We start from the raw sequence: 284,062 nt of genomic DNA, 5'->3' as shown, positions 1-284,062 counted from the left end.
GAGTTTCTTTGTTCTGTCTCTACAGCCATCATATTATCTAGAAAATTCTTAAAGGATACATGGAACATAGGGTTTTAAGTCTAGAAATACATTTTAAGTCCTGGCCTAAATACCATTCTACCTGTAACTTTAAAAGCCTGGGTCTTTCCAAGAGTAAAATCTAATACATTCCTAAATATATCACATAAATTAGATGTTTAGAGTCATCTTTAAAACCCAGTTAAAATAATTTTTTTTAAATTCCCATGAGTCCAACTATGACACAAGATTAGTGATTGATATATCTATATCTATCTGTCTATTTATCTATCCAACTAGAGAGAGAGGATCATTTTGTTCATACACACACAAAACTCACCTTGAGTGTCTACTGTTCAATCAGTCAATAAATATTTATTATGTGCTGTGTGCCAGGTACTGATCTTGATGCTTCGAATACCAATGGTAAATAAGACAAACATGGTCCTTCCCTGGCCTTGTGGGAGCTGGTTCCACGTGCCAGCACTGGCTTCATTTACTCACCCCGCCTGGGACAATGGCGAGGGCGAGAGAGAGCACCAGGAAGCTGCCCTGCTCTGCTAAGACAAGCACTTCCTCTGGTTACCATTTTCTCAGGTCGTTCCAACCCTCTCAAGACAAGCTCTAGAGTGGTCGAGGTTGAATTCTATTAAAGACATCCCTCACCTGTCTCCCCTCCTCACAACACATTTTTTCCCATTGTCTTGCAGTAACCTCTACCCTTGTGGTCAGGGCAGTAAGAATCTGAGGAGAGTGGCTGTCGTTTAGACATTGTATCGTTCTCAGTGAGCACACTCTGCTAGGAAATAATGTATTCACCTGCAAATAGCATTCATGAGAGTCCCGTGGAGAATCCAGTGACAGGCACCCAGGGAGAGCTCATGGAACCACTTAGATGCAGTGCATCAAAAGCACAATTAGAATCAGACTTTTAGGTTTGCTTTTACATAAATCCTAATAAATTCCGTTTTGAGGATGCTGCCACGTAAGTCAGAAAGACATTAATGTAGATATCATATAAACACTTAGGTGTTTTAGGACTGGTTCTAAGACCTTCCTTTTTTCTTCTCTCATGTATCAGTATTGTTAACCTTGGTTCTGCCGTCAACATACAATTAAATAAATACGTAAATCCAAAAATATTTAAACTAACAAGTAAAACTGTTCTATCTAATTACATTATTTTATCCCTCACACTGACATAACTACTTTCTTGCATTGATTTGTTCACATTTGAAATATTGGGCCAGTGGAGAGAACAACCTTCTTTATTTCCTTACTAGAGGCCTGGTGCATGAAAATTCATGCACTGGAGGGGGTGGTCCCTCAGCCCGGCTTGCCCCCTCTCACAATCCGGGAGCCCTCAGGGGCGGGAGGTGACCTGGCGATCAGGGGAAGGCGATGCCCCATCACACGTCTGCTGCTGCTACTGCCGGCCGCGCAAGCCTCTGCCAGCCCTGGTTCCCTGAGCTTTGGGTGGCCCTGGGTGGCTGGGCAGCTGCCATCCGAGGCTTGCCCACACCTCAGGCTGGCCCTAGGGGACTGGGGGGCTGAAGGGACTGGAGGACTCTGGAAGCAGGCACGCAGCATGGCTGGACCTGCCTGGGGGTGGGCCCGGCCGTGCTGCGCGCCTGCCACCTCGGCAGGGCTGATGGGACTAAATGCCACCATCTGGTGACTGTTGGCTCCACCATTGTTGAGGGTGTGGCAGTCAATTAGCATATTCCCTCCTTATTGGCTATGGGCGCCACCATCTTTGTGAGGGTGTGATGGTCAATTAGCATGTCCCATCTTTATTTGATAGGATTGTCAGAAAGTGGATGCTGACATTTCTAAAAGGAAATGCACTGTTAAACTTTTGATCCACATCAATTCCTTCTATTTTTTCCCAGTGTTTGGCACTTATTTTTATGAGTTGCCCTGTAAAATTGTAGTCCAAAATCAGTCCACCAATTTAAAGGGGTTTAGGGAATATATACAGACTAATTTTTTTTTAAAACCTGAAAAGAGGTACAATTAAGGACTTCACTTTAAAACTTACAATGTACATGCCACTAGACAATCAATGAGTACATAATGCATAGATTTTTAAAGTCCATACTGCAGGTCATGAATGCTGAAGTTAATAATTTAAAAATTAAAAAAAACAACAACCTTCTATTACAAACATCCAAAGTTAACCCAGTGAGACAATTCTATCATAATGGAGCATTGTATAAAATTGTATCTGGGGTTCTCTACTTAGGTTAAGGTCATTACCTATACGCAACTGAAATTACATCCACAAGCAAGCTGGCATGCCGAGCAGAATTTGTAAATGTGTTCCAGAGAGAGAGAGCGGCCACAGTTATTGCCAGCTCTGGTCTCCACGTGACCGTCCAGGGGAAACGTACGTGTGCTATAGTACAGCTGTCGGCTCCAGGAGCGTCAAAACCAGACAAGGGCACTTGAGTGGAAAGGGCTGTATTCTTGGCCAGCTGTGATTTTTTAAAATGCCAATACAAATAATCATTCTGAAGTCACGATTATTTAATGTTTGTTAAATCCAAGACTAGTGCTAGGCACCAGCTGTACATAAACAAAAGTGCCTGTGCGTTGAGCTTACACATCTAAATTAGGCAAAGGAAGTGAAGGGCCAGCAAGGCCATGGGAAACCTGCACTTAGAAAATGAGGCTGTTTTGTTGTATTGCCATTTTAGTTTTAACTATCAGAGAGTCCGTGGTGTTGTAACACAAAGATTTAAAGGAGGCGACTCACAGGAGAACAGCACTTGGCTTTTATGGAAGTTGAAGAAGGAAACCTGAAATATAAAAATGGCAAAATGTATCCATGTAGAGGCCTAAAGGAGAAAAGCATAGATTTTTAAAGCCCATACTGCATAGATCTGGCCAGTGGTTCCCGGGAAAGACAATGCAGGAGATACGGCCCAGAAGAAAATAGAACTCTCCGAGCCCTTGAGACGCGTATCACAACTGGTCCTGCCCATCCGCGGTGTTTTTCTTACACTAACATTTTACTTATCACATAAAAGTTATGACCAGTGCTAAGTGCTGGTAAGACATCTGAAACAGTTCCATTCCACCGTACGCTTATCTCACCTACAAGGAATGAGCCTGTGTTGCCATAGTGCCTGGAAGAATCCAGAGATAATTAAGTTAAAGACCCACATAAACCCACAGTACTCCACCCTGACCTGGCCAGGTGCCTCGCAGACACAAAAGAGACAGAGCATACAGGTGATTGGATTAACAACTTTATATCACCTTGCTGTGGGGTGGGGTGGGGGTGGGGGGGGCATGTATTTTCAGTGGAGTCCATAAATGCAGCTTTATAAGAGTGTAGTGGAATGTATGATATAAGCCATGGGGTGGAAAAACCTTGGGATCCACCGTTAGACAGCCCCGAATTTGAAAGCCTATTCTGCTGTACACGAGCTCTGTGCCCTTTGGGAAAGAACTTAACATCTCTGAGCTAAGACAGATTTGTTTCTAGCTTTCTAAAATGTCGTTAGCTATCTCTTCCTTGCTGGATGAATAATATGACCGTGACTCAAAACAGGATTTATAAAAGGAAATACTCTTTCTCATCTCTTCCTTCTCCCTGAAAGGAATACCTTTCGACAGTATGTATAGGGCCCTTCAAGCCTCTAGGAAAGAAAGATTTTAGATTAAAAATAGATTTGCCTAATTAACTTTATATACAGAACTAGAGATCTGGTGCACGAAATTCATGCACAGGAGGGGGGGTGTCCCTCAGCCTGGCCTGCACCCTCTCTAACCCAGGACCCCTCAGGGGATGTCTGACTGCCAGTTTAGGCCCGATCCCACGGCAGTCGGACATCCCTCTCTCAATCCGGGACCACTGGCTCCTAACTGCTCGCCTGTCTGCCAGCCTGATCCCCCTAACTGCTCTCCCCTGACGGCCTGATCACCCCTAACTGCCTCTGCCTTGGCCCCGCCACCATGGCTTTGTCCGGAAGGATGTCCGGTCTAATTAGCATATTGCCCTTTTATTGGTATAGATTTTGAACTTGGAGAACTAAAATAAGCTTCTATTGCTTTAAGGTAAATAGCCCAGAGCCTCAAAGGCAAATAATTTTCCACTTGGGCCAGTGGTTCCCACATGCGAGTGAGCAGCATCTTCCCGATGCTGAGAGCCGCACTGGGTCCAGCTGGCGATCCCGGGAGAACCTCTACTGTTTCCCAGGGCGGGACAGGCGCTGCTTGTCTCTGTCACGCTGGGCCTGGTGGTGGCTCCACCTTTATCAAATAAGTGAAAAACTAGAATTTACTCTTCCAAATATGGAGTCTATTGGCAGGTTTATGTCCATTTCCAAAAGCAAGGGATCGTTGCCATATGTTAATTTTTGTTCTATTGTCCCATTTTTTTTAAGTGTCAGAATTGTTGATTCCAAATATAAATATGTGTAAGTGTACACAAGATACTCAAAAGACTAAGTCTAATAAATGTAGCATAAAACTAAATGAACCAGAGGGATCCCATGTAATTACGACATACAAAGATAATATCCACAGTGGCATGTAACACTGGCAACTTCCAGATTTTTATCAGATTTTAAAACCCCATCAATCTGCTTCCCCCTGGCTGGCCACGGGCCACAGGATGAAGCTCCAGGCACCTGTCCACATTCCCCGCCCCAGGCTGGCTGCAGTGTGACAATACAAGTAACTAACCAAGTGGAATCGGTGCAAAACCACCTAAAGCCTTTCTTCCCCTCATTTATCTTTATGGTGAGTCTTTAAAAAAAGAAAAGAAAAAACACTTTCAAGACCTGCTTTCTTCAGTGCAGCACAACTTCCATCTAAAACGACGGGAAGCTGTGAACACAGCAGCGCAGCAGACTGTCCAGAAGGAAGAGTAGCAGCAGAAAAGTTCTGACCACTTTTCTTGCTACCCTTCAGGGGAAAAAATGTGTATCCAAGGTGATATCTAGTCACTACTCTCACACTCTCATTTGGGAGATGTTTAAAACACATATCAAAAACTGCAAGGCAGGCCCTAACCGGTTTGGCTCAGTGGATAGAGTGCCGACCTGCAGACTGAAGGGTCCCAGGTTCGATTCTGGTCAGGGCATGTACCCAGGTTGCATACTGGAGGCAACCAACGGATGTTTCTCTCTCACATTGATGTTTCCCTCTCTGTCTCTCAAAAAAAAAAAAAAAAAAAATCAAGTCACTATAAGCATATCCTTGGGTGAGGATTAAAAAAGAAATTGTAAGCAGGAATGGTTTATAAAAGAAAATTTTCAGCAGGGACTTTCAGATGTTACATATTCTTTCTTGCATGTAGTTTATCTTTGGAAGGGGGCACCAAGACCCAGGCATATCCTATGTAAGAAAAATGATCACAATCAGTGAATACTATCTTTTCTTGTGAAAATCAAGTCATTACCAAACAGTGCCAGGGCTCTTACAGACTAAGGTGTTTCCTAAAGCGTTCCTACAACAGGCTCCTGGCAATCTATTCATGTAACTAGTAACAGTGGCTAAAAGGTATTGAGTGCTCCCTATATGCCAAGCACTGTTCTGTGTCTCCAGTTTCCCTGTCTTAGTCTTCCAACAGCCCTCTGAAATGCATATTATACTATACTATACTATACTATACTATACTATACTATACTATACTACCCATATTTTACAATTAGGGGAACAGAGACAGGGAGGTCCCAGAGCCAGGATTTACACACATACTCTGATGCCCAAGTGCATGTGTTCAGCCCTCATTGTGGAGGTTCTCAGCTCTTCCTTGACTTATTTCTTAAACTTAGAACATCAAGTGCCCGGATTAACCATTTGTTGGTAATGAAGGTGACTTTTAATCCTCAGCCCTATTTTCTATCCCTAAGAAATGTGACATTTCCTGAATAATGTAATTATACTTACCCTGAATTCCAGCCCAGACAACATTCCGACCTCCACGCTTGCCTGCAGGTCGTCTGCACGCAGATGTACCCAGACACCTCAAAACCAACATCTCCAACAAACACAAATGAAGTCCTTAGGGACACATCTAAGTTCAATCATCATGAAGTTATGTCAAATCGTACAATCCAATCCTTCCCACGCCCTCTATTGCCATTGGCCTAGTTTAGGCACTCTTTCCCCTGACCCCTCTCTCCTGTGCATGGACATTTCAGAGTGTCCCCGTGGAAGTAGCAAAGGGAAACGCTGCTTCCCTGGGTGCCATTTACAAAAGATTTTTTTAAAAGAACATGTTGACAGGATGATTTTTACGATTAGGATGGAAGGACGTCGTGTTGAAAGAAGATAAGTAGTGTAGAGCATGCAGGCAAAGGGTCAGGCCTCTTTCTCCTGCCAGAGGCCTCTGGTCAAAGCGCAGGCGCCACCCTGGTGGGTGCCTGGCCCTCACCCCAGGCTGGCTCCTCTCCTGTTAGAAACTGCCAGGGCCTTTGCACAGAGTGATCTTTTGAAAAAGCAAAGCTATTATTTAATTCCAAAGCCTGAAGTCCTCCACTGTCTTCCCAACCCTCGGTAAAGTGCAGGCCCCTTTGCAATATATTGAAGAGTCCTAAGTGTTCTGGCCCAGATATGCCTACCTAGCTTTCTCTCCTTCCACTTCCCACCCACATAGCTGCTACGCCAATCATTGTAACCACTGGGCCTACGAGGATTTGCAAAACTCTCTAATTCTGTCATGCCTTGCATAGAATTCTCTTCTCTGTGTGGTTTATCTGTGAAATTCCTACTCCTCCCTCAAGACCTTCCCAAGCAAAGGTCTGTGGGCAGACGATGCTGCATAACTAGATGGAACAAGAGATACCTGAGTGGTGACCTTGATTCTATCTGGTCACATTCCAGCTGCTTGTCCAGAGGCAACTCACATACCTCCGGTGAGCCTTAGGGCCCATTAACATGGAGACAATATTATCTGGATAACATATGGGAGGCATGTGGGAAGGGAGCTAGTGGCAATGTCGAAATGTTCTTCCCAGGTGGACTTGCTAATATTTTTTACCCAAGATTTGTATTGATATGTCCTGTACGTTCCCTACCGGTAATTTGGATTGGCCTCCACCAACTGACCACCCTCCCTTCCCCTCCATAAGGACAGCTGTTATATTTAGGACTCACCTGGCATATGACCTCTATTATTACTCTTACCATTATTACTTCTTATTGTTTCATTATTCCCTGATGCCTCACCTCCTCCCTCCCCTACCAGGTAAATTGTGCGTTTTGCTCAATGCCCTCATAGCAGCTTACACGGACCATTTTACAGTACTTCTATATTCTACTCTAATCATAGCTCAAATGTCTGCCTCTCCAATGACTCTGAACTCCTTGAGGACAGGGCCCATGTATTTTAATTTGTCTGCCTTCCAAGCTTAACACGAGCCCTGGCACTGAGTAGATAGTAAATCTTAGTAATTGGATACGTAAAGGAAGAAAGTGTATTTTATTGATTAGGGGAGTAAAATAAATATTGCTTTATTGATTCCTAACAGGTTCTAGTCTGATAGAAAGCCGATGCTGGAGAAGAAGTTCATCAGAGGAAACCAGTTGGCTTTTACAGGACTGGACTTCCTCAGAAAGCGGTGGGCATTCGGCCAATGACCTCTTGGGTTGGTTGAACTCAGGGCTTTGTGTGTTTGTATGTAGGTGCCTAAGTCCATTTATCTAAATTAAAAGACTAAAAGTGTGATCTTTAAAAACTCAGCTTTGATGAATCTAATAAATCAAAACTGTAGTCTCCCAAAAATCTAATTACAGACCATGAACAAACCCAAACATATTAAGCTCTGTATAATATCAATTATGGTTGTTTTGATACTTGGTATTCTAGTTTTGGTAATTTGCGGCGGGGGGTGCCTTACAAAAAGTTGAAAAACTAGAATATACTTCAACACATTTTTGCCACATCTGTAATCTCTCCCTATGTCTGTCTCCATCTCTTTCTCTTTGTCTCTCTATATATGCTCACACATAACACACATTTTTCTTTTTTGCTGAGCAATTTGTAAGCTACAAACATCATGACACTGAACCTCTAAATGTTTCAGCACCCATTTCCTTCCCACTGATGAGAACATTTCCTGCATAATCACAATACCAGTGTAATTCCTAAGAAAATTAATTCAATAATATCTAAAATTCAGTCACTCAGTTGTCCTAAAATAGCTTTTCAATGATGGTGGTGATTCCAGTCAGGGTTATGCATCTCACTTGGTTTCTTTTCACTTTTTTTTTTAATTGTACTTGAAGCATAGGAATTTCTTTTAAATATATTTTTATTGATTTCAGAAAGGAAGGATGAGATAGAAATAGCAATGATGACAGAGAATCATTGATTGACTGCCTCCTGCACGCCCCACTCTGGGGGTCCAGCCTACAACCTGGGCACGTGCCCTGACAGGGAATCAAAAGGTGACCTCCTGGTTCAGAGGTCGATGCTCAGCCACTGAGCATGCAGGCCGGGCTCTTTTCACTTTTGGAGAAAGGAGCCACGGTGGACTCACCATCATGAATTGACTGGGCAGAGAAATTTAGACGTATCTTTTTGGGCTGCATACTAGAGATGGGTTGTAGCAAACTTAGGACATTTAGAGATGTGCCCATTAATAGGAGGTGTTGATTACATATCAACCAAATAGACAAACTAAACCAATATTTAGGGCGCCAGCACAGCAGGGGCATTTAAAAATAAAAAGATTTGAAAGGATTCAATGGAAAGGAAGGGAGGGGGAAAAGAGCAAAGAAAGAGAATAAAAAGGAGACAATGTTAAAAGAAAAATCAGAATTGGTTAGACACTATCTTACAAATTAGTGTTTATTTAGAATCTCACGTGGGGGTGGGGCACCATGATTTTTTCAATGTTTAGGACTTCTAAGGGTCTGTATCCAGGCCTGGTTGGCTGTGACAAGAATCTATGGAAAGGTAGTCCAGGATGATTTGGGGCACCTGACTTAACCAGGAACAACTATGTGATGTAACTGTGATGTGAGTTATTTTTTCTTATCTTCAAGGACCACAATAGGAGGGTGATATCAGCCACACACACAAAAGTGCCTAAGCTAAAATGTATGCATTTATTTTTTAAATATTCCAGAAGATCAATGGCCTTTTAAAATATATATAAATATATATATATATATATATATATATATATATATATATATTATACATATATATGTATATATATATATGTATATATATATATATATATATATATATATATATATATATATCTTTATTGATTTCAGAGAGGAAGGGAGAGGGAGAGAGATAGAAACATCAATGATGAGCGGGGGATCATTGATTGGCTGCCTCCTGCACACGCCCTACTGGGGATAGAGCCCACAACCCCAGCATGTGCCCTTGACCTGAATCGGTCCCGGGACCCTTCAGTCTGCAGGCCCACATTCTATCCATTGAGCCAAACCAGCTAGGGCCAAATGTATGCTTTTTTAAAAAACTAAATATAATTTTTATATAACAGGATAAGTGGTGGATTGTTGCCTAGTATATACAGGGTCATCTCAGCCCTATTTAACACTCAGCTGTCAAATATTGTTCTGGTTTCTGTGAGGAAGTTTTGTAACACAAAATACATTTGATAGCTTTGTCCTACATATAATTTCAAATGAACTGATTGCTCTACACTCTATAGAGATAGTTCACTAACTTGTGTAATTGTACCTCTGCTCTCGGCACACCTCCTCATTTCACACAAAAGACAATTCATCGCCGTGTGTGTTCTTACATTTGTAGACAGCTAACTGATTCATAAAAGACATGTACACAGGACCCAATCCTTAGTTTTTCAACCAAGAAGCTTTGAGTCATTTCAGCTTTTCCTGAAATCAAAACACCACACTAACATTTACTGCACTTCCTTGTAACTATGCAGTTAAACTGGGGGACGCTATCCCCTGTGGTTCCAGAAACTTTTTAAAATTAATGGAAATTGCAATGCACTCTGGAGAGATTTATGAGAATATTAATTAAAATAAACTTGTCCTAGTTTTCATACTTTTTCCAGAATTGAGAAGGATGATGATGTGTATGGCAAACTGACATGTTTCCCAAATATGACTGCTCCTCAAAGCTATGGTTTTATTTTTTTAAATACATTTTTATTGATTTCAGAGAGGAAGGGAGAGGGAAAGAGAAAATCATCAATGATAAGAGAGAATCGTTGATAGGCTGCCTTCTGCATGACCCTTGGGGATCATGCCTGAAAGCTGGGCATGTGCCCTGACCGGGCATCAAACCGGCGGTGCATGGGATGACGCTCAACCAACTGAGCCACACTGACCAGGGCATCAAAACTATAGTCTTAAACAAAGCCTACTGAATCTTCAGAAAAGATGATTTCTAGTACAACATAGCATTTTAACCTCAAAAATTATACAAAAATTTGTACTTAGGATACAAGAGGGACTCAGGTGAATTAATGAAATATGAAAGAAATAAGGCAATTTCTGAAGGTATCTGAAAAGTCTGTACCATTTTATCTCCGAAGGCATGGCCTAGTCATACATTCATAGCTTTACTTTGATGTGCACACATATGATTAGCATTGACAAGAGTTAAGCACACAATTTAAAGAAGAAAATGGCACCATTTTGAATCTATCCTCCAGATGATTAATAAACACCCAAAAGGCTACATTTAAATAGAAATATAAATTTAACTTAAAATACCAGGAGCCAAGAAATCCATCGCTGATTATGCTGTCAGGTACTAAGACAAACGGAAGGGGTTGGGGCAGGCAGAGCCACAAGTTTAATTTCATATGTAGAAAACACTTACCGTAAGCTATGGAATTGAAGGGATTGCTTACCTGCCAATTTAAGTCAGAATTGTTCCTGCAACCTAGTTTTCTGATTATAGTGAGATTAGTTACATTTATAAAAATGTACTTTTAAAAATTTTGACTACAACTGTACATTATTTGCAGCTAATGTTTTAGCACTTACAGCTTGTCACCAAATATCGTTCCTGACTTCCCACTTCCAGTCTTGAGACCCTTCGTGTTTGCCGAGCTCATATTTGGTCAACTCTCTGACTATTCACTCAGGTACAAACACAAAACAAAACACATATCCCTCTCTCTCTCTCTCTCTCTCTCTCTCTCTCTCTCTCTCTCACTCACACACACACACACACACACACACGAACATACAAAGAAAAGGTAAATTGTCAGATTTAGGTTATCCTTTCGTCGGCTTGATTTTTTTCTTTATGTTTTTCTTCTCCTCAGCTACAATAGAAGCACAGCTTTTAAAGAACGCTCAGTAAACCAGGTGCATTAAATAACCAAGGGTTGAGTCACAATGGGGATTTGACAAGAAAGGATGGGAAAATCAAGATTCCAACACTATATGGACCTTAAATTCTACACCCTTCTTTTTTTATAAAATATATTTTATTGATTTTTTACAGCGAGGAAAGGAGAGGGATAGAGCATTAGAAACATCCATGAGAGAGAAACATCGATCCGCTGCCTCCCGCACACCCCCTACTGGGGATGTGCCCGCAACCAAGGTACATGCCCTTGACCGGAATCGAACCTGGGACCCTTGAGTGTGCAGGCTGATGCTCTGTCCACTGAGCCAAACCAGCCAGGGCTCCACACCCTTCCTGAGTCATCATTTCATTTCCAGAAATTGATTATAAGTAAATAATCAAGATTTATTTGCATCACTGTTTACAATAAGTTTTAGTGTGGTGACAATCTAAACATTCAATAACGAAGAGTTTATAAATAAATTGTGCTAAAGCAATAGAATACTATGCAGCAATTAAAAGCACATTTTTAAGATTACTTAGTAACATCAGTAAATGCTCACATTATATTTAGTGAGAAAAAACTAGGCTCCAAACCTGAATTTACAATGATATGCCAATTTTGTTCTTTAAAAAAGGAGGTATAGATAGGTAGATAGACATAGAAAGAGGGACAATTTTCATGCAGTTACTTGTATAGAACACCAACCTAAAAGAGAACCTAAGATGAAAGTCAGTATTCCAAAAATTGTGCTTTAAATACATGGTGGAGCTCTGGCTGGTAAAACCAACCAATTTGCCAACCAAACAGCAACCACAAAAATCCCGTCTTCTTGAGTCGACATCAATGGTTTAGTGTCTCCAGCTGGATTTTAGATAACACACTGGTTTTTCAATTAGTAATACTGAACTAGTCACTAAGTCTTGTTTGTGTTGTGTTATGAGCAGCTCCATCCCCACAGGGAAAGTGAGAAAGTTTGTTTTTTTTTACTTCCAGTCTTTCCTTTGGTGTCCTACGCATACAACCCACAAGCTTTCGTCGCCTCCTCACCCTCATCTATCCATTCTCTGCTAACTAATACCAGGCTTAGGAAAAGTCCTCAAAAATTCAATCAGCCTAAGATGAAAAGTGCTGGCCGGCGGAAATACTTCCACCACAAATAAGTCCCGAAACCCCCATGATTCTCAGCTGGTGCACTACCTGCATCTGGGACAGGGCCATTCCCACACCCGTGGGAACTGCCCACTCCCCTCGCCCTGAAAATCAAATAGTTGATGTAAAGCCAGTGTCATCCTGTTCTACTCTGGACTCCTGCTGATTGCTCGGGATAGTAAGTTCATGTATTTAGAGATAGTTTGGGGGGACCTGCTACAAGCCAGGCACTGTCCTGGGATTTCAGAGCCGCTTGGTGCTCCTGGCTGCACAGGGATCAAGAAACAACACTGAAAACTTCATTAACAACGATGATTCCTACGCTGTTTATTCTACTTCCCCCCTCTTCTTACTGGTTAAATTTTGAAATAATAACGAACAAAAAATAAAAATAAAAAAGGCTAGATTTAACTTGGAAATACCTGTCTCACCAGGCCTCTGCCTTTTTCCCTCTGTTTCAAATACTATTTTTAGAGACACCTTGACTGTATTTCTTTGTCACTTATTATGGACTGGCGAGTCCTGATTACACCCCCTCTTAACTAAATGAACAGACATATGAAAGTGCCACCTGCTAGCCCCCACCATAGCACCGTTTTGCATGTCCACGTTTCAGTAGTTTGCTTGAGAGGGTGATACTTTGCTCCATTAAATCAGAGCCTCCGGGTTTTTTTCCTCCCAGATGTTAATCACCGTCACTCTGTTACTGAAGAGGTTTTGTCTCTGTAATTAAAGACCTCTTCATATCATGTTTGAATGCAAAGTCTTCAATGAGTCATGCAGTGAACTTTGGTCTTCTGAGTATAATGAGGTGTGTTTTAATGTAGGGAATTATTTTTAGATAAATTTTTAAACTGTGAAAAATATTTTGATCATACATTCTTAATATAGCTCAATTGAAATAGTGTTTAAGCTTATGAAATAATGAGGATAAGTTAGAAAAACTGTTACAAAACTCAAACTTTGGGTCAAAAACCAAAGAAACAACTCCCTTCCCCTACCAAACACTCTCCTAAGAGAAAAACTCATTAAAAGAAAAACTGTTTGAAGTATTTATGATTGTTTCTATGACAGCTTTTTCTTATGGACATCTGGATTTCACCCCAGCTTTTCTTATGTTTTAAATAATGAGATATTCAATTTGTGAGTAAAAATGTTTATTTTAAAAGAAACTTTTTTTTAAGAAACTTTTTTTTGATATAGTAGTTGTTCTATTAAATTTTAGTAATCAGATATTATATATTTTTTAACTAATAGAAATAGAACAATTATAAAAATAACCAGAAATGACTGTGAAATCAGTCATCCAGAATTAAAACAATAGGTCAGAAGAGCAATCTGTTGGGAGTCAATACTCTGTAGCCATCAGGACAAGAATTGGAACCAGACAGACCAGAATCTGAAAATGGGTCTTAATTCTTATTAGAAGTGTGATCTTGTTTTATTAACCTCCTCTGAACTGCAGGTTATTTACCTGTAAATGGGGATAATAGTACCTGAGTCATAGTTGTTGGATGAATTAATATGTGTGAAGACATAGTACAGAGTCCCATAAATGTCATCATCATTATCATCATCATCATGATCATCATCATCATCATCATGGCCTCCTTTAAAGAAACTGGAAATCAACTAATAATTTAAAGGCCTAGTTATTGACAAAACTTTCTAGCCTACATGAAAAAAATTAGTCTCACTAACCAGGGTTATTTTCTGTTACCAATAGTTAAGAGAATTTTTAGGATTATCCAGTCCAGTACTCATTGGAATTTCATAACCGCAAACCCAAACTCATTACAACACACCCAAAAAGATTTTAGAACTTTAAAAATAAATGAGTCAAATGAGATTCTGCTTGATCAACATGATATCACTATTTTAATTGGATCTAATCATTTGAATGTAGAGTGGAGGTTGCAGAACATTGGGCTTTGACTCGTCTAGTCTGCAGATAGAACTGCTTTGGCCTACCCAGTGTTGGCCTATACAAAGTTGAAGTGACCAAAATTAGAGCAGAGGACTCAAATGCAAGTTGGCCTGCCTCTCAAAGCTTTCATTACACCATACTGTCTCTTTGAATTTCTTCCAAGCAATATATGCGGTAATATATTATAATTATTATATAGTATAGGATACATATCTATATATATTACTTATTGGATATTCAACTGCATGGTGTTCCTATCAGTGAGAGAGAGAGAGAGAGAGAGAGAGAGAGAGAGAGAGAGAGAGAGAGAGAGAATATGTAAGGCTGTGCTGGAAATTTTCTGTTTGTCCCTCTAGATTTCTACCCTTTTCCACTCTGGGCTCTGAAAGGATAGGCTGACCTGTAAAGATTACATCGATGGATTCCCTTGTTCACTGGTTTCTAGATAGGCTCAGCCAGTAGGTACATCAGCAGGAGATGGGAGATAGGGGACAACAAGACATTGGAGTATTCATTCCCCATATCCTTCCCTAAAAAGGTCACTGAGAGGAAGTGGGCCCAAGATGGGAAAGGCCCCTGCTCTTAAGAGTCCCAGAGAATTGCATCACTGTGGTTTCCCAGTATCCTCCTCCCACCTTTGTAAATAGTCCAATTACCCAATATGAGTGTCTATGTTACTTGTCCCGACCCTCTAATTGATATCTATGTTCTTAGTAGTAATGATGTAATAGATTGTGTAAATAGTACTTGCATCTGCCTCCCAGCTTTAATAGGCTCCTTTTTCTAGTGAACTTCCTTCTGCTGTTGGGACTGTAAAATATACATCCACTCCACACTGCCTTACTGCAGTAACCACCACAGGACCATGCTGGTCCAAATGCATCAATACTGCCCCCCACCTCGGAATAATGATTAATCCACGTGGTGAAGCTGCAATCTAAGCCAGATGATATGGATTCTTCACCCAGATCTTTCCAAATGAGAGGGAAAGTTTGGCCTCTTGAATAGTTCTTGAACTAAGAACCATTGAAAGTAACCATGGGGCTCTCTATGGCCATGTTCCCTGTTCTCAAGTAGCAGGTTCTGTAGAATGAAAGTGAGCAGAGACAAGAGGGAATAAATGAAAGAAAGACGATACTAAGAAGAGTTCCTGGGGTCATCACATTCAGTTCCAAACTCCAAGCCCCTGGTCCGTGCAGGTCTCTTGTCTCTTTGACAATTGACTTCACAGCTACGGGAACAAATACACTGTGTCTCCTATTTCTTTGCTCTAATTGGAGTTTCTGTTGCATGCAATTTTTAAAAAAGTATTGATTAAAACAATGGCAAAAACTTTGCAAACTGATGTGTTGCTCATATTTGAATCCAATTTTTCTTACAGAATTCGGTGATGCTGGTGAGAAATGCACTAGAAACACCCTGATCCACATAGACATCAACATCAATGGGGCTTTTTATTACCAAGAGGCTTCAGAAAGCCTCTTCTGAAATTCAATTTGCTTAAGGACATATTTTGAGAGCTTGTTTGGAGGTTCTAGCAGGGGAGCACAGCTACTCGTATACCCTTGACCGAAGACCGGTCCTCTCCTCTGGGGGGAAGGGCGTCCTCTTCGACCGAGCGTGCAGCTTCAGGAGGGACGCACATGGATCGGAGAGGGAGGAGGGGGACACCCACCTAGCCAGCCAGATCAGCCGAATCAACCCTGGCGATCAATGGGGTGACAGATGTCGCAGCCAGATCGCCCTCACATCCTGCTTAAGGACATATTTTGGACATATTCTTAGTCCAGATTATTTCCCAGAGGGAAAATGACTGAACTGGGGGCGGGGGATGGCAATGGGGTGAGCAAAGAGGGGAGAGCTTTCATTTCCTTTCATTTTAAAATTTTCAAGTTTGATTATATATGAATGATTAATAGTAGTGTCTTGGTTTTACTACCCATTGTGGAATTCTACTTACTTACTTATTTACTTTTGATTAAAGAGATCTTGAAGGAATATTAGGTAGTATAGGAGAAGAAAATTTTTTTTTTCCGAAACAATGTACCTTCTCTCCTTAAGTGTGACATTGTGTGGATTCCAGCAAAGCACAAAGGCAGCACAAAAGACAAATGGGGCGTGTACTTCATGACAATAATTTGCTGTATATTAACTTTCCTAGCAGCACCATTGTGAGACTAACAAAGCCCTTATAAAGATAGGAAATGGTCCATAAGTATTAATAAGAGTGGACCTTCATATATTTAGAAGTAGTAAGCCAAGATAACTCACAACTCACCACATTTTGTTGTACTTACCAAAGCACATCTTTCCACTAAAATTCTAACTTTAGTTTTAGAACTTTTATACCATTACTAGTACAATGGTTCTCTGAAGAATTTGGGACCCTGAAATAGGAATTTATAAAATTAACAATGAACATTAATTAAAATTCCATAAGAGAGAGAAAAAAAAAAACAACAACAACACAAGAAATGCCCACTAAGGAGGGTTGGGAAATATTAGGTAAATATTAGAAAAGTATTCCCCAAGGAGAGGATGAGCAAAGGAGACATCCAAATTTAAGTTGTCTGTAATCTACCAATTGCTGTTTCTTACTTTCAAAACAAACATTTGTGAATTCATTTGGAACTTAGAGGGAACTATTCTTAAGGAAATAATGTTAAAAATGGTGAGCAAAGAAGTTAAGGGGATTCAAAAGTACAAACTGCGAGTTATAAAAAACAGTCACGGGATGCAAAATACAGCATAGGGAATCTATAATAATAAAAGGGTAATATGCTAATTAGACTAGACATCTTCCAGATGTCATTCTGGACATCCTTCCTGACGAAGCCAGGGCCTGAGGGAAGCCAGCCTGGGTCCCGGGTGCCTGCCGGTGACCAGAGGAAGGAAGCCTGGGTCCTGGGTGCTGGGGGGAAGCCAGTGCAGGCAGCAGGGGGGGGGGGGGGAGGGCAAGGCCTACTATTGTACGAATTTTCGTGCATCGGGCCTCTAGTATAGTCAATAATTGGGGAATACTAGACAAATATTAGAAAAACATTCCCCAAGGAGAGGATGAACAAGGGAGACATTCAAATGCAAGTTGTCCTCAATCTACCAACTGCTGTTTTTTACTCTCAAAATAAATATTTGTGAACCCATTTGGAACTTAGAAGGAACTATTCTTAGGGAAACAATGTTAAAAATGGTGAGTGAAAAAGTTAAGAGGATTAAGAAGTGCAAACTGCAAGTTATAGAAATTGTCACAGGATGTAAAATACAGCACAGGGAAGATAGTCAATAATATTGTAATAACTACGTGTCAGATGGGTACTGGATTTATTGTGGTGATCACATTGTAAGTTCTACAAATGTCTAATCACAGTGTTGTACACCCGACTAATACCATATTGCATGTCAACTATAATTAAAAAATAAATTTAAAAAATGTTTACATGGTGGTTGGGTTTCTAGCAGGCCTTGTAAGCCTACTAACCACGGAGCCGTAGTCGCACCAAAGAACTCTAGTTCCCTGATGTTCCTGAGGGAAAACATGGCAACCTGCAGCCCAGGATGCTGGGGTGTCCCCCTCGTTCCCAAGCCACCATTCACCTCAACCCACAGTATGGAAAGTAGGAGTGGAATCTTCTAGTCTTCTCTCCTACTGGGCCAACAAAGGAAAGGAATCTCTTCCCTCATGGTGACAAAAGAAGAAGGCATTGCCGGGAAACTGCTGTGAACAGGAAGCAGTGCCTCACGTTTTAGGGATCTTCCTGAGTCCGTTTTCAGGGCTTGGGAAAGGGCCTGTGCCCAGGCACCTGCTTCATTTTCTTTCAGGTAAGTGGGTCCCTGCTGCTATGTTTGGTTTAGTTTAACAGAAATAGCTGTGTTGCTTTGTGAGCATGAGAGGTAACAGGTGTTTTGAATCTTCTTTCTTTCTTTCAGGCAAATAAAGGAATCTCCAAGTCCAAGGCTACGCCCCTCCCTCTGCCCTTGGTCTGCCGTAGGGCCTCAGGGGAAGGTCACTCCGGGCGACTGAAGTGAGGTGCCAGAACCGCACACTGGTGCTACCAGCCACCTCACAGGATCTCTGAGCACTAGGAACCTGCGCACGATCCCTTTATGTTATCTCAACAACTCAAGCCAGAAATAACTCTAACATTAAAAAAAAAAAAAGTCTCTGCCCTATCCAGTTTGGCTCAATGGATAGAGCGTCGGCCTGTGGACTGAAGGGTCCCAGGTTTGATTCTGGTCAAGGGCACATGCCTGGGTTGTGGGCTCGATCCCCATGTGCAGGAGGCAGCCGATTCATAATGCTCTCTCATCATTGATGTTTCTATCATCTCTCTCTCCTTCTCGCTTCCTCTCTGAAATCAATAAAAATGTATTTTTTTTTAAATGTCTCAAAAGCCTTTCTTTTCCTCCCCCCAAAGAACATAGCATGCAAACGAGTTAGTAAGTGGTCACTAATAACTTTTTTTTTGCTGAAACATTATTAGTTAATTATATCAATGATTGCATTCTTAGCCTATCAGACCATGCTTTGATCATCCAGAGACCAAAATGTTTCTTGGAATCCGTCCACGGGCCGACAAACGGAGCCTGTTGTGATTGTTCTTTCTGAAAACCCTGTTGCCAGCAGCGCTCGTCATCACTGCTGACCACCGCGGCTTGGCACGGGGCCGGGATGAATGGTTGTAGCACATCATGCAGAGTTCTGAGGAGATGAGCCCTCACTTGGCAACTCTCCCTTCTACAGCCTCATAAAAAGCAATCGTCGCCACATAAATGTGTATTCTTTGACGCACAGAGCCATCCATCACTCTTACCTTTCCAATACTGGAAATTCTGAATATGCAAGAATGCACACATTTAAGTGATAAAAAGCTTGTCCTGGGGTGAGGGCACCCTTTCTCACACACTGTATTACATTACGCATTGCCCTACTGACGGCCATCTAATGAGACTTACGTATAAAGCTAAGAAATAGCGACAAAGTTAACAAAATATTCACCTATCTATGTCTTGGTTGATATTAATAATTTAAGATTCTCCCAAACCCTATGTGCATCTTTACATTTGAAAATGCCCAGGGACCATTGGCATTAAAGCTTAATCACCGTTCAGAAAAGTTTTCCCCATGTAGGCCAAGGCTTAGTGAACTACCGTATTTAATATATATATATATATATATATATATATATATATGTATATATATTGATTTCAGAGAGGAAGAAAGAGGGAGTGAGAGATAGAACCATCAATGATGAGAGAGAGAATCGTTGATCAACTGGGGGATCGAGCCTGAAACCCAGGCATGTGCCCTGACTGGGAATCAAACTGTGATCTCCTGGTTCATAGATCGACGCTCAACCACTCAGCCACACCAGCTGGGCAAGTCTTAGTGAACTATTAAAGCCACACAAGGTTAGAGTGGAAGAGGCATGACATGTGGCAATATGATGGTCATACTAGAGTGAACCTTAAAAATAACTTAAACATGCTTACATTTGAGCCTTTGCCAATGTCTATATTACCTTTGAATCAATTAAATACTTGATGACTGTTGCTGTTTATTATGCCAAAATTTTTTCTAACTTCACAGTATTCACTGTGTTATAAATGTATTCATCGTTACGTTCATCTAAAAATTTGATGGCAAAAACCATTGTAGATTTTTCTCTCTGATATATTTTTTCTCTCTCTGTGTGTGTTCATACAAACGTTCTACCAATGGTAGGGCACTGGCAATTCAGGTTAGGGGTAGTTTGTGAAGAGAACCATCTGTCCTTTCCCCCATCTGAGTCCTTCTGTCATGATGAATGGTGGTTGTTGTTTTAAAGCACCATCTCTTCACTGGTACTTGAAGGAGGCTAGCAGTCATTGCCTTTTTTGGAGAGTAATGGTGCTTAAAACCTCGCAGGCTTTGTTCTCTGTGGCACCAACTAGGCAATCGCTGTTGCTGTGGTTCCAAAGCTTCCAGCAGACCGTGAGAGACAGATGGAAGCCACCCTTGCTAACATCAGCGTCTAACAAAAGGAAGACCATATCTAAATGGCTAGTCAAAAAGTTACATTTTGTATTAAGCATCTCAGGTATTTGCTTCACAGAAAAAAATTTAAAAACTGAAGAAAAAAATACATATGCTTTACACTGATAAAAATGAGCTGCTGAAGAATATGAGAAAAAGGCTAATATCACATCAAGGTATATCACGTTTGATAGAAAATAAGTTACAAATATAAATCCACACTTCCTAAAGACCTCTGCCATTGCCTAATTTTGAAAGCATCTCAGAGCTAGGATGTCATTTTTTTATTAAAAGGAAATGTATTCTGGGAGAGACCAACATAAGAGGTAACCCAGGATACCAAAGGTCTGCTCAGAGGTGTTTCATGATTAACCCTGACGCGGTGACTCCCAAAGGCTCTACCTCAGTTCAGGTGGAAGATTCACCAAGTTGTGCTATGATACTCACAAATGATACTTAGTCATTTATTCAACCAGCATTTATGAAGCACCTTCTATGTCTGCAGACTTAGCTATAGAGAAGAGGAAGGAGATGCAAAAGTGGTGAAGGACAGTGTTGCTATTGTTTTTAATTATTAAGGAACTTTAATCGAGTCGGGGAAACTGAGCCAGGAAGCCCAGGGCAGCTAAGAAATAGAGACAGCAGCCTCAGCGATCTGATCTGAGCGGCCACAAAGGCTCCCTCTTTCTCAGGACATCCCTTCCCTTGGTCTGACAGTTTTTCTGAGGTCCTCCCTGGTAGAGCCATCCTTCAAGTTCAGACTTTCTATTTAGGTAAAGATGTGGAACACACACACACACACACACACACACACACACACACACACACACACGGTCCCTCTAAAGCCCCATGCTACTATACAGTATATGTATATTATTATTTAGGAGGGCTCATACAGACAGTTATAAAATATCGTTTCAGTCTTGACAAAATGAAAACAAGGTTCTGAGGTCACGAGATATAAGACATGAAACAAAAACACAGTTAAGGAAGGAAACACAAAATGGTCCCAAATAAGATGCAGAAGTATCTAAGGGGAATTATGAAACTGATAAAGCGAGTTCAAACTACAGGTCCAGGACATCAGGACATTTCAATGTCGATGTGATAAAGCTGGATACTTACTTATGAAGCATGGAGACCAAGGGAGGTGATTACCAAGAAGAAAGTAGCGGTCACCTGGCACTAGTCTTTGGTTTAGATCGGAAGAGGTAAAGACCAGGATCGGGAGATCCTTGGGGAAGCTATTGACCACTTCATGAATACAGAAACAAAACACCTAAATTAAGTGGTGTTATAATAAGAACAAATTAATGTTTTGAATAAATATAAGAAGTTGTAGTAACAGATCAGCTATGAGAATGGAGGGGAAGAGGGGCAATAGCTCCCACGTTTTAACGGTAGGTAACTGGGAATTGATGATGGCATTGAAAGACATAGAGACATGGGAAAGGAGACCTAACTTAGCCACTGGTGGCAACATGGAGAGATGGTAATTGCTACTTGAAACACTTTCAGTCACACAATGAACTGGACATTTCCTGTTGCCTTATGACCCAGGACTGGAATTTTGGTGACATATGGGCAAAAGAAACATGAATCTACAAGTCACACAGACTTGAAGACTTGAGGGCAAATGACGAAGAAGGGCAGAGAGCCAAGAAGTTTTCTTGAAATTTTCACAGTTTGGTGGAAAAGAACAGAGACATCATCACTAAGAAGAAATGGATAATCAGGAAGGTAGAGGAAAGAGGAAGAGAGAGCTTTAAGAAGGCTAAAATAATAAGTATTATGAAGTGGTGGTCTGAAACATTAATTTTTTTTCACCCTCAAATGATTATCTAACTGCATACAGAATTCTGACATGGATTTTTCTCTCAGTACTTTAAAATTATTTCCACTGCCTTTGCTTCTGTTTTTACTGTTAAGGAGTCTGGAGTCATTCCAAAGAAATGATCACTCATTTGTCAGTAATTGGTCTTTTTTCACTAATCGCTTTTAAACTATTCTGCTTAGGTCTCACTGGGAATCATGAATCTGAGAACTACATCTTTTGGCAATTCTAAACATTTTTCCAATATTATATCTTTCGTTATTACATTTCTCCCATTGTCTTGATTCTCTTTCTCAAGAGACCCATAAGTTGTATAAGGGTAGTAGTAAATTAGGTATTTTCTTCTCCATCCCAATGTACCTCTCTTTTATATATTCCATCTCTTCAAGTAATTTTCTCAGACATAACTTAGAGTTTATTAAGGCTCTCTTCTGTTTTTTAACTTTTCTATTTATATTTCATTTCAATAACTGTTGCTTTTCATTTATAGAAGTTACATTTAATTATTTTTCTAATCAATATGTTGGTTTTTTTCTAGCCTCTTATTATTTTATCATATTTTAGAATCCTTTATGCCCTTACTCACATTATATTTATTTTATAGTCCTTATCTAATAGTTCTGTTATCTGAAGGTCTCAGGAAACCTAATCCTCCTAATTATTGTGCCTGCAGACTCTCAGACATGGTGAACTGTTTCCTTGCAGGCTTTGTATCCAGGAGTGTGTGTTCATCTTCAGTGAGGGCATCCCTCAGCCTGAGCGAATAGGTGATCCTTTCAGAGCAGTTTTTATGTTTGCTTTGTCCAGGAGCCTTAGAGTTATCACTGGACAGGACCAATTTTTATATCAGAGTTTTGACTTGTAGGCTCTTGGACCAGACAGACATTTAAATTAGCATTCAGCAAACCACCTCCTCTTTTGTAAATAAAGTTTACATTTTTTTATTAGGCATAGATGGGTGGGTGGTTGGGAAGAGATCAACCAAAGACCTTGTATGCGTATATGCATAAACCATGACACAGACAATAGGGTGGTGAAGGCCTGGGGTGGGTAGGGGAAGGCTAGAAGGGGTCAATGGGGGGAAAAAGGGGACATATGTAATACTTTCAACAATAAAGATTTTTAAAAATTAATTAATTAAAATACAAAAGATTAAAAATTTTTAAAAATTAATGATGGCCTTTCTGACAGGTGTGAGGTGGTATCTCACTGTGGTTTTAATTTGCATTTTTCTGATGATTAATGACTTTGAGCATTTTTTCCATATGTTGATTGGCCATCTGTGTGTCCTCTTTGGAGAAGTATCTGTTTAGGTCCTTTGCTCTCTTTTTAATTGGATTGTTAAATTTGTTGGGGTAACACTGGTTAATAACATTATATAAATTTTACTTGTACACTTTATAATACATTTGTATAGTCTATTGTATGCTCACCACCCAAAACTAGTCTCCTTCTGTCACCATGTATTTGACCCCGTTTACCCTCTTCGTCCTCCCCCATGGCCTGTAAATAAAGTTTTATTAAAACACAAACACACCCATTTGTTTACATATTGTCTACAGCAGCTTTCATTCTACAATGGCAGAGTTGAATAGCTACAATGGAGACTGTGTGGCCCTTAAAGCTGGTAATATTTACATTTCCTTTAAGGAAAATGGTTCCAAACCCTGGTATAAATTCAAATTCCAAACCAGAGTAAAAACTGGATAAGGTTACAGATTCTCAGGGGAGACTATTTCCTTCCACTTAGAATCCAAACTGACAAGCTTCTTTGTTGACTCCATGTGCTACAGGGAAGGTGGCTTTTTAAAAATAGTTCATACTTTTACTACAGACAAAGCTTTTTGAGGGCCCTGAATTCGTGCAGATTTACTGATTCTAACTCTGCATTTTGCATGAACTCACAGCCTAAGGTCTCATACCCTGAGCGCATTTAAATCCCAACTCCTAGATGTAGGAAAGCACACATTCCTGCCACACCACATTTCCCCGGATTGTAGCACCTACAGCTGCTACACTATTTATTTTTATCTCCTGCAGATATCACTTACAAATCAGCTGTGTATTAATTATTTCTTTTCAGCAATAATAGGTGTTTTATGGCAACAATTTCTCAACTTATGTAATATGTCACATTTCTGGGAATTGGAAGTTGTGTAAAATGTAACTAGAATTCCGAGAACTGAAAAATGACAAATTTTGCTAAAACAATTTTAGGATTAAATAAGACCATTTCTGTGAAATCAAAAAGGTGGAAACCACTGAGGATTATTGAGAAAGAAGTGGGCAATGAGGGTCGTAAAGATACACACAGAGCCACTAATGATTGAGGGACACATAGCAGAGGAGTCTGATATCAGACTTGCCCCAATTTGGATCTTATCTAAGTGACCCTTATAAAAGTTCTTTAACTTCTCATAACCTCCATTTCCTTGTGTTGAAAATGAAGGCAGCCCAACTGGTGCGGCTCAGTGGTTGAGCGTCGACCTATGAACCAGGAGGTCACAGTTGGATTCCTGGTCAGGGCATATGCCTGGTTGTGGGCCCAATCACTGAGGGGCGGGGGCATGCAGGAGGCAGCTGATGGATGATTCTGTCTCATCATTGATGTTTCTCTCTCTCTCTCCCTCTCTCTTCCTCCCTGAAATCAATAAACATATATATGTTTTATAAATGAAGGCAATAAGGTCCAACAAATAGCAAAATCTCAAGACATGGCCCTTGTAATGAACACGACCCTTGCAATGAACATGAATGAATTACAGTGTCATTAGAATGTTACTCACTCTTCAGATTTCCTCCCTCCTGCTTTGAAGGAAGGAAAGAACCATATCTGACACGTGGCATAAATAACAGCAAGTATTTCTAGCTGGGTTTAGCCATTGTCATTGTTTCCATGGCACCTACCTTACGCTGAGAAGAGCAGCAAAACACGTCAAGATGCTATAAAAGATTTACAGTCACTTGTTCCTTATGATCTTCATGACTCTCAGGGTTATGAGGGAAGGAATTATCCCAAATAAAACTTAAAGCAGTTGTCAACAGTTTCCCTTGAGAAACTAGTAATTTTCAATTGTTGAATCACCGGTCTCATTTTTAACCACGCCTCCACAAGTGTCCTAGAAGGTTATCAGATTGCTATAAATAATTTGTCAGAGCATACTCATTTGGTAGACATTAAGAAGGCAAAAGCTAGCTGGAAAACGTTGTGTGAGGAGAAGGAGATATTCAGATTTGGGAAAAGGTAGGATGTTGTTTCTAATTGTGAGAGCTGGGAGATGTGGTGGAGCCTAGAAATAGCAACGTAATTGGAGGAAGAGGGAGAGGAGAGAAGAGAACAACTGTCATAGGAATAATCCAGTTCACGGTTATTCAGATCATACAAGTGGTGTTCAACTGCTGTGAAGGCCTTGTCTGCATCTTGTTTACTCAGATGTGGCATTTCCCCCCTCGAAGGAAAGCAATGACTTATTTCTCCAATAAATTATTTACATTACCTTTGTTTTCAAGCAATCTTTTCTCATATGATATTTTTACCATCCAATGGAACGCACAGAAGATAACACAAACCAACTTCCCAGTGAGTTTTCTATATTTTACAGTGTTTTAATCCGTCAAAAGTTTCCTTCCTTAAAACCTCAGACTTATTTTCAATTAGAACCTACCTGATTGTAATGAATATAGGCGTACAAGTCCCCTTTGGTTATACATTTTAAATGACTTCTAAACACATAATTAACATGGTATGATTTCACTTCCAACCGTGCCAAAAGAAAGAGGAAAGCAATATAGTGCTCGAATACTTCCAGTCTCCAAAACACAAACATCCTCAATTGTTATGAAGCTCATGTACTACAGAGAAAAACAGCTTTAAAAAAATTGACTGAAGAAATAAACACATCAAAAATCTCAGTTTTATTTACTATGAAAAGACATTCTCTTTCATGGTATGAAACAGGTTATGATGAACTCGTCTAGAGGTATCCAGGTCATTTACTTTGAAGCTAGAAAGTAGATTCCACTCCGCCCCTCCCTCTCCAAAATAGGTGCTCCAACTGGGCCTCTAGTCATTGTGAAATACACAAAATCAGCTATGAGTTTGCTATGGACTGAATGTTTGTGTCCCCTCTCCCCTCAGATTTATACATTGAAACCTAATTCCCAATTTGGGGGTATTTGGAGGTGGGGCATTTGGGAGGTGATTATATAATGAGGTTGGAGCCTTCATGAATGAAATTAGTGCCGTTACAAAAGAGACCCCAGAGAGATCCCTGGCCCCTTCTACCACGTGAGGACACTGTGAGAAGATGGCCCTCTAAGAACCAGGAAGTGGGCTCCTCACCAGACCCTGAATCTGCCAATGCCTTGATCTTGGACTCCCCAGGCTCCAGACAAATAAATGTCTGCCATTTATAAGCCACACGACCTAGGCTATTTTGTTATGGTATTTTGAAAAGACTAAGGCAAAGGCTTAAAAGGAAATCCTTTTAGAGAGTAACGAGCAAGGCACCTTTGCTAAGGGCCCTTCCATAATAAAAATGCAAATGCTCAGAGCTATGGATTAATGAGCATTTTAGCACAGAGGTAGCCTTAAAGTGTATGTGGCTAGGTATAAGTTGAAACACTCTAAAGTCCCATAACCAAATACATCTCCCTAGGAATGTAAAATTTTCTTTGCAAATAACTGCATGCATTATTAATGCAAAGGTATAGAACCAAATAGAAAACTCAATGTTGTGTTACATTAATGTAATTTGAGAGCTAAGCAATATATATATATGAAGAAATTAACATGAAAGCCAACAATGATTTTTTTAACAGTCCTGGCAGCCTCGTTTTTGAGTAAGATAAAAGAAAAACAATATTTATTATTCATCTGTATTTCTTTCAAGCAACAAACAACGAAGAATTCCAAGACGCTCACTGGCATCAGCAGTATGATTTTCCTTAGTAATTTCTAGCCTACTTGACTTGTCATTTTGCAAATTAAAATAGAAGATGTAAGGGAGGAATTTCTTTTCAATACTAAACTGATCATTGAGAGAGAATAGCAGTGAGGCCACTAATAGGTTCCTTTAACTTCCCTACAAGTTGTTTTTGCTTTTTCAGAAAGACTTTGCAGACAATTCATTAGTAATGTTTCAAAGTTACCGGATACGTTTTTCTGGTTCCACATGATCCTTGGCTTTGCTAAAATTTGGAGAATGCAGCCCATGGCACACCAGGCATCAGACACTCTGCTCTGACCACTGCTCAACCGATTTTGCTGATTCAAAAATATTCATTGTTCATTGCGCTATTCATTATTTATACATCAACTCTTATTAATAATACATTTCAAATATTAAAGTTGACACTCTTACAGCTATCTTTTGACATTATCCCTGCAAGTATGTGCATAAATAAGCAAATGAAAATGAAAGCTTAAGGAATAAACTTCACTGAAAAAAAGACAAGGAAAATACCACTATCTTCAAGGTAAGTTTCTTTATTTTGGGGACACAAAGAAGCTAAATAACACACTAAGTCAGTCCGGCTTTCAGTACAAGCTGCACGCCTCCTGTTTTTGCTCAGTATCTTCCCTTTTGTTGATCTTGAAAACAAAAGCACTGAAACTATGCTTTGCAAAGCCACCCTACCATCTTATTCTGCAATTATCTTTGTGGGGTTGAGTCATAAGTAGATACACTTAAATCAAATTTTTATTGACTTGTTTTGGGTACAGAGGATTTAAAAGCGCAATCAGTGTGAATGAACTAGAGATAAATGGACCCGTAGCAAGAGCAATTTTCAAGACCAGCTGAGAGAGTCCGTTGAGACATCACGCTTTACACAGTAAAAGTAAAAGGGTGGGGGAACGGTGGGAAAACTTGGGTTTGAGACCCAGGCACCAACCTGGGTTTGAGCCTCACTTAATCTTCCTGAGTGTCGACTTCCTTGCCTGAAAAAGGGGGAGAGTGAAGTCTTTTTTATAAATGGGTAAACCCCCTATCCTATGAGCATGTAGTAGGTATTTTAAAATAGTGGCTTATTAATAAGGGAAAATGTTAAACAAATTAAATTACTTTAATGTAGCAACAAAAGTCAGTTATGTTAGTTTCAAATCCGTGGAACCCATGCTTTCTAGGCACCTGATACGACTCTATGGAAGGGCCTTGGGAGCAGAGTTTGCCTGTGGTTCGGAATGTCGCAGGGAGAGGTGATGCTGTTGGTTTGCTGTGCACAGGACTGAGTCCCAGGGTGACTGCAGGTCCACCCCTCCGCTCTCCCAGAGACCCTCAGACATTCCCGTGTTAGCAGCTCCTTCTAGACACAACTATTCAGAAAATGCACCCCCTTTTTTTTAATTGTTAAATGATCTTCAATTGCAACATTTTCCTTTGTAGTTCTTTTTTTTAAAAAAAAATATTTTATTGATTATTTTACAGAGAGGAAGGGAGAGGGATAGAGTTAGAAACATCGATGGGAGAGAAACATCGATCAGCTGCCTCCTGCACACCTCCTACTGGGGATGTGCCCGCAACCAAGGTACATGCCCTTGACCGGAATTGAACCTGGGACCTTTCAGTCCACACTCTATCCACTGAGCCAAACCGGTTAGGGCTCCTTTGTAGTTCTTTTTTTAAAATATATTTTATTGATTTTTTACAGAGAGGAAGAGAGAGGGATAGAGAGTTAGAAACATCCATCAGCTGCCTCTTGCACACCCCCTACTGGGGATGTGCCCGCCACCAAGGTACATGCCCTTGACCGGAATCGAACCTGGGACCCTTGACTTCGCAGGCCGACGCTCTATCCACAGAGCCAAACCGGTTAGGGCTCCTTTGTAGTTCTTATTAACTAGCTGGGCATTCCACCGCACCACTATTGATGTCATCCATGATGTCATGAGGGTGGTGGCCATCAACATTGCAGCCCACAGACTGGGCAGCCCCCAGCATCGCTTTAATGCTTCCGGAGAGTTCTCTAGCTGAAGGTCATTGCTGCATCTATCGGGCAATGCTGACAATCTCATCAAAAGTGATATTTCCACTGTGCTTAATGTTTTGTTTTGTCTTGTTTTGCTTTTTTTTTCTGTCTCTTGGCGGTCCTTTGAGAGCTTTGGTGATCAGGGCAGAGGCAGAGGGCACTGCCTCCCCCTGGGCCTGTCTGTTCCGAATGGTCAGTTTCACTGTAATCCTCAGACCCCTCCAATCACTGGTTGCTTTGGCAACGTCATCTCCAGCCTTTTTTGGAGACAGGCCCAGAGGGCCGATCTTGGGGGCCAGGGCAGACGTGGCACCCACTTCCCCACCAGTGCACCTCAGGTATAGGGCTTTGAGGAAAGTGGTTTCGGATGAACCCGGATTCTGGACGACCGAAGAAAGTTGCATCTAAGCCTCTTCTGAGCTGAAAGCCGAAAAAGCCAGAACATGCTTTATCTTCCTATTCTACGCCATCTCCACCCACTATTCCCTCTTTAAACCACCATTACTCTTAGGTCTCTCCCAATGTCTGGGAGAATGCGATCCCTTCCTACTTAGCCCCCAGGTCCAATCTTGGGGCTTCAGGTTGCAGCTCCTCTGAGAGTGGATTTCACCTGCCGGGTGCGGGTCCCCTGACACCGCCGGAGGCTCAGCTGCGCTCCGGTTCTGACGTGGGCACCAAGGACGGAGATCCCCAGTGGGAATCAGTGGGAATCCCGTGTGGCACTGACTGGGAAGCAGTGCCCTATTCGCCCCATACGGCCTCTGAATTGGTGTCCTTTTTGGTCCCATCCTGGTCATTGGACTCCTCACTAGAGTCCCCCTTCCCGAGTTTATTCCCTTCTCTGGCCTGGCTGGAAAAATTAGAAATCTGTCTTGGTCCCTCTCAAGGCAACTTCAGAACATACGTGGTTCCTTCCGGATATTAACTTGGCCCGCCCAAAGCTGGTGGGCGCCCTGAGCTCAACGGTCAGGTCTGGCAGGAGTCTGCACAGCCCACCCATGGCAGGATTCACTGTGCTGTGCCCGGGCACCCGGGGGCCCCTGCTGCCTCCCCTCGGATCTGCACTGGGCCTCGGCATGTCTGGAGAACACTCTCATGCGTGCTCTCGGTGCTTGCTCTCACCCCAAAGAATCTCTGAGGTCAGCTTCTAGCGCCAGGCACACAGCATCTGTATACCCTCAGCGGGAAGAACCCACCACGTCTGCCCCCTGCCCATCTCTTGGAAGCCAGTCCTCTATGTCTCATTATTTAACCCAGTGATGGTCTCCCCTCTCTGCTCAGACATTATCCACGCCCCAATGTTTGTTCACAAAACTCATCTGCATTTAAAAATCAGCTCTTATCAACGTCTACCGTATGTTAAAAATATTTGACCCCATATTTTATTATTCTTAGATTCACACTCATGTTTTAGGATGTGGAATCAGGAAAACTTGTTTTCTGGGGTCTGTGCCAAAGAATAATCTCAACCAACCCCAGCCGGTTTGGCTCAGTGGATACAGCATTCAGCCCACGGACTGAAGGGTCCCAGGCTCCATTCCTGTCAACGGCACATACCTTAGCTGCAGGCTCCTCCCCGGGCCCTGGATGGGGCACGTGCAGGAGGCAATCAATCAATGTGTTTCTCTCACATCGATATTTTGCTCTGTCTTTCCCTCTCTCTTCCACTCTCTCTAAAATCAATGGAAAAAATATCTTTGGGTAAGGATTGAAAAAAAAAAAAGAAAAGAAATAGACTCAACAGCCAGCCTTTCACAGAACTCTAAAGCATAGGGAAGTGAGAACCTGTATTGTATTTGCCACTCTTATGTGTCTACGGGCAGTTCTCTCCAAGTCATGCCTTTGTCTTTCCTCTCTTTGTCCTTCATCTTACTGAGCTGTCTGTCCTCTGATATACGTCTCCATCCACGCTATCCATTTTAGAACATAAACTCTCACAGGTTAGATCTATGTTCAAGATATATTATTCTGGAAAGTACCTATCACAATGACATCTACACTTAGATTTTTTTAAACTATTGTATTTTCATAATAATGGTTATCCTAAAATTAAAGTGGGAAGGCAAATTAACGGCATTATAGTCATTTGTGGACCAATATGGTACTTTATATAAAACTGTAAAGGTAATGGGTATGAAAGTACCTTGTAAAATATTGTTCGTTATTATTTCAGTTATTCTTACATTATTACATTTTTATAATGTACCAGTAAAAATGAAAAAAGGTGTATTTCTCTCCATATTATAATCATGTTTTTAACCAGAGATAAAGCACTCTTAGCCATGCTTCCATTACTTCCTTTACAGCTATTTATTTTCTTTATTCTGTAATAGCTGTGAATGTCTAGGGTGATAGTCATACAATTGTACCCCTAAAAGAGACTTTAACGTTCTTATCCATTTCTTTGCCTTTAGGCAGAGCTGCCCTTAATAAACCTATTCAGACAGATGAAGACATCTGCAACTGAAAAAAATAAAGGGAATGTTTTCCTGATGATAGCTACAAAGCATACATTTAAAAAAAGAGGTTCTATATGTTCCCTGCATTCAATACCAAGCATTTCTGGTTGATAAAACAAACAACTGCATTTCCTTTGCTAGTACTCAGAGTAAAAGGCATTGATTGTGGTTTGATATTACTGCTCTTAGTAATGGGTTTCCTGTCCCCTTTCACCCTCATTGCCTCTGTCTACAACCATGACATTTAGAAAATAATACCCTTTGAAAATGTTCAAAACAAGAGAACCAGAATTTTAGAGAAAAAAAAAGTGCAAGTCAATACAATAACCATTTTTTCTATTTTTCTCCTGTAGTTACTAATACATATACAGATTTAAAAAAAAAACTATAATCATATACTCATTTTTTTTTCATGTAACATTACATTATAAATATTTCATAATCTGATCCGGTGCTGATATCTTCTATTTTAACAAATATAAAACATTTTATTAAGGGAATGCAACAATTTTTGTCTACTTTCTATTATTACATAATGAGAAAATAAACACGTTGGGTTACACAGGTTTCCAAATTTCCAAAAATTAACATTTGTAGGACGTGATCTCTAATTTCAGATTACTTTTCCCCAGTGATTCTCCCAGCTCCTCCATCACCAGGCTCACATGAGTGCTCTGGCTCTGGATGTTTCAGTGACTTTAATTTGCACTAAGTTTGGAATAGGTGCCTTTAATACGACTCAGTCTCTGAAAACTTCAGGTTACTAGAGAATGGTCTAGAATCTTCTATCAGATTGTTAAATGGATCCGATATATTAAAAGGGCAGTCGGAAAATGAGCACTGCCCCTTGCCTGCCGACTGCCCCGTCTGCACCCCTTGCTCTGAGGCCCTTTCATACACGTAGGAATTGAACGTTTTAAAGAAGATTCTCTTTTCTGACCTGGCTCTATTTCTCCCTTCCTGAAAGAGTCTTCAATGGCTCCTACTGTCCATAAGTAAGTCCCAAACCCTGAGTCCTGGCTCTGAGGCAATGGGAAGGGCATGTGGACAGCAGTAACCGAGCATCGGCTGCAGACTCACAAGGCCCGGGTTCAAGTCCCATCCTGTGCTAATACTTCACCCTCCGGTTTGCTTCCGTGCACAGTGAGAATGACAGTATCCATCTCACGAGGCTGTGCAGACGATTAGGCGAGGATTCGTTAGGAAGCGTCCGGAATGAAGGACCTCCTGAAGTGACTCCCTTCCTTTCATTGCTCTTCAACCTGGGCTCAGCCTCTTTATCCCACCGCCATGGGTTCCCCACACCCACTGTTGCTTTTCTGTTTCTATACCTCCGCTTACTCTATTTTCTCCATCAAATGCTTGTCCTCACGTCTCCAAAATCCGATCCAAGACCCAAGTAGGCAGCCTTTCCAGAGTGAAATGGACTCCTCCCCCCGGGCCACCGCCTCCTCCGAGCATCTATCATACTTGGCTGCCTGTGATAACTGTGCGTGGCGCCTCGCTTGTCTTTTGGGAACGGAGCTGGTTTCTCAGTGTTCTTTGTATCCCAAGCACAATGCCTGGTACAAAGTCAGCACCTGCTTGTTGTTGGTTTTGTCTGATCCCACCCTATCAGACGCCGCCCTTTCCCCCCTGCTCTCCCTTCCCTGACTTTATTCATTGTATCCCATCGGCAGGGAAACTCCACGCTGAGCACATCCACCGTGAACAATGGAGATGGGAGGCTGTGAACTTCCCCTAACCTCCAAGCAGGCACACCAGGATCCCCGCAAGTATATGAAACGACGGTCCTCAGAAAGGGAGAGAAAAATAAACCCCAGCCTGTCCAAGAAGCAGCTTTTGCATGTCTAAAATCTGTCTGTTTTGGGAGGTAAGCCAAAATCAGGGGTCCAAGACTTTTTCCAATTCGATTGCATTCCATTTATTATTTATATAGCGCATATTGCTGTAGTCTCTAAGCACTTTAAAATGAAATACAACATACCTCTGGGAGCGAGCAAGGAAATGAGGAATGGGGAGGGGGCGGGTGTTGGAAAAATTGGTTATCACTGTGAGCCTGGTGAAGTCTAAGCTGAGACAAGCCGCTCCTCCCCTGTCTGACACAGGTGCGGATAACGTATTGTTGGATGTCAGGGGCACAAATTTACAATGGGAGCTGGAAGCCAACCTTTGCAAAAAAAAGAAAGAAAAAAGCTTCCTTTATTCTTTGCTTGAAAAATGCAGTCCTGGGGGGCGGGGGCTGGGGGAGGTTAGGACCCCCCACCCACCCCCACACTCCTCTACTATCCACCTGGAAATTCAGAACCTGAGCAGAACATAATTGCTATCCACACTCACCATATAAATATCACCCTTCAAGATTTTTTTTTTCTCATTCCTTGTGGCAACAGACACCACAAACACTAAAGCTTCCGGATGCTGTGTTTCGCTCACATGGTTCGCTTTCCGACGTCATTTGGAAATTCTCAAAAGGGAGAAGAAAAGGAGAGAGTCAGGGGGTGTGGTCGGAGCACCAGAGAGCACCCCACGTTCTGTCCTTTGTCCCGAAGGCCACACCACCGATACACACACAGTAGGGGGTCAAAGCCTGCTTACCTTCGAACTGAATTCTGCCCATCTTTCCTGAGAATGTGCCCTCCGTTAAGGAGGTCTGAGGCACCCTCAGGATCTCTCCTGAAATAGAAAAGCACCCAAATGCTTTGACCCTAGACCTCAGTGTCTTTGGTGGCTTTCAATGTGGTCTTCAGGCAAACTCACACCGTCGGGGGCGGGGCTCTGAGATGCAGGGTTTCTGGTGGAAGCCTTGGGCCAGGGGAATAGGCCACACGGAGATGCCTTAGCCTGGTGCTCAATGCTGTCTGTCCTCAAGGATTTAAAAGCCGATTCCAGTGGGAGCCGAGTGCAGGCTGTAGAGATTATTGCGTTTGAAGCATGTTCCGTGTGCGTGGGGAGGGCAGGGTGGGAGGGGATGGAGAATGAGACCCTGACAGACATCAGTTCCTACACAAGGAGGCAAGACGGGCTCCAAGATTCAGCAACTCAGCTGGACGGCAGAGGCAGGCAGGCAGGCAGGCGGCCTCGCTCCTCTGCAAACAAGGCTTTTAAACCTTGAGTCTCCCGTGGTTTTCCATCACGTGTGCAATGTTCTTCTGTAGCTGCCCGCCCTCCAGGAAAGAATGTGGGACCCAGCAGCTTTCAGGAGGGAGGACAGGAGGGAGCCTGCGTCTGTGTTCTGGGGGGGGACGTGGCCTGGAGAGAGGTGTTAGCACAGGAGGTGACAGGGAAGCTGTGAGCGTGCTGCGGAGGGAGAGGGGCCAGGGGCCGCCAGACGGGCTTGTGAGAACACGGGCCCAGGATCCCGGCTTCTCGGAATTGTTAGGAGTCAGGGCTGCATGTCCTGCACCCATGTGACTCGGGGGAGGGATGAGCATGGGAGGGAAGATTATTATTATAGGAATTTTAAAGACAGAGTTGAGCTGGAATGATGATAAACTGGAATAGGGACTGCTAAAGTATAGATTCATTTCTAATTGAAGAGAAGAAAAGAAGGAAGGAAGGGAGGGGAGGGGGAGGGAGGGAGGAAGGAAAAGAAAATCTCTGTGGCTTGTCCTGTGTCACCTAAGGCTTCAGTCTGCTGGGAGTGAGTCCCAGGAGTGGGAGCACTGTGCTCCATATCTTCCCGGAATGGCTTAAATGGTGGGGAGTGAAGAGGAACTCGAAAACAGACGACACCTTGAACTTCCAGGAGCCACACTAGGTCCTTGGAGGCAACCTGAAGCAGGAAGATGTGGGGTAAAGGAACCCCAGAATGTGAGGTGCCGGGTCCTGAAGGACCCCGAACTGGCCATAGCCATCTTCTGTTCTCCTAGGTGCCATTATGCATACCTAAATTGCCATATTACACCCACGCCTATTTGTATTCTAAAATATTTCACAGAGTGGATAACACAACCCAAAGGAATGATCAACAAAAACGTGCAACAGAGTGGGTACTCAGTACTTTCAGTTAAATCATTTTTTAAAGAAAAATATTTTTAAATTTTTATTACATTTATTGGGGTGACATTGGTTAATGAAATTATATAGGTTTTGGGTGCACTATTTTCTAATACATCATCTGTATTCGGTATTGTGTGTTCACCACCCCAAGTCAAGTCTCCCTCCATCCCCATTTATACCTCCTTTTACCCTCTTCTACCTCCTCCCACACCCCTCTCCCTCTGGTAATCACCACACTGTTGTCTGTGTCTATAAGATGGTTTTGTTGATGTTTGTTTTTTGCTTAATCCCTTCACCTTTTACACCCTATCCCTCAACCTCCTCCCCTCTAATAGCTGTCAGTCTGTTTTCTGTATCTATGAATCTGCTTCCATTTTGTTTGCTTGTTTATTTTGTTCATTAGATTCCACATATAAGTGAAATCATATGGTATTTGTGTTTCTCTGACATATTTCACTCAGCATAACGCTCTCCAGGTCCATCCATGCTAGATCCCCATGACAACCCGGTGAGGGCACAGAGCAGCATCCCCTCCCCATCTACAGAAGGGAAGAGCGAGGCTCACCTCTAGACCAGTGGTTGGCAAACTGCAGCTCGAGAGCCACATGCGGCTCCCAAGCCACAGTTTGCCGCTCTGTTGACTAATGAGTTTGCCTACCACTGCTCTAGACGGTAATGAAGTGAGTGGAGGAGCCGAGTTCTAAATCCAAAACTTTTCACCACTTTAAGTCTGTTTTATCTGCACAACTGGGTAGCCTCAGTCTGTGACATCTGGGTAGATAAATCTGTTATTGTGTGCAAGAGTTGTGTGTGTGTGTGTGTGTGTGTGTGTGTGTGTGTGTGTTTCAGGGTCTCCTTAAACCATGGGGTGCAGGAAGCTCTGCTCAGCTCCAGCCAACCGCTGCCATGCAGGAAGGTGAGGCCAGGTCTCCCAGCTTTTCAAGAGTAGCTGGACATTGACATCTGTACACGCAGTCTGCTGTTTTCATAGTGGTGCGTTTGAAAAGGAAAAGCAATCACAACGGTGTGCACACTAACCCACTGGCCACCGCTGTGAGACCTCAGCCTGCCGTCTGTGTACCTGGCTCCTCCCAGGGTTATTCGCAGAGAAAGTACAAAGGAGATGCGATCATGCCTGTACCCCCTTCCTCATCCTCTCTCCCCGTGAGACTCACCTGATCGGAATATCTGTCCCTGGATTCCTCCTCTCTTTTGTCTATCTCCCTTCATCTGAGTCATTCTCACTTTCTTTTGGGACTTTGGACATTACCAGTAAGTGCCGGCAAGGGAAACTTGGTTTGTTTGTTTGTTTAGCATCCTAGACTGGGGTGAGCTAGATAGGAGATAGCTGGGGGGCATAGGGGTCAGAAAGGGGGAGCAAGGAAGGATTTGGAAGCACCAGGCACAGGCACTGCCCACGAAGGAGAGGAAAGGATGGAGCTGGTGGCACGCATAGTAAATATTACACAGTAATGCAATAGAGAGTAATAGGCCACAGAGCAACTGCGACAAGCATGCCAGTCGTGTACTGTATTTCGGCGCACAGCTGGATACACATCTCTCCTGACAAACCCAGACAGCTTTACTGTACTGAGTAATGGAAACAAGGCAAATGTGTCTGCTATCATGGAAACAAATCCACGGTGAAAGGAGAATACGGAATACAAGAAAGATATTCTGTTTTCATTGTTCTAAGTAGATGTTGCATCTCATGGCAGATAGGATTTCATAAATGAGCAGCAAGAGATTTGGGGGATAACCGTAGTGTAAATGCTCTCATTTGGTAATGAAAGTGCTTCTGACTGTTATGCATTAGTAATTCAGGCAACAGTATTTCTTACTTCCTATTGTGTACAAAGCAGTAGGCACGGTTTGGGGCGGGGGAGCAGGGAGAGGAGGGATGTCACATTTTCTTTTGAGCAGCTTACAGTCTAGCGGTATTAGATTTGCAAGAAGAATGAAGCTCCCCCCACAAAGCCTATATCAAATCTTAAACCGTTTTAAGCAATTAAAAAAAAATCTTAGACACTTCTTCCAGAAAACATGTCCCTTTGTATTCATCTGAACATAATTCAAACCACATTTACTAAAACTCTCTGTTACCCTGTTGTATGGCCACTTTTTTTTATGTTTCTGTAAAGAAAATAAAACGAAGAGCATTTTCTTAGAAATATCTTTAAGATTTTAAGCAATAAAACAGTGTTTATATTTATCTAATCTTACGGCTCTCTGAGGCTGGAGGATTCAATTACTGTAGACAGTAATCCTTTCTCCTAACACACTCCTTTCCCCCATCCCCCTTTTAATATTATTATTATACTGCCATGTATTTCATACATATTTATTAAAAAGTACTAGCACTTCTCTCTGCCACTCAATTCAGCAGGCCAACACCAAAGTCAGGTAGTCACACCTGTCTTCCCACTTGTCAAGCCTGCTGGGGTTATCCTTCCACACAAACAGTCAAAAAAATAAAGCAGAACAATGCTAATACTACCAGTAAGAAGAATGAGATCCAGATGCTCTCAAAATGAGAGGTTTGATCAATGCCACATTAACTTTATTTTCACTGCTTCCCCAACTGGGTCAAAAAAAAAAAAAAAAAAAAAAAAAAGCAGTACAGGGCCAGAGAATTGTGCTGACACTGAGGAGTGTCTTTTAGCAAGATGCAATTTTGAAAATAATGTCCAAGTTACTTGATATGTTATCAAAAGATCGCCTTAGATCACCCTGGCTGGGTGGCTCAGTTGGTTGAAGCGTTGGCCTGTACACCAAAAGTTTCCGGGGTTCAATTCCTGGCCTGGTGTACCTATGCAACCAATTGGTGTCTCTCTCTCACATCAGTGTTTCTCTCTCTCTCTCTCTCTCTCTCTCTCTCTCTCTAAATATATCCTCAGGTGGAAAGAAAATCACCTTATAGTTATTAAAAATTTTTAATTCTACGAATCAAAAGTTGTCTTTACCTCAATGCCCATTTCCTACCAAGACTTCTCCACGATCAGATTTACTTTTGTCTCTTCCATGACAGCTAACCGTCAGCGATATAATGCAGTCTATATTTGGGATATCCGTGGAAGTAGAACCCTATTTTCCAGACACAAAATTTGTATGGCTTTTAAATAAGTTTTAAGTAGATCCTGACCTCATAGAAAAAGAAAAATGAGAACGAGTGACTAACACTCCCAAAAGAATCATAATAATTCAGAACACTCTAAAGAATACCTTCAAAAAAAGTTGACTAAAAGTCTTACCTTGGGATCAAACAAGTGACTGTGTTTAAAATCTCTTGGTTGGCACCCCATCCTTTAATGAGCCTCTGAGTATTTTGATATCATCTATGCATTTCAAGCTTCTTTCTGACATTCTCTCAATAATGTTCAAAGCTACTAAATGCGCTGCTTTCAGAAAATCAATAAAGATGACTTAGATTTCTGTGCAGTGAAAGAAAAACAAAATGCTTAAATGGCCTAGCTGTGCCTTCTTATTTATTTAAATTAAAAGAAATAAGCTAATCTGCGTTGAAGGCAGAATCCACTGAAATGTGACCAATTGGTGTGACTTTATTTTTCTTGACAGTGATTTTGCAGAAATCCCTATCTTTTTTTTGTTTTGTTGCAAATTTACAATAATCAGAAAGCTCTTTTATTTTCTTTCTGTGAAAATTAGTGGTGGGTAGTTTCTAAGTATAATGCACTTATCTGACATTAAACAGTTTGACGTCTGTATTTTAAATAATTCAAATCGCAGATTTCAACCTAAAAGCTGATGCTTTATATTCTGACACTAACTAATTTCAAACTCTGTATCATGTGGTCAATTACTTCACTTTTCAAAAACAACGATTAGTGATCACTGTAAACACGCTTCTTTGGCAATATCTTCAGAAACTAACAGATCCGCATTTTCATCCCAGGGTCCTTCTGCATGGTGACCGTGGGGGCAAACACCGGGGCGCGTTACCCCCGCCCCCAGCCTTCCCCCTCCGTGGCCCCGTGACGGTGGCTCTCGTCTCCGTGGCTCGGGGCCAACAGGAATGCCCATGGAAAGGCAACCCCCGTCTGAACAGAGGGCCGACGGCCTTTGTGAAAGATGAGAAGACAAAGCCTAATACAGGGAAACTTCTTTGGAACGTTTTCCAGGGAACTGAGCATTTTGAGAGTCCGACGTGGGAACATGCTCAGCACAATGACGCGCTTCACGGCGCGGGCGCTTGCCAAGCATTCCAGCGCCCCCCGCACGCTGGGCTCAGAATCTGGCCGCGCCAGGGGATGGGCACAGGCTCAGGAGGGCTCGCCTCCCGCCCCGGGTGGTTGCACAAAAGGGTCGATGACTTCCGTCTGAAACAGAGGCCAGGTCTGTTCTCAGCTCCCCGGCTCTGGAGGAGGGACGAGAATGAATACCCGGTGGTTACTTGAGCCAGTTCAGGTGGCTTAGATAAGGGCAAACAGTGCCTTTTGTGTGCTACCCAAACCGCTTGCAGAATGAACAGTCTCTGGTGACGGTGAGCAGGCCCACACTGCGTGTCACCTCTAAATGCTGGGAGGAGGAGCTGGTTTCCTTTTTTCCTCCTCCTTGTGCTTCGCTCTAGTAAATGCGATTCTGTGATGTGCTATCATAGCATGGTTCTCGTGTTTGAAACCCCCTCTTCTTATGCATATTAATTTATTTTAGAACTTTGGAAACCTGAGGACAGCATCACCGAACACCAGGGAGCAGGATAGGCCATACTGTGCTTTGATAATGTCAACATCGAGTTCCAGCCTCGTGGCTTTTTTGTTGTTGTTCTTTGTTTGTTTGTTTTGTTTTGTTTTTTTTACCTGTGTTTCCCCTGGAGAGCTTGTTTGGTGGATGCAAGAAATTCTACTCACTGGTGTTTTTGTTTTTTTAAAAAATATATATATTTATTGATTTCAGAGAGGAAGGGAGAAGGAGAGAGAGAGAGAAACATCAATGATGAGAGAGAATCATTGGTCGGCTGCCTCCTGCACACCCCCCACTGTGGATGGAGCACACAACCTGGGCATGTGCCCTGAGGGGGAGTTGAAGTCAACATTCAACCACTGAACACTCTGGCCCGGCTGGTGTGTCTTTTTTTCCCAATTATCTAGGAGCATTTTGGTATTCAGATTACCAAGAATCTGTTGTAATGTGGCTTTGGGACACAACTGATCAAGATAGAGGCTAATGGAGACCGAGTTTCTTAGGAATGGATGATAAGTTTTAGCTGATTAAAAAATGCAATTAATCAAGTCACGGGACAAGGCAGGGATGAGATGACATCTTTTGAATTTAAAATTGTTTAAATTTTGCCCTGAAAATCAGAGGTAATTTTAAAAATACACAATTAGCCCTAGCTGGTTTGGCTCAGTGGAGAGAGCGTCATCCTGTGGACTGAAGGGTCTTGGGTTCGATTCTAGTCAAGGGCACGTGCTGAGTTGCAGGCTCCATCCCCAGTAGGGGGCCTGCAGGAAACAGCCACCAAGTTTTGGGATACTTTGTGATACAGCAACAGGTGAACTAACACACCATTTTTGTCCACTTCCATCCTTCTAAGTTCTTCAGTCCACATCACTTCCTCCTTCCTGCCCTGCCTCTCTCATTGCCATTCCCACCCCCCACATTCCTTTTATTTTTTTGTTGAATGATTTAAAACTATCCATTTCATAGGCTCCTTTAGACCATGCCTCAGGGCTTCTTCTTCTTCACCTTAAATGACCAAAAAATAATTAAGTTTCCAACCAAAGAGAAACTCCAGTGCTGGCTGCTGTAAGAACAATGTTCAGCTTATATAAAGAAACTGTGAGTCATCCAAAATAAGGAATGTAGCTATGATTTCATCAACTTAAAAATACTCCAGCTTTCATACATTTTATAAAGTTGAGATTACACACCCCAATGATTAAACAATCACGGCCCTCATTACTTAAACTTTTTATAGTACTAAAACATTATTTTCAAATATTTTCGTTGTTTTTGGCCTACCCTTTGATTTGGACTATGGCTACATGTAGGTGTGAGATATCAGTACCTGAAATCCTCAGGCTTTTCAGCCTCTGGGCTCCGCTGGTTGTTGTTTGTTTTGTTAATCCTCACGAAAGGGTATTTTTCCATTGATCTCTTTTAAAAAAATACATTTTTATTGATTTCAGAGAGGAAGGGAGAGGAAGAGAGAGATAGAAACATCAATGATGAGAGAATCATTGATGGGCTGCCTCCTGCAAGCCCCGTACTGGGGATTGAACCTGCAACCCCAGCATGTGCCCTTGACCGGAATCAAACCTGGGGCCCTTCAGTCCGCAGGCTGACGGTCTATCCACTGAGCCAAACCCGCTAGGGCTCCATTGATCTTTTAGAGAGAGTGGAATGGAGGGGGAGAGACTGAGAGAGAAACATTGATGTGAGAGGGGCACATCAATTGGTTGCTTCCCACACTCAACCCAACGAGGGCCAGGATGGAGCCTGCAACTGAGGTATGTGCCCTTGACCAGAATCGAACCCGGGACCTTTCAGTCCGCAGGCTGATACTCTATCCACTGAGCAAAACCAGCTAAGGTTCAGCTGTTACTGCAGTACCCCTAACGAAATGCCTTGTGCTACTCCCCGCCCTCTGATTGTGGAAATCCTCTCTTCTAGGATTTGGAGGGTCCCCGGCAGGTTTATTCTCCCCTTTGTCACTGTTCTCTCTGGAATCATCCCCCACCCCTCCCCACCCCACCTGCCACTGAGGTGCTCTTCTTGCCCTCAGTTTTCTTCTACAACAGGCCCTGCCCGCTTTCTTCAACTCCCCCAAATGCCACCAACAAGAAGCTGCCAAATGGAATACAGCAAAGCACAGGTAACAAACAACTTAATACTAAAAATTGGACATTTCCTGCAATTAGACTTCTCCAGTTTCTTGGGTAAGTTGCTGTGATCCACCTCCTCGGGGTCCTGTGTGCCCCTCCCTCACTGCCTCCCAGCCTACCAAACCCTTCTCTTACATCTTGCTGTTTTTCCTCTAGTCCACGATTTGTTCTCCACCACAACCTTCATTTTCCTTGATTCGGGGAATTTAACTTGGTTTGGGTTAAACTTCTCTCATTCAGGTTGTGTCGTAGTGGGGATTGGGGAGGGTCTTAACTTCTCCCACCACTGAGGTCCCAGACACATTCCTGTGTTCTTTCTTTTTTGTTGTTGTTGTTGTTAATCCTCACTTGAGGATATTTTCCCCATTGATTTTTAGAGAGAGTGGAAGCGGGGGGGGCGGGGGGGGGGAGAGGTGGAGAGAGTGAGGTGAGAGAGACAAATCAATTGGTTGCCTCCTGCATGTGTAACAACCAGGGCCAGGGATCGAACCTGCAACCCAAGTATGTCCCCTTGACCAGATATCAAACCTGAGTGTGCCAGGCAATGCTCTAACCACGGAACCACGCCAGCCAGGCCATGTGTTCTTTCCTGGATGTCACCCTCCTCAGTTCAAACTGTTCCCAGACATTTGAAATCACATTTTAAATGTTGCATTAGAGTTGAATAAAAAGATAAAGTTTTTTTAAAAAACCACATAAAATATATAATAAAAGTTATTTTTCCCATTGAAATCCTGCTGAATTTGCTAAAAAATATAAATTTACAAAGAAGTGAAGTGTTTTCTTAGGACTAGACCAAATACCCAGACTATAAAGTAGTGTCTGATTCATTTCAAGTAAAAGGTGACAGCTACTTTTATGAATGTTTGTAATGACCCTCTTTGAGGATCAATTTCCATAGATTGGAATGCTCCTTCTATGGCTCAGCAAGTGATTGGCCAATAGTAAGAAGCTCTGTCTTCTCTCTCAGTGTCAAAGGTCTAACATTTACATGAAACGTTTCAACGAGGAACTACTGTAAATTATGCTTCATCTTGGGAAGCTAGACGAATATAAGTCACTCTGCTTTGTAAGTGAAATAGAGAAAGACAAGCACCATGTGACTTCACTTACATGTGGAATCAAAAGAACAAAATAAATGAACAAACAATGAAAGTAAATATTTATATTCCATTATGAAAGTACATCTCCTCGGAGAAGTAAGAGGGGCTGGTTCCTGGCTGTGCACGGGGAAACATTCCCTCTCTGCTTCCTCCCGGGAGCTCACCACACCCCGTGTTTTCAGAGAGACCTGGGAGTTTCTAGAGAAAATAACTTGAAGTGTGTCTGGTGAACTGGGTGAGGGACAGGAAAAGGGCGCTGGGCGGAAGGGAGGGTGTGATGAAAGAAATTTCCCACAGGTAGGTTTCTCCAGGCAGTAGAGATCATTCATTAGGAGCAAAAGGTAAGTATGGCAAAGGGCACTGTATTCAACTAAAGACCTGAGGGTTAGCGTAGAGGGGTGTGCAAATCAGTGGTGTCTAGTTGACCCTGTGTGTTAGTAGTATGCTCATTAAGTCATCCAAAGAGCTGTTACACAAACTGTGTTGTCCTGTTGGTGGCCCTCCAAGGGGTCATCTCTTATCTCTCTTCCTGGTGTGAGTCTGAGTCAGAATGGTGGCACAGAGAATGGAATGGCAGCGGGAGCCCAGAAGCAGTCGGGAGCAGAGATTACCTGAATTCTTTGGCCAGGGGCCAACGTGGAGAGGGACTTCATTGGCTTGAGCAACAGCCAAGTGAGAACTTAAAGAGCAAAAGCGTGTGTGTAAAGATATTCAAAGTCACTAATCATCAGAGAACTGCAAATTAAAATCACAATGAGATATCACCTCACACCTATCAGAATGGCCATCATCAATAAATCAGCAAACCACAACTATTGGTGAGGATGTGGAGAAAAGGAAACCCTCGTGCACTGCTGGTGGGAATGTAGATTGGTGCAGCCACTCTGGGGAACAGTATGGAGGTTCCTCAAAAAATTTGAAATAGAACTATCATATGACCCAGCCATTCCACTCCTGAGTATTTATCTGAAGAAATCTAAAACACTAATTAGAAAAGATATATGCCTCCCTTTGTTCATTGTGGTATTATTTACAACTAGAGGCCCGGTGCATGAAATTCATGCAGTGTGTGGGGGGGTGTCCCTCAGCCAAGCCTGCACCCCTTTCATAATCCAGGACTGCTGGCTCCTAACCGCTCACCTGCCTGCCTGATTGCTCCCTAACCACTCCCCTGCCGGCCTCATTGACACCTAACTGCTCCCCTGCCGGCTTGACCACTCCCAACTGCCCTCACCTATAGGCCCAGTTGCCCCCAACTGCCCTCCCCTGCAGGCCTGGTCCCCCCCAACTGCCCTCCCCTGCAGGCCTGGTTGCCCCCAACTTGCCCTCCCCTGCCGACCATCTTGTGACAATGTGGAGGTGGCCATCTTGTGACAATGTGGGAAGGCCATCTTGTGAGGGTGTGAGGGTCAATTTGCATATTACCTCTTTATTATATAGGATAGTCAAGATATGGAATCAACCTAAATGTCCATCAATAGACAACTGGATAAAATAGAAGTGGTACACATATACAATGGAACATTACTCAGCCATAAAAAGGAATGAAATTTTACCATTTGCAACAGCACGGTTGGACCTAACAGATATTATACTAAGTGAAATAAATCATACAGAGAAAGACAAATACCATATGATTTCATTTATACGTGGAATCTAAAAAAAAACAAAATAAGCAAACAAACACAATAGAAACAGACTCATAGTTACAAAGAATGGTCTGAGGGTTGACAGATGAGAGGAAACTTGGGGGACTGGATGTAAAAGGCAAAGGGATTAAGAAGTATAAATTGGCAGTTACAGAACAGTCATGAGGATTCTAGTACAGCATAGGGAACATAGTCAATACTATTATAATAACTATGTATGGGGCCAGGTGGGTACTAGACTTATCAGGGAGATCACTTCGTAAGATATAAAAGTCTAACCACAATGCTGTATACCTGAAATGAATATAATATTGAATGTAAAATGTAATAGAAAAAATTGAAGTTAAAATGGGGAGGGAGGTAAAGAGCAACAGAATATGGCTGTGGTCGGCAAACTGCGGCTCGCGATCCACATGCGGCTCTTTGGCCCTTGAGTGTGGCTCTTCCACAAAATACCACGGCCTGGGCGAGTCTATTTTGAAGAAGTGGCGTTAGAAGAAGTTTAAGTTTAAAAAATTTGGCTCTCAAAAGAAATTTCAATCGTTGTATTGTTGATATTTGGCTCTGTTGGCTAATGAGTTTGCTGACCACTGGTATATGGGATAGCAGTAAAGGAAGCATGTGGGACTTCCAGAGATTTGTGTTGGTGGAGAGAAAAGAGGAGAAATTTGGAAGTAGATTGATTTTCTGTGTTTTCAAAGGTAGGAGGGGTATTAGGGTAAGAAAACCGAGGATTGAATGTTACTGTTGTACCAGTTGCATTCACAGGCTGGGAAGTTGCAATAGCACAACAGAGAATAGCTTCTACCTGTGACCACATGGGAGGATGTCACTCCTATTAAAAGTACCATTAGCCCTAGCTGGTTTGGCTCAGTGGATAGAGCGTCAGCCTGTGGACCAAGGTCCCGGGTTCGATTCCGATCAAGGGCACATACCTTGGTTGCAGGCTCCTCCCGGCCCAGGCCCTGGTCAGGGCTTGTGTAGGAGGCAACCAATAGATGTGTTTCTCTCACATTGATGTTTCTCTCTGTCTTTCCCTCTATCTTCCACTCTCCCTAAAAATCAATGAAAAAATATCCTCGGGTGAGGATTAACAACAACAACAAAAGTACCATTTTGACAAATGTGTTTGTTGACAATCAAACTTAGGTTTCAGCTATAACAACTCAGAAATAATTAACCAGACTTGGGATTCTACATTCTTGGTCACGCGGGGACAATAAGCACAGCGGTGACACTAGCCCCTGGAACTCACTGAGCTTAGCAACAAGTAGGGGAGAGCAATTCTGTGCCATAGCATCACTGTGGAGATCATGAGAAAACCTCCGGGGAAGTGTTCAGCACGGTGTCTGGCACATAGGAAGCCTGCAATTATATTTGTCCATTGCTCAGTGAAGACGATTTCACAGAACATTAAGCCGGTGTGCAGAGGAAGACCACATAAACATTAGAGCAAATTCCAAAGGCTTTTGGTATCCTCAGCGCTGCATGAGAAAAAGAGAGGACAGATTCTTTTGTAAGCCAGAGTGGGGAGGAAAGCTCCCTGGGTTGGAGGGGAGGGGGTGGATTTTTGTCCTGACTGCTTCCTGCTCTCCTGTACCTTTTGGTTAGCTCCTTAGGCAACCTCTCCCTGTATCAGATTGCTGGGGAAAAACCCCGAGGGGCTCACTGGGAAAAAACCCCGAGGGGCTCACTGGGAAAAAAACCCGAGGGGCTCACTGGGAAAAAAACCCCGAGGGGCTCACTGGGAAAAAACCCCGAGGGGCTCACTGGGAAAAAAACCCCGAGGGGCTCACTGGGAAAAAACCCCGAGGGGCTCAGTCTCCGGTAACAATAACTATTTGCACATTTGGAAGATGTGGCCATTATTGTTGCTAAAACACTTGCTTTAATTATTTATTGTTTCTTAATGTATGGTTTAGCAATTAGGAGATAGCAATGATAATGTTCTGTGGTTTTCATTGTTTAAAAACTGTGTTTTTATAGAAAAAGCAACTGTGGGACGTTGGGTTGACTGGACGGGCAGGAAATAACACCACTGTAATTGTGGTGCCAACTTACCTGAATTCCAGCTAAATGAGTAGGAGGAAGACTATAGACCCTTTTGTGAGCTGGGCCTTGCAAACCCAAATTTAGTAAGTAAGGTCATGGTGGTCACACTTTAAATTTGGATTAATTGTGTGTGTTTTCTAAGGTAATATTGGGGAGTGGCAAAGGTGAAGGAGAGGGGTGACAAGACTAATGTTATAGCAAATATTTATTGAGCAGATACTATGTGTCATGTACGGTGAAAAGCATTTTATATACATTATCTCCTTTGCCCTATAGGTAGGCATAACACTTCTCATTTTACAGAAAAATCAACTTGTCGATGTTACACAATAAGAGTGGTTGAGATTTAAAGCCAAGTCTGTGACTCCATTCCATGTGTTTTCCATGATTGTTGCCTGAAAACAGAAATATAGGAGGTGCCCGGCTAGTGTGGCTCATTGGTTGAGTGTTGACCTATGAACCAGGAGGTCACGGTTTTATTCCTGGTCAGGGCACATGCTGGGGTTTCGGGTTCAAACCCCAGTAGGGGGTGTGCAGGAGGCAGCCGATCAATGATTCTCTCTCATCACTGATGTTTCTATCTCTTTCTTCCTCTCCCTTCCTCTCTGAAATCAATAAACATATTTAAAAAAATATTTTGTGCTTAAATTTATAAAGAAAGATTTACTAGTACCGGGGTGCCAAAGCTCCCCAGTTTGCAAAGTGTGCTTAGTAATAGGATATTTGAACGCTAGTGTGTAATTTTAGCAAATTCTGACCTATATTTGCCTAGAGATATATACCACTGCTGAACACAAGTTTCCAGTTTCCATTGCTTTTACGTCATTACAGTGTATAACTTAATGCTTTCCTAAGTGTTGGACCAGGATGTGCTTTGCAGGGATGCTGCGTTGGCCTCCACCTTGTACTGTGGAAGTGGTGATCAACTCTGGAGTCATTGTTAAATTAGCGAAGCAAGACAATAGCCAAATGTCATTTGTGCCAAGCAGCAAACCCTATTTCAGTAGAGGAGGCTGCTATTGTTTCATGAACAAAAGGCATTTTGTCCCTGCAAATTTTAAATGCATCTGGTGGCCACAGGAAATCATCTTTAATCCCCTGTAACAAGTTCAGTAGCTGTCACAACATTTTAGGATAATTTGGGTTTAATTTTAACTGCCCTGGTAGCCTGCCATGCAGCATACACAAATCCGCACTTCGCTTTATTGATTGGCCTTGGTTTTCTTTCTTACTTTTGTTTTCTCTAATTTTGTGGTACTACTACTACTACTTGCCAGTCACCCAAGCAGGAAAACGGAGGTCATTTGACCCCTTGTGACCTCTATTCAGCACATTTCCCAAATGTCTCTGCTCCATTCCTGTCATCTCTGCCTTAGTTCAGGTCCTCATTGTCACTTCCCTGAACCACTTCAACAGCTGCCTCCTGGGGCCCTGTCCCCAGGCTTTTTGCCTCAAGCTCCTTCTCCCCACAGTCAAGCATCTTCTATGTAAACCCAAGTCTGACCAGTCTCTGCCTGTTTAACACCCACCAAGGGTCCTCATTGCCTACAGAATCAAGTCCAAGCCCCTGGAATGGCTTTGAGAGCTCTGCAGCCCCATCTCCCCCTCTTGGCCATGACCATGACTATGACCTCCTGCAGTGATGAACTTGTATTTTTGCTATGCACAGTTCTGTTAGCTGTTTCTCCCCTCTGAGCCTTTTTCTCAAGCCGTCCCCTTTGTCCAAAATACCCTCCATGCCCACGCCATCCTCCAGCCCCCTCCCATTCCTCGCCTACAGTTCAAATGGCACTTCCTCTGGGAAACCCTGCCTCACCACACTGTGAGCCCTCACCCTCTGCTCCTGCTGACTCAGGGCGTCCTCCTTTCATTCCCATGTCTCCAGGAACAAATTTGGTATTTAATATATATATATATATATATATATATATATATATATATATATATATTTGTATTAATTTCAGAGAAGAAGGAAGAGGGAGAGGGAGATTGATACATCAATGATGAGAAAGAATCATTGATTGGCTGCCTCCTACACAGCTTTCCCTGGGGATTGAGCCTGTAACCTAGGCATGTGCCCTGACTGAGAATCAAACCGTGACCTCCTGGATCATAGGTAGATGCTCAACCACTGAGCCACACCAGCCGGGCCTGTTTTATTTTTTTAAACTGTATTACTCTAACCATCAACGCCCTCACTACATTTTATTGTAATTCTCTGTTGATGCATCTGTTGTCCTTCTTTAGAATGTTAGCTAATCCTTTTAAAAGTAGAACAGAAAAAGGCCAATGGCCTGTAGTAAAATACACAAGAGTTATGATCAGATATGATAGAAAATAATGCAAGTGGCCCTTAAACATATGAAAAGGTGTTCAATCTTGCTGATAACAAGAAAAATGTGAATTACTATGTCACTGTTTCTTACCCGCCAAAGTGACATAAATGCAAAAGTTTGACAACATACGCTGGGTGAGGCTATGGGGAAGTAGTCATTTTCAGACACTGCTAGTTGGAATACACGATGGCACAACCAGCATAGAGAATTTGGCAACATCAAGCAACTTTATTTATGTTTTTCGTTTTTGGTCTGGCAGTTGCACATCTAGCAATGTATCTCAAAGTTGTACTGTAGCCCAGCCGGCTGTAGCTCAGCAGTTGAGTGTCGACCCAGGAACCAAGAGGTCACCGGTTTGATTCCTGGTCAGGGCACATGCCCAGGTTTCAGGCTCAATCCCCAGTGGGGGGCATGCAGGAGGCAGCCAATCAATGATTCTCATCATTGATGTTTCTATCGCTCTCTCCCTCTCCCTTCCTCTCTGAAATCAATAAAAATACGTTTTAAAAAAAGTTGTACTGTAAAATATATGAGAAGATGTGTGCAGAAAGCTATACTTTATAGCACTTTTTGTAATAGCAAAAGATTGGAAACAGCCCATATGGCCATAAGAGGACTAGTTGAGCAATTCTGATAAATCCATACAAGAGAGTATTTTGAAGCTGTACAAAAGATGAGAAGTACTGATCCCACTTCTTGGAATTTATCCTAAGACTACCAATACACCAATCAGAAACAATATATACAGCATTATTTACAATAACCAAGATCTGGAAAAAGCCCAAGTGCCCATCAGTAAATGGGTGGATAAAAAAGTGGTGGTACATTAACACCATGGAATACTAGGCAGCCATAAAAAAAGGAACTCTTACCTTTTTCAATAACATGGATAAACCTGGAGATTATTATACTAAGTGAAATAAGCCAGTCAGAGAAAGACAAATACCATATGATCTCACTCATATGTGGAATCTAATGAACAAAATAAACTGACAAAATCGAACCAGAGACATAGATACATGGAACAGATGGACAGATCTCAGTGGGGTTAGGGGTGGAGGGGATGGGATGAAAGAAGGCGAAAAGATTAGCCAAAGGACATATATGTGTTACCCATAGACACAGTCTGGTGATGGCCTGAGGGAGGAGGGGCCAGAGGCTGGGTGGGACTGGGCAAAGGTGGGGGGGAGGATGGAGACATCTGCAATAGTGTCAACAATTTTAAAAAATGAAAAATACCTTTATGTAATATCCTAGCGTGATTGCCAAAAGTGTTAAGTGGAAAAGCAAGTTGGAAAAAAACGTGTGTTTAGTTGGCTACTGTTTTTCTGAGAAAGGGGAGGGTATGGTTATAAATATATATTTATAGTTTTTACAAATTTTCCTACAAGAAAAACGAATTAACAAGATGGAGATGACAAGGATGAAAACTAGACTTCTCTGAATAAATATCCCTGATTTTAAGGATTTTACTTTGGAACCATGTAAATATTTTACTTAATTATAAAATAATTCTTTAGCCAGGCCGGTGTGGTTCTGTGGTTGAGCATCAACCTATAAACTAGGAGATCACAGTTTGATCCCCGGTCAGGACACATGCCCAGGTTGTGGGGTGCAGGCTTGATCCCCAGTGTGGAGCATGCAGGAGGCAGCCGATCAATGATTCTCTCTCATCATTGATGTTTCTATCTCTCCCCCTCTCCCTTCCTCTCTGAAATCAATAAAAATGTATTTTAAAAATAAAATAATTGTTTAAATCTCTAAAAAATGAAACAATTGAACCTAAATATGTAGTGAGTTGGCAGAATAATTTCATAGGGAAGAACTAACTCTGATTTTTCTCCTCTATTTTACTTTCCTCCAGTCTTTTGCCACCAGAATTGCTGACCCTAAGCCTGCAGTGGATTGTAAGATTTGTAACAGTCTTTAAGGCAAAGCGGAAGCCTGCATTTCCCATGATAGATTCATGGGAGGTCCCTAGCCAGAAACCACAATCTCCTCTATTTTCTGCTTTTGTAACTAAAAAATTAATTTTCCTCATTCCGGTTCTTCCTTCCTTTCTCTTTTCAGCATCATGAAAACCTCAAATGACGTACCCACTGGGCAGGTTCCCATCTTCCACTAGGAGATTTCAAACTTGGATGCTGTGGGACATGCCAGTTCCAAGGACACAAATGGGTCATTTTCAGAAAGAAGCTTTCACCTGACCATAGAGACCCCTTGACTATAATCACCAGAACTAGGTCACCTCAGGAAGAATAGGCAAGCTTCCGAAGCTGCAGAAGGCCCACGTGGAGGTAAAGAAGAGGCATGCAGGTCATGACCGAAGGACGTGACAGGAAGGCGTTTTCTACTGAGGAAGATCAGTAGCCAAAGACGGACTCTGGTGAGAAGATGAGTGGCTGGAACAAGAAGCACTCCTGTCTGTGTTGCAAGTCAGTTCTCTGGAAGTTGCGGGGCAGGATGCTTATTTGGGATCTACATCTGTGAACAGAAAGAGGCTGGAGCAGGATTGGGCAGCGGAAGAAGCTGACCTGTGATGAGGGCTCACCCAAGCCTCCGCCCACCAGGGAAATAACTGTCCAAGTAGCAGCGGACGTGACTGGCTGTTGGAGCCCCACCTCCCTTAGGCCCCTGACACAGGCTGCCGGCTAATAGAGCTTGACCTCAGACAAAAGAGGCAGCTCCCTGCCGCTTAAACAGACCTTGAACTTGCTGACAGCTGGAGGCCGTCTGCTGACAGCATTTCCCACAGCTGAGATACAGCCCTTCCTTGCAGGGGGACCGGTGGTGCATCTCTCTGCCCACTGCACTAGCAAACGTCTCCATAGTTAACACAGGGTTTTATGTTAATTTCTCTCAACAAACAAAAGAGAGCCCCATATACTTAATGCTGAATTTGAAATTACTATTAGAATTTATATTCCATGGATTATCAGGTCATCAGCATTATACACTGAGTGGCCAGATTATTATGATCTCTGAACGCATAATAATATGGCCACTCAGTGTATTTGTATCTCAAACGGGTACCAAAAGTATTCTAGCCTTTTGCTGGAGATCAACCACCTATTTGCCCTGAGCTTTCTATCAGCCAGTGCAAAGGGGAAAGCTGATCAGATGCATGATTTATAGCATCTTTGATATCAAATAAATGAGGTACTCAAGAGAAGTACACTGAGTGGCCAGATTATTATGCGTTCATAGATCGTAATAATCTGGCCACTCAGTGTATTTCTGGGCAGGCTGGAATTAGCTGTTCATTCATTAATTTCACAAACATTTATTAAATATCTATTGCATAGCAGTCTCTGAAAATTGAAGTATGGATAAAAATGCTTTTTCCATAAACTCCTGGGAATTAGATTCTAGTGGGAAGGCAGACAAAATAGACAAAATAAAGTGGCAAGAGTTAGAAAGATAGGTATACACAATATACCATAGAAATTAAAGGGGCGTGAAGGAGAAAATGCTTAGCTATGCCTGCAGGCATCTTCCTAGAAGAGGAGGTGTGGGCTCTGGCTCGGAGGACAAGAAGTATTTGCACACAAAGTTATAGGAAGAACCAATGGCATGTGTAAAGGCTCAGAAGAATGAAAGAGTTTCCCATATTATGGGGGCCATAAATAGATTGCTTATGAGCAGGGCACAGATTGTGTTTAAGGAAGTATTAGAATTTGGGATTGGAAAGAAATATATATACAACTAGAGGCCCAGTGCACGAATTCATGCACCAGTGAGGTCCCTCTGCCTGGCCTGCGGGATTGGGCCAAAACCTGTTCTCTGACATCCCCTGAGGGGTCTCAGATTATGAGAGGGTGCAGGCCAGGCCGAGGGAACCAATCAATGCACTATTGAGGCTGGGGAGGGACGTGGGAGGTTGGCCAGCCAGGGAGGGACCATTGAGAGGGCTCCAGGGCATGTCCAGCCCGTCTCGTTCAGTCCCGATCAGCTGGACCCCAGCAGTAAGCTCACCTGCCAGTCGGAGTGTCTTCCCCCTGGTGGTCAGTGCACATCATAGTGACTGGTTGACCAGTCAACTGTCTGCTCCCTGGTGGTCAGTGCACATCATAGCAAGCGGTTGAGTGGCCTTAGCATATCATTAGCATATTACACTTTGATTGATTGAATGGCCAACCGGACACGGGACACTTAGCATATTAGGCTTTTATTATATAGGATAGTTTGGTGAAGACCAAAGGAAGGGGAGGCAGGGGCGGGTGAAGATGGGCAAAGGGAGAAGTTGGGGGACATCTGCAATAATGTCAACATAAAAAAAATTTTGTCTACTCCAAGTTTTCCAAATGCAGTTAACCATGGTTTGAGGTTTTTGCTTGCTTTTTTTTTTTTTTTGCAAGAACACCCCTCTGCAGAACATTCTTTGGGCAATGTTGATTGACCCTGCCAGGCCATCTGTGACAAGCCTGTTCTGGATCTAGTACCTGAGCAGGTCTGTTCTGACTTGATATTGATAGATAAGGAAAATACTACATTATTGGATGCAATTCCTGGGAATGCTACCACTGCATCTGTCCATTCTTGGAGGTTGGAATACTGACCTCTGTTGGAAGGAACACCCTCTCTCTGTCATAAAGAGTCCTTAGCAACCAGTCTGTCGAGGCCATAGACAGGGAGAGTAAAGACCACAGAGTCTTTGAGTCTTGCTGGTGCAGATAAACTGGTCTGAGGAAGCCGAGGAACCAAATCCAGTGGCACAGTTCAGGCCTTGGCCATAATGTCTATTGCGTATCGAGAGCCCATCTCTGCCACAGTGGGAAAACGCATGATTTTTACAGGTAAAGAGATTTTCTGTATGCTTTCACAAGGAGATATAAACTTTCTTTATCCCTCACCTATGTGATGCTCATATATGATACTCACATAATGGATACAAGAATTGGCCCTGATCAGGTAGCTCAATGGGTTAGAGTGTCATTGATATGCCAAGGTTGTGGGTTTGATTCCCCGTCAGGGCACATATAAGAATCAACCAATAAATGCATAAATAAGTGGAACAACAAACTGATGTTTCTCTCTCTCCTCCCCTCTCCCTCTCATCAACCAATAAATAAAAAAGAATGACATAATCATTCTATATATATTTATTTTGTATGATATTGCTACTCTTATTGTGCACACTCAGCCTGGGCATCAACACTGTGCTTCCATAAATGGATCTGTGACATCCCAGTTCTCACTATAGCTAAGCTTTCACAAATTTTATATCATAAAGTTTGTTTTGTGTAAGAGGAACTACTTTGATGCTAATAAAAAGTATACCTTGATCAAATTTTAATTATTATTGATTTAAGCTTCACGTACTTTCATAAATTTGACATATCTGCTTGACAAAACTTTGAGCAGGGTGTGCATTTGACCTATTAAAATTGTTGGCTTTCATTTTGTTCCTTTAACTTGTTCAAAATGATTTGGGTGGTGTGTGTGTGTAGAATTAGAATAAAATGTAATTAAATAGAATCTAGTAGTTGTGCTAAGTCTGTAAGAAAGAAACTAAAATTCACCTTATTTCCTTTATAGCTTTAAATAATGAGCATATTTTATAAGCATATCCCCTTGCTTATATGTCTACTCCCACTCCAGTCATCAGAAATCTGGCCCCAGCTATTTGCCATTGACTGACTTGTTTACATGTACATGTATACAAGTATCAGAATTGTGAACCTGTACTCCATGACCAGCAAGCAAGCAAGCAAACAAAACAAAAAGAACTTTATCAACTGGAGTGATGTGCTTCCTTGCAGTTCCCTTTGCTTAAAATATACAGGTTCTATTCATTTCCAAAGTTACTTAGGTCACCTCCTCTCCCCGCCTCCCCCTCTCCCCACTTTCAGTGAGGCTGTTTAATACAGTTAGATTCTCTTGTCACAGACTGAATTTTTTCCTGGAATCTCCTAAATGAGATTGTGTAGATGTACCACCGTTGTGTGTTTTTTAAAATATATTTTATTGATTTTTTACAGAGAGGAAGGGAGAGGGATAGAGAGTTAGAAACATTGATGAGAGAGAAACATCGATCAGCTGCCTCCTGCACACTCCCTACTGGGGATGTGCCCGCAACCAAGGTACATGCCCTTGACCGAAATCGAACCTGGGACCCTTGAGTCCGCAGGCTGACACTCTATCCACTGAGCCAAACCGGTTAGAGCACCACTGTTTTCTAATCCACTCATCTGCTGATGGGCACTTAGGCTATTTCCAAATCTTAGCTATTGTAAATTGTGCTGCTATGAACATAGGGGTGCATATGTCCTTTCTGATTGGTGTTTCTAGTTTCTTGGGATATATTCCTAGAAGTGGGATTACTGAGTCAAATGGAAGTTCCATTTTTAACTTTTTGAGGAAACTCCATACTGTTCTCCACAGTGGCTGTACCAGTCTGCATTCCCACCAGCAGTGCACGAGGGTTCCTTTTTCTCCGCATCCTTGCCAGCACTTGTCATTTGTTGATGATAGCCATTCTGACAGGTGTGAGATGGTATCTCTTTGTTGTTTTGATTTGCATCTCTCAGATGATTAGTGACTTTGAGCAAGTTTTCATATGTCTCTTGGCCTTCTGTATGTCCTCTTTCGAAAAGTGTCTATTTAAGTCCTCACCACTGATCTTTTCACTGTCTCTATAGTTTTGCCTGAATGTCATGGAGCTGGAATCATACACTATGTAGCCTTTTCAGATTGGCTTCTTTCACTTGCCAATATGTATTTAATGTTCCTGCATGTCTTTTTGTGGCTTAATAGTTCATTTCTTTTTATCACTGAATAATGTTTCATTGTCTAGATGTACCACAATTTATTTATCTATTCACCTATGAAAGGAAGTTTGGATTGCTTGCAGTTTTTAGCAATTCTGAAGAAGAGCTCTATAAACATTTGTGTGCTGACTTTGTGTGGCTGTGTTTTCAAAATCAATCTGGTAAATACCTAGGAATGTGACTCTGGTCCAAATCCATGAGATTTATGGAATAATTAATAGGGGATATTCAACTTAAAAGGCACCATAAGAGATCATCTAATTTAACCCATCATTTTTCAGTTGGGAATGCTGAGGTTCGGAGAGCTAAGTGACTTGCTCAGGATCACACAGCCTTGATCAGAAGGATGTAAGCCTCTGCCTGCCCCCTTTTTATATGATGTATTTATGTGTATTACATCCAGGTATCCGAATAAATAAAAATAGGAATGTATTTACTCAGCCATCCTATATCTACTAGAAAATCTGCTCATGTAAACCAGGAATATTGCAGAATTCTACCTTATAAAGGAATGATCACAATTTCTGTTAGAAATGTATTAGAATTGGAAATACTCTCTAGGACATGGCTGAAAGCAATATGATGAATGAAACTATAAGTGGTAGGAGAAATACTACATAAATGTGTATGTAATTTTGAAAAGCATTGCTCCATTAGCCTGGGTTTCAGACCCATTTATTCATCTCATTTTTTTGCCCCGTGAAACTGCCACACTAATAGTAATGTCTCGAATTCAATTATTTTAAAAATAGAAAATGACTTCACACTGAACTGCCAGTGGTTTCCTTTTTGAAGAAAGAATAAAATATTCCTGACTGTAAATTCAGTGTAAGTCTTACTACTATAATTCACGAAGCAAATAGTTTAGATTTTTAAAAATGAAATTATGACAAAAGCTTACACATTTTAATGGCACTGAAACATTTGGTTGGCTAATCTGCATTTTATTCTATAATCATAGAATGTGATTTGCCTGAGGGACAGCAGTTCCAAGCCAATCCTTCCCTAAACTGCTGGTCATCTAAGTCATCGCCAATGGGATTTGCAAGAAAAAATCATTAGTTGCTGCTACCGCTTTGAAAACATCTAAACCAAGAGAACTTCTAAGGACAAGCTTTGTCTCATACTCTAGTTTTTCTGTGTTGTTTTTTGTGTGTGTGTGTGTGTGTGTGTGTGTGTGTGTGTGTGTGTGTTTAGAATAATAAATGCCTTTATTACATAAACTAAGATGGGAAGAAAGACTTATTTGCCTTTCTGGATTTTGATTTAACTTTCCAAAGTTGATGCCTTATAGATTACATTAATATAGCCTCTTTAAATCAGATCAGGAAGAAATATTCAGAATTAAGCAAAAAAAAAAAATGTTGCTATTGAAACCATGCTTGAAAAAATTAATTCTTTTGTCAAAGATTAGTTGATTGTTTAGTGTGCAACCTTATAGGAAACGGATGCAAGCATGCAGATCCTATTTCAGGAAACCAAGGTGGTAAACTTAAGACATAATTTTGGCTTTTCCTCTTACCCTTTCTGACCTCAGTTTTCGCATCTGTAACTTGGGGCTAGTAGTACCTATTCCATAAGGTTTGCTATGATGATTTAATGAAATGAAGGTGCCTGCATAGACTACGAATTTAACAACATTTTTTGAACTTTTACTTTTCTTAAATAGTTGTACTAATTTTTTCCTTGAGAAGCTCATTATCTAGAGGAGGGAGGTGCTGGGAGAGAACACAAAAATCACCCTTAAAATTCTATTTTTTCATAATAAACCAACCAAGTACAGTTTATTCCCAAAGTCTGAAGCTTTAAGCAAGCTTTTAAAGGGTACAAAGAGCAATAATATAAGATGATCTAAACGAGTAGTTTTGAAACTGCAATGTGCATATTAGTCACCTGGGAATCTTGTTAAAATGCACATGCTGGTTCCGCTGGTGTGGACTTGGGAGCCTGGGAATCTTCAATTCTACCACGCTGTGGTTCAGGGACCACACGTTGAGTAACTAGGATCTAAACTCATCTGGCTCCACTACTTACTACTGTGACCTTGGACAAGATAGTTTCCTCTCTGTGTCTCAGCTATAACATTTGTACAACAGCAATAATACCCCCTTCTTAGGGTTTCTGGGAATTTCAAGTGAGTCAATGTACACAGAATACTTAGAACAGTACCTGGCATGTGGTGAGTGCCGCCGTGTATGTGTTAACTATTATCATCTAACACTAGCAATATAAGTAAACTGCGGGCCATGAAGTCATTGGCCCAGAAGCACTGGTGTTTCTAATCATTAGAGCCCACACAGAGATATATATTTGTTTTACCTGTTAACTATTGGCCTTTTGGGTTTTCCTATAAATCTGACCTAAATAATACTAAAGAAAACAAGTTCCATGAAAAAGGTATTATGGTAGAAATGGCAGATTTTGGAATATTACTTATAAACCTCATGAATGCATGTAACCTCAGTTGATGAAATGATATGCCATTCTATGGTCAGGAAGAATAGAAAGAGCTGCATCAGGTGCCCCTGTGGGGAGTCTTTCACTACAGACATCACGTTTGTCTCTTTATTTTGTGTTTGTTTCCTCCTTCTGTCCCCCCTCTCCTGTAAGAGGAGAGGAAGCACGTGGTGAACTCCAGCAAGGAAGCACTTTACCTTTGACACCTGCTGGGCCTGATCGTCGTCTGTTTCACTCATGGCAAGTGATAAAAAATAAAACGCGGCACTGTCTTGCTAACCCCAATTGCCAGCACTTATCTCAGAAAAGGGCGAACCTTTCACAGAGCTTAAGAAAAGGTCCCTTTGACCACAAGTATCATCTTTAAGAGAAATACGCTCCAGGAAAAGTCTGAGGCAGATAGAAGGTTATCCATACCTCTAAGCATAACGTCACAGGAATAGACCGCAACTCGCGTATCTGGTCAAATCATTTATGTGGGGCAGCAGTTTCTAAAAGAAAGGAAATAATTTCTGCAAACTACAGAATTGCAGGAGAGGCGGTCATTTAGAGAGAAGAAACAGGGACACTGCTTGTCCCTGCTCTGTAACCATGCTCTGATGTCGCACGGAGGCCTACCGCCTCCTCTCCAAGCAGAGTCTGAGGCGGACGGAGTTTCTCCGACAAGGACCTAGAACCACCTGAAGAAATCTGGTAGAGGCGAGGGGAGATCTGCTTTATTCCTAAACCTCATTCTCATTAGCCAAGGGACCTGCCTTGGGGAGGGAGGTGGGAGCACCAGAGGGCAGAGCCATGAATCCTAAGCAGCTGGAATACATATGCAGCAGCTCCCAAGTTCAGTAAACAATGATGGAAACTCACCAGGCCATAATTGGGGGAGGGAGGTGGCTACCGAGGAAAAAAGATCCACGGTGAGCCATGAAATGTGAGCCAAATCCAGTTTGGGGTTCTTGGTCACATTCTACTGCCAATAAAACTAAGATCTCCCTGAAGGGGTCTCTTAGCTAACCACAATCCCAAATCTAGGGCACTGATTCTCAAAATTTAATATGTTTAAGAACCACTTATGGAGAGGTGAAGGGAGAGAGAAAGAGACACATCAATGATGAGAGAGAATCATTGATTGGCTGCCTCCTGCACAACCCCTACTGGGGATTGAGCCCGAAACCTGGACATACACCCTTGACAGGAATCGAACTCAGGACCCTAACGCTCTATTCACTGAGCCAAACCGGCTAGGGCTGGAGACTTTTTTGAATGCAGAATGCCCAAAATTCGGAGTTTCTGGGGCCCTAGAACCTGCATGTTAAACAAGCACACCAAGAGAAAGTGACACAGGATTCCACGTGACCCAGTAGGGGAACATAGGAGGCCCCAGGGCAATAGGAGCTGCCCATTCTGCTCCTGGGAGCTCACACACCCTCCAATTCTATTACTCTGTGAGGTCTAACTTGCCTCCAGTTAGAAGATCAGAAGTCTCAGCTCACAGCCACTGAATTTTAAAAGTAATTTAGAAGCCCACAATTTTAAAAAGAAGAATATAAACATTTGTATACTTCAAATTAATGTGCATTATATCATTCTGTAAGTGGTTATATAAAAATGAAATAAAAATTTCAGCCCAATGAATTATGTCAGTGATGACAGGATAATTAGGAATCTAAGTAGTCAAAACGTAAGCAAACAAAGCTATCTGAAGTTTAGGAAGATTAGTGAATAAATGCTGACAGCACTCATGTCCAACAAATTCTTTGTTCATAGCAAGGAAATAATACCTCCTACATTTCTTTCTATTAGAGGTTTTTCAGACTCGTTCAAACTCCAATTTGCAAGCTAAGTAGCTATCACCACCCTCTTTTCACAAAACAGAAGCAGAACAAAGTAGACATGCTAGTCATGTGGGCTAAATAAAGAAATTTTTTTTTTAAAAAAGCAAACCTATTATTGTACAATACTAGGAACTGACGTGGTAAATCTCATTCATTTCCTTTCCTGAGGCTTGTGTGGCCACTTAGAACACCTTAGAGCCACACTCATTTCCCCACCACCGCCCTTCACACGGTATGCATGTGCCTATGCACGCACATACCCACCCTTTGACGTGTGGCAATGCCCTAAGGAATGTCGACGCCTCTTGTCTTCAGAGATACAAAAAAAAAAAAAAAAAAAAAAAAGATTGCTTATCATTGACCTGAGACATATAATTACTCAGAAGATAAATATTGAGATGAGAGTTTGCAGCAAATCCCCAACACGGTGATAACTCCACCTTTGCTTCCCAGGGAGGGGCGTGCTGCGGAAACACTGTCTAGGTACGGATTATTGTGTGTGAGGACTATACCCTAGGAAGTTATTTACATTAGTCTACACACAGGTCAAGAACCCCATTCATCATTGTTAAATAAGCAACTCCCTGCTGCTCCTCCTCCAGGGCGCTCTGAGCCCCGACAGCGGCCGGGAGAAGCTCACTCACAACCAGCGTGGAAGGCTGCAAGCCTCTGCACTCCTGATTTGGGGTTTGAGGACCCGGGGCGTCCTGGTCCACAGCATTTTCATGTGGCTGCAGTCACAGTGTTCATGGCTCTGAGGGCTGTCTCAAACATTATCTCCAAATTTGGATGAGAGTTTGTGCAGCCGTTTTTGTGTGACGATGTAACAAACTCAGACAGAAACTACATGTGAGTGTTCACCTCACCACTGTGAATCACCTGACATGATGACAGTGTCTTAGCTTAAAAGGTTTTGACTTTGAAACATACATTTGAGGGCTGAGAGTGTGCCCAAAGGCAAATTACGTATTGAACAGAAGGGGCCATCGCTTAAAGCAGAGAGTTCACGGAAGGTGGGAGAGGGTAGTGCCACAGATAAATGGAAAGGGAAAGACACCACACCCCTGCCAGGCCCAGGGCAGAGGGCCCAAGGTCAGGGCTACTTCAGTTGGCCGGCACTCACTCTCTCACATCTCAGCTAGACACAATGGAGTAGATAAGATTTTGAGCAAGGGACTCCTACCTATGGCAGCTTCAACAGTGTCCACCGTGATGGCCGTCCTGTAGTCTATTCATCAAAAGGGATCACAAGTATTTGGATCTCCTATCTCCTCCCTTCACCAAAGGACTGATATAGACCTTGAACCCCTGAACCCACTACCCAATCTCTCCCTGTTCTCTTCTCTTCCACTGTCACAAAAATAGCTGTGCATAGATCATCACAAACCTAGTGGATCTTCGTTTACATTTTTAAAAAACTGATACCAAAGGAGACATTTAGGGAATCTTGATCAGAGCTTTGAAATTCAGCCCCAGTACAGAGCTGGTTTACTGTACCCACTCTAACCCCGACCCGGCAAATCCAGCAGGCCAGATGGCTAGTGTCGCCTCCTTGTGCATTTACTTTGTTCTCTTCTCTGGCGTTCGCTTCTCCTGTTGTCCCACTTGAAAATTTGTGTTGTAGTCACATCCACATGTTTAGGAAGACCACCTGTCTCAGTTTACCGAGGACAAGGAGTTTCCCGGGACACTGAGCTTTCAGTGCGAAGACTGGGAGGAGTTGGTCACCCTAACTCTGACCCTTAGTTGCTGCCCTTGCCAGGTCAGCCTCCCCGGTCAAGGTGCAGATAGAATTCGTCATCTGACTTCTGCACAAAGCAGGCTGGGAAGTGTTCATGATGTCAGGACACCAGGCAAGAGTTGCCTCATATACGTATATGTCATTATCAACGTCCTCCTTTGCACTCCATCAGAGAAAGAAGAAAAGGTCCAGGCTATTCCACAGGAATCATCAGGTAGATGTCCACCTCTACTCTGAGGCAATCTTGCCCAGTTATAGACAGGTGGCAATCACTGGCCTGTTTACCTCTGTCTGACTTGGAACTGCTGTTCCCCTTGACTAAAGGCCAGTTGCATCAGCACATCTACTCTAAACCCAAGAAGAAGACCCTGAATCTATCTCAACATCTTTCCAGCAATTCAATATGGCCTCCAATTTTTCAAAGAGAGTAAGACCAGCATTCTGGGCCACTATCCTTGCTTGGGGTAAAAAATAAAATCTCAACCTTTTTATGTTTTTAACTTTATTTTTTTTGCCATGCTTAATGATAGTTGTTCATGTATTTGTCTAGCTCCCATCATTAGTTGATATGTATTACCTAATATTAGAGTCAAATAAATCATGTCAAGTGCAAATAAGAGGACCACCATAACATGTTAGCTAGACTGAACTCGTGGCCACAACCTAAATGTGGTGGGTTTGTGTTATCACCTTACCTAAGCTAGAACTGTATTTCCCAGAATGCTTTGCTCTGCATAGCTTTGGGGTAGGCTGGGCCACAAAAGACATTTGTGTGCAATGTGGAAGGCAGATGTAAAGGACAAATTTTTGCCATGCTCAGAAGGTGGGTGCGGGCCACCAGGTGATGTTGCAGCCCATGCCCACTGTTGCTGATACGTTGGCTCATCTCATTGATATGGGGCAGCTCCTTCAGAGCATTTCATACTTCCTTCTTCAGCTTCATTGATTTCTTTTTCTTTTTTTTTAAATATATTTTGATTGGTTTCAGAGAGGAAGGGAGAGGGAGAGAGAGATAGAAACATCAATAATGAAAATCATTGATCGTCTGCCTCCTACACTGGAGATAGGAGACTATAACGTGGGTATGTGCCTGACTGGGAATCAAACCATGACCTCTTGGTTTATAGATTGACACTCAACCACTGAGCCATGCTGGTTGGGAAGCTTCATTGATTTCTGGGCCAGGTATTTAGCACTGTGACAAAAAGGCCCAGTTTTCACTTGTATCAATGAATTTGGAGGCTTAGAGGCATGAGAGACGTATTTGGGTCCAGTTAATCCCTGTAGGTTGCAATTTATCTTACAACCTCACTTTGCCTTGACCCATTGCTTTGATGTGTTGCTTGGTAACCAGCATCAGAATCACTTTGCTGACCTGGTGGGGGTCTCCGCTCAGTGCTGGGTATACCGTGGCCAGAGCTGTTCTTGTGAAGCTGGGTATTTTGGTGCTCCAGCTGGGGGTGAGGAGCAGGACTTCCAGGACTCACCTTCTTTCGGGTTCCAGCTTCAGAGGCTAGGCAGACGGCACCAAGGGCCACCTAATGTGGAGTACACCAAAAAACGTTTGTGGAGGGAAGGGGTGAATGAGCTGAATGGTTGACAATTCCTTGAGAAGTTTGCAGTCTAAGGCCTTTTCCTTCATCGTACTATCTATAGGCACCGATTTATATGTTTCACCAATAATTCTGCTATCGAGAGAGTCATTCTGGATACCTGTTTATCTCTAAACCAGGCCAATAATGATCTCAGCACAAAGGACCATGCAGAAGGAACGCATCATTGTTCACTATTTTTGTTCATTTCTTTCCCTGGAGTAGATTAGTGTGTTGTTGGAAAGAAGAGGGAGTCCTCCACAAGATCTTCCTCTCTCAACCAACACTACTTTCTCAATGTTTCATATGGTTTGTCCACTAATAGAGCGCTGCCGAGAGCAACATCCAGAAACAGATTTTAGACAAGGAGCTTCTTTCCACTTGCTTCCTCCAACCTGTACTCTATGCACCCAGGTGCTCCTCTCTCCACCCTCCTACAGGGCTTTCCAGGGCGCTGCTTGCTTATGTTCCTGCTCTTTTAAGACAGAGATTTGCTTTTTAGTAGAAACAGAAAACTAAAGATATTGCGGATGCATTGTGGGAAGCAATGGGAGGGAATCAGACGGTTCAAAGGGAATGCATTTAACCCCCTCCATCTTCCAGGGGCCCAGCTGCTGCTCACGGTCGTCTCTCTGTGGGAGGCAGTCTGCTGTAAGAAAAACGAGAAATGGAGAGCACAGTAGGACTCCCCACTTGAGCCTTTTTAAGTGACAAACAAGTGTGAAGTAAGTAGGCTGCAACCACAAGGGGTTACCGAAGAAAACGTAGGAAAATAACTCAGAAAAGATGACAATCTAGAAAGCCCTCCTCCCCAAGAGAGAAGGGAAAAGAGAGAGAGAAAAAAAAAAAAAAAACAGAATTCATCCCCTCCCTTTTCTTATTAACTAGAAATTAGAAACTAGAAAAAGATCTGTAATTGTTAAGTCGTTGCATTTCTCCCCACTAATAATTAGCACCAGATGGAGCAAAATAATGTCATTTTGTAATTTGTGGACACTGCAATGGTAAGTGGGTTAAAGAGAGTTCAGCTAATGGGTCCATGTTTATCGCTTTCATTTCTTCGTCTGCTGCAAGCAATAGCCAGTGTTTGAAGAGGGTGGACAACTGTGAGATGTTTCATATGAAACTACACATGTCGAAGTGGTCTGACGAATGGACACTGGCAGTGATATTGGAAATCTGCTTAACATTCCATTTCTCTTACACAGACAGCAGGGAAATTGAACCAAGTCCCATCCCCACATTTCACATGCATTTGATTGTAAACTTATACTTTTTAAATTACAAATTCTAATTTTTCAAACCTGTGTGTTGACTTCATTGATCTCTCCAAGTCCTGCACAAGGCCCACATTTTCCACGACTAATTCTCATCGATCACACCTTTCTTTGAATTTCTCTTTTAATGAAAGGCAGCCTTGCCCAGCTCTGGGCTAGCTGATCAGTGTGTAGGACAGTTTTCTTAGCTAGATTGTAAGTTCTCTGAGGGCTGGATCATTTTGCCTTATCAGCCTAACACTGAGCATGTAGTAAGCACTTAGGTAGTTTTTAAACAGCTATCATCATTAGTCAGTTTAATTTCTCAAGATTTTAGGTTTTAATCTTTTGTCAGCATTTTAATATATGTTATTCATATTTATGCATAAATTGCAAAGCAATATAAAAAAATTGAGTTTTTTTATTCCAACTCTCTGCTTTCTAACAGACTATTTCCCTTCTGTTGAGCTAGCAAATCTTGACACCTTTGTATTACAATATTTGCAAAGGCATAAAGACAAATGCCCGAAAGTTGTACTATTGTTCCTGGCTTGTGATTAAAAAAAAAAAAAAAAGACTAAGCAATAATTAAATTTCAATTCTAAATGCTTTGCTACACTTGTAAAAAAAAGTATTTCTAAGTGAAAAATTATTAGCTGTATTTAAAAAACTGAATCAGCCTGACACATGCCTGGGTTGCGGCTCAATCACCAGTGTGGGGCGTGCAGGAGACAGCCGATTAATGATTCTCTCTCAGCATTGATGTTTCTATCTCTCCTCTTCTCCCTTCTTCTCTGAAGTCAATAAAAATATATTTTAAAAAAACACAAACTGAATTATTCCTGCAGAAGTATAATACTACTTGCTGAGAGGTCTGCACCTGATTGGTTCACATGAGACAGTGGATTTCTCCCTTCCTCCAATCAGGGAGTTCTTTCTATCACATGCATATCACACACGTATTCACTTATTCCACAAATATTTATTGTGTGTCAGGCCCCAGGCTTTCCCTGCATTTGCATATTGGTTGAGGAAGGGAAAGAGACCAAAGGCAGAACAACTCTGGGACTTGCCATTTCTGCTCGTTTAGAGTCAATTAACATCCTACCTAATAATAGAGTAATATGCAAATTGACCATACCTTCGCTACACCCACAAGCCACACCCACTAACCACGCCCACCAGGAAATGGTTGCAGGGCTGGGTGCGGCGGAGCCCAAGGCCGGGAAAGCCCTGGGCGGAGGCTTTCCCGGCCTTGGGCACCAGCGGGGAGCCTGTACGGATCGCAGGCAACCACGGGGGTCGGCTCCTACGATCCGTAGCAGGGAGGCTGGGGTGCAGCAGAGCCAAGGCCGCCGCCCTGCCCGGGGCCAAGCCCCGACCCTGAAAGAAGGCAGAAGGCGGTGGCCACAGCCAAGGCCTGGGTCCCCGGTGCCAGCAGAAAACTGGTGCAGGCAGCCAGGTGAATGAAGGTCTATTGCACGAATCTTCGTGCAAACGGGCTGCTAGTCTAATAATAATGTTCAATTATTTACATTCTTGTAGGGCTTGGGAGTCCCCAAACTGATTTTCCTGTAATTCAGTAAACATATGACTTTATTACCATCACTGTGATGACAGCACTTGAGAAAAATTAAGTTGCAATTCAAAGTGAAAACTTAGGAGATTCTACAAAAAGGTAGATGTAGAAGATGAAATACCCATCTCATACATTTGGAAAGACCATGTAGAAAGAAAGCATAAAACAAAGTACTGACTGCTGGTTGATAGACCGATGGCACATCAAGCGTTTAAATGTATTTCAAGAGGAATAGATCCACCAAGAGGGAGTGCCATTTGGGGTTACCTACTAAAGCAGGAATGATTTAATCTAAGAGAGATTTCCTAACATGGTAAATACTTAAAACATACAGTCCTGTAGTAGTAAGCACATTTATATTTCGATGCAACCCTCACCACCATCCATCTTCAGAACTTTTCCATCTTGCAAAATTGAAACTCTGTGTCCATTAAACACTTAACTCTCCATTTCCCCTTTCCCAGCCCCTGGCAACCACCATTCTACTTTCTGTCCCAATGAAATTGACCACTTTAGTCCTCTCATATAAATGGAATCCTTTTGTGACTGGCTTATTTTACTCAACATAATGTCCTCAAGTTTCATCTTGTTGTAGTTTGTGTCACCATTTCCTTTCTTTTTATGATTCATTTTATAAATAATGATTCATTGCATGTTTTAATGGATTGACTTGTCCTCCCTTCCCCCTGACAATTTCATATGTTGAAGCCCCAATCCCCAATGTAATTGTATTTGGAGACAGGTCCTTCATGAAGGTAATGAAGGTTAAATAAGGTCATGGGATGGGACTCTAATCCCATGAAACTGGTGCCCTTATAAGAAGAAAGAGGGCCCTAGCCAGTTTGGCTCAGTGGATAGAGCATCGGCCTGCAGAACAAAGGGTCCCAGGTTCGATTCTGGTCAAGGGCACATACCCAGGTTGCAGGCTTGATCCCCTGTGTGGGGCGTGCAGGAGGTAGCCAATCAATGATTCTCTCTCATCATTGATGTTTCTATCTTTCCCTTTCTCTATGAAATCAATAAAAATATATTTAAAAAAAAAAAAAGAAGGAAGAGGAATACCAGAGCTCTTTTTCTCCCCATGCATGCACAGAGGAAAGGCCATGTGAGGACACAGAGGGAAGCAGAGGGGTCTCACCAGATGTTGGCCTTGGAAGACACTTTGGTCTTGGACTTCCAGGCTCCAGAATGATAAGAAAAGAGGTTTCTGCTGCTTCAGAAACTCTAGGATTTTGTTATACTAGTAAAAGCCCTAACACACACACCCCCCCATATATATCACATTTTGTTTATCTGCCCATCCATCAATGGACGCTTGGGTTGTTTGACCTTTTGGCTATTGCGAATAATGCTGCTGTGGAATTGCTAGATCCTACGGTAATTCTATGTCTCATTTCTTGAGGAACCATCACACCATTTTCTACAGCAGCTGCACCATTTTACATTCCCACCAACAATGCACAAGGGTTCCAATTTTTCTGTATCTCTCATTTGAAAAATGTTTAATCTGATATTTGGTTACTGTGAGAAACCTGTGGTCACTCAGTCACAACTGTAGATTTAGAACCATTGACCACCTATTCACATGTGGAAAGTTAATTTGCTTTTCTGTAAGCAAGAATGCAACAGTACACAATACCACTTTTGAGGGCGGGGGAGAGGGGACTCAAAATAAGCAGAATCATTTGGTGCCATTTTGCATGAGCATCACTTCATAAAAAATTGTTCCAGCATCCTGTGGTGCGAGGTTAGCCAGGGTTCTTCATATTGAAAATAACAAGGTCACCTCCCCTTCCCCCGAAGTGCCCTCACCGGAGTCAACTAAAACATAGTCTCTAATCTAAAGATATCTGGTCCAAAAGTATCAGATCAGATAGCATCTTGGGACCCCTCCCTCCTGAATTAAATTATGGCATTTGTGAACATGATGTTATTTGATTTCAGCTCCACATTTTACATAATCTTATAGCTCGTAGGTGGAGTTTAAAAATGTTTCTTCACATAGCCTGTAAGCTCTAAATGCAAGTAAATCTGTGCTAAGTAGGATATCTTTTTAAAACCTTCTAATTGTTTTCAATTTTTATAGCTTCAAGGAGTCAATTGAGGAATAATTTTCATAAGCATAAAAATAATTAACTCAGAGGAAAAATTTCAAAAAATTTGTAGCAATATTTTTCAGTAAGTATCAACACTCTCCAAATACTTCAACTAATTCAGAAAAACTAGTAAATCTTTTAATTATTCTATACTATTCTTAAACTGCCTCCTCCCGCACAATCTAAGAAAGGGGATATGTACTTCAAATATTTAATGTCTGTCGGGTATTCTAAATGTTCCCTAGGAATCGTTTACAGTGATTGTAGCACTTTCGTTTTTCAGGCCACTTCAGCTGAAAGACAGACTGAAGTAAAATTGGCAAGTGAAAGTCAATATTTAACTGGTACTTCACTCGGACATTTTATTCTAGTTTCCAGCTTTGATGTTTAATAATTGATTGAGGGAGAGAAGCAGGAGTTTGCTGTGTTTGTTCTCCGATATTTGAATAGAGGAAGAGAAAGCTTGCTGTTAGGTTTGCAGAAGGCCTAATAAACGTTAGGTTAGGTTAGGGTCATCCTAGGAGAAAGAGAGAGAGGGAGAGTAAAAAGTAAATGACAATGTGGATTGTAAAAGATAATATTTTAGAATTAGGGGCTAAACCTAACAAAATTAGAATGTAACAGGAATAAATATGAACCTTGCACTTGGGGTTAAAAATCAACAGAACGAGTAAAGGGTAGGGAAGACACTCGTGTGACTGGTTAGTGTGGAGGTTGTAGCTGACTGTAAACTCAAGATGAGCCCAGATGGTTCCGACAAAGCTGACATAATCACAGAGCTCTGCCCTGCCTGGACCACAAACAAGCAGACTCTGCCTTCTTTTTGGTTCTGAGTGAGGCCCTTTAAGGGTAGATGTTAATCATGGAAGCTATATAACTCCATGATGTTAATCATTGGGTGCTCTTCATGTAACTGATTCTGGATGGAGAAGGCAGGATGGAGAAGAGTCTGAGAATCAGTTACATGAAGAGCACCCAAAAGAAGAGGACGCCTCCTTTACCCAAGAACTTAGTGTGAGCCTTTCCCAGCATCGGCCAGGCTGACCAATGAGAGGACTGTCCGCTAGGATTCAGATGAATGTGTGACTGCTACAGCAAAGCAGATTTCAGTTCAGCATATGGAAGAATAATTAGACCTGTCCAAAAATAGAATGTGCTTCTGTGGCTGGAAATATTTTGGCAGTTGGATGAGCACCAGCCGAGGGAGAGAACCCAGGGTACAGGTTGTACCTGCCCCCCACCAGAGGCTGCAGCAACCCAAAGCTCCCAGAACATGCTGCAAACGCGTCCTTTCTGCCAATGCTGTGGTTAGTGTAACTGGATTTAGGGCTGTCTTCATGTGATTTCCAAACAACCAACTGGCAACCCAAGTGGATTAATATGTCTAGTAGTACAACAGGGCAGCTATTTATTTTAGCACAGGAATTTTGGCCGTGGCCTCTACTGCAGAAGCCACCAGAAATCACCACCAGTAGCACTACACCACTGCCCTCAGAGCCTCTGACTGGCAGCTGAAACATGGAAATATTTGAAGATGAAATTACCTTCCTATCTTCCCATAAGAGTACTAGTTTGATACCCTTTCTTGATTCTGAGGATATATGAGTTACCCTTTCTTGATTCTGAGGATATATGAGTTACAACCAAGACTAGATGCTTTTAAAAATCAAAACACCAACATGGTTAGTCTTGGTATATTAATTAACATACGTCAGAAAAGTGACTTGGCACTTCTACTTCTTTAGAGACAATAGCGATTGTATAAAGCTATGTGTCAAACTTTATCATGAGTCAAAGTCACGTGGAGGGATTGTTTAAGGCACAGATTGCTAGGCTCACCTTCAGAGTTTGTGTTTCAGGAGATAAGAGGTGGGGCGAGAGATTTTGCATTTTGAATAAGTTCTCAAATGCTATGTTGCTGGTCCTGAACCACACTTTGAGAACCACTGATATAATGAATGAATGAACACAGCATAAGAAGCCATGTTATAATCAGTGAATTGCTAGTGTCTACAGGATTGGTGTGCAGGAGCTGGCTTGTACCTTCTGATTGTTAGCAACTCTTTTCAACTCTGCATTCAGTGACATCAGCTTGGTAGTTTGAAACTGGTCATGGTGGAAATATTTACACCACAGATATTGGTATATGTGAACACCATAATATTTTTCCTCTGAATTCCAGTGTTAAATATTTACCAAACCATTGTTATAGACTCACAGCAGAAGGAAAATATTGGATGATCTAATGTCTAATGCAACATTACTCAAATTCACTTCACTCATGGATTTATAAATATTTCTTGAATCCTGGCTACATAAGCACAGCAGTATTTTTTCAATTATAATGTGCTGAAAGGATTTAATAAGCATGGATTAAAGCAGACAATGAAATATGGTTTCATGTATTAGTCATTTGCTGTAAGAAATATTCAACATTTGATCCATTTCATAAATGTGTATTAAAATTATGAAAATGAACATAAACCAGTGATCATTAAAAGTGCATTATCAAGCCCTAGCCGGTTTGGCTCAGTGGATAGAGTGTTGGCCTGTGGGCTGAAGGCCCTGGGTTCGATTCCGGTCAAGGGCACATGCCTGAGTTGTGGGCTCGATCCCCGACAGGGGGCATGCAAGAGGCAGCCAATCAATGTTTCTCTCTTCATCATCGATGTTTCTATCTCTCTCACCCTCTCCCTTCCTCTCTGAAATCAATAAAAATATTTTTTAAAAGTGCGTATCAGCCCTAACCGGTTTGGCTTGGTGGATAGAGCGTCGGCCTGCGGACTCAAGGGTCCCAGGTTCGATTCCGGTCAACGGCATGTACCTTGGTTGTGGGCACATCTCCAGTAGGGGATGTGCAGGAGGCAGCTGATCGATGTTTCTAACTCCCTCTCTTTCTCCCTTCCTCTCTATAAAAAATTAATAAAATATATATTTTTTAAAAAGTGCGCATCAAAGATTAAAAAATAAACAAAAGTGCGTATCAGTTCATTATCTTCACCATCTAGCATTTACTGCTTAAAATATGTCAGATACTGTTCTAAGTTTACATGAATTATCTCATTTCATTCTTATAAAAATATGTCACTTAGATACTGTTATCCTCATTTTATAGATGAGAAAAACTGAGTCACAGTAACAGGTATATGATACCTACATATCAATATTTATGAAATATCAGGCAGCCATGTTTCGTGTGATCTCACATGTAAATGTCTTAGAAATCTCACATACAGCATTTCTCAAAGACAGTTTACTAATAATAACCACATTATTATTACATAATAACTATAGTCTTGTTTTGTTTTTGTTAATCCTCACCTAAGGATATTTTTTCCATTGATTTTTAGAGACAGTAGAAGGGAGGGGGAGAGAGAGAGAGAGAGAGAGAAACATCAATGTGAGAGAGACACATCGATTGGGACTAGGGCTGTAGATAGAGACTGCAACTAAGGCCCTTGACCGAAACTGAACCTGGTACCCTTTAGTCTGGGGGCCAACACTCTATCTACAGAGACAAACCAGCTTGGGCTAATCACTATAGTCTTAAATATATTTTTAATGATAATTAGAAGAAAATGCCAATTGGCATCAATACATTGACAAAACAATACCAGAAGAATACTGGCATTCCAGGGAAAACAATGCTAACCATTGGCTTGATGGCATTCAAGCACAATAGCCTGACCCTCCTAACTCTCTTCTGTTGAGCTACACTTCTCGAGACCCCGCAGCCCTCTTTTCTGGTGGATGAATAAGATCATAGTTTGCCATTCTGACTCCCCAATTTCTATATTTCCGTGAGGTTGACCTACCTACTACATATTTTTTATTTACACATCATTATTAGGTTATCAGTCTATGATTGCTCTGACTTAAAAACTTCTGTCTTTAAGGTTTTTTAGTAACTATTTGATCACAACTAGTATTGATCCTGGGAATTTCTACTTGTCACCACTTAGTATTGCCTGCAATTCATCTTTCATGCTCTGTGTTTTGTTCAAAGCCATGATATGACCTAAAATGAGCATTATGTGGAGTGAAAACTTAGAAACTCTCAGGATGTCAGCATGTGCAACATATCCTGTAGGGAGTGAAATCTCACTTTAAAAGGAATCCAACTGTGAGCAATTAGCTACAGAAACCTGGGGGGCAGGTTTCAGGGATGAGTAACAAGTTCAACATTACAGCGCAGTGACAGGGCGTGGTATGTTTATCCACATGTTAAAGCCACGAGCATTTCCCTACATAAACAGAGTTGCTCAAATTGGTTTCATTTGGGTCTACTGAATGGACCTTTCTAGACTGCTTCTGTCTGGCTCTTTCGTGAGTTGTATGTACTAAATAGAATTTCACTAGTTTACAAACTCTCGGCCGGTACTGTTCAGTAGAAATACAATGCAAACCACATACAGAATTAATAATTTCCTAGTAGCCACATTTTAAAAACTAAAACAGTTGAAAATAAACTTCAGAAATAAATGAAAATACCTCCAAATTATTGTCACTTCAATATGAAATTAATACCAAAAGTTATTAAAGAATGTTACACATTATTTCTTTTGTACTAAGACTTTGAAATCTGGTATGTGTTTTCACTTTATAGCACATTTCAATGTGGACTAATCACTTAACAACTACTCAATAGCTATGTGTGGCTGGTGACTATTGCATAGAGAGTACAGCTTTAGACTTGTTTAAAGCTCATATTAATATTATATTGGAACATCCAGTATCTAAAAACCCCAGTTGATGGGATTCCTAAGTTTCTAGGAATGGAATATCAAACAAACACTCTTGACCTATAGCTTCTATATCAGGTCATTGCTTATAATCTTACCTAATAAAAGAGAAACATGCAAATTAACCATCACTCTGCTATACCCACAGCCAATCAGAGTGAGCATGCAAATTAACCCAACAAAGATGGAGGTGAATTTACATATGCAGGCACGGAGCGGAGTGAAGCCTGCTATGAGGGGAAGGGGAGGCGGCGGAGGGAGCTACTGGAGTGGTGCTCCAGACAGAAGTGAGGACTTGCCAGCTCCCAGGCAGCTGGGAGTGAAGCCAGGGGAAAGAAGGCCTATTCTTGCACGAATATCGTGCAACAGGCCTCTAGTTAGGATAAATAATAATGAACGAATGGTGGTGAAGAACAACTATAAAAATGAGTAAATTTATTAAAGTTGCAATATAGTGCAAAACTGAAACAACCATATTAGCTTCCAGAATTTCAATTTATATATATATAAAAGGCTAATATACAAAGTGTCCCCTCCGGAGTTCGACCGGGAGAACAGGAGTTCGATGACTTGTTATGACATGCGCTGACCACTAGGGGGAGGCGCAGAACTTGGCGGGTGACCAGCAGCAGTGGCGGGGTGCTGAGGGAATGTGGGAAGGATGAGGCAGGGAGGCAGGGAGGCGGGAAGGCAAGAAACCTGATCGGCCCTGATCGCCAGCCAGGCCTAGGGATCCTACCCATGCACGAATTTTGTGCACTGGGCCTCTAGTTATTTATAATGAGGTAGGATCTACTTAAACTACCTTAAACCTCTTTGCTGAATGGTTAGTATTTCTAGTAGCTGTGTTCTCTTTAGAGAGGAGTATTTTTCTGCCTACTTTCACAATGGTTCTCTTTTGTGGAAGAAGAATCTTTGTATTTAAAGTAAAATTAAATCCGATTTCCATCTGTTTGGCACCATGATACTCCCTGCATAACATCCTTAAACATTTCCACTACAGTTGTTCAGGGCATTGCATCTAATCGCCTCAGGCCCAATATTGTATAGGCTACAATAGCACTAGCATAGAAGAAGGTATGGGCATGGTAGAAGGTGACAGAAATAACAGAAATGGTTAGAAGTTACATAATTTGATAATAACTATCATTAGGCATCTGTTTTATGCCAGGTACATGTCTAGATATGACATACATATGCTATATACAATATATCTCTTAATTCTTTCAACAATTGTATGAGGTGGTAAGATGTTTCATTTTCCAGATAAAGAACTGAGCCTGAGAAACAGGAAGTATTGTGAAGAAGGTTACGAACCTATTATGAAATAGAATTTAGATGAAGTGTGGTCCATCTTTTCTCCACACCACGATGCCTCCCAATAGGGCAAAACAGATGAAAAAGGAAATGGTTTGCTGCAAACCACAAGAAATAGTGAAGGAAGGGCAGAGTGTGAATCACACAGAGAGTGATATGATGTTGGTGGGGAGAAATAAAACCTCCTCTTCCTTTGTTCCCTTGTAGCAAAGGAAGAGGAGAAGATGGAAGAAGCAGTGGGAACTGCTTTCCTCGGGTGGTCATAAATGTGCTTCCACAGGAAATGAAGTTTCAGAGGACAGTGGGCATTGAAACAGTGGGGAGGACTGAATGTATAGAAGTGACAAATATGATTAAGAGACCAAAGGAGAGAGGAAAAGTAATCCTGGTGACCATTATGTCAGTGGCTTTCAAACTTTTCTGAGTACAGCCCATAGAAAGAAATACCTTTTACACGGGACTCAGTTAACTAACACTGTGTGTGTGTGTGTGTGTGTGTGTGTGTGTGTGTGTGTGTATGAGAGAGAGAGAGAATGAGAGAGAGACAGAGAGAGAGAGACAGAGGGGGGGAGAGAGAGAGAGAGAGGGAGAGAGATATTTACAGACATATATATTTAATGATACATATATATTTAGGGATATATATTCATATATATACATATATATTCACTAAAACAGGTGCAAAGGCAATTCAGTGAAGAAAGAATAGTCTAACAAGTGGTGCTAGAACAACTGGCTGTCCATACATACAAAAATTGAACTTCAATCCATATCTCTCATCTAATACAAAAATTAACTTAAAATGGTTCATAGACCTAAATGAAAAACCTAAAACTATATAAAACTTCTAAAGGAAAACATAGAAGAAGATCTTCGTGACCTTAGGTGAGGCAAGTATCTTTTTCAGATCCAACACCTAAAGTATGATCTATAAAGGAACAATTTTATAAATTGGTCTTGACCAAAATGAAAAATATCTACTCTCCGTAAGACACTGCTAAGAGAATAAAAACAAAAGGGCAAACTAGAAGAAACTATTTGCAAAGTGTGTATTGACAAAAGACTTGTATCCAGAGCATATAATTAACTCTCAAAATTCTCAATGAGAAAACAACACAATTTAAGAAATAAGCAAAAGATTTGGATGCTTCATCAAAGATACACAGATGGCAGATAAGCACAAGATGCTCAACATCATTAGTCATTAGAGAAGTGAGTGCCAATTAAAACCACAATGAGATACTACTGCACACCTATTAAGATGGCAAAAATCAGCAAGTATTAGCATGTGGAGCAACCAGAGCGCGAAGATACTGGTGGGAGTGTAAAAGCGTAGCATCACTTTGGAAAACAATTAGACAGTTTCTTAATACACGCACCACAGGATCCAGCCATTCCACTCCTAGGTATTCAACTAAGAGAAATGAAAGCATTTGTCCATACGAAGACCTATACAGAAATGTTCGTAGTGGCTTTATCTGTAACACCCCCAAACTGAAAATAATCCAAAAGTCCATTAACAGGTAAATGGATAAAACAAACTTGTTGCACATCCATACTATTTGGTAATAAACAAGAAAAAACTGTTGGTACATGTTATAATAAGGATCATCTCAAAATAATTATGTTTCATGTAAGAAGCTAGGCAAGAGAGAGAGACCACAGTATGATGTCATTTATACAAAATTCTAGAAAGTGCAAATTAATCACATTGTAACAGAAAGCGGATAAGTGGTTGCCTAGGTATGGGAAAGGTCAGAGAGTGGGAAAGGAAGGATTTACAAAGGGAATCGATGGATATGTTCTTTATCTTGATTGTGGTGGTATTTCCATGGATAGGATTGCTAGATTTAGCAAGTAAAAAACACCCAATTAAATTTGAATTTTAATATAAAGAATATTTGTAGTGTAAATATGTTCTATGCAATGTCTGAAACATACTTATACTAAAAAATTATTGTTTACATAAAATTCAGATTTAAATGGATATTTTTTATTTATCTGGTCACCTTGTTCATGTGTGTACACATACATAAAACTTAAGAAATTGTACACTTTAAATACATGCAGTTTATTGTATGACAGTTACACCTCAATAAAGTTATTGGGGGGAAATAAGAAGGAATTGGGGTGAACCAAGGAAGATGAAATGACTTTCCAAGTCTTCTCAGCCAATGGCAGCAAGGTCAAGACTAAAATCCCAATTGCCATTCATTCTCCCCACCTATGTGCTCCTTTTATTACACCACCTTAATTCTAGAAGAAAATGTTTGCTCACAGGAATGGGAAAATAGATCCCTAAAGTAAGGAGATTCACATATGTCCTCAAAAAGAAATTTTAAATAATTTATAATTTCTTAATCTCTGCTCCCATGTGGCTTTGTGAATCTAATCTTTCACCTGTACACAAATCCATTGTAATAGCAAAGTGTTGCCACATAATGCAATCCATTCCTGGAATAAACAAGGACTCACTTTATTTCTATTCTCTTAACTGTCTGGGAGCCGTGTCATAGAGAAGGGTAAAGGTATAATGAAAGATACCTCTCTGTTGTAAATAGTACCTATCTGTTGATTACCACTTCCTTGCTTTTTACAATAAAACGTTTCTCAATAATCCAAATAGCATGTTCACACGTTTTTCTTACAGCATACCTTTAGCCATTTCTACTTGTTTATTACATAATTTACTAGGTTGAGAAATACCACTTCCTCGTCTAAACGGCCCTGGTCTAGACTGAAGTCACTTCCTGCCGTCTAGAAATAAACAATCCTGCCCTAATGTACTGTTTATCCGGGGAACAGAGGAGGAAATGGCCATATTTCAAGTAGGCTAAGAAGTGTTTTCTTAATAAACTACACATTTTCTTTGGTCTATAATTGTGATGTGCCTTACTGTCAATGCCTATGTTTAAAGTGGTACATTTCTTTTCTCGTCTCTTTTTTGAAGCAAAGCTGGTATGAAGTCAACAGTGTGTTTGACATCCCATAGCACTATTTCCCCCCTCTTCCCTTAGTCACCCTCTTCTCTTTGGATTCAGCAGTAAACACTGTCATCTCTCAGAGCACTCATGGAGCAAGGCTTTGCCTCTCAGTTCCTTCCAGCACGGGCAAAATCAGTGTCATTCTCACCTGTTGTTTCTTCCAGGCAAGCCTGTATAATTTCGTGTCCCACCCCACTTTTCTATTTTTTATTTGTACTGGCAGGTTGATATAGTTGCCTCTCCTCACTGGCCACTTATGCAACTCCAATAATAAGAAAATCAATGATCACCGAGTCAGAGATGAGATGGGGCCACACGAACATCAGCAAGGTCAGGTAAAGCAACGCTCTCACCTGGGACCTGCTGTGCACACAGAAAGTGACTTCTCTCATGCAGTTATACCAGTGCATGAACGAAAACCTTATCTTCGCAGTGGTGTAGTCAACCATCTGACTCTAACAAATAGGGAAGAGGAAGCTTCCTATCTAAAATATTCATGAAGGCCCAGCCAGCGTGGCTCAGTGGTTGAGTGTCGACCTATGAACCAGGAGGTCATGGTTCGATTCCCAGTCAGGGCACATGCCCAGGTTGCAGGCTTGATCTCCAGAGATGGGTGTGCAGGAGGCAGCCTATCAGTGATTCTCTCTTATCCCCCTTCTTTTCTCTCTGAAATCAATAAAATTGTATTTTTTAAAAAATAGTAAAAATAAATAAAATATTCATTGAGGACAAAAGGCAAATATGAGACACACTCTAGATTGGGTAGGGGCCGGGGGGGGGGGGGGGGGGGCGGGGTTAGTAAACTACAGCCCGTGGGCCAAATCTGGCTCGATGATGCCTGGTTTCCTGCAGGTAAAATGATCACTCACTGTGGTTGAACAATTAAAAGACTATCTGTGGCCACGTGAAATAGTATACAATTCTAATGTTAGTGTTCATAAGTAAAGTTTTATTGGAACATAGGCACACAATAGTTCACATATCGTCAATGGCTTTTTTTGCGCTATGATGGCAGCATTGGAGTTGAGACAGAGACAGCGTGGCCCGCAAGCCTAGAACATTTACTGTTCGGCCCTTTACAGGAAAGTGTGCTCGGATCAAAGGGTTTGAAGAGAAACACCAACAACTGCTCTCTCTCCCTTGCATTTCCTGAAGGCGCCCTGGCTTGCCTCAGTTGCTCTGTCTTGTTTCCATATAAAGCCATATCCTCAAGTCTGAGAGCATAAACACCAAATTACAGCTTAGCACGTGATCAAGAACCGCAGGAGAGTGAGGCAGTGACTTAAAATAATCTCGTGCTGTCTTAAAAGGAGATTGCACAGCAATAAAAAGTTGCACTGTGTGTGTATGTGTGAGAGAGAGAGAGATTGAGATTTTTTTTCTCTATGAGAAGTGTTGCCCTTGATGCTTTGCAGCAGATAACCCAGAGGCCAGTATCCACTTCTTCCTTTCTAGAAAGCTTGAATTTTGTTTGGGTGTCTAGCCTGGCCTCACATGACTCAGGATTACACCCTGATTCATCCAGGCCAGTCACTGAAATCCCCATCCTCCTGCCAGGGCGCCGCCTTAGGGAGCATGAATGACTCAGTGCTGGCCAACGAGAGGAAACGAGAGGAATCCACTGGGGTTTTCTAGGAAAAGCTGCTCCACTGATGAAACCGGCACCCCCTTGGGCATGATGACGCCTGCATGTGGTCCCTGACACTGCCACAGCCTCCTGACACCTGAGGAGGAGCGGCCTGACGGCAAGGGCGACCTGGTGCCCTGAGGATGCCGCCCAGAGGTGGGAAGAACCCATGATTCTAATGACATCCCTGACCTGTGGAGTGAAACAGCCCCGGACGCGCCTGCCTCAGATCTTACTATGTGACATAATTTTTCTCATCTCATCCATTTTGTGAAGGATTTCCTGTTAACCTGCAGTACTCGACTGGGTTTTTATTAGTTCTACATTCATAGATCTTATTAATATCCCTTTTCATGGGAACGTCTGGAGCCTGTCTCCATGAATGGTAAAGAGTTTCTTATACTAAAACGGACCATTTCATGCACATTTATAGTACGGAAATTCCAAACCAAAAAAACCCCGAACACTGAAACCCATTTTTCATTATATATTTAGTTTTCCCCTTCAGGTGAGAGGGACACGTGGACAGTCATAGGGATGCAAAGTTTTGTCGCGGCGAGTCTGTCAGTGTTGTTCTTAAAAGTCTGGGGGTGTTGGTAAAACTTTGGATCCTGCCTTCTTTCTCACTGGGAAAAATACAGAGGTTTTTTTTTTTTTTTGGATTACATCAGCAACGTCAGTGAGAAAGTAGTTGTTCTTTCAACAAACCTCACCAAGCATTTGCTAACAGTATCACGCTGCTCTAGTTACTGGGGAAGTGACAGAGCAAATAGGAGAGCTGAAGTCTCTGAGGGGCACGAGTAAGAGGTTGCTTGACAAGCACAGCGATGAGACACACACTCATGAAACAGCCCGGAAACCCACGCACACACGCATGTCAGGTCAAACTGTACTTCAAAGTTTCAGTGAACAGCGATGTCTGCCTTGAGAGCACACACTGTTTCCTAGAGGAGGTGAGGGTGGTCTCCTTCAGACTGTATGATGTGCTAGTCCAGTGGTCGGCAAACTCACTAGTCAACAGAGCCAAATATCAACAGTACAACGATTGAAATTTCTTTTGAGAGCCAAATTTTTTAAACTTTCACTTCTTCTAACGCCACTTCTTCAAAATAGACTCGCCCAGGCCGTGGTATTTTGTGGAAGAGCCACACCCAAGGGGCCAAAGAGCTGCATGTGGCTCGCGAGCCGCAGTTTGCCGACCACAGTGCTAGTCCATTCGGGGCTGCTATAATAAAATACCATAGTCGGGGGACTTGTAAACAGCAGAAATTTATTTCTCATACTTCTGGAGGCTGGGAAGTCCCAAGTCAAGACATCTGGTGAGGGGCAGATTCTGTGTCTGGTGGGAGGCTGCTCCCTGGTTCAGAGATGGCCAGTTTTTTCGCTATAACCTCACGTGGCAGAAGTGGTGAGGGTGCTCTCCCGGCCTCTTTTATAAAAGGGCACTAACCCTATGCGTGTGAGCTCCACCCTCATGGCCTAATCATCTCCCAAAGTCCTTACTTCCAAATACACCACATGGGGCCTTAGGAGTTAGCATATGGATTTGGGGGAGGACACAAACATTCAGCCACTAGCATATGAGAAATCAGAAACACAGAGGCCACGCCTTATGAATCGCTGTTCATTTCACACTGACCCAGGCACACAGTAGGGTGTCACCAGTATTAGTAGAATCATTATTTGAACTATACATATCAAGCGAATTCTCTAATTCTTTATAACTCAATTCCAATTTATAATTCTATGCATAATTATTTTCCAAAACACCCTTTTAACACAATAATCCCATGAGCTTATTGGAGGCAGTTTGAGTTTCTTGGAAGCTGTCCCTAATGTTTTCCGATTGTCCACAGGAGGTTTATTGTTTGGAAGAAGAACAAATGTATATAGCAGTGTTTTTGCCTGGTGTTTATTTGACCCTTCTAAAAAATTTGACATAAAATTGATTCTCTCCCCTCCTTCCAGCGACACTGCAAGACAGATTCCTTCTTCTCATTTTATAGAGGAGGGACCTGTAATTCAGACGCTGGGTCATTTTTTCCCCGGGTCACAAAGCCAACACAGGACAACGCCAGCCTGTGAGCCCACAGCAGTTTAGCTTCAAAACCACATCCTTAACTGTAACGTTAGAATTTCAGACACAAGTGAGCAAGTAATGCTGGGCAGACACAGAGGAGAGAGGCGAGCTGGGATCTTCCTACCGTCTTTGGAGCTGCGGTTTTCCAGGGCGGGAAGACGGAGAAATGTGGAACCATGACGCCTGGTGCGGGTTTTAATGGAAGCACATCCCCTTCCCCGCCATCGCGGTGGAAGAGGCGTTAGGGCTGCGTGAGCAGCGTCGGCAGTTCTAGTTAAGCATTACAGCCGCAAATAATCCACCAGAGGTTAGCCCTTGAACATGAAAGAGAACCCCAAAGACAGACAGGTGAGGGTTTTGTTAACCCAGGAGAGCTGCCAACTTCATTGTTGGCAAAACGAGGGCTGGAGTTTTGGGGAAGAGGATGAAAGATCCAAGAACACTTACCATAGGAAAACAACACCAACAAAAAAACCAACTAACCAGAAACACACTAAGGGATGTAACAACAGTAGTTGAACAGGGATAACTGTTAAAGGGAAAATAAAGAGAACATAGATTGAACACGAATTGGAAGCTTTGCTTTTAAGCAGGTGAGGGCGCTTAAAAGAATCAGATCCAGCATAGAGTCTAGTAGGCTCTGGAGGATGAGGCCTGGGGGAGGGGAAATGGGCCATTTAAAGCCAAACACCTGTGGAACGGTCTCATTAGGGAAACCACATTTCTGCGTGTGGCTGGTTGGGTGGTTAGGGAACACTGGGCTGGCTATAGATCCGCTGGGAATGTGGGGCCCATCGCAGATCATGGCATCCAGCTGCCGCTGCTTCACCAGCAGGTGCCTGAATCAGCTGTGTGGCCAGGGCAGGTTTCCCCAGGAATCTTCTATGTCATGCCATCGCATCACTCTAGTTCTAAAGCAGAGATGAGGAAATGATCGTTTAGAAAAGTCCAGGGACCATACTGTGCAGCTGTATAAAAGAAGGATCTCTTACCCTTTGAGACAGCATGGAGGGACCTGGAGAAAGAAGCCAGTCAGAGAAAGACAAGTATCACATGCTCTCACTTACATGTGGAATCTAATGAACAAAATAAACTGAGGCACAAAATAGAACCAGAGGCGTGGAAACATGGAACAGACTGATGAATCTCAGAGGGAAGGGTGGAGCTGGGGGCAGGAAGAGATTAACCAAAGAATGTACATGCATATATGCATTTCCCATGGACACAGACAATAGTATGGTAGGCCTGGGAGGATGCAGCGAAGGGGGTCAATGGGAAAAAAAGAGGACACCTGTAATACTTTCAGCAATAAAGATAAATTTTAAAAAGTCCAGTGGCTTGACTAAAGCCATGGAGAAACTTTATTTAAAATATATTTTTATTGATTTCAGAGAGGAAGGGAGAGGGAGGGAGAGAGAGAAACATCAACAATGAGAGAGAATCGTTGATCAACTGCCTCTTTCATGCCCCCTACTGGAGATTGAACCCACAACCCAAGCATGTGCCCTTGACCGGAATCAAATCCAGGACCCTTCAGTTTGCAGACCTCTGCTCTATCCACTGAGTCAAACCAGCTGGGCCAAGCCATAGAGAACTTGATTGGAGCGCCCCTAACGTCCCACCCCTGAAATACACACTTTCTGTTTGCAGAGCACCCGCACTTTCCATTCCGCTGTCCACAACTCAGTGCTTTTGACTCAGCTGTCGAGCGGTGGCTCTCCTAAAACATGCATTACAGTCCACAGAATGGACTAACTAAGGAACTAACTGCAGATGTACTAGTACAGTGGTCGGCAAACTGCAGCTCGCGAGCCACATGCGGCTCTTTGGCCCCTTGAGTGTGGCTCTTCCACAAAATACCACGGCCTGGGCGAGTCTATTTTAAAGAAGTGGCGTTAGAAGAAGTTCAAGTTTAAAAAATTTGGCTCTCAAAAGAAATATCAGTCGTCGTACTGTTGATATTTGGCTCTGTTGACTAATGCGTTTGCCGACCACTGGACTAGTATATCTGCTCTAACATTTGTGGTAGAGTGTGGTGATGACAAAATTCTAAGGACAATGGAAACATCACACACAGGATCAGTATTTCCCCAAGTCTGTGGGATTCGTACACATGACCCCATGATCCAGTGGGGGGAACTGTGCCATGTTTAAATAAGATTGAGAAACTCTGCACTGCATAATTGTAAACAGGTTTATTTATCATGGGATTTCTCAGAACTTCTAATATACTTTCATGTGCTGCGAATCTCTAAAAGACAAATGTAGCAAGCAGTGTTCCCAAATGTAATTGATTATGCAGCACCCCCAGCTACCCCACCCCAACCCTCCCCACCCATACCTATTTTTCAGGTGCACACATGGGAACATTGTTTGATGAAACATTTGGAAAAACACTGGCCTAAAACATACACTGAAATCCCAGCAAAACTGACACAGTTTTTCTGTATTTCATACTATTTAGAAGAGATGGCAAAAATTCCCTTATGACAGGAGTCTTGTAGGTGAGACCTCAAGACCTATCGTATTGAGAGAGAAAACAGACTTCCATGCTCTGGCCATTCCATACGTTACCAAAGTGCAAGCCTGCAGCCAATAAAATGGAAGCCAGAATGTATTCATCCAGGGAAATTAGCCACAGTAAATACTCAATGCGTCATGGGGAGCAAAGGAGATTAGGAAGCTGTGAAAACATCTGCCAAAATCGTGTCTGAAGAATGTTTTCAACTTCCTTGGAAAGCTTAGATTACTCTTCCAAGCACAGGTTTGTTGTGGCATGGACCATTCCATCGGAGTACCTGGTCGACTCCAGCCCGTCTGTGCTCTGCAAATACCGAGCTCGCTAGTCCAAGAGCAAAGTGAAGGAAGCCACAGGGCCAGCAGGGGTCCAGGTGACACACAGTGTGACCACAGAAGCTCCTGCCTCTGAGATCTTGGCAATGAAGTTCCTCCTTTGAGTCCCAGCTCTGCCCGTACAATCCTGCACACGTTTTGGTCCTGGGGCTTCTGAAACACTCCCTGGGCCAGCATCTTGTTGCCTATTTGTAGTCAGTACCGTTCTTCCCCAAAGTCTTAGCTCCTCTTTGTATTTTCACATCATCAACTTTCACAACCAAGTTTATTTCCATTATATTTCCCCAGACCTTCTCTCCTTTTTTTTTTTTTTTGCTTGTTTCATCCACTTTCACAATTCATCGATTGCTTCTTATTCATTCTTACATTTAAAATACCAATATTTAGCCCAGCTGGCATGGTTCAGTGGTTGAGCATTGACCTATGAACCAGGAGGTCACGGTTTGATTCCTGGTCAGGGCACGTGCCCAGGTTGCAGGCTTGATCCCCTGTAGGGAGCTTGCAGGAGGCAGCTGATCAATGATTCTCTCTCTACATTGATGTTTGCATCTTTCTCTCCTTCTCCTATTCCTCTCTGAAATCAATAAAGATGTATTTTAAAAAATAAAATACCAATATTTATTAACTACCCCTGCCTTGGATCATCACCTGTCATAAGTGGTCCTTCTCACCTGACAATCTTCTCCATTTTTCCAATTGCTTCTGATATATTTGGGGGATTTTCTAATTCCTATTTCAGGTTTTATCTATCTAGATACAACACCCCCTTGTGAGGTTTTTTAATGTATAAAGTGCGTCTGTATTAAGTTGATTATAAGCAAAGTCATTTAGTGGGGCAATGAAAGGCTCGGTTTGTGGGACCGCCTGTCAGGGAATGAAGAGCTGGTTAGCTGTGACACTGGACAAATAACCCATCTTTCTGGGCCTCGTTCCCCCACCTACCACCTGGGGAAAATATACCACCTGCCTCATTCGGTTATTATAAGGATTAATTGAATTAACACGCATAAATGGCCTATAATAACACCTAGAACATGGTAAAATTATTAGCTATTGTTATTTCTACCATTTAAGATAACAAAAGCATCTTCGAATAAAGTGTGGAGATTTTTTTTTTAATATATTTTATTGATTTTTTACAGAGAGGAAGAGAGAGGGATAGAGAGTTAGAAACATCAATGAGAGAGAAACATCGATCAGCTGCCTCTTGCACACCCCCTACTGGGGATGTGCCCTCAACCAAGGTACATGCCCTTGACCGGAATCGAACCCGGGACCTTTGCGTCCGCAGGCCGACGCTCTATCCACTGAGCCAAACCGGTTTCGGCTGGAGATTTTTTTTAAGTATTTCTTTTCTGTCTTTTTAAGGCCCAGATTATAAAAAGGATTATCTACCTAGACTTCAGCAGCACACCTCATACGTAGGAGAATTGCGTCCGGCGTTAGAGAAATCTGGAGACCTCGGCTACTTGTGGAGGCCGGCCTCATGCGGCAGCTTGCCAGCCAAATACAAGCACATGTATGTTGGTGAAGTCGGCTGGGGAATACCAGAGCATGATTTTATCAACAAAACGAGGCGCGAGAGTGGCTTTCACATCAAGGTACTGCTCTTAAATGTCTGTTCTTCAGAGCATACTGTTGCCTGATCTGAATGCTTCCCGAGTTCGCTTCCATAGGAAACGGCATGATCTTGGTCTGTGATGGAGAAAGAATGGCATTTGAGTTTCGCAGAAAAGTAAATGTGTGAAGAAATGTACTCGCTACCGCCCTTCCCGCTTAGGCCCCTTAAACCGTGAGAGGAGAGGTGTGGAGAAGATGAAGCCGTGGGTAACACAAACGCACTGGTGCTTGGCTTGGGGATGCTTCAGATTCACATGCCTGCTGCGGCATTCACACACTGCCCCTCCCAGCACTCTCTTATGAGTGGGTGGTGTGAAAGCAGGCTGGGCTGGATGGACAGCGAACAGATGAGTCCCAGATCTCTGAAAGCCACTGTGTGGCTAGTGCCTTTGGATCAAAATTCCAGAGGGACCTTAGAAACTTGTCTATTCCTCTTGGTGATTGAAATGCAGGGATGAGCCCATACAGTCTCCTCTGTGGAGGAAGACAGCACAGGTGATTTTAGAAGTAAAACTTAAGCATTCAGACTTTTTTCCAGGCAGGCCTTTGCATTATCTGAAAAGGGAACATGTACTGCATCCATTAGGCAATGACTGGATTTCCTTGAATCTTAAGGCAATAGAGTACAGCCTCATACGGTCAAGTTTAACAAAAGGAAAAGCCCCTTTCTGGCCCAACCTGTACAGCAGCAGTACAGGAGAGTGATTGGGAGCTCAGTCTCTATCAGACAGAGCTGGGTTCAAATGCTGACCCTGAGGTAGGTCTGGCATGTGACCTTGGGCTGGGGAGTTGACTGCTCTATGTCTCTGCCCCCTCCTCTCCTCATGGCAGTGTTTAGAGAGCCTGATTCATAAAATCTCTGAATCCCTATTCTAGTTCTGCCACCTACTAGCTGAGAGTGGCCTTAGGCAAGTTCCTTAACCTCTCTCTGGCTTCAGTTTCATTATGAATCTTATTTACCTTATTGGGCTGTTGTACACAGTAAACAAGTTAATATTTGCAAAGTGCTGGGAACAGTGTGCTCTATGTGTTTACTGTTATTATTATTGTTATGTTGTGAGTATTAAAGTGAGAACACGAGGAAAGCACTAGGCGTGATGCATCGCACGTGGTTGACATCCAAATCTCAGCTCTTAGCACTGGGTTGTCGGCTATCAGTACTGCGGTGGTTGTGGTTAATGTTACTTAGTGCCAGTGAGATGAAATGAATGCCCAGGTTTTCAGCTGTGTCCTGTTCCACTTAGGCACTAAAGACGAAGATCCCAAATTTAATTAAATATCAAAACTGGCCACCAGCAAGGAGAGTATAGCCCCAAGGCAAGGCAGCTGGTTGGAAGCGTCCAGAACAGTCATTGCCGTGTGGCTACCCTTTGGCCGGCGCCTTGCTCTGGAGCACAGTCCTCAGTCTGTCTGCCTGTCTTGAGTGCGTATAGCTTCTCTTCCTTTTTCATCTTTAACTTAAGAACACATTGGTCTGCTCAAATGGCGTGCATTCAAGCATGCCTGGTCTTCGAAGCAAGCTGGGAGCTCACCAGAGAGTCAGCCACGATTTCGCCTTCCAGGAGGCGTTTGTCCCGTTCGGATTTCACAGGTGGCTCCGAGTCACCCTCTGCTTGGCAGCCCTGGCCTCTTAGCCCCCATGGGATTGAGTGCGAGCCATACGATCATTTTCTCTGCCAACTCGTGGCACACTCAGGAGTTGGTCTGGTTTGACACAAGCTGTAAGGGCTGTTGCTTCTTATCACTGCACTTTCTTGGCCCTGGCAATTTGAATTTTGTTAGTAATTGTTTCTTTTCTTATTATTGATTTTTAGAGAGAGAGAAGGGAAGAGAGAGAGAGAGAGAGAGAGAGAGAGAGAGAGAGAGAGAGAGAGAGAGAGAGAAACACCTACACATCAATTTGTTGTTCCACTTATTTATGCATTCTTGTATGTGCCCTGCCTGGGGATCAAACCCACAACATTGGTGTATGGGGATGATTCTCTAATGCAGTGGTCAGCAAACTGCGGCTCTCGAGCCACATGCGGCTCTTTGGCCCCTTGAGTGTGGCTCTTCCACAAAATACCACGTGTGGGTGCGCACATACAGTGCGAGTGAAACTTCGTGACCCATGCGCTGAAGTCGGTTTTCGGCTCTCAAAAGAAATTTCAGTCGTTGTACTGTTGATATTTGGCTCTGTTGACTAATGAGTTTGCCGACTACTGGTCTAACCAACTGAACTACCCAGCCAGGCCCTTTGGGTAACAATGTTAAACCCTGAGGGTTCCTTGGACTTAGAGCTTAATAATGAGAGCAAAAAAAATTCATTGAGAATGATAATACATATTAGCAAAGAACCGATATAATTTTCTGATGTAAGGCCGCTACTCTTCTCTGTACCCTACACACTTCTCCTGGGCATCCAGTCCAGCCTCAGACTAGGGTTCCTCATCCACCCAGTGCTTCATCCAGCTCCTTCCCATCAGTCAGACTTGGCGTGAGTTGACGTTTGAGCTGATAAATACACACACACATACACTCTCCATGCATGCAAACAAGCTCCTAATTACAAGTACTGTATGAGAGGAGCAGGTAAATTCCCTGGTGTGATGTAAGTTAAGGACATGTCTCGGTCCATGTCCCGTTGGTCCTCAGGTTCTGTTATTAATGGAGCTCTATCACACCCTCCGCCGTCCTTACCGCAGTCCCAGTCAAGAGGGCACTGCTTCAGTCTAACCTCAGAGACTCCTCCGTGTCTCTTGCTGCCACGCTGGAACTCGGATTTTAGGCATAAACCTTTATCTGGTGGGTTTCTATAGCATGCGCAGCTGCCCTTCCTAATTTACTGCTCCAGGCTTGCAGGAGGCTCACAGTTAAGAAAGCTCATGCCCCTCCAGTAGACACATGGAACACGGCCTGGGGCAGCTGCTTCCTACCTGGGATGGTCTCTCCTATTTGGGGCACTCAGAGGGTTCAGATCATCTGGATTTGGGTGGAAAAATAATCACTTCCAGGCTGAGTGACACGTGAAAAATTTCCCCACATTGCGGAGGTCAGTAAAAATCACAATATCGGGTTTCTCTGCTGGATCCCTTTGTGTTTAGCTATTTCCTACTCACTCGTGTGTGGGTTACAACGCCATAATGATACATGTGGGTGTAAGCCAGCAAAGATCCCTGCTTTTGTTATTATCTCAGATTTAAGAGCAGTACGTTTTTGTTTTTTTTTAATGGATTGGTCTCTGCCAAACTATATATGTTGTTTCTGGAAGAATATGCGGAGACCTTTGAAACATTTCCTTTGGTTTCAGCCCCATGCTAAATTGAGGACAATTCTGAGTGCTGCTTAGCCGGGCACGCCTTCTCTTTCCCGGCCTTTCTTTAACCCAAACCTGGACAGAATCAGTGGGCTTCCTCATGTCCACTTTCTGCTCCTGCGCGTTGACCTTGTGACCAAATGATTTAAGTCATTTGATGTTCCCACAGAAACAACATTATACTGGATTTGATGGTTAACTCTTCCTAGGTATGAATCCAAAGGCAATATTAAGTCAATTAATCATGACATATATTACAACCACTATGTCATCATACAGTCTAACAACTTGAAAAATCTGCAGAAAGTAATGAGAACTATGGAAACTTATAACCATATTTACATGTAATCTATATATATAAAAGGCTAAGTGGCTGACCACCCGTCCATCCAACCGTCTGACCAACCAACCAGCAGGTACATATGATGTGCACTGGCAATTTAAAAATAAACAATGGTTCACACATGCACAATACATATAAAGCTCTTGCTGGTGCCAATCGCATGCATGTTTTAATTTTATAATAATATATTCTATATACTATTTTGACACGTAATTTTTTGCAGTAATGTAATTACCGCACAAATCTTTCTTCTAATTAATTTCCTTTCAATGTGCATGAATCCATGCACCGGGCCACCAGTACAGTATAATATAATAAAAGTAAAATCTTTGAGGCTTTGACACTTCTGCCTCACTTTTAATTGGGCACATGCTCCACAGTTATTAAATATAGAGGCTTCTTTGGGACAGTTTTATGGACATTTGAACAGACGTCTGACGTTGAGTTTCTTGATGCCTGTCGAATAAATGGACCCTCTGCTGGTTGTTTCGTCAGACATTTTTCTCACTGTGATTTATTTAGAGAAAGTAAACATAAAACAAGCTGCCATTGACTAAATATTTACTACCTGAGGAAGGTACTGTAATTATTTCCATTTTACAGATGAGGAAACTGAGGTGTTGAAAGGTGAGGGCCTTGCCTGAGGCCTCACAGCCAGTAAATGGTGGAGCCAGGAATTGAACCCAGGCTGTGAACTCAGGACTTAGAGGAGATACAGCTCATATGAGATGAATGACAGGAAAGGAAGTCAGATCATCAGACTGAATGTGCATAGAGTATACGTTTTGTTATTATTTTTCTTTAATTGGCTGGGCTCAATTCCAATTGCCTTCTCTTACAAGTTATGCATCCTTTCTTCATGTTCCCTCCACTTTCTCCCAGCTTCCCATTCTGCATTCTTTATACACAATGTACTTCATTTATAATATTAACATCAATTACTAGTAGATATCACCCACATAGTTGATGTAATAAGGTATAGCTTAGTAATAGTTATTTTTGAATTTTTATTTAATAAACACCTGATAATGTTTCAAAAACAGGTGATCAAATACAATCTTTGGCATTATGGGAAGAAATAGAGAAGACAGTGAGGTCCTACCAAAGATTACCTTCTTTCCTTGTCCCAGCCTGACCCCGTGCGGTCTTCCAAACTGTCCACCTTCACACGACAGTGTCCGGGACAATTTTCAAATTCACCTGGAAAAAGAAATACTACCAGTGTGGAGTTGACTGGTATGTAGACCACCAATCACATATTTCAGAATTTCTGGGTGTCTTTTGCCCTAAATTTTTTACTTACCTGTAGGTTCATTTGGTTGAATCACATTCACCAATTTTGAGTCTCACAGTCCTAGTCTCCAGATGGTATGCTCAATCCAGAAAACTTTAAAAAAGATAAATAAAGCTTTCTTTTTCAACCAAGTTATGCAAGCAAAATAGAAAATAGCTTTTCTAAAATTAGGCACATCTTTGGGTTGTTGCTATTCCTCCCCCAATGGGTGTGTGTTCAGTTCTCACTTTATACTTCTTAGAGTTATTTGCACCGGTTTGTGGCTTAATGTAAAAATACTTCCATCAGCACCTTTCCTCCTGAGGTGCCTATAGCGCAATGCACTTTCCGAGGCCACGGAAGCCTTCAGTAAGGAAGTGTCACGTGCGGACCATCTGTGGGGAGAAACATCGCCTACAGAGGCCAAAGAACCTTCCCTTCAAAATAATATATTAGCACCATGCACCTCCTTATACACAGACGTTATACTTTCCCCCTTTCACAAACCTTGGCTCTATAAGATTCCTCGAATAAATGGAAGGAAGTCGTTTCCTTATAAACTTTTACTTGTGTCTGGACACCTGTAAATAAACTTTCTGTCCGACGCTTCCTTTCTCTAGCAGACCGGGAAAGCACCAGGAGGCGTGCCCCTGGTGTGCGCTCCCAGCGCTCTGTGCAGAGCCGCTCCGGGAGGAATGTGTTTGCAAAGGGAAGCCCCTCTGTGGGTAGCCAGGGCCACCGCCACCTCCACATCCCGCTGGGCGCCGCAGCCCCTGCGACCCCGCTCCTCAGCTAAACAAAGGGCTTCCTCTCACTTGTTGAGGTTGCTTTATAGATAATTATTTGCAAATTGGGGAAAAATACCTATTAGTTTTCATACCTGTTGTTAGGATGTAGAAACATGGAAAAGAAAGAAGGAAAAGGGCCCGGCCGGCATGGCTCAGAGGTTGAGCATGGACCTATGAACCAGGAGGTCAGGGTTGAATTCCCAGTCAGGGCACATGCCCCAGTTGCTAGCTCGATCCCCAGTGCGGGGCGTGCAGGAGGCAGTGATCAGTGATTCTTTCTCATCATTGATGTTTCTATCTCTCTCTCTTCCCTTCCTCTCTAAAATCAATTTAAAAAAAAAAGAAGAAGAAGAAGGAAGGAAAAGGAGCTCAATGCAATTTAGAACCTAGTGGGTGATTTTATTCCTTAGTTAAGGAAAGAAGGTTAAAAATATGTCATGGTAGTTAGTAACATTTGTGGGGCTTGATGTAACATCTTGAGTCTGTGTCTTAATGTAAACTTCACCTTTTTTAAAAATTATACTTCTTGAAGTTAGTAATTAAGCATATGCCATAGGTTTTCAACAAATATTATTTGCTGATGATAGGGGAGATTCAGGGCTAAGAAAAAAATTGTATAAATTAGAATGGATTCTAATCCACCTATGGTTTGACTCCGTATCCCAGCCCCTTTAAATATACTATCAAAGAATTTTAAAACTCGGGCGTGATTGAAGCACAGGTGCCTAAAATACCAGAACATCTGTTTTCTAAATCTGGCATTTATCTTGGCTTTTTAAGACCTTTGGGAGAAACAGTTTATTAAATATAGGGGCCCTTGCAGTATCGTCCCAGCTATGTTTCTGGGCACACAAAAAATGGCACTGAAAGTAAGTACTGTAGGAATTCATGTGAGTTCCTTCAGCTGGGGAAGAATTCATAGGAGAGTTTCTTTGTGCTGTTGAAGTATTTAGTGTGACTATTATTAGCAATTAGACTGCACAATCCCAGCCACATCCCCAATGGCTTTAGGCAAACTGAGGTTCAGATCTGTTTTATTTGACTTTGTACTGACAGCATTAACCCCACACCTCCTAGTGCTTAGAATGGCATAGATGATTACTGATAAATACTAGGAGCCCAGTGCACGAATTCGTGCTCCTTGAAAGGAACTGTGGGCCGTGAGGCTGCGGTGGGCACAGGGGCAGGTCTGGGTCCAACCTCCGTGTCCCTGCCTGGCCGCCCCCACTGCAGCCCCCGGTCCCCTCTCTGCTGGCATCCCTGGTCCCACGCACTGATGGTGCCGGTCCCGCTCTCACTCGCTGACAGCGGCTAGCGATCAGGGCTGGAGCCGGGAGTCAGCAGCAGGTGCGAGCGGCAGCTCCAGTGCCAGCAGCAGGTGTGAACGCTGGGCGGAACCAGGGCACATGGGAGCAAAGAATTTCCAGTAACCACTGGAGGCTCGCCCCAATGACAGCGACCAGCGCCCCGCCTTGGTCTGGCACCCCTGCTCACTTGCTCCAACATCCCCCCGCGGCCGACGCCCACCATGCTCCACGCTCTGCCACCTGCTGCCAACACCTGCTATGTTTGGCACATGCCCCCTGCTGGTCAGTGCATGTCATAGTGACTGGTTGTTTGTTTGTTTGGTTGTTCAGTTGTTCCGCCATTTGGTCTATTTGCATATTAGCCTTTTATTATATAGGATGGGAGATAGAGATTGCTTCTTTTCTCATACAGTGTCTTTGTTAAGAGACCAAGTTGCAGAAGAGGAGAAATGAATTTTTAAGTAAACTAATTTTTAAGTAATGAATTTTTAAGTAATCTAAATTAATTTTAGATTCATTATTATTCTACTCCTAGCTTATTCAGTAGTCATTTGAAAGCAATTTGCCACGTAATTTTTCATTGAAGCTTGGTTCTACAATTACTGTTCACAATGCCTGAACTGCCACCCCTAGTGTAATTCTGTATTCTGAGGCTAATTGGACAATTAACTTGGGAGAAGCACACTTTTTCACCTTTGAATGAACAATAGTGCCAACATCTTAGGAAACTCCAAGGGTGAGAGCAGTTGCAAAACAGGCACTTGATTACATTTCAGAAACTGAGCACTGAGTACAAATAGAGACTTAGGAAGCTGTTGAGTAGCTTGAATAGTTGAATCCTCTCAGATTTCAGACTCTGGTTGGGATCATCAACAAGTTCTGAATAAAGGCTCCTGGCAGAACGATTGGTTACGTATCCTAACAATTCCCCACAGGATGAGTTCTAGTCTTGCTTTCAAAGAAAATCCTAGTGTATCTTGAATTATGGGAATACTATTATGAATAATAATTATTCATAGTAATATATGAATAAGGAAAACATCTATGTCCCTGGAGAAGTACAGAGAAAAAATAAGTATTAGCCTTCTCTCTGAGCATAAGTGAGGCAACTTAGTATGCATAATGCTTTTCAGGGTAAATCTATGTGTGCGGCCTTAGTGAAAAATTGAATGTGACAGAAGTGAAAGTAGCCAGTTGAAAGCCTTTTCATTTTCTCTTCTCTCTCTTTGCATGCTATCTGTCTACCTACTGTTTTTTATGTCTCAGTTTTCCCATCTATAAAATGGGGATTGTATTAGTTTTCTTACCATAAATGTAGCTGCTTTAAAGCAACACCTTTTCTATAGGTCAGAAGTCCTGGGAAGGCAGGGTCAGGTTCTCTGCTCAGGTCCCACAAGGCTAAAATCAAGGTTTTAGTTATTGTGTCCCTGATCTCATCTGAGGCTAGCGGTTTCTTCCAAGTTCATGTGGTTGTGGCAGATTTTAGTTCTTTGTGGCTGTAGGTTGAGGATCCATTTCTTTGCTGGCTGTTAGTCAGCGGGTGGCCATTCTCCTCATCTAGAAGTTACCACGTGGCCTCCTCCAGCTTTAAAATCAGCAACAACAAAATCTCCCTCATGTGAAATCCCTCTCTCACTAAATCTCCTTTGCCAGTAAGAGTTAGGCCCACCCTGAGGGTTAATCTCCCTTTCTTAGTCTGCTGATTTGGGATTTTAATTACATCTGCAAAATCCCTTCACAGCAGTAAAGTTCCTGGATTAGTATTTGGTCGAATGCCTGAGAGAAGGTAGGTATACCAAGGAGTGAGAATCTTGGGGGATCTGTCTTAGAATTCTGTCTACCCCAGGGATAATAATAATATCTTGGAGGATTGTTTAATGGATTAAGTGAGATATGTGAGTAAAGCACTTAGCATAGTATCTAGTGTAATGTCTCAATAAATGGGATTTAGTGTCATTAATACCTATATACACTCCATTTTCCTGCCTACATGGATTTTTTTAATTATTTGGATATTTTCACACAAAAAAACAAACTCACAAAACCCATTGTTTAGTCTATGTGCTGAAAGTTGATGTATGTTTTCAAATTATTTAAAAACAGTGCAGTTAAAAAAAAAAGAGAGACCAGAATGTAATTTATATTGGTGCACAAATATAATATGTCATAAAATGAAGTATGAGTCTCTCTGCATTGTTCATTTTTTGCTTTTTAATAAGAAAAATGCATCTCAGAATCCATGCCTTAACCACTGACATTTTTCAGAAAGAATTGTTTTGTTTTTACTCATGCTCTGAATATAAAATGAATACTTTAAATGCCCCATTCACACAAAGGCCTTTCTGCCCCCTTGCTTCCTTCAACAGTTCAAGTCTAGAATAGGCAGCATTATGCAAGCTGGTGATCCAGCTTCAACAAAGAGAATGCTTCTCACTGACTGTGGGAAGAAAGACACCTAAGGGGTTAACAGTAATATTTTGCAAATTGAGGCAAGAGAAGGAAAAAAACCTATTAGCATAAGAAAAGGTAGCCTTAGGGGATTTTCCACTCAAATGTTTGGTACTAAGAGCTCTATGTTACAGAGGAGGATGGAGAAGAGAAACCCTAGTGTCTATGCATTCTTAAAATGCATTGCCATTGTATTCATTCTACTGGAGAGAAAGACCTCATAGTTATAGAGATGGGAAGTGGTTCTTTCTAGTAAGGAAAGTCAAAATTGGATATATTAACAAAATTTTTATGATGTTATACACTAATACATAGGAGAAATGGGGAGGTGGGGAGGGAATCTGCTATTCTGTTTTAAGAAAAGTCTTTCCAGATTAAGAAGATGCAATTCTTTTGTTATTAAAAATGTGAATGAAGATCACAGATCATCCAAGTCCTGGAAAATTTGTCCAGAAGCGATAATAAAATTATTTTTAAGTCTATTGATAAGGTCAATTTTCAGGGAATCAATGTGCCAGAAATCAATTGAAGAAATAAAATTATGCCATGACCTTTCCATTATACAGATGATGACTTTTCAAATTTTCTGTGGAATAGTGGGTAAACCCTGCATTAATATCTCAATTGTCACTTTATTTATTCTACACATATACATTAAAGAGCCAGAAGTGATCAAGATTTCAGGTCTTCATCCACAAGTAGATGACTTAGGTACACAGACCTGCTTTTCTAAAACAAGTAACTGTGAAGCTCTTGATCAGGAAAGTTATTCTAAACCAAAGCTTGAAGGGGGGGGTGAGGCGGGGGGGGGGGGGGGGGGGCGGGGGCAGGGAAGGGAAAGAATTTAGAGAGGGAGGGGAGGGAGGGAAGGAGGGAGACACACACACACACACACACACACACATACACACACACACGCACACACACAACAGGGATCCAACCCCCCAGGTATGTGCCCTGACAGGAAATCAAACCCCTAACCTTTGGTGCTTGGGACCATGCTCCAACCAACTGGGCCACCTGGCCAGGGCAAAAGGAAAGATTTTTTAAAAAGTACTAGGTCATTCCTTTGATGTTGAAATTATCATAATACTAGAGGCCCAGTGCATGAAATTCGTGTACGGAGGGGGGTTGTCCCTCAGCCCAGCCTGTACCCTCTCCAATCTGGGACCCCTCAAGGGATGTCCGACTGCCCCTTTAGGCCCGATCCCTGGATCGGGCCTAAACGGGCAGTCAGGCATTCCTCTCACAATCCAGGACTGCTGGCTCCCAGCTGCTCACCTGCCTACCTTCCTGATTGCCCCTAACTGCTTCTGTCTGCCAGCCTGATCACCCCCTAACCACTCTGCTGCCAGCCTGTTTGCCCCCAACTTCCCTCCTCTGCCGACCTGGTCACCCCTAACTGCCCTCTTCTGCAGGGTTGATCACCTCCAACTGCCCTCCCTTGCAGGCCTGGTCCTTCTCAACTGCCCTCCCTTGAAGGCCGGGTGCCTCCCAACTGCCCTCTCCTGCTGGCCATCTTGTGGTGGCCATCTTGTGTCCACATGGGGGCAGGATCTTTGACCACATGGGGGCAGCTATATTGTGTGTTGCAGTGATGATCAATCTGCATATTACTCTTTTATTAGATAGGATAGAGGCCTGGTACAGGGGTGGGGGCCAGCTGGTTTGCCCTGAAGGGTGTCCCTGATCAGGGTGGGGTTCCCTTGGGGCGTGGGGTGGCCTGAGCGAGGGGCCTGTGGTGGTTTGCAGGTGGGCCACGCCCCCTGGCAACGCAAGCGGAGGCCCTGGTATCTGGAATTTATTTTCCTTCTACAATTGAAACTTTGTAGCCTGGAGCAGAGCCAAGCCTGGGGCTCCCTCTGAGGCCCTCAGCCATTTGTGTTGGGGTTATAATTGAAACTTTGTTGCCTTAAGCGGGTGGGCCCGGCCAGGGTGTGTGGAAAGCTTTGCTTCCCCTGTTGCCGGCGGCAACCCTGGCCTGCTCTCTCAAGCTCCATTCTGGCGCCATTTGTTTGAATTTGTTTACCTTCTATAATTGAAACTTTGTAGCTTGAGTGGAGGTTTAGGCCTGCAACGGCTGGCAGAAAGCTTAGCTTCCTCTGTTACCTAGGAAACCTTGCTCTCTGTGGCTGTAGCCATCTTGGTTTGGGTTAATTTGCATGCTCGCTCTGATTGGATGGTGGGTGTGGCTTGTGGGGTGTCGGAGGTATGGTCAATTTGCATATTTGTCTATTATTAGATAGGATGATTTGCTACTTTGTATGAATATAGCACTCCAAATCAATACAAAAAAAAAAAATGCATTCCAATCTGAAGTGAAATATGTTTGATAATCCATATCATTGTTTCCCACCCCAGGTATGGAAAACTTAGAAATGATTATAGACCAAAACCTTTTCATTATAAATGTGACACCCTTAGCCCCCAAGTTCAGGCCTAAGATGTGCCATCCACTGACTGATGCCTGGGGAAAAGGAGGCAGTATATACAGGTCACTTATTCAGTGATAATAGATAATTTCCATGTACTCAAGAGGGTGAGGGGATTTTTTTTTTAATGTGAGAACTGGTTCTAAGCTGCCAAATATTTTATCAAATTATGCTTTTCTGAAAGGAGTTTCCAGATCTACACTGAACCACAGCTATCTATGTGTAATTCAGCTCTTTCCTACAATATTACCACCATGTTTTCTAATTCTGTGAAGGTAAAGTGAAGAGACCTCAACTCTTTGAGTCTAACTGATCAATAGTAGTTTCAAAAGCCTGTTTATTTAGACACGGAATCATAAAGAGAGAAAGGAGTCCAGAGATCACTGAAGACACTCTTCTTGCTACCCAATACTTTTACAGAGATAGAAAGTAAATCACATAGGATCATATTTATTTCACTTGTACCTTTTTCTCCTCAGTTCAAGAGTCAAAATTGAAACAGACTCATAGATACAGAGAACAGATGGATGGTTGCCAGATGGGAGGGGGTTGAAGGGATAGATGAAAAAGGCAAAGGGATTAAGGCGTACAATTTGGCACTTAAAAATAGTCACAGAGATGTCAAGTACAGCATAGGAAATATAGTAGATAATCCTATCTAATGAGGGGATATGCTAATTGACCTCACACCATCGCAAAAGATGGCTCCCACAGCCAATAAGGAGGGAATATTCTAATTGACTGCCCTGCCCTCAAAGATGGCAGCACCCACAGCCAATAAGGAGGGAATATGCTAATTGATTGTCATGCCTTCAAAGATGGTGGTGCCCACAGTCACAAGATGGCGGTGCTCAGTCCCCTCAGCCCCGCCGGGGCAGCAGATGCACAGCGGGGCCTGGCCCGCCTCCAGGCAGGCCAGGCCTTGCTGCACCTGTCTCCGGAGTCCTCCAGCCGCCCAGGGCCGGCCTGAGGCACAGGCAAGCCTCAGATGGCGGCTGCCCAGCCACTCAGGGCTGGCCTGAGGCACAGGTAACCAGGGCCAGCTGAGGCTTGTGCTGCCAGCAGTGGCAGCAGCAGAGGTGTGATGGGGGCATCGCCTTCCCCTGATTGCCAGGTCACCTCCCGCCCATGAGGGCTCCTGGACTGTGAGAGGGGGCAGGCCAGGCTGAGGGACCCCCTTCCAGTGCATGAATTTTCATGCACCGGGCCTCTAGTATTGTAATAACTATGTATGGTGCCAGGTAGGTACAGGGAATATCAGAGAGAACACTTTGTAAAGTATATTATTATCTAACCACTATGTTGTACACCTCAAACTAATACAAAATAATATTGAAGGTAAACTAATTAAAAAATGAAATAAAATATACTTTTGATAATTTATAATGCAAATTTAACTTTGTTTTGGGGAAAATTATGCCCAACTATGAATGAGACAACTGATGATCTCTGTTTTCTTCTCAAAAAGAAAAAGTGGTATTGTTATAATTTTAGTTTACTTGTTTTCAATGTGCACTTATTCAAAGAATTTGAATGGTGCAGTACTTTTATATAAATAGATTAAAAATGAAAAAAATCAAAACACCATATTCTTGTACCTGAATTTAGCATTTCCTATTTAATTTCCTACCCTCACTTGTCTTTTGATTAGGAACATGTTGGTGCCTTTTGAACTTGGAATTCAGATACATTAACTTTCTTCCTTTTACAGCATAAAGAACAAAGACGAGCTGCTAGTGAAGCAATAAGCCACAGATACCAAAACCCATGGTAAGCACATATGAATGATTTTTCAATTAATTCGTTTCCTTCCTAAATTCGTAAAAGTGTTACTTTTTAAAAAACTTTTAAGTATATTACCACTTCATTTCTTTTTTATTCCAAGTAAACACAAAATTTTCACTATCTTTAGATTTTAATTAAAAGGAGAAAATGGGCAAAGCCAGCATTGACTATAGGGGAGGAAAAGAGAACCAGCGGGACTGGATGAGCAGGGTAGCTTTTACTATATAAATACTACTTTCAGCGGAAAACAACAATATAATTGTTTTTGGGGGAAAAAAAAGAAGAAAAGAAAAGCTCATTTCATGCAGTTGGCCTAGAAACCATCATAGTGGGTAATCTTGGTTAATAAATGGAATCCTACTGAAGTCACACAATGGCTTGAATTCACGCTATCTCGAGGCTGCCTGTAACCTAAATTAAACATGTCTGGCTCAAGGTATGTTAAATTACAGGAAAAGAGTACATCTAGGCTTGTCATCTGGCTGTAACATATAATCCGATTCCTAAGAGGGGGAGGATCGATCAGCACGGCTCTGCAAGACTTGGGATTTAGTAATGTCTTTGTTGGCCTTAGCTTTTGGGTGGCAAGGGTTTCTGGAGGCTAATTCACTTCATTTTTCACTGTTGGAGGATACAGCATTAGTATGTGCAAAATGAATGGATTGTAGGCTCTTTCTGCTATAACACAACAACACAAACTGAACCAAAAAGAGACAGAGCCTCCACCCCTATGTCAAAAGTCTACTAGTTACTACAACACGATCTCAGGACCACAAAAGATCTCATTAGGCAAGTCCTATAACTTATACATGAAGCATAGCCTATGTTTAAAACCATAAGGAAATAGTTACAATTTATTGCACGTTAAACACACGTTCTCATTAAAATATCCCACTTTGCTCAGATAATATTATAAGCATCTACCTACAAATGTGCTACAAAAGATTTCAAGCAACCTCCCCCCCCCCTTGAAAAAACACATTAAAGGCCACTGAAAATCAAAGAAACGTCAACAGGCATTGGTGATATAAGTGTGAAAATGTGCTGCATTTATTTAAACATAAAAAAACTTGTTAGAAAGTATCTGAGAAATATTGAAGCTTGGAACATTTCCCATGGATGAAAGAATGTTGGCAGCATTCATTCCAGGGAATATGATACAGATTGTGCCAGGTCATGAGGATTCAAACATTTATGAAAATGACCTTGTACTTAGGGGACTATAGATTCAATTGGAAATTTGGATATATATAGGTAGATAGATTTGAAAAAAAAATAACAAAACTAATTTTCATATGTTGAGTGACAAATTAATAATGATAGTTATAACTAGAAAAGTTAAAACCAAAATTTTTTTAGTGTATCGATGACCCCCTGGGCTAGTGAGTAGCCTCTGGCTCAGGTCCTATTTGTAACTAGTTCAGATGTCAATCATCTAAAGTGCTGCCTCCCTCTGGAGACTTTACACACATCCAAGTGCTTAAAAGACTGGGAAGATGCTCCTGAATAGGCTACTGACTAGGACAGGCCCAGGTGTGCCCACTCCTTTGCATTCTCTGAGTGTGACTGAGGGCTGTCTCTTTCCCGGGCAAGGTTAGTGCTTAACCTCCCAGTTAATTTTCATGTTCTGACTTTCTTAGTCAACAACCGTCACTCACTAAATTCAGCACTTCCTGTGTTTGAAGCAACGCTAGGTCCCGTGGACACAGTGGTGAACAAAACAGGCCCCGTACATGCCCTTCTTGGAACTTGTATTCTAGGGGAGGAGAGAGACATTAAACAACTAAATGACTCAGGAACATTATTCTATGTTTGATGCTTTTTAATGAAAAATTTTAAGTACAATATAATCCATGCTTGTGGCAACACATCAAATAACATACTAGTAAGCAGTAGATCAAGAAAAAGTTTATATTCTGCTCTATTCCACCCAGTTTATGATAAGACATTTCATTACAAAGGCTATTTATGGGGTGTAAAGAGGCTTTACTAGGGACATCTACCTGGACTGAGGATCTGAGAAGTGCTCACCAAGAAGTAATTGTTAAACTGACTTTGAAAAGGTGAGTATAAGCTCTTTCCTGGCAGAGGGAACTACATGCACAAGGCCCCGAGGTAGGAAAGAACATATCAAACTAGGACCAGTGCAGCTGGACGACAGAAACCAATGGGAGGATAGCAAGGCGAGGGTCAGATTTTGTAGGATCTTGTGTCCAGATTAGAGAATTCGGATTTTAATCTAGGAACAAAGATAATTTATTAGAAGATGCAAAAAAAAGAAGCAACATGATTCAGATTTTTTCCTAAGATCACCAGAATATTGGAGTCCTATGTGGAGAATGGATTGAAAGGTGACAAGTACAGTAATAAGAAGATGCACTAGGAGACTATTTCATTTTTAACAGGCCCATCTTCTGTTTTCAGTGTGCTTTGCAAACGGGCCAAAATAAATAGTGATTACGGAGGGCTGTGGGAAGGACGAAGGATTTGATGGAGCTTTCAAAGAAACTTGGGCTGTACATACATAGAAAAAGTTTGCTGTAATGATGGGGAGTTAGAATGTATTCACTACTCGGATGAAGCAGATTTTAACATCATCTTAATTGGATTTCAGAGGCTCAGTTACATGACCAAGGGCCCCAGGGCTCCAGAACTAACATTTCACTCCAAGTAGACTGAGTCCATTAACACGGGTTGGAATCTGGGCTTGGATGTTTTTAAAGGGCTCCCCAGGTCATCTGATGCACATCCAGGGTTGAGTACCACTAGTGAAGACTGAGAAAAGATGGGGACTGAGCCTTGGGTGGGGGCAGGGGTACCCACACGGAGGACAAGATGAATGAGGGCCACTGAAGCAGAAAAGGAGCCTAACAGTGGGGCCCTTCCGACAACAGAAGGCTATAAAAAGTCATTGAAGAATTTTGAAGGAAACGGAAATTCAAGAAAACAATAACAGACAAATATGTGAAAATTGTCAGTGGTCTCAGGAAAAAAAAACATTGTAGAAAGACTAGGATGATTTTAGTCAATACAACCAATGCTAAAGAATTTCTGTCTGCTGACATAACGGAGGCAAAATCCTCAGTATTTTTGAGACTAGAAGTCCAGTAAAGGACAATTACAGGATTTCCTCCATTCTGAGACGTACTTTAAAAATTTTAACTTTCTTGAAATCAGGATGTGTTTTATAATCGTTTATAAGTGTAGTGTACAAACCTGGCTCCTCTTTCTTTCCTCCCATGTAAACCTGTTACTAAATCAATGGTGTGCCATACAATGTATTGCATCCTAATAAAAGTATACTCCAACAAACGTGAAACGAAGAGCTGCTACTAGCCAGGTGCTCAGAACATTAAAAATTAATAAGCGGAGCTCAGCGGGAGTGGCTCAGGGGTTGAGCATTGACCTATGAACCAGGAGGTTACGATTGGATTCCCCATCAGGGCACATGTCCTGGTTGCAGGCTTGATCCTCTCTCATCATTGATGTTTCTCTCTCTCTCTCTCCCTCTCCCTTCCTCTCTGAAATCAATAAAAATATTTTAAAAATTAATAAGCACAGTCCTCACTCTCAAGTAGCTCCCAGACTTTCATGACAGACTGACACAAACAGCACATTTCCATACAATGTACATTGATGGAGAATGATTGCAGTAATTGGGTGTGTGTGTAAACTCTTTTTATTTCCTTCTGAATTGAAACATCCTCTTGTGCTAAATAACTGAAGTTTCTCTAGATATGTGATTTGATGGTTAACTCATTTTCATACAGTTGTTTGCGATTGGTGTTTTCCAATTTATACACACAGTATTTCTAATTTGAACAAAAAGAATAAAAAGCACAGATAGGAAATGGACAACCAGTTTACCGTCCAATTAAGAGGCCACAAGAGAACGTACAGCAGTGAATGGACAAGGCTTTTTGTTTGTTTGAAGATGTAAGGACTGCGGTGGAAGTTACACACCATTACTGAAAATTGCAGGGCATGGAAGTATCTTGTTTTTCTTTTTCCCTTGACACAGTGTTTGACAAAATGGGGCGTTCAATACATATTTGCAAACCCCAGTCCTTCTTGTTGTCATAACAGCATAAATTGGTATCGTTCTGGCTGGAGAAGCTGGAGGAGTTCAAGTCGTGATGACTTTCTGGAAGAGACCAAAGTTAAGCTGGTTTTAGAAAGAAAATTTTAGGAAAATCTCTGGCTGTCTCCTTGAGTGAATTTTTTATCCATGCAAATGAAAGAGTTGCTGAGATTATGAAACCGACAGAATTACTCACGGGTAAGCAGCATTCCATAGAGGAGCTGCCGACAGGCCTCTGACCTAATGTCACGACCAAGTTGCCTCTTTGCCAACTGGGGGCTTGAAATATTTGCCACTTATTTGCCAGCTTATAGATTTGTCTTGAGAATAATGTCTTAAGGAACGTCAAGTTCCCATAATCTGCCATTGTCATTAGATGGGGGTGTGAAGGAGGCTGTCACCTCCCAGGTAAGGACAACCAAACTGGATGTCAGCCATGGAGGGGAAGAGCCACGTGAGCATTAAAGGATCAAATTAACCACAGCCTCCCTCAACTTCTCACTTACTCGAGAGTCACAGAGACACAGCTCTTTTAAAATATGTTTTTATTGATTTTAGAGAGACAGAGAGGAAGGGAAAGGGAGAGAAACCTCAATCGGCTGCCTCCTTCCTACACGCCCCCTACTGAGGATGGAGCCTGCAATGTGGGCATGTGCTCTGACCAGGAATCCAGCTGGTGACGTCTCGGTGCATGGGACAATGTTCATCCAATTGAGCCACCCCAGCCAGGGCCTGAGACACAGCTCATGTTAGAGTGTTGGCTCTCCCAGTTGCCTTGACATAATCGTAAGATTAGTTAGTGACCACCCACGTCACGAGGTGCACAACATGGCATAGCTGGAAGAGTGCTAAATCAAGAAAGCTGGTTTCACTGGGGATTTATCTTTCCCAAAGAAGTAATAGAGGAGATGCACAAAGGTTTAGCTCCAAGGAAGCCCCAAAGTGTTTGCAGTAATACAAAGTCAGAAATAACCTACTACCCCTCCCCTCAAATAGGGGATAGTAAGCAGTTATGAATCAGTATCTATACAGAAATTAAGAACAAGGTTTTAAGTCCCAGCATCACTACCTATTAGCTGTGATATCTTGGAGTTATTTAAGCATTTTATGCCTCAGTTTCTCAACCTTCAAAATGGTGGTAACAGGATCTACTCCGCTGGGTTGTTGTATAGGCGTGTTGTTATATATACAGCACTTAGAAAAGCACTTGGTGCATACTAAGTACTCAGGAAATAGTGTGACCATGTCATTTACCACCCAAAACAAGACACTTGGGAGAGTGAAACAGGACGATAATTGAAATGGTCACAAGGAAACTATGCTGAGAAAATCAGGCCACTCTACTGATAAATGTTATCTATGAATTAAATAAGTGAAGTACACTAAAATAATGTAGCAAAATGCATCTGTTGAAATTCATATTGTATTTTTAGCTAAAACCAATCAGTACACAGATTCAAGTCAGATTAGACATTTCATACTATATCTGAGTTAATCTCCCCAAAGTAGAACAAAAAGTCCAAGTGATGGAAAAAAATAAAAGAAAAAATATGAACATTAAAAAATCAATTACAATTAAATTAGTCTAATCTCTAACTAGTAAGAGATGAGAGGAAATATAAGGAAATCAATAATACAAGAATTTCTCAGAAGGGAGCAACATGAATTTCCAGATTGAAAGCCTCCACCAAAGTAAATTTTAAAATCTTAAATTGTCAAGGCTATCTTCCAATGAAACTTCATTATACTGGGATGAAGAGACAATTCTAAAGCCTTGCAGGGAAAAACTAGGATCCTACCTAATAATCCCACCTAATAATAGAGAAATATGCAAATTGACCGCACCTTCACTACGCCCAAGCCACGCCCACCAGCCAATCAGGACGAGTATGAAAATTACCCCAACAAAGATGGCGGCTAGTTTGCATATCAAGACAGCTTAGAAAGAAGCCAAGAGATGCTGAAGGGAGCAAAGCTGCAGAGGAGCTAGCAAGCCAGGGGGGGTGGTTGGGGGGGAGGAGAAGGGAGGAGCGGAGGCGGGGCCGGGGGAGAAGGAAGGAGAGTGGGCTGGCTGGTGGAGAAGGCGGGGGGGGGGAGGAGCGGAGGTGGGGCCAGGGGAGAAGGAAGGAGAGCGGGGCGGGCTGGCAGAGAAGGTGGGCTGGGGGACAAGGGAGGAGCAGAGGCGGGGCAGGGTAGAGTGCAGCAGGAAACCCTATTGTAGGACTTTTCCTGCAACAGGAACGCTAGTATATTTATAAAGGATCAGGAATCATTGTATATACAGCAATACCAGACTCTAGAGACTGTGAGGCAGTGACTCCCACGTCGGACAGAAAGTGACTTTCAATCTATAATTCTATATCCAGCCAAACAAGCAGGAAGGTAGAAAAAAAGACATTTTCAGACATGTACTTGCTAAAAAACAAAACAAATAAACAAACAAAACCACCTCAAAGCATTTTTTTCCTAGGAAGCAACTAGAGAATATTATCTAGCAAGACAAGGGGGGATAAATCAAAGAAAGAGAAAGAAATATTGATCCAAGAAACAGGAGTCACGTGACAGGCAAAGGGAATCCCCAAGATGGCCTTAAAGGAAAGTACCAGGTACGTGACCACGCAGGGAAATAGAGGACTACCGATTCCGACAGGAGCGGGACCAGTGAGGACTCCAAAGGGAACACGTGTTGTGCACCGATTTGGGTTAAGTTCCAGAAGAACCAAATAAGCTAAAAAGTGGCTGCATTTGGGGAAGAGAACATTGGCCAGGGAGCAGGGAGAAAGGGAAATTTAAAAAAGTATTATAAGCATTTTATTACTGCTTACCTGGACCTAAATGATTACATTAAACTTGAAAAAAAAAATTAGCACTACCTTAAGCACAATGTTCAAGTGTTTTATTTTGGTAAACACAATGCTTATAAAATGGGAGAAATAGCAATAGTCAACTATGATTTTAGTAGCGAAGGGCTCCTAAGTTGAAAACATTTCTGTTTAAAACCAGGACCTTTTAGCATTAAAAAATTAGTCATTGCCCTGAATGAACAGGGCGTTCTGTTTCTGCAGAGGTGGAACGTGTGCTTGTGTTTGGCCCGCATTAGGCGGCGCCCAGAGAATGGCCTGTTTTATTCCATAATGAAATACTGCTGCCAAACCAGGTTGTTAGACCAGCACAGACTTAATGACAGCCACGATTTAAAATATATTGGTACAGAAATGCATGTTTTTCTTGGAGCTGTTTTCCTCAAAACAGCCATCAACCTTGACAGCTTTCTATTTTGAAGGCCGTAGCGCCTGGCACAGTGGAGGGATCTCCGTAAACATTAAGTAGCAAAGTTCTGGGAATTTTGGATCATCAGCACCCGTTCCTACTTTGGCCCTTCAGGTCTGTAACTTAACAGCAATCTCCACATTTCCTTCCCCCAGCCTCCTCTGCCCTCGTCTTCTCTTCAGCTGGGCAGGGAGGGAGGAGGGCTCTCAGAAGCTGCGGGTGCCATAGGGTCAGGCAGAGCTCCCGTGTCGCTGCTGTGCCACACAGGTAGTTGGTGCCCAGTTATCCAGTTGATAAATACCCAACTTCCAACTATGTGCCAGGCACCATGCCAGGCCTGGGGTTTCAGGAGTGAACCAGACGGACCCAGTTCCTGCTTCCTTATAGCCTATCAGAAGCAGCCTAGCATATGCTTGATAATTTACTTGCAGGAGGCACAGCCGTGTTTGTTGTTGAATGAATGAACATTGCTCATCTCAGGACGGAGAACTTAGGGCAAAAGGATAAGATGCAACCATTTGAGAAAAACTACTGTTTTTGAGAGAAAAAGTAGCTGAAGAAGGGACAGTGCTGGTATTCTTAAGAAGAAAACTTACCAGGCTGTCACTTGCCCAGATGGGGAAAAATTCAGTTCATTTCAGAATGTGGCCCTTCACGGCAAATTACTCTCATGTAATTGATGAGCTAAACGGACATCAAAGTGTGTTAGAAAGAAGCACTGTCAACCCACTGGCCTAGCATCTCAGCATTTCACACATCAGAACTGTGGCTCTCAGAGGCTGTTTCAGGAGACTAGGGCTACTGACAAAGCAGATGCTGCAATGACCACCAGCTACAAATAAACAGAGGGGCTAAGCTTTTAGGCTCAGGCAAATGGACTTCATGTACTGAAAAGAATGCAAAACAAACAAACAAACAAAACAACCTGTTACAAATATTTGGATTGTTGTTATTTCTCTATTATCTATTCAATTTTGTAAAGCCACAAACATGTCCTGATCATGGTAATTTCAAACTTTCTTTCATTACCAAACAAAAGGTCAATCATATCACCTAGCTTATATCTATATTGTCAGATGAAACAACAACATCGTAATCATCCATTCCATTTTTACATGTTACTATCATTTCTGCTTTTCCTTTGTGTTTTTTTTTAACGTTTCTTTTAAGACTGCTGATAATTTCAGATTTTCATAACTGGAAGGTCCTATAAGCAAGACTTTAGAGTTGGACCTAGTTGGGTTAATCCCCTTATTTTATGAAATGTAGATGCTCTCTGCACCTCAGTTCCAAGGGTAAAAAGGAGAATGATAATAGCTACCACCTGGAGTTGTCTTGAGGATGAAGTCAACGTTATGTAAAGTCCCCAGCACGGATCCGACACAGAGAGGGTCTGAGGATACAGAGGTCAGGCTGTGGCATTAAACCACAGTTGAGAGATTATAAGTATGTCATCACTTTATCTTTTAAAGTTGCCTCATACTTATAATATGAGCCTCAAGAGCATCTTGTACTTATCCTCCATAATTCTAATTCAGTTTTCAATGGTATCACTTTCGTTCTTTATTCCATCCAGATTACGGAGAAGTGGAGTACCCAGGAAATAATACACAGTTCCTGCCCTCACAGAGCTTACCAGATAGTGGGAGGAAGAGACAGATAAACAGATACTTATAGTAGGGTATATCAGGATGCACGCAGTGATGGAAATATGTGGTCAACCAATATGTACTGATTACCTATTTGTGTCTAGCACTGTGCTTGATGCTGGGTTTAGATATTTAACAAAGTGTAACCACTAAGTGTAATGCCTGTTACAACAGGGAGTATTTTAGTGGGCGCGATGGAAATATATATTTGGAAATCTAAACTTTGAGAAGGGGTCAGAAAAGCTCTCTATGGTCCCCTGAGCTTGGAGGACAGGTAGGAGTCAGCTTCTAGAGTTGCTGTATTTAGGTTCCAAGATGCTCTCATTTTAGAGATGGAACTTCACACGTTCAGATGAATTACTTTGAAGCACAATTACCACATATTTGATAAAAAACATTTCATTTCTAGCCTCTATCGTGATGTATAAAGATGGCAGGGTTTCTACAGAGCCTTGCAGCTTGTTTTCTGGCTAGCAGCTTAAAGGCTAACTCATTAAAATTCAAAGTTGAGGTACATGGTGGGTGGCAGAACAAATGTTTTCTTCACTGAGCAGAGATAAGGCCTTCAAGACAGTTTCTCCCAGAATTAGAGTCCCTCCTTGCAGCTATTCAGTAAGACAGGATTCAGGCAGCACCTGCTCCAAACCTACCATGACACCACCCAACGCTTCCACGGGCTAGATGCATATGATAATGACAACAAGAAAAAAAAAATAGCAAAGCATTACTGGTTCCACACTTGGCTTGACATATCTTACCTATGAGATGTACCTTATATCTGACTTCTCATTTATAAAATAGCTTAATGTAAATATAAAGTTTAAAAGCAAACAAAATGAGTATCCAGTTGATGACTTAACCCACAGAAAGGAATTATTTGAAGAGATTTTTAAAGCACAGAAATTTGAGTATAAATCTCTAGTGGGGTGTATTCTAAGAATAACAAGAACTGCTAAGAGCTTGGTGGAAGAGTTGGTAATGTTACTCTGGCTTTGCTTGGGTGTGATGTGAGCAATGACGTGATTACTAGTATTCAATTATTCCTGGTTTGGTTGAGTAACAGGATTCTTAGAGTGGGAGAAAGAAAATATAGATGTTAACATAACAGAGCTAAAAAACAAATCCTGAATTTGATTGGAAGATATATGTGTACATATGTGTATGATAGTGTGCATTTATGTATCTATTTTCATAGCTCTATTCACCATAAAGGCCTAGGCATGGGAACCAACTCAGTAGTTGTGAGCCCCCCTACTACTCGGTTCTACTCTTCAAATACCTTTTCCACAAAAGGAATCAGGCTTCTTGGAGAAATGGTTGATTCTGTATTTGGAGAAGGAAATGGGAAATACGACCTAGTACTCCCCGCCATACGAGGTGAGGAAGCCAGCCAAGGCCACCACAGTCCTGTCTAAGGGACTTAGAAGCCAAACTTGAAGAGACCCCCACCTGCCCAAAATATGCACCTTGAAGAAAGGTGTGGTGACTGCAATGGACTCAGATTCATCTACCTGCACATACGTATACATGAACATTCATGAGTTCATGATGTCACCTGAAAATCCACAACAAACTGGTCACATTGGAGGATTCCCATGAATCAACTTATTTTGAAAATGAGTGAATAAAAGGAAAGAATCAAACATTAATTCTGCCTTTCCACTACAAATGGCACCACTGCAAACCTAATAGATGACGAGGGGACTTAAAAAAAAATCAAGTCATCCAGCTAACACATAAAGAAGGAATAAAGGAATTAGGACAGCATCATTTTGCAAGTGCTAATAAATTAATAAATCCAGGTACTAATCATCAATGGCTGCCAACACCAGAACAGGGTGGGGCAAAAGTAGGTTTCCGGTTGTTCATATAGAAAATAATACAATACTTAATAAATAATAAACAAGAATAAACTGTGTTTCACTTCTCACAACTGTAAACCTACTTTGCCCCACCCTGTATGCGCCTCTTGATGAAAGCATACCACCACCTGGAAAGTAGTGGTTATGGGCTGAGTTGTCCTCCCAAATTCATAAGGTGAAGTCCTAACCCCTAGGACCTCAGAATGTGACTGTATTTGGAAACAGGTTCTTCAAAGAGGTAATTAAAATGAGGTCGTTAGGGTGGTCCTTAATCCAATATGACTGGTGGGAATCTTCCTTATGGGAAGATTCGAACACAGGCCAGCACACAGGAATGGCCATGGAAAGACACATGGGGAAGATGGCCATCTACAAGGAGAGAGGCCTCAGAACAAACCAACCCTGTCGACACCTTGATCTTGGACGGCTGGCCTCCAGAACTGAGAGAAAAGACCTTCCTGTTGTATAAGCCACCAGTCTGTGGTGCTGCATTATGGCAGTCCTAGCCAACTATACAGTAGTCTTGTCCCCAAAACCTACTTCGATCAGGCCTCTAAATCCAACTAACAATGTATACATAGGAAGTCAGAAGGCAGCAGAAAATGCTAAATGACAACATGGAGATGCTGTCAGAAAAATGTATTGTGGGAAATTTTATAGGACAAATGGAAGCAACATTTTTATGAAACAAAATTTATTTCTTCAACAAATAGTAGAAGGAGAAGGAAGAGGAGGAAAAAGAGGAAGAGAAGGAGTGGGGAGGAGAAGGAGAAGAGAAACTTATTTGGATTCTGTTTCTAACAAACAAACTGCCAAAAGTCATAACATTTATGAGAAAATTAGAATTTTGAAGCCTGAATATTTGGTAAAATTGTTATATTTTTAGGAGAAAAAAATAGCCTTGTGATTATGTTAAAAGGGAATTTTTATATTTTTTAGTAATACCAGAAAGATAAGAGGATTAGAAAGTAGGATAGAAATGAAATAAGATTGGCTATAAATCGATAATGTTTGAAGCTGGGTGATGAGTACTTAGGAATCTTTAAACTATTTTGGGTATATTTACATTTCCAAAGTCACCTTGAAGAAAACTATCAGCTTTATCTTTAGTTCATGAAGGTCAAGATGTTCCATTTGGATAGGTAAGCTGGTCCCCAAACTAAATTGATTCAATACTGTGATAGTCTCCCAACTCACCTCCACCTGCCTTGCTGCCAAGCCACGTAAATCAACACAGCTCGCCTTCCTTCCTTCGGTTGTTTTCTGATACTCACACAAATAAGCCAGTGACACCCAGGAAGCGGCCCTCAGCAGAGAGGCCCTGGACTTGTTATCTCAGGAGCCCTGAGCTGTGGAGATGGGCAGTCCTTCCTGCACAGCTTATATAAACTCTCTCCCATCTCTGACAACATCAGGAATTATAGTCAACATTCCTAATAGGTGACCCTGGGCCATCTGGTACACTGCATTTCTGGCAAGATTTTGGACAGCTGTCCCGGAGCCTCTGCGCAAAGTGAGAGTCACTTCATATCAGTCATTAAAAAGTACTGAATGGAAGTCAGTAAACACCTCTGTGTATTTCTACATCGTGGACAGACGCTTGGCAACAGGAACCTTGTGGAGTATGTTCCTCCTTAGAGGAAGATGACATGCTTGATTCAGATTGCACAGCCCCCGTCACAGGAAGCCCAGCTGGCGTCGATAAGGGCAACTGGCAAGTGCTGGTGATGCGGCTGTGGCAGGGACAGCACTTTCCCCATTCTGGAGCTCGGGGGAGACAATTTGGCAAGGTCACAAAGACGTGTTCACTTCGGGTAATGTGAGATCTCGCTTGCTTCTATTCTTTACTTAAATGTAGTGCTAGAATACACAAGCCTTTCAAATACAGTGGTTCAATTGCCTGTGAAATAAAAGTAATAAGTCGAACCAAAAGTATCACGACCTGAGGTTTGAAGCATATGGTGTGTGTCATTCTCCAGAACCACACAAACCTTAGGTGCTCTCCTAGAGAAAGCCCAAGAGCAAGCTTTTTATTTCTTTCGTGTGTATGTGTGTGTGTGTGTGTGTGTGTTAATTTTGTTTTTATGCAATAGTCAGTGTACAGAGCAAAGGACTCCGTACTTGGGGGCATGTTCTAAAATAGGCACAATGGCTCAAAGAGAGTAGTGATGATCAAACTTCATGGTTTGAATCTATAATTGAAGATAATTAATGTTAACACCCGCATACAATATTATATAATTAATAGCATAGATGAAGTAAATAAAAAATGTACTAATTACCTGCCCAGGTTTTTAAAAAATAAAAATGGCCAAAAAAAAAAAAGGAAATGTTTTAAGTAAACATTGTTTAATGAGTGTGCTCCAGGGACTAGGGTGAGTTGAATTTTCCAGCTAACCGATGGACAAATAGATAACACCTTCACTTCCCCTTCATAGGCAAGAACACTTTTCTATATTGGAAGACTACATTTTCTTACATTACGAAGAAATCAAGTTGAGTATCTAGAAGAGACTCATTTCTTTCTGATTAAGAACATTTGTGATTAAGGATATTGTAGAGATTCAAGATTACCATTCCAGGGTGAAATCTTACACAGGAAGGACAATATAAGCTATTAGAGGAGTGTACACTAACCCCATATTATTCCCTAATTTTGTTATTTGTTTGTTTGTTTGTTTATTATTGACTGTTGGGAGGGAGGATGGGAGAGAGAGAGAGAGAGAGAGAGAGAGAGAGAGAGAGAGAGAGAGAGAGAGAGAAGAAACATTGACATGGATCAGTTGACTGGCAATGGCTGTCCATCTTATGCGAGCCTCGAGGGCATTTCAGCATCAGTTTCAGGTGGGATGCAGCGTGATGTGGCTTGAGTGGTGCAGAAGAAAGAAGGGATGCTGAGAGTACATGTTTATGAAAGCAGCCAAGCTCAGTGTATCCTGGGCCCCAGTGCCATCCATAGGTGATCCAAAAAGGAGAGATGGATACTGGTGGAAGGTCATTCCTCATCGACCCTCTGGCACGTGCTGCCATGGCAGGAACTCGGCTACAGGGACCACCAGACCAGGCAGCGTCTTTTCGCCCCAAGCTTCCAGTTCTCAGTGTCTTGCCCAGCTGCATCCAGAGCTGGGCTTTTTCTATGTAAAAGGAAAATAGATAGTCTTGCTTGTAGTTATCTCTTTCTGTCTTTTAAAAATAGCATTCAAGCAATGTTCTTCTGTCTGCAGTAGCCACACTAGCAATTTGGGAAGACTTCCCTTGTGTTTTCTCAAACACTTCTTTGGGAAGCGATTTCATTTTTTTCCCCCCTTGAGACAGTAATGTTTCATACTAAGATGACTCACACAGTCGTGTTTATAAATTAAAATAACCCTATCTACTTCTGCAAAATAGTTTGTGCCTATAGATAACACAGACCCACTTAAGACCCGTTCGTTCTCTTGGAAAGGAGGGAACTAATAAACAAGAATAAAAAATTCAAGCAGGTATAAGTTTTATCTTCTACATTTTATCACGAAAGGTTAACCTTGGATGTTTATTGCAATCACATAACCTCTTAGTAGCCATTTCACTGATTCATAGGTACAGCAGTAAATGAGCAATTGTTTATTCATATACTAATATCTTGGTCCTTCTGCCATGGATCTATCTTACAGAAACTACTGGCTTCCTGTGTGGTCTCCCAGGGATACCGAACCCATACAGACCAGGTGTCTGCTCAGTACACTCTGGCTATGACTCTTATCTAAAGACAGGACCAACAATAGAGATAACTTCTGTATCTTTGGGGCTATAAATTTCCTCAAATATTGTCCTAATCACCCACTTGGATATTACTTTGGCTCTTTATCTTAAACAGGTTAAGTTATAACTCAGAGGTAATTGAAAATTAAACAAGAAAGCATGACACATGCCTTCTAGATAAACCTGTGTAAACTCCTTTGGATATGAATTACTAAAAATTAGCTTACTTTTATAAGCCTCTGTCTCCTTCTATTCATCAAGAGTCTCCTGAGCAACAACTAACCTGGGAGAGATTCCATTAGCATTATGATTTTTTCTCTACTGGTAACTGCTGAATTTAGTTGTGCCCTCATTTTGTTTGTCCAAGTATGAAATATCAAGATAATTTCATTTTTTTAGTCATCTCCATGACAGCGATTGATTCAGAATCAAATAAGTGTTATCCCAGAGGATTAAGATGAAAATCTTTTGAAAATAAGACACAACTTCCTCACATAAGATTTTATAAGGACAGGGAGGGAAGGAAAATCAATGTGTAAGAAATAAGGTTGTGTTTAACTAAATGATGATATAGCTGAAAGTGACCTACAGTATCCCAATTTCCTCAGGTCCTCCTTTGTGGTACCTTCAAGATATGTTCTCTAGAAAGGACCAGGTCATAATGCTTTATAGTAACACTCCCTGCCTCTGGGCACTGGAAGTCTGGTGTCTGGTTGTAGAATAAAAGGCAGCAGCAAAGGAGGGTAGAAGGAAGTATTTTCTCAGGCAGCCAGAGTCTCTGAAGTTAAACCACCTCTGCACCTGCCTGTGTCATAGAAACACCCACTCCATCTATGCAGAAGGTCAATTCCGAAAACAAAAATTCTATTCAAAACATCTTTAAAGCCCCAATTAGGGCTTTCATTCCTTGGCAGATTCTGGCTTGAGGTGTAGACTAACTACACCACAAATGCAGAGAGATCTTTAAAAAACAGGAGCCTTGTTTTCCTGCAAATGTTCCAAAGAGAAAATAACAGGGAGAGAAGGGCTGTTCTCTCAGAAAGCACAGATCCTGCCAAATGGTTTCTAAATGTGTTTCTCCAAAATTTCCATGGGCCATCAGTGGCTTTTGAATACTTCCGGAAATGGAAGGGGTAGAAATCAATGACCCTGTGAGAAAGCAAACATTTAAGGGAACTAGCTGGCTGGGAAAACAGGTAGTCACGCTTTTAAGTCACAATATAGACACGGTAACAGTCCTCTTCACAGGCTAGACATACACAGAGTTACATCACTTTATGTTGCTGCAAGAAAAAAGCTGAAGCCCTAAGGGGAAGGTTCCTCATATTTCTCTATTTGAGACTCAAGTGAAGAACGGTTTTGGTATATATATATAACCAGACTGACTCACTGGAACTCACACAGTTAGCAACTTGTTTCTTTAACTTTGGAATCCCAAAGACATTAATTTTACCACTTAATAGAACTATTTTTAGTCAACCAGAGGGAACCCAGGAGACCTCAAAACAGAAGAAAAAGGTTTGTTCTTGGGCAAGACTGACGCTGGGTGGTCAATCTCCAGAATAAGCAGCTATTTTGATCGATTTAGGTAAACATTCATTCAAGCCGGTTCTCTGGCCACCATACAGAGAGTTCATTGAATTGTTGGTCATAAATCAAAGTGGCTGCCCCGGGGTCTCCTGCAGGCCCAGACTGAGTCACAGAAAGGCAGGAACCCGAGGACCAAGCAGAGCAACCCCCCTAACAAGTCCCCTCGTCAGCTGTCCACGGTATTTTTCCTGGCAGAAGCGTCCAGATGAAAGTCAAGTTTGTCCCATTGCCTTTAGACAGTTACATAAGCAAGGTCCAGCCAGTCATTTCCTAACTTAGTGCCGAAGTCTGTTTTATCTTCTTACTCCATTTCTCGGCTGTCCAGGCTGCTAGGAAAATTCCAGCCACTGCCCAAATAACCGACAGGTTGTTTTTTTTTAAGGAAAATATGGACATGTTTTATGGTAAAAATAATTCATGCTCACAGTTTTAAAAATTCAAACAACAAAAGAGTGTATGAATGTGAAATCAGTCCCACTTCACTCCAAATCCCCCATCAGGTGTACTCAGTCTCCTTCGCTGGAGATAAATACAGAACATATTTTTGTATCTTCATAGAAGCAAGCAAAGTCGACTGAAAACATGTTCTATGTTCAGGATCTCTGCTAGACACTGAAAAAACTGAGACATGGATCCTTGCCTTTACTCGCAGATTTACTGCAGGCAAGAGTCAACAGAACATCAAGTGTAACAGGTGGGAACAATGTTCTGGGAGCGCCGGCAGTCATGGTTGTGGCCCAGTGTTGAAGCTCGGGTCACCATTCAGGAATGCTCTGTGGTAACGTGAGTTCCATTTTTAAGGCTGAGTGGGAAAGCAAAAGGAGAGCTTGGAGGTGGGGCCAGGAAAGAAATTCCAGCCTTAAGAATCACATCACGTAAGCAAAAAGAAATCACATGGAATAGTGAACCTTCATGGCTCATTGTTTGATGGGTAACACATAGGATATTGGTTTGGGGGATCTGGGGGAAATTGCAGTCCAGGGGACAGATTGTATAGTGTTTTAAATCCCATACTAAAGATCTTGTGCTAATGTCTATAGGCAATGGACTGTTGTTTTAAAAAAAAATAATTAAGGAAGTAATATACTCAAACCTTGTGTTAGAAAGAATACCTGGTATGGAACAGCCGTAGAAGACTGTTTACTGAGTGGATGGAGCAGAGAAAGGAGAAACTGAAGGAAGGAAGACACATTAAGTGGCACTGGGATACTTGCAATGATGGGAGCCAATTTGTGACGGTGAGACAGTTTGGAAAAAGACTCAGCGAAACTTGGCAAGCAACTCTATGTAGGGGAATGGAGCAGATGTAAAAGTCAAAAGCAATTCTGATATGTCTCTTGATTGGTTGGGTGTATGGTTATGTCATTGTCAAAAAATATGGACTAGAGAAAGGAGAGGGCATTTGGGGCCAGATGGAGAGGAAGCAGGGCACGTGTGTGGAGATGAACTGAGAGGCAGCATCCTATGAGGACAACATAGTCAACATCTACTGAATTTGTAATATGTCCCTGATACTGTTTTAAGTGCTTTGTATGTATTAACTCATTTAGTCCTCCTAAAGAGTAGATGTTATAATATTATGATCTCCATTTCACAGATGAAGTATTTGCATAAGTTTAGAATCAGATAACTGTGAGTTCAAATACCAGATTTACTGCTTTTTAACTGTTTGATCTTGGATAAATGACTTACTCAATTTAATCTCAGATATAAAAACTAGGAGATGATACCTATCATCTGGGATTATTATGAAGTCTAGTGGCCTGGTGCACGGATTCGTGCACATTGAAAGGAACTTAATTAGAAGAAAGATTCGTGCGGTAATTACGTTACTGCAAAAAATTACATGTCAAAATAGTATATCGACGACGACGCTTTCTTTCAGCTTCAGAGGTATGCTGTGCCAATAGTTGGTCTTCAGATACATTCTGGCATCGAGTGCGATTGGCGCCAGCGAGAGCCTTATATGTATTGTGTATGTGTGAGTCAACGTTTTTAAATTGCCAGTGCGTGTCATATGTACTGGCCGTTCAGTCAGTCGGATGGATGGTCGGTCACTTAGCCTTTTATATATATAGAAGTTTAGAGGTAATGCATATGAAGCAACTAGCATATTATCTGGAAGCTCATGTATCTGAATAAGTGCTAGATGTTACTGGCAGCTATGAGACATCCTGGTATTAGGTTTAGTAAAAAAGCTGGGAATTTATGTGTAGGTTATGGAGCTAAAAGTAAAGACTTTAAACATCAGTATGTTGGTATTGGTTAGATCCTGGGGTATAAATACTATTCCCTGCCTGGTCTGGAGATGGGTGATAGTGTACCAAGATATGAGAATCATGGGGATTTGTGGGGAATACCAATGGTAAAGAAACAAAAAGAATAGAAGATCCTTCCCCAAAGAAATATAGATGAAGCGATATAAGAGATAATGGGGGTGGGAGATGGAAATGGGAGATTGGTTATAGACAAGAAGACTGGTTAAATAAGTAAACACAGAGAAGGAGAGCCGGGCTTCCTACTGTAGAAAAGAGTTACAAATATGACGAGAGAGAAGGAGAATGAGCCCTCTGATGAGCCCTGTGCAGTGCTGTCTGAGACGGCTGCAGGACAGTGACAACCCTCGTAATCAGATCTTGAATTCTAAATACCATTTTCCACTAAAAGGAACTAGGGTTCCTTCAAGAAATGGATTATTCCAGGGCTAGAGCAGGGAAAAATGAACCTGAAACCTTTTTTTGTGCTGAAAATTTAAGAAAATCCTCAAAGGATGTCAGGGACATGTCGAAAGGACACAGAAGCCAGATTGAAAGGGCTCTCACCAGCCAAATCTAGGACAATTTAAACATGAAAATGAACATTATAAATGGATTATAATCCATTGCATAAAATAAGAAACCACAAGATCCTATTGATGCAAAGAAATAAATGGCCCAGCCAGCATGGCTCATTGATCTATGAACCAAGAAATCATGGTTTGACTCCTGGTCAAGGGCACATGCCCAGGTTTCAGACTCAATCCCCAGTAGGGGGCATGCAAGAGGCAGCCAATCAATGATTCTCTCTCATCATTGATGTTTCTCTCTCTCTCCCTCTCCCTTCCTCTCTGAAATCAATAAAATGTGTTTTTTAAAGTTAAAAAAAAATAAATGAATAAGTTGAAAGTTTGACGTGGAATGAGAGCTTACATAATGTCAAAGTATTTTCTGATGAAATACTAATAACAAAAGGGACAAGTGATTTCACAAGGGAGGGGCCTGGCAGACACTACTTTAATCAAGTGACCCACGGAAACCACACCAGACCTGGGACAGTCACACCATGGCCATTCTGGGTTATTCTTGCTCGGAGATGTCTAACCTGAAGCTAATCAAGGAGAAACAAAACCAGTCCACATTGAGGGACATCTACAAAATAACGGGTCTGTGCTCTTAAAAGCTTCACGGCTGTGTGACAGTCACAGGAGGACTGAGACTTGGTTCCAGGTTGAAGGAGACTGAAGAGAGGAGAAAACCAAAGGCAACGGGTGCTTCCCGGCTGGATCCTTTTGCAGAACGGACATTGTTGGGACAATTGGCAAAATGTGACTCATGTCTGAGGCTTAGATGATAGTCATTCAAACAAGTGAACATTCTGAGTTCCTCTGATTTTGATGGTTATACTGAGGTTGTATAGCATGTCCTGGTTTGTAGGAATGACATACCCAAGTACTTGGGGATGATGGGTATCATGTCAATGACATACCTTTAAGTGGTTCAGGAAAAAACAACAACCACTATTGTATTGTGCTTGCATGTTGTATAAGCTTGAAATTATCAGAAAGAGAAAGATCTGACCCTTTAAGTTAATAGTAAGAATGTTACACTAAGAATGTTTGGTTGCTTTGTTTGTTTTTGGGGGGGTCGCACGAGTGTGTGCTGGCTGTTGGGCCTTTGTCACTAACAGCGAACCATTACCCATGGCTTGGCATTCACGCTCCAGCTGGACCCCAACCTGCTGCTTCTTGGTTTCCTTCTCTTGACTTTTGTGGCTCCTTTGTAAATCAGAACTAGTGTGTGTAATTCTCCATAGTGAACATGGCTACTATTTCTTTAAGACCCTTAAAATCTTTGAATTACAACTAACTTTTAACTTTCATGGCTCCTGGTGATTCAAGATTCAGGGACACAGGGTAGTCTGAATTTAAAAAATAAAAAAGATTATAAAATATCTTAGTGCTTAAATGAAGGCAAACTACAGGCAATGTGGTTCTTTTTTTCTACACTATTCAGTATAATTGCTTCTGTAACACATTACTTTTAGGAAAATGTAGCACATTTGCATGAAATGGTTTTCCTATGAACCATTCATCAAGCTAATATATTAGAATTATAAATAATGCCCGTCCCTACATTCTAACCATTAGCTATCTTGCCCTTTCAACTTTCTTGAAATTATCCCCAGCTATTGATCTGTACTTGCAAATAACAAACCAGACTGTAGGGATCCATTCCTGCACACCTGCCATTGGAGGGAGGGGAGGAGGCGGCTGCAGGAGAGTGGAGGGGGGTGGGATCACCTTGAAAGTAATGCCAGGTGGTGCTGGACATCCTGGGGAGAGGACTTAGTCAAAAATATGACTGTCTAACCACTGTGCTATACACCCGAAACTAATACAAAATAATACTGAATGTAAACTGTTATTGAAAAATCATTATTTTTGATTAAAAAAAAGAAATTTCATTCTGATCTCCCTCCCTTCCTCATTACTCTAACCATCACAGATTAGTTGAGTGTTAGCTATGTGTCAGGCAGGGTAACGGGCACTGGAGCCGATGATGAATGAGACATGTTCTGGGCCCTTTAAGGAGCACTGGGTTTGGAGGCAAGAGCCTGCTGCCCTGGGAATTTAAGTCTATTAAGAGTTTCTACAAAAGAATTCAAATGTCATGTGCTGTGGAAGGAGAGAAATTGCTGCCTGACAGGCATAGGGAAAGTCTTCACAGAAAAGCTGACTTAAAGCCCAGGAAAGGAGGTGGGAGGGGTTAGAAGCAGAAAGAAAGGTTGAAGCAGAGTCTGAAGGTCTGAAAGTGTGGCTCCCAGAGCTCACAGCGGGGCTAAGTGCACCATGAAGCTCTGTGTGTGTGTGTGTCTGAGGAGGGCGGGCGGGAGGGCAGGCCAGAAAGGCCCCTGTGGGTACACCACTTAAAAAAGAGAGAGAAAACAGTCAAAAAGCAAATAGCAACAATAAACACCCCTGTGCGCTCAGCTGAAGAGTTTGAACTTCGTTCTGTGGGGTGTCAGGGAGGGTGTGCTGGAAAGTGAGGTCAGCTCTCTCCCCGCAGGGACTCTGTGATTCCAGCCATGGGGAGGGAGTGTCTGCCCTGTGCGCCTTGAGGATGGATGGCCTCTCTCTGCCCTGAGCCCTCTGCTTAGTGTTACCTCCCCCTCTCCTGCCTCCCCTCACAAAAATAGCATGCCCGCATTTTCTGTTCCTTACCTGGATTTATTTTTCTTCATGGTACTACCCAAACATTTGACTTACTTATGTCTATTTCTGTCTCCCACCGGTACATACACTCTAAGGCAAGTATGTCAAACTCACGGCCCGCGGGCTGTGTGCGGCCCATAATGCATATTTTTGTGGCCCAGCCAATATAACGGTACATAGGAAACGTTTTAATAAAAATTTCGTAACTTAATTTTTACAATACCCTGTTATACATAATTATTAATAATGAATGACAATGTTCGCTAATGACTGATTACTATAATCGTGTTGCATTCATTTCCCTTATGCGACTTACACGCAGGCGCACATTTCTCTCCACTAATACTGGCAGCGAATATTTTAGCAGCTGATTGCCACGTCATTAGTCATTAGTCTTGCACTGACCTGTTTGGTGTGCACAACAGGAAATATTTCGCTTTTGGAGAACAAGAAAAATAGGTTTATTTGTGTTACGCTTATTAATTTGTGCAGTTATTCAGTGTCTGGTAAGTTAACGTTCAAGAAAAAAATATTAATTTTTATTAAAATGTTCTATTATTTTATGATAACGATTACTCATTTATTTGAGCCCTTTGTATTCAGCATGTCTCTATTGAAATAAACCTACGTTTCTATGAAAATTGAAGCTGTTGTTTTTTTTTGCAGCCCACATAAACTTAAACCTTGTTTATTTGGCCCATGTTAGCCTTTGAGTTTGACATGCTTGCTCTAAGATAAGTGGTACTTTGCTCCACATTGCTGCCTCCTCGGCCATGTACTATGCCGGCTATGGTTATGTGCATGTTCTTGAATGGGTGAGAGTGAGGCAGACCTGCCACAAATCTTGATTCGAAGGACTTGGGCACCCATGAAACTCAGATTCCAGGAAGGGAAGTGTGCAGTGGCCACGGGGCTCTGAGCACCCAGTGGAGGGATGGGGCTCTCTAGAGTGAAACAGCCTTCCAAGTGAGATGGCAGATCCTTATCCTGCGATCCTTTTTGTCCCCCCCCTCCCCCACCCCCAGCTTCATAACAGAAGGCAGTCCTTAGATAATACACTAATATAGGGCTGTTGGGAGCTAGGCAAGGATTTCACTGGGGAAAGAGAATAACGCCTAGGTCATTCTTCCAATACACTGTCCAAGGGCAGACTCTGGAATCATGAAACTGGTGTTTTCCTGAATTCCCTGAGCTCTCTCTCAGCATGAACAGACCATGTCCTGCAGAACTTGTGGGTCTCGTGAAGTCTCAGCCTGAGCATCTCACCTTGCACTTCTCAGCATCTTGCATGCCTGGCCTGCAGGACATGAGGGGCAGTCATGACACAGGGCAAATGCACCCACAGGTTCCTAGACACATGTCCATCTGGGGAGGTGGCTCCCCACCTCCAGCCCCTGGGTGTCCGGTGGAGCGGAGTGGGCGGAGTCCGGGAACGTCTCAGGACACCGGCTGACGGCTCAGGTCATTCGCTTTCCCAAGCCCTCGGCTAGAAATCTCTTCAAATCCCAAGAGAAACAGACAAATCTCAACTATCTGAAAACTGGTGGCCTTGTTTCTAGGTCCTTCCAACTTGCTAACCAACCAATTTGTTCCTATTTCAGGCAACCCAAACCTTCTATTATGGACGTGCTAGGAAAATTCAGCCGGGGTCAGTTCGCCTGGAATATGGGTGATTTTGAGAACACCGACCGGAGAGATTCCAGAGGGGCCACCCTCGTCAGACAGGCCAAGGCAGCACTGCCTGGAGCCTCCAGACCACCGAAGCCGCCCACGCCGTCGAAAGAGGAGGAGGTATGAGCATTTGCTTTTATGACGCATCATAGAAGACATCAGGCTCTTTCAGTCTACGAATTAGAGAATGCTATTCAACAGTAATACAGCAACTAAGGTTTTCCAGCTGCTTTTAACCTATCAAAACATTTTGTAATTGATACTGGATTTCCACAGTAGCATCTGCACTGTGGGTAGGTAGGTATTCTTCCCACTTTGTAGCTGAAGAATACAAGAGGTTGTGGGGTTCAGTCCTTACGCCGGCTTATGGATCATCTAGTTTAACCTGGACACAGGCCATCCCCTTGATTTCCAAAACCCGAGAAAGCGCCCAGTCTGTGTAACAGAGGCAAATCTTTAAACCTTCTTAAAACCCTTACAGACTGGCTAGCAGAGTGAGCATATACCAGGTTCAAATCTACCAGTTTTCCCCCATTACTATGTATGGAATCTTGAACAAGTTGCATAATTTCCCTATACAGGTTCTTAAAGTAAGTAAAATGGGGATATTAGTATCTGTCCCGAATATTTTGTAGTTATCATGAGAATCATGTGAAGAAGGTGTAAGAGTCTATATTCAAATCAACAACTATTTCCACAGCAAAATGCACATTGTGGTCACCCAGGGTCTCGAGTCGGATAACAAGTTTCCATGATAGAAAGGGTAATAGAATCACAGGGACACATTCAGACTCGAGTCTCCGTGCTCCACTGAAGAATCTTGCCAACTCCCGAGAATCTTGCTTACCCTCTGTCGCCAGAAATCTGATTCATGAGCCATTAATTATATCTATTGGAAGCGTTCCGTGGGGGAGCTGCAGAGGCCTCCTCATGGGCCCTGACCCCAGGGACTCTTTGTGTTGGAAAAGGGAGCAGTTGGGCTGCTAACATTCTTATGTGATCTGAATTTGGGACTGGGCCCAAATGAGATGATTTACTGCAGTGTGTGTAGAGGAGGCTTGGATTAGTTACTTTCCATTACTGAACTAATTTGTGCAGGATTAGCGAGATCACGGATTAAACGATCCCAAAAGCCTCCTTCTGTCATTCACTAAATCCAATAGTGCAACCCTATATGGGTTTATTTTTTTTGTTAATCCTCACCTGAGGATATTTTTTCCACTGGTTTTTCTTTTCTATTTTTTGTGTGTGTGTTTTTGTTCTTAGAGAGTGAAAGGACTGGAAGGAGGGAGAGGGAGAGAGATAGAAAGAAACGTCAATGTGAGAGAGACATACAGATTGGTTGTCTCCCGCATGAGCCCTTACCAGGGCCAGAGAGCGAACCTGCAACCCAGGTGCATGCCCTTGACCGGGAATTGAACCCGTGACCCTTTGGTGAGCGGGACGACGGTAACTACTTAGAACACCGGCCAGGGCTGGGGTTTTTTATAAGTAAAAAAATATTGTACATTAAAAAAATCTGTTCAAAGACCTTATTTTGAAATGATTTCAAACTTGCAGAAGCATTGCAAGAACAATAGAAAGTGAACTCCTGATACATTCTTCACCCAGAATAATCTGTTAATTTGCTTTAATGCTTTCTTCCTATATGTGTGTACACACATACACACACACATTTGATTTTTTCCAAACCATTTGAGGTTAAGTTGCAGACATGATGCTCCTTTACCCCCAAATGTTTCAGGATGTATTTCCAAAGGACACGGATATTCTCACATAAGCACAGTGCAAACATAAGATTCTGGAAACTTAACATTGATACAGTATTATTATCTAACCCAGTGATTTTCAACCTTTTAAAAAATCTCATGGCACACATAAAGTAATAACTAATACTCTATGGCACAGCAAAAAATATATATTTTTTGCCGATATGACAAAATAAATAGGTATAAATTTGATTCATTCACACCAGATGGCTATTGTTGTGTTGGTTGTTGTCATTTTTTAAATTTGACAATCTAAGGGAAAAGAGGTCAGTGCCCCTGACTGAGTAGTCAGGTGTTGCATGTTTTAAAAATTTTTGCAGCACACCGGGTGAAAATCGCTGATCTATAGTTCATAATCCAATTTTATTAACGGTCCCAATAATGTCCTTTGTATTTTTCTCTGACCCTAGATCCCACCTAGATCTCGCATTACATTTGCTCCTCATGTCTCTTTAGTCTCCTTCAATTTGGAACAGTTCCTTAGCCTTGGACTTTATAACACTGACACATTGGAAGAGTATATAGACCAGTTCTGTAGAATACCTCTTCATTTGGATTTATCTCATGTTTTCTCAAGAGTAGATTCAGGTTTTGTGTTTTTGGCAGGAATCCCAAAACAAGTGATGTTGCCATTCTCAGTGCATCACATCAAAGAGGCACCTGATATCGGTTTACCTTATTGTTGGTGAGAGTAATTGATCACTTGGCCACATCTCGTCCCTTCCAGAGATAAACAAAATACTGTATCATTCAAAATAATCCCTCATTTTATCAAAGAGGCTTTCTTCTAAATATCCAGAGATACATTAGAAACTTGTTATCCAAGTCCATTATTTTTGGATGATCCCACAAGATTCTTATGGATGACACTTCAGTAAGTACTCAAGCCTCCCACCCCTTTAATATAAGTCCTCTTCAGTGAAATAACTAGAAGCAACTGTTCTTATAAATTTAAAAGCAAATAATGAATACAATGTGTGAAAAGCCTTCAACATAACGTCTCACACTAGCCACCCATCAGTGGCCACCATTATGATGCTTATCAGAGATGCCAGCACACTTTTCATTCTTATGCTAGAAGATTCAGAACCATGCGTTGAAAGCAGCCTCAAAAAGGAACAACTGGTCAATGCTACTGAGTGATTTGGGGGGAAATCATAAAAGCATAACGCTATACATAATATCACGTTTTCTCATCAAGAGGGATGATTGAAAGTGGGGATATTTTATATATTCAGGTTCTTAGGTTTGGATTTTTTCTTATAAACTTAATGTGGAATGTAATTAAAATATTTCTAAAATGCAATTTATATTTAACAATATGTATCATTCTTGTATACACTTATCCAAAACGCTGTTACAAGTATTTTTGAAAGTTAATTGGGCAAATTTCTAAACTGTTTTTTTTTTTACTATATTCCTCCAAATTTCTCCTTTTTAAAAATCACTTAATGTCTCCTAAGTTCTGTCTTCTAGTCCATTTGTTATTTTCCCCCTCTTAAGTTTTGGTTAACATTGTTTTTCCTCCACACCAATAATAGCCACTTAAGTGTTAGCAAATTTATGTGCATGCAACAGACATTTTCAGCATCACCCATTTCTATTTCACTTCTTAGCTTGTAAATGTTCTCATTGCCCCCCTTCAACCATACATGGATACAATTTCAGTGATTGACACATTCTTCCCTCATCCATTCACTCACACTGAGTGCGAAAGCAGTAATTCCCAAATTTTAATGTGCATATGAACCACCTGGAGGTCACATTAAGGTGCAGATTGTGATTTGGTGGGTCTGGGATGGGGTTTGGGACACTGCATGCCTCTCCACGTCCCGGGCAAGGCACCTGTTGCTGGTCCTGGGACCTTGGGTAGCCAGGGGCTAGAGGATTTGACACTGAACTATGGCATGCTCAGCTAGGAACAGGAAGGACTTGATGGAGCCAGGGGTGAAGGAGAGGAAACCTAGGAAGAACAGGTTGGCAGGACCAAGGTGACAATAACCTAGCAGATAACCTAGTACCGTGGAGGAAGAGCGTGTGGTTCAATATGTCTGGATAACAGTGTGCAAAGAGGAGTATCTGGTGATGGGGCTGGGGAAGAAGGACCAGTAATGTCACTGGAATACATGGTGCTAGGAACTTAGGTTTTACTGGGCTGACTTTTAAACAGAAGTGACAGGATTAAACTTTTAGAAAGATTTAAAATGCTTGGAAGAATATTAATTAGAACTGTTTTACATAAAAGGGAGATGAGTTCAAAGGGCATTTTGGTAGCTCAACTAAGAAATAAGGAGGGATTAAAAGAAGGCAGAGAGAAAAGGTGATGTATTTGAGACACAAAGAAACTATTCAATTCAACAGCTCTCGGTGCTGACCGGGTGTGGGGAAAGTCTCCTGTTACCATGGGAAAGAAGGAAGTGGGACCTGGCCTGACATTGTGATGAATGAGGAGATCCCCAGGAAAGCAGAGGGAGGTGCACAGCTATAAGAAACTAACACACAATGGCAAGGATATCTTTATACGTAGGAAGGCAGCTTTTCACTCCTACTGTGAATGAAGGGTTACCTCCCATCCTTGCCATCTCAGAGGGCTGTTTCTAACTTATGCTTTTCTTGTGCACCAACATGTCCTTTGCAGCACATTTTCAGAGGACTTGATCTCAACCCTTAAGGGATAACTCTGAAGTTGGTATTGTTTACTGTGTTAAAGATTTTTGCTCCTAAAACTTGGTATGATGATATTCTGACCACCCAACTCCATTTTGAGATTATCATATATATCAATAAGTCAGGATGTATAGATTAATTGATTTTAAAGAATTGGCTCACATGATTGTGGAGAATGGTAAATCCCAAATCTGCAGTGTAGGCAAGCAGGCTGGAGACCGAGGCAAGAATGATGTTGCAGTTCAAGTTCAAAGATAATCTAGAGGTAGCATTCCCTTTTCGTTGGGGACCTCAGTCTGTTTTCTCTTAAGTCCTTCAACTGACTGGATGAGACCCACCTACATTAGGAAGGGCAATCTGCTTTACTCAAGGAATACTCCTTTAAATGTTAATATCATCTAAAAATTCCTTTACAGCAACATCCACAATATCTGGGTACTATGCTTTCACCAAGCTGACACATAAAATTAACTGTCACAGTTCCCATTGCATCCCTTTTATGTAAATGAAGTAACACATACAAAGGATCTGACAAAACAATCCAGACATCAGGGAACCAAACAGCAACGTGGTGTGGATGTGTGTGTTTCAGTTCTTTATCAACAGCATGGATTTTAAAGATGCTTGAGGGAATATAGAAAACATTTGAAATGTTCACGTAATACAAAAAGGATTTTGAAATACCTAATGTTACTTCTCTCTATAGTCTTAAAACAACATAATTCAGTATGGTATTACGTTGCTACAAAAGTAACAACTAACAGCATATTTTTTCCTGAGACCATGAGTAGCAATGATCTCATCCTTTTCATAGTAAATATTTTATGTCTTTTATTTTCCTAAAATAAAATTCATAAATAATGCAACCTTCTTATACATATAGTTTATAACAAATCAATACAATGCACTACACTTACTACTTAAAAAGTAACTTATATTAATACTAGAGGCCCGGTGCACAAAATTCTTGCACTCGGGGAGGTGGGGGGACGTCCCTCAGCCCGGCCTGCGCCCTCTTGCAGCCTGGGACCCCTCGAGGGATGTCCATCTGCTGGCAGTCAGACATCCCTCTCGCAGTCTGGGGCTCTCACAATCTGGGACCCCTCACTCTTTACAGCCCACCTGCAGCGGAGGAAGGAGAGGCTCCTGCCACCGCCGCTGCGCTTGCCAGCTGTGAGCCCGGCTTCTGGCTGAGCGGCACTCCCCCTATGGGAGCACACTGACCACCAGGGGGCAGCTTCTGCATTGAGCGTCTGCCCCCTGATGGTCAGTGCACATCATAGTGACCAGTCGTTCTGGTAGTTCCGCACTAATGGTTGCTTAGGTTTTTATTATATAGATATTTAAAATGCATATAGACATTGGGCAACTAGATCAGAATATAAAATATAATGAAGTGGGTAGATGCTTCCATCTATATATAGTCTCCATGAATGCAACAGCTATAAATGAAGACTGATATAGATATGCTGTATCGATTACTCAAATTCCAAACTGTAGTTTTAGTAATGTTTTCCAAATTATGTAAATTCTTGTTAAAATTCGGAACCTTACAAGGTCAAATCTTCCCTCAATTTATACATCACTGACATTCCTGGAAAATTCAGCATACATGAAAATCATCTGAAAAATACATTGTGCTTTTATGTAAAGCAGAATTAAATTTTCAGCTTAGATCACGATAAACAGGTTCGTTTTTTTTACCCACATGAATGCCCAGCATGACATTTCAGTCAGGCCAGAGATGGGACAATTTAATTCTTCATTCCATGGGGTATCCCACACATTACAAGATATTTCTCCTTTCATCCTCAGCCCCCATCCCCCGTCACCCTTCATTATGCTGAGCAAAAATGGCCCTACATTTCCAAAACCCCCGCTGAATATCACTGACAGTGAACTTGTTTCCACACAGGAGTTCATGGAAATGAGACCTCTAGATTCTTAAGTCCTAAGATTCAACATAACAAACAAATCTTCAGATAAATTCAAAAGGTTTATTGCACCAAATGCCACAAAAAATGGATCAAAATAATACATGGACAAGTTTTAAGAAAAAAATTTCCATACAATGACATTATAGCTATTTAACTGATCAAAAATATAAGGTCCTATCAATTTGTCTTCATGGAGCTTCAATGGTAACAAATCCCAGAATTTTCTCCTTGTTTAAACACCACTTAAATGTAAGCATATTGCAATCTTGCTTCCAAGATATACAGTTCACCAAATTTTGACATTTAAAAATTAACATTCAGAGGGGACTTCTTGATTTAGGCAAGTATTATAATAAAGTATCCCCTCCCACAAAACACAGTACAAAACAAATGGTTCACATTTACCCAGAGAAGCTAAAGACTCGATTTAATGGTGAAAGTATGCATGAACAAAATAGTTCCAAAAGTACATTAAGACCGGATAAATCCAGACATTTAAAAGAATTTGGGGGGTCACTTTATATTCTTTATTATTTTATGTACAACCAACTTTAGTGAAGAACCTAAAAAGCTACAGACTAAATTTTTATAAAATCTCAGGACCTAATGATAAGAGCCCCAAACAACAGTTTAGTATCAGTTAGCAAGCAGGAATTTCCCTCCCTCCAAAAATGTTAATTTTGAAAAATATGGTAAGTTTAAAAAGTTGTGATGTGTAAACAGCAGTTCCATGGGATGTGAAAAGATTATAGTTACTTTCATTAAAAAACAGCACACTTCAGAAAAATGGATCGAAGCCTGTACAAAAAGCTATTTAACACTGATAAAAATAAAATACTTTGGAGTTATGCACAAGTATGGAAGCTACATTTAAATTTTTCATTGTCATGTTTAAACATACACAATTATCTTTACATTCGTATCACGCATCAATCTATTAAAAATAAAACTGCGACATGCTAGAATGAGGGCCATCACAGGAACACGTATATACTCTGCTCTGTCATGCCTCACTAGCTAGCTTAAAGAAGCAAGATTCTACAAAAGCTACACTCAACAGGTAAGACTTAAAAGTTGAAGAAACCCTAAAGGTGGAATCCTGTCAACTGAGGTAGTTTTTTCAAAAATTTTTCAAAAAATTGTGTGTTTTGAGGTGGGCACGGGAGAGGTGGGATCCCTTTCTGCCTCTGCGGCTGAGACAGAATGAAGCCACTGGGTGGTGTACGGTGTGTGAGTGGGTGTATCTCAACACAAGTCCATGAGATTTTTTTTCTTTTCCACTTTTGGGAAGAGGTTGAATTTAAGACAAACAAAACTTGAATGTTATTTAAAGGAGGGTTCTAAAAGAACTGCAACATTCTCGGTTCATTTTTCCAGACAATAGGTGTGAGGATTAGGTTCTGACCGGAACCCTGAGCATCACTGAGATGGTACCATGCCCACGTGTGACCCACCTGTGGTTTCCCAACAGACGTTTCCAAGAGAGTTTTGGAAAAGTAGATTAAAAGGCAAATTAAATCTTCTCAGGTTTTGAGGGGGCTGGGCTCAATCTTTTATGTATGAAGTTTAGAATCAGCCCTTTAAATCTCAATTTCCCCCTATATGGGTCTAATTTTCAACATGCCACATGAGAATGGAACTGATTTTGTATTTAGTTATTTTCTATGAAATCCTGGAAGGCGGTGAATGAGGGAAAGTGCCCAAACGTGTAAACAAGGAACAAGAACAAGAGATGAGGGAATGCTTTAAACTGGTGCAGATGGAAATGATGTAACACCAGCTATTACCATTAATTTACATGTAATGAAAAACAAATGACGAGTGAGCTGAGCCACAGGTAAGGTTCATTCTCTCTGTGTAACATCACAACAAGCAATGACGTCATGGAACTAGAGAATTTAAAATACAAATTCAGATGTTAGGCAAAAGAAAACAGAAAAATCTAAAAAAGGATGGAAATTTTCAATTTTATGAAAGAAAGACATAAAATAAAAATTAAAGATCTTAAGAGCTTTAATACACCCATCTACATTTCACATCATAAAAAAAAGAGAGAGGAAGGCAGCAAATCTGACTCATTCCTAAGAAGTAATACACCCATTTTTTCCCCATTAGGTACTCTTTCAAACAAATAATTCACTTGCATTTGTAAAAGAAGAGACAAACTTATGTAACTTGGTGTTTAAGATAGGATTTTATCAAATAGAAAATCTGAAGTCATTCTAACCCCTAGTCAGGAAGTTACTTCATTTTCTTAGGTACAAAGAATACATGGGAAGGACTGAAATTAATTTATAAAAGAGTGAAAGGAAATTGAAGCCTGGTTATAATTAGCTAACAATGTTCTGTTTAACTCGATCAGCTCTTGTCATTTAATGATCAATTTTTTAAGTCTTTTTCTTTATCTTGGATGTCAGTACATCGTCTGACAGGGTAATAGTTTGTGGTCAGCAAACTAAGAAAAATTTCTCTTATAGTAACAGAAAATTACGTGTTTCATGTATTTTATTTTTTTAAAGTCAACCATGCTAGCAAATAAACAATTCCTCATTTTGGCAGGTTCGATACTATGGGGGAGTTAATTTCTGGAACAGTGTTTTGAAAAGTATGTAGGAATTAGAAGGCACAGAGATGATAATGTAAAAATGTAGACCATGTATGAATTGTTTATAAATGTTCAAACTAATTGCTTTCATTAGTCATCCTGAACTGTTGCAGGTTTCATTTCCCACCAGGACAGCTGTGCCTTGTAAAGTATAAATAGTCATTTGTATTAGCTATTACAGGAAGAAAGTGGCTTTGGCTAGAAGAATTTAGCAACAGGAATACTCTTGAGCTTATAGAAATAACTTTGGTAAATGGCCTCTCTTAGAGGCTGCCGAAAGCTCTGAAGTATAAGGTTAAACACACGGTATCAGACTGTGTACATTGCTGCTACAAACTCCATCCTGATGGGATTAAGATGCTACATTGATTCTTGGGTTTATTGCACCAACAATCCACCTCTAACCTACCTGTGGCTGTATCTGAGACAAGGTAAACTCCACGAAGATGTGAAAAGAGCGGGTCCCTATAGCACTCTCTTCCCAACAGTCAATATTCTTCCCTGTTTTAGGTCAGACTGTCACTCCCACAGCCACCAGAGCTGATGAGGGCCCATGTGGCTTTCTTTACTTCACCTTTGTAAAAAGCCAACTCCGACTTGGAATCGGAAGTCCTTTTTCTGATGTCTTCTCAGAATAGTGGAATACGCTTTCTCCAGTGTGGAGAGCTCATGCGTAAGCTCTGAAGCATTTTCCTGCTGGAATGGTTTGCACATTGTTTACCTCCTGCTCCAAAGTCCCTTGTCGTTTGGCCCAAACACACAAGGCGAGCAGTACCAACAGCTTAGTGTTTAGTGTAGTGCATATGCTTCCTCCTCCCAAAAAGGTCACTCTCTCTGTTGACTCCTGGGTAACAAAAGGCGTACAGTATTCATGAAAAACACACATGCCATTATGTCAAGTAAACCTAAGTTCCAATAAAGCATCCACTTGAAAGCAACAAGATAAAACAAGACAAAGCGGTGGAATGACTGTTTCTGTTTGCTCTTCTTATGCTTTGGACGTCATGGAGAGCTTATTCTTTTCTCCTTCACATGAGAATGTGTATGTTTTTTCTGCCAAGGAAGAATGGTCCTGAGCTTAAGCTTATAAGAGTATCTGAGCCACATATGGAGAATGAGTACTGGCAATAGCAGTCAACAGAGGCAGGTCATTCGATTCAATCCTGAATATTGAAAAAAAGGTAAAAGATTATTAATTTAAAGTAACATGATTCTGCAGTTAAGTATGACTGCTAGGGACCAAGCTTGCTAGATCATTGCTTAAAACAAAAGAAAAAGTAAGAGGGATGGCAGGATGATAAACCTGTTCTTTTATTATGACTTCCCAGCGGACAATTACCAGAGGACAAAGGCCAGGAGGTGTGCTGGGCACACGTGTGGACATACAACTCTTCTTCCACAGCAGGGGCCACCGAGTCCAAGCCCATAACTTTCCTGTATTCCCTGTACAGCCGCATTGTTATACTTTAATGTTCCCTCCACTGCCTCCTTATTCCTCCAGTCAACATCCCGCATGCACACAGACTGCTCCTAAGTTATAACTCGTCTTAGGGAAATGATGAAGGTGGCAATTTCTTCAAAAACCTTGGGGTTTGTTCAACAGGTTATACAAGTTAGATCCTCACTAAGCAACATTCTGAGAGAAAGCAACACTAACAGATGCTGAATCAAGAGACATGGCATCTGATGGACCTGGCTTTGGCGGCCTCTCTTAAAGCAGAGGCGGATACAGCATGGGCTAGGCTAAATGCTGACAAATGTCCTGGAAAAAAAAAAGGATTGCTTCAGTCCGTGAAATATGTCCTAATCTTTCCATTGAATTCCACAAAAAAATTAAAAATAAAATTTAAATGACCTCATGGAGTTTTTCCTATGCCTTCTCCAGTAATGCTCCCTGCAGGTCACTTCCAGGTCTGCCACAAGGTGGGGAAGGGGCTAGAGAGGCTGGGGATGATTCCCACTAATAATGTACTAACAGGGCCTACAGATGACCTGTGACCCGTCTAATAGTGTTGATGATGGACATCTGTCAGAATCAGGGACAGGTGAGTGTCCTGGAAATATAAGACCCCCATCCACAATGGGAAAACTCATGCAGCAAGACCAAAGTATGAGGGTGGTCAAGAGATCTAAATCAGAACTAAAAATAAAATATATACAAGCAAGAGATACTCTGTAAGTTAACTGCAAAAGCAAATGCCTCCAAAGGGGGAAATATCTTAAAAATGAAGTATGTAAGAAAAACGTATAACATGAAGTGCTAAGAGCCAAACACAAAAACACAGTAAAGGCCTGAGTCTTGATACTTTGATTGGCAGGCTTAATAGAAAATTTCAAGGTCAACAATACATATACAATATTTTCTTGCCCAAAGTAGGGGAACCATCATCGTAGGTAAGGAGGACAAGTCCCCAATTCTTCCCTAGAGAAGTCATGGCCGAGACCCTCAGGAAGATGCTGTACAACATGAGTAACATAAGCACGTCTCCTCTTCTGGTGGGCTTATCATCCCAGGGAGGAAGGTACAGCCAGCCCCCGTGAACAGGCACGCAGGCCCCTGCCTCCCCCAGGACGTGGCTGCATCTGACAGCTTGTGACTTGGACATCGTACTGAAATGACCTCAGATGGGCAAACAGAGTGGAGTGTAATTTTTCACTTTCACATTTCATTTTTTAATGTATTTATTTCATAAAATAACCCAGATTAACATAAAGTATCTGCAGCTTAAAGTTCTGTGCTCATTTCCACTATCAGAAACAAAGAACATGCTGTTCATTGGAGAGCAGCAGAGACACATGCTTGACGGTCCCCAAACCCTTCAATGGGCACCCGGGCCTGCAGGTGTAAGGTGGCAAAGGATGAATGGGTCCGTGGGTACAGTGCTAGGGACAACCCCATCACAGGGAGCAGAAATGGTGACACTTCACCGAACTCACCCCAGTACGACACCTAATTCTTTCACATGGACTCGTGTGTGCCCACGAAGATATTCAGACAGCATCTTACTTTTCAGGTACATCTCCTGTAGTCTATCTTCAAGATGCATGATGCACTGTGAAGCCAATAACATTCACAATGAGGGCTAGAATGGAAACCTCTGCCAGCATTCTAAAAGCTAGGGTTCTCTTGATTCATTTTGAATCTAACGTCTTTCAAATACACTTAAAAAATTACAAGCCATCTCAAACCCTATCACTAGTAGGTTTTATAAAACTAAGTTTATTTTTTCCAATGATTAGTAAGATTTTCATATATTATCCTCTGGTCTTTTCTAAAAAGCATTTGTTTTTTACATAGTTGAAATCATTCTATAAGTGTTTCAAAAAAAACTTTACGATAATCCTTTCCCTGTGTTAGTAAAAATTCTTTATCAATGTAATTTTGTGGCTAATTTTTTTTTTAAGAATGTGAATTTACATTATTTACTTAACCACATAGCAATTTGCATTTTTGTTCTAAATATTGTAAAGGACATCTCTGTTGTTGTAATATTTCCCTATATATCAGATTATTTGGGCACAATACATTCCCAGAAGTATATTTTGAAGTTTTGTTTTGTTTTTGGCTCTGGAGTGTATTTTAACTAGGTTTTTAAAAACAATAAAGAAAGGGCAGTTATTTTCAGGACTTCACTATCCTTGGAATTGTGTCCAACTTCATTTTTTAGAGAATAGCAACCATCTGTGTCTTTCACCAGAGGCAAATGCTTTTGCATTTGGCAGGCAGAGCCCTCCAAGCATCTTCAGTAAGACACCTGATGGCTTTGGCAAGGGTAATTCTATCACACATAATTTTCTTCTAGACCATTACGCCTGCTATTTTCAAGGTAAAAAAGATTAACAGATGCATTTGAGAATGTTGATCTTGACCATCTGGCCTGATCAGTGACATGGAAAAAGTATCCATTAGAGATGTAATCTTTTCAGTTTTTCATTGGTTTAAAATCTTAAATGCCTTGTGTTGGGTGGATAAAACACAACTGGTAAGTGACTAAGAGTAATAATCAAAGCAAGGAGGATTTCACCAATCCTCATGAAAATGGTCCCCCAAATACAGAGTTCAGTGGTGAAAGGATCTCCCTCCTGTTAAGTTTTAGTTCTTTATGAAGCAAATGCAAAAATTTTAATAAGAATGTTATAAAATATTAAAGAATATTCACATTACATGAATCCTTTGTGTTTTAGAATAGTTAATCTGCAGAGTACTCATAGTCTCCATGAAAATTATATGCTGCGATGTCAAAATAAAGAGAACATTGGTCTATATGGAATGTATACTATTTTTGAAATCAAAGTATTTAGAATTTTTTTTTAAAGGCTTGATTATTAAATAGAATTGTTTTCGTTTTTCCTTCTCCTTTCTGGTATCTTAATCCTGAGATGGGCTTCTTCAATTTTTAATTTCTAAAAATTTAAATAGCTACTTTCCCTTTCATACTGATGGCTCTAATAGGCATTTAATCATATGTTTCATTGAAATGATTTTTAAGGTGAATTTTAAACTGCAGATGAAATTTCTTCTGACCTTGGTTTTGTCAGGCTAAGTAAGCCATGCATATTATTAAGTGGTTAAACATATTTTGGTCCAAATGAAGTAAAAAAATCAGCTACAATAATTTATTGCTTGGAAAATAAAGATGTCAAAAGTAACAAGAGCTATGTATTAGAAAATAAAATGTAAAAGTTTGGTAAATACTTAAAACAGTAAGAAACTATAAAATCTAACATATCTTCCTTCCCTTACAGAAAAAAAGATTTCAGCCTCAAAATCAGCATGATGCAACTTGCTACTAGAAAGAAAAACTAACTCTAAATATAGAACAAAAGTTAGATGATAGGAACCTGAGAGTTCCTCACACGATTACCCCAGGAACAGGTGTCCTGCAAGAGCAAACTTCAGTTTAAAGCCCAAATAAAGATTTTAGTGAAAAGGTGGTGTTGGTCTTTACAACAATGAACTGTTTTATGAAAGTAGTTATTAACAATCACACGGACAGTAGCTGCTTCCTGAGTGCTTAGAGCATCTAACACCATCCCAAGTGCTTTTCGTGAATCATCTAATTTTCTTTTCTAACCATGTGAGTTAGGTTCTATTATTTCCCCAGCTTTACAGATAAGGGAATTGAGACTCTGAGAAGTCACACAGGAAGCAGCTGAGCCTGTGTCTGACTTCAGACTATTGGACTCCCAAGCCTAGGCGGTGGCCACTACTGTATAGTGGCTGTTTAACCTCTGCTTTGATCGCTGAAAAAGCAGTAAGTACCTCAGCCCCAATTTTCAGAGGATTCTCTTAACATGCTTGTTACAAATGAGAAAGCTGAGGTTCAGAGACACTTATCCACCATCACACAACTGATCGATGGCAAAGCCTAGACTTTAACCCAGTCAGTTATGCCACACTGTCTACTTAGACAACAGAGGGTTATTTCAAAGTACCATCTTCAAGGCCATAAAAATCCTGACTATTTCTGAGGCATGTGGTACCACTGTAGATTCAGCCATAAGAACTCAGGAAAATTACCCTCCATTAGCAATTAGTGTAGGTAATTAATATTCAGCTTCCAACTTTGTTGTTAAATATCTCTGTATCTTTTGTGGAGGCCAGAAGGGAGATAACAAATGTTCTGGTTTGGGGTTATTCTGCAGAGAGCAGCAGCCTGCAGAGGGAGGAAGGAGCAGAGACGGTGAGCGTATTTATATCTAAGTCCATGTCCCCAAGGGCGGCTCATCTAGTTTTTCCTAGTGATGCCCTCAAGCCTCACTCCCACTTTTGAAACCTTTCTCCCTTCCTCTCTAAATATATTTTTCTCTCAATCTCTCTCTACATGCACACACACCTTGAAAAGAATTTGCCTTGTATATTAATTCCAATAACTCAGGAAGAGCTGTTGATCATTTCTAGGAGCTGATGGCTCGTTTGTTGTTTGAATTTAATACAATGTCATGAAAGTGATTTTAAAATCCCATTTGAAAAGGAATAACTGATACCATCTTCTATGGGTATGGCACTTCAGAATTTCAAGTGTTTACACAAGCTATATTCTATTTTATCTGCAAACGACTTTGTGAGTGTGGTCCCTGAAAAGAAACTACAATTCCTTCAGGAATCGGTGTGCTTGATATGAATAATCTAATAAAAGGAAAAGCAATGCGTTCTCCAAAGGAGGGTTTTAAATTTCCCTCTATGCTTCATCCCTCCCCTCACACCTAACTTACTTTACTATATACAGTAGAACCTCGGTTCTCTAACTTAATTCATTTGGATGGCTGTTCAAGAAGTGATCTGTTCGAAAACCGAGTAATCTTTTTCCATTAGAAATATTATAGATTGAATTAATTCGTTACAGACGCCCAAATCATTCCGTTTTAACCTTTCTTATATATAGTACATGTCTAATGTACTATTTTACCTATAAACAAACACTTCTTTTCTTAAAGTTATCAAACCACCTACTAGCCTTAAATGAATCACTTTCAGGACTCATTCCAGGGTTGTCTTTTGGAGGTCAACATGCAGCATCCACTTTTTCACATATCAATGAAATGCAGTCACCAGCTAATTGCTTTTCCTTTTTCCAATCAACAAGTTTTTCTACCTCTTTAATTGCCTGTGATCATTGTTTCTTCCACACCCTAAGCACTCCTAATGGACTCCTTATGTTTTTAATATATATTTTTTATTGTCAATAGGGCCTCTTATCTTTTGAAATTGTGCTAATCATCCATTTTGCCAGAAACAAAGGCAAAACAACAACAACAAACACACAAAAATATTCACTGCACAATTTCCAAGATTTAGAGGTAAATTGACTGGCATTCTCTCCTTAGTTTGTGGCCTAAGAGATGCTTTTTGTTAAGCTGAGGTATCAGCATGAAAGGGTTGTCAGGTCCAGAACTAAACTTTTGTTCAAAGACTGAGACATTTTTTTCCATGAACAACCTCGTCAAAAACCGAATTGTTCAAGATGGGAGATGTTCGAGAACCGAGGTTTAACTGTACCTGTTGAAAAAGATTTGTCACTCTACGTTATTTGTTTCATGGAAGGGCTATTGTTTCTAAAGTCTATCATTTGCTGGTTTTATGTTGAATGTTCTATATTTACTTAGACTATCGTCTAATTATACCCAAAACAATACATGTGAATTTATGATTTTAAAAAGTATTGTTAAAAGTGTTTTTAAACTTATCATCAATAGTAGATTAAAACCATTATTTCAAAGAAAAAAAACGTGTCTTTAAACTTTGATGATGCGAGAACAAATACTTACAAAATCAGCAGGGAGGTGAAGCTTGTAAAGCTGTAAAATGGATTGAAGTAAACTGGACACCTGACTGGAGACCAGGACATCCTGGCCTAGTTTCGTGCTGTCCATCACTTTCCTCTGACTGGTGGCCACCTGCACACTCCACTTGTCCGTGTCTGCAATAATACAGACGGCTTCAGCTATGGGCTCGTCAAGCACTGGATGCTGGAAGAGAAGCACAGCGGGTCAGGTTTTCACAACACTTCAAATGACCTCGAAATGTCCAGGGTTTCAGTCCAGCATTAGATTAAGTTCAGAAGCTGATGGTAAGAGCTACAGAAATTTAGAGATTTACAGGAACTAAAATAAGAGTGTCATCATTAAATAATCATTTAAAAATTAATTTTATAAAAGCCACATTTAATCGTTTTTTTTCTTATACCCAGGAGGTATACTATAAATGTTATTAAGTGTTCATACATAAGGAAAAGATACGTGCCCTCCCTACATTCAGGATATTAAAATTCATTTCCTTTTGAAAGGCTGCACTCTCCTTTTGAGATGAAGAATAGATATTAGAATAAGGTGTAGGATTCTACTGCCATATCTCCAATAAGAAGGTGTGGCAGAGTAAATTAATATTCCCTTAAAGTTATAGTTTTAATCGCTAAGCAATGCTTACTTACTAAGTGTGCTACATGCATAAATCAACTCCAACAACCAACTGAAAGCAGACTGGGAAGTGAATTTATTTATCTACAGAGTCCAAAAGGAAAAAAATCTGGCTCCTGAAGAACATACTTAAAATACAAAATCCTCAATAACTGAGCATTTAGTGATAGAGCAGGTTAACTAGTAAACTGAACCACAGGGCAAGTGGTAAACACTGAATTAGTCAAGGAAGAGGGCCTTACCAAAAAATCAATTTCTCAAAATTGATCAAAGTATAAAACTGTTTCAACACCAACACCTTTTATATTCATACTAGAGGCCTGGTGCATGAAATTTGTGCACTGGGGGTGTGTGTCTCTCAGCCTGGCCTGTGCCCTCTCGCAGTCTGGGAGCCCTCGGGGGATGTCCTACTGACGGCTTAGGCCCACTCCTGTGGGGAGCGGGCTTAAGCCGTCAGTCGGACATCCTTAGTGCTGCCGTGGAGGCAGAAGAGGCTCCCGCTACTGCCGCTACACTTGACAGCCATGAGCCTGGCTTCTGGCTGAGCGGTGTTCCCCCTGTGGGAGCATACTGACCACGAAGGGGCAGCTCCTGCATTGAGCGTTTGCCAGGTGGTGGTCAGTGGGCATCATAAGGACTGGTAGTTCCGTCGTTGGGTCAATTTGCATATTAGCCTTTTATTATATAGGATTTAGTATCCCACATGTGTACAAATCAACATTATAACAGGACTGTCCTAGGGCCCAAATTAAGAGAGAGAGAAGGGGGTGGGCTAAGGGGAGTATACAGGACAGAAACAGACACACCTCATGGGCAACAGACATGAGCACATGTTTCTAACTCTCATTTACCAAAGGAAAACTGGTACTGTCATTCAATCCCTTCTACTACCCGGTGGTGGGCATCTGTTGCTTTTGGCTACTTTAGCATATATTGCTCCCAGTGAGTGCAACCTTATTTCCTTTTGGAGAATGACTTTCTTAGATAAGATCTGGAGGCCCCACCCTTCCTCCAGCAGGGTGTGGTAGCATGACCCAAGCTAGGCCAATTAGATGCTCCTTCCCCATGATTTCCCTGTGGTCAGGAGGCCAAGAATGGTTGGCACCACCATTTTCCTAGTCCTTGGTTCCTGGACTTCCAGAGTTGTCTTGTTTTCTGTCTATTCTAAGATTAGTTCTTTGGCCTTCTTATCAATTCTATGAATCTTTAATATCCTTCCAATACTGTTCCTTTTGCCTACATTAATGAGAGTTGGTTTCTGCTACTTACAACAAAGAACCCAAACAGATACACAGCCCTGCCTTGGATCATGATTATCTGAGATTTTAAAGATTTAACACTAGTAGTGAAAAGACTGCAAACAGGAACCCAAGGTGTATGCTGTCACACTGCAATTTTAACAGGGGATTTGGCCCCCTAGTTTCGGGCTTTTTCATTAGAAGGAAAGTCTATCCAGCTTTGTGTTCTTTTTCACAGATGGGAGAAGTGACTGGTGGGCTGGATGGAAACTTTGTGGGGCCAACACCCTTTCCTACACTATGTTCATGAGGGAAACTTTCAGGGATTAGAATATTTTCTTATTGAAATAGTAGCAAACCAGGCAAAGTTTAATGGTCCAACATTTATTTAAGTATATGTTCAAATAATCTCAAACATGAGAAATAAAGAATTTGACAAAGTAGATTCTTGAATTAATAAATCCCAGTTTCCCGAGAATGGTTCTCATTTTCTAGACTTGTTAATCAAACAGTGCAAAAGTTTTCTCACACATGACCTTGCATTCCCACTCTCACCCAAGGGTTTTTGTGGCCCCTCACCCCTACTCTTCTGACACATACTAGTCATATGCATGTTCTCCAAAACAGAAAGCCTCAGTGACTTCCCTTTACAAATTCCTGGAACTTCTTGCTCAATCTATGTGTCATTAATTCACAGCAAGATGACAATGACTTGTCATTGATGTACCTGGTCCTTATGAACAAAGAAAATGGAAATACAGAAATTAAACATGGACACAGACAATAGGGTGGTGAAGGCCTGGGGCAAGGGGCAGGGGCGGCCTAGAAGAGGTCAATGGGGGAAAACAGGGTACATATGTAATACTTTCAACAATAAAGATTTTTAAAAAGAAATTAAAAATATTTGTATTTTGAGCTCAATCCTCTTTAATGCTTTGCATTTATCAGAAATTCATTGTATGCTGCGTATAGCACAGAACAGATCGATAATATGAACCTTCCCTTCAAGGGACTTACATTTTGAGAGTATATATAATCATTACTGACCATATGCCCATCTTCTACACTAATAAAAGAGTAAGATGCAAATTGACCGTACCTTCACGACACCCACCAGCCAATCAGGCGTCAGTATGCAAATTAACCCAACAAAGATGGTGGGTTAATTTGCATATGCAGGTGCCAAGTGGCTTGTGTCGTTGCCACGGCAATGCAGGTGTTCCACACTGTCCCAGCTGCTCTGGGCCTCTTGGCAGCATGGGAAGACAGAAAGGTGGCTCTGGCTGGAGCGAAGGCGGTGCCGGCATCCTGGGGAAGGAAGGCCCATTCTTGCACGAATCTTCGTGCAATGGGCCTCTAGTATATCTTTACAATGAGTTGAATGTATACCACTCACCTTTCACCTAGATTTCTATCACCTCCCTCTATCAAGGTGTGGTAATTAATACAACTGAGCTAGGCCAATTAGATGCTCCTTCCCTGCTCTTCCCTGTGAGCAAGCGGGCAGGAGTCTGGGAATGCTTGATGTGAAGTCTAGCTTTTTTTATGGATTAATTATCTGCAGTAGATATTTGGGTCTAGTTCCTAATTCAAATCATTTCCCTAAGTGATTCCCCACCATGTGGTAGGGAAGGAAAGTGTGTGTCAATCCAAGGAAAGTACACAGACTATAACTTACATGGTACCACCACCAACACAAAGAGCTTTGTTTTAAGCAATAAACTGCCAGAACAGGAGCAAAGAGGCTCCCTGGGAAGTGATGGATGGGAGATTCTCCAAGCATGAGTTACTTCAGATGGTTGCAGATTCATACATGATAACAAAAGGGGACAGAGAAACTGGCTCCAATTATTTTAAAAGGAGGAACTAAACGGGCTAGAGAATGTAAAAAACAATCAAACGTGAAAAACGAGCATGAGTCGTTTTTAAATCACTGGAGCAAAGAGGCAGCATCTGAGGTGGAAACCTGGGGAATGAAGAAAGACGAATCGGTCCACAGGCTGGGATAAACTGGTAGAAATTTGGGAGCCCATTCCTTAAAACAGGGAGCTGAATCTTTGTTCTTTGTATTCTTAGACACTAGCACAAAATCTGGTATTTGAAAAATGTTACTAAATTAATATGAAACAGGTTAAGCACAAGCAAATGGCAGAATTGATGAGCATGCTCCATTCCCTAACACAAGGTACTGCTGGTTTTATGTATGCAGGCTCGAGGGACAGAAAGAAACCAGCTAAATGTTTTTAAAAAATATTCAAAGAATTACACCTTCCCAGGGCACTAAATAACTAACACACAATCCCCTGAATATTTCCACAGGGCAACCCAATTGCCTCCATCTAACTATATCAATAGCTACTCACTTATTTACTGAAAAAAGAACAATTTTAAAAGCAGATGGAAATGGGAGGGAAACATAGTCAAGAAAAAAGAAATGAATGCTGGAGAAGAGAAAAATATCATCAGCAACTACATTAGTTACATTTAAGGGGCACCAGGGCGACCAGTTGCCCATAGATAATATGGTCTAAACTTCTACTGGGGCACAGAGTTAAAGCTTAAGTTCTGGTGATTCTGGAAATTTCTGAGATCTTTCCAAAGGAGACACAACCTCATTAAAGAGCTTATTAGTTAATCTCTGAGATTTTAGAAGAGTGATTTTCAACCTTTTTATCTCATGATGCATATAAACTAATTACTAAAATTCTGCAGCACACCAAAAATATATCTTTTTGTCAATCTGATAAAAAAAATAGGTATAATTTTGATTTTTTCACACTGGATATTGTGTTAGCTGATATCATTTTTTAATTTGACAATCTAAGGGAAAAGAGGTCAGTGCCCCTGACTAGGCAGATATTGCATGTTTTAAAAATTCTTGTGGCACACTAGTTGGAAATCACAGTTTTAGAATTTAAAGAACTCTAAGATCCAGAAGACCCTGTTTGGATCTATCACAGAAATGCACACCCACACACACCCTCTGCCCTGGTGTTAGGATTAAAGTTCCTGTTAGGAAAGGCTCTACTTTTAAGGCTTATAGAGAACCACAGATAAACAAAGGAAATACTGAATTACATGTAGTATATTTTTAATACTTTTCTTATTAGCCTTATCTTAATTTTAGAAGCAATTAATAGTGAAATCTGTTAGGGATTTTTTTTATCCTCACCTGAGGATATATTTATTGATTTTTTTAGAGAGAAAGGCAGGAAGAGAGAGAGAGAGGGAGAGGGAAAGGAAAAGAGAGAGGGAAAGGGAGAGAGAGGGAGGGAGGAAGAAACATTGATATGAGAGAGAAACATCAATCAGTTGCCTCCCATACGTGCCCTGACTGGAACCTGCAACACAGGTATGTGCCCTGACCAGGAATCAAACCCACAACCTTTTGGTATATGGGATGACACTTCAACCAACTGAACCACCCGGCCAGGGCTAGGACAATTTTTTAAGTTCACAATTTTATCACATTCACGTGCACACCAGGGTACAAACACACACACTTCTCAGCCATAACATACATGGAGCAGTACTTTAAAGAAATGCTATAAAACATAAGATGGAATGATTCCAACATCTGTGAAATGCCTGACTCAACCATCTGCTATTCTTAGGGCTTTGAGCTTGGGTGAGGGGACTAGAAAAAAAACAGCAGGTGAGGCTTGGCTACATCCCAACATGGACACATGAACCAGAGGAGTCTGGCCATCTAAGGCCCTTCTGTCAAAGGAGACACAACATAAATATCAGCTCGGCAAGTAAGATCACTTAGTAAGCGTCCTCCTCCCGATATTAAACACCTCCCCCAAAACATTACTGTCTCTTCCCAAACATTACTGTCTCAGATTAAACAGAACCTCTGACATTTGAGTTTTGAATGAAAATCTCAAATGAAAAAATATTAACATTAAAAACAGTCATTTCCACTTAAAATGCTTGTTTGGTTGAAAACTTTACCAACCTTATAGATACATATATTAATTTTCCTTTTTTCCTCTCAAGCTTGAAGAGAATCAATTTTAAACTTCATTTCTTGCCCAGAGTTTGTTAAATTCTCTTATCAGAATGAGTCTAGAGTATGTTTCTACTTCCTCCACAATCTGAGACTTCCAAAAGTTCCGCCTTATCTCCGCCCTTCCGAGTATCCACAGCCCACTACCCCAGGTAGCACCCCAGAGCTACCAACCCTCAACAGCCCCTAATGCCTTCTTGCCACCTCTTCCAGACAAACCACTGCCAGTATTTTCCATGCCTCCCCCAGAAACGTAATCAGGCAACTCAGAAACGTCTGACAGAGACTGGAGGACGAATGAACACTGGAGATCAATAAAGAGCTGCAGGTAGTCCGGCAGCATTGCTCAGTGGTTGAGCAATGATGTATGAACCAGGAGGTCATGGTTCAATTCCCAGTCAGGGCACATGCCAGGGTTGCGGGCTCGATCCCCAGTGTGGGATTCTCTCTCATCCTTGATGTTTCTCTCTCTCCCTTCCTCTCTGAAATCAATAAAAATATATTAAAAATAAAAGAGCTGCAGGTGGTAGTTAGGGTGGATGGCCAGTCTCCACCAGAGGAACGAAGTAGCAACAATATGCCATTATTATTTCTGTCTTGCTCTCCTTGATGAGAGTGAGAAACAATCATTTATTTAGCTCTACTTTGTCAATAGCTAATTTGTCCAAAATACTTTCCTGTTAAAATTTCTCAAGATAAATGAACAAATGAAATGCTCTGTTACAGATCTTAAAAGGTTTCTCAAATACTTTTTGTTTATTATATCTTGTGGAATCAACAAAACAAGTCTGGCTAATTCACAGGCACTAAGGATTGGTGGGTCTGTGTCCTGGGAGTGTGGGTGCCTAGGACACTCCAACGCCCAGGTTCTGGATCAGATCTCTGAGGGTACAGAACACGCTGCTCTGGCTGCTGTGCGCATGACTTCTGCCTGCCTCAAACTTCCAGGAACGTGCAAAGTCTACAGGGCCTGGGTAATCAGAAGAGCTGTGGCTCTGACATTTCAACAAAAGGCAGTAAGATAACAGCAAAGGCTCTGAAGTCAGATGGGACTGGGCTTGCATGCTGTCACTAGCTGTGGGACTTGAGCAACTCAATCTGGGCCTCCGTTTCTACATCTGTATAATGTGATAGTACCCGATTCACAGTTTCTGTGAAGTTTAATTCACAGAAGCTTTCTATGAGATACATATGTATGAAACATGTAGCTACGTGCCTAACGCTTATTAGGTATGTTTGATGAGCTTTCTTATACCACTCACTCTCTATATTGTGTCCACTAAACCCTCAAACTTCTTAAAATACCACATTGTCATTTCCCTCACCAACTCAAAAACTTACTCCAGTACATATCACCCAAACTCTTAAGTTCAAGCGTCTCTTTATGCACACTTAAAGCTCTCCAGTCTGGGCCCTCCTTCACCTTTAAATATTTACCTCTCAGGGCTCCAGAAGAAAACATCTTCTCTGGGCAGGGAGGACCCCTGCCTCTCACCTCAGGCTGTGCCCAGAATGTCTTCCCTGCTACCTCTGAAATTTCCAATCCTTCCAGGACCCAGTTTGGAAGGATTGGAAATCTCCACCCATCCTCCACCCCCACATCCTCTGCTCTTCCTTTAACTTCTGAAACATCTACATTTTGGTGTTTAATCCCACTGTCTTAACTTGTTCTTGATCTCACATCTGTTTGTCTACTCAGTGATTTCATAATTAACCCAAGGAGAAAAATCCCATTTTATTTTTGTTCTTTAGCCTTTGAAATAAGCCTAACAAATTACTAGGCATGTGCTAAATATCTAATATATGCTGGCTCCATTGGACAATTCTCAACTCAGATTTCTTTACTTTTGGATTCAATCCAGTTCTATTAAGTCATCGCACAATTATTAATATATTTATTTTCCATGTACCACATTTAAATTACTAACATTTCACATAATTACCTATTTTTAACTTAAGGATCAGAAAACACCATTCCCACAAACATGCTCCCTATAACTACTTATTACTTCATCATGTCTTTTCCCTGTGGGATGGCCAGGAACACAGTCCTGCTCCACAGATAGGAACACTGAGGACAAAACACATATGTGCTTACGAAGTATCTTGGTGTGTCAGAAATAGAATCTAGGAACTCATTCAAGTGTTTCCAACTTTTAGCTGGATGAGCCTGCCAAGGCCCGACTTTGAAATCCTAAAACCTTGTTATGATGTAAATCCCTCAGAAGATTGAAAGAAGAGTGAATGACGTTCTCAACGTCAACATGGGAAAACACAGCTGTCTCTACCATGACTTTGCTAAGAAACTTCCCCATCTTTACACTGCTGGCATTGCCCAATAACATTCTCTAAACTGACCCTTTGTTAATCCTCAGAGATGTCCAGCTCACGTGTCTTACGGACAACAGGAGTACAGACAGACTTCCTTACACATAACCAGCTCTGAAATCTGCCCACTAGTCACAATAGCGCACATTTAACTGCTAGGGCCAAGCCACTGGACAGCCTCTTGCAAACACAAAGCCAGCAGGTGACTTAGGTCTCAGAGTGTTGGATGTACCTCCCGATTCCTTTTCTTTTTCTCTGGAATATTCTGGATAATAAAACAAGATTCTTGGCCATCATCTGAGTGTCAATTTCTTAATCATTCTATATGAAGTAATGTATGGTGAGTTTAATGCCTCATTCTAGCCTCTATGTCTCCTACTTGCTTTTCCATATTTTTTCATGTTTTGTTTTTTTTTGTTTTTGTTTTTTTTTTTGTCTCAGAGCTACAATTAAAGAGTTGATTTGATATGTGGCCTCCATTTCACAAATTCTAATTCTCTTTAGCTGTATTTAATCTACTCTGCTCTCTAACATTTGAGTTTTAGTTTCCATTACCACATTTTTCAATTTTAGAAGCTCTTTTTAGTTCTTTTACAAATCTATGATAGTTTACTACATCATATGACCTTTTAAAAAACTGTTCCAGTGCAGAGGCAGGCTAGAAGAGGTCCATGGGGGAGAAAGGGGAACATATGTAAATAAAGATTTTAAAAAATTAAAATGAAAGCTGTTCCAATTCCTTCTTTCAATCTGTAACCAATTAAAACGTAATTACTTAAACGTTATTTCAGATTGTTTGAGGCATGTAAATTCTCCTGGTTGTATTGGCTCACTCTCCTTTATCCTGGTGTCCTCAGACATGGTTTGTAATTTCTGAACACGAGTTGATTTTGTTGGGAGTTCGTTTTGTTTTATGTGCTATGTGTATCTCTTGGAAACAGGTTCAGTGTCAGTCACTAAAGGCTTAAGAGTTGCAATAAGGTGGAGAAGTGGAAAAGAAGCCACGTGTCTTATAAGCCTGTGGCTGGTAAGTGTGAGTGTGCTTCCTTCTGCCAGTCCCAGAGGTTTGATGTTTATTTCTCAGGTGGGGATTTCCAAGTCACTTGGGTAGAACAAATCTGGACCCCAAACCCACTCATTGCACAGGCCTGGAGTTTGATTTGCCATGGGTGACTTTATTTTTTCCCCACCCACTTTCCAACTTGTGCCTTTGCTGCTTCACTGTTTATGGTTGGAGTTTTCTAGTCCCCTCTTTGAAGCTCCAGGTTTTTAGGTAAAGGGCTCAATTCCAAGTGTGAGATGAGATCTCCTATCCTGAGTGGATCTTATAAACTCCAGACCTGATTCCTAGGACCTGTATCCAGTATGAAATGCCAGAAGGCAATTGTTGCATCAGCCCAAACTTACTGTCCTGGCTTTGGTTTCTATGTGTTTCTGGCACAAAAAGATCCCCCCCCCCCTTTTTTTTTCTCATGCATACGCTTTATAACAAGGGGCTGGGTGGGGGTGGTAGTATTTTATCTATTATTTTTATAGTTTTAGAGGGGAGACATACCATCTGTATCCTGACGTGTTTCTGGAATCCTCACACCTCGTATCCTGACTGTGGCTGTAAACATAGCCCACGGTACATAAAAGGACGCAGTATTTTCTAATATAAAAATAAACCTCCTCGTCCCCCAAAGCCATCTCCAGCCTCCCTGCCCCGCTCCTGGCCAAGCAAGTTGGCCAGGCCACCTGAAACACCACCATCAGAGATTTCTATTTATCAAACAGACTGTTAACATATGAAAATACTGAAGATATTTATTCATCTTACCATAATTCTGTAAACATTTGTTTATAACAAGTTTCTCTTAGAAGCAGGCTCAATGTCAGCCATTAAAAAGGCTTAAGAGTTGTAATAAAGTGGAGGAGAAGAGAACCATTCTGGATGATGGGACATTATCACTGAGGGATCCTGGTAGGTGTATCAACATGAGGACTCTGGGACGCCAAAGACATCATGATGCCAGGACCCGGGGGCAGAGGGAAGAATCCAGTGAGGCGATGAGGGGGGGAGGGCGAGGGGGGTGCACAAAGGAAACATCTGACCTGTATCTGTGCCTGTGGTCACCAGGCTCACTGGACTGAGCCCCGAGGTCAGCCTGTGGCTTTGCAGATGCAGTGTGCAACTCTGGGGACGGCTGACCTGTCAGGCGGTCACGTGCTGAGGAGAGGAAAGGTGCTCCAAGTGAAAAAAGGTCATCAGGATAAAATTACGGGAGGATGTGCATGACTCCAAAATAAAACGTGAGAAGGTTGGTAGCTTTTTTGAAGAGAACAGCATTGATGTCCAAATATTTTGTACACAGTGCAAAAATTTGGGAAAACATCAAAATTAGCCATGGTCTAATATTTATAAAATGCAAGAGAAATGAAGCCCAAGAGACCCATTATAAGCGTTTCACTATCTTTTAGGTAAAGAAAATGAACACAAAAAGCCACAGGCATCATGTCTAAACACATTCTGTTCCTTTATTTTTTAAAGAAAGACTAACTACTATTTCTCATTATTTCAGAAGAAAGAGACACTAATTGGCTTAACTTTATCCGTAGCAATAAACACACGTTCTATGGGAAATAGTCACATCACTTTCCACGTGCCAGGCACCAGGTGAGGTGCTGAGGTAGGAAAGAAAGTAAGTCTCCTATTGCCTCCCCCGCCAGCCCCTGCTCCCAGTTTCCAGGTGCCTGCAACCACAGTGGGATAGAGAACAAAGGCACAGAGCAATGAGCTAAGGAGCCTAGAGGGGAGAGTAGTTGAGTTCTACCTGGGGGTGCCTAGGATGGTTTCAAAGAAGAGGCAACGCGTGAACTGGTTCTCCAAAAATGAACAGAAATTTGTTCAACAGGGCCTTAAGCAAAGGTGCACAGGTGGAAGGTGGATGGGCCACTATAGGATGGCAAACAGTATGACCGGAGCAAACGAGAAGATGGAGGTGTGTAGTGAAGGTGTGTGTGTGTGTGTGTGTGTGTGTGTGTGTGTGTGTGTGCATTTGAAGGACATAAAGGGACCATTCCAGCCAAGGAGTTTACATTTTACTCTCTAAAAAAGGGGGAAACTGTTAGAGCAGAAGAGTAAGTGATCATTAGAAAGAGCCCTCTTGTGGCACCATGGCACCATGCAGTGTGATTGGAAGCGGGAACATGGCACTGGGACTACTAGTTGGGAAGGTTAAGGGGAACTTAGATAAGACAGCAGTCACAATGAGAGAATCATGAACACGTCAGATGGGAGTTGGCCATACTCAGAGATCAATATTTTTTTCAAATACTTTTTAAATCACAATCCACAATAAGACATAGATTTTAACATCATAACCCAGTGTGCATGCTTACACACGTGTGACCATGTGTGTCCGTGAGTACGTGTATAAATATGTGCATACACACACACAGATTTCACTAAACAGTAAGACAGTGCTAAAGGCCCAAGGCATTACCAAGCTCACTATCCAACACAGGGAAACGAGAGCAACAAGAGATGTTCTAAAATAGCAGGTGTGTCCTACATAGATGTTTCCTTTGCACTGCTATTGATTTTAGGGCTATTGTTGACCTGGGACACTTAGTGTTCTCTGTCTTACTTAAGTAATGACTTATCACTTGATGTGACTTGCTGTTCTTTTGTAGTCTTCCTGGCTGATTCCACTGCGTGGCTTAATTAGGTATTCATGAGCATATATCACAGCCAAGCTTACAGCAAAGCTGCTTATCTGTGCTACTGATTTCCGCATGATATTTCTGGAGTCAATCTGTTGCTACTCTTAAAATCAAATGAAAGAGGCTGCTATAGCCAACTGTTACTTTGCTTTACAGTGTATTCTATAAAATGCCTGAAGCCTGGAACATAGTGTTGTTTTTTTAAAGCATTAAAATGTGATGCTAATTTTGATCTAGACAATCCTACTCTGCAGCGAGCCACCTGGCATGTTCCTTGTCGTGTCACAGGCAAAGGGAACACGGACACTTTTAGCACTGAATGAGCATGTGCTTGGGTTCTGTCCATCTTCTCCAACAGGGGTTTCCTGGGAAACTCACTTAGAAGACACTTTCACATATATCATCTTAATAGCTAACATTCACTGGGCACTTAGTAGTGTGCCAGGCACTGTGCTGAACACGTGATGTGCATTCTCTTATAGCCTTCAAAACAGACCTATAAATACTGTTCACTTTATGGAAGATAAAACTGATGCTTAGAAAATCAAAGCACCTTGCTCAAGGCCACAAAGCCAAGGAGAGCTGAGCCATGATTCAAACTCAGGTTTGTCTGTCTTCTGAAGCCCAACTCCGAACCACTGGGTTATATTTCATCTGTTCCTCTAAGTACATTTTTCCGATGCTTAGCATGCCAACTGACTCACCCTACTCCCAGCGCATGAGTGGTAATGCCGAGCCTGGAACCTAAGCCATCAGTGGTAAGTCCGTGCTCCTCCACACCCTCCACTGCCCCATAACTTAATCCCCGACACTGCCCCGTCTGCACTAGTCACAAGCCGACAACATACAGGAGAGAAAAGCAAGAGAGGAAAAGCTACTTGAGGTACAGGTACAGAGTACAGCTGACTCTCTCCCTCTCTCCTCTCTTCACTTTACCATCTACTAGTAAAGTCAGAAGGAAAACAAGAGGGAAGAATGCACATTTAGATGTAGCGAGGAAAAAGGAAACTAAATATTACGTTAGCCTAATTTAAGGCAGCTGTACAATCTATATATTAGGAGGCAGAGAAACAGTTCAAATGACAGAAAAAAGGTAGTATATGGATTAAACAAGAACATGTGTTTAAATATTTAAAGACCACATTTTAACATGTGAAAGCCAGTAATAAAAATGGAAATGCATAAAATAAAGTTAATATGCCTTTTTTTTTCATAAGAGACTACAGTAAGGAAAAGTACAAAGAGAAATGCTTAGTACTGGAACCCCAAGAATGCAATTCTTCAATGAGGGAAGAAACTCCACAAATTAATCCATCCTGGTTATAAAAATGCATATTCACATAAGATAGATTTTATAATTCAATCATGCCTACATCTAGAAAATATATCAATGAATTAAATCAATGGCTTTTAAACAGTTAATAAAAATCCTCTAAAAACAATATGACTAGCAGTGCCCAATGAAAAATCACATGAACACTGAAAATGAATAACACCCAAAAATAGATTTTGAAAGCAAGTTGTGATAAAGCAATTTATCCTAATCTTCTCTTCCCCAAAAAGTGATTATTTCTGTTCTAACTCTGGTCATGTACTTGTTCTTGAATCTTTGCTTCCTTCTCTGGCAATCTACTCAATAATTTAAATAATTACTAGGCTTTATGAAGCAGTAAATTCAATATGTTTTTAAAAATCCTCTTAATTTACTTTTCAACAAATATTTGTAAATGGCATTTGATAGTAAGGCTTTTTTTTTTTTTTTTTTTTTAATTTAAACACTGCCACAGACCAGAGTCCCAGTCAGAGAGGCAGTTTAAATGGAACACTACTTCGAAAGTAAAATTCATGATGATGAGTGAGCCAAGTGAAATTAGAAATCCACTAATGCTAATTGGATACATTCTAAATGCATTAAACTTTTGAAGATGTTTTCATGAACCTTTCGAAATTGCCCATTAACACTCATGCTTGGCTGCACTTTGGATGTACCCACAATTTGACATAATATAGGTTATTATGCTTAATAACTTTCGGTATCTCAGGGTGATTGCGTAGTCTAAAGAAATGAGAAAAGCTAGTGTGAAAGTACTGCTTCTGAAAGGAAGGGGAAATGATATCTGAAAAATCTTTAAGAGTACAAATAGAGGAAGCATTGTTTTATTTTTTCAAATATATGAATTATAGAGCTAGATGGTCACCATGAAAACCTAATACACAAAAACCAGAACTTGTCAGCCTATAAAAAATACTAAAAATGTCATGAATGGTTTTGCAGGTAATTTCAAGGAGAGTTATCAATCAATAGGTTATATTTCCACAGTGGTTGGTGAGTGAGTCAGGGACATCTGGGCACCAACTCCCAGCTAGCAAGATTAATGGCACTGAAGAAAATCCCATTAGTTCACACTCGATCTCTTGGCACTTCTGTCAGAACTAGAACCTGTGGCTTCATGGAAGAAAGGTCCACCGAGCAACACCAACGTTCTCACAAATGAAACGGCCAGCAGAGCAGAAAGAAAAACCCCACAGGTTTTGCATATATGGATATAAACATAAGGTGCTGACAGAAAAGGAAAGGAGGTGATCCCCCCTTAACACCACAGACAGCTGCAGATGGATGCGAGACTGAAGTCGCTGAGAATACATGGTTTAGGCCAGTGGTCGGCAAACTCATTAGTCAACAGAGCCAAATATCAACAGTGCAACAATTGAAATTTCTTTTGAGAGCCAAATTTTTTAAACTTAAACTTCTTCTAACGCCACTTCTTCAAAATAGACTCGCTCAGGCCGTAGTATTTTGTGGAAGAGCCACACTCAAGGGGCCAAAGAGTGTGTGGCTTGCGAGCCGCAGTTTGCCAACCACAGGTTTAGGACAACCCAGAAAGACAGCATCATATAATGAGAGCGCTGTTCTTATCCTGTGGTCCCTGATGTTTGCACCTGTGAAAGGATGCACAAGTATACAGTGTTCATTGCAAGTATGGAAGCAAAACTTGAGATTCCTTACACAGCTTTGTTCCAGGAACACCCTGGAGAGGGGTGGTGTCTGACCACAAAGCAGGGCAGGGTAGGAATATTGGGGTCTAATGCATCCCTGGGCTGGCCTCCAGCTTCAGGTCGCGTCTCCTCGTCTCCTCCCATCCCATCTAGGGGGTTAGGAGGACATCTGCTTCACTAGTGAGCTTTTCTTCCCATTTCATACAAATCTTCAGCCGGCCGAGCCTGAGCCTGATGCACGTTTAGTCTTCACAGAGGAAGTGCTCAAGGCCAAAGATAACATGCAGTGCCTCTGTTTCACCTCCCAGGAAATACTTGTTAGGCGAGGAGGTAGACAACAAGCCAAATTCTACTTTCCTTAATGTAATGAGGACTGTCCCTATTGCACAAGATACAGTATGTTTCCAATGCTAAACATCTATTTTCGCACATCTGCCCAATAGCAGCTCAATGAAAAACAGGCCCATCAGACTGACACAGCTGCCTTCACTGCTCAGGCCCTGTCACGCTGCATATAGCAGAGAAGCACTTCGCGGAAGCCACAGGGCAATTTTCCAGGGTGACGTGTTCATCTTTACACAGTCATCTCATGCGGCCATCAGAGTAAACTCAATGACAAATCAGTTAAAATAAATTACTTTGATGAACTTGTATGGGTCGGGTAAAAAGCAAACCATATGTGACACTCTTTCGTCCTCCCCGTGATGGCATAGAATTGTCACCATCTGTGTTATTTATTCTGTTAGCCTGGCCTACAGCCCGCACGCGCCCCCAGATGTACTCTTTGCCCTTCTCTGTCCTGTGTGGGCCCCAGGAGGTAGACCTCTGTGGACCACAGGCCTATGTCTGCATCGGCTGGGCCCAGCCACTGGAAGCAGGAGAAGAGCTCAGAAGCTGGAGAGGAGTAAAGTCAGGCATTAGCCCCTACCCTCCTCAGTGCCTCTGCGGCCAGCGAGTCCCCCCCTCCAGTGCCAGCTCTGCTCTCACTGTGCACTCCCTGACTCCTCCAGGCCTAGTCGCTCCCAGCCCAGCTGCTGCTAATCCCTGGTGTTTCCCCAACCCTGCCCGCATCTCTATAAACAACCCTTCACTACACACTCTTCAGTATGAAACAGTCTAAACACCTGTGGCTGGGCAGGACCCTGGTGGACACACCGTCGGCAATCAGGGCTCCAAGCGGCAAGCACTTACATGGACCGCGTGGACCAGGTCAGCCATCAGGCACTGCCTCAGCCTCTCGTCGCTGCTGGTCCCGTGGAGCACCAGATCAGGCATGTACGTGGGGCAGTAACCCGCCAGAAGGGAGCGGCCAAAGTTCCTTACATTCGGGTTGCTGATGCTCTGAGACCTAAAACAATATAGGTCTGTTAGAATACACATTAAAGATGGGCTCCCTTCCGTGATACAACTGAAACAAAAACCCAAGCCACACCGGCCAGGTACAGGGTGGGCCAGTTCGCCAGTCCTCCAGTAAGCAGAGCCCTGGTGCCAGAAAAGAGAAGGGTTGGAAAAGTGAGGAGTTTTTGTTTGTTTGTTCTAATGGTAGTGTATTTCTAATGGAAGAAAACAGTATATTGATGGCTGGTTATGAGTTTGTTCCTGTATCTCACAAGGCACATCCACCAGGCAGTCTGTGTCAAGTGAGTGAAGAAAGAGAAAGTCTACAGGGAAGCCTGCCAGCTGTCTGGCTTTAGAAACTCGACACATCTGCACAAGGTGGTGCCCACAACAGGGCAGCAGAACAGAAGTCTAATTACTGCTTTCAGTCATCACAGACCAAACCATCGGCCTGTTGGAGTGTTAGGAAGAGGTGTTGTTTCCCAGCTGCTTCACGCTGCTCTGACCCGCAGGAGAGAAGCTGCCCAGTGAGTGCAATCCGCCTCCTCCGAAGGCAGGCGTCCGCTGCCTGCCATGCAGCCCCATCCAGATGATGGGACAGTACACTCCCTGCCCCACCACCCCCTCCATCACATCCCCTGGCTCCCCAACATGCCCCAATCCTTGCAAAGGTACCACCCGCCTCCTCGCTCAGAGAGCTCGATGCACTCAGCCAGTGGGCATCCCAGGAGAAAGGGCAGGCCGGAAACTGCATCAGTTTGATAAAACTTCTAACACTTCGGGAAAAACAACTGTTATGTGTGACAGCCAACAGTAGCCAACGTGGTCATGGCTGTGTTTGGACCCAGTTCCCTTGCGTCCCAGCCGCCCAGCGTTACCTGGGCAGAGGCAGCTCCACTTCCAAGGACCCTTCAGCCTGGTCGCTGCTGTGACCTAGATTCAGTGTGGCTGAAGCACACGCTTCGTCATCACTGTCTCCAAGAGCGCTATCCGAGCTTTCGTTTCTGGGAATGTCTCCTTCAGTCCTGAGGTCGGCCGTCCCGTCGGCATCCCCACAGGGGACATCGGTAGCGACGGAGATGCCTGAGTCCTGCTGTACACACTTGCCAGACACAGGCTCTATCAAAAGTCCCTCCCCAGCCTTCGAATACAACCCTCTCGTGTTCTCCAGCGTCCTCTGCCCAGTCCCTGCCGCACTGGCATCAGGGGCAGACGAGTCGGCAGAGGGGTCGAGCTGCCCGGCAGCATCTGCTGCAGCCTCAGTGCTGAAGCCTCTGTCCGCAGCGTAAGTCCTGTCAAAGTCACCTTCATCCCCCTCAGATGGCTGATTCTGAGGACAGCAGACACTCTGCCGGAAGCCAGGCAGGAAGGAGCACCGAGAAACCTGCTGGCCCTGAGCCACGTCAGCGGCCACCCTGGGCTCCACCAAGGGACAACCTGCTAACTCTGGATGTTGCCTGCAGGCCTTGAGCCGCTCCTCCATTTTTTGAGTGCGGCTTTCAAAGTCAGACTCTGGAGATACGGAGCTCCCAATCTGGAAAGTGACCTTTTCTAAGGGACGCTTCTCCCGGGAAGGTCTGTCCGGGCAAGGCCAGGCCACTGACCGATGTGGTAGTTTCTTAGGCATCTCCCCTTTCAACTCCTCACTGGCCTTCAATCCTGCCCCCAAACCTTCCCAGCTGGAGAACCTGGAACAGCCATCTCCTGGGGCCTCTTTTTCACTTTCTTCCTCCCCACAAAATGTGTCCTGCGGTTTCCAAGAACTGCCCAGGGCTGGGTCCTGGTAGCCCAGGCCACAGGTCACAGAACTCTTGTTTCCTTCTGTGTCAGGTTGGGGACAAAGGCCTCTGATGTCCTTGTCCTCGGGGGTCCCAGAGAGGCCCTCAGGTCCAGGGCTCCTTCCCTCAGCAGTCAGTGTTGCTGGCAGGATGGGGGGCAGGAGAGCAGGCTCACTTCTCACCGTGACCACCACGTACTCAGACTCCTCCACCTCTCCCCTCTCCAAGGCTGTTGTGATGTTGCTCCCATTTAACACCTGGTCCCCTTCTCCGTGATTCCCATTCCAGGTCAGATGGTTCTCTTGCAGCTCAGAGCAGCGGAGAAAGTAGGTCAGGACGTAAAGTATGCGCTGGACCAAATCCTTCTGCTTCCCCACCACCACGGTGCGCGTCAGCCTCACTGGAGAGCCGATGGCTCCGTAGAGATCACCTGCAGAGCAAAGTGGACACAAATACAAGTAATCAGGGGTGAGCGTGCCCTGGACATGTCGGCTTTTACAAGAGGAAAACATGACTTAGAGTCCCAAATAAGAATTGCTTCTTCACACAACTGACTGAGGAAAATAAGTAATGCCTGGTAATTGCTGTGCTTTAGTTTTGCGTCTATAGTGGAGAGTTGGTCTGAAAAGGAGGGGCATGGCTGCAGCACGCTGCTCTTGTTGCAAAGGGTCAGCACTGGTATATACAGCCTTTATAGGTCTGCCTACCCAGCTCACTGGCTGGCCAACTCCACCTCCTAAGGAAGGATAAAGTAAGAGCCCTAATATGTGACCAAATCAAATACCGTATCTTGGAAACTAGAATGATGAGACTTTTTAAGAAGAACCCTGGGACAATAGGCCTGGAATGAAATCCAAACTCAAGGATCTCTGAAGTGCAGTGAATCAATTCAAAATACTTAATGAATGGCCTGTTCAGACTTCTCTCAATATACACACATGCACCAAGTAGAATCAATTTGATTAACAAGAAGAAAATCACTTAGTCACGAATAATATGATTTTGAATATGAATGAAGCTGAATATTTCTATTACTTCACATGAAAATTCTGCTGGAAAAAATATGTCCCATAAGTTATAACCTAACAAGTTGATTAAAAACTGGCTAATGAACCACAAACATTTGGCTTAAAGGTAGAAGAAGGGCAAATGTGTCAATAAGCCCAGCAATATAAACTTTTCATAAAAAATATTGGTTAAGCCCTGGCTAGGTGGCTCAGTTGATTAGAGCTTCATCCCATACACCAAAAGGTTGCAGGTTTGATTCCCAGACAGGGCACATACCTAGATTGCAGTTATAATCCCAGTCAGAGCGTCTATGGGAGGCAACCAATCAATGTTTCTCTCTCTCTCTCTCTCTTCCTTCCTCTCTCTCTAAAATCAATAAAAACATATCCTTGGATGAGGATTAAAAAAATAAAAGTATTGGTCAAGTGCCTATTAAAATTATTGCATTTGATAAGTTACATAATTGATATTTTGATAATAATGATGAAAATTACAACAAAAAGCCAACATTTACACACTGTGCAGACATAGTGCCAAGTGTTTGACATGGATTTATACCTCCACAGAACCAATCCTGAATTAGAAACCATTATGGGAATAATCAAAATTTTCTAATATATCAAAACTTAAAAATATTCTAAATAAAGGAGAGCCAAGATAATCCTATATAATAAAGAAGTGATATGCAAATTGCCCCTCACACCGTAACACCATCACAAGATGGTGGCGTGCACAGCGGGGGCGGGGCAGCAGGGGCAGGGAGCCACCGGGGTTCCTGTGGCCTTGGGGGGGGCACGAGGGTCCTGGTGGCTGCTTCGCGTGGCTTCTACCAGGGTTTCTGTGGCCCTGTGTGCGTGCCCCCCGGGGCCCGGCGGCCACTCCGTATGGTCCGGAGGCGGGGCATCGGGGCAACACTCCGGGACTTGGGGCCGTCCCATAGCATGCCAGCCACATGGGGCGGGACTCCAGGACTCGGGGCAGTCCCATGGTGCAGCGGGGAAGGAGGCGGGGGGAGGGGTCCCGGGTCTCACATGATTTCGCGCGATAGGTCACTAGTGCTATATAATATAGAGGCAATATGCAACCTGACCCTCACACTGTAACGCTGTCATAAGATGGCACTGCACACAGCAGAGGCTGGGTTCCCATAACACAAGATAGCTGCGCCCACAGCGGAGGCTGGGTTCCCATAACACAAGATGGCTGCGCTCACAGCGGAGGAGGGATTCCCATAACGAGCCATAACAAGGCTGCGTGGTGCTGGACTGGGGTGGAGGACCTGAGGCTGTGCCCCCCACCCGCCCAGCAAGGCTTGATGAGTGACCTCAAGGCGTGTCCCCTGCCCCGGCCCGGGGGAACCCCTGACCCGGTGCCAGGCTGGGGGAACTCAGGCTGTGCCCCCCGCTCCAAGGCCAGGCTGGGGGATCTCGGGCCATACCCCTGCCTGGCGGGACTTGATGGGGGACCTCAAGGCACACCCCTCACCCCGGTGCTGGGCCTGGGGACCTCAGACCACGCCTCCCATCCCGAACTGGGGAACCTCAGGCTGCGCCCTCCACCCGGTGTGCACCGGTGATCCTGATGCTGCGCCCTCCCACCCAGCGGGGCTTGACGGGGGACCTGAGGCTGTGCCCCCCACCCGGTGCCAGGCCTGGGGACCTGAGGCTGTGCTCCCCCACCCATCGGAGCTTGAAGTGGGTGGGGCCAGCCAGGTCTGGATCTTGCCCAATGGGGGTGGGGCTAGCTGGTTCTGGGTCTCATGTGATTTCGAGGTGCATGCATGCATGCATGCGGGTGGGGATCTGACTCTGGGTCCCGCAGCGCGCCCCAAATTCTGACAGGAGGAAGATTTTCATATACATTTTACTAATTGTCTTTCACCTCTGACACTTCTATTATAGAGAAAGGGCAAATAGCAATATTAAAATATTTCCTCTAATTAATTTCCTTTTAATGTGCACAAATTCCGTGCACCGGGCCACTAGCAGTTATAAATAAGAACTCAGGAAGTTAGAACCCATGTGAGGAGTGCATCTAAGACAGAGGAGGGAAGGCATTAATAAGGGCACATCTACATTAATAAAAGAGAAACATGCAAATTGACCGTACCTCCACTACGCCCACAAGCCACACCCACCAGCCAGTCAGGAGTGAGTATGCAAATTAACCCAACCAAGATGGCTGCGGCCATGGAGCAAGCAGGAGGCTTGGGTTTCCCCAGCAATGGAGGAAGCCAAGCTTCCCACCCACTCTGGCCTGCCCTGGCCTCCGCTCAAGGCTACAAAGTTTCAATTATAGAATATAAATAAATCCCAGATACCAGGGCCTCTGCTTGGGTCACCGGGGGGCGTGGCCAACCTGCAAACAACCACAGGCCCCTCGCCCAGGCTGCCCCATGCCCCAAGGTAACTCCGAACCCTGATCCGGGACACACTTCAGGGCAAATCAGCCAGCTCCACCCGTGCACTAGGCCTCTATCCTATCTAATAAAAGAGTAATATGCAAATTGACCATCACTCCAACACACAAGATGGCTGCCCCCATGTGGTCAAAGATGGCTGCCCCCATGTGGACACAAGATGGCCACCACAAGATGGCCAGCAGGGGAGGGCTACTAATTTTAGAGTAGATTCCTTTGTTCTCCTGAGTATAATTTTTCAAAATGAAGGTGAGTTGCATAACCATGGGAATAGACTTAACATCACTGAACTGTACACTTAGCAATGGTTAAGATGATAAATGTTATGTTCTGTGCTTCTTTGTTAAGCACAATTTTATATAAAATACAAACTTAAAATTAAGAGAGAGAAAATGGGAGAAACACACACAAAAAAGACAACAGAAAGAGGGCAGAGACAGAGAGAGAACGAAGCAGGGAGGGGTGCAGACAGATTGAGAGGAGAGATCAGGGAAAGGACAAATAGGGAAATAGACAAACAGGGGGACTCAGAGAATAGACACTAGAGAGGGGAGACAGTGAGGAGAGGAACAGAGAGGGGACCTATGGAAGGAAGAGAAGAACAGACAGAGGGTAAGGAGAGGAAAGGAAAGAGAAAAAAGATGGGGAGTGGAGAGGAACAAAATGGTAGAGAATTGGAGAAAAGCTCAGAGGTGAGGAAAGCAGAGAGCGTAAAGCATACATCGGAAAAGCAAACACCAAGGGAGAGGGAAAGAAGATACCAAGGGAAACTGAAAAGATAGAAACAGAAAGTAGAAAGAGAAGGGATAGAATAAGAGAGGGGGAGAGAATGAGGTGAGAAGCTGAGAGAATTCAGCAGCATTATAAAGGGGTGGGAAAACTGAGAGGGTGGAAGAGGTGGGGGGACATGGAGATGGAGAAACAGAGGCAGACAAGGAGAAACTGAGAAAATTAAAAGGGAGACAAGGAGAGAAACTAATTATCTTAAAGGGACCCTTATTCATTGATTACATTATAATAAATGTGATTATGCTATGAAGTCCCCTTTAAATAGTGTTGCCCTAATGCTAAGCATTGTAATTTATTGCATCTTTAGTATCATTTAGCTCAAACTATTTTCTCTTGCAAAGTATTGTTTGGCTTTCCACAAATCATTGAGGTCATTAGATAAAAAAAAAAAAAAGACCCACATGAAACTCCTTCAATCAGTGATGAAAGACGGTGGCTTTCCAACTTAGTATACCCGTCCCAAGGAAGAAATACATTTAGACTGCAACCTCACACTCCCTTTGAAACAAACATTTTACAAAACACATGTGTCACCCTGATATTTTCTATTCTATTGTACTTTTTAAATGCTCTTTTGACCTACTAAGCAGCTTGCACACCCACTATCGGGTAGTTAGCCACACCTGGAAAACCTGTATGCCGAGAGCCCATGTGAGGAAAAGTGGGGAAGGTTAAACCCCTGAGCAGCAAACCCAGGAGAATGTGAAGGGCTTGTTGCTTCCAGCTTCTCTCCTCATTTCCCTGGGAATGCTCAGAAACCAGGCAGAAGAGGGCACAGCAGTGGTACTGTTACTATTGTAATTAACTAGTTAATATTAGTAATAGAAAGAGAGCGAAATGACGGCTAGTCCTTAAAAGCATGGTCATCTCTGCAGCTTCACCAGGAAGCTACTGCTTCATGCTCCCTAGGGAACCAACGATCCATTCCCTGCAGATCACTGGGGGAAGGGGTCCAACAAAGGGGGAGATGGGCACATGCACAGTGAAGTTGGGGTGACATGGGAAAGGTACTTGCCTATCAGTCTAGCCAGAGGAACAATGGATTGGCTAGAACGTGGACCCCATCAAAAGCATGCAAAATCTTGAAAAGTTAAAATCCCCAAAGAGTTCCCTCTCTCTTGTTCTTGCTCGCCTGCTCTCTCTCCATAGCCACGTGGCCTTAAGCAGTCACATGGTCCATGGTCATGCGGACCCCACACACAATGGACTGCAGCTGAGCACACAAAATAAGCTAGCCAGATGCTGGACTGGACTGGACTTTTATACGCAGCAGAAATTCTGGGTAGTGACATTAACTGTGGCCCTGCTAAAGAAAAGATTAGACTTCTTCCATGGTGAGACAGATGAAGATGGGAACTTAGAGGAGAACTCCCTTAATCTTACATCATCAATACAGCTTCCCACAACACCCCACCCTCCCATGGGGGCCTCAGGAAATTCTTTTCCTCATGGCAAACTCCATGAGGGTATGAGATGGCGACCCAGATGGGACCCACACTGGGAAGAATATTGGCTCGTGGAAAAAATTCCTCCACTTCCACTAATAATAGTAACAGTTCTACTAAGCTCTCAGATATGCCTTTAAAATAATTCAAGATAGAATTGGAAATAAGCATCTTCCTCTATCAAATTATTGAAGCCTCTTGATTTTTTATAATAACTGAAATCTAACCATTATTTACACTTGACTTTATAAAGACTCTGCACCAGGCCTTATCCCTTCTTCACACCATTCTGTCAACAGCCAGACACTGCTGCACTGTTAAGGGGAAGGGAGCACGGGAGATTCAATTATACATGATCTCCTTGGAAAGGACTGTGAGCCCACAGGAAGGGACTTTGCCTTGTTAAGTTGAACAAAGGGAATTAATGGTTCACAATTAATTAAATTGCAAATGAGAAGCATGTCTAATTATAAATACATTTATCTAATTAGATGCATACTACTTAATTAGCATTGTTTTTAAATGGGTGACTTGGCAGTATGTAATCATGTTTCCTTAACATCCAGCCCTCTTCTCTTCATAGTGACCAGTTGATGATACTACCTTTCTTCAGGACTATTGTTCTGTAACAAGAACAATAAATAATGCTCTGCCTTCCCCAGGAAGAATCAGATTACCCAGAGTGAGTTAGGCACACTCCGAATACTTTTGTGAACTCAGTACTGATTGCTTGTATTAAATCCATTTTAACATCCTTAGATTCTTTATGAATTAATAACTTCTTTATTAATTCATTTAACATGCACCTATTATCTCCCTAACGGTGAGACAGGTATTCTTTCTTACACATCTCATGATCCAGGGCACAAGGGCACGACATCTTTATTACCTATAAAGTGAGGGCAATAGTAATAGATTTGTAATGAGAATCTAATTAATAATATGTGTAAAAAGCACTTAAAACAGTGCTTGGCTCACAGTGACAACTCTCATTATTGTTATTATAACAAGTTGTTTTCTAAGACCTCCAATATTATTTTCAGTGGTAACGAAGGTGCTTTATATATAACTAATTGAATTCCTACAGCAATCAGCAACTACTTTGCCCTGTTTTATAGATGAAGAGACTGAGTCAGAGAGGTTAAGTCACTTGCCCATGGACACTGGGTTTGATCTGAGCAGTTCTGGCTCAGCACTCATGTTCTTAGCCTTGACTAGTACACTTTACAGTTTCTCTCTTGCATCCTTTCTGCACACCCTCAGCAAGGACTACTCAGGACATCCTGAAATCATCTGAATACAGATCTGCCTCCTCGGTTAGACAGCTAGTTTCTGGAGGCTAAGCAGAGCGTGTTATTCAGCCCCATATCTCTGGCATCTAGCACAGGGTCTGGGACAGAGTGAGTGTGCAAGTTTTACTTTGTCACTCTAAACGTTTGATAAATGAGCGGTTCTATAGTATAGCTCTCCTCCATATGAACCCAAAATATGCAAAATTGGTCTCATAAGTCCCAAACTCTGTACCCAACTCTGCCAGAGCATTAAGATTCTTATACCATGCTTCAGCACTAACCTTTTGAGGAAATAATGCCACCAACTAATTGCAAGGATGCAGTGTAGGAAAAGATAAGGTTTCTGACTTATGCTGAAATTTAAAAGATGGTAAAACTATATGTACTACTTTCTTTTTTGTCTTATTTTTCTCCTATCCAGTCCATCTTCTGGGGCAGTGGTTCTCGACCAGGGGGTGTCTTCTCCCCATACCCCAGGGGACACTCAGCAATGTCTGGAGAAATTGTTTATTGTCACAACTTTGGAAGGGAGGGGGGTTTTCCACTGGCAGCTAATGAACAAAAGCTAGTGATGCCTCTAAACCTCCTACAATACACAACAGAGCTCCTCCACCCCTAACAAAGAATTATCTGGTCCGAAGGCCCATAATGCCGAGGTTAAGAGACCTTGCTCTAGGGTGATTTGCTGTGTGGTCTGGGAGAACAAAATTACCTACAAATCTTTAAAAGAGTAGAACAAAGCTGCTAGCAGGGAATGGTGAGGAAGCTGGTAGCATCACAATTAGAAATCTGTGGGCCAATCTCCTATTTCCTGTATCACTGGATTGGATAATTAATATCAATAAAAATTCTAGTCTTTTCCCTATTCTGTCCCATATAGTCTCTGAATAATCAAATCAGGTACTAACCCAGCTGTGCCCAGAGAGGATTATACGGATGTGTTTTGGCCAGCGTGTTCACCGACTGAGAGGTGCGTTTCTCTGAGAAGGCTTTAATGGGAGGGTGATCAACAGGCATGACAGTCGGTACCCAGGCCAGGTGGTAGGTTAACACTGCAGTCAGTAAGGCAGCAAAAAACCTTCGAGAAACAGAAGAAAATACAACCAGATGAGTCAACGCAGGAAGAGACATGTCATCTACAGAACATACATTGACCATGGAATATACATGTCATCTACAGAACATACATTGACCATGCTCCAGAGAGTTAAAGCTTACTGGTTTTTGTTGATCTGTTCTATCAGGAGCGTGAACTCCTTGAGAAAACGCTGGCAGAGCTGGGTTTTTTCCAAAGTGCTGGACATCATGGTGAGCCATACAGGTTCCGCTATCCTTGGAACAGAATATAAGTTCCAGATAGTCCCTCTATGAAAAGAGAAGGAATATACAAAACTGTCACAAATATTATTTTGAATAATCCTACATAATACAGAGCTAATATGCTAATTAGACCGTCTGGATGACCTTCCAGACGAAGCCAGGGCTGCGAGGGCCAGCCAGGTCTGCGAGGTGTTGTGAGTGCCGGCCGGGGCTGTTAGGGGCTGTGAGGGCAGAGCCTCTTGCACCGGGCCTCTAGTCTTTATATAAAGGAATAAAGGAGATAACAATAATCTGAATCTATGTAGGACTCAAGGGACTCATTGAAGAATATAAAATCAGGGTCATCAAATTATGACCCACAGGCCAAATCTGACTGTCACCTTTTTTGTAAATAAAGTTTTATAGGAACACAGTTATTTTCAGCAGTAACGAAGGTGCTTTATATATAACTAATTGAATTCCCACAGCAATCAGCAACTATTTTTGCCCTGTTTTACAAATGAAGAGACTGAGTCAGAGACATTAAGTCACCTGCCCATGGACATGGGTTTGATCTGAGCAGCTTTTACATATTGGAATATACAAAACTGTCACAAATATTATTTTGAATAATCCTATATAATAAAGAGCTAATATGCTAATTAGATCATCTATATATTCATTTACATATTGCAGTTTTTGCACAATGGCAAAGTTGACTAGCTACAAAGCACATCCATTCTTCCCAAATCAAAATAGCTAAGATATATTCTGACTTGACTTTCTAGGCTGTGTGCATAAAAGAATTGAGACACAACAGAATTCCACCTTGGCAAAAAAAACAGAGCATTTGCCAAGTTAGGCAGCAATGACAAGTTACTGCCACATGAACTGGGATTCATTTACTAAACCTAAGGTCTCCAAGTGGTAACACTTTATTTTGTCCCCATTTCTGGAGGGATAGGCTGTTGAAGTAAGAACAAGACCTCTCTATGTACATTGTAAGTGAGGCTTTCTGGTTCTATACTTTCACATTCTTCACCTCTGAAAAATTGATACTCTCATTAAACTAGCAGCCAGACTCTCAAGCACAGGCCAGCTTCTGGCGACCACAGCAGAGCAACAGTCAACTTCAGGTCTATCCTCGTAAACAATAGACGGTTTACTAATCATCAGACTGCCAGCAAAAAGCACAACTTCACACTACCTATTTCTGACATAGGTGGCTTAGGTCTTAACAATCACCAGATAATGACTAACATGACTTAAGTACTTTATTCATAACCCAGGACTTATAAAAGACTAGAATTTTGCTCTAAGGAGTATAGAGTTCGCCAGCATATACCTTGAGCATCACAAAAAATCTTCTAACAATAAGAACTGTAAACTTTTTTCTCCCTCAGCTACAGAGCAATATTAACTCACTAACTCCTTACTGCCTTGGAATGGGATGTCATTCCCCACTGAGAAGTTGGCTCTAAGAAATGGTGTGACAATCCCAACTCAGCAGAATCCCTCGTGCTAGCCAAAGCAGGTTACCTTTCCACCCAGACATTAGGGACAAGGACTCTAGAAAACTAGTGTTCAGAGTACAAAGATCATCAATTAGAAACTAACAATGAAAGCGCACCACAATATAATCATATACTTTCATGTCTAGACTGGACATGTGGGAGGACTGGGTATAAACCAGGCCTACCCTGGCCAGTGAGAATGTAAATCTCCCTAACATAGATACTCTCTCCATCTATGCTTTGGACAAGATCCTTGAACTCAAGTTTCCACATCTGTAAAATAGGGTAATAGTGCCTACTGTTAGGGCTTTTGTGAGGATGACATGAAATAAGGAACAGGCTTATAAGAGACACCGGAATATTCGTTTTATCCATTCAATATTAGTTTTATCCATTCACCCTGTTAAAAAACAATACCAAAGATTGTCTGTCAGGCAGTAATAAGGATTATTTGGTGCTGGGCGACTTAAATTTTTTGCTCCTTTGACCTTAGTTTCCATCTTAGAGGAGCTACTAAAGTGACTAAAAACTGCCAGCTCCCAATTCTTCCAAGTCATGGTCTCTACAGTATGTCTCCCTACATCCATGGCTGCCACTGCTACTCACAAATTTGTTATATTGACAAAGTGTGAATTTACCTGAATTCTCCCAGAGCTTCCATCAGACGGCTGACATAAAACTGGACTCGGAGACTTGATTCTGCTATCTTCCTACAGGAGATCATGGCCTTCATTGAAGAGAAACACACCAAATTACTCTCTGGTGAAGAAAACGCTGTATAACTATCTACTAGGCTTTATTAATAAAAGATAATATTATAATCAAAACACTCAAGGTAGTGATGCCTGAAGTCATCAGGAAGCAGTAATTTCTTCTCCTAAAGCCATGCATTATCTGCTATCTAATATCAATGATTTACATTCTCTAGGAAAGTGATCTGATATCTGAATAAAGAGTCTTTAAAGACCCATAATCCCTTCTCTATTTGAGTAAGATTACATTCTCATTACCTTTTCAATTGCACTCTTCAACCTGTTCATGTGAGACTCAAACAGGGGGAAGTGAGAAAAAAAGAAGTCCTGGAAATCCCTTTGGGCCTCCTCTTTCTCACACAGGGAAAAGATGATGCTTATGGCGATCTTCTTCCTCCGCACGATGGCCGGATTAGAACTACAGGTTTCCTCAGCCAAGCTGAATGTCTCATCAGTTGACCTGCAGGAAAGTAAGTTTGATGAGTCGCATCAGTGCATCACACTGAAGATAAACTCTGATGTCAGGGGATGACATTCAGGTGGCTAATCCAGAACATTCAGAGTCTTAACCAGGAGTTGATCTACCTCTAATTCATTCTCTTCTGTAATTCTCTGTCATGAAAATATAGCTTACAACCCAATAGTATCCTAACATGAAAATACAAACTGAAAATAATTTCAAATGTCCCCTTGCTAGATCCTTAGTACTTTTCTCCTGGACTCTGCATCAGAGTGGTGGTATTTAGGAAAGGGTGTGAAACATCTGTTCACTCAAAACATGGGCCCTTTGTTCTGGTTGACAGGCACCAATAGATAAGAGTATGGGAAGAGAAATGATCCCATGTGGGATTCCATTTAACCAAGGGTCATATTTGGATATTTGCTGGTAGTGGAGGCTCACTTTCCAGGCTGTTCAAATTAGATGAAGTTACTCCTGTAAATGCTCAATTGAGCCATGTGGCTGATTTAGCTCCCTGGGAAATCCCCAAACAGAAAGATCCACCTCTCTTCTGGGATAGTCAGGTTCTCAAAAAACTTAACATCTTTTGAGAGACTCTGCTTATACGACAAGAGAATCATGAAGCCAATAAATCCTGAATATATATTCAAATATGGGCCAATCATGTCTCTTATTTAACTATTCTGGAAAACCAGCATAATTGCCAAATAGCTATGATCAGCAAGAGAGAAAAAAAAAAAAAAGTTGATTTGTTTTTTCTACAAAGAAATCAAAGCCAAGGACATAACATTGCAAAGGAAAGCCCCTAGCCAGGCACATGGTAGTTGTGCAATAAGTTTTCTCTTACTCACTGCCTCTACCATTTACACTCGTATCTCTGCCAAATATGGAAGGATACCACTTCCTCCATTTTCTGTACTACAGATTACAACACAACTATTATGCTTTGCAGGATTCGAGGCAGTTAGCCTCCTACTCTTGGTCTTTAAATTCTCATTTCGTGCTCTACTCAATCTATAATGTGCCTGTGATTTCAAGCATACCCACATTTTAAAGAACACACATACATCAAAAGTTGTATGGTCAGGAACGCTATTTTATTTTTAAAGTAAAGGAGATAGATATTTTGTTCTAACCTCAGAGAGATATGCTATTGTTTCTCTCGACTTCATGCAGGATCCCAGAGATGTGGGTGTGGTCGATAAGTCAGGAAAGGCTCTCACTAACAGACATGCCTCTGTAAGGACATGGTCTCCAGAGGCTGTTGTAAATGTGACACATTATGTTAAACCATCACCTGTTTTCTCTGAGAAACTCCTAGATCCTAATCATCTCTCACCAGAAAAAAATTCTTGAGGATCTTAGAATTTTACTTAATTTCATACAATGCTCCTTCTTTTCAACAGTACCTGTACAATAATTTGTTTCCCTACATCAGTTTATTTCTACTCTGAACAGAAAATTCTGAGCTTATTTGATACCAATACTTCCTTGCAACCCTTTTTGTCAATTTCCTATTTCCCTTCTTATTCAAAAGCAAAATGACCACATCAGCCCATTCATCTTCAGCCAATGTGGTTTTAATAATCAAATTGCAATAAACACTGAACCCTATGCAGATGTATGCAGTCTTCATCTTTACCCTGTAAACAATAACTATTCCACTTCAACGTAGCAGAGAGCGCCCCCTACTGAATTTCTGAAAAACTTCCATAGCTATCACAGTGTGGGGTAGGTCTTACTTGCTTCACATATCTCTACACCGAATTCTAAAGCAACTGAGCTTCATTCTGTAGAGTTGTATCAACCAAACAGGAATAAATCAGGTCATGTGGCATTGTAATTATATTTTAAAAATTATCCCACAAAGAAAAGATGTTTCTGAATGTTTTTTAAAATTCAGGTATGCAAAAAATAATAATAATAATAATAATAAAATAAAATTCAGATATGCACCCAAATAATTTATCTTATCTTTGCCCTTAGTCATATACAGGTGAGGTACCATAGACCGTTTCTGCTAATGTGGAAAATGAGGCAGAGTGATTAACCAACTTGCTTTAGGAACAGAAAACCTCTTAGTGACAATACTAGATTAGAACCCAGGGTTTCTATCTTCTAGTTTAGGTTCATTTCTTGGACACTGGAAATGACCAGGGACTCCACCCCAATCTGATCCATCTGCTGGTGTTCGAGCCATCAGATGCATCATGCCAGGTGGAGCTCTGAGGGAAATACCTGGGAGTAATCACATTAGCCAATAGGATTTTGGGTCAAGCAAAGATTACTGCTACCCACTTCATTTTTCTCATAAAAAAATCAAAAGGAATTCTGTTGACATAAATAAGTATTTACAAACACTCTAAGTACTTTAAGCTCATAAACAATGCCAAACTCTGATTATTTAAGTGCATCTCAGTGATCTCTACTAGATATCAAGACTGCTTAGTCTAATTGTTTATGTCAGCTTTGAACTTATACTGAACTACCAGTTAAGGATTGTGAATATCCTCACTGACTATCCTTAACTCTCTTAGGAAGAAAGGTTTGACTACTGGGAGTTTTCTCTCAAAGCCAGAGACAATCATATTTTTGGTACCCACTGTTGTTCTTTCTAGCACAAGACACTAATTTTCCCACCCACAAACCTGCCAAAAGGAGTAATCAACTGCAACATCCTTTAAATGAAAGGATCTTCACAGGCAAAGGATCGATGCAAAATGTCCCCCGCACTTACAGGCTCAGTATTAATAGTACTGGGTCCAGGCCAGCTCCACGGGCATGCATCCTGGTCACGTGGAGCCCTGCCTGCTCTCAGAAGGACATCAGGTTTGGTTTAATGTTCTGCGGTTGCTGTCCTGGATTCTTAATAATTTTATTACTGAATCTGTAAGTGAAGTCTGATGGGACAATGGAGCACGTGTGTGAGCAGTAAAGATACCAGACTGCAGAGTGTGTGGTAGGCTCAAACCCCAGGGCATGCAACCCAGACAATGAGTAACTTGCCTGGTGGTCAGGCACACACGCACATGTCTGGGCAATCCAGGGTGCCACAAGGCCCCAACGTGGCAAGGCTGGGACCTGGGCCTAGCTTGGTGGCTGTGACGGTTGCAGCAGCAGCAGCAGCAGTGGTCACGACCATGGGCGAGAGGAAGAACTTAGGCAGGGCAGTGACCCATGGTGGGAGGGCAGCTTGTCCATCATCATCAGGGTCCCCTCCCCATGAACTCTGCACAAATATTTAACTCTCTGACCTGAACCCCAGAATAGTAAACCATCACCAAGTAAGAGCCTAGAGTGGACACCACAATGAAGCATACCAGAAGTTATTAAAATTCTTCAGAGTTTATAATCTCTGGTTTTGAAAACTGCTGCAACATTATAAACCAAATATCCACAGAAACAGAAGGTAAATGTAAAGATTGAGGCTTAGCCCTAGGTGGTTCAGTTGGTTAGAGCATCATCTCATGCACCTAACGGTTGAGGGTTCAAGTCCTGATCAGGGCACATACCTAGGTTACAGGTTTGATCCCTGTTTGGGGCATATACGGAAGGCAACTGGTCAATGTTTCTCTCCCACATCAATGTTTCTCTCTCTCTCTAAAAATCAATAATAACATATATTCAGGTGAGGATTAAAAATTTTTTTAAAAGATTGATGTGAGAGAGACAAGTATCACATGATCTCACTTATATGTGGAATCTAATGAACAAAACTGACGAACAAAATAGAAGCAGACACATTGAAGCATGCAACAGACTGACATATTTTAGAGGGGAGGCGTTGGGAAGAGATTAAACAAAGAATATGTGTGTGTGTGTGTGTGTGTATGTGTATACACACACACACACACACACACATATATATATATATATACATATATATATGCTTAATCCATGGACACAGACAATAATAGTGCAGTGAAGGCCTGGGGAGGGGTTGGGAACGGGTGGAAGGGAGCAATGGGGGAGAAAGGGAGACTTCTGTAATACTTTCAACAATAAAGATAAATGAAAAAAATAAAATAAAAAGATTGATGCATTGGAAAGAACCCCCGCCCAAACACATACTATGTTCATATGAAGCTTCAGATGAAGAAATTATTAACAAGGAAGCCCAGTATAAAATTAATTTTTCCATACTGTTGAACATGCAGTTATAGAATGCATAAGGCATTTTAAATTACATACAACTCATAAAGACACTTTCAGTTTCTTTTAAGACCTCCATCCCTGGCTGGTGTGGCTCAGTTGGTTGAGCCTCATCCCATGCACCAAAAGGTCGCTGGTTAGGTTCCTGGTCATGGCACATGCCCAGGGTTTTGGGTTCAATGACCAGTAGGGGGCGTGCAGAAGGCAACCAATTGATGTTTCTCATATTGATATTTCTCTCTCTCTTCCCCACCCCTCTCTCCCTTTCCCTTCCCTTCTCTTAAAAAAAAAAAAAATCAGTGAAAACATATTTTTTTAAAAAAAGACCTCCATAAGTTACAGAAAATGTCAGAGGAAACATTAAAATAACCTTGTATAAATTTACATTTAAAATTAAATTCAGACTTACACAAAATGGATTTGAGTGAATAATGAAATCATTTTAGAAAAACTGTTCCACAGGAATAATCTGATCTAGATATACTAAAATTTATGCTTTGAAATTTTATTAGAAATGTATCTCAATGTTGGCATACCTATAAATTCCAGTATTAGTTGCATCAGCAGAAAGATCTTTCTCAAAATAAAAAGTTATCAAAAATATTTGCCATCCTGCATTTGCCAGGAGTTACTAAGGCTGCTTTAAATTATATTGACTGATGTATAAATTTTGATAACCTATACGAATGAACTTTCAGAAAAGTGAGCCGGAAAAATCTTATGATGAATGAAGGCATCAAATTTTTTTTTGTTAATCCTCACCAAGAATATTTTTCCACTGATTTCTAGAGAGAGTGGAAGGGAGGGGAAGAGACAGAGAGAGACACATTGATTGGCTGCCTCCTGTACGCAGCCAGGGATAAAGCCTGCAACTGGTACGTGCCCCTGACCCGGACTGAACCTAGAACCCTCCAGTCTGCAGGCTGACACTCTATCCACTGAGCCAAACTGGCTAGGGCAACTACTATTTCTTCTATTACATGAAATTATAACACCAAAGTATTACCTTTTGTAATTCATAAATTTGTTTTGTTCATGTGTCACTATTACTCCTATGAGTTTTGAAAGTAAAATATTTTTAAAGGGGAAACTACATTTTAGTATACTCTTTAATAGCACTTTCTTACAAGGGCCCCTGCATTTTCATTTTTTGAGCCCAAGATATCTATTTTAGGTGTAAGTTTACTAGAGATTGCTTAGTTCCCAATGCCAGGTCTCAATTCAAATTAGAGTTTTTGAAGAATTTTGAAGGACTGTGTTGGAGAATGCTATTCAACTTTGGATTCAAACCTGAAAAGATGGAAAAGCATTTTTAGTAAAGGGAAGCTTTCTGAACAGGAAGGCTTCTAAGACCCTTCTATTTCTTCCCGTCACAGGCAGTGAGGATGGTGGGACGCCTTCTCCTGGCATTTGCAGTAACAGCAATGATAACGATGGCAATAATAGTAAATAAGTCATATTGGCCAATATTTTATTTACCATATCTTGCCTTGGCCTGACTTAACTGGCTCTATCTCTTCTAACTTTTCCAACAATGCTGTGGGGCTGATATTAGTACAATTATCAAACTGTAGGAGAGGAAGCAACTAATGCTGCTTTAAATTATATCCAGGTGAACTCTCTCTCACATTCACCCTAGTGAGTGACAGAGCGGGGACGTGTTCCTCACACCAAATTCCAAGCTCTTAACCATTCCCCTCCAAGTCCACCAACCAAAAAGCAGTTCCTCAGTGAGTGATGCAGCTATAGTGTTTGTTGGTCTAGCTCTTGAGAACAGGAGAAGAAACAAGCAGTCTGCCATGTGCCACACATAGACCCTACTCCTGGTTTCTCAGCTTGTCCCTTCAGCACCATCTTTCATGAAGGACCCCAGTTCCCCCCACCATCACCAGCAAGTGTTCTCTTCCTTCTCAGAGTCCCAGAGCACTTCATGCCTCTCTATAGCAGCGGGCACCAACCTTTCGGACCTCACGGACCACCGCTGCTCTATAGCACTCACCGTTTAAGATCTTTATACCATTATTTGTGGTATATGTCTTCAGACTACCCAAATGCAGGCAAGCGCCTGAATCATCTTTATACTTCCACAGATTCCCTACACATGGTGAGTAGTAGTCCATTTACTACCAACCAATTTACATGTAAAGTTTCATAGGTACAACCCATCTTAATTCCCTTTGGAGTTTCTGGGTTGTAGAAAGAAGAGGTTGGAAGCTATTGATGTAACATCATCATAAGCCAAAAAGTTCTATTTTGAATATAACTAAACTTTAGATCTAAAAGCATTATCAGGGGGATCACTTCGTAAATTATACAAATGTCTAATCATTATGCTGCATACATAAAACTAATGTAAAATAATACTGAATGTACACTGGTAATTGAAAAATAATAAAAACCACCTGAAATGAAGGCAGAAAATATATTAATGACACCTCTATTCATAATCTGATTCATGACTGCTTAGTTTAAGAATTTAAGTTTTACAGACAGAGTATGTCACAATCTTTGAGTTCATATATTTTCACACTGGTATCACCATAACCCAAGGAAGAGATTTATTCCACCCTCCTAACGTACAAGAGCTACATTTGGAAGGAAGCCAATGAAAACATAGAGCATACTCATTTTAAATGAACACCATACGAAGTTTATACACGACACAACCATCTAGATATTTCCCAGTGTCTTCCAAACCAGGAGATTTTTTTTTGTTCTTTTTATTTGTTCTTTCCAGAAAACGTCTAACTTGTAAACTCTCAGGCTAAACTGAAGCTCATCAAAAAGTGTCAGCTCTCTTGTTCCCTTGACAATAGGTGAGTTCAGTGTCCTGCCAGTCTCACCAAGCTGCCTACACCAGTCCCTTCTCAGCAAGAGGACACTTGCAGCTCACCTCCTTGGAATGATGCCATTCTCCAAACTTGTTGTCTGACTTCGAAGCCAGCGGCGCTGGTAGCTGCTAGAAGAGGACGTAGAGGAGCTTGGAGATGGGAACGGTGTAATCAAAAGGCTGCTTAGGGAGGCTGTAGGGAAGAAAGTTAAAAGTTGAGGTAAATGAATACTGTGTAGCCACATTAAAAAATACATGCAAATAACCTAAATTTTTAGGTTCTACCAGTCATAGCCAGGAGGGGGAGACATACCTTCTCCCTTATTAAGACTTATATACAGCAAAGAAAACATCCTTTAAAAAGGAAAACAAATGAAGAGAAATAGGGATTATAAACCTAGCAAGTGCATCAATTACCTGGCCCCATATTATGAATGCAAACTAATTATTACTCATTCAATTAGAGTGCAGAGTGCATATTGCTCATAAAATGGTCCACATTGAACGTAAGTGATTATATTGCCACCTGGTAACCAATGAAATATTTGCACAATGCTTACTTACACAGGTGAGTATTTGCTCCACGTAATATCTTCTCTCCTGCTCCCCATCACCAAATACATGATATTTACCCCGCCTTCCCTCCCACCTCCAGTCTCTAATCTTAAATCCATTTTCTGCTTGGATTGCCTATTTGCCTCCGAGCCTCTCTCTGCTTCCTCCTGACACATAATACTAGATGCCTGCACTTGGGCTTGCAGTAAGTATGAGCTGGCATGCTGGCCCAGACTTCTCTAACAGGCAGAGAGGGACTGGTCCATCTCAGGTAGGAAAAGGGTTTCTTTCAAATCACAGTGGCTCGGAGGATGTCTAATGTTTTAGAAGAATGGAAGGAGATGGACTGTCCCCTTTTACTTCCCTAGGGCTAAGGAATTACATACTGAAATGTTACTCAGTTCAGTGGAAAAGGAAATGGGGTGTTACAGATGGCTAGACAACATTTTCAGAAGCAAATCACAGGGCAAAGGAAACTGACTTCAGTAATCATAGTGGACCATGCTCCCTGATATCACTTGACAAGGCAGTTTCTCCAAATGACTATTATGTTTTTATTTATGCTTTACAGACAGATGGAAATAACCTGGCTCTCTGACCTGAGTTCTTAAATACTACAGGAGTTGCCTGGCTATTAGTCAATATTCAGTAAGCTAATGCTGAGTGTCTATCATGTGCCAGGTGTTGTGCTAGGTAACAGGATATAGTGGTGGACAAGACACACACGTATCGGCCTGCATGAAGCTTCAAGTCTAGAAGAATATCAATGAGCTTTCCAGGCTACAAAATGTAGAGGCATAACGACTCAAGCTTTTGCCCACAGCAGAGGCCTATGAGATGCTTTGTGTGCCAGGACAGTGCCCTGAATACAGCAGACACTGAATAAATGTTTACTACATACACAGCACTTCTGCACTGAAGTGATACCCAGATGTGGCTGGCTCCAGCAGGTGGCCTCTGTTCCAATCTGGCTTCAGCCTTGACTTAAGCCTGGACATAAATCTCCAAAATCAAATCCACATTCCAAATATCAGTGAGTTAGTAATTTTACTGAGAATTTTGAAATGAGATAAAAGAGTTTTTTCCTCAAAGACACACAAAATTACTTAATAAAAATATTCCAATTAGAAATTTCTGCCCCACCTCCCAAGTTCTCAAAGTCTCCTATAAAATACAGAAGGTCCTCGTTCCCTACTCCCAAATCTTCAGGGTCCCCTGTCTTTCGCTGAGCAAATACACTTCTGTTGGCAGGTGGAGGACAGTTGATGGGTAGTAGTTGTATTACAAACATTTTTATCCCAGCACAGAAGCAAGACTGCTGTGATATACATAGCAATACAATTTATTCTGGAAATTAGTAAACTGTGTAAGAGCCCAAGCTCCTAGTTCAAATCCCAGCTCTGTCACTCAGCAGCTATGACACGTGGGTAGGTTACTTAACCTCTCAGCTTTCTCATCTGTAAAATGGAGACAATATAGTACCACATCTCAGTATTTTTCATTAGAGCCGCAATCTGCTAGTGTGTTGTGAATTGTTTAGTGCAGTGGTCGGCAAACTCATTAGTCAACAGAGCCAAATATCAACAGTACAACGATTGAAATTTCTTTTGAGAGCCAAATTTTTAAAACTTAAACTTCTTCTAACGCCACTTCTTCAAAATAGACTCGCCCAGGCCGTGGTATTTTGTGGAAGAGCCACACTTAAGGGGCCAAAGAGCCGCATGTGGCTCGCGAGCCGCAGTTTGCCGACCACGGGTTTAGTGGATTGAAACCAACATTTAAAAACAGTATAGAGCAGTGTTAATATTAATTGATGAAACTTTTGTTATTTATAAAGTGTTTGTTACTGGATCATAATGTGAAATGCATTTGCATGTGTTACAGACAAAACAAAAGTTTGAAAAACACTAATCTATTTCTTAAGGTTCCTGTGAGAATTAAATCAATCCATATAAAACATTTAGCCCAGAGCCCCACACGATGAATGTTAGCTATTCACTCTCTGATAATTCATGAAAAAGGTGGACTAATTAAGACATTTTGGAGTACTAAATGGTTATTAATGCTGATTAGCTAATTATGAAAAGGAACTAGGATTTTTAAATAGAGACATGAAAAGGAAAGGCAAAAAAAAAATAAAATAAAATAAAAAGAGAAGAGACTATTCCTTTTCTCCTTATTAAAAAAATGCTGATTAAGAATGTTTATGGCACACAAATGAAATATTAAGCTAAAGTGCTGGCTTAGAGCTATCCAGCATTTCCTCATCAAAAATACCTTAATACTAGAGACCCAGTGCAAAAAAATCATGCAGTGTGTGTGTGTGTGTGTGTGTGTGTGTGTGTGTGTGTTCCTCAGCCAGGCCTGAGCTCTCTCGCAGTCTGGGACCGCTTGGGGGATGTCCGCCTGCCAGCAGACAGACATCCCTCTTGCAGTCCAGGACCCCTCACTCCTTACCGCCTGCCTGCAGTGGAGGCGGGAGAGGCTCCCGTCACTGCCACTGTGCTCGCCAGCATAAGCCCGGCTTCTGGCAGAGCGGGGCTTCCCCTGTGGGAGTGCACTGACCACCAGGGGGCAGCTTCTGCATTGAGCGCCTGCCCCCTGGTGGTCAGTGTGTGTCATAGCGACCAGTTGTTCCACCGTTGGTTGATTTGCATATTAGAGTTTTATTATAAAGGACTAGAGCCGAGGGTCCCTATTAGAGTTTTATTATAAAGGACTAGAGGCCCAGTGCACAACATTTGTGCACTGGGGGGAGGTGAGGGTCCCTCAGCCTGGCCTACGCCCTCTTGCAATCCGGGACCCCTCGGGGGATGTCCACCAAGGGGTCCTTAGGGCTTCCGCGAAGGCGGGAGGGGCTCCTGCCACCGCTGCTGCGCTCACCAGCCTTAAGCCTGGCTTCTGGCTGAGTGGCGCTCCTCCTGTGGGAGTGCACTGACCACCAGGGGGCAGTTCCTGCATTGAGCGTCTGCCCCCTGGTGGTCAGTGTGCATCATAGAGACCGGTCGTTCCACTGTTTGGTCTATTTGCATATTAGGGTTTTATTACATAGGACTAGTGGGCCAGTGCATGAAATTCATGCACTCGGGGGAAGGAGGATCCGCCAGCCTGGCCTGTGCCTGTCACAGTGCAGGAGCCCCGCGATCCATTGCCCCAAAGAGGTAGGCCCCGCCCACCCATCCGGGGTTCCTCGATGGATTATCCCAAAGAGGAAGGCCAGAGCTGGGGGAGACCTGCGGACCCCAGGCTGGGCCACAGCAGAGGCCTGCGGACCCCCGGGGGCGGGCCCGCAGCGGAGGCCTCCCTCTGCGCATGCCTGCCTAACCCCCGCTGCAGTCCCAACCCTGTCCCTGACGCTGCAAGGCCCTGCCCACCTGCGCCTGCTGTGCATGCCACCTGCTGAGCATCGTGATATTACGGCATCCCGGACGATTTGCATATTACTCTATTATTATATAGGATTACTCAATAAGATTTTTATGGAAAAGTACTGTGGTATATATCAATCAGACACTCTAAGAAACAATATAGTTACAACTCTCAGATACAAAACCAGGCCTAATTTTGGCCCACGAACTACTGCCATTTTTCATGAGAAAAGAGTGGATCCAGCTATCCAATCAACATTTAGTGCATTTGATGGTTGGCGAGGCTCAGTCTGAAAGGCAGTGCAGTGCGATACAACGCCTGAGCTCTGCTGTGCAGCCTGTTCACCTGAGGAGCTTGATAAAAACAGAGCTGTGCACTGCCAGGTGACTCAGCTGGTTGGAGTGTCGTCTTGTACGCCAAAAGGTATGGGTTCAATCCCTGGTTGGGGTACGTATGGGAGGCAACTGATCAATGTTACTCCCTCTTACATTGATGTTCCTCTCTCTCTGTCTCTCTCTCTCCAATCAATAAAAACATATCCTAGGGTAGGGAATAAAGAAAACAGAGCTGCACAGGCTCTGCCCAGTTGATGCAAACTCCTTTTGCTATGGGGCCTGGCGTCTACTGGATACTGGAGAGTTTTTACACGGGAGTTCAGTGGGGGGCGTTCCAGCCCTAGCTGTGCCCCCAATTAGCTCTGTGAGCTGGGTAAACAAATTCTCCAATTGGTGCCTCAGTTATAAAATATGAGACTTATAAATTATTCCTAGGCTCAATTTAAGCTTTAAAAGTGCTATGTCTAAAGCTCCTTAATATTTTCAATATACTTTTCTTTGTAGAATCCTTTTATAATTAAAAAAAAAAGATAATACACACATGGATTACAAAGACTTTTGCAGTTTTGTGCGCTAATCAGAAAATAAAAATTAGCCAAAATCCCATCACCAGATTACTGTTAACACTGTGTACCTGGTTAACTCCCAATTTAAACATTTGTGCTTTTTTCCCCTACCCTCCTGTCTGGGGAGAACTCTTCAACTAGCATCCATTTAGTCCTGAAAAATGTACCATTCTGGTGGGTGATTTGATAACAGGAGAGGCTATGCATGGGGTGGAGGTGGGGAAATCTCTGTACCTTCCACTCAGTTTTGCTGTGAACCTAAAACTACTCTACAAATATAAAGCCTATTTTTAAAAATAAGGTATTTTGAAATCATAGTGGCAAACCCAGAAAGGAAAAAGCTAAAGCTAAAGAGTCCACAAATTGTGAAATTGAAGAAAATAAAATATCCATTCCAGTAGAATATCAAAGATCTGCCTTGAAATAAGAGAAATCTAAAGAAATGAAGAAATTGAGTTCTGCCCAAGTTTCAGTACAGATTACCAAGTTCACACATTTAAGAGAAAGCAAAGCCCAAGGTGAAGAGTTGACAGTAAAGGTACAAGACTTTTTTAGATTTGGATAGTGTGTTAGAGACAAAGACAGTGAGAAGAATAAGCCAAAGGTGCCAGTTCCCAGTGATCCTTTTCCCACACACCAAAAAAAGGACAACACCGACACAAAAGGGGTCAGATGCCTGCCACACAAGCTGTGGGGTGCCCCCCGCTGCTGGGGAGCCAGCTTTATGTTCTGCAGCTCTAGGGGCCTGGGCAGGAAGCTCCACATCTCATCAGAACCCTGGAGGGGATGAGAAACTGTCTCAGGTGAACTGCCCAGGAGAGATGGAGACATGAGTGGGAGATGACCTCCTAGCAGCTCCTTAGGGCTCCCATTCTCCTGTGGATAGCTGTGGGTAGCTACAGCTGTGGGTAGGAGCACAAGTTATACCACCAAGACTCTGATAAATGGCAGTTCAAGCCGTTTCCCATAATGGATGCATGCGAGGTCAACAGGGTGCCATGGCCCTTCCCCTACACCGTGGTCGGCAAACTGCGGCTCGCGAGCCACATGCGGCTCTTTGGCCCCTTGAGTGTGGCTCTTCCACAAAATACCACGGCCTGGGCAAGTCTATTTTGAAGAAGTGGCGTTAGAAGAAGTTTAAGTTAAAAAATTTGGCTCTCAAAAGAAATTTCAATCGTTGTACTGTTGATATTTGGCTCTGTTGACGGATGAGTTTGCCAACCACTGCCCTACACAGACAACAAACAGGAACAGTACAGTCTCGGTCTCCTGCAACTCTCTGCAAAGCACTGTATCAGGTACAAATGGGATGTCATTTTGCATTATATAATGTGACGCATGTGGTAATAAAGTGTTGGACTCCACTATTTTATGTTTGACTGCTGATAGCTTTTAAGCTTCACACCATCCCCTCATTTTCCCTCCTCTCCCCTCCCCACCCGCCCCCCGCCCCCCCCGCCCCCCGCCCCATATCTAGGCAAGCTGGTGAGAAAGCCTGGGTGCTCCCTCCTTTGGAGCTGGTAGGAAGTTCATACCATGTGCAGGACCCCTCACCCTGGACCTACCCCCTAACCACCATAACCCCACCCCTAAGCAGTCTCCTTTCCCTTTCCTGCAAGTCATTTTCTGACCAGCTTGAGAAGCCACCCTGCTCTCAGCAGAAAGCCCCAGTCTGTGGTAATAAACCTCACACCCTCTTGGTGTGTGTGTGGTGTCATCAGTCTTGACATCCAAACCACATTCTGGGTGTGGGCTCCATCCTGTATCTGCACAGTGGCCCAAACGCATGGCCTCTTTAAACACTATGATGGTGTGTGTTCTTACCCTGAGGGTTCATTTTAAAACGCCTAAATAAAAATGTTTCAAAGTCCATTCTAGAAGTTTTCCTCATACTGATCTTCAGTTTATTGTACTGCTCTGAAGAACAGAGGAAATGAAGTTGCACAGAGAGTGGGGGAATTATTTTTCTTGTTGATGAGGTAGACATTTTGGTGAGGAAGAGAATCTAAATGTGTATTAAGGTGGTAGACTAACAAGGCTCAGTGACTCTGGACTCAGTCCCGACCCTCTGAACCTTACTCTACTTAGGGTGTAGCAACAGATTTCCAAATTTTAGTTTCTGCTCCAACTCATCTCTTTAGAGCCAGCTTCCTATTTCTAAATTACAGCTGACTACTCAGAGCTGGACAACTTACAGACACTTCTAATAGAAATGATCTCAGTATCTGTCTCCTGCTTTGCCTAAACTGGTTCACGCCATCACCCCAAGTTGCTTCTTTTCCCAAGTTAGGAACTGGAGCGTCACCCTTGGTTCCTCCCTCCTGCTCCATCTCCTGTGCGTCCCATCCGTCACCCAGCCCTGCCAATATTACCTCCTGGTATGGCTGAAATTCATCCCTCTTCTAAGACTTTACTTGAAATATTTCTAATGGCAGCCACTAAAAGAACCTCTTAAAAATCATTCATCTTTTTTATTTATATATGCACAGATGATGCATTCAAAATATCCAAAAGAAGATACAATGAGAATGCATTTCCCCTCCATACCTATCCCACTGAACTCCTGTCTCAGAGACAGCCTATGTGCATAATTATCTATCTTTATGTGTAGAGAGAGAGATCTTGTATATGCCTTTTTTTTGAAACATAAATGATAGTTTACTGTAACACACTGTTGCTATACCCTAAGAGAACTTTCTTATTCCAAGGCCTGCCAAGCTGCTTCAACCCCTTTAACCGCCACATGGTATTCCCTTCCTGGGAAGTATGTCACTGAACCAATCCCCGGTGATGAGCACTTAGGATGCTTCCAATCTTTTGGTAAGCAAAAATATTTCTTCTTGTCTTCCACTTCTATATCTCATCTTCCACAATGACACTAGAAAAATGGTTCTCAAACTTGTAAATAAAAGTCTATGAACATTAAATTCTGAAAAATATATATGTATTTCTCACTTGACTTCCTTAATACATTCCAAAGATTCAGGGAGTAAGGCAAAGACCTTTAAGTAAACTGCTAATATTACAATGTAAAAGACACTGTGAGATTATTACTTAGTTTATTCCTTTACTGAGGCCTCTTTTTTAAAAAAAGTCTTTCTAACTAGTTAAGGCTGTAAATGAGTTGGATACTCTTGTTATTGCATTATTTCCTATTCTGTGTGTGTTATAAACTATACTAAGAGGCATTGGAGAAATTATGAGTAAAATGCATTAAGGATAGATCAAAATTAAGATTTTCTTTCCTCTCTGTTATTAAAAAAAGCCACTGGATAACCCAGGAAAAAAAAAAAAGTATATTTTTCTATGATACTATCCCAAAAAAAGAGGTGAAAAGGAAAAAAAACAACAATGGACTAGTTTTCAAAATTTTATGTTAAATCAGATAACCATTTTATACTAGTTTCTCTCTCACACACACACACACACACACACACACACCATACATACACAGTGGCAAGAAGCCCCATAAGTTTGGGAACGTTATACTGAAATAAAGTTAATGGGGGGAAATCTATGTATTGTCCATCTCCCTTTAACCCCTTCGCCAATGATCTATTTTAGCAATAACTGTATTGGTCCAGCTTCTCTGGAGGGGGTCTGTGAAGCGCCGTATGGATCTAAAATATACAGCCAACCAAGTAACGTCCCTTAGCTGCCCCACCAACAAGATGAAATCCAAATTCCTTAGCACAGCACTGGCACCTTCCAATTAGTCCTTCATAGCTGGCCTTACCTTCTGACAGGGCCTCACAGTCCCAGCCCTGTAGTCCAGCATTCTAACAGTGTACACTCAAGGATTTACACCCTTGCACAAACTATTTTCAGAAGTGCTCTTTTCCTAAACTCTGATACAGTTCTGTTCTACCTACAAGGTGTCACTCAAATACCTCATCTCCTCTGAGGCAACCCTCTGACTTCCCAGGCGAAGGCCCTTCCTCAGGAATTCCTCTGTTCCCACAGTGTTCTGTGAGGTACTACTTTATCACACTGTATTTTAACTCTTGGTTTACATGTAACTCTTCCTGAGGGCAGGTGCTATATTTTTACTCTTCTTCAAAAACATCCCAAATTCTGGTACAGCCTGACAACACAGGGGGCTAGAAAATTGTTTTTTAATAAATAAATGTGGCTTGACGGTTGACTAGTCAAGAATTGGTGCTATCCTTCTAATTCCTTTCCTTAACTTCAACTGTATCAAATTGGTCTTCTAATTCCTTTCCTTAACTTCAACTGTATCAAATTGGTCTTACTGTGGAAACGACCAAAATAATTTAGTTCTCTAACAACAGAGTAAGCCCTTTTAAGAATTTAAACCCATGTGACCCTTTGTATTCTCAGCATATTATTCACAGAGTAAGTTTGCAGCTACACAGGAAGTAACCTCCTCCATCACTCCTTCCTTTGGAGGTGGCCTGCTAAAGGGGATATCTACAGAAGGAACTGCCATTCGAGGACAAAGGACCTCAGGTGCCTTTTTGATGGAAAATCTCAAAATCTCCTTTAAAATTCCTTTTTATTCTGGGATGAGTTTCTCTCTATAAATAATGATTTGAAAAACAAACAAACAACAAAAAAGCTTTTCTTTACTAGACTATTGAGAAAAAAAAACTTTATTCTTCAGAATTGACTCGTGCAATCAGAATTTCTGGTGGCATGCAGGAAGCCATTTGCAAGATGAAATAGTGTCAGCTGTGATTTCAGAGATTCTACTTGCCTGGTACCTATGGCTGCAAAAATTCCCCTATCTCTAAGGTGCTGACCTAAGTAACTTTGGAAATGAGTGGATGTGTGTGAGACTAAAGGGAAAAGAAATTGCACACAAGCACTGTACTCCAGTTAATAAAGTCGTTTCCCGCAGGGTACCAGTTAACAATGCTGACACTGCGATAAATGCATACCAAAGTGAAACAATTAAATGGATGGCAGGTGGTGAGAGTCAGGCTTCTCACTGTGGGAGTCGGAGTCTACAAATAAGCAAGGGGAGAAGGCAGAATGATCCATATGGTAATGGGTTATGAATAATAGAAATATCAGTACAAACTCATGTTTAACTTAATATAGATAGAAATGTTACATATACCAATATCCTATATAATCCTATATAATAAAAGCCTAATATGCTAAGTGTCCGGTAGTCCATTCAACCAATCAAAGCGTAATATGCTAATGATATGCTAAAATATGCTCAACCGCTCTCTATGATGTGCACTGGACCATCAGGGGGCAGACACTCCAACTGGTACTGAGCAAGATGGGCCGGACATGCCCTGGAGCCCTCCCACAGTCCCTCCCTGGCTGGCTAACCTACTGCGTCCCTCCCCAGCCCAGACTGTGCACCTGTGGGGTCCCTCAGCCTGGCCTGTGCCCTCTCACAATCTGGGACCCCTCGGGGAATGTCGGAGATCCGGTTTCAGCCCAATTCCACTCAATGCAGGAGCTGCCCCCCTGATGGTCAGTGCACTCCCACAGGAGGAGCGCTGCTCAGCCAGAAGCCAGGCTCACGGCTGGCAAGTCCAGTGGTGGTGGCGAGAGCCTCTCCCACCTCCACGGCAGCGCTAAGGATGTCCGACTGACGGACATCCCTCAAGGACTCCCGAACTATGAGAGGGTGCAGACTGGGCTGAGGGATCTCCCCCGCCTCTGCAAATGCATGGATTTCGTGCACCGGGCCTCTAGTTTATATATATACTAAAGGCCTGATGCACAAAATTTGTGCAAGGGGCTTGGCCCTTGCAGACACTGCAGCTTGCCTCAGCCCTTGCAGCCCTGGCTTTGTCCAGTCTAATTAGCATACTACGCTTTTATTATTATAGACTAGAAGCCCGGTGCATGAAATTTGTGCACGGAGGGGGGTTGTCCCTCAGCCCAGCCTGTACCCTCTCCAATCTGGGACATCCCTCTCACAATCCAGGACTGCTGGCTCCCAACTGCTTGCCTGCCTGCCTTCCTGATTGCCCCTAACCGCTTCTGCCTGCCAACTTGATCACCCCATAACCACTTCGCTGCCAGCCTGGTTGATGCTTAACTGCTCCCCTGCCAGCCTGTTTGCCCCCAACTTCTCTACTCTGCCGGCCTGGTCACCCCTAACTGCCCTCTCCTGCAGGGTTGATCACCTCCAACTGCCCTCCCTTGCAAGCCTGGTCCCTCTCAACTGCCCTCCCTTGCAGGCCTGGTCCCTCTCAACTGCCCTCCCTTGCAGGCCTGGTGCCTCCCAACTGCTCTCTCCTGCTGGCCATCTTGTGGTGGCCATCTTGTGTCCACATGGGGGCAGGATCTTTGACCACATGGGGGCAGACATATTGTGTATTGGAGTGATGGTCAATCTGCATATTACTCTTTTATTAGATAGGATAGAGGCCTGGTACAGGGGTGGGGGCTGGCTGATTTGCCCTGAAGGGTGTCCCACATCAGGTGGGGGTTCCCTTGGGGGTAGGGCAGCCTGAGCGAGGGGCCTGTGGTGGTTTGCAGGCCAGCCACACCCCCTAGCAACCCAAGCCGAGGCCCTGGTATCTGGAATTTATTTTCCTTCTACAATTGAAACTTTGTAGCCTGGAGCAGAGCCAAGCCTGCTGCTCCCTCCGTGGCCGGCAGCCATTTCCGTGGCAGTTAATTCACCTTCTATAATTGCAACTTTGCAGCCTTAAGCGGAGGCTGGGCCTGGACAGGGTGTGTGGAAAGCTTTGCTTCCCCTGTTGCCACCGGCAACCCTGGCTTGCTCTCTCAAGCTCCGTTCTGCCGCCATTCTGTTTGAATTTGTTTACCTTCTATAATTGAAACTTTGTAGCTTGAGTGGAGGCTTAGGCCTGCAACAGCTCACGGAAAGCTTGCCTTGCTCTGTTACCTGGGAAACCTTGCTCTCTGTGGCTGTAGCCATCTTGGTTGGGTTAATTTGCATACTTGCTCTGATTGGCTTGTGGGCGTGGCTTGTGGGCGTGGCTTGTGGTGTGTCGATGGTAGGGTCAATTTGCATATTACCTTTTTATTAGGTAGGCTGTCTATACACAGCATAAACTCCTATTTCTTGCTTGTCAGCTGAGAGGGCCTATAAGTAATGACATTCTAGTAGCAATAAGCACATCTTGTGTCCAAATCCTGGAATCTAATACTATTCTCCAAAGAATGTACAGGGCTCCATTGAGAAATGGCCGATTCTAGGACTGGAATAGGAAATATACAAGACAAGTCTGGACCTGGGAGTGCCAGAAAGTAAGGAAGTGCTCAAAATACAAACACACACTGATGTGGGTATGTTAAAGTAACACAGGAGCCAACTGAGAGAGCTCCATGGCCAAAGCTGGAACAATTTGAGCAAGTAAATAATGTAGAATTGGGTTATAACCCAAAGTATAAAATACATAACTATGAGCCCATGGTATAAATGAATGAATGAATTAATTAATTAATGGACAAGGGGAAAGAGACACATATCCCATGCCAAAGAATTCCAAATAGTTTAAGTAGTCCAGGATAACTCAACTATTTTTATTTAACCATAAATAAAATGCTGTGCAGTTCACTTTATGTGACATATATAAACCAAACAGCAGGACTCAGTAACAAAGTACATCTAATAACTTGGGAGCAAAGCTGTACCAAGTATGTTGCAGGACTCTGGTGCTACACAGAAAGAGCACAAGGACTCCTCCAAGCTCTTTCTGAGTGCCAAAGCTGGAAACAGAAATGAGGGAAAGGTCAGGAGGAAAGGCACCTGAGACCTGGATCCAGTCCTAGCACACCAAGCACCAACCAAGTGGCCTAACTGGGGAAGGGGCACATATCACTGGTGAGACCAGCAGGGTGCTCCTAGTCTTCAGTGGAAGGTAGAGGCCCATGTAGAATGTATGGCAAAGCCCCACACATCTCCAAGTTCTCAAATTCTAGATCTTCAGGTTCCTACCTTTCTTTTCCAGTAGAGAATCTACCTCAGGTTGGAACCACAAATCAAAAATTAATAGCAGAATCGTGTCCTAAAGCAGAAACCAAGCGATCTTACCAGCAGTTCAGGTTTAAAGTAAGGAGAGAAAGGGTACCTGAGATAAAATCTAGAAGGAGTGACTCTAGGATAGAAGAAAGGGTGACCACGTCAGCTGGCAGGCCCTCCCTGAGTCATGGGTAAAGTTACTTCCACACATATTTTCTCTCCCCTCATTTTACAGTCAATATTCAGCAAGCAAATTCCCAGTACAATCAGCTCAAGGAAGCTTCCCTCTAAAAATAAATTTCTCAAAATATATTCAGTCTCATATTAGTTTGGGTAATAGAAAAAAACAGCCCATGTTGTGCAATCACTCCTAGATGCTGAGCATCAAAGTTCTAGATCTTCAGATATGTGAGGCTATCTTAGAATATGGCGAAGAAAAAAACAAAACAAAACCCCAGAAGATGAGGCCAGTCTTCTATTTTCCCAACTACTTCACCAGTGAGAAGAGTTCACTAAACCAATAAAAGGAAATAAAAATACCTGATCGAGCAATGCCACTGTCCCTGTCTTCATTCTGCCCTCTGCTTGGCATGTCAACTGGAGTGCTATGTGCTAAGATAAAGGCAAAAGGAAACCATGTTAGTGGGATCTTCAAAGAAGGAAGTTGTTTTTTTCAATGAGTACAATAATTTTTGAATTTCAAAATAGGCTACTACTATTGATGATTGGCATAAATTTATATAGAGATTAATTAGAAATCAAAATTAAATGAATAAAAAGACAATAGTGAGAGTAAGAAGAAAGCAGAACCAAGTAACTACTTGCCTTCACTATCCTACTATAGCATATAAACTTTTTTTGAGTGATGCTCATCTCTAAAAAACTGAATAATCAATCAACTACTGATGCAGTTAAAACAACGAACAAACATTCTCAGGCAGATAGTTTTAGCCATTTTCCTCATTAGGAGTAGCATTTAAATAGCACTGTATTTTCAAAATGCTTTAAAATCAGTTTTAGTCGTAACTATAGGCAACTCAAGGAAGAAAAATACTTGAAAACCATTTCATAAATTTAAAAAATGTTTCTCTGTTTGTAACCCACTCTCTTGGCAGATAGTAACCACATATTCATTTTCAAATATTTCTTCCTCCACTTCTTTTCCATATACACCCATACACAGTACTATTGCAGTTACTTAGAAAAACTCATGTCCTGGCATGAATTTTAGAAAACACTAAAGTATTACATTCTTCTAGGAATGCTTCAGATTGATTCAAACTGCATTCTTAACAAGCTAGAGAGCAGATGACATGTTGCCACAGTAAGCTTGAAACCCAGGGCCCTGCCTGATTAATGAACTTGCCAGCTATTTTTTGAAGACTGTTTATTCTCACAATTTTACAGAGTATATAAACATATCATCCTTACTCTAAGTAGGTATGAAGGTGTCAGTTTTATTAGGGTGTCAGTTAACTATAGTATTTAAGCATATTTCAGGCCACAGAGAAGAACAGAATACCATTTGCCATAAACACAACCTTTAATGTTATGATGAAGGTTCCCACACTTGTTAATCATGCCAGACTACAACAGCCATTCAACAGCTTTAGCTAGCAAGGCCAATTAAATCTCAGACTTTACCTACCCATAGAGACCGAGATGATTACACCTGTAAAGAACCTAAAAACTGTGTTTAAACTGCTTAAATGAGGGAGGGAGAGAGAGAGAGAGAGAGAGAGAGAGAGAGAGAGAGAGAGAGAGAGAGAGAGAGAGAGAGATGTCTTCCATGCTTTTATTAGAGTGACTTTTGAAGAAACTCCGTGCAGTTACGAATGCTGGTGAATACATGAATAAAAGATACCATGGCAAAGGTGAAAGGTTCATAGCAGCAGAAGAGGCCTACAAAAATTAGAAAATATAATCCTCTTAGAAACACTAAGGGCTCATTTCAGACCAAAATCAGCTTACCCTAGGGTTTAACAAAGACATTTACAATAGAGGTTCACCGGTGGAATTTTCAAAACACCATGAACTTGGCTGCATTTGAAACGAATATCTCAAGAGCCCCTTGGATTTCTAGAGAGGTACCAAATAGGATTTTTCTCTAGGAACCTTCCCAGGATTTATTAATATGTGTGTGGTTCACACCGTACTCAGCATTCCACACAAACCTGCAAAGAAAGAAGCACTCCGGGTGAGCCGGAGAGGTCCTCCTTCCGCCACCCCTTGCAGCAGCTTGCTGCTGCATGCCTGCAGCAGACCTAGGGAAAGAAACACACAGAGGAGGGCAAACAAAGTATACACAAAAATAAACACGGATTTAAGATAATGCAAAAAACAACAACATACAACACAATAAACCCAAATAAAGCAAAACACACACTCACAACAGTCGTATTCAGAAAGAAAGAACCCATTCATGGGGCTGATTTTTACCTAGGTTACTTCCAGTACGACAAGGACCCAAATTATTCTGATTTGTGTTCAGCTTTCCCAAGTTGGGGTCTTGGTTGATGTATTCAAAGCTGTCTTGCAAACTAAATCCCGGGAGGGGAGGAAGAGAGAGAGAGAGAAAAGAAAAAATGTCAAGAGATGAATAAAGCTGCTTTCTAAAAGACTCTCAAATATGGACACCTTATCAGTCGCCCAGACTTTTCTTTATAAATGAATAGTCTCACATCTACCAGTGTGAAATAAACTTTAGGGGAATTTGCTAGAAAAAAAGAAAAGAAAAAAGCTTTTTGGAGGTAGTCCAACCTATAAAACCAAACAATGCGTTCCTGACAGTTTCCCATTACATGCGATACCAAACTCTATAAATGTCTAAAAATTCATTAGAGAGAGAGAGAAACATTGATGTGAGAGAGAAACGTCGATCAGTTGCCTCCCATATGCACCCCGACTCAGGGGTCGAACCTGCAACCCAGGTATGTGCCCCAACAGGTAATCGAACCCAAGACTTTTCAGTGTATGGGATGATACGCCAACCAACTGAGCCACACAGGACCAAACTCTACAAATTTTGATCAGTGGCTGACACATGGGATATTGCTATTAATTTCTAACTTCTGTTTTAGTGACTGACACTCAAGATGTTACTATTCATTTCAAAGGTAATTTTACATAAATCTTCAAAACAAAATTGAGCAATTCAGCAACTTTTTTCAGGAGGAGAATACAACAGAAATTGATATGACTCCTATAGAAGTTTGAGTTCGCAACATCTAAAAATTTAGGGTTACTAACACACACAAATGTGAGGGAAGCAGATTTTAATAATTCATTGTATTTACAATAAGTAAAATAAATATAAATATTTTGAAAATAATACAGAATAATGAGGCCACGGTTATTTTTAGTGAAATCTGAGCTCAAGATTCTACTACAGGGAGTTCAGGCAATAAATGTTCAGGTAATATCAAGGGTCTGAAAAAGAATCTCTCACAAGAAATAAACATCACTTCTCATACTGGCCTAAGTCATGACAGTCCAATATTAAGTGCTTGAACAAATAAATTCATTACTTTGTTGAAGAGTAAGCAAACTTACACGATGGTCCTCAAATCTACAAAGGAATATACTTTTAATTTCCCAGGATAACAGCCTTCATTTGACTCATAAGGATGCCCCTTTAATTTATAACTACCCTTTCTTTCAAATGTACCAAAGTATAACAAGTGTTTATTTTTTAAAAGTATATAAAATATGCCTGCTAGCAAAGTTCTAAATATATGAACAAATGTACCAGAATGAGAGTTAAGTTAGCTATTTCAGTATTTTTCGTCTACAAAGAAGTATGTAATTAGAGGAAGAAAAAGACTCTTGAGTGAAAATCAGAAAATTGCACGGCCCAAGCACCCGCCGAGCACAGAGGCTACACCAGCCAAACAGGTCCTCAGCAGCCTGGAAAGACTGTGTGTACTTTTTTCCTTACACAAATAAACAAACACACTAACAAATAGGTTTTCAAGGTTTTTTTAAGGATAAAAAGACTGGTAATTCCACAAACTCATTAATGTGATTCCTCTTTTTTCCCTTGGATGTTCATTTTCTAGGGTATGGAAGCTTAGTGATGGTAGTAAGAACATAGTGGGCACCAGAGGGACCCAAAAGATACAGAGAAGTGGTCATTTGTTTTTAAGTTCACCGGATAAAGTCAAAAAGCCTTTTCATGTGCACTGTGTATAGGAAAATGGCCACTTTTAAGATCCCTGTGTTAATGTGGACTTATCCTGCTTCTCATTTCAAAAGGCATTATGGCCCTTGAAGAATTACTGTATCCAGAAATAGCCACCTAGAAAATTGGGGGCGGGGCAGGGGGGCGGGCGGGGAGAGAAGTGGTATGCAAAATCCCATACTTACTTATTTGTGCTCCCACAGAAGCTGCCCATTCTAGCAGAGAAGACTTTACTAATCATCAGTTGCGGAGGAGAGCTGTGTGGGGAGGGTGGAGGGTTGGGGGGAGAAAACAAAATGCATTTTTGAATTAATGACTCAATATCACCATTCCACTTCTCACAACCAGTAGAAAAAGAGGCCCAAACTCACCGTATATAGTGTATCTTTAAGGTGGAGCCCTTGTAACTCATTGCAACTGAGCCAAACATCATTTCCCCTAGCATGTTGACATCTGAAGCTGGTCTTGTGTACTGCCACACACAAAAGAAACCGAAATCAGTTAGCATGTGGCACAATGTGATGTGCAAGGCAATAGAAATAATATTCATTAACCTCTGGGTCCCTCTTTAGTTTAGTGGATAATTATTTCTCAACGATGCAATTGATCATTCTACAATCTTAATGATGATAGCCTATTTTTCTCAAATTATTACTAATGTCCATGATTTCTTCTTTATACACAATACCTTCAAGAAGGATCCCAGTGTTTTATCAGATTATTTTTAATTTTGTTATGAGAAACAAACATTTTTATTATCTCCATTGATAAACTCTAAGTAGAAAGATTATGTTATGAAGGAAACAGGGTCACTCTTTCCTTGGTACTAAGAACACATCCTGAAAAGAAATAGGGTTCAGTATTTTTCAATCAAATAATGAACAGTGTTGGATAAAAATGCCAACTGGTGCAGGCAGGGTTTATCAGGTTCCAAAAGATAACAGATGATTTGGTACCTCTGAAGTTTTACAAAAATATTTTTTGAATATTTGATGCCTCTAGCTTCTGAAAGGTTTTTCTTGTCCCCTTTGTCATCCAAAAGGGTGGACTGTGCTGCCTCCACTTTGCCCACTCGTTTGCTTGTTAACCCACTGCAGCCTCCTCTATTCAAACTGCACTAGTGACTCCCTGTCAATCCCAATGGACATTTCCCAGTTTGCTTTCTTCAATGTCTCTCTTAATAACTCTTTATAGCTCTTTTTCCCCAGATCATCCCTTGAACAGGGTTGTTCCCTGAGGGCCCTCCTATTATTCACTTACTACATTCTAGCTTGTGATTTTGATTATCCTTTACATATGAATATACACCACATCCTTAGCTCTAGGCTCAAACCTCTCCTTGAACTCTCAAATCTTAGATCCAAAATGCATTCATTCACATATATTTGAATACAGCAGGTCCTCAGGTTATGTCGGAGATCCGTTCCTATAGCGCAAGATAACTCGATTTTCGCAGTAAGTCGGAACTCACCTACATAAGCACCTGCGTCACTCACATGGAGCACATACACCACAGTAAGAAAAAAAAAAAAAATTAAAAGAAAGATAACAATTCCTGACCTTTACTTGTGGTAAATAAATAATAAAAAACATAAAGCACATATGTACATATGTCGAAATGACAGAACTTTTATTTTTTTATAAATAAATGGGAGATGGCGATATAACCATGAAACTACGTACGTCGTGTCCGACGTAACACGAGGACTGCCTGTATTATGAACATCTGATATGTGAATGAATGCATTGGATATAGGATTCTAAGGACCTATTATAAATGCTGGTGACACATTGACAAAAAGGACAGATATAACCCAGCACAGTTTGACTAAAACAAAACAACCATCTCTCTGGGACCCAGCCCACCAGCCACAGTCTCTGCTAGTATGCTTTCCCAAGCAAAGACATGGGTGTCATCCTTAACACCCTCTTCTCAATCTTTCTTTAACTACAAATATACACATGCATACATACACACTGGTACACGCAAGTACACACATACACACACACAAACACATATATACATCTACCTGTATGTGTTTGCAGAGGAGGAATGAGGAACATAAATCTATCAGCTTTGTTTAATTAGGCTTCTCGCTGGTTACAGGTAAAACTAACCTCTTCTCCCTACATGCAGACAGAAACCTAGTTGCTTTCCTATTCTTTATTAATAACTTCCACCCATGACCTCCATTTTTATAATCTGCTTTTTCTTGGGCTACAAGATCCACATTCCAACTGTGATTCTCAATCAGTTAACTTTTGGTGCACGAGATGATGATCAACCAACTGAGCCACACCAGCCAGGGCATATTTTATACTCTGAGACCCAGGAGCACTGTGAAATAAAGGCAAATACATGGCACAAATCCTGACCAGGATATTAATAAAGTTCTATAGATGTGTGGCTGCTGGTTATTCCCTTGGCTTTGCTCTTCCAGCAATGTGACAACAAAATTTTACATGGATCAAAAAGGAAAAACTGATATATCTTCCATCAATTATAGCCTCTGCTATTTAATATTTATAAAACTTTTCTTATATCTAGTTAGCCAATATATTTCTCAATAACCCTAATCCGTAGCCTCTACTGCCTTACAACACACACACACACACACACACACACACACACACACACACACACACTGAACATAAAAAATGCTCCCAGCCTCTGTCCTTCACACTCAAGTTACATCTTGCCCTTTCTTTCTTCTCCTATCCAAGGTTTTCTTTTCTCCCTTCTACTGGCAAGTGCTATTTTCTTAGAAGGCCCATGTACATTCCCAGAATCCTTAGAGTTCTTATAACAAAGCTGGAAAATACATGTGTATTAATCAGCTTCTAATAACAAAGGGAGCAAAACCAGAGGGTTTACCTCACTGGCAATATTCTTCCTCATTGGGTATGTATTATCTCTGCTTGATCACAGTTTTTACCAGAGCTAAAAGCCACTGTATGAAAACAGCATTGATGTGAAACATTTAAGAGAGCACGCTTTGTAACACTGATTCTCATATTCCTGGAGTGGAACCCTCCCGCAGGCACTACTCCCTGTGGAGAAATGAGAGTAAATGACTTCACCCTGGGGTACTCCACATGGGAGGGATGGGGTACCTGGTACTTGGGAAGCTGCTCCTTCGCGTATTGTGAGGCTCCCCCAGAAGAACTGAAGGAGGAGATGCTGCTGCCGCTGCTGCCTCCCTGACAGCACTTGGCTGACGTTTTAACAGGGACATCCTCTGTTTTCTGGGTTAGGAGAGACAGGCAAGGTGAGTGTGGCTAAATATAATGGGCCTCCTCAACACGCTCCGCGTTGGCAACTCCTTGTTAAAACATTCTGCATGTTGTGCTAACTGCATAGAAACCAGAAGCTTTTATTTCTTTACTGAGGACAAAATGTGGTTCCTGAGAATCTATAATATTTAGGAGGGAAAATGCTGGAGAAGAGTACTGGACAGAAGGTGGTGGGTTATGTGTTAAGACTTTACCCTCTTTAAATAATGAAACTATTATTTACTTTCCAATTCATGTTTTAAAATCATCAATGAGCTCCGATCTCTGTATTTGTTATTAGAGGATTTTGAGTATTAAAGAGAGTCATAATTTATTAAAAAACCAGTGAGAAAGACATTGCTTCAAATTCCAATATTTTCCAACTGGAACTAAGAAAACAAAAATATTAATTTGGAAAACCTGGGTTTGTGTATTTAATGACACATCTCCTTTAAAACTCCTTTAAAGGTAATCAGAAAGAAAATCATGAGGCTGAGTTTGTGAAAGATGAAGCCAAAACTCTGAAACCGGAGCTATTGCGAATTGCACAGCATGTGATAGAAATTTGGCCTTTAAAGGTTAGAGGTAATAGAAGGTTATCTGCTATACATTCCCTAAACAGAGTTCACTGCTAATTTTATGACATAAAGGTACAAAGATACATCTTTATTAAATTTTCCCTTCTTTCTACACCCAAAGATAGTACTCCCAACAGAAGCATCCTGTGCCCTCTATGATATATTGCTGCTATTCGAGTCTTGCTTTTCTGTGTGCAGTTTTTGCTTGGAAAACCATGAATGCAACTGCAGCTTATCTAATCTCCAATGTGACAGTCACACTGGTGGTCTAATGCAAATGCCTGCATCATGTGCTTGATACAAACTCATGACGTATTGTGCTTGTCAAGGGGGTGGAGGGCTGAAAATGGGAAAAGAATGTAAGGAAAACGTAAACTGTGCTGGTCCATAACAGCCTCTCCATATCTTTCAAAGTTGCACTTGGCACTCAAAGTTGCACTTGGTTATTCCCGAGCATCTGACACTCCCTCAACACCCTCTTCAGATCTCACTGTTACTTAATACCACTTAAGCCAGAAACACAGCCCCTCAGAAGACCTAAAGTGACACAAAGTCCATACCTGCCTCACAAACTGCTGGAGCCTCTGGCTGGGGTACAACATTCTGAGCAGTCTATAATTGGAGACAGCACCTGGTACAGTGAAGAGAGCTCCCACTGAACCTTCTGTATAGCCTTGGGCCCATTACAAACCTCCCTGGACCTCGTTGCCTTTTTGATTAAACGAGTGCTTCCAAAAAAAGCTTATATTCCAGATGCCAGTGTCAGCACTGCTCTGACTAAAGATTCCAGTTCCTTTTTGAAAACCAGTGAGAATTATTTCCTCCTCCAGCTGCTATGACCATTAGGAGTCCTCAACTAAACCATCTGTGCAAGGTCTTCAGGGCAACAGGAAATGATATGGGAAATCAAGGGGAAACCATGTCCTGTCCACCAAACAAAGGGTCAAGTGTTCACCTAAACGTTGATGCAAATCCACCATTAAAGCTTACAGGTGAATCACCTGAGACATTTCAAGTCCCACCCCCCTACCCCCACCAGCCCCACCCCGCCACCCCTCAAACCTACCTAACAAGCCCAACAACTACTGTAATGATTAGCTACCTGGCAGACTTCCACTTTAATGCACTACAGAATCCACCCAGCTAACTGCCTTTAACCAAACACTTCCTTCCTGCAGAAAGGATCCTTATCAAAAGCAGGAAAACAGCCCCTTGGCCCTGATGAGACAAAGAGCATGACATAAACTATTCATTTACTTTAGCTACATATTCTGTAAACTGCCAGAATTTTGTCAGTATAGGTAGCAAGTAAAGAATGAATACAAATGGATTTATTTAATTTGCAAACAGCTGAATAACTATTGAAAAGAGAATGAAAGGTCTAAAGGTGACAACTTGCAAGTACTCTAAACTAACCTTCTGGCTCCAAGGGATCAAGAGCTGCTCTGGCCCAAGCCAGTTTGACTTGGTGGATAGAGCATCAGCCTGGGGACTGAAGGGTCCTAGGTTCGATTCCCAGCAAGGGCACATACACAGGTTGCGGGCTCGATCCCCACTAGGGGGCGTGCTGGAGGCAGCCGATTAATGATTCTCTCTCATCATTGATGTTTCTCTCTCTCTCTCCCTCTCCCTTTCTCTCTGAAATCAATTAAAAAATATATTTTTTTAAAAAAGAGTTGCTCTGCCAAAACCGGTTTGGCTCAGTGGGTAGAGCGTCGGCCTGTGGACTCAAGGGTCCCAGGTTCGATTCCGGTCAAGGGCATGTACCTTGGTTTCGGGCACATCCCCAGTAGGGGGTGTGCAAGAGGCAGCTGATCGATGTTTCTCTCTCATCGATGTTTCTAACTCTCTATCCCTCTCTCTTCCTCTCTGTAAAAAATCAATAAAATATATATTTTAAAAAAAAATAAATAAATAAAAATAAAAAAGAGTTGCTCTGTCCTCACTTGACCCATCCCCAGGTCCTCCCGTGCCCTGCCCCTCACCACCAACTCCACCACCCTGCCTTCCACTAAGAAAAAGAAATAAATAAAAGCCAGATAGGCTGAGAAGCACTCCCTTTTGAGTGATGACAAGGCATGTTAGCATGTTGAAGCCCCACACTGAGGAGAGCTATTTAGCCCAGTGCTCTGTAGCACTGGCTACGAGAAATACTGACAGAGCGATCTAATTAATTTCCCTTCAGGCTAACACTTTATGAATTTGAGAGTTCTCAGATTTCCTATTACACTGCACATATTTGGTATTAAAATCCTACTAGATTGCAACTCACCAGCAAATTCACCTCTAGTAATATTTACAGTACAATGCTTGGCATCTGTAACAATTACTTGCTAACAGTTTCATCGGTGCATTAGTAAGAATACAAATGCAGCCCTGGCTGGTTTTGCTCAGTGGTCCGAGTATCAGCCCACTGATCAAGGGGTCGTGGGTTCGATTCCCGATCAAGGGCATGTACTTTGGTTGCAGGTTCCCCAGCCCCAGTAGGGGCAGGTGCAGGAGGCAATCGATGTGTCTCTCTCACATCAATGTTTCTTCTCTCTCTCTCTCTCTCTCTCTCTCTCTCTCTCTCTCTCTCCCCGCCCCCCTTCCTCTCTCCCTTCCACTATCTCTAGAAATCAGTGGGAAAAATATCCTCAGTGAGAATTAAAAACAAAAAACAAAAAGAATACAAATGTAGCCTGGAAGTTGAGGGGAAATTGGGAAGCTTTTCTTATGTTTCTTCTGAACTATCAATGGCTGTGTACAATATAGCCCAAAGAGACAATTAAGAATTAATAAACGATTGATCAGAGAGATGGTTAAAAGCACAAACAAAAAAGATGAAAGCAAAAGTGCATCTCATACCTGAGTTGCCACCTCTTCAATCTTGTGAACAGCTTTAGAATCAAATAAGACTTGTCTACCCCGCCTTTCACAGTCTTGGTAAACAATCAGGCGAATCTCGTTCAGGTCAAACTCCGAACATGACCAACTACGGATTAAAAAAAGAGAAAGAAGTTATGGTATCTGTATGACCTGGAATAATCTTCCCCACCTGTGTGCCTGTGTGCACATAAGAAGGCCACAAGTATGCAGAGACAGTGATCCCTTCAGACCTGGGGCAGACAGCCTTGTCTGTGGACGCCAACGGGCCATACAAATATTGCCAGTGTCCATGACAAAGGTTGGGAAGACTGCTTTAAATAATAAATAACTGGTGAGAAAGCTTCTCCATCCAAAGCCATTTTGGGAAAAGATGGTAGCCAGAAATCCTAAGGACATGTGTAGAGAGCTGAATGTGGATGTCTGGGTTCTGGGAACACAGCTGAGGTCTAGGATGTTCAAGCTTTTGTGTCATTGGGCTGGGAACCATTCAGAACAAGTCAGTAGAGCCTTCTCTCCCATCCACCCATGCTCAGGTCAAATTGGGAGAAATTACATATCCTAAGATTTAGTATTTTCATCTATTATAGCTGGCTCTGGCAAAGAAGTTTTAAAAATAAAGTACATTATTGGACAGCATCTGAATTGCTAAAAACAATAACAAATAAAGGAAGCATGGCTTATTCCTAAGCAGACCAAAAGCTACTGGGATAAAGCTGCTCTAAACATAGGTTTGTTCCTGAATAAAAAAAATGAAACCAGAATGCAATAGTGCAGTGAAGGTCTGGGGAGGGGGCTAATGGAGTGGTGGTGGGGGTAACATCTGTAATTCTTCCAACAATAAAGATACATGTTTAAAGAGCTTCTCATATTTTCAGATTAAGGGGTGGGGGAGAGGGGCAGGGAAGTCCCTAAATGATTTAAGGAAGTGACATTTAAACACAAACTTGAAGAAGAGTTAAAGAGATAAAGTGTGAGAATGAAGAACACAGTAAGAGAGAGGGAAATGGTAAGATGTAAAAGTGATGCAATTGAGAAAGAGGGGAAAAAAAGCCAGAGGAAGAAAGAACTTGAAAGGTAGGCTGAGAAGGCAGGCCAGGATCCTGCCCTAAGTGCAGTCAGAAGCACTTAGGTAAACAAAGGTTGATAAACTCAGGTCTATGCTTTTTTAAAGTTCAATGTGGCTGCTCTAAGGAAAACAGGGTGGGACATAGTAGGACTGGAAGCAGGCAGGCCAAATAGAGTTTATTTTGAGTTCAGGCCCTTCATAATGAAGGCTACAGTGACAGGAGGAAAGGAGACAAATACTAGAGGGATATTCAGGATGCAGAACTGATAAGATGTGGTGGTGAACTAGATGGGTGCCTGAAGCAAAAGGGGTGCTAACTGCTTAGAGAATGCTGGAAGAGGAGGAGTCGTCCTGAAGGGATAGAGGATGGACAGTTAGATAGACACACAGACTGACAAAAACAAACTGTAAAACTAAGAGACAGAATAACTGAAGTGAAGTCAGACAAGTCTGGATTCAAACTCGAACTCTCTGAGCTACCATTTCTTCATCAGCACAATGAGAGTATTACTACCCACCCTCAAAGCTGCCATAGGAATTAAATGAAATATGTAAAGTGCTTCACATAGAGGCTGATGCACAGTAAGTGCTCCAAAATGGTAATAATTACTTAAGAAAATTGGTAATGCTACTTTAAAAAAAAAAATCACAAACTGCATTATTGCTCCTTTTCTTTTTCAGACAGTGGTAGCAGATGTGTTTTCTTAAATCCCAGCACCAAAAAACATAAAAGTTCTGGTTGTACTTTCTTTTAACAACTAAACCTACCATGTTGTAAGCTACTATGCCCAACTTTCATAACAACATGGCAAGGGCATTCTGGAAATCATTTTTCTTCCACTCTCAGTCCAGAGGTAGTCCACGGTCCAGGCCTGGCTCATTAGACATGACCCTATGATGTCCAGCTAGGCTGTGATAGCCAGTCCCCACTTAGTTGCTCAGCTGATAAATGGTAACCCTAGAGTTGCTGGTGTCATTATGAGGTGAGAGCCTTTCTGAAGATAAAGTCAACGTGGAGGAAAGCAGAGGTGAGCAGCGAAATGGAACGAGACCGCTTCCTGTCGGCAATCAAAGGCAGCTATTCCTGAATGAACACCGTTTCTGGAGTTAGTTTTCTGTCATTTACAACTGAAAAGTCCTAATGATTGTGCCCCAAAATCACTAATACCACTAAATTTCAATTTTACAAGATCACTAAAAACACTCTCTGCAACTATTAAAACATAGCACACAAATTAAAGTTCTTAAAAGTAAAAACTCAACCAAGAATTACTTTGTGCTTCTTGTTCAATCTATTGCCTTCATTATGAAGGGCCTGAACTCATAATACATTTCTTTCACAATAGCATAATTTACAAAGCAAGTTGTTCAATCCTTATTTCTGAGGGGCAACACTGACTCAAATATCAATCAAACAGAGCATAGCCTGTCTAGAAGAGTTAAAATAATGATTACCTTATTAAAAGTTTCATATTAGTTTTCGACTTTAAAAGATGGAAATAAAAGATGTAGGAAGGGCAAAGTATGTATGTCAAGACTCCAATTTTTTTTTACCAAAATTCCTTAAAAATATATTTTTTATATATTTTATTGATTTATTACAGTGAGGAAGAGAGAGGGATAGAGAGTTAGAAACATCGATGAGAGAGAAACATCGACCAGCTGCCTCCTGCATACCCCCCACTGGGGATGTGCCCGCAACCAAGGTACATGCCCCTGACGGGAATCGAACCTGGGACCCTTCAGTCCGCAGGCTGACGCTCTACCCACTGAGCCAAACCGGTTTCGGCAAAAGTATTTTCTAAAATATGAGAAAAACTCTATTCACCTTCTTCCATATCAATATTGTCTTTGGTTTAACACCTAATTATAATTTTGGCATCACTAATATTAGGAGAAGCAATTGCAGCTGAGTCATTTGGTGAAGGAACTATAGGCAGGACAAAGGAGATTAAATGAGCACTTCAGACTGAGACAGGCTCTGCCTCTCACTGACTTAATGGGCTTGGGAAAGTTCCTCCAAGCAACTTTGGGGCCTATTGTGAAGATTAAAGGAGATAATCTAGGGAAACCTCCCAGCACACTGCCAGCTCTTTTCCCTTCCATCCTCCATACACAGGGCCTGGGGTATTCATAATCATGTACACCACTTATTCTCTTTATGTTCACATTCACTTCAACGGTCAACCAAAGGTCACTGTGGAGTGACTGTGGGCACCAACCACATGGTACTCTCCTGAGGGCAACTCGGCATTATTCAGAAGTATGAAAAATATTCCTTGAGCTTTTGCCTTAAAGTATGTGACTATATTAAAGACATTTATTTTAATCAGAACTACCTCATTTCTTTGTTTTGAAAGCAAGGAAAAAACACTATCCCTGGCATCAAGGAACGTGGTATTGTCAACTTTATGGTCACAGCAGTGTGACATGAGGCACAACAAAATAAGATGATTTGTCTACCTTTTCTTACTGTAAAATGTAAACAAAAACTTATATGGATCCTTCTAGGTTTTAAAAATCTATGATGCTAAGATTTACCTGGTTGGAAGTGAAGCCAGGTCTTATTTCTGGTCTTATATAATCAAGATCAGAAATCAAGTGAACAAAGTCTAAATTACTTAACTAAAAGGTAAGCAATAGTTCAAATGATTAAAAGTTCAAAAGTATAAAAAACAGAATTCTCTGTAAAATATATATAACCATATATTGGAGTTAAATTATGTTGCCTCAAAAGATCTGTTCAATTCCTAATTCCCAGTACCTGTGAATATGACCTTGTTTGGAAACACAGTCTTTACAGATGTAATTAAGCTGAGGTCCTACAAGATTAGGATCAGCCCTAATCCAATGACTGGTGTCCTCATAAAAAGAGAGAAATCTGACACAGACACAGAGGGAAGATAGCTATGCAATGACAGAGACAAAGACTGGAGTTATGCTTCTACAAGCTGAGAAAAGTCCAGGAATGCTGGTATTCAAGCGGGATACAATAAGAAATGTCTAAGTCACTATTCTCAAAGAACCTAAAATCTAGAAAACACAATTATGTAGGTAACTACATGAAAATAAGAGGGCAAGGCAAAATATAGAGAGCAAGAGAAAGAACAAAGAAAAATTCCTGGAAGAAGCAATATTTGATGAAGGATGGTAAGGATTAAACATGTGATGAGGAACAAGGAACAGAGTCCTTGCTGACTAAGGCATGACACAAACACAAAAAGTGAAATGGAACAATGTCAAAGTCTTGGGTAGTTGGAACATGCCTAGCTGCAAAAGCATTACATAGGAAAGATAGTTTAGGATTACTTGTGAAGGACCCTGAATGCTATGCCAAGGAATATACTATGTTTGTCCCACAAGCAGTAGTGTGTCAGTCTAACCTTCTGAGAAAGGGAAGGGCATGATCTTACCTGTGCATTAGGAGAGAACTAAAGCTGTTTGAAAAAACCATTTTCAGGGCAAATGGAGAGGTGGTGCTGACTCGCATACCCAGAGTTTCAAGGAGTCATGGCTAATAAGGATGAGAGCAGTAGTTGTATGATTTGTTGTAGAGTGATTTGCTACATCCTCAAAGACCAGTTCTAATGTTGGTGTTTGATGCCTCCCTTGAACTTTTACAGGAATTAGGCTAGAAGTGGGCTCACGTACACCCATGCTGAAGCATGATCAATGAAAGAAGACTACTTCAAAAGTGTTTTTACTCTTGCTGTCCCACAAGGAAACAACCCTATGTAGTGAAAAATAAGAGTCTAAAGAAAGTCTTGTGAATCAAGAATGTGAATTTTTAAAGAATCAGGTATGATATGAAAATTTAAATGGCCCAAGAAAGGGAAAATGAAACAAAACAAAACCAACAATAATGATCACAACCAAAATTGGCAGATACTATCCATTTAACAGTAGCTCCTACTGTGTGCCACACATTCCTCCAGGCACAGGATAAAGCAGTGAACAAATATAACTCCTGGTCCTATGAAATCCTAGCCTATATAATAAAGAAGTAATATGCAAATTGACCATCATACCCTCGCACAAGATGGCCGCCCCCATGTGGTCACAAGATGGCCACCACAAGATGGCTGGCAGGGGAGGACAGTTGTGGGCGACCAGGCCTGCAGGCGAGGGCAGTTGGGGGCGACTGGGCCTGCAGGGGAGGGAGGGCAGTTGGGGGCAACCGGGCCTGCAGGGGAGGGCAGTTGGGGGTGACCAGGCCTGCAGGGGAGGGCAGTTGGGGGCGATCAGGCCTGCAGGGGAGGGCAGTTGGGGGCGACCAGGCCTGCAGGGGAGGGCAGTTGGGGGCAATTGGACCAGCCAGGGAGCAGTTAGGCGTCGATCAGGCTGGCAGGGGAGCGGTTAGGGGATGATCAGGCTGGCAGGCAGAAGCGGTTACAGGTAATCAGACAGGCAGGCAGGTGAGCGGTTGGGAGCCAGCAGTCCCAGATTGTGAGAGGGATCCCAGGTTGGAGAGGATGCAGGCCGGGCTGAGTGACAACCCTCCTCCTCCCCCCCGCCTGCATGAATTTCATGCACTGGACCTCTAGTCTACTATAAACAAGGATATTTTCCAGCCACTCTTAAACTCTTTTCTGCCAACTCCCACTGCTCCTCTCCTCTTTTCCAAAAAACAAATGGAAACCCTCTCAAAAGCTTTGCTCGGGAACAGCAAGGAGACCCTAATGACTATTAGCAGAAAATAATGGAAGACTAGGGGTGGAGGAAAAGGGAAAATGTGCTTGAGATGGCAATCGAAGTTCACCAGTTCAGCCCAATGTACATTATTTCCCAACCTATTTATTTTAAGAATAAAATTATGTAAATAGATGACAGTAACTAATTTCAAAATTTTTTGGGCTAGGTTAGTATTCTCAGAAGATGGCTAACAAGATAAGTAATTTGCAAATTACTTAACTTTCCTCTCTTCCTCTGTTTTGTACTGATATAGCCTTAGCTGCACAAATTGCCTAGTTTAGTTTCAGAGGAACTACATAAAAAAACACTGAATTGCTGTCCTATGTTCAAGAGTATAGTAAAAAGGCCCTTGAAGGTTCCAAGTCTCATCAGAAAATAATGCTGGCTTAAAGATATAACTTCTATCCCTATTATTTTATCAAAAGAAATTTATTTTGGATGTTGGTTGCAATTTCTTCTATCTTCAGGGAAGTAGGGGATATATTCCCTTTATTCCTTTTGTAAAAGAAATGTGTGGGATGAAATAATAAATCCCTATGATTGGCAGCATGGCATGGAAAGAGCACTCATTGTAACTCGAGTCCGAAAGCACACTCCTGCATTCATTCCTTCCACATACTTTTAACACCTGCTTGACCCAGAGACCAGGACAGATACCGGGACTAGATCCAGTTCCTACCTCAAAATGCTTACAATCTGATATGGGAAGGCAAACCCATAAATAAATAAGTAAACTATACTGTTACAGGTATGGTGCTAAATGTCTTTGTGGCTTCTGGGGAATTTAAATGATAAAAAGGTTGTCCACACAGTGGGGGATGAGTGCAAGTCAGAGAGGATTAGGAGTATTGATTAATATTCACCCAGGTAAACACAGCTTCTAACTCTAGCTCTGCACTTTCAACTTACTCCACGGCTCAGCATTACCCAAATGTATCTGTCTTATATACCTCACAAGGGTGTCAGGAAAAACAGAGAATAAGTATGAAATTACTTTTAAAATTGCAGAGCATAATTCAAAGGGAAGTTCAGATGCACAATCCTTTAACTGAGATCCTTGGGGCCAGATATTTCAGAATTCTATAGATAGAAAGAAGCTTATACCAATACAGTATTATGTAATGCTTCTTACAGGGTCTGAGGTGTAGTCAAGGCCCCAAATCAAACAAATTAATATTTCACCAGCCCAAGTTATGAATATGTATGCCAAGTGGTTTAGATAGAGATTATAATAGCCTTACATCAGTTCAGGTCAGTTCCAAAAATATTTTGAGAGATTTCAGGATTTTGGAATTGTAGGATAAGAGATCATTGATATAATACATACTATGTCTAAGGAAGGTCAAAATTAAAGTAACATTCAGGTTCCCCAGATTTTCCCTAATATAACTGATCCTTAACAAAGATGACCATCAAAGTTTATGCATAAGTAGCCTGTACCTGAGAGCCTATTTCTCCCCACACTGAAACAATTCTATATATGATTGTATCACATGCTAAAACCACATGTACTTTATATAATGTGTTCACAGAGCAATGACAAAATATTACGAGTCACAATAGAGCCTGAGGGAACTCTGAACTCTGAAAGACAGAAGAGGAGATAACAGAATTCCTCCCTTCTTTCCTGAGTTCAGGATCATGTCAGGTAAAACTCTGCAATAGGTCAACTTTGTCTGTGGCATTCACAGCACCACCACCCATACCCCACTGCCCTGGGGCCACCTGGGTATCAACGAAACAGCAGAGCCCCGCACTCAGTGTCAGAATGCCCAGGTTCTAGGCAGGATTGGTATTCTAATGCTAGTAACACTCTTTCACCTCTCAGTCCAATGTTCTATAAAACAATGGGTTGAGACTAAAATGATTCTTCAAGGTCTCATCCTTCCAGCTCTAACACATTATAGTCCCAAATTATCTTTTAAGTGTACACAGTATAATTCAGAATAGATAATCCAGGTCCTGAGAGAAAAGCAATCTTAATAAATTAATCAACATTACTGCATGGCATGCTCTAACTCTTCTAGGTGTACTTTATTCCTTGATACACATGCTTCTTAATATAAACACATCTCCAGTTGAGAATTTTCAGAAGACGCTAACAAAATTTGAAGAGGAAGAGTGTAAGTTCTTTTGAAATAAGAGGGACACTGAGTGGGCAGGTCATTGTACCAACCACGACTCTGCCTCTGGCTAGCTTTCCTAGGTTTGCTTTTTAATTGTTATTGTTGAAAGTATTACATATGTCCCCCTCCCCCCCACCAATGACCCCTTCTAGCCTGCCCCCACCCCCTATATTTTGTTACTAATAGTTTCTTCCCTTTCTCAAACCCTTTAATAACTCAGAATCTTTAAATATGGCCCATATTTTCCAAAAGTGATTCCATTATTTTTTTAATAGAGCACTACTCATTCTTTTCTGATAGCAATAAACTAGAAACTATCTGTACTAACCCCACCCTACCCCCCTGGAAAAAGAGCTTTGCTGTTCATCTTCATGTATGGATTATTCAATATTCACTGAGCTAATTCTTTCACACTGTTGTCAGTATAACACAAATAGTTAACGTGGATTAACAAATTCCAAGGGTTACTAAATTGTATACTGGCTCTACTGAAAACCAACTTGCATCAACATGATTTCATCTTTTTTTGAATGTAAGGTTTTTCCATCCTCCCCCCAGAAGAGTGTGTACTAATAACAGGTAGATGAATGAATTTCAAACTAAACATTTATGACATTGCCATATACAGTATATGTATTGCCATATTATATATATTCATTCTAGATCCATTTAAACTGTATACAAATAAGATAAAAATCCTGTTTTCTCAGAGGTTTCCAGAGGTCAAAAGCATGATTCTTTCTGTGAGGTCTTCTGTTTGCAACATGAAAAAGCCAAAATAAATAGAAACTGTGCTTATCTTTGGTTGTAAAGTATCTCTAAAAGAGATGGGTACAGACGAGCACATGGGGAAGTGGTGGGGCAGAGGTGAGGCCAAAATAAGAAGAAAGGGGGTGGGGGAGGGGGAGAGGGGGAGAGAGAGGGAGACACACATAAACACACACACACACACACACACACACACACACACACACACACACTTTGATTCAGCCATTCTACTTCTAGGAATTAATGCTACAGATCACCTTGCACAGATTCAAAACAATTATGTACAAAAAGATACTCCCTACAGTACTGTCTGGAATAGCAAAGGACTGGAAACAACCGTGGGATAGTTAAATAATGTACATCCACACAATAGAGTACTATACTGATATAACAACAAATGAGGAGGCTCCTTAAGCAATTATAAAATAAGTTCTAAAACATAATTTAACTGGAAAAAAAATACAAACCATTGTGTTACAATGCTACTATATATATTTTTAAAAAGGAAAAAAGGAGAAAAACTCTGAATTTTTATCATGTATGCATAGAGTATCTCTAGAAAGTTATGTGATGAATTGGTAAGACTGGCTGTGTCTGGCATAGAGCTGGGCTGCTGAGGAAGAGAAGTAAGCAGACCTCATTGTACAGGCACAGGGAAAGGCTTTCCCTACACTATTTACTAAATCTCTGTCAGAACAGCACAGTGAGAGAGAGTGTAGACTCGAGCCAGGCAGCCTGGGTTCAAGTCCTTGCTCTGCCTCTTCCCAGCTATGTGACTTTCGAGACTTACCTAAACTCTGTTCCTTGGTATACTCCTCTGCAACACTTGGGTAGTAGCACCTAACTCCTAAGTGTCCTTTTGAGGATTAAAAACAAAGTGACTAACAAAGAGCCAGACACACATAAGTCAGTGTGCTGTAAATACTTGCTATGATGTTGTCTTTTGAATATTTAACCATATGACTGTCCTCTCATTAAAATTAAAATATTTAAAAATATATAATAAAATTTAAATTAAAAATTAAAAATAAATAATGAAACAGGAATACAACAGGAACACCCTACTCTTTTTTTTTTTTAAAAACCCATCAAAGATTCTATTATTGTCTTAAGACAAACAACCTTAATTACTGTTTGCTTAAAGAGGCTTCCTGGTAGCTGAAGCATGAGGCAGTGGGTGAACTCCTACAGGGAAACCACCTTAATGAATTCAAGGAATTCAGATTGAGTTTCAAATATGTAGTTTGGCTTTAGACAATGACCTTTATTGAGCTTTCTTCTCAGCATGCATATACCACATTTTCCTGTCCTTCTTCACTCCCTGCCTCTCCCAGGAACAGGACAAAGTCTCTAAAAAAATAATCCCTCTTCTCATTTAGTAAACTTATTTATGTCTTTGAGTTTATTATTACTTTATCAAATTTATTTCCATCATATTAAATAACTGCCTTGTTAAGGCATAATCGCATAGAGCCTGGAGACTATAGTTCCAGGAGGTCTGATGTTTGGATGCAGGAAGGGGAAGACAGTGATCAGAGCTGCATAGCACACACATAAATAATTGCCTAACATTTTAGAGTCTGCCAAACATTTTTACAGAATTCACCTGAGCTGACCTTCACAAATGTCCTGTGAGAGCCGGCATTATATAATATGTTTTACACAGAAGTTAGGAGACTTTAACAAGGTTATAACCATTAAGTGGCAAAGTCAGGACTCAAACCAATGTCTCCTGACTCCAAAGTCTGTGCACTTCCAACTCTGCGACACTATCATCTTAGCATCAGTGGCAAATAAGTCAGGGAAACAGCCACTACATTCCAGGACCTCCCTCTGAATTTTCTTCTGCGGGGTAAAAACATGCCACATTTGAAAAATAAAAATTCTGGTGTATAATGTTAAGACTGAAAAGCAGAACACCAAATTATGTATACTATAGCATGACCTCAATGTGTAAAAAAAAAAAGTTATCAAGGGATTTTTTAAAAATTCACAAAAAATTAGCAGCTCGTATTACAGACAAAAGATTAATCTCCCTAATATATAAAGAACAACCAAAAATCAATATAGAAAAAGACTTGCAAACCAAAGGAAAACTAGGCAATGGATACAGATAGTTCACAGGGAGAAAAAAAAAAAAAGTCTCTAAACACAAGAAAAAATGCTAGACTCCGTTCTTAGAAATTAGAAAAACAACTTAAAATCATGCACCTATTAGATTGGCAAACAATCAAAAGTCAGATATCCCAGATGAGAGAAACAGAGGCAGAGGCAGACATGGTATGACTACATATATGGAGGATAAGTTGTCATAGGCATCAGAATTTTATTTATAGCAGTGGACCCACTAATCCCACTTCTGGAACTAAACAGATTTTGAAAACCATGTGATTGCAGCATGTCTGATAAGAGCAGAATACTGGAAAAAACTGGAGAGGATATTAGTAGGGACAAATTAAATCACTTATACTACAGTCACACAACAGAATTCCAAGTAGCTGTTGGAGAGAGAGTGTTAGAATGAAAGCAGGACCCATAGATCTCCAGATTATACTCCCAAGTCCAAACAGCAAAGATCAGATTCTTGTATAGAACATGCTACCTGTAGTGTAAGAAGAAAGAATATATATGTCTACACAAAATTAATATAAAAATAATTTTAAGAAATAAAATTGATTACTTTAAGGGGATGGGAAAGAATAAAGAGGAGGGAGCAATATATTTCAAATACATAATTTTTATTGTTGAACCAAGTGAATGCATTATCTCTGAAGACATATAGATAAAATACTTTTTAAAATGTCAAAAAAAAATCCACTCATATACATACCCTTTAGGTGGTGATTTAACCTATGAAAGAGTTGGGGGTCTCCTTACTTTTGCTTCAGGTTTCCTACCAGTAGAGGCACAATCCTGAAGACTAACATTCCTGACTGCTCTTCACCTCACGTGCTCCTTCCCAGGGGAAGAAGAAATTCTGAATGGTAAATTTCCCTGTATTTGTGGGCATCTATCCGAATGCAGAGCATGCACATGCTGATGTGATCAGCAACTCCTCAACATCAAGTTTTAGAGCAGCAAGCCCCTTTGTGGCAAGGCCTGTGAGTGTGCTAGGCTGCTCAGGATGGGGTGGGCAAACTAGTCTAATTTTGAGGTTCATTACTAGGCAGACCCTTGTTGTTCAATATGCTAGCAGTTTTCCAAATGTAGATGTTTTGATTTCCATCTACCTGACCAATTTCTCTCTCTGAATTTTCAATTTCCGTTGAGGAAGGAAAAAAAGGGTCTCCTTCAAATTTCCTACAAGGAAAATTCCCTCCCAAGAATCTGTCAGAAATTTGAACAAAAATAGGGCCATTGTCTGCACTATAACTGGAAATCTGAATACCCATTAGCAGAACACACTCACTGCTTTTTGAAGCCATTTAAGAAGATACTACAAGTCATTACAAATTGTTCTCAAAAACATTTTAATAACATGGGGGAAATGTCATGGTATCACAGAGTAAAAAAAGCAGATTATGTACCTTGATATACAATATGATTCAGTTAATACAATGTAGTTTATATCTATATCAAGAAAGAACTGCAAGGAAATAAACAAAAATGTTATAGTAGCAAAATTTATGTGATAGCATTATGGGTATTTTGGGTTTTCATATTTTATATTTGCTTGCATTTTCTAATGTTTTGTAATAAAATTGTATCATTTTGATAGTCAGAAAACATACTTAAGAAAAAGATGGAGGGCTGAAACCAGTTTGGCTCAGTGGATAGAGCGTCGGCCTGCGAACTGAAGGGTCCCAGGTTCGATTCTGGTCAAGGGCATGTACCTTGGTTGCGGGCACATCCCCTGTGGGGGGTGAGCAGGAGGCGGCTCATCGATGTTTCTCTCTCATCAATGTTTCTAGCTCTCTATCCCTCTCCCTTCCTCTCTGTAAAAAACAATAAATATATTATATATATATAAATATATTTATAATATATATATATATAAAAGATAGAGGTATTTAAAAAGAAAAGGGAGGGCTGACGGGAAGCCATTGCTGTTTGCTCCGCCCTGAGACTCCTCCCCATCCAAGCTGTGCACAGAGGCTTTTGCATATGAATGGCCTGGTCCTTTGAAATCTAAACTTACCTAACAAACTGCAGCTGAGTCAGAGAGACCCAGAACATCCAAAAGAAGGCCCAAGGCCCCACAGCAGCTTGCACTTGCTTCACAGCTGGGCCTCATCTGGGCACCTCCAAAACCCAAACAAAGAAGAGGAATCTGCAGATCTCTTCGTAGCTCCTGCTGGGTGGCCTCAGGCAGAAGCTAAATTAGTACCACCTTGGAGATCAAGGAGTGCACCAAGAGTGTCCACAAAGGGGTGCACCAAGAGTGTCCACCTCAGGTAACTGGGGAGGCTGAGCCACTGGGCCCTATAGGACACCCAGCACACAAAGCCACTCTATCAACTCAGGGAAGCAGCCAAAATGCGGAGACAAAGAAACAGGTCACAAATGAAAGAAATGGAGGAAAGCAAACTACTAGAGTTCAAAACCACGGTTATAAGGTTTTTCAAGAATTTTCTAGAAAAGGCCAATATATTTAGTGAGACCCTCGAGGATATGAAAAAGGACCAACTAGAAACTAAGCATACACTGACTGAAATTAAAAATAATATACAGAGATCCAACAGCAGACTAGAGGATCCCAAGAATCAAGTCAAAGATTTGAAATACAAAGAAGCAAAAAACATCCAACCGGAAAAGCAAAAAGCAAAAAGAATCCAAAAATATGAAGATAATGTAAGGAGCTTCTGGGACAACTTCAAGTGTACCAACATCCGAATTTTTGGGGTGCCAGGAGAAGAGAGAGAGCAAGATACTGAAAACCTATTTGAAGAAATGACAGAAAACTTCCCCCACCTGGTGAGAGAAATAGACTGACAAGTCTAGGAAGCGCAGAAAACCCCAAACAAAAGGAATCCAAAGAGGACCACACCAAGACACATCATAATTAAAATGCCAAGGGCAAAAGACAAAGAGAGAATATTAAAAGCAGCAAGAGAAAAACAGTTTGTTACCGGCGCATCTCAGTTGTGATGTGGCCTCCCGCCGTCTCCTCTGCAAATGGGCTCCCTGGCCTACTGCCCCCATTCCCGCCACCGTGATCGCGCCGAGGTCTGCGAGGGGTTGCCGCCGAGGTTTCCACCAGTCCACAAGCAAGAGCATGGCAGCCATCCCCTCCAACGCTCACTTGTGGCCACCCACGACCACTACCCGCACCGCCTGGGGTCCACTTCCAGGAACAGCTCCTGTGGAAGTGCCCAGTGCCCTGGGGAAGCCATCCCCCACCACCGGGTCTCCCCAAAGCCGACCCAGGTCACTGGTGGGCAAGCTTCTTTTTTGGGAAGTCCACTCTCCCATTCATGGCCACAGTGTTGGAGGCCCCAGAGCACTTGGAATATCCCCAGGCCACCAGCAGCGTGATCACCTGTGACCTGGCTCAGGAAGCCACAAGGAAGCAGCCTGGCGGCCAGCCTGGCAAAGCCAACACTGGGCCCCCATCCTGAGTGGCCGTCACCAGACTTTCAGAGGCGCTAGGCTCTTTGAGCTCCCCTCCCTCCCCATCCCCTTCCCTCTCCTCACCCCACCTCTTGTAGACTAGGCCGGCTGCAACAAGCAGACGCAGTTGGGTTATTTTATAGCAAAACAACAAAACACCAAAAAGGAAGTTGAGAGAGCCCCACTCTTTACTACCCAAGCCACATGCAAGCCTGCCTAACACCCCATAACCATGTGCCTTGCACCAAGTGGAAAATAAATGAGAGGCAGCCAGCAAAAGAAAAACAAAAACAAAAAACAAAAGTTTGTTACCTACAAGGGAGTACCCATACGATTGTCAGCTGATTTCTCAACAGAAACTATGCAGGCCAGAAGGGAGTGGCAACAAATATTCAAAGTGATGAACAGCAAGAACCTACAACCAAGATTACTCTACCCAGCAAAGCTATCATTCAGAATTGAAGGTCAGATAAAGAGCTTCACAGATAAGAAAAAGCTAAAGGAGTTCATCACCACCAAACCAGTATTATATGAAATGCTGAAAGGTATTCTTTAAGAAGAGGAAGAAGAAAAAGGTAAAGATAAAAATTATGAACAACAGTCCTGGCCGGTTTGGCTCAGTGGACAGAGCGTCGGCCTGCGAACTAAAAGGTCACAGGTTCGATTCTGGTCAAGGGCACATGCCTGGGTTGTGGGCTTGATCCCCAGTGGGGGACTTGCAGGAGGCAGCGGATCGATGATTCTCTCTCATCATTGATGTTTCTAACTCTCTCTCCCTTTTCCTCTCTGAAATCAATAAAAATATATTTTTTTAAAAATTATGAACAACAAATACATATCTATCAACAAGTGAATCTAAAAATCAAGTGAATAAAAAATCTGATGAACAGAATAATCTGGTGAATATAATAGAATCAGGGGCATAGAAAGGGAGTGGACTGACGATCCTCGGGGGGAAAGGGGTGTGGGGGGTGCGGGAAGAGACTAGACAAAAATCATACACCTATGGACGAGAACAGTGCGGGGGGAGGGGGGGTAAAGGCATGGGGTGGAGTGGGAACCGAAAGGAGGGGAGCTATGGGGGGAAAAAAAGAGGAACAATTGTAATAATCTAAACAATAAAGATTTAAAAAATAATAAAATAAAAATAAACTATTAGGAACAGCTTTTAAAAAATAAAATAAAAAATAAAAACAAAAGGGAAAAGAAGCCAGCGTGACATGAATGCAGCCATGCTCCAAAAAATCCACATGTGAAAATATTTTAAAATATATGCCAGCAATTAACAATTGGAATTTAAAATAAAAAACACAATACCATTTCTAATAGCAGCCCAAAATTATTTAAGTATAAATGTAACAAAATATGTACAAGATCTACTAGTATATGAGGAAAACCTCTGATAAATCAAAGAATTAAATAATTGCAGAGATATTCCATGTTCATGGGTAGGAAGACTCAAATGTCAGTTCTTCCCAACTCGATCTGTAAATTCAATGCAATCCCAATAAAAAAATCACAGCAAGTCATTTTGTAAACATCAACAAAATGGATTAAAGTTTTTATGGAGAAGCACAAGACTCAGAATAGCCAACATACTGAAGGAGAAGGGCAAAGTCAGGAGACTGAAACTACCCAACTTCAAGACTTACTATAAAGTTAGAGTAATTAAGACAGCGTGGTACTGATGACAGAGAAGACAGAGCAACAGAAAGCCCAGGAGCAGATTTACATACATATAGCAACCATTGTCTTTCAACAAAGGTGATACAACAATTGGACATTCACATGTAAAAAATTGAATCTAGATACAGGCTTCACAAAAACTTAACTTAAAATGGCTCATATACCTAAATGTAAAATGAAAAACTATAAAACTTCTAGAATATAACATGGGGAAAAATCTGGATGATCTTGGGCAAAATGATAACAACACCAAAAGCACAAGCCATGAAATGAAAAAAAGAATTGACAAGCTGAACTTCACTAAAATTAAAAACTTCTGGTCTGTGAAAGATGGTACCAAGAGAATGAGAAGACATTCCCTGGCCACAGTGGCTCGTTGGTTAAAGCGAAGGCCTGCACACAGAAGGGTCTCGGGTTTGATTCCTGGTCATGGGTACATACCTGGGTTGCAGGTTCGATCCCCAGCCCCTGGTTGGAGTGTGTGCTGGAGGTAAACAATTGATATGTGATGTGTCTCTTTCACATTGATGTTTCCCTCTCTCTCTTCTCCTTTCTCTCTCTCCCCCTCTCCCCTCCTTTCCACTCTCTCTGAAAATCAATAGGGAAAAATATCATCGGAGAGAGAGAGAGAGAATGAGAAGAAAGCCACAGACTGGGTGAAAATATTTGCAAAAGACATATTTGAATAAAGGCCTGGTATCCAAATATACAAAGAACTCATAAAGCTCAACAATAAGAAAAAGAACAACCCAATTAGAAAGTGGGGGAAAAACTAAACAGACACCTCAGAAAATATATATAGATGGCAAATGATGCTCCACATCATATGTCATTAGAGAAAAGCAAATAAAAACAGTAAGATACCACTACAGACCGATTAGAATGGCCAAAATCCAGAACAATAACAAAACCAAATACTGACAAGGATGTGAACTAACAGAAACAGTTATTCATTGGTGGGGGGAAATTAAATGGTACAGCCACTTTTGAAGTTTGGCAGTTTCTTACAACAAAACTAAACAAACTTTTACCTTAAGATCCAGCAACCACACTCCTTGATATGTACCTAAAAGGGTAAAAGTTATGTCCACACAAAGACCTGCACAGGATGTTTACAGCATAATTGCCAACACTTGGAAGCAACCAAGATGTCCTTCAGTAGGTAAATGGATAAATAAATGGTGCTATATCAAGACAATGGAATATTACTTGGTGCCAAAAAGAAATCCATGAAAAGACATGTAGAAATCTTTAATACAATTACTAAGTTAAAGAAGCCAAGCAGGAAAGTCTGCATACTATGATTCCAACCGAAAGACATCTATAAAAAGCAAAACTATGGAGACAGTAAAAACATCAGTGGTTGCCTGGGACTAGGGAGAGATGAACAGGCAGAGCACAGAGGAGTTTTAGGGCAGTGAAACCACTCTGTACAATACTATATTAATTAATACATTTCATGCATTTGTCAAAACCCATAGAATGTACATCATCAAGAATGAACCCTAATGAAAATATGGTTTTGGGTGATTATGATGTGTCAATGTAGGTCCATCTGTTGTAACAAATGCACCACTCTGGTGTGAGATGTTGACAGCAGGGAAGGCTGTGAGTATGTAGGATAGGAAGTAGACAGGAACTCTATATTTTCTGCTCAATTCTGCTGTAACCTAAAACGGCTCTACAAAATAGTCTTTTAAAAGGAAAAAAACATCAACTGTCAATTAAAATACAAAAACTTTTAGTAATAAGCACTAGTTTTAAGGTCTGTGATAGGAGCATTCTCTGAAGATCATTTTGGCCTGTTACAGTCTGCCAGAGACTTCCCTGTGAGGATGAACACCATGGGCACATTATTTGAGCTTTGGGTACAGCCATCAAAGTCTTGGCCCTGCTCAGCACAATTACAGATGGTCTCCCTCAGTCCTGCCCACCCAGCTGGAAAGGATAAGGTCAGTCCTCACACAGTACTCTACAGAACACACCCAATCCTCTCATGTGATCTTGTTCTCCCTGATAGAGGAACAAATTTTCTTTTAGTTCCTACTAAGGTATCAGTTACTGCCGCGAGAGAGTAAGGCTTAAATACAAAGAAATGAGGTTCTAATAGCAGGAATTTTTGTTATCAAGCGAGGGCCAATGGGAGAGATGTTGGGGGGCAGGCCGCCTCTACCTGCCTCCCATATCACAGTGTGATAACCCCGTCTACCAGCACACCTCAGCCTCACTGATGTTCCCACAAGGAACCATTTACTCTTTGAATCCAAATCATCTTTGTCCTTAGGCAACATTTTTCTCTTTAGAGTATATGAGAAACAGAGTTTGTCACCTCAAAATATGCCTCTTTGGGATTTGATTATTTTAAGCTGGTTATTTTTAAGGAAAAAAAAAAAAACTCGGGAAAAATCTTTGACCTTTCCCCCTAACTGCCTAAAAGAATTTTGACAAAGGAAGAACTTTCTCCAGAAAGGGAGTTATCATCACAGACAACTATGTTTTAGTATGAACTAGGTGTGATAGACAGGGAGGAACCTAGCAAAGCCCATTTGACCAAAGTCCTCTCTGTGTCCCACTGTTTCAAGATAATCAATATACATTTGCTTACTGAACATGAACTCTTTTCATCTCTCTGTGAACTGCCTTACTTCCTCCTCCTTAAATTCTGAATAACATACACACTTCAGTTTCCCTAAATATCTAGACTTTTCATGCTTATGTGAATTTCCCATATGCACGTTATTAAAATTTTATTTTCTCCTGTAAATCTCTTATGTGTCATTTGAATTATTTGACCAGCTAGAATTTAGAAGGGTAGAAGGAACAGGTGCATACCAAGCATGTTCCTGCCTTAGGATCTCTGTATGCTATTCCCTCTGTTGAAAATACACTCTCTTAAATAACCACATGGTTTGTTCCCTCACATGGAAAAAGATTACCACTGTTAAAAGAGAAAAACCACAAGCCCAACATGGGGTCATTTGTGCTAAAGCCCATGACACCAAACCTAGACCTAATACCTGACCTAAATGCAGTTCAACCTTCTCCAGGAATATAATCTTAATTGGTCAATCTGAAATTTCCTAGTCAGTACCAATGACTTGTCACATGGGCCCTCTCCACCCTCCTCCTGAAGGAAGCTGAATCAATCGGTCAGACAAGACTACCTCCACCCAAAGGAAGGTAACCCTGCCTGAAACAATCCTTTCTTTTCTTTTGCTAATAACATTCTTGCCCAGCCCAGTTCTGCCTATAAAAGCCTTTCAGACTGTACAGCTTTTGGGACTTCTCTCTACCTGCTAAATGAGATGCTGTCTGATTGAGGGATTGCTTAACAAAGCCAATTAGTTCTTCAAATTTACTCGAATGAATTTAATACCACTGAGATAGTTTTGACTCCTTTGATTACCCAAGGTCTTCATATTTTCCTTACATCTTTGGGTCTCATTGGTCAGTGACAGACAATCATAATAGAGTTATAAGGGACCTCAGACACCACTTATCATATGAATTACCTTAGAAGCTCTTTGTGGTGTGTTTTTTGTGTGTTTTTTGTTTGTTTGTTTTTAATTAACAAAACTTCACAGGCTCCACCTCCAGGAATTTGGTCCAATGGATCTGAAATCACTTTACATATTTGGGGATCACTGACCCAATCTAACACTTTTGTTTTGTTTATATTTTTTAAAAGAGAAAAAAGAAACCCAGATCCATGAGGGAATGTTTCCAAAGACACAGTGAGTCGAAGATGAGTCCTCAGATCGTATCATGAAGGTAGAAAAGGCCCCTAGATCAAAGGTGTTCCTACCATATCGGGTACTATAGTCTAGGGCAGTGATGGCAAACCTATGACACGCGTGTCAGCACTGACACGCGGAGCCACTTCTGATGACACGCGGCCGGATGAAACATTTGCGAAATAATGTTTTTTCCTCAAAGTGACACACTACCCGAGTTATGCTCAGTTTTTTGGCGAAGTTTGACACACCAAGCTCAAAAGGTTGCCCATCACTGGTCTAGGGTCTCATTTGTGAGAGTTGAATTTAAAAAAAATCAGTAAGTGGAAAAACTATCATAGCTTTACTAAGTTCTTTCTTTGTTTATTGGCCTTTGGACAGGGTAAGGCATAAAAGTAAAAGGAAATGGCATAGTGGAAAAAAAAAAGACAGGATTTTAATTCATATCTGTTCTGTAAAGACCTGAGAATAGGTTTTTTTTGTTTTTTTTTTTTTACTTTTTCTAAATCAATAAGAGGACTGAACTCTTCAATATATAAACATTAATGGATGGATGGGTATCTGATAACCAACATTTCATATAAACTTGGATCCCATAAAAAGGGAAGAGAGTTGCCAGGAACTCTGGTTTTTCTAGAGCCCACAGGCTAGATTCCTTTTGACTGGCAGTTTAACTGTAATCTTATATGGGGTCACAGGTTATTACTGCACTCACCAATTCCCACCAGGGCTTGCTACATCATTGTTCAGGAGTTATTCAGCTTTTGTTACTGTACCAATAAAAGGATAAGGCTAAGCCACAGTCTGACTCACAACAGAAGCCATAACAGGAGCACCAGGAACTGTGGATTAGGTCAATGAGTATTCCAGTTCAGCATCCAGCTGAGCTCAAACTTGAGGAAAAAATGCCTCCAACAGGCCCAATGGCTGACCTGCAGACCCCGTGGCTGGAGTAATCTTGTCTTCTGTCTGGAACACTGTCATTCTGGAAACAATTAGTTATGGTGACTAATAACAAGGACTTTACCCTGTTATGTCATCAATACTTAAAATAAGACCGGGATAAAAGTTTGTCAGTTGTCAGTTCCTATGAAGCAAGTTCATACTCACTTCAAAACTCTGTAGTAAGACTGCTCTAATTCATTCCTAAGAAGAGAGATTGCCTCAGAGGGAAAAGATAGATGTTATTTAAACCTAAATCACACATGACTTTGCAGCAATACTAAGTTACCACTGCATTCCTTCATTCATTCACTCAGTCATTCTCAAATTACTTCTCTGAATCCCAACTATCAACTGATAGAAATAAACTTTTTTTAACTGGCCAAAGAAAATTCCTCATGGCCCCTAAAATCAGTGAAAAGGGAAGGCATGCAGGAAGGGTAGAACTTGTGACAGCAATACGCAATGCATCTGAAAGAGTCACGCCCGGTAATTTACAACCTTCCTGTGAAGCTTGTCAGGAAGCACAAGACCATCAGCTGACCAGGGTTTGCTGCTTCTCTCTGCTCACTTCATTTAACCTGTCCAACAGCTACATTTTCTAAGTAGTATCAAAGCAGAAAGGTTTTCACACAGTGTTTCTAAGTGAAGAGCACAATGAGAAAACACTCTCCCCACCTCTACAACTTGCATCAGACTTTAATAGGCTTTTACTAAAATCTTCAGAATTCTTTGGTCTGTTGCCTTCACACATCTCTAAATCAGTGACTATTTTTGTGTTTCCTAGTCAGTAATCCTAACTACTATAAATAAAGACTGGTAGTAAAATCATGTTCAGTTCATTTATGTGAAGTAGTTCACTAGGGGAAAACAGACCCTAGTTTCCGTACTTATTTTCTTGGTAAGCAACTACAGCTCTATCTACAGCTCGCCCTTCCTTCCTTCCTTCCTTCCTTCCTTCCTTCCTTCCTTCCTTCCTTCCTTCCTCCCTCCCTCCCTCCCTCCCTCCCTCCCTCTACTTCTTTCCCTCCTCTTCTTTTTTTTTTTTTTTAGTAGAATTAGTTCATCCAAATTGTAGAGAAGTTGGATATTTACATTCCTTAATTCTTCTACTCCTTCCAGCCTGGTGATTCCAAAACAGTACAAAGAATCTCTTCTGAATCCTTTTTCAAGATATGAAACTTAAAGCACAGTTGACTCTGAAGTGCTTAGTTTCAGTTCCTCTCTACAGTGTGTGTATGGTATACTTGCAAAGGCAAGGTTATGTCAGATTTCTCCTGCCATCGGAGAAACAATGATCACAGATAAGCTTGGCAAATACTCCCACATTTCTCTTATAAACAGCCCTGTATATGTATCTAGTTTGTTGGGAAAGCTTTAAAAATCAAGTTATTAGCAGCTTTGCGAGATGACATTTTAAGAAAGAAGACTGGAAGCAATTATTTGAAGACTGCACAATATACCTAGCATCAGATTTCAGAGTTATGAGATCTGAATTGAGTTTTAGCAAGAAATTTTTTATTGACAAACCATTTAAGATGCCTCATCAAACTCTTTAGGTTTTTGTTCATTGTTATTTTGTGAAATAAATTGAACCCCCATAGCTGTCATTCTAGAGAAAAATGAGGATGGAAGTGAAGATACAGAGGACAAACTTCTTTCCTGAAATGTTTCATTCCACATGAACCATAACTGGGAAGATTAAAATGTCTCTTTCTGCACTGATCCGTATCAGTTTTACACTGCGGCTAACTACTAGGTATCCAACATGACTCCAATGTATTTGTGGAATCTTTCTCATCAACTCTGAATAATTGGAAAATCATTAGGGGGCAGTGGTGGAAACAAACTACTAGTACACTTAACCCCTATATTATAGTACAGAATAACGCAGATGAAGTAAAAGATCTGCATATAAATTAAGACCGTCTGCCACTTGTGGGATGCCCACCATGAATCAAAAATATTGATTTAAGATACCTAAGAGCAAAGAAGGAGTTGGAAGTCATACCTAACTGACTGCCACCTGACTTGGACAAATAGATAACTCGTGAGCACTTTGGAGCCCGATCCTTGCAGGGCAAGCTCCTGTCAATAATTCACTCTACCCTCGAGACTGGCCCAAGTCCTAAATAAATTCAGGAAACCAAATACAATACTGCAAATAACAAATACGGTTTCAAGATTGTAGGAAAGGGAACAGAAAGTGGATGAGGTCTACCAAGACAACTGTTCTGTCTGGAGATGAATTCCAATTAATTGACAAGTATAAGTCATCATTGTACAGAATTCTAAAAAAAAACAACACTCAGCATCAGAGAAGTAAATGTAAGTTAAAAAAGTGAAAGAAGACAGTAGATATCTAACAAGTTTTAAAAAAGGGGAGGGAAATAGTGCACATGAACATGTTTTATTAAGTTTCAAGTGTTGTTTAATGAAAATTATTAAAATCTACCAAAGAATAGTAAGTTCACAGAAAGTGAGAAATGTAAGTACATACCCAAAACTTGAAGTTTTTTGTTTTTTTTTAAATAATTGGGGTGGCCCTGCATATTCTTATGGGGACACTACCTCCTTCCCTGAAATATCTATTTGGGAAATCTAGAACTGTACGAGTGAAAGAAATAGGGAATACAAAAGGTCCTGATGCTACATCTCCTAATCTCTGAAGAAGAAAAAGTTTTTTAAATCATCTGAACCAACTACATAGCTTAGCAGGTGAGAGTGAGACCCACAAAAGCTGGGAGATTTGCCCAATATTACAAGGATCTTGGGCAGCATGGCTGGGGATCAAGTGAGATCAGAACAGGGTTCAAGATCCAGATAAAATGAATGCTAATCCATTACTCCTTCCTTTCACTCAGCTGTCCTTTCTTGATAAGAAACAGATAAAAATAGATAGTATAAAAGTGAAGTTCTTATCTAGCACTCAAATGTATTTTCCTAATGTACCATATTATTCATTACCCCTTCCAAGGTTGTTCTATATATTTATCTCTTTAATTGAGTGGATAGCATGTGACCCAATACCCATAAAATGATTTCCACACTTCTCCCTAACTCTCCAACCTACTGGGTTCTTATACTGGAGTGGACTCTATACCATTTTATTAAATTTCTACTAAAGAAAGACAAAGATTTTTATATGACAGAAACTATATCCTGAAACAACATTTTAAACCAACCAATAAATATATTTATGGCTTTCCTTACTATCTATCTACATTATATTTTGGAATGACTGTCATTCTCAAAGGATTCTTTTTCCTTTTCATTAATAGAGCAATAAAATTCTTTACAAAGAATGCTTCAATTAAGAACTTCTAATAAAATTAATGAATTCTTCTAAAATGAATGAAATAATCAACCTAAAAAGTATGTTACTCTTTTTAGATAAGCATCGTTATTTAAATAGTTCATTATAATACCATCCTGGTACACAGTGAATTAAATTAAAATTTCGCTTAGATTTTGAAATAGAATTAAAATTTCAAACCTGCTGTCGAGTTCCGTGTGATCAGTGCCCCTTCCTACCCTGGCACGTTTTCGAATCTTTGTGCAAAAAAGTGTCTTGCAAGTCCTCCCAGCATCAGAAACAGCATCACTCACATAATTGGCTGAATCCTGCCGGCCAGGGGGCCGGTTTGTGGTCTTCGTCGTGCCTCCACACATCTCCTGAGCCCTTTAACCTCCTTCCGGTTTATCCTGACTATCAACATGGACTTGGACACAAATGTTGAAGAGCCTTTGTTGTTTGAGGGATATTCCGAAGTGACCAGCTACTCTAAAAGATCATTGCACTCCCTATACAGTAGGTGAGACAAGCTACTGGGCAGCAGCATACAAATTCCTCTTTCGAAAGTTTTTTTTTTTAAGAAGGAAAAAAAAAAAAGGAACATTCATTTGTTACGTAAATTAAGCCCGCCAATGATTTAGGAAGTCAGAGGCATCCATCACGTTATAAAACATGCTCTCAGCAAACTTATTATAAACAGACAAGTCCAATTCCCACTTCCTACTTTTGTTCCTAAGCTTGTGCTCCTGTTAGCAAAAGTAAAGTCCTCAACAGGTTGAGCAGCCTGGACTGACCCACTCCATCTGTGCTCCTCTGTTGGAGATTATGCAGTAGTAAAGTATTCAGTCACAAGACCTATTCATATGGCTCTGGGCAAATGCAGTGGCTTGCCTTCAGCTGCAAGGTTGTTCTGACATTGGCCACCTCACCCTCCTAATGGCTCTCATGTGAGCAAGCATCAGCTGACAGGTCTTACTCTGCAACCTTGCAAAACTCTGCCCATGGCAAGTGAGAGAAGTGGTTACCCACAACAGACAAATGTAGGGCTTAATGTATAGAAGATGGCTTAGGGCTGGCAGAGTAGGGACACATGCTTGCTTTAATACCAAATACATACTGTAAACTAATATATAGATATTATGTAACTATATATTAGTAAAAAAAATAGTAATAAGTGGGAAGCCATAAACCCTCAAAACTCTTGCACTGAATTCCTGATTCCTGGGCATATTTATGTTGAGAAAGTCTTGACTACCAGAACCAAGAACAAAAGCATTTCAAATTTAAGTTCTGAGACTAACATTCTTCATCTGTAAATTGAGAATAATGTTATAAAATTAATATGATTTTTCTACACTACTGTGAGTTCAAGGAAAAAATAAATTTTATTTTAGAAGTAAAGCATAGGCCCCTAAAAATACAGGTCAAATCTTGATACTAAATAACTAAAAGATTGTCCCAATTTCTTTCCCTCTTCCTCATCCTTGATTTTGGCTGAAGAAAATATTAACAGATTCCTAATATCTGATGAACACTTGGCTGAGTCTTTAGTTTCAGAAGGTTTTAAATGCATCTTTTATTACCTTAAGACTTTATTATTATGTACGTGACCCTGAAGTCCCCCTGTAATAAACCCCAAAAAAGATCTTAAATATCTCCTCCTCTGAGAAACAAAGATTACACACACCTACAATAGCGACTAGACTGCTCTGTGGAACATGCTAAATGGATAGTGCCAAGATAAAACTACATTAGGAGAAAACGGGGGTCCATTTTTCCAGAAAGGAGAACACATTTTAAACTTAAAGCTTAACTGTATGGCCAGAGTGTGATCATGGGTTCTTCTCCGCCACCCCCCCCCCCCCATCCCCACCTTGAACTGTCTTTAAAATCACTTTGTCTTTTTAACAGAGAATCAGAACTTTTCCACTTTAGGTCAGGGCAGCTCAGTGAGCAAAGGCTGAAAGTAAAGCCTTTCACCATCACCAGTGAAGCCCTAAGTCAGCATTTTCAATTCAGCTAGGGTGTACCTGGTCTAAAAGCACAGGAGAAATAAAAGTATAGTTCAATGTTGATGGGGCGGGGTCTTTAAAAATGCCAATAACTGAATTTCATAAAATATGTAGAGGAAACACTGGGTCACACGCTGTCTACCATTGACTGGGCGAACGACATCCCACTTTTTATGTATAAGACTGAATTTTCATTTAAAAACTTTAACCTCTGAAAGATGTTTATCTAGGACTTGATGAAATGCCATGAAACCCTCTTTTAAGATATGTGTTCTGCATATACTACATCTACCTAGTAGTTAGCCACAAGCTGTTCAATAATTCTGATATTTTATATTTTACAAAGGCTTCAAATACTATTATAAAAATACAAATTTTATCCCCTATCCAGATGATGCAAACATTTTAAATGATCAGAATAACATGAGCTGAAAATGACAACATGGTTACGAAGGATGTTTGGATGAAATAAAGATCAAATGCACTGGGGGAAAATTCCCTTAAACAGAAACCAAATGGCACAGAAAATCCTAAACCTCTTCTGAGTGTTTCCTTCACTCAGCCAGCCATCTTTACCTAAACACTTACTATGTGCCAGTCACTGTTTTTCCCTAAACTCAGTACACCTTTTAGCTACCATTTCCTTGGTAGAGTAAGGCTATAACTTTAGCATCTTTATAAACATGAATTGCTGGCCCTCTCCCCAGGGTTTATGATTCAGTATTTATATTTCTAAGTTCCTAGGAAGCTGTTGCTGCTGGCCTGGGAACCATACACTGGAGAACCACTTCCTGGGTCACAATTCCATCTTCCCCAGGAAGCCTTCCTAGGCTGGAAGATCATCTTCTCTCTTGAATTCCTCTATAATTTTTTAAACCACACTTTCAACACAACACACAACTGCTTTGCAAAAGAGTAGTGTAGATGTCTTACGATCCTAACTAGATCATAAATTCTTTGAGTATCAAAACTGGGTCTTGACATTTCTCTTTGTGCCTCCTACAGGTCTTACACATGGTAGGTGCCCAATAAACAACTTTCTGATTGGTTTAATGCCACTGGATATTTACATTAAAATTATGACCTGAATCGACTGCAAACAAATAGTGCGCTTCTTTGTACATAAATTCTGCCAGGAGGGTGTTTGTGCTCAAACACACATACTTCCTCTTTCTCTCATTTACTATGAGGGGGGAAAGAGTTCTGGGAATTATTTTAAGCTGGTTATCTGGCTATTTTTAAGAATAAAGGACTGCTTAAAGGATTCAGATAGAAACCCTGCTTAAAGGAAGAGAGCATCACATTAACATATTATGAATTAAGGGTGGCAGACAGGGAGCAACCTAGCAAAGTCTACTGTTTCTGGGTGGCTGACAAGAATTTGTTTACTCAATGCTTTGTGTGTTTTCTCAATCCTCACCTGAGGATATGCTTTTATTGATTTTTAGAGAGAGGGAGAGGGAGATGGGAGAGGAAAGAAGGGAAGGAGGGAGTGAGGGAGGGGAGGGAGGGGGGTGAGAGAGGGAGAGAGAGAGAGAGATCGGTTGCCTCCTGCACCTGCCCGGATTGACAGGGGATCGAACCCACAACCTGGGTATGTGCCCTGACCAGTATGAGAACCCACAACCTGTTGGTGTTCAGGACAACGCTCCAACAGAGCCACCTGGCTAGGGCTGTTTACCCAATGTTTTGCTGTGTCTCATCTACCTGTGAATTACCTACCTTCTCTTTCTTCTTAGCTCAAGATTGCATATAAGCCTTAATTGCCTGATTTACCTTCAGTCCTATATTCCTACAGAACCGCTGTATGTACATACATAATAAGTTTGGTTCTTTTCTCCTATTACTATGTCTCATGTCAATTTAATTATTAGACCAACCAGAGAAAGTATAAATAAAAATGGGGGGAAACTTTTCCCTCCCCCACAACTATAGCAGAAGTTCCTTTAGACATTTTAACAACTTATGTTCACTCCAATTGATGTGACTCATGTTATCTTAACAGAAAGGACTTTTAAGACTTTTAAAAAGTGAAAATGCCATTTCCCCTGTTCCTCCCCTTAATAACCCATAATTTCAGTTCAAAATCTGATAAGATGTAATAAAGTAGTGATGCATATCAAAACCACAACCATTATACACTATATGGTTCCAAATTTCCTTATATTTAAGTAGGAGTCTTTTCTTCAATAAATGAAAAAACAAGTAATAATTATATCATCACAACCATTCTTCTGAGATATTACAACAGCTCATAGAGTACCTAAGAGAAATGTATGTTTAGACCAGGGGTCCTCAAACTTTTTAAACAGGGGGCCAGTTCACTGTCCCTCAGACCGTTGGAGGGCCGGACTATAGTTTTAAAAAAACTATGAACAAATTCCTATGCACACTGCACATATCTTACTTTGAAGTAAAAAAAAAAAAAAACAGCAAAAACACCCGCATGTGGCCCGCGGGCCGTAGTTTGAGGACACCTGGTTTAGACCTTTGGTGCCGAAATTCTGTTCTCTTCCTCAATCCAATCTCCCTTTTTCTCAATCTTCTCTTTCCCTAAATGGAATCATACTCTTACATAGGTACTCATGCTATTGCTCATTAGCATGCTGGATACCCTGCTCTTAAATATTAAATAATACACACATTAAAACTGATCATCAGCCCTATCTATGACCTCACTGATGGTAAAGTTCTCTATTTCCTTCATACAGCTCAGAGCGGCTTACACAAGTAGACACGTATCTGCCTCAGCGACTGGACTGGCACACTCCCCCCCGCAGTTTAACATGTCGGCTAAACTGCTGCTGCCACCAGATACTTTCACAACACAGATGAACTTTACCCAATGTTGGAAGGGAGGATCAGAGAAGTGTGGAAGTAGTTGGCATCCGTGTGATCTATGTCAGAAAGGGGGACTAATGGCTCAACTTTTTAAGCTGTATTTGTACTGCTTCCAATCTCACAGCTCAGGTACTGAGTGGTCCTAGAGAAGAATGTTAAGTGTATAAAATAGCCTAAGTATAATTTAGACCAGCCCAGGCAAAAAGCTGGGACTCAAGATGCCAGTCTAGTCTCTTTTGCCCATGGCCAAAATCTCTAATCAATGAGAACACTGTTTCCTGTTGTGCCCAGACTCCTTCCAAATCCTTCCAATGCAGTGTTCCAGGGACCCACCTCCAATCCAAAATACTTTGCATCTGAGAAAAAATCCATTCCCCTACTGATTCAGAGTAGGGAAAATTAAAGTACCGTATAAGATGACTGGGCGTATAAGACGACCCCCAACTTTTCCAGTTAAAATATAGAGTTTGGGATATATCCGCCCTATAAGATGACACCCAGCGTATAAGATGACCCCCGACTTTTGAGAAGATTTTCCTGGGTTAAAAAGTCGTCTTATACGCCGGAAAATACGGTAAAAAAAAATTCAAGGTAAGTATTCATGCAATTCTGCATTGCTTGACTTCACACTCTTCAGGTGGTAAACAACACTAATCACTGTATGTGATGTAAAACTAACTCAAAAGCCACAACTGAAAGAAACGGGTTTGAAGCGAGAGAGAGAGAAAAAAAAAAGACCTAACATAGTTCCCCCAAAATTCCAGTCTAATTATTCCTATCTAATGAATCTTTCTATAAAGAATATTTCTCTGCCTATTCACATTACCTTAATGAGAAAAAAGGGGAAATAAACGGAGGAGAGGCCTCGGCAGTTCATGATCTTTATCCACCACAGATGACCCTCCTCTTATTGGGGTACAGTAGTCACCTCTTATCTATGGGGGATAAAACAGAATTATAAAAATATACTCTAATAAAAGTTGTGAGAATGTGGTCTCTCTCACAGTATCTTATTGTGCTGTGCTCACCTTTCTTCTTGTGATGATGTGAGATGATACAGTACCTATGTGATTAGGTAACATGAGGTGAATGACGCTGACACTGTGACACAGTGATAGGCTGATACTGACCTTCTGATGATATGCCAGAGGAGGATCACTGAGCCATGATGATGTCATGTCTTCACCTACAAATGTAATGCCTTTTCCATCTTAACTAAGTACTCATCACCCACTGTAGCTGTAACTTGCACAGTTTGAGTGAGGTGTGACAGCAAAACTAGCACAAATTCCTTTCTTCTTCACAATTTCACAGAAGATTCATTCTTAATGCATATCTTACCACTTAAACATATGAGATTTTTCTTCCCATATTAAGTTGAGAACTTCCCCCTTTTCACTTAAAGAAAGCACTTTACAGCTTTTCTTTGGCATATCCGAATTGCCAGCACCACTTTTCTTGTGCTTTGGGGCCATTATTAAGTAAAATAATAGTTACTTGAAAACAGGTACTATACCACAACAGGAGATCTGATAAGTGAGATGCTACTAGGTGACTAATAGTCGGGGAGTGTGTCTAGCCTGGAGACACAGACAAAATGATGCTTCACACCTGAGGTGGGATGGAGTGGATGGTGCCAGATTTCGTCATGCTACTAAGAACAGAGCACAATTTAACTTATTTAGTTATTGTTTCTGGAATTTTCCATTTAATATGTTGAGACTTCCAATGACCATGGGTTAAGTGAAACCATGGAAAGCAAAACCATGAATAAGGGGGGACTACTGTAATTTCCTTTCTTCCATAATGCATTTTCCATATACCCATGAACAGCTGATCATAAGCCTTTCTACCAGTGGTTTTCAAAGCATAATCTCCAGAAGGCAACACAAAAAGGTTATGGGATGCTGGTAAACTACTATTTCATGATCTAGGCACTGGTGCTATGAATATGCAGCAAGCAAAATATGTACACTTTTCTGTCCACATGTTATAGTTCAATACAGAGTTTGTTTAAAAAGTGCTCACGGACAAAGAGCAATGGACAAAGGTAAGGGGATGAGAAAGCTTTCTTAAAGCAGTGTGATTTAGGGAAACGGGCTTTGGAGAAAGATCCAGGATTAAGATCAAGTCTATCAGCCCTGGCCGGTGTGGTTCAGTTGGTTGGAGCGACATCCCATGCACCAGAAGGCTGTGGGTTGTGCAAATACCTAGGTTGTGGGTTCAATCCCTGGTCGGGGTGTGTACAGAAGGCAACCAATCAATGTTCTCTTTCACATCAATGTTTTCCCCCCACCCCTTTCCCTCTCTTTAAAATCAATAAGCATAGCCTCAGGTGAGGATTTAAAAAAAAAAAAAAAGATCAAGTCTGTCAATACTTAGCTGTTTTCAGAAACAAGACCATGAAGATCTCCAAATACCTAAGTAGTGTCCAAGCCTCATAATGCCAGTTCAGTGTGTAATCAGAAAATAACATACTTGCCCTAATGCCCTCTGAACTCATCTGACAAGCTCGGCATTCAGGAAATTTGGCAATAGGTGCAAACTCAGGCATACAAAGTAGATAATAACTAGCTAGATTTATCAGCTGTTCATTCTTCATGCCAGGCATTGTTCTAAGTGTTTCATTTAATGACTGGAAGTTGGTAGCACTACTGCACTAGTATCTTCTTTTAACAGATGAGGAGAATGGAGCACAGAAAGGTTAGGGAACTGGTCCAAATAATGTAGTTTGTCGATGTCAATGGCAGAGCCAGGCCTTCTGTCCAGGTACACCGCCCCCCCCCCCCCCCCGCCCCTGCTCATGACTGAACCACACCACTCACCCTCGCCTGCTATGCTGGGAGGTGCACATCTGTGCCTGCCCTGCCATTCTGAGGACTGATTTGGGAAGAGGTTAAAACGGAGGCAGCTGGCCACCTACAATGTTTAGATTCTCACTCATTCAGTCCTCTGTGAGGACAAGACCCCAGTCACATGCACTGTGAGTGACTAAGGCTCTTGTTGGACACCTTGCCATGAACCCTGCCCCGCTCTCTGGTAAACAGTTGCTGTGCCGGAGCCAAGCACAGCAGCCACCCCACGGGATGCCTGCTCTGCCCTCTTCTCTTGACTGTGCCCAGCCCAGCACTGCAGCTAAGGGACTAACTGCTACACAGAGTGATTTTTTGATCCATAAAATCTAACTTAAATATACAATAAAACCAACCAGTACTACTGCTTTGACCTATGTAAGGAACTGCCTGGGAGATAATTTGGTTTTCATATTGAGATAAAAATTACATGAAAATTCAGGATAATCTCTCTGTAGTTCCTAATTATAATCCAGATGATTTTCCACTCCCATAGGCCTATAGTTTGAAGAAAACAGCATTTAGCACTTGGCACAGAAAGGGTACTGAGTCACTGAAAGAATAAATGAATGAGTGGCATGTTTACATGAAATCTGTAAAACACAGAAAAATTCTTATATTTTAAATAAAAAGGATACAGAATTATGCATGCACTTTGGTAACAAGTGTACTTTTAAAAAACCCAACATGGAAAAAAGAATGTTTTTCCTTTTAATCTTCTCTGTTTTCCACTTTTCAACAGTAGGTATATATTATTTACAAACAATGAGTGAAACTACTTTATTTCTTTAAGTCCTTGCTGCCATACCAGAAATGTTCACTTGATTTCTTTATTCTATAACAATTCTGCAGGCTTCATTGTAAGGGAATTGTCAGAGTCAAAACAATTTCAGCCGAAAAGCAAAGCAAAGCTCCATGCTTTAAGTGCAATTCTACTCACATTGTTTTTCCTTCAACATAATTGCTATCATTAATATTAATATAAGCCAGCAGAAGTAAATACCTGCAACTATATACTAATTTAAAATCTCTAACTAAAAACAAAACTCCTCAATTTCCCTTTATTTGGATACTTAGTACCTAGCAGCAATACCAAACCCATAACAATGAGAGGATTTTTTTTTTTTTTATTGATTTATTACAGTGAGGAAGAGAGAGGGATAGAAATAGAAACATCGATGAGAGAGAAACATCGAGCTGCCTCCTGCACACCCCCTACTGGGGAGTGCCCGCAACCAAGGTACATGCTTGACCGGAATCGAACCTGGGACCCTTAGTCCACAGGCCGACGCTCTATCCATGAGCCAAACCGGTTTCGGCAATGAGAGGATTTTTAAGCTACATACATTATACTTTTATTGAAAAAGTGCTTTTCTAAGGCTATCTAACCAAGTACCAACAGGCTGACAATGGAGATAAGGAAAAAAAGATGAGATTCCAGGAGATCCCCAATGTAATAAATGAAACAGTGGCCTTGAGGAGGAGAGTTACAATAAAAGTGTAGCTGTAACTATCTCATCTCTAACCTTTAACAAGAAAAAGAGGCGGCCAGGCCAGGCCTGCTAAGTCAAGGTTCGTAAGGCTCCACAGTGTAACTCTCCACCCATAAGAAGGGGCACTGCTTATCTTTCCGTCTCAGTATAATGATTCACCCTTTCTGAAATCAGCTAGATAACCAGCAATTTAGATTAAAACAAATTTTATCACTTATTTTTTAAGGTCTAATATCAGACCTCAGTCTACAGTCCTTTTTCCCTGTGCATGATTTTTACAACCCATCCCCATGTTTCACTGAAATTAAAAACAAGCACACCATTATTTTCAAGACCTCCACAAGTTAGAAACATATTAGTGACAAAATATTACACAACTTTTAAAGTTTAACTCTGATTTCAAGCCAGGCTGTCACTAGCATTTGGACCCTAGCAAAAGTATCTATAGTCCAGACCTGCTTAAGGAGTTGGAAGCTGAGCTATTGGGTTGGGGCCATCATCTCTGGAATCATTCACAGGTCTCTCATTCTCTACCAAGCATGTGATCAGAGCACACACAGTTACAAAGTAAAGTAGAAGTTGCCTTGAAGAGCTGTTGCAGAAATTCTTGTTCGACACACTTGCTCACACTACTATCTGACCGAGAATAGCTCTGCAGTACTGCCAGTTTTCGGTGCTCCCACTCTCCCCATCAAAATTGTCATTATTCTTACCAAAACTATAATTCATGAGAAGCATGTATCAAAAAATAGCAGTGTAGAACTCTCAACTATCTCCATCTCCCTACAACATAATTAAACTTTTCTGTTGATGCTTTGAAACTATGCAGCCTACATTACTCAAGTGCAATGCAGAGCTGTACAGGCAAAGTCACATGCTAAGTTGCTGTCAGTATTCAGACACAGCAGCTCACATGCCCAAGCCACAACTGAAGCTTTAGCTCCCTTAGCTGAGCATTGAGACCCTCTGCAATAAGCCTAGTCATTCTCTGCACCTTGATCCGTTCAGGTAAACTACACACCTGTGTCCCATGTCCCACCTGGTCTCTGAGTCTTCCTTGAGAAGAGTTTTGTTATTAAAAGGCCTTTCTCTCCCTCTCTTTCTTACACGTATAACCGTCTTAAAAACATAATGTTTAAGCATTTATAATTTTTTTTTAACATTTATAACATGGGGATACAACTATTTATCCCAGAGGAATAAATGATTCAATCAACTTACTATAAATGGTATCAAACAATAGCTGTTATTATTGTAACTGTTATAGCCATTGGGATAATTTTAGAACTACTGGGAGTTATTTATTAATCCATTCTGTAATTAAATAAGCCAACAAAATAAAAAGAATTTGACACTCTTATACAATTTATAAAGATATCTCATTGGGTTTGCAGAATAACTTACAAACCTTTCTTAAAACATGCTATCTAAAGACTTAGGACTTCATTCATCCTTTCAAATATTTGATGTGCCAAGAATAGCTCTGCAGTACTGCCAGTTATCATGCTCCCACTCTCCCCAGGCTACACCCATGTCTTAAACACTGCAATGGTCAGTGTAGGGATGCTGATAGAAAGAAAAATGGAATTAGTGTGCTGACAGTGTCAAGGCAGATGTGGTGATGGTGTGACAGGACTGTCATAATTGGGAGGGTGGGAGAGGAAGGAGAGGCTCTTACTAGAAGTACCCAAAGTACTAAGGCCCTCTCTTTGCTCACCTCTAGTGATATGAGAGCTGAAGAAAGGGAAGAAGTTTTATCTGCAGCATGTCGCGCTCCTGGCTCCCTCTTGACCCCTGCCCATGGAGATATGGCAGCCTACATCACAACTTCCACTGCTGCCTCCCTTGTCCAAGCCCCAGATTTGGCCAAGACTCTTGCAGTAGCCTTCTTACCAGTATCCCACTCGTTCTTGGCCTGCTACAAATCCATTCAAAGGAAAAGGCAATGTACACAGAAGAATAAAGTTATGAGAGTTAACAGAGGTTAGGTTAAAAGATAAGTTAGTGATGACAGAAGATGCTTCTCTCCTGGTTCTCCTTCAGTATGGGTTTGACAGGCAACAACAGTGACACTACCAAAATACAGCTAACATTAAAAGCTTCTCATATAAGATGTCTACCACTGGCCAAGTAAGTGAGAAAGACTCTAATGTGCTTTAAGAAGTCTAAGATACAAAGACTAAGAAAGCTGCTTGGGAGTGGATAGAAATTAATTTATGAGAAGAGAAAGCTGGGAAATGAGAGGCTGGGAAAAGGATCTTCAGCTCTGAATCAGCAGACTCTCATTTCTCTGAGTCAGTTCCTCATGACAAGCTTAGTACTAGGAACTCAGGACAAGCCAGCAACCAGACGAGCAGTCACCATCAGCAGTGTCTCTGCTGCGAGAGGGTGTCATACAAGGGAAAAGAACCCTGGACTAGAAGGCAAGAAGAACTCTATTCTGGCCCAGTCATTCACTAGCCACATGCCTCTGGGGAAGACACTCAGCTCTCTGAGCCTATTTCCTCAGCTGCAAATAAATGGACGATGATACTTCCTCCACCCATCTTACTAGGTGTTAAAAATGTAAGTGTTAAAAATGTAAAAGTCCCTCTGAAAAATTGTACAACTTTAGGCAAATGTGATGTATGTTGTTGTTGTTTAAATATGCACACATCCAAAAGTACTCACTGTCCTGTTTGAGTTGCTCAGCTCATAATCGACTGCACTGTATTTACACAACATAAAGCCAAGATAAATAACTTTGGCCACAATGACATCTGGCAAATGATAATTCTATCCAAGAAAGTCAACTCCCTACCCCGCCCCTCCTCCCCCCCAAAACATGGCCAATTCTCTGGAAGCTCCAGGCAATTAAACCCTCTAAATTACTCATTGCAAAGTCCCTTGTGAACAATAAACTCTAGAACAAATTAGTGCAATGGCTAGAAAATTATATCTACAAACTAATTAGCTTTCAAATTAACATAAGGCATTCTTTCTTCCACTGATAAATTACTTTTCCACCTCCTAAGTAGCTTCAATCACAACAGTTTCCCCTCCTAAAATACCCTTCATTTAACTCTCCAAGTCAAATCCTCTTAAGTTGTTTTAGGACCCAAACCAAGGGCAAGCAAACCTGTAAAAACTCACAATGAACCTTTTCCAAGATGTTTCAACATTTACCTATAATGGGAAGGCAGAACGGACTCCCTATATACAATGCTTCAGAAGATTCTCTATTTGTTTAAGGCTAGAATCTCCCCAACAGCCATGGCTCAACTTTCCCCCTTTGGCTACACCTGTGTCTTACACACTGCAATGGTCACAGTGTAGGGAAGAAGGGCTGCAGGCCATGCACAATTCCCAGAAAAGAACACCCATGGAAGTGGTGTTGATTCACAGTAACCTCGACCTGCATTTTGTAATAACAATTTTCAGATTTTAATGCTTTAGCTACTTTTGTTAAGGTATTACTCTCTCCTGGCATTTCATCACATACATCAGATTGTTAGAATATCCCTGGAGAACTACACTAGATCATGAAGTTCCATCTTTAATTTCTTTTGTGTGTTCCTTGTGTAGCTAAGCTAACACTGAGCAGAGTGAAGGCACTGAGTAAATGGTTCTTAAGCTAGAAGTGGCCTCTTTTCTCTCATATTTACTAAGGCTGCCTCACAAATAGCTGTTCACCTAAGTTCTGGAAACAGTCATTCATAACCTCATTATGCCTTGGCTGGAGGTGACATAAATTCAAATGGTCCTCTGAAAAATAATTACACATTTAAAAATCTGATTGTGTTTAATTAGTCCAAAACACAAGCTAACACTAACCTTGATATCAATTATTAAAGGGATTCAGTTATATTTCATCCAGTAGAACTGTTGTGAATATCGACTTGATTTTATTTATTACAGAAGGATTTCCAAAGAAAAGGAACAAACTTTTTAGGGAAAAGTTTTCTTAGCAGAGACATTTTTACTATTAGTGACAATATTCTATTTATTTAAAAGAACTACATTCAGGTACACTAGCAACTTCAATGACATCCTACCTACTAATAGAGCAATATGCAAATTGACCGCACCTTCGCTATGCCTAAACCATGCCCACCAACCAAGCCACGCCCACCAGCCAATCAGGAGCAAATATGTAAATAACCCAACCAAGATGGCTACAGCCACTGAGAGCGGGAGGGTTTCCACAGTAACAAAAGAAGCCAAGCTTTCCTCGCCTTCTGTTGCCGGCCTAAGCCTCCACTCAAGGCTACAAAGTTTCAATTATAGAAGGTGAATTAACTCCAACAGAAATCGCTGCCAGCCTTGGAGCGAGCAACAGGCTTGGCTTTGCTCCAGGCTACAAAGTTTCAATTGTAGAAGATAAATAAATCCCAGATACCAGGGCCTCCTCTTGGGTCGCCAGGGGACGTGGCCGGCCTGCAAACCAACACAGGCCCCTCGCTCAGGCCGCCCCATGCCCTACGGGAACCTCCACCCTTCTGGGCAAACCAGTCAGCCCCCACCCATGCACCAGGCCTCTATCCTATCTAATAAAAGAGTACTATGCAGATTGACCATCACTGAAACACACAATATAGCTGCACCCATGTGGTCAAAGATCCTGCCCCCATGTGGACACAAGATGGTCACCACAAGGTGGCCAGCAGGAGAGGGCCGTTGGGAGGCACCCGGCCTGCAAGGGAGGGCAGTTGGAGGCGATCAACCCTGCAGGAGAGGGCAGTTAGGGGTGACCAGGCCAGCAGAGGAGGGAAGTTGGGGGCAAACAGGCTGGCTGGGGAGCAGTTAGGCATCAATCAGGCTGGCAGTGGAGTGGTTAGGGGGTGATCAGGCTGGCAGGCAGAAGCAGTTAGGGGCAATCAGGAAGGCAGGCAGGTGAGCAGTTGGGAGCCAGCAGTCCTGGATTGTGAGAGGGATGTCCCAGATTGAAGAGGGTGCAGGCTGGGCTGAGGGACAAGCCCCCCCCCCCCCCCCCCGCTCCGTGCATGAATTTCGTGCACCGGGCCTCTAGTCCTACCTAATAATAGACAAATACGCAAATTGACCATACCTCTGACACGCCCACAAGCCACACCCACAATCCACGCCCACCATCCAATCAGAGCGAGCATGCAAATTAACCCAAACCAAGATGGCTACAGCCACAGAGAGCAAGGTTTCCTAGGTAACAGAGGAAGCCAAGCTTTCCCCCTGCCCTTGCCAGGCCTAAGCCTCCACTCAAGCTACAAAGTTTCAATTATAGAAGGTAAACAAATTCAAACAGAAACGGCGGCAGAACGGAGCTTGAGAGAGCAGGCCAGGGTTGCCGGCGGCAACAGGGGAAGCAAAGCTTTCCGCACACCCTGACCGGGCCCACCCGCTTAAGCTACAAAGTTTCAATTATAACCCCAACAGAAATGGCTGCCAGCCACGGAGGGAGCCCCAGGCTGGGCTCCGCTCCAGGCTACAAAGTTTCAATTGTAGAAGGAAAATAAATTCCAGATACCAGGGCCTCCGCTTGCATTGCCAGGGGGCGTGGCTGGCCTGCAAACCACCACAGGCCCCTCGCTCAGGCCACCCCATGCCCCAAGGGAACCCCACCCTGGTCAGGGACACACTTCAGGGCAAACCAGCTGGCCCCCACCCCTGTACCAGGCCTCTATCCTATCTAATAAAAGAGTAATACGCAGATTGATCATCACTGCAACACACAATATAGCTGCCCCCATGTGGTCAAAGATCCTGCCCCCATGTGGACACAAGATGGCCACCACCACAAGATGGCCAGCAGGAGAGGGCAGTTGGGAAGCACCCAGCCTGCAAGGGAGGGCAGTTGAGAGGGACCAGGCCTGCAAGGGAGGGCAGTTGGAGGCGATCAACCCTGCAGGAGAGGGCAGTTAGGGGTGACCAGGCTGGCAGAGGAGGGAAGTTGGGGGCAAACAGGCTGGCAGCAGAGTGGTTAGGGGGTGATCAGGCTCACAGGCAGAAGCAGTTAGGGGCAATCAGGAAGGCAGGCAGGCAAGCAGTTGGGAGCCAGTAGTCCTGGATTGTGAGAGGGATGTCCGACTGCCCGTTTAGGCACTGGGGATCGGGCCTAAACGGGCAGTCGGGCATCCCTCGAGGGGTCCCAGATTGAGAGGGTACAGGCTGGGCTGAGGGACAACCCCCCTCCGTGCACGAATTTCGTGTACCGGGCCTCTAGTTAGAAATAAAAGTGGACCCAGCATTTGGTTTTTAGTAGTAGTAACATCTAATAGTCATTTTCAAAGTATTCCCTGGAAACTCAAAGGGAGCAATGAAATACTATCCAACAGAAATATATTATGAGTTCTGTATATAAAATTTAAATTTTTCTAGAATTCAAATTTTTAACAAGCAAAAAGGAACTGGTGAAATGAATTTTAATAATTTATTTAACCCATCATATAGGGGTGAGCAAAAGTAGGCTTACAGTTGTTCATATGGAAAATCCTATTATAGTAAAAGGCTAATATGCAAATCGACTGAATGGCGGAATGACTGGTTGCTATGATGCGCACTGACCACCTGCGGGCAGATGCTCAACGGAGGAGCTGCCCCCTGGTGGTCAGTGTGCTCCCACAGGGGGAGCGCCACTCAGCCAGAAGCCGGGCTCAGGTGGCAGGAGCCTCTCCTACCTCTGCAGCAGCGCTAAGGATGTCCAACATCCCCCAAGGGCTCCTGGCCTGCAAGAGGGAGCAGGCCAGGCTGAGGGACCTCCCCACCTCCCCCCCACCCCCCCCGCATGCACGAATTTCGTGCACCAGGCCTCTAGTAATACAATAATAAACTCTGTTTCATGTACTCACAACTGTAAACCTACTTTTGTCCATCCCTATATATAAGATCTTATTTCAACATGTAACCAACATAAAAATTATTAATGAAATATTCTAATTCATTTTATTCATACTGGCTTTAAAACCCAGTGTGAATTTCACACTTAGAGAACATCTCAATTCAGACCAGCCACATATCTGGTATTCACCAGCCACATATGGCTAGTGGTTATTGAATTCAGTACCACAGCTCTAGAAAACTCTTAAGAATTAACAGTGGTAGTGTACATGTGTGATTTGCCTCTCCTTCATTTCCAAACCCCATCACAACAACTAATGAGAAAAGACACAAAATCTAATCCAGTGCCCAGTGGAAAAGTTTTGGAGGCTAGAATCAAAGTGTCTGGAGAGGTGTGAGTGAAACCTTTAAGAGAGTCAAGAGGAAGCTGGCTATCTAACCAACCCCCACACAAACAGAACCGAGAGGGATCATTACCTCTATTTACCAAACCATAAGTATGCACATCCGCCAGTCTCAAATGCCATAATAATGAAAATCACATGACAAGGGAACTGAAAATTGAAGAATTACAGGCACCAAGAGATAAAGAAAATTCTGGAAGTATAACATCAATCTAGCTCTCTATAGAAGAAAAAGCATCTCATGACAATTAGTCAACACTTTGGAGCAACTCCTCTCCTTCCCTCCTGCCCCTAAATTTAATCAGTAAACAATCTTGTTGATTTTTTCTCCACATCCTTCCCATGATACAAAGAGGGTGTACACCAAAAAGCACATTGTGTTCTGTGCAGTGGAGAACCTGGTCACTCACTTGATATTTCGCTTAGGCCTCTTTATACCCACTTTTACACCTGGACTTTAAAAATTCCTGGATTGTGTCTCAGGGCTCTTGGAAATCTCTGGAAACACGCACACAGCTGCACTCAGTGGGCACTGAAATTGTCTTTGTTAGCTCTCTGGGCCCTTTGATCTATCACTACACTGTCCCTCAGAGCTCAACGCTCCTGTGAACGATGGATCCAACAACCAAAATGTGCTGTTCTGCCTTCTTTCACAGCCTTCATTTCTAACCTCCCATTTTCTAGTATGACTTTAACTACAACCTCCGATCCTTACATCTGCCTTGTTCCTTCCAAGCCTGACCTCTGACTTTATGTAACCTTCCAGTGTCTTCCTGTATCAAACCCATGCTGGCTTTACTTCTTTAGCTTTCAAGCCCTACAAAGTCATCGCTTTTATTCCCCACCACATCAGTCGTTCAGTTGGAACAGCCCTCAAAACTCATTCTAGCACCAGTTGACCATTTACCTTGTCCACTCTAAGGCTGCTGAGCAGGCACAATACTTCCACTGTACAAGTGATTCTCGTTATTCGCAGCACTTATGTTCTACAAATCTCTGAGAAAACTGAATTAGTGAATGATGAACCATTGCTATTAGGGGAAATAAAGGATTAGGTTCCTGCAAGGCTCTGGCCACAGCATTTTCATCAATTGATTCATACTGAACCATGTTTTATGTATGTTTCTGTTTAAAGACACTTTATTTAATATATATTGATTGTTGATTCAAAACATCAAAATCACAGCCAACAACACTATACCTCATGCCTGAGCAGAGCTTATCTAACACATATTTTCTTTCTAAGGGACATCACAGACTTCTTGTCTTAGACAGCACCCCAGCACTATGCTTGGGGGCCATTTTAAATGGCAACATCACCAAGAAAACGCACAAAAATGAAAAAAAAAAATGACCACCTCAACACTAAATAGACCGTGAAAAGGACTCTGTGTGCAGCATGAGAGCTGATGTAAGAAGGCAGAGTGCTGCCTTGTTTGACCTTAGCAGGGAATGTGAACATCGGGTGACTTCAGTATTTTGCCCATCTGCCCATGTCCCTGAATGACCACAAAAGCATGGCAAGCATCAACTTGGGGTTAGAAACAAATTTTAGTGAGTAGGCGAATTCACAAACATGGAATTCACGAATAATGAGGACCAACCGTACTTAGTATCTGATAGAGTTTTTTGTGACCATTTCCTCTACTAAACCATAAGCCCCCTGAAAATAGATCAGGTCTTAGTCCTCCATTTGTTCCCAGAAACTAGCATAGTGCTTGGCATACAGAAGGCACTCAATAAATATTTGTTAACCAGAACCTTATCCACATTCACCTTTGCCTCCTTCTATAGGAAAACGTTTTGCTTCCCCTAGTCCAAGAAAAAGACTAGATGGATCCTGATTTCTGGGTCTCATTGTCCTCCCTCCCCTGCTCAGGGACACTGCTCCATCAGCTGCCCCACCATCTCTTCCTTTTATCTACTTTCAACCCTTTTACACGTGACACATATTGAACTCAAGATTACTGATTTATATTATCCTCATTTTTTATTCTATACAACGCAGAGAACTTGTGGGGAATGAAACACATAGGGTCATTACTGACAGTCCACAGAGGCAGGGAGTCATTACACTCTGCAAGCCTATGGAAAACAATGACGTTCCAAAAGAGAATTTCCTGTATTTTAACAGTGGCCAGTTGTAACTCGTAAAATTCCTAGTATCACAAACATACCAACACAGAAACTCCTAAGGGTTCTCAATCCAGAATAAACATCTAAAGCCTCGAGTATCTGTGGCCACTAAAAATAAAAATGACGTATAAGAAGGGACTGGAAGCAATACTGCCTGAGAGTGTTTAGAGAAAAAACACAAATCCCTATCACAAATCCACCTTCTCATTTATTGCTGCCCCTTCCTCCATCCACCTCTCACCTTCAACTCTGTCCATTCCACTGAATTAGGGTTCCAGAATACTAGAGAACAAATTCTAATAAAAAATAACCTGGTCCTTATTTTTAGAAAAACATCTGTAGATAAAATGGAAAGACAATAAGAATTTAAAAATTATGAGCTCAAATATCAAAATGACTTAAATATACATATTTAGCATCTAACTCACCAAATAGAAAGATAAAAACCTAAGAAGATGCTAGGTGGGGAAAAAACACACAAAGACACACTAAAAAATAAAGGAATCCACCAAATTCAGAGGCCTAAGTCATTTAACAAATGTTTATGGAGCACTTCTGTAAATCCTCCTTGCCTCTGTTTTCTGGTATAATGTTAGCTCCTAGGACATGCTATAACAGAGCAGTATGGACAAAGCCTTCATGAACTGAACTGCTAAAGGCATTCATTTTTGTATTCTACCAATCTGTTGTACCTGGACTATGGAAAATGTTCAGTAAACGTGCTTTTCTTCTTCTTCTTCTTCTTTTAATTTCAAAGAGGAAGGGAGTGGGGGAGCTAGAAACATTAATGATGAGAAAGAACCCTTGATCAGCTGCCTTCTGTACGCCCCGTACTGGGGATCGAGCCCACAACGCCGGCATGTCCCCTTGACCAGAATTAAACTGGGGACCCTTTAGTCCGCAGGTCAATGCTCTATCTCCTGAGGCAAACCGGCTAGGGCAGTAAATGCTCTTGAATAAAGATTTATTGTAAGGCGTCCTTACTTTTAGAGTTCAGAGCACATGTCAGAAACATTACAAAAGATGGTCAGAGTACCTGTCCATCCAGGTTAACCTATATTATAGCCATTGTTCTAATAGTAAGTGAATTAACTATTCTTGATAACATAGTAACATCTTTAACATCTTAACCATGAGAAATGCCTTCCAAATGGTAAGAGCCTGCTATTTTATATAGACACACACACACCAATCCCACTCTGTTTTAGAGGCTCTGAGGGTAAGGGAGACTGCTCGAGAACCAAGAGTTATGTTTAAGGTATAGCTTAAAGAAGAGGAATCTGAAGTAGCTGAGACTCCATGAATGCAATGTAGTCCCCTCTTGCTCTGGGAACAGAGTAGTTCAATGAGGCACTACCACTTCCTGGAGAAACACTGCTTCAATTTTGTCTGCATCTGCATATTAATAAAGAACCAATTACAAGGTGTGACTGGAGATCAGAAAAGGCCTGGTAAGCCTGCGCAAAGGTGAAGTGTTCTCACCCTATATCAGCAGACAAAGGCAATATTGTCAGAAGCACTGATAGATGCATTGAATTAACTTCCCAGTCAGGGCATAGAATAGAAAAAAATATTCTGAAATTTTTCATAAATTTCCCTGGACACTAGTCACAATCAAAGGTCTACCCAGTAGAAGACAGCATAACAAATGGTTAATTAGCTAATAACTGAGCAGCTTACTATGAGCTTAGCACAGTACTCTGCTCTCATTAAAGGGTCCCCGGTTTAATCCCACTATCTCATCTAATTGGGATTCTATTTCAATGTATAGATATGCAATCTGAGATGGAAAGTAATTTGCCCAAAATTAAACAGCTAGTAAAAGAGAGGTGGGATTCAAATCCAACACACATTCACACATACTCTTAACCTCTTAACTGCTATGTATCCTACCTTAAAAAGAAAAAAAAAACTAAATTTATTTAAATTAAAATTTAAAATGTAAACAAACTATACATACTGAACATGTGTACATTAGCTCTATGTGAAAAGTGCTTGGAACAGGGCCTGTACATGGTCAGGCTCACTAAACTTTATTATTATCAACTAGAGGCCTGGTGCACAAAATTCATGCACTGGGGGGGGGGGGTCCCTCAGCCTGGCCTGCACCCTCTCTCAATCCAGGACCCCTTGGGGGATGTCCAACTGCTGGTTTAGATCCAATCCCCGCGGCAGTCGGACATCCCTCTCGCAATCTGGGGGATCTCGCTCCTAACCGCTCTCCTGCCTGCCTGCCTGATTGATTGCCCCTAACCACTCTGTCTGCCTGATTGATTACCTCTAACTGCCTCTGCCTTGGCCTCCACACCTGGGACCCAGGCTTCCCTCCTCCAGCCGGCCACAGGCAACCGGAACCCGGGCCGGCTTTGCCCAGGCTGGCCACAGGCACCCAGGACCCGGGCCGGCTTCGCCCGGGCAGGCACCTGGGACCGAGGACTTGGGCTGGCTTCGCCTGGGCAGGCACTCGGGACCCCAGGTGGCGCTGCCAGGGCAGGTTGCTAGCACCCGGGACCCAGGGCGGTGCCGCCCAGGCCTCAGCTTTGTCAGGAAGGACATCCAGAATGACGTCTGGAAGACATCCGGTCTATCTGGTCTAATTAGCCTATTACCCTTTTATTAGTATAGATTTTCTATTAGTGCAGACTAGATGTAGTAAGGGAGGAGGAGCAAGCTCATGAAATGGAACTGGTTTTTAAAATGACACTGCTGTGAAAGTCCAGTTTGAGTTAGTTAACCCTGACTTTTCACTATTGTCCCTTGACAATCCAACAGATTCTACAGCAATTAATTGCTAGTCTCACTCCAAATCTTTAATGGCTTTAAACAAAAGAATCACAGCAGCAGCTGACCCATTCCTCCTAGCCCTTCACCCTTCCCCTTAAGTGCAGCATTATTTTCACCTAGAACATCCCACCACTGGAGAGTAACTGCCAGGACTAAGTCACCAGCCCTAGAGTAGGGAAAAAATTATCATTACTTTCAACCAGAAACTATTCTGCTGTTGCATAAGCTTTTCCTTTTACATTGTTTTTATTCTTGACTAAGGATAGAGCATGTAAGGGGGAAAAGTCAAGTGGCTTTGACTGCTACATATGGCCATAGCTCACCTGATTGCCAACAAAAGCTGAATGCCGGGAAATCCTGTGAGTGTGTGTTTAGAGAGCTGGGGCAGGGAGGCTGGGACAGTTATTAGGTTAAATCCAGATTGTGCTCAACATCAACCGGGTGTTCCTCAGGAGACTAGCCTGTTTTTGTGGAACCCACTTTAACATTTTCTTAAAGAATACAGCAACTTTTCAAGAGGCCTGTCCATATGTACAGCGCCTTTTACACTAAGTAATAATGTGCTATAATGTCCAAAATTTCCATAAAGAAACCTAAGCTAAACTAGATGATCTTATCTCCCTTCTCCTAAAATTATCCCCAACAAAAACCCCAAACAAAAGCTAAGATGATCTTCAGGGGAAAAAATGAAAAGCTGCCTGGCTGGTGTTGCTCAGTGGTTGAGCGCTGACCTATGAACCAGGAGGTAATGGTTCAATGCCCGGTCAGGGGCATGCAGGAGGCAGCCAATCAATAATCCTCTCCCATCATTGATGTTTCTCTCTCTCCCTCACACTCTCCCTTCATATTTTAAAGCATATTTTAAAAAGAGAAAAGGAAAGCTGAGGTCAAAGACATTAAGCTCACAACATGAGCTAACGGGTCCTTTGTTTATTTATTTATTCAAATATTTCCCAAGTACCTATACATGCCTGAATGCTGTATCCCAAAGTGAACAATACAGACATTGCAATGGTCCTCCCAGTCCTTGCAGTGGAGTGGTAGGGTCTTGCAAAGGCAATTACTACACAGCAAGATAGGGTGCTAAATGCAATGATGAATATGAGAAAAAGCAGGGCTATCTAGTCCTGGGGGCGTGGAAGGCTACGAGGGGCCTACTATTAGCAAAGGCTTCCCCCTATCAGAGCATTACTATGTATACTAAGCACTGTTCTAACGTTGCAAAAAAAAACCCATTTATATCTCATAACCACACCAGGAGGTGGTTACTATTATTCCCAATGTACCAAGAAGACAGCAGCACACAGCACAGAGCAGTTTAGGAGTCATACATATCCTACAGCTATTAAGCATGGTGTCTGAATCTGGTTCCAGAGCCCACGCCTACCTCCAACCACCAGCCTAGGTTGGAGTCAGTAGATTAAAGGCGGAAGGGAGAAGGCGAGTTCCAGGCAAAGAAGTCTTTATAAAGGGAAAGCTCAAAATTGTTTGAGGAACTAAGAAAAGTTCACTTTGACTAGTGTAAGGAGTGTGACGGAAAAGCAAAGAGAAATGAGACAGGGGTAGCCACGTGAAGGAGTTTAGAGGTAATTTTTATGAGTTTCATGTACAGTTCTGAGCAACGCAATATCAGGAAAGGGCATAAATCTAATGAAAATAATAAAGTTTCAACAACACACAAAAGAATGCAGATTTATGATCATTAAAAATTTTTGAATGCATTTTAGCTATAAGCTCATAACAGCTTTTAACTGTTAAACAAGGCAACTTGCCATATTTAGGACTAAAAACTGGCTGAGGCCCAATGCAGGAATCAAGAGGCCTGTGTTTCAGATCTGGCCCTACCCATACAGACAACTATTTTTGTGACCCTAGCCAGTGAGCCCGTTTCCTAGTCTATAAAATAAAAATAACTACTTTGGAAAATAAATGAGAGTTATTATGGCTAAGTCCATCTTATCAATTATACTTTCTCTGAAATACTGCCCTATAATAGACAGACAGCACATTTAACCAGTATTCACCTCTCTCTCACCACAATTTATAGAAAAGAAAACCAAACCATAGAAAAATTGGTTTGCATCACAGGTAATTTCTAACTTCATCATCCTAAACTTCCAGCATGGCTTGTTTCTGCTTTGAAACCATCACCACTACATTTCATAGGCTAAACAAATCTTTCTTTGTCTTTGCTAAGGAAAAGAAATGATTCAATTAGAGGGCTTCTGGCTAATTGCTCTCATGGGGGTCAGGGAATATTCCTAACTTTCTTAATAACATATACCGTATTTTCTGGCGTATAAGACGACTGGGCGTATAAGACGACCCCCAACTTTTCCAGTTAAAATATAGAGTTTGGGATATACCTGCCCTATAAGATGACACCCGGCATATAAGACGACCCCCGACTTTTTAGAAGATTTTCCTGGGTTAAAAAGTGGTCTTATATGCCGGAAAATACGGTAAGTGTGTGATCCTCCAATCCCGGACTGTCCCCTCCTGACTAGTGGGAGATGGCAGCAGCCACCTGGAGTCACAGGTGCTTCTGTCTCAGACGTAAAATTAAAATCACACACTAGGGAGCTAAAAGAAACCTTAAGGCCTTGAAAAGCAAGACTCAGAAAATAATCTCTCCCCTTGTGTTTCCTATCCCCACCCCACTAAGAAATTACCTCATCTAAATCCATTAAAGTGGCAAATTAAAGGTAGGTAGAACATCATGAAGAGGAAATCACATAGAACCATCATGAGAAGGAAACCCCAGATCAAAATCACAATACCCTTGACTCTGGTTAATTTTTCATTACTCTTTTAGGAAACACAGAGCAAGAATCTCACAGAATAAAAGTTGCAACGGTGACTGATGGAGCCTCTTCCCAAACTAAGCTGTGGAAAATAAAAACCCCTATCAACTCTCTTTACCATTTGAGGACCAGCTATAATTTATGGATGAAGTAAGTATTTTCAAGCCCTAGTTGGTCGGATTACTTCAAAACTGACATCCACAAAATTCAAATGGGAGAAACAAACTTCTAATAGTCCCTTGAAGCTGTAATAGCATATGACTTATGCACTAGCAAACGCAGGTTGTATTTTTAAACTATGGCCATGGAAAGCCAAAACAAGTGTTCCCTTATTCATCTGAATTTCATCTGCCATTAACGTTTTTACTACATGAACTGCATGAATACAGGGGTATCTGGTCACTTGTTTTTATGAGGATAAAACAGTGTGAAGCCAGTAGAATATTTATCTTGGACAGAGAACTGAATTAGGACCAGAAAACAAAAGTAGGAATAAATAACCATTTCTCTAGACAGAGTGGACTTTCAGTGATGGGTGTGAATACTGAATTTAACATTTTCATAACTAATCTAAGTGACAGACTGGCCAGAGGTAGGGCCATATTTCTAAGTGGCATTAAACATTTTTACCAGGAAAATGTTGAATGAGAGGGAACACACAGTAAGATCTTTCAGGGTTCTTTGAACAGATAAGTAAGTAGTAAATTAGTTTCAGGTCATGTCAGTTGAGGTAAAGATGGTGCTTAAGCTATTCTTATGATAGACCAAAACTCTTTAAAAAGCATATTCTGAATAGAATAAGTCATATATTTCTTTCTGAGGCAGCGAACCTCAGAAATCTAAACTGGAACTGGTATAGAAAAAAATAAAATGATCTATAAAAAAGTCTCTACCTGGCTTGTTGGCTCAGTTGGTTGGAGCACTGTCCCACACACCCAAAATTTGGAGGTTCGATGCCTCGTCAGGGCACATACCCAGATTGCAGGTTCAATATCCAGTCGGGGTGCATATGGGAGGCAGTGATCAATGTCTCTGTTTTGCTCTCTCCCTTCCTCTCTCTAAATATATCCTCTGGTGAGGATTAAAAAGAAAAAACAAAAAACCCCAGCAGGATAGGGTGCTAAATGCAATGGTGAGTATGAGAAAGAGCAGCACTATCTCTCTCAAAATAGACTTTTATTTAGTTAGAGCCAGGTTTACAGTATAAGGACACTTATTGGTTAAATTCTGAAATACAAGCATTGGGAGATGTTCTTAAAGCTTCAGAGACAAATTTATGCCAAACTGTTAAAGGAACTTTATATAATGGGTAATAAAATTCATACTTCTCTAAGCAGTGGTACTAGCTGAAAACAAATGGGTTCAAATAAATACATTTAAGCATTTTCTGAGCTCCTAATAATGTACTCAGTGCTATGCTACACACTGCAAGGACATACATGTAATGTTCCTTGCACTCAAGGTACAATCTGGTAGCATTTGGATAATTAGAGAAACAACTAGTAGAATGTTGTGCCATGAAAAAAAAAATCACACACACACAAGAAGTCTAAGTTCAAGAATTCAGAGGGCATGCCCATTTGGGGGCAATCAACAAAGACAATCAGAGGTAGCATCTGAATTGAGTTTAGAAGAACAAAAAAGAATTCTGACAAGAGTAATTATGAGGAAGAGAATAGAAAAAAGTCTTAAGAGCAAAATATGGATTTCCCAGGCTCTCTGGCAAATACTGGCTTAATGTCTCCCCTGACAACCGATGCCTCATAAACATCACTACTTGGAATATCCACTGTATCTCCAACTCAGGATATGCAAAACCAAACGTATACACTCCCCCTTTAAAAGTCATTCTCCTTATAACTGTGTTATTTCCATTAATTATGCTATAATTCTCCCAGGTTACTCAGCCTCAAAACCTTGATGTTATTTTATACATTACTACTTTTTCAGAATTATTTATCCTTTTTGATAACACTTCCCTCTCTCTCAGTTTCAGATCTCATCTAGTTTTTTCTTTTGAAATATGCACATTCCTCCATGCATTCCAGTTAGGTCCCCAAGGAAACAACATTCAGAGAAAGCAATGGAAGATATATAAACCCTTAATTACTTGTTAAGCTTTGATGCCAAATCTCAGCCTCAAATCTTAGTAAGTTAGACTGGGCCAGGCTTTGGACTGGATGGAACCAGATGGAGAATTCCAGCTGTGATTTTTTAGGCCACCCAGAGCCTAAACCAAAGTAGGTCAAAAGACCTCCCCCTCGGCCCCCATAAGGCCACACAGGAACTAAGCTGATGGACCTTTTCTGAGAATGTCAGGAGGTTGGGCAGGAGAGAGGGAGAGAGGGAGGGGAAGAAAAATAAATATAAAATCTGCTTATGGTCAAGATCCCGCATCCCACATATTTCTAGGATGGAAAGAAAAGGGAAATCTTCTAAACAGAGGGGAGATAACCGATAGATTAACAATATTTTGGGGTTTGTTTTGAAGGAGAGGAGAGACCCTATTATTTTATCCTTAAGGAAAACTGCCCCTCCCCCACTAAAAATATCTCTGGAGTACTAAAGGCCCAGTGCTTTGCATATAAAGGTTTCTAACAAAAGGAGAGAGCACAGGTCTAGCACATTATACTAGTAGCAATACTTTAACCCCAGGGAAGTTACCTACTATGGTCTGCTTATTGGACCACAACAATTCTGACAATCAGATGCTAATTTTGACATCATTCTGAAAAGAGCCTTCCTCTTAAACAGCTACTTAATATGCTATAGCAGGGTCAAGGCAATCTCAAAACAACTCACGTAGCTACCGCTGTGTTAAACACAATATTGACTTTAACAGTCCAAGCAGTAAAACTCAATGCTGGCTGGAGTAGTCTCAAGAGCAGTGTGACACAGTAATCAGCTGTAAGAGCAAAGTCCAATGCAACCTAGATTTGAAGGGAAGAAAACTGGAAGGAGGAAGACAAAACGATGAACAAATCAAAGCGGAGGTTTGTACCTGCTGGAACTAGATTGCTTTTTAACAGTTTTATTTGGAGCAAGCAGAGGTTGCATACTTTCCTTGGCACATTATCTAAACTAGCACCCCCACACAATTAGGGACAGTACTTAGCACTTCAGCAAGATGAGATTACTTGACAATTGGAAGTTTTCCCTTTTTCTAGCTTCTGAGCAAATGCCTTTCTCTCTTTCTAGTCTCTTCCCACCCCGCCCCCAACATCACTACCCTGTCCCTGCCCTTTTCTGTGCATGTTTGGGGGTAGAGGGTGTATGGGACATCTCTGTACTTTCCTCTCAGTTTTACCGTAAATCTCAAACTGCTCTAAACAAAGAAAGTATTGAGACTGAGAGAGAGAGAGAGAGAGAGAGAGAGAGAGAGAGAGAGAGAGAGAGAGATCAATTGACCTGATAGGTTTACCAATATGGATTTTGCCACAGGCTGGGAGGGAAACATTAAGTGGGAGCAGGATGTTTCTGTTGTATCAGTTTTGTGTTTTCCCTTTGGAAATAAGAGCGGTCTCGGTTTGGGGGACAGAGAGAAAACTAAGGAAGACAGATTCTGCATACTGATATCATAAAACTGCACTTACTTGGATCCCAGCACCAAAAGAGCAAGCTGCCTCATCAATCCACTACTCAAAAGTGCAGTGGCTCCCCAATGCCTTTAGAGAGGGAATTCCACCTTTTGATCAAGACAAGCTACTTGCCATTTCCCTACAATCTGAGATGGGATTAATATAGGGAAGTAGCTATAGGGGGAGACAAATAATATTTAAGGCTCTGAGAGTTAAAAGAGCCACCATTAGCCCTAGCCGGTTTGGCTCAGTGGATAGAGCGTTGGCCTGAGAATCAAAGGGTCCCACGGGTTCGATTTCAGTCAAGGGCATGTATCTTGGTTGCAGGCTCCTCCCTGACGTGGGCAGCCCGGCGACGTGCAGGAGGGCAACCAATTGATGTGTTTCTCTCACATGGATGTTCCTTTCTGTCTTTCCCTCTCTCTTCCACTCTCCCTAAAAAAAAAAAAAAATCAATGGAAAAATATCCTCGGGTGAGGATTAACAAGAGGGGAGGGGAGGGGAGGAGGGGAGGGAAGGGGAGGGGAGGGGAGGGGAGGGGAGGGGAGGGGTGGGGAGGGGAGGGGAGGGGAGGGGAGGAGAGGGGAGGGAAGGAAGGAAGGAGCCGCTATTTATTGAATGCATAATAGGTGCCAAGGACTGTGCAGTAGGTATGACTAACATATATTATCTCTAGTCTTCAGGACAATCTGTAAGAAAAGCGATTTTACAACAATTTTACAGATGAAAAACTCAGAAAAGATAATGTGCCCTACATTGTAAGTGCAGGAGCCAGAATTGATCTCAAGAATACAAATCCAAAAAACAAACAACAAAAAGAATACAAATCCAGCTCGGCCAGCATGGCTCAGTGGCTGAGTGTCAACCTATGAACCAGGAGGTCACGGTTCGATTTCCAGTCAAGGCACATGCCCAGGTTTCAGGCTCCACCCACAGTAAGGGGGGGCGTGCAGGAGGCACACAGGCTGGGATACTTTGGTTTTTGCTTGTTCATTTTTTTATAAATTAGGACTTCTTTGTTTTTTAGAGAGAGAGGAAAGGAGGAGAGAAATGAGAGTGAGACAGAGAGAGAGGAACATTGATGTGAGAGAGAAATATCGATCAGCTGCCTTACCCACCCTGACCAGGGATCAAGCTTGCAACCTAGACATGGTGACCTTTTGGTACATGGGATGACATTCAACCAACTCAGCCACATTGGCCAGAGCTATCAATTACTTTTCAAACCTTAACATTTATTATTTGTGTAATTAAATGGGAAGCTCCTTAGAAGTAATATTTAGACTTCATAATTCCCTAAAAACTCCACAGAATCTTAACTTCTTTGGTACTTCAAATATATTAACCTGCAAAGAGGAAAGAACTCACTGACTTGGGTTTGAATTCCCAGCTCCCTAGTTAACCACTGAGTAATCTCCAGCAAGCCTCAATTTTTCATCTATAAATTATTATAACCTTATAATCTATAAATCACCTAATACTTACTCTCAAAGGATAACTGTGAGACATGAGTGAGATGAATAAGTAAAAGCAACTCAGCACAGTCCCCAGCACATGGTAGTTTTATTTCCTACAGATACTAGAGGTGTGTCCTTTAAAATTCTTGAGAAATAGTAATTTTCAGGCATCTTAATTAAGAGAAGCCATTAACAAACATATTCAATAATATGTCCACTAATTAACAAGGTTTACAATGTGAAAATACATCTTAAAGCCATGAATGGCTATTTGCATTATAAAACATTTTCCTCCTAATTTTATTTTTTGCCCACACAATCCTAATATATAAAAAGCCAGGGGCCGTCACGACCAAAACAATCAGACGGATGACCTAACAGCAGGCTGCGTGGGGTGACCAGACTGGCAGGGGGGTTAGTGAGGGACAACCAAACGACTGAACATTAGGCTGTGTGGGGCGACAAGGCCGGCAGGGGGGGTTAGTGAGGGATGACCAAATGACTAAACAGCAAGCTTCATGGGGCAGTTGGGGGGGGGGGAGTTGGGGATGACCGGCGGGGGCGGGGGGGGGTAGTTGGGGGTGACCAGGTCGGCTGGGGGGGGGGGGTCAGTTAGGAGTGACCAGGCCAGCTGGGAGGGGAGGCACTAAGGGGCGACCAGGCCGATAGGGGGGGCAGTAAGGGGCAATCGGACCAGCAGGCAGAGGCAGTTAAAGTGATCAGGCTGGCAAGCAGGTGAGCAGTTAGGAGCCAGCGGTCCCAGATTGTGAAAGGGATGTCCAACTGCCAGATTAGGCCCGATCCCCAGGATTGGGTCTAAACCGGCAGTGGGACATCCCCTGAGGGGTCCCAGATTGGAGAGGGTGCAGGCTGGGCTGAGCGGATGCCCCCACCCCCGTGCACAAATTTCGTGCACCGGGCCTCTAGTTTTATAATAAAGAAATTTTAAAGGTTATTTACCCATAAGCTCATTACCGCATCACATCAACTGTTGTATTTCTCTGTTTCCTTTGTAGTCCCTGGTCACAATTTACATATTTTGCTAATATATTCATCTTGTATGTACTAATTGATTTTGGTTTCTTCATTTAATATCTCAAGCATTTGACTATATTAACACTAGAGGCCCGGGGGGGGGGGGGGGGTCCCCTCAGCCCAGCCTGCACTCTCTCCAATCCCGGACCCCTTGGGGGATGTCTGACTGCCAGTTTAGGCCCGATTACGGGGATTGGCCTAAACCAACAGTCGGACATCCCTCTCTCAATCCTGGACTGTTGGTTCCTAATCGCTCACCTGCCTGCCTGCCTGGTCGCCCCCAACTGCCCCCACTGCTGGCCTGGTTGCCCCACATAGCCTGCTTGTTCAGTCATTTGGTCATCCCTCACTAACCCCTCTGCCGGCCTGGTCACCCCACGTAGCCTGCTTGTTCAGTCATTTGGTCATCCCTCACTAACCCCTCTGCCGGCCTGGTTGTAGGCAGCCATCTTGTGAGGGAGTTAAGGGTTAATTTGCATATTATCTCTTTATTATATAGGATTATATTGAATACTGATGTGTTAATGATAATATATTGATAATTATATATAATTAATATGTTATAGTAATTACATTTAATATAATTGTATGTTAACATATTAAATATATTAATTTGATTATATTAATACAATCCTCATAATCATACAACCATTACATAATATCCTATGAGCTAACATCACAATTTAGCAACTTTCCTATTACTAGACAACTATTATGATTGTTTTTAGATTTTTATCATTATAATGATAATGTCTAAAGAACATCTCCATGCATAAAAGTTTTCTTGCTTTTTTGTTTTTTTTACTTTTTCATGCAAAGAATTTTTTTTCTTTTAAATCACTGGGGTCAAAAAAGTATGAGCATTCTTTTTTTTTTTTTTTGTATGAGCATTCTTATGTCCACATAGTACAACCAAACTGAATTACAAAAGAGCTTAAAACAGTCAGCATGACATTGGACTAGACAAGTGATCAACCAGTACCAAGAGTGCACTGGGTGTGAGTTTCACCACCTCCCTGCCAGTATTGTTTCTTTAGGGTACTTGAAATCACCTCCACTAAACAGCCACTCTGCTGTTGGCAGGAGTATAAATAGGCAGGGCTCTAAAGAACAATTGGACAGAAACTCCATCCTGGGTCCTTATTCTAGAAATATACTTGAGCTTATCTATAAGGATCTTCTGACCAGGAAGTTCACAATCTCTAACAAAAAAAAGCCTGAAAACAATATAAGTATCCATCAATAGGGGGCTGGTTAAAATTAGTGCGCTTGGCTGCACATGAAAATTGTCTGACTAGGGTTTCATAAAGACAGACATGTAGGCCCCAATTCAGACCAATTAAATCGGGATCTCTGGGAGAGTGGTGGGGGCATTTAAAATCTCTCTAGGTAACTTTAATGTCCAGTCAGACTTGAGAATCACTGGGTTAAAGCATTATACATGCATTTATTTAACAGAATAATGGGCAACTATTAGCAAAATGCTAAACAGTGTGTATATCAACCACAGTTTTGTGTGAATAAAAGATACTTTTCTTGTATTTGCATAGAATATTTCTGGAAGGATATAAAAGAAACTGGTATAATAATTTTAGCCTTTGGGGAGAAGGATGAGGGATGTGAAATGAGAGACTTATATTTCAATGTATATCATTTTACAATTTCCGATTTTTTATCTGGTGCATTTAAAAATTAATAATAATGTTGAAGAAAGTAAAGTCATAATTTAATTTGTAAACGATTTTCAGGAACCCATGCACTAAGCCATGTATAGTATCCTACAGCAGGGGCCAGGTATCAGTGTTCATAGGGTCACCATGGAACCCAGCAACTTGGAAACAACCAAGAGGCTACAAGGGTCCTTCTCCCTTTGGACAGACAGTAGTTCCTGCTACCTCCTTTTGCCCTAGCAACTTATTCACTGTACCATTTAAAGCAAACAGCCATTGCCTGAAATGCTTAGGGAAATGTTTACTCATAGTTCACTCCCTCACACAGTGTAGCCCATCATTAATGGATTATACTCTTCTTAAAAGAACTTGTCATATTTATAAACTCACTTTTAAGTTATTTTTTCAAATGGAAAGCAGAGATGGTTCCATCTTTTGTCTAAAGCACTTCATGTAACAGTCTCTGCAGGGTTCAGAATACCAATACTCAATACTGTTTTTATAATTAAGTGTGCTATATTTTAAATTTGAAAGAACCAGTTGGCTAATTTTATTCTATAATGTATTTCGGTTTTACCAAGCCACACAGGAATTCCAATAAATCTAAAATTAATAACACTCAGCTAATAATTTCAGAGGTTTGCAGATTTTTACTTTTTTCAGTAGGTCATGTTCAATACCTGTGGGACTTTACAACTGGATCTCTTTTTTTCATTTTTGTTTTGTTTGAGGAGACAGCAGGTCCCTTTAGAGTATTTATCCTCTGAATTTGATATCCGAAAAACAACTCATTAATATTAATGAAATATTTTAACAGAGTCCTTTAAAAAATGTCACAATGCATGCCAAAAACATCAAAAAAGGCAGTTCTCTACTAAAAAAAACATTATATCAAGAGATCAGATTCTGGAATATCAGAGAATCTATAAGGATCATCAGTTTGAAAAACTCCTATATTCATTCATTCAACAGGTATTTTATTAAATACAATTTCCTGCCAAGCACTACCGACACAAAGGCAGTGGCTAGGATTTAGAACTCCCATATGGGTGCTCTAACCATAACATGTTATTTTCTTGTTTCCTTCAGTTACTTTCAAATGTATGCTTTGAAGTGGCAAATTTTAAAAATATTGTCAATATTTCTCAATCATATTTTATAAAAGATCTTGAGTAAATAGGGATAGCTAATTAAGAGATAAATGATAGCAAACAGCCTGAATTTCTTTTCCATCGCCTCTAAGTTTTCAACTGTAAGGTAGAAAAAAAAAGTCCAATTTTCTGGGTACAACAGGGAGAAAGGGTTGGCAATCTGAAGTATTTATAAAGTGTTAAAGGCAGAACTGATCAAACTGTTGATTCTGTTGCTTCTTCCTAACACATCCTAAATCAACACCTGTTTCATCCCTTGAGGAATGTGCTGGTTAACATCTAACTTGTCCTCAAGTTGTGAAGAAATAGAGTTGCCATGACAACTGAACAAAAAGTTTAGTTAATAGAATTCATTCAATGAAATGCAAAAATCCACTCAATTCCATTTAACTGGTATATGTGTACTTGTAAGCAAATTCTCATATTCTGTTCGTAAAACTGTCAAAGTAAATGTTAATGTGTTCTGTGGAAATATATCATAAATAAAATATTGAACACACACACCTTTTGGTCAGAGTAGGCCACAAATAAATAGAATTAATAACTGTTTGACCATTAAATTTTGGTGATGCTACATTTAGGATTATAGAGTATTAAATATACCTAAAATCAAGAAAAAGCAGACACTTCTAAAGTTAGTATATTTCTTAGGTTTTGTTAAATTTCCAAGTAAACTCATGTACACGTTTACTTTCTGCTGATATCTATATATACAATGTAAGGTAGAGTACATTCAAATAACTAGACTCTGAATTTTCCTAGAAAAATATTTCTGTCATAAACACACCAAGTTAAGGTTGCTGACACATGCTGCTTAATTAAATTATTAATTTCCAACATGCAACTATCTTTACTGGGACCAAGTCTGAGGGCTCCACTAGATATGTCGGTTCTCAATCCAACTCCATCAGTTTTTGGGGGGATGAATTTCTACTGCCTCAATGGCCACTCTCACTTAGACAACCTCCATGAATTGGTGGTCATTTTCAATTAGACAACAGTGGATAATCAAACACCAAAGATCATTTATTGAAAGATGTAGAATATCAAATACAGAAATGCGCTTATTTATGATTAAAAAGTCTTAGTATGGTGATAAAATCATCTTCCTAAAACAGTACATGTATCTCTTTAAACACTCTGCTGGCCACATATTCCAGAACACAATCTACAAATTAAGCAAGATTCAGGGACAAATAACTAGAAAAAGTATTCTAAATATATACAGAAGTGAAAGGTATACAGTTAAAGAGGAATATGACAGTAAAATCTTATGTAAGAGAAAGAGCACTGTGCTATACAACCCTTATCCACAGCATGACAGTATTAATGGCTACATTTATTGCATTTAATATGTTGTATTATTTTGGCACAAACAGAAAGTGCAATAAGAAAAAAATATGTAGCATGATATGTGAGAAGGCACATTGTCCTTTTCAGAAGTCCATTATAAAGGCAGCTGGACAGATTCTGACTGAACACAGTGGGATGCCAGCCCATCTCCTTCCATCCCCAACCCACCCTCCCATTCGAGCACTGGTTACAAAAGTGCCTGTGTGCCCCTGAGAAGTGAGTCATGGATGTTCCATTTACAGACCGGGTGGAGTTGAGGGAAATCACTATTTCATGCCCAGTTAACTGGAAAAGTCCATCCTGTTTTTCCTCTTTTACATAATAATCATTTTTCACAAACCTGAGATAAAGAACACTTGCTAAGTAGAAACTCACCAAATATTTCAGCCTTCTTATATGCAAAGGGAAAGACTGATTTGCACAGCCAAAGACATGACCTCATAGTGCAGGCTTAACAATTCACACTAGGCAAGGGACTTGTACAATCAGGATAAAACATTTGTTCCTTTTCGCCCACACCAAGAAAAACAGTGGCTGGAGAAATAAGTGCAGGACCAGTTCCCAAATCAGATTCACCCACCAGGAGTTCACGTTCGCAGCCAAAGCACTTTATGAGTGCAAGGACAATCTTTTACAACTTCCTTTGCCAAGAAAACACAACAGCACAGTAGTTTCCTTACACTGACCTCACAAGCAAACCATGAGAAACACAACTTAAAGTCCCAACAAAAACTAATTCTAATTCCTTTAAAAAAAAGGTAGATAGATAGATAGATAGATAGATAGATAGATAGATAGATAGATAGATTGATTTCAGAGAGGGAAGGAGAGGAAGAGAGATAGAATCATTGACTGGCTGCCTTCTGCACATCCCCTACTGGGGATCCTGCCTGTAACCTGGGCATGTGCCCTGGCCAGGAATCAAACCATGACCGCCTGGTTCATAGGTTGAAGCTACTCCGACTGAGCCAGATCCATACTTGTATTAAAAGACCACATGCCCAGACCATCTCTCAAGACCACCCACTAAATCAAATAACAATGTGTAAGATGATCAATTCAGAACTTAAAATTATAGTGTATGTTTTAACTTTAAATATATCCAAGCCAAGCCCCTTAACTTACCCAAGTTTTCCCCAAATCTAAAAAGCTGTGTCACTTTTTTATAAACATATTTCAAATAAATGTTAATTAGATCTCTCTTGATCATGGTCCTGCCCTCAGCCATACAAAGCATGACTGTGGTGAGCTCTTAATGCTGTATTTAATGTAGAGATGTAGTCTTTCTCAGTGTTTGAATTATCTTCTTGTTATAGTTTCCATGAGTAAAGGCCACCCTGGACTCTAAGGCTTGGGAAGCAGTGACCCAGCCTGACTAGTGAAAATTTGCACATGTATAATGCCTACAATTATCAGCATCACCAATTAAATTGGCTTCCTATGGTTCACAATGAACTTAGGTTTTAAGTACATTAAAATTCACAGCATATTACTTTTAATAACAGGAACTACTAGTTATTTTAACAAAGAGGAAAAATTCTATGAGTTTTTATCCAAATCAAATTTTTCCATACTTTATTCTCACTTTTTCATAGTGTAAAATACCCCAACAACTATTTAACATTTCAAATAATTTAAATCACAAAAGTAATGTAAATTTATTAGAGAAAAATCCAAAAAAATCAACCAAAACTCCCCACAAAAGAGTAAAATAAAATTTTCACCCACCCCTTGGCAATCACTGTTAATATGCTGATGTAAAGTGTTCCTAACCCTCGTCCATATATGCATAATCAAACTATACACTCGTATTTTAAAATATTGTTCATATAACTTTATCTTATTTTTTACTTTTTCTATTGATAACACATTTCCATGTATGCATATATACACAAATAAACCTGTGTATATGTGCATGTATATATATGTGTGTGTGTGTGTATACAGTATATATACATATAAATAATGATTTGGCTGCTGCAGAATATCATCCATTGTGGCTATATCATTCTGTTTAACAAATTTCCCCCTTTGGCTAAATCAGATTTTATTCGTGATTTTTTTAAAAGAACTTGCAAATAATTCTGAAAAACTAATGCACCAAAGTCTTTAAAATATTTCTGAACTCCCAGTCACCTCCAGAATACAATGGGGAGGTAAGAAAGGAACTGACTGTTCCATCTAATGCAGTGGGTTCTGTTAAAAGCACCTGGGAGACAGATTAAGGTGGAGTTACTGCCTGCTGAGTGTCCTTAACACTCCTCTGAAAACTCGGGTCTGTTTTATCTCTGACAATATCAAGGTAAATAAAAGTAAGTAAATAGAAACATGTCTGTGTTCTATCTCAAGTCTCCCATCTAAAGAAAAATAAAAAGGAATTCATATATATAATGAATATATGATCTGTTGTCCTTTAGATTGAATCATTCTGAAAAATGATTCAATTTTAGTAAAGCTTCAATATGAGTAATACTGAACTCCATGACTTAAAAGGCTCCTGGTAATACTTAAACCATTTGGTATTGCATTGTATTCTGTTCAAAAGGCTTCCAAACTCATGGTTACCTCCTCACCACAACGCTATTTATTACACAGCACTGATGCTGTCATTTTACAAACAAGGACCAGAGAAATGAAGAGACTTGTTGGGTTTCACATATGCATGAAGCTGTACTAAATCAATGGTCTCCTTAATCTGCCTCCCAGGTGCTTTTAACAGAACCCACTGCATTAGATGGAACAGTCAGTTCCTTTCTTACCTCCCCAAAAATCTCTGATAACCCCCCACAATGTATGGCAAGTTTCAAAACAAGAATGTAAGGAGTGTGCCAATAAATCCACAACAGCAGGCAAGAAAACACACAGGAAGACTTTTATTTTTTTAATCCTCACCCAAAGATATTTTTTCTATTAGTTTTTAGAGAGTGAAAGGAAGAGGGAGAGACAGAGAAACATCGATATGAGAGAGACACATCGATTGGTTGCCTCCCGCACACCCCTCCACGGGAGTCAGGGAAGGAGCCTGCAACTTGGGTATGCACCCTGCACCTGCAACCCTTCAGTCCATAGGTCAACACTCTAACCACTGAGCACCGGCTAGGGCCAGGAAGGCTTTTAGAAAGTAGAGGGAATATCACTGTATTTCATCTCATTCTCCTCCGGAAATGTACCTGAAGAACCCCACTCCCATTAGCAACAGAGAAAGGCAATCCACGCAATTCTCCAATAACAAGAAATCAAAACTATTTATGTGTCACATGTTTTGTTATAGGCATTAAAAATATGAGTGTAGTGGACTAAACTGTGTTTTTTTTCCAGAATATTCTCTACCCTACCTCAGAAAAATACCATTAGAAATGCTTGTATCCTGGGAGCTGCAATGGGAGGGGGAGAGAGGAAGCAATTCTGTGTAACATCCCTCTGTGGGGTCATGGTCCTGCCCTCAGCCATACAAAGCATGACTGTGGTGAGCTCTTAATGCTGTATTTAATGTAGAGATGTAGTCTTTCTCAGTGTTTGAATTATCTTCTTGTTATAGTTTCCAAGTGTTACTAGCTGCATACTCATCCTGGTATATAAGCTGTTGTCCTTTAGACAGCAAATTCCAGTAGGCAGGACCAAGGGTGTCCTACCCTGACTTGTACAGGTGGAGCACAAAACCACAAGCACATGAGCCTCAGATGCTATTCTATAATGATGACAAGTGGATTCAATTATATTTATACTAGCCTGGTAACAGATTACTTAAAGTTGTTCTAACAGACTGTGATTTAGCACTAACTAGGCCATTCAGGACTAGAGGGGAGGAGTGGAGTCTACTCTTTCTAGCATTTACACAACTAGCTACTAAGCAGCTGAAATGCTTTTATTTACTCCTCATATCCACATGATATATATGCTTACTCACTTCATTCAACTGGTCCAAAATAAAACATTTGCTAACCCATGATCTTTTTCACCTCCCAGCTGCATATACATTTTAGGTGGAAACTAGTCCACTGATTGACCAGAGACATTTTAAAAAAAAACCTTTAAGATCAAACTTCAATCTTGAACCAGATGTGCATGTCACTGAGCATATCTTGGCTTTTAAAAATTCCCTAAACATGTTGACCTTAAATCCAAAGTAACTAAGAACCCAATGCTACCTCTGATTTGAGCCACTAGACAAATAATCTTTTTTTGTTCTAATTTATCCTTCTGGAAAAAAGGGTTATTCAAAAATATATTTATGTATCACTTAATTAAAAGTGAAAGCATTCTGAAGACCAGCAAATAGAGAATTTTCTCAAATTTCAAGACCACAATGCAGTTTTATAACTTTAAATAGGGCTTACACTTCACAAATACCTTAATCATATATTGTTCCTAACTATTTCTCCCAAACATGTAAATTCAATCTCTTTGATTCCTTTTGTTTTCCTAGGAACCCCTTTCCTCAAAGCTATGAAAAAGGCTTTTTGGCAAGATCTGAAAAGATATACACTTAAGGAAGGAATCTTGACTGTGACGATTCTCTTTAAATGGAATGCCAGAAAACATGAAGATCTGAAAATGACCTTTGATATAAGCTGCTTATATTGAACAACAAGTTCCTTTCTAATCAACTACAGTATGGGAAAACTAGAGGAATGAGAGAACAGTAAGAAACCCAGGGAAATGACTAGGAAGTGCCCAAGAGTGAACAGAGTAGCATCCGGGGGAAAAACTTGATAAAAGGCAAAACTTTAGAGACGTGGAGAAAAGTTTAAAATAACTAGTCCAAGTCCATCACAGAAAGAAAAATATATAATAGGCTTCCACAAACTCTAAAACAAAAAGATGTGTTTGTGTGGGCAAACCTTCTTTTTACTTAGGTCTTTCTCAAAAATATATAGCAATCCTATATAATAAAAGGCTACTATGCAAATCGACCGAAAGGCGGAACAACCAGTCGCTATGATGTGCACTGACCACCAGGGGGCAGAAGCTCAAAACAGGAGCTGCCCCATGGTGGTCAGTGCGCTCCTAGAGCACAGCTCAGCCAGAAGCCTGCTCACGGCTGGTGAGCAACAGTGGTGGCGGGAGCCTCTCCCGCCTCCGCAGCAGGGCCAAGGGGTCCCGGACTGCGCGAGGGCACAGGCCGGGCTGAGGGACCCTCCCCTAGTACACGAATGTCTTGCACCAGGCCTCTAGTAAATGCTATAAAACTGCCCAGAAAGTCTACCTGAATCTTTAGGGGACCTTTCACTCTCAAGATCTACAAATTACAATATGTATTTAAATGCACTGAAGAATATAAATTCAAATTCATATTAAGAATACTAGATTTTTAACCTAAATATTTTCTATTTTTAATTATGTTTTTATTGATTTGAGAGAGAGAACCATCTATTGGCTGCCTCCTGCACGCCCCCTACTGGAGATACATGTGCCCTGACCGGGAATTGAACTGGCGACCTCTCAGTGCATGGGACAATGCTCAACCAACTGAGCCACACTGGCCTGGGCTAACAATTTTATCTTAGTTTCTTGAAATCTTTTCAACTACAAAGTGGGCTTCCAAGGGCAGCTAATATGCTGTATGAGGCATTCCCGTCTCCAAAAAGCACATGCTAGCTCCTATTTGGATAAATCTGGATAAGATGAAGCACAAGGTCATTATTTTGCAGGGGAAATTCTCCAGGAGGCTTTTCCCAGGAGCACTGCACAGCATCTCAGAGTTAAGCCAGGTAAAAAGCAGGAGGAAAGACTTGCTTGGGTGCGCTGGTGATTTGTCCTCATTTCCTGGGTCTTTATTGGCGGCTGCTGTTTCACATGACCCCCAGATCAGTGATTCTCAACCTTTCTACTGCTGCGACCCTTTAATACAGTTCCTCATGTTGTGGTGACCCCCAACCATAAAATTATTTTCGTTGCTACTTCATAACTGTAATTTTGCTACTGTTATGAATTGTAATGTAAATATCTGTGTTTTCCGATGGTCTTAGGCTCTATAGCAGCGGTTCTCAACCTGTGGGTCGCCTAAGACCATCGGAAAACACGGATATTTACATTACGATTCATAACAGTAGCAAAATTACAGTTATGAAGTAGCAACGAAAATAATTTTATGGTTGGGGGTCACCACAACATCAGGAACTGTATTAAAGGGTCGCAGCATTAGAAAGGTTGAGAACCACTGCCCTAGATAAAGGGCCGTCATCAAGTGAGAGGTTCAGTGAGAGATCACCTATTCTCCCAAAGACCTTTACCATAAAAACTTGTAGAAAATCCTAACGAGGTCAATTTAAAACAAAACCACAGACACAGTCCTTGGTACAACTTTGTGTTCTTCATCAGAACTACCAATGGAAAGTCAGAACACCACACTGACAGTGTTCCCATCAAGTGGGAATCAATTACCCTAATGTGTTGTATTTCCCTAAATACAGCCATAATTTTTTTGTTCAAAATACACTTAAACTTGTGGATGGAGGAAATGATGGTGGGCAACGGGGAAGAGAGCAAAGTGTCACTCAACTACCTCCACTAGCATTGAAATGGCTTCAAATGCCTTTGACAAATGGCTGCCAGAGTAAAAACACCTGTAACACACATGCCCTTTTCTCTGCAGGCTTTGTTCCCTTGATTGAGTCTGGGTTACTAAAAGGGAAGAGAAGAAATTACACACCTTGAGTCTGAAGTAATTCTACCATTCTGAGAAGGAACACAGCATCACTAGTACTCAAGGCAATGAAAGGAATAGAATTCCCTACTCAAATTGTAAGGATTCAGTTAGCCTAAAGGAAATATGAGACTTTAACTAAGGCAGTTTATAAAGTCCTCACAATTTACCTTCCAAACAACAGCACATACCCATACCCACCCCACAAATACAAACTATTGGTATTTAATGTTCATATAAATGCAGTGAGGGGCTGTGTGTGTTTTAAAGGAATGGAATTCCAGAAAAGCAAAATCTAGAATACAAAACTTAATAATAAAATTTACTCATACACTTGAAACTTTTAAAAGGTTTACTACAGTGGGACTAGACTTGTTTAATAATAAACTGCTTTTGCAAGACATTTTGGGCAAAAAGCCCTAGCAGAGTGTTACAGTTGGAAGTAGATGCTCCATAAGAAAGATTTTGCTGGGGAAGGGGGAAAAAAAAAAAACAACACTGTTGAAAGTAAGCAAATGAACTTCCCAACCTAAGAGTGCATTTTAAGGCATCTTTTAAAAGTTAGCCCTTGAAAGCAGAAGAGCAAAAAAGATTTTAAAAGACTGGATTCTGTGGTCAAAATGCAGGCTCTGCCAAGTACAGCTGCGGATCTTGGGCAAACTGTTTCAAGTTCTCCGTGACTTGAAGTTTTCTCTTCTGTAAAATGGGAATTGTAAGAGCACCGACCTCACGGGGCAGTCGGAGAAATAAATGCGAAATCGACAGAAAGCACTTCAGATCTTTTTATGCTCCATAAATGCGAGCTATTATTACGCACAGGTGTGTGCTCTCCGCGGTCGCACGTGTGAACTATCCGCACCAGCTTTGTCAAACTGAGATCTCAGCCGTTTGCGAAAAGCATTTCCACTCCCCGTTTCCACGCATCAGGCGGCACCCGCCTCCCCGATGGTGTGGAAATGACACACTTTTTACCCACCCGCCTGCGAGCCGGTCAGGTACAGCCAGCAAAGAAGGAAGCTGCCTTTCTCGTGACTGTTGCTCCTCCACAACTTCGAAACACGGTCACGTACACAATGGGTCCGGAGCTGCCCTCGAAATGACAGCTCGCCGCTTCGCAGCGCCCGCAGAGTGGCCCAGGCGGCTCTGCGCGGAAGGGGTTCACCCCAATTCCCGGCCAACCCCCCACCTCCCCGGCCAAGCCCGTGCACGCCCGGGAACGCCAAGGAACAACTCTGGAAGGAGGAAGGGACCCGGAGTGGTGGGGAGAGCGAGAGAGAGAGAGACGGGGAGGGAGAGAGACCGGGAAGGGGGGGGACCCTCGCGGTCACCAAGGTTTCGGGGCCACACTCGGATCCGACGCGCATCCACGACGACCAGCCCGGGACCCCGCGCCGGCGGTGGGCTGCGACGTCCCGGGCGGCCCATCGACTTCTCCTCCCACCCCCGCGGGCACCGCCGCCAAGTCGGTCCCGTGCCAGCCTCGCCCTCGGCGCCCCCTCACCTGAAGGCGGGTCCTTCCTTGGGAGCCCTGCCCTGGGCAGACGCCGCCGCCGAGCCGCCGCCGCCGCCGCTGCCCTTTTTGTTGAAGAGCTTCTGGAGCAGCGTCGGGGCCATGATGCTGCGGCTCCGGCCGGGGCGCTCCGGGGGCCGGCGGCTCAGCGCGCAGCCGGGGGCGGCGGCCGCGGCGGCGGGGCCATCGCGGCGGCGGGAGCGCGGGGCCGCCGCGGCGGAGGAACTCTGCGTGGGGCCGGGGCCGCCGGCGGCCGGTCATAGGACGGAGCCGGCCCGCTGCCGCCACCGCCTCGCACGCTGACAGTTATCTCCTGCGGGAGGAGCCCGCAATTCCACCGCGGCGGCGGCGGCGGCGGCGGCGGCGGCGGCGCGGGAGGAGCTCGGCCACCCCGGCGGCGGCCATTGGCCTGACGGTGGCCCGCCCCGGGCTCACGTAACCCCGGCGGGAGGCGCGGCCGGCTCGAGCGGCCCCGTGCTCGCGGCGCGAGGGGGGCGGGGGCGGGGGCGGCGGCGGCGGCGCGCGCGCGCGCGGCGCTTAAAGGGCCCGACGGGCGGGGGCGGGCGCCGCGCCGCCGGGTGGGCTGCTCCGGGGGCGCCGCTCCAGGGGCCGCCGGGCTTCCCGAGGCGGCTTCGTTGTTTCCAAACAGCGAGGGAGCCGCTGGGCGGATCCTCGTTCTTCGGAGACAAAGCGGCTGAACCGGAGTTGTCGCTGTGCACAGGTGCCAGGGCCCCCGTGCAGACCGCGCGCGCTGGAGGACGGGGTGGGATGCACGACGTTTGCTGTTTCCGTTTGAATCCCACAACCCCCGAGGTGTGGGTTGGCGTGTTTCTACCAAACCCAGATTAGATGTCTTTGGTTTTAATTTTTTTAAAAAACTTTTTATTTGAGTCATTTGCTTTGTTTGGCATCTTGGGCTACCATACCTCAGTTATATAAAAAGTTGCGTGTGAAAGTGAACACATGGAATTCACTACCATAGATTTAGAAACGGATACTATTTTATAACAAAGGAATGTTTTTTCCCCTAACCATCAAGGAGCATAATGATCTGATATCAGCGACAGATACGATTTGGTTTGGGGGGGGAAAGGAGGTGTTGTGTTTGAATCATCTTTGAGTTCCCTTTAATTCCCAGTTCCACCCACTCTCCGTGAGAACTTCGGCCCGTGCTGGTGAAAGACTTGGCCCAACGCAGAGCAGCTCCTCAATCGATGCCTCGATGCCTCATAATGTTAGCTCCCCGCTCTTCTGAGGATGGCGATCAAGTTAGTAAGACGGTGCCCCTGCCTCGGCTGGCTCCTTCTTCACCAGCAGTGAACAGTTTCTCACCTGGATTCTCACTTGTTCAGACGCAAAGAAACGTGGAGACGCAAAGAAACAAAAGTGTTCCCATAAATACAAGTAATAAAAAATAACTTCTTGGCTTATTTTAATTTGCATTATCAATTTTCATGGTGTGGGGTTTTGGCATTGGTAGGAAACTGTGAATGATGAGGTGCTGAAATTTCACAAAGGTAAGGGAAAAATGATGGAAATTAAAACTCATTTTTTCCTTCTGAATTGTACTCTTAAAATGGTGGATTAAGTACTCATACTGGTGAGCAATCATCCTTTTACACAAAGAAGTGTACACAGAACTCTGATTTGCAACTTTGGTCTTTCTATTTACTGGGAGCATCTACTTCATAGGACTGCCAGTATTAGTCAGTATCCTGTAAAGCAAGTATTGGCCTAATCCAGTGATGGCGAACCTATGACACGCGTGTCAGCACTGACATACGTAGTCATTTTTGATGACACGCGGCCGCTAAGGCGGCCGCATGCCGAGGATGAAACATTTGCTGCTCCTGAGGATGAAACATTTGCGAAATAACGTTTTTTCCTCAAAGTGACACACTACCCGAGTCATGCTCAGTTTTTTGGCGAAGTTTGACACACCAAGCTCAAAAGGTTGCCCATCACTGGCCGAATCTGATGTGACTTTATTAAGACAAGGTCCCAGGTCATATGTCCCAACAACACACTACTCTCCCTTACCCCATCCTTGGGATATATAAAAATGTTCTTTATTCTCCAAACTGAAATCCGCATTCCCTTGATATGCCTATCAAGCTTTTGCAACTGCATACTGAAGAGGATTTTGACATGGTGTCCCTTGTTCCTCCCCTCCAAGCACTGTTTCAGTTCCAGCTTGGTCCAAGTGTGCAGGATCAGCCAGAGACAATAACAAAAACAGCCTACCCCAGCCATCATCCTCAATTTTGATCCTGGTTGGGCAACTAGAAAGGGAGAGTGTGCATTTGAAATTATTAAGGATAGACTTCTGTTAGGGGAGAAAAAAAGGAACTCGAATGGTTCCTCTCTTTCCCTTGTCTCCCTCTGCTTCCTCTCAATGCCACATTCTTCTTTATCTTGGCTCTCCCCACAGCTCTCGTTCTGGGTTCTAAATGTGCAGAAAAATCCTAACCAGCAAGGTTCTGGGAGCCAGCTCTAGACAGCTCTCCCACTCCAGTTGCATCATTTCATTCCTTGGTGGTTGTTTTTTTGTTTGTTTTTTTTGCCTGTCATCTATTGGTCACTGCTTCATTCCTGAGACTTATCGTAGTCCCAGTCTGCAGCACTCATCTTGTGCTCATCTCCCAATGACATACATTTCATTCACTTCATCCCACGCATACATCTTAGAAAATATATCAGCTGGCTGCTCCTGTATGGAGCTGCTGTGGGCCACTGTAGCCTACCTAATATCTGTTAGCCCCTTCTACCTAACAGAATCCCAGTTTTGTGCAGGTGTCCATACCTCCCCCAGGTCAACGTGCCTTAGGATAAACTGACATTATCTGCAACCTCTAGTCTGAATTATCTAAGTGTAATCCTATTCCTTTCGCAAGGTATTAGTTCAGGAATGAGCATGTGGGGCAATTCTAGCCAAGAAGGCTAGAGGGAAAGGAGCTGGAGGAGAAGGGGTGGAAGGGGTGATTCTGGGAAAAGCTGTCTCACTCTTAAAGAGAAATGTGCTTTTTTTTTTTTTTTCCTTCCTTTGGATGTTTACATGTAATGCTAACACTCTTGCTACTAGCCTGAGCATGAAACCAAGATTGCAGATAACAGAGAGGTGGAAGCAAGCTGTGTCCTTGATAACATTATTGAGCCACGATCCCTCTGCCCTAAACTGACCTTTCCCCATTTGAGATATTTATATTATTGAAAGTCAAAAGCAGTCTACAAGAAAGGATCCTGATTTCTCTCCTCGATGGCTTTTGTGAGATAAGTAAGTCCTATGTTTAACCTTACACACCAGGGAAAACAGTCATCACCAATGGACCTGCTCTATTTTTTCATATACTTATTAAAAAGATTTTTATTGATCTTTAGAGACAGAGGAAAGGAGAGGGAGAGAGAGAGAGAGAAGCACCAATCTGCTGCATTCTATGCCCCCAACTAAGGATGGAGCCTGCAACCTGGCATGTGTCCTGAACAGGAATCGAACCAATGACCTCTCAGTGCACAGTATAACACCCAACCAACTGAGCCACACCGGCCAGGGCTATTTTTTCATACTTAAAAAAATAATAATTCTTTATTGTTTAAAGTATTACATATGTCCCCCTTTCCCCCCCCCCCATTGAACCCCTCCAGTCCTTCCCACTGCCCCCCCCTCCCCCTGCCCAGGCCTTCAGTACCCTATTGTTGTGTCCATGGGTTATGCATATATGCATACAAGATCTTTGGTTGATTACCTCCTATCCACCCAACCTCCTCCTCCTTCCCTCTAAGATTCTGCACTCTATTCCATGCTTCCATGTCTCTGGGTCCACTCTGTTCATCAGTTTATTTTGTTACTTAGATTCTACATATGAGTGCGATCATGTGATAATTGTCTTTCTCTTGGCTGACTTATTTCACTTAGCATGATACTCTCCAGGTCCCTCTATGCTGTCTCATTTTTCAAATCATTTACAAGAAGCAAAGACTAAAGAAATAGTGAAAAAGAATCCTATCTAATAAAGAGGGAATATGCTAATTGACCATCACTGTCACAAAGATGGCTGAGACCAAGTTCCCATAAGGAGCCTTAACGAGCAATCAGCAGGGACCTGAGGCTACGCCCTCCCCCACCCCATTGGGGCTTGACAGGGGATCTCAGGCTGCGCCCCCCACCTGGCAGGGCTTGACAGGGGAGCTCAAGGTGCGCTTTCCCTCCTGGTGCTGGGCTAGGGGACCTCAGGCTGCTCCCCCTGCCCACCACCAAGCCGGGGGACCTCAGGCCATGCCCCCCACCCGGCCTATGCGAAGAAGTCGGTTTTTGGCTCTCAAAAGAAATTTCAATCGTTGGCTCTGTTGACTAATGAGTTTGCTGACCACTGGGCTAGGGGACCTCAGGCCGCAGCCCCCACCCCGGCACCCGGCCAGGGGACCTGAGGCTGAGCCCCCTGCCTGGCTGGGCTTGACAGGGGACCTCAGGCCGTGCCCCCGACCCAGAGGGGCTTGACGGGGGACCTCAAGGTGCACCCCCAGTGCTGGGTTGGGGGAACTCAGGCCGCGCCCCCACCCAGCAGGGCTTGACGGGGAACCTGAGGCTGCACTCCCTTCTTGGTGCTGGGCCGGGGGACCTGAGGCTGCACCCCCCGCCTGGCGGGGCTTGACAGGGTCCTCAGGCCATGCCCGCCACCCAGTGGTGCTTGACAGGGGATCTCAGGCCGTGTCCTCCACCTGGCAGTGCTTGACAGAGGACCTCAAGGTATCCCCCCTCCCCGCCCCGGTCTGGGCTGGGGGACCTCAGGCCACACATCCCCGTCCTGGCGCCGGGCCAGGGGACCTGAGGCTACGCCCCCTGCCTGGCAGGGCTTGACAAGGGTAGGACTGGCTGGGTCTGGATCTAGCCCAATTGGGGGGCGGGGGGGTGGGGGTGGGGGCGGCCGGGTCTGGGTCTCACGCGATTTTGAGGTGCATGTGGGTGGGCAGGGACTTGACTCTGGGTCCCGTGGTGAGCCCCAGACTCTGACAGAAGGAAGGTTTTCATATACATTTTACTAATTTTCTTTCATCTCTGACACTTCTATTATAGAGAAAGGGCAAATAGCAATATTAAATTATTTCCTCTAATTAACCCCCTTTTAATGTGCACGAATTTCATGCACTGGGTCACTAGTTTCTAAATAAATTTAATAAGAATTTAAACATAGCAAACTCAATTTTTTATTCTATTTTTTTCTACATTTGAAGGAAACTTACACTAATAGGTCATGTCCTTTGAATATAACTATTGACCAATTAGCATATATAAACAAGGAACATAATTATCTTGTAAATACTGACTCAAATACATCTCTAATGGTTCTAGCTTATTAGTATTTTTGCTTTTTTCTTACACTTGAATCAACAAAAGGCAATACTTCTGAAACTTTGATGGCTTGTATTTTGTTAAAGAGAGGGTAGCCATCTTCTGTACTTAACTGAAAAATATTTTCATTTTTAGATTTATAAATACCAGTTATAATTAGCAATTCAAACACATTGTACACTTTAAACTTACACAGTGTTATAGGTCAATTATATCTGTGGGGGGATAATTAGCAGTTCAGTGAATTTTTTCATCTCCACCACATGCATTTACTTCAAGTCACCTTTGTTTATACATTGCCTTTAGCATTTGTTGACTTACAAACTATAGCAAATATACTTGATGCAAAACATACTAAAAGATGACAAAATACATATCTTTTTAGGATAGATCAGGTTTTTGTTTCAAAATATTGAATAATGAAGTCATTCCTGTTGAATGGCTAACTGGATAAGAATGCCATGTTTCACTTTTGTTTTTTGATATATATTGTTAAATCATTGATTCTTAAGTTTGAGAAAGTTTATCTAGAATATCACCATCTAAAGACTCATCACCTACAATTTCACTTTAATTTCACTGTTATCATTAATATCTAGAGTGCTTTTGTCTGTCTTTTTGCATTTATCTTCTGATTTTTCTAATACTTTTAAAGAGTTTTCCTCTATTAATTTTTTCTTTACCATTATGGGAAGAAAATGAATTCTGAATTCTCATTAATAATTAATAAAAGCTTTAATAAAAAACCCACAAAAATAATAGCTCCAGATTTTTTTATACCTTTTAAAAGATGATGCAGAACTTTGGGCAACATATTATAATAGAAGGATGATGTAATTGTGGTTATTTATTTTAGTATTGAATCAACCTTCTAGGTGATTCTGAATTTTTCTATTTTCTTATTATTTTTGACTTTCTAGCATAGTTTAGAATGATTCTTGAATAATGTTGAAATAATTCCTAGAATGATAAGACAGAAAAATGTTTTAGATAGCTAGAGAAACTATCACTAAGATCTCATAAGTTATGAAAGAGTCCAATACGTCCCTGTGGTAATTGCAAACTAGAATGATTTATTACATGTTTTAAAAAATATATTTACTCTTTGTTCTTTGCAAAAAATAAAAGTCTAAGAGAATAAAAGTCATGAACTATCTATCCTTTTAAATAGTTATAACCTCTCAGAAAAGAATACAATTGAATCTAATGGATTCTGATGGTACAAGGGTTAATCTACTATGTATTGATTTTCTGATATATCAATAGAACTCAATTTACTCCATAATCTCACCATAGCAATCAATGACCTCCATGGTGCTGAAATTAAGGGACATTTTCTTGTCTTTGCAATCAATACAACTGAGCACTTCCTCCTTTTGGAAAATCTCATTCATTGGTACTGTAGGCCTCCTAGATTTAACAAGTTACTAGCTACTTCCTCAGTCTCTTCTGGAGGTTCTTCCTCTCCCCAGCCTTTAAAATATGAATTTCCTCAGGGTTTCTTTTTTCATCTCTCTTCTACTCTTCTCATACATACTTTCCCACTTCCTAGATAAACCTGCCCATTCTTGTGACTTTAAATGCTAAGTATGTGTTGCTGACACCTAGCCTTTTATTTCTCCTAGATTTTTATAACCAGCTATCTATTTGGTGTCCAACTAGATATCCTACAGGCATCCCACACTGAATTCTTGACCTTTGCTTGTTCCAACATGTGCTTCCTTTATCCTCTCCCCATCTCCGCATATAATGCTTCCCTGTCCGCATCTGTTTAAAACAGAAACCATTCTTGACACTTTTCTTTCTCTCATCATCCAAACTATTTCTCACATCCATTTATCTCCCTATCCATTGCCACCACCCTTGTCCAAGTCACTGTTATCTCCCGCCTGGACTTCTGCAATAATGGTCATCGGTTTCTTTCTAGCCCCATCTCCAATCTATTCTTGTGCAATTGCCATAGGGATCATTTGAAAACGTAAATAGTTTTATGTCATTTCCTTGATTAAAACTTTTCAGTGGCTTTCTATTGCGCACAGTAAAACCCAACATTCTTAACATGGCCTATGAAATCCCATGATTAGAGCCCGCCCTCCCTCCTTCTCCTCATCCACCTAACTCCCACTCATTTGCTATCCTCTAGCCACACTGGTGTGCTTTCATTTCTACTAGGACTCCTCTGCCAGGGATACTCCCACCCCATTCAACAACTTTTGTCTGATTAACTCCTACTTATCTTTCAGTTTTCAACTTAATGCCACGTCCTCACACATTGCCTGCCTGGCTCTTTCAATCTTCATTCTTAAAGACCCCACCTCCCTCCAGTGTTTCTGTGATAGCAATCCTTTCTAATCCTTTAAAGCACTTATAATAATTTATAACTAACCGATAAATGCATATACGAGTATAACACCCTTGTTTCCTACTAGACATCTATATGGTTCTTTAGGTCAGGGACTATATCTGACTTGTTGATGAATATGCCCAACACATGGTACTTTCTTCAATGTATATTTGTTGAATGACTGAGTCAATGAATGAATGAAATTCATAGTCCCTACTACAGGTAAGCTGCAGACCATCACAAAATAATTCTCTGTAGTAATCACTAGATAAGCAAGAGTTCGTGAACTTTTTCCACTTATGTACTTTGGGAGGAAGAAGAGGTCACTGATAGCCAGTTGTAAGTTCCCATTAGGAAACTAATCATACATGGGGTTCAGACTTTTGTTCCTAATTTCCTGGCTTATCCTTGAAATACTTTTGCCTTGACATCATCTAATTGGTTCTGCAGAGAATCCTGCCCCAGGTGTGCATTTTGTCTTTCTGTATCGCCTAATATTTAATAGTACTGTTCGCTTTTTCTCTCATTAACCCCTTACACAAAATCCTCTTCCTTAGACAAAGCATACTCTTTAGGATGCCTTTTGCTGCAAGTAATAGAAGCTCCAACCCAAAAGGGCTTAAACAACAAAGGGATATTTTCCCTCCTAAAATGAAAGATCCAAAGGTAGGACAGAGTCCAGATACTGTGTGTTAGAGCTCTGATTCTGCTTCTCTGGGTTCCTCCTGGCTCTACTTTCCTCAGTGTCAGATTCTTCTTCGGGCTGGTGGCAAGATGGTCACCACAGTTCCTGGAATTACATGCGGATGCAACAATGTCCCACAGAAGATGGGGGTGGTCTCTTCTCATGTACCTGATTTTCTCTGCAGCTTTTTATTACTGACAGGGGAAATATTGTGCACCGGGATTGGCTTTGAGTAATGAAGATATTCTCTGAATCACATGGGGGGAAGGGGTAGTCACCTGAAGAAAACTGAGTTCTCAGAGAAGAGGGGCAGGGGAAAAATGACTTGCATAAATAACCTAGAAAATCTGCTAGACATACATTAATTTATAAATTTTATATTGCCAAGAGCTCTATTTTCTGAGTGCTTTTAAAGAACCCATTATACCATGACTATTGGTTCTTTCTTACACTGGGATGGGACAGAGGATTATGAATTTTTGCATCTCCAACTCTATATCTGGATTTTGTAAGAAAATAGGCACTAGATACTGTTGTTGTTTTTTTAAACAAATGAAATGCAAAAATGTTGCTCTGATACTTCCTTCTCGCTTTAAAAAATTGCCCAAATGACACTTCTTCTGAAATTATTTTTTTGGCTCAGTGAACAATATTTATATACTGTAGTCTCAATAATGTAACATTGACTCTTGATTTAACAAAAAGTTATATGTAACTATACTGGAGAATGGGAGAAGAAAAGTGGAGCTGGGGTAGGGAAGCAATATTCTTGTATTTATTCACAATGGCAGGAAGTCAATAGACAAGGACAAATACAGTCAAATCAAGAAACACTGATATACTCAGGTTTCGAGCTTGATCCCTAGTGTAGGGCGTGCAGGAGGCAGCCAATCAATGATTCTCTCTCATCACTGATGTTCCTCTCTCTCTTTCTCTTCTCTCTCTCTCTTCCCCCCTTCTGCTCTGAAATCAATAAAAAAATATTTAAAAAAAAAGAAACAGTGATATAATCATATAACTAAGGAGGGAAATATCAGTCAACTAGCTAGAAAAGTTGAAGGTGATAACCTGTAGGGCTGGGACTGAGTGTGGGAAAGGGTGGAGTAGAAGACTGCTGGTTTTTATTATAAATCTTTTAGGGCTTTTAAAATGATACAATGAATGTGTGTGTGTGTGTGGGGGGGGGGGTGGTTTTCCTTTGATAAAAAAGTTTATTTTTAAATAGTCTCCCCTGTGGACATTGTTAAAAGTCTTATTTCTAGACCTGATCCTGTGAGTTTGCAATCCAGTAAGTCTACAGTGGGACTCAGGGATCTTAACTTTTAACTAAAACCTCAAGAAATTTGGGTGCAGATGGCTCAGGGACAATAATTTGAGAAACATCACTCAGATTCCCTAAAATTATATACAAGGTATTGAACAAATGTGCAGTTTTTTTTGGAAGTGAGTCCATAATTTAAAAATTCTCTTTGATGCCCAAACCCAAAATTTTTTAAAAATTGCTGTTTTATATCTGCCTTCCTTCCTTTCTTCCATTAATTATTTAAGGCCAAAAGCAGTGCTAATGGTTGTTATAGTGAGTTAAACACTTTACAAAATTCATTAATCATATAGACTAGAAAGCACAGGCTAAATTTTCAATACATTGCTCAGTATATTACCAAGGTGAATACCTGTGCATTACTACTGCAATGTATTGAATATAAGTATAGTGTCTTGAAAAAGTTAATGTGCTTTCTTTCATTTCTCTTTCTTTTTCTCTTGCCATCCCCAATAGATTGTAAACTATTTCAGGATTGGGAATGAATTGCCCTTATAACCTCCTAAGTACCTAGAGTAAAGCTATGCTAGAGTGTTTGCTAAGGAAAGAAATGATTGTTGAATAAATAAATCAGTGAAAGGCTTGATTCATAAACTAGAAATGCAACAGGAAGACTCTGAAGGATATGCCAGAAAAGGATTCAAAAGAATTATAATTCCTTAAAATTGGAAGATAAGGGCAGATTTGACAAGTTGCTTGGTTTTTTTTTTTTAACTGAAGAAACAAATAACCTGGATATTAGACTAATTCTCCCAGTGCAGATTCACTCTGGGATCTGGTGAGATCAATATAAGCTTCTGATTTCCTCAGACGTTGAGAAAAATGCCCACGCTTTTCTACCTGTGAGGGTTCCTGAAACACTATTTTCATTGGATATCAAGGATCATTTAAACTTTTCTTTTAAAAAGGATGTCTGCTGCCTAAATGCGACAGATTTAATTGTTGTTGTTTTTTAAATAATGAGCAAGTTAAACTCAAAAGACTAACTGGCATTAGATGGTGAAGGCATTTTTGAGTGGAGCCCTCTGTACGTTTTGCCTCACTTCATCCCCTCACGTTGAGTCTGCTGCCTAGAATCTCATCATTGCAGGCTGCCCCACCCTCTCTCCCTACCCACCACCCGGCAGACAGGCACAAGGAGGCCAGCAGATATTGTGGTGGAGCCCCTGCATTCTGTATGTGTGGCAGGGAGGGGCACCGTCTTGAGGCGCTAGAGAGGTTGCACCTGCAGATGACAGACCCTCTGTGCTCTGAAGGCAGAGGCTGACAGTGGAAGAAAGACTTCTTCCAGAGCAGGAATTCGTTTTGACAGGAATTTCCCCTGAACTGAGGCTCATGTGACAACTTAATGAACACAGCCTGGGGAGTGTGGGGAAAGAACTGATCTTGTTGCTGCTTGTCCTACAGGCTTCCCAAAGTGGCGTGGTCCCAAAGTGAGGCCAGGGAGAAGCCACTAAAAACATCAGAAGCTTTAACAACCAAGAAGCCCAAGGACAGTCCTGACCTTCCCCTCAAGATGGGGAAGTCCTTTACAAATGACAGCTGTTTTTCTTACTCTGCTAGAATTCAGACAGCACCTTCCCCTCCCTTTGTGTGCACTAGAAGGAGCAAAGAGGAGTCCCCACTCCCTGCATAGACACTTAAAGCCTTCCAACATGACCTACCCCGAAACCATCAGTATAATCACATTAGCCCTTTATCTCTGGTTACATCAACACCACGAGAAGCCAGTGGACTCCCAGGTCATGCTATATGTCATTTACTCCAATCCCCATGTGACTGTAATCTCATTCCCTCTCACGCCTCCCCTACTCCCAAAACATTCCCCTGTGCTCACTGTAATGCCTAGTCGGTCAGCAACAAAATCCCTACACACCCTCAACCTGCTCTATGAGGGTCCCCTTCACTGTCTTGCTCTAGCTGAAACCTGAATCTCTGCAAGATTACCACTTCCCTGTAGCTCTCTCTAGTGGTGGCCATTCTCTCTCCCGTCCCGTATGACATTCAGGCCTGGGGATGCCGTGAGGGTTCTCCTTGCTCCTCACTGCCACTTTCAAACTCCTCCTCCTCCCCAAATCCCCAGCTCTGAATCTCTCTTCATCAGATTTACCACCTACTACCCCTCTTTGTCATTTACCCTCACTTCTCAAAGATGTTAGCAGTTGGCTCATGGTCACTTTCTCCAACAGAACTCCTCCCACGATTCTAAGTAATTTCAATATCCATCTGGGTCAGCCTTCAAATACCCAGACCTCACTTCCTCCAACTCTTTTCTTCCCTATGATTTTGCCTCTTGCCCTATCTCATCCCTCACTCTGAAACCATACGCTAGACTTTTGACATAATTTTTATCAGTAACTCCTTGAAATTCTCCATGTCAAGCATCCCTTTGGTACCACCACCATCTCCTCCAGTGCCCCGACCCCAACAGTTCTTTCATTCCACCGAGATCTACAGTCCCTTGACTCTACCACCTTCTGGTTATGCCTCAGACTCCTCCGATCCTCTCATTCCTTGTTACTTAGCATATATCCTTTGGTCAGTTATTGTACTCACTGCCTTGCACAGAATTCTAATTGTCTTCTAAAATTCACTCATCTTTCTTCAAAATGGTAGAATTGTAGCCATGCACATAGCTGACCATACACACTGCACTTCTGGGACTTTCTTATGTTTAACTGTAGCCGCAAACAATATCTCCTCCTGATAACTAGTAAAAAGATGTGCCTGCTACCCAGTTTCTATGATTTAGAGGAGAAAAAGGCCCTAGGTCACCAAAGAGAAACAAGACAGAAGGCCCCTTCATTCCTTAAATGATCATTTGAAGCTGAGACCCAATGACCTGGAATGGTCACTTCTGCCTGTTGCTTTAAAATCTAAATAATCCCTTTAAGTCATAGAATTAACATTGGGTTGCATTGTTACAGCAATCTAACTCTATTGTCAGTAACACAATTCTCAACTCCTGGGTGCTCTCACACTTCTGAATTCTCACCTGGCAAAATCACAACCCTGGTAAAACTCCACCTCTTTTTCACCTGCACTGATTCATGAAATCTGCCCAGAGAAAAACTCTTGCTGATCAGACTCACTTTAAAATTGTTGGCCACTGAATTCCATTAGGCTTCTAATGCTGCCTGACAATTGGTAATACAGAGATACCATATCTGCCTGTACCTGCACTCTTCTGTGTTCCCAAACTATTCTACTTCTTTCTCACTCAAACCTCCAACACTGCCCCGGTCCTCACTCTTACCTGATAATCCTGCATTCGATTTTATTCAGGGAATTGAAGGCTTCAAAAGAAAATTTCCACAAGCTCCTATCTTCTCATCTCCATATCCTCTCCCATGGATGCCCACCTTCTCTGTCTTATCTCGCCTCTATTACTATGGGTAAACTGTCTATACTCCTATTTAAGACCAACATTCCCATATTTGTGCCAGATCTCATCTCTTCTTATTCAAAAACTTTGCCCCTACGATTCTCCCTTCTCCTCTGCATCATCAAATTATTTTCTCTCTCTGCCCCATCTTTCTCAGAGCATACAAATATGCTTCTGGCCATCTCTTGATCTCTGTTCATGTTCAAAGCAAAAAGCCTGAGATATCTGTCTTTCTTGAAACTAGATTTTGTCTTCTTATTTTGAAAAATGTCAAGCATGTACAAAGGTAGAGAGGCAGAATAATGAACCATCATACATCATTACCCAATTTCAACAATTATAAACATTTAAAAAAAATTGGGGTAATTGCTTTGTCAGGTAATGATAAATATTTTGTCAATCTTAATTCATCAACCCTCCTTCCCTAAATTTTCTGGAGAATTGAACCTGTAACTTTTTGGTGTATGGGATGATGTTCCAATCAACAGAGCTACCTGGCCAGGGCGATTCTCTGCTTTCTTGAATCCATTCATGAATTCACCCTACTACTGCTCAAAATCTGTGTGTTGTCAAGTTCATTAATGACCCACATCGCTAGATCTAATGGCCCATCCTCAGCCAGCTTCTGTTGTGATCCATCAACAGTATTTGATTTGATCACTTCCTCCTCCTTAGTGTGTTTGCTTTATTTGGCTTCCAGGACACCACACTTCTGTGGTTTTACTTTTACCTCACTGGTTGCTTTATCTCAGTCCCCTTTACTGGTTCCTCTTTATAGTTCCTGCCTCTAAATGTTTGGAGTACTGTAGGATAATTTCTTGATTCTTTTCTCCATCTGCACTAACTCCATTGGTGATCTCATCCAGTCCTCAGATTTCAATGACCACTTTTTACATGCTGGCTACCTAATATAGAGCTTCAGCCTGGATTTCTCCCAAAAAATCCGAATTCATCTCATCAACTGTTATTTGATATATGCATTTGAATGTCTAACAAGCATCGCAAGTTGATCATGTCCATAATTTGACACCTGACCTCCTTCCAAATCTGCTACTTAAGACTTAACTAAAACTTTCCAGTTTTTCATTCAAAAATCTGAGACTCATTCTACACTCTTTCTTTCTACCCCAAATAGACTCTGTCAGCAAATCTGGGTGACTCTACCTTCAAAATGTACCACAACCTGGTCACTTATCACCGCCTCTACTGTTATCTTGATTCAATCTATTGTCATTTCTTGCCTCATACCATAGCCTCCTCACTGCTCTTTGACACACTCACACACTCGCTTGTTCTTATCACAGCAGCTAGAGTGCTCTTTTAAAATTGTAGGTCACATCAGGTCCTCTACTCAAAATATTCCAGTGATTTTCCCAATTCCTTAGAGAAAAGCTGAAGTCCTTAACTGACCTACGAGACCCCACATGTCCTGCTCACCAATACTTTTCTGACATTCCTTCCAAAATTACTGCCCCCCCCCCCCTCCCTTATTCCACTCTGGTCCCACTAGCCACTTTGCTGTTTCTATCATTTGACTTTTGGTCTTTAAACCCACCTTAGCATATGGTGTACTTCCTGGGATATCAAAATGGCTCACCCCCTCACATCCTTCAGGTGTTGTCTTCTCAGTGAGTCCTTTCCTGAGTACCCTCTTTATGATTTCACTCCCCTAGAAGTAAAATTGATGGGTCAAAGAGTATAAGTACTTGCTTTTAATAAATATTAACAAATTACTTTCACCAATAATGTATGAATATACAAGTTTTCCCCATAGCCTGGCCAATTTAGGTCATTAACTTTTGAGTTTTTGACAATCAGTATATTCTTTTTTCATATCCAGAATATGTTTGTTAAAACATCAGCCTTGCCAAAACCGGTTTGGCTCAGTGGATAGAGCGTCAGCCTGCGGACTGAAGGGTCCCAGGTTCGATTCCGGTGAAGGGCATGTACCTTGGTTGCGGGCACATCCCCAGTAGGGGGTGTGCAGGAGGCAGCTGATCGATGTTTCTCTCTCATCAATGTTTCTAGCTCTCTATCCCTCTCCCTTCCTCTCTGTAAAAACTCAATAAAATATACTAAAAAAAAACAAAAAAACATCAGCCTCTATGCGGTCTCCACTTTCGGTCCTTGGGTGTCAGGGTTCTCTTCTGCAAATTTTCCATTGATCATTCAGGAAGTTTTTCTGTATTTTAGTTGTAATATCAGTTTGTTCCTGGCAGCCACTTACTCTGCCGCCATTTTTAATCTCCCACAGTGTATTTTTAATTTGCATTTCTTCTCTTATGAGGGAGTTTTGAACATTAGTTTAAGAGCCATTTGTATTTTCACTTCTGAAAACTATAAATTCATATTCCTTTGTCCATTTTTTAAAAACATGTTGGTCTTTTTCTTATTTGTAGAAGCTCTTTGTATATTATGTAAATGAGTAGTTGGTCTGTGATATGAGTTGGAATAAATTTTTCCACTTGTAATTTGTCTTTGACTTTATGATGGACTTTTCTATGTAGAATTTTTAAATACTGGAAGTCTAATTCATCAATATTTTCTTTTATGGGTTCTGACTATTGTGTCATACTACAGAAAGCCTTCTCTCACCTGAGATAATTTTTATCACACTTTTTTTTTTTTTCCCTTTTACCATTTAAATCTTTTGCCCACCTGAAATTCATTTTGGAACAAGATGTGGGACATACTAGCACTTCCAATTTATTGTTTTTCCAGATAGCCACCCGTTTGTCCCAACACCATTTATTGAACGCTTCATGTTTTCTGCACTGACATGAAGTGCTGCCTGGGAGATTCTTAGGCAGACTTTAATAGTATGAGCTTAGGTTGATGTAACAGTGTTTTCTCTTGTGAAACCTCACCTGGCTGGCAGAGACCTCAAACATGCCACTGAAAGCTGCAAACAAGTCAAACCTGTAACATGCTGCAAGTCCACACCCATGCATATATAATGTCGCCAAATTGTAGCCTAAAATGTTGTGAGCACGTGCTTCTTAAGCAGTTAGTTCCTCCACCCAGGAACTAATGTCAAAGGTGGCAGGGAATAGTCACATGGTTTTTGGTTGTTTGTTTTACAGATTTACTCCATTAACATGTGAGGAAGACTAGAACTTAATATTTGCAAATCACTTTGAATGATGGAGAAGAGTGCTATTGTAATTCTCATGTTATCTTTTTTTATTTCAAGCATGTTATTGTGACATCAGCATTCTAGGCTTACTGAATTTTATTTTAATTAGTATAAATTCATCCCTCTGTGCTCAAGTAGCTGGGAAACCAGGCCACTGGGCGTGGATTATGAGGGCCAATGTTTTGGTAATGGGATGAAACTTTACAGAACTGGTGATGTCATAGCAGGCCATGAAAGCTGGTTCACCTGGCATTATTGACTAGGATGCTTTTTAAAATAGGACACACATCTATTTTTCACTGATAATCATACTAATAATGCTGCCAGTAAGATACTGAAAAATCTGGCTATACTTTTTGAATTAAGTTCTGAATTGTCAAAAATAATTATGAAAAATACAAGTTAACATTTAAGGTTATTTGGCTGTGCTCCTTAATGGAAACACTATATAACATAATAGGGAAACCTCTATTCAAGATGCAGAAAGGGTGAGTTTAATCTTGATTCTTTCACTTTTTATCTGAGTGACTCTGAGCAATTAATCTAACTTCTATAAACCTTAATTTTCTCATATATAAATGATGATATTAACAGCACTTACTGTTATACTGTTTATAAAAAAATAAATTTAAGGCATAAATAAGGCACTCCCCCTCTATCTGGCAAAGATAAAAACGTATAATATTACATTTGGTGGTGAGAGTATGGTGGTGATAGGTACTCTCATACATTGCTTAGGGGAGTGTAAACTGGTATAACCACCACAGAAAACAGTTTGGTACTATCTACCAGAATTACAAATGCACATATAAACCTCTGACCAGCACTTCCTCTACCTGGAAATTGACTGAACAGATATACTTGTAAATGAACAAACTGACATCTGTATGGGGATACTTTTAACAGTACTGTCATAGGTAAGACAAGAGTGGAAACAACCTAAATTTCCCTCTGTGAGGGGCTGCTGTGATGGACTCATGCAATCAAAAATCATGCTGTAATAAAGAACAAGGACACTCTTGTGTTATCAAATGGGAGACTGTCAAGTGTAGAACAGGGTGAAAGACCAGGGGATGGAAAGTACCTAACACACATACATATTTGCTTGAATAATTACAGAAATGCTCAAAGAAAACACTTAAGAAAATGGAAGCATTAATTTCCTTTAAAACTGGTATTTCCTGGTGCAATTTTTCTAAGAATTTCCTAAGTGGTCAGGAGACATTTTACTATACAACCTTTCAATTTTTTTTTTTTATAATACTGTGAATGTATAACTTAAAGAAAATAAATCAATATAAACTCATAGACACAGACAACAGTAGCATAATTACCAGAGAAAATGGGGACCCGAAAGGTCCAAGAGAGTATGGGGGGATACATGATGATGGAAGGAGACTTGACTTGGGGTGGTGAATACACAATACAATATACAGATGATGTATTATAGAATTGCATCCCTGAAACCTATAATTTTATTAACCAATGTCATTCCAATGAATTCAATAAAAAATAAAGATGAAAAAATGTATCAATATAGTTTCTAGGGTACTGATGAACATAATAAGCATGAAATACATATTAGAGCTGATTTAAAATGTCAACTTAATTATAATTATTCTTCACTAAAATATATTTTGAGGATGTTTTAAATTAGCTGTTTAAAATTCTAAATATTACAAATTTTATAATATATAAGTAATTTTAAACAATAGGATTGATCTTACTACAAATAATAAGGGCACATCTTTTAGCCCATGAAGTCCTACCATCTGGATCTGTTTTCATTTACATTTCTAATAAAGGCATTAAAATATTTGCTAATTTAAAATATGGACTTATGCAAAGAATATGACTAGAAGGAAAAGTTTTCCATATACAATTGTGAATTGCTCATGAGTTGGTCTTTGAGCTGTTGAAATTTTTGGTAGATCATAGGTGCCATTTAAGCCTCCCTCAAACATTATTAGATTTTGAAGAAGATATGACAATCCTGAACATGCTTTAGAATTACTTAATTATAGTTCAGTTTTGCTTATAGTTCTGAGTTTCGAATAAGTTTGGATGAATTGAGAACAAATAGAGACTCCTTTTTCTATTTGACATATGCATTAAGGCTCAGACTGCATTAGCATTTTTCTCAATAAACTGTGCATCTAGGTTCCTCACTCTTATCAGATATTCTAGTACACTGGTCGCCAAACTGTGGTTTGCCGCTCTGTTGACTAATGAGTTTGCCGACCACTGACCTAGACTCTCAATCCCAATAATTACAGGCTGTTGTTGTTCCTTGTGATCAAGCCCCTATCCCAGTGGTCAGCAAACTCATTAGTCAACAGAGCGGCAAACCGCGGCTCGCGAGCCGAGCCACAGTTTGCCAACCACTGT

General features: G+C 41.7%; 2 protein-coding genes and 2 pseudogenes across 7 annotated transcripts; 2 read left to right on the top strand and 2 right to left on the bottom strand.

The window, feature by feature from the left end:
- Nucleotides 1–29,053: 29,053 nt before the first annotated feature.
- Nucleotides 29,054–29,590, bottom strand: LOC114231578 (60S ribosomal protein L12-like; annotated as a pseudogene).
- A 24,676-nt stretch (nucleotides 29,591–54,266) lies between these two features.
- C6H4orf45 (chromosome 6 C4orf45 homolog) lies at nucleotides 54,267–123,346 on the top strand. Its single transcript, XM_008146741.3, has 4 exons — nucleotides 54,267–54,428; nucleotides 85,924–86,156; nucleotides 99,773–99,831; nucleotides 123,111–123,346. The coding sequence occupies exons 1-4, from the start codon at nucleotides 54,368–54,370 to the stop codon at nucleotides 123,304–123,306; spliced, it is 549 nt and encodes a 182-aa protein (XP_008144963.3). The 5' UTR covers nucleotides 54,267–54,367; the 3' UTR covers nucleotides 123,307–123,346.
- A 6,253-nt stretch (nucleotides 123,347–129,599) lies between these two features.
- Nucleotides 129,600–265,773, bottom strand: FNIP2 (folliculin interacting protein 2). 6 transcript variants are annotated; one of them, XM_028152376.2, is made up of 18 exons: nucleotides 265,448–265,773; nucleotides 199,059–199,185; nucleotides 195,475–195,606; nucleotides 192,732–192,832; nucleotides 192,546–192,617; nucleotides 190,620–190,720; nucleotides 190,355–190,444; nucleotides 188,721–188,792; nucleotides 175,495–175,624; nucleotides 168,248–168,449; nucleotides 167,876–167,964; nucleotides 165,643–165,789; nucleotides 165,333–165,502; nucleotides 156,572–157,901; nucleotides 155,547–155,703; nucleotides 139,428–139,628; nucleotides 135,096–135,211; nucleotides 129,600–133,321 (listed from the first exon to the last, which is right to left on the bottom strand). In XM_028152376.2, the coding sequence occupies exons 1-18, from the start codon at nucleotides 265,558–265,560 to the stop codon at nucleotides 133,243–133,245; spliced, it is 3,429 nt and encodes a 1,142-aa protein (XP_028008177.2). In that variant the 5' UTR covers nucleotides 265,561–265,773; the 3' UTR covers nucleotides 129,600–133,242. The 6 variants fall into 6 exon arrangements, 5 of the variants coding, with proteins under 5 accessions (XP_028008177.2, XP_028008172.2, XP_008142673.2 ...); XM_028152371.2 differs by lacking the exon at nucleotides 265,448–265,773 and adding an exon at nucleotides 223,140–223,315; XM_008144451.3 differs by lacking the exon at nucleotides 190,355–190,444.
- On the top strand, nucleotides 212,847–213,297 carry LOC114233189 (pancreatic progenitor cell differentiation and proliferation factor-like; annotated as a pseudogene).
- Nucleotides 265,774–284,062: the final 18,289 nt, after the last annotated feature.

The sequence above is a fragment of the Eptesicus fuscus genome, chromosome 6 (genome assembly GCF_027574615.1).
Source record: "Eptesicus fuscus isolate TK198812 chromosome 6, DD_ASM_mEF_20220401, whole genome shotgun sequence".
NCBI lineage: Eukaryota > Metazoa > Chordata > Mammalia > Chiroptera > Vespertilionidae > Eptesicus > Eptesicus fuscus.
Note: the sequence above shows the minus strand (reverse complement) of the source record. Positions and strands in the feature narration are given on the sequence as shown.

Excerpts from the sequence above, each read along its gene's own strand:
- FNIP2 (XM_028152371.2), bottom strand. The coding sequence starts at position 223,315 with ATGTGTGGAGGCACGACGAAGACCACAAACCGGCCCCCTGGCCGGCAG. Across the intron at positions 188,793-190,354 it reads GAGTGCTTCTTTCTTTGCAG|CACATAGCACTCCAGTTGAC; the intron begins GTTTGTGTGGAA and ends CCTTTATCTTAG. Across the intron at positions 155,704-156,571 it reads GTGGAGCTGCCTCTGCCCAG|GTCTCAGAGCATCAGCAACC; the intron begins GTAACGCTGGGC and ends ATATTGTTTTAG.
- C6H4orf45 (XM_008146741.3), top strand. The coding sequence starts at position 54,368 with ATGTCTATTGCGTATCGAGAGCCCATCTCTGCCACAGTGGGAAAACGC. Across the intron at positions 54,429-85,923 it reads AAAACGCATGATTTTTACAG|GCCCAGATTATAAAAAGGAT; the intron begins GTAAAGAGATTT and ends TGTCTTTTTAAG. Across the intron at positions 86,157-99,772 it reads AGAGTGGCTTTCACATCAAG|CATAAAGAACAAAGACGAGC; the intron begins GTACTGCTCTTA and ends TTCCTTTTACAG.